Source organism: Aquila chrysaetos, chromosome 19 (genome assembly GCF_900496995.4).
Source record: "Aquila chrysaetos chrysaetos chromosome 19, bAquChr1.4, whole genome shotgun sequence".
NCBI lineage: Eukaryota > Metazoa > Chordata > Aves > Accipitriformes > Accipitridae > Aquila > Aquila chrysaetos.
Genome location: NC_044022.1, coordinates 19,312,885 through 19,601,242, shown reverse-complemented (window position 1 = coordinate 19,601,242; position 288,358 = coordinate 19,312,885). Strand labels below are relative to the sequence as shown.

The following is a 288,358-nucleotide window of genomic DNA, read 5'->3' as shown; positions in this document are numbered from 1 at the left end:
TTTTGTGATGCTCAGCCCTGCTGTCACATGCTGTATAAAAATATTAAAAATTAATCAGGCCCATATTTTTCTGGCTGAGTGGGCAGCTGACCTGGGAGAAGAGTGGATCCTGGTCTGCTCCCAGTTATGTCTTCTTTTCTGAAGGTTAATGGCAAATACAGAAGCCAATCCCAGGGAAAGGGAGTAGCGCCCATGCCTCCTGTCTCCCCGGGCAGTACCCTAACCACGAAGCTGTTTCTGTTTCTTCTTTGGTTAACTCATTAAATTAATTGCCCAATGGAGGAAAGGATGGAAACTGCAGCCGGAGCTGTAGCCTGGTGGGTGTGGGTTCGGTGGGAATTGCTGGTGTGGCTTCCCCCAAGCTGCACTGATGCTGGACAGATATGCAAAGGTCCGTGGAGGTGTTCGACCTGCTCTGAGGTGTTCATATAGAAGATCTTTGGAAGAGCAAGAAATCCGGGGCTCTCAAGTCCAACCTACGCAGACGGACATCCTTACTCCCAGCCAGAAGAGCCCCGGCAGCAGGCTGATTGCGTATCAAAACAAACCTGAGCAGAGCAATTCCTTTCTGTAAAACCAGGATACCACAGGTACCTAGAATGGGAGTAACCAACCCAAACACATCAATGATCAAGAAGAATCAGAGTTATGCATTTGATGACTTTATTTAGGGGTATCAGTCAGAAATGGTTAAGATGTGAGAAAAGGTTTTAATGAAAACAAAATACAAAATACAAAATATTGTGTTGTCAATACAGCTGTCAAAATATCAACAATTACCAGAATATATTGATAGCTACCAGCAGTGCTCATGGGCTTTCTTTGGACTGCTGAAACTTGCCAGATGGTTTTCACAAATAGCTATCTGGTATGAAATGAAAGTCATGGAAACTTTCACAGATAAAAACACAATGGTCATTTTATACAAAGAAAGAGGGATCAGATTTATTTATTTTGTTTTCTTCACCAATATGCACAGCTGTAAAGTAGATTTGTCAACACCAGTCTTTCATCTCATAGAAATCAGCTCTTCAGTTAACTTACTAGTGACACAGATACACAGACCTACTGAAATACATGGAGATTTAAGAGCCAAAACACATACACAGCTTAGACTTGGCAAGATAAACATATCAGTTTTAAGCATAAACACTGCTGATCAATTGCAGGTGAAATCTGAATAAGAATAATGGATTGTATTTGCGCAATGATATCCACGTCTGAATGCAGAGACGCACTGCTTTTTTTGGCCCCCTCCCAGAGTAATAGTGGTGCTGGCAGTTGTATTTCATCTTTGCTGTTGGAGTAGGAGCACTGGATGCCCAAGGGACACGGATCAGATCCAAAACCTGCCTGGCATACAATGCTGGCAACCCAGCTCTTCAAAAAAATGTGAATTAGCTCATTCCACACAGGCAGATTTGCAAAAATAAGAGTTTCAAATTTTCCTCACGGGCATTTCAAATATCCCATTTTCAAGCTTTTTACTGTAAAAACAAAGACCAGAGCTGTTTAGGTTTTGTTTTAAAGGGGAAGAGGAGAGGCTGACATAAAAGCAATGTCTCCTGGAGAGGTACATTTGTAAGAGGGAAAATACAGCTGTAGTTTGTCTCAGTGAATGTGTTAGTGATAAACAACCCACATTTCAAAGACTTGATGCTGGTAGGTCTCAAGCTGGCCATCTCTGGATGTCTACCTTTATTTATCTGTACCTCTTTTGCTTTGGGACCTACACAGCAAACCCCACAATCAGATCTTCCAAAAAGCTTTTGAATTCTTCCCTGTCCAACTTAAGCCAAAATGACCCAAGGAGAGCCATTCCACTGATATTTTCTTCTGAAGTTCATTTTCTCAGCTGATCCCAGGAAAGAGTAAAAATGTCTGCTCCCAGAAAGCTTCAGATTCATTTTTTATGTCATCCAGATGTGTTTTTTTCCCCGCAGCTAACATGGTTCAAACATGTTTTCCTCACTGGATAGGACGTGTAACTGGAAGAACAGCACTTGCATGGCCACAATGGTATCAGCTGGGAGTTTTATTAAACAGTATAGTTGTGGTTCTGACAGATGCCCAATAGCAGTTCGGTTACATGGCAAAAAATGAAATCTTCCAACAACAAAGAGAAAGCACACATGGACTTTAAAGATCTGTTAGTAACAGAAATGTGAGTATTTGTTGGCATAGAGTTTAAGATCAGAAGATCCATTTAAGATCAGATGGTCAGAAGATCACTAGAACACCTATTTTGACCTCTGATACAATGCAAGCTGTAGCGTAACATTCAGATTTCTGTATATGGAGAGCAAAGGTCTGTCTTTGGAGCTCCAAAAATGTGTCCAGTTTGTCTTTACAGTTTCAAAAGATGACAAATTCAGATAGTTCCCAAGGTATCCAGTCCTGGGCTCCTTCTCTCTTTCTCCAAGAGACAACACTTGGTAGCAATGGCAGAATTCTGGAACCCCAGATCCATTATCAAATGTGAAAGCAGAGAAGTGTCAAGAAAAATACAGTAAACCAGATGTCATCAGAGAGGATGAAAGATATTGTCAAGGAGAGCCAAATACTACCACCAAGTGTGATCTATAGTAGCATTTCATCAGAAAACTTCAGAAGAAGATTCATTATACCTAGGAAGAATCAATTAAAGTTACAAAGAGTACAGTATGGCAAATCCCTGATATTAAGTAGGGGTCTGTTAGTTGTTGTTATTTGCTGAATAGCTTGTCTTCTTGGCTTTCTGATATTTCTTCTCAGTTACGGATATTCCTTATCACCTGATGAGGTGAGATTAGACTTGTTCTTCAGACCTGCTAGGATCAAGTCTTCCGGCTGGTACTACTTGGGTAGCTTTGCAGCATCCAGAGCAGATGTATTTCAGGAAACACAAGTAAGCACTCCCCGATATGATAATGGTGACAATGATAATGACTGTAGCACTAAGAGCTGGTGACACCGTATCCTCCAGAATGGAGTGGTGTCCTCCTGCTGTGGAGAAGGGAGGCAACTCTGTGTTCTCACCTAGTAATGACAGAGTAGTCACAAATCAGAAATTACATCAGGAATTGAGCAAAACCCACAACATTGGTGGTACTTAAAAAAAAAAAAAAAAAAAGGCACAAAATAAGATACACTGGCATCTATATCAGTTAAGTTTAGATGTTTTTCGTGTACATGGTAACATCTGAGCTAGTGTTTCTCGGCTTGCTTGCAAGGAAAAGCAAGAAATATGCTCTTTGAGGGCACAATTAATTTGCCTAATTTTAGCTGTCTTTACCAGGAGGCAAATCTCTCCCTCAAAGTGTTTTTTTCTTTGCAGAGAGTCTAAAGGAAGTCAGAGGGTGACTAGCTTGGAACCAGATGGCTGTATTTGGTCAGATGAATCCCACACATGATGTTTTTCATTCTTGAAAAAGAAAACATAAACTGGCTATTGAACCTGGTTCTGTGGAAGTATCCTTATGGGTGGCACGGAAATTTAAAAAAAAAAAAAATCAATGCCACAAATATGAGGATAGACTGCTGAAAATGGTTTTGGAGTGATTCTGTTCCTGAGAGGTAAGATGTTGTTTGACACACTTTGACCTTGATTTAGCTTAATCAATTCATTTGGACTATCCTTGGCACTGACCTTTACCCTGGGGTTAGGTACTTGCTCCATGCAAGCAAAAAAACCTCTAGAACTACGGACACCCAAGATGTGTCACTTGGCAAATCCGCTGCTGGCAAGTGTTTTCTTTTCTTGATGATCAATATGCAAGTTTTTCCCCAAAATACTGCTCAAAAGCAATGCACTTGTCCAGAGCACAGACTACATCACTCTTGTCCACTGAGTTGCTATTCAATATCCAAATCAATGCCAGGTACCCACTGCTTCAGAGCTCCACAGTACTGTCCCCCATTATGGTCCTCAATCAGGAGTGTGACGAGCACGTTAAGCACAGATGTGCTTACCATAAAATCCTGTGCTTGGCTTAAGAACTTGACCAGATTGCTTTAAAATCTACGTCTGAGCCTACTTTCTGTTTACCTTCCCAGTTCCTGGCTTATCGACATTCCTGTAATTCACCCCTACTTTATAGACAAATCTCACATTGGCATTATTTTTTAAATTATTTGATCACCACCATAAAGAGAGTTCATGCTTGATGCAGCATGTTTACCCCTCTGCATAAGCAGTGATACATCTGACTTTTACACAGAGTCTCATATTCTCTCAGCTGAGGTGGGATGACTTTGCAGGACCTGACAGTGCAGAATCCTGCTCTCAAAGTAAGAGCAGAAACAAGACACACACTCCATTTTTCCTGGATATTTTTAACCCTGAGCTTGTTTCCTTTCCTTTGGCATAGATGAGTATTTTTTTTCTCTCTCTCTCTATAGTGCATTCTGCCTACCTATATCTTTCTGCTGACTCTGTTAGCAAAAAGAATACCAAGCTGTTATATTTTCCATGTGGAATTTCATCTAAGTTCAGAGGACAGCACACTGTGTTTTCTAAAGGAGTTATCCTTATGTACATTTCCCAGGGGAATCTATCAAAATGAGGAAACAGGAGCTTTAAATAGGATTTTCCTTTGAAAGCTGCACTAAAATCGCCATTTTAATCAAGAGCTTTTCTTTAATAGGGGCCAGATTTTTCCATTCTTCGTCTTGTGAGTAGAACAGTGATCCTGATGAAAGTTTTTAGAAATCTGAAATATGCTGTGGCTTTTATTGGTGTTTCTCATCTAAGACTTCTTTCTCCAGTGCTCAGGCTACTTTAAATGGGAGGTCTTGAAGTGCAGCCACTACTCCTACTGTGCCGATATCCCACTGATTTCAAGATCATACTAATTAAAAGCTCACCTCTGTTATGAAGCCAGACAAAACACTCCCCAGTGGAGCCAGGCTGTGAGAATGCCAGCCTTGATTCTTGCTACATTTAGTATGGTTGTAACTACCGGATTTATGATAATTTCACTGTTGCTTTGTCCTTTTCACCTATTTTGTTTTTCCTTGCCCTTTTGTCTTGCCTTGTATATGGACTCTAAGCTCTGTGCTACAAGGACTCATTAAATGCCGCAGAACGGGGAAGGTGGGTCTGTGAATGGGGCTACTTCTTGCTCCCGCAACACCAGCAAGCGATAGCGTGAACACCAAGATCAGCCCTCGCATCCAACTGGGAAAGCAAAGTCGGTGCAAAATGTGAAGCGCTCCAAAGAATTCAGATGGTAACACAAGGGTGAGTGGCACCTGTGAATGCCACCGAGAGGTCTTCGTTTCCCTTTGTACCTTTTTCAGCTGCTCCGAGTTCATTTTTCACCTAACCCATCTGTTTGCTTCTGCATCTCAGCGACTGTAGAAACGTATGCATGGCAACGCCTCCGAAAGAGGGAATGCAACTGCCCTGGGATCATGTCCGTCTGAGCTGCTGCTGGCATACAAGTCCTCTCTTTCAGTGATTAAATGATATGCTAATAGCATGCTAACCCTCCCCGCGTAGATGCAAGCAGTGGCCGGGGCCGGTCCCTCTGCAAAGGGAGAACACAGAGGGCTGTTCAGGCTTGTTCTTTCTCCGCAGTATTGACTTTTCCTATTAAGTTACACTGCCTTCAATTTTAATGGCAGAGAGGTTGCCAGCTCAGATACCCGCAGCGCTGGCCGTGCTGTTCTTTGTCAGCAAACTGACCCACCGAGGGAGGGAAAAGGGCAAGTCTCGCAGTCAGGGATGGGGAGCAAGACCGTGCAGGAGAGGGAAAGAGGTTGACATCCCTGCACCTCAGGCTTCACTTCACATCAAGCTCCAGCTTGTCCTCACATCCAAAGACCCTTGTAGCTCTGCTCTGGCCAGCTTTTGGCCCTCATCAGGTTTCTTCCGATAAAGCCAACTTTATCCTGTGTTTGTTTATGTTTCCCATGATCCTATTCACACTTTACCTCTCACTCAGCCTTAAACTTAAAATCTTTCTTTCTCTGAAATTCCTCTTGAAGACCTAATTCTCTCCTCTTGTAAGAAATCAGCCAGCACATCCTAGATGGAATGGCAGGCAGTCCTGCTCTGTTTACAGCATTTAAAATTGAAGATTTCACGAATGTCCTGATTTATGCATCTTTTCCTATAGCTGAATAAAACCAACCAGCTCTCACAACTTTGAAAAACCAGGCTGTTCACATATGTTGAATTGTCTGTGCTTTGACTGTCTCCTTCTCGCTTACTCAAATTATGCTGTTTGCCTTCTCACGCTGTAAATATTTTCAGGACAAAACTGCCTTAATGTATTTGATGTGTTACTGAAACATAGATAAAGCCTTTGGTCATGCGAGGGCACATGTATGCAGAGTTGGTTATGGGATTTTTGCTGTTTTTTTCTTTTATACGAACAAATGCACTAAAACTGACCTTCCCCATGAGTATGCGGAGTGATTTGGAAAGAAGTTGAGATCAGCATTTGAAGGCATTTTTATAACAAGTCACTGTGAGTGCTGTCTACAATGAGTGGGATCAAAATGTCATCTCCAAGTTTGAATGCGGTGGAGTCTAGCTCAGATTGAAGTTAAATGGTTGTCCTCTTAAAAGTTGTCTCTTCTGTCAAGACAAATTTTCTTGAATGACCTGAGTCCAGAAAAGTTCAATACTTGGCTCTTTGCAAAGCAGAAGTGACTATGATCACCCCACACAGGCATAATGGTGGAGCAAAGCTGTAGAGTATGCAAACAATGTGGGCACCTAAGGATTTTTTTCTTCTCTAGTAGCTTAAAGTACCAGTCAGACCTGATATTTAGGTCTTCTTGACTACAAACCTGCCATGAAGTGAAAGCCTGCATGTTGGCTTTGTGAGAACTAGAGCTAGATCTTAGTGCTGGGACTTTGCTGAAATAGCCATGTGGTAACAAACACAGAATTCATACCCCAGCACTAGGGAAAAGTTTCTGGGATGCTGTCTTGAAAATAAACTAGTGGTGAATCGCTGCTTAAATTCTGAGTCACTGACTCTAGTAACATAGGCTTTCTCTAGGATATAGAAAATACTGGTGTTCCCCATGACGTAACATTCAGTAATCATGAAGGGCAGAGCACATGGTCCAAAGCTCATCATCCCAGCTACCTTCACTCCCTGTAGGGGCCAGACAGTGGGAAGAGGAGGTCGCGTCCAGGAAAAGATTGTGCAGATTTATCCTGCAGTATAAAATACAGTATCTGCCCTACACCATGGAAATGCCAGCTGCTCCTTATTTGTTAGATAAAATGAGATGTAGACACTAACTTTGCAAGTTTCTACAACAGTTTGTGAGATAATTCAGTCTGTTTCATCAGTTCAGAATTTCATTTCTTCAACGGTTTTCATAGTTCTTCAAATTGTTAAGATGGAAAATGGTAAGACAAGGAGAAATGGAGCTAGAGAATAAGAAAGCACAGACCTGGAAAACCGACCAGGCTCATTCTAGAGGTGTATGTGTGTCTTTCAGATAGGAATCCTTTCACATGTTGAGACAACTTGGGAAGAATGGCAATTCCTATATAACAGATCGGCTGAATATGCATAAAAAGATACCGCTATATTTGTATACATTTTGGTCTACATGCTTAGCCCAGGACTGTAGATTTTCTAGCTTTTTTTGTGTTTGAGGACAAACGTACCATGCAAGTTAAACATTTTTGTCTGGAAACCTTTCTGTGCACAAAGACTCTACACAAAGTCCTACTTCACTGTAGAAGCAGAAACAAAGACAGTCTATTGGCAATTGTTCAAATTAAAGACAATTAAACACATTTGTTCAAAAAATCAAGTACTCAGCCCACAAGAAGCCTGGCTTTCAGCTGCACGCTAAGGTCAGATTCATTGCTGCTCCCTTCCTCTCTGCTTTCTTTTACCTTTGGGACGCCAGCTCTACAAAGCAGACCCAAAACACAAGTTGTGTTCATGCCAACCCTTTCCTTGTGCTGGTATTGATATGATGCTGGCACAGACTGGAGCTCTGCAGTGGGATGAGTACCAAGTAATGTACAAGCACCATAGATTACCCGACTGCATACTGTGCTGGACTCAGGGGTCATTCTTTGAGGATAGGCAGATGTCTTTAGACTTGGACCACCACCTTCTTGAGTCTTACCATAAACAGTGTTCCAGTTTATCCTCCTAATCAAAGAGATGGGGTTTGCAGCTCTCTGCTCTTCCTCAGACTGGGAGAGAGAGAAGGAAGGAAGCCCTGGGAGTTGGTAAGTGCCTGCAATGTCTTGCTGCAGTGCAGGGCTGAACTAGCAGATTTGCGTGTGCAGAGGAATGGGATGCGTGTCAAGTGAAGTCTGACAACCCCGTTTTACTACAAATAATGTAATTTTTCATTACTAGGATACAAGTTTCAGGAGGTTTTTAAGGATACACAAAGTCCTTGCAGAATTCCTCTGGTGCTAAGCAGAAACACACAGGCTACAGTATGTTTTTACTCAGATGTGATGATGTGAAGACCAGGAATTATCTCCCCCTTGAATGCACCAAAGGTATATGGCCCTGGAGCTTACATATTGAGATCGTGTGGCTCCTTGCAAACAATTCTGTGTGCCTCCTAGCCCTCTTCCCACACAGAGGACCTACAATTCTCCCATCTCCTTGAACAAGGTGGATTTGATGCTTAGGTATTTTTGGCCGGTAATCAGACACTGTAATTCCTTCTGTCACAAAGCTATGTGCCAAGAACATCTCACTAGATAGGGTGATTAGCACTAAAGTCTCCAGCTGTTCTTAAAGGTCTCTGCCATTTTCTCTCTCCAGCCCTGCAATTCACCCTCCAGCTCGTCAGAGCCAAACGCAGCCACCTGTTCATCAAATCCCGCACAGCAGCATGAAACCACTTCTTGGCCTGCGGAGGTGACTGTCCTCAGTCATTAACAATTTCCCAGCGCCTGCGATCTGTAAGAATGTACTAGAGGAGCAAAATACAGTAACTTCAGGTAGTAGGTTGCCCAGAACTTCTTCATCCCATCCGGCTAGCAGAAGAAGGCTCTCTATGTATCTCCATTGGGTGCGAGGTGTTCTGCAAACATAAAGACAGAAAAATAAAGGTTTCTGTCCCACATGTGAATCAGCTGGATCTGGGAGAATGAACACAGCAGGCTGGAAAGCAAGAGATATCATCAAGTGAGAGTGGAAACAAAGAAGGGGAAGAAAAATCTGGAGACATATGATGGAGAAGTACCAAGAACTGTTTGAGGAACAGAGATGTAAGCTTAGGCCTCGTGTACCAGCAGGCTGGTGGTGCTAACAGTAAGGAAATACGAAGGGATTTAGCTGCACTATGCCACAATTCGTGATTTGTATCTACAGACATTACTCCAGAAGTAGGACATGGGTTCCTCACTCCAATTAGCACCGAAATGCAAATGTAGACCCCTCACCCTGACCTGTCTACCAATCTTTTGCATTTTACTCAAGAGAGTAAAATCTAAAGCTTTATTGAAAAACATTAAACATCTTATCCCAACTGCTTATTTTTCTTAGTGCTTGTATTGTGCTAGAAGATCTACAAAGCATTTTTATGTTGGAGCCTGATACCATGTTGGTTTGCAGATGGTATTGTATAAGAGTGAGACTCCACAGGTCTTAAAGAAGTAACAGGAAAAATAGAAGTCCCTCTGTGTATTTAGCCGAAGTGGAATTTAACCATAACTCCAAATAAGCTGCCACAGCTTTATACTCATGAAAAGCATTATTGCCTTTTAATGGCTGGTAGGCAAACAGCAAAGATGCCAGGACAAACACTGGGTAGCAATAGCAATTTTCCTGCCCTTTCTATGCAGCCATCTATGACGCAAGAGCTCTCATTCCCATGGAGATAGTCCAGGATATTCAGAAACCCAGAAATACAGCTTAATACTTTATTTTTCAAATCTGAACCAAGAAGAATGTGAAAATCTCAGAAAGTGGCTCTGCTTTTGAATAAACCTCCGTAGATTTCCTGTCACAAGTGACGGCCTTCGGCAATTGAAGAGAATAACTTGATGTATCTTCAGAGCAACACTAACTTCCATGAAATATCTCTTTAAATTCCATACTGCTAACTGGAGGAATGAATCTGCCTTCTCTGAAGCCCCAAAAAATTTCTTTCCAAAGGACAACAAGATACAGAGGAAATGGACTGTCTAAACGCATCTTATTTACTTAAGATGTTAGTCTAAGAATTCAAAAAAGAACACAGGTTTCTGTAAATTAAAATGAGAATTCAATGTATGAGGTTGTTGGAGCAGAGCAGTTGTCTTTGAAGAATGTGATTTGGCTGCTTTTTGCCTTTTGGCTTTATCTTCAGGTTTAAGGCCAAAGTTTACTTGTAATAGGATTACTTACGCTCAAACAGGCTGCAATTATAGAATAATCATTTAGAGACGTAAGTACCAGGTAGATTTGCCAGCTTCAAAAGACCAAGCAGCACCAGAAAAGCCTAAGCTCTGCAGGGTCATTCATGTGCCTGTGGATAAGCAGAAACCTGTGGACATAGGAGGTCAGGATCAGTTTTCCAGCTTGCATGACCCCACACTCCCACTAACAGTACTGAAAAGAAAGAGACGAATCCTCATCTGAGCCTCCAGAATTAGCCTGCTTCATCCTGGAGTAAGAGAGCGAAAGGTATAGCTACATAGATGAGAAGCAATAGTCAATCATTAGATCATTTTCTGGTAGTCTGCTCCTGGTGCAGTTCAAACAGTAAATGTTACTCATTAGTAAGCTGTGCAGCCAACTGCATTCAAGCTTTATTAAAATACAGCTAATTGCAAATTTTTTAAATCCATGACATCAGTCCAGAATTTTACCATGTTTTAAAGTAAAAAATACATTTCAAGGTTGGTTGGGGTTTTTTTTGCTTTATGGGCTATTTTTACTTTTCCATGAAACTGAAGATTCAGTGTTTTCAAGCTTTTCTTTTCAAACCCAAGGACCCAGGTATGAAACAGGAAAACTCAGATTGTCATGTAGTCTTATAACTCCAGCACTTGGGGCTTCAAAAAGACACCACATTTCACAAGGCACTTAGAGCAAATCTGGCTGCCATCCGTCTCTGACTCTTGCCTTACATTTTTGTTTTGCTACCAAAGAAAGCAGAAAGTGCCCGGAGAACCTTGTTTCTCATCAGCTGCCATCTGAGCAGAAAATATTGCTGTGTTTGCATGTTATGAAATAAGGTTATTTGAACAGCTTAAATCCTGAAGTTAAAATTGCTAAGCTATCTAGGGATAATGTTTTTTGTTTATTTGGTCCTTCCTCAGTGTTTATTTGAAATGCTATAATTCAGCATGTTAAGATCAATGCTGATTAATCAAATACATGCATTTTTCCAAAAGCAGTGTAGTGAAGTAGTTTCAGTGTCTTATCCATGGGGCATTTTTTAGGGGAGTTAGCCACACTTACAGCAAAAAGGCACACTGTATTCTCCTCCAGGCTATCTATTACGGGCCAATCTGGCTCACTCCTTCACTCCCTGTGTCAAATGCTACAGTCTATAGTAGATGTACAGATGTACAAGGCTGATGTCTCGCACCGTGTTGTAGGGCTCACCAAATGCGGATGACAGCCAGAAGGCACTCTATAGCTGCTAGATTTGACGTTATTTTCCTTCCAACACAAAGATGTCCATCTTTGACCCATATACTCAGGAATGAAGTATTACCTCAGGAAGAAATTTCGCAGGGCATGAACCTCCCATAACTGTTTTACAAGCCTTCTCTTTCTTTTCAGTGTTTTTTTCCTGATGCTATAGACAAATCACTGTTATTTTTACAAAACCACACACCATATATTGAAAAATGAGCAGATACCAGAATATTAGTTTCCATCTAAGTATTCAAACTGAGCAGAGGGGACAGAACTGGGTTCATGCTAAAGTCTAAATTCCCAGAATTGACATGAACAACAGCATTTTTCATCCTGTTCTTGAAAGAAATTATTTCCTCAGAGTCCTACCCTTTTCATCCCCTAAGACAATAAGTAACTAAATAAAGTGACTCATAAGTCAGTTGTTGTTATATTAGTTTTCTTTTAAAAGATGTGGAGTCACCCCTCTTATTAGGACTCAGAGAAAAAAAAAACATGAGAAAAGTAAATGCTGGTTGCATGCCTTCCTACAGCCTGCTTTTGCATTCCTACATCATCTTCAAAAATTACCAGGAAATAAAAAGTAACACAGCACAGGTGCACACTTCTGTCCTTAAACCTTCGTCACTACCACAGAAATGAAAAGTTCTAATTTCAGAAACTCCCGTGTTAAGTATTCCAGGACATATCTAGCATAGGCACAATGCCTACATAGTCCACAACTGCACGCTACACAACCATTACGTCTTGTCTTCTACCCGGGACTGCTTTCAGCTGTTCAGTCTAGTTTCAAATTGCCAAACCTTTCCAATTATCCAGTCCATATAATAATCATTCTGCTTAGCCTAGCACACAAAGTAGTTCACCAATAAAGTTCCTTCTACTTTTTCTACCATTCTGAGCTTGTAAACATATGCCCCAAAGCATCCAACACAAGCAAGGAAGAAACTCCCTTTGTGTTGCATTTTTGTGGGGGCAAACCGTGCTCCCCTAAAAGCGATCCTCTGTTCACACACTGCCTCCAGTCCAGACCCACTGGAAATGGGTCCTCCAGCACCTGGGGGGGACTGACGCATCGCCCTCATTTTAGCAACTAAAAAGAGTGTTACTCCGTTACTGAGCAGCCTAGACTAGCACACAAATTTTAGATGACTAGATTCAGGTGAGACAAATACCAGCTTTAGGACCACATTTTAAAAGAGAGATCAAAGCGTTACCTAGCAATGGCATTAAAACTACAGAGGCTCTTAGGAAATTTAAGCCCCTGAGTTATTCACTCCACATTTGTATGTGATTCATGTTTCTAGCTCTACTCTGCCCTACAGCTCAGGTGCAGAGCCTCAGAGCTCACAAAGATGTAGTTCTTACACCAGGCAGCCAGGACCACACATTGCTCATCTCCATGAGGACCCACGCACCGCGTGGCTTTACCAAAACAGTCTAGCTCTTTAACTAGTGTAAAAGGGAAACGTTATTTCTCCTTCCATCCTTTTCGATGACATATACTCAAGATAAAGAAAGCTTTAAAATCAAATCAGATCAGAAATATCTTAATGAAAATAATGCAAGGTATAAGCTGCGGAGAGTCAGGGCCAACAGATTCACAGATTCTTATGGCATAGGAATACGTTTCAACACCAAAAAATATTATTGAGCCCAGGCAGAAGTATCCATCAGTGAAATGAGGGTTGTTTCTCTTCATCTTGTTTTTTGAATGCAATTATGATGAAAAAGGCGGGGGGGTAGACACTGTCACAGGCTCTGCTGTCTCTTGATATCAAAACAGCATGGTCATGACAGTGTCCAAGAATGAGCACGGCAATGAGCTCACGTGGAGCTCAGCCTTCCTAAGAGCTGAGACAGGTGTCCTCTACCTCCAGCAGTGCACAAAACTCATTTAGCTGGAGAAAATCAGTGGCTTTGGATGTCAGTTCTATTAAAGCAGCAACAGCAGCCAAAGAAATGAGCAGATGTCTGAAGCAGGTTTTATCTGTCCCCCTTTAGACTTCTGCAGTGTAATGAGTCAGTGAGGTTATCCTGGTGGCAAGCAGAGGGAAATACATACTTTGTCGGGTGGGAGTCACTTTATCCTAAGATGGGTGTTTATAACAGAACAGATGCAAACGCAGTAAGGTGAGCCTAGATGACTCATGCGGAAGTAAACATTTACAGTATAGCTGTCTGAAGTTAAGTGAGATAAATTCCATCCTTATTAGTACAGAGATACAAGAGCTAAAAAGTGATTTTACAACAGCAGCAAGAAGAGAAAGTGCAATCTGGTAAATGCCTGAGACTTACAGGAACATGACATGCTCCTTATTCAGAGTTATAACAGATTTCCAAAGATGTGATGAAACAATGGATGAAGAGGTACTTTATTCCGGGCTGCTCATGAAAGGGAGAAAAAGGAAGGACGCCCAGGCATGCTCTGACTGACAGCACTGGATCGATTGCATTTACCTCTTCTGTCCAGTACGTGGTCGTAAGAGTTGCATGCACATTGAACTGTGGATCTAAAATAATGCACTCAACCATCTTTGCAGTAAATATATTTCAAAATCCTGCTTTATTTTTCAAGTATGTCCACACACCAAAATAGATATTTTTTGTACTATTGAGTAGAGCCAGCCATGAATTCTCCACTAAGTATATTTGGATTATAAGTAACCTTTGGATAAAAATCTTTTGTTTGCCACTTTATTACAAGTATAGGAATGAATTAGCTTGCAGTGAGCACAGTGATTGAAAGATGCAACAAATGTCCCTGCTACTTAAAGAAGAGAGAAGCCAAAGCTCTTTTAGTCCCTTTTTTGGGCTACTAAGGTTTTATTTTTTGTTTTGTTGTAATAATTAAGGTGCCCTGGACAAAGGCAAAAGCGAAAAAACCTCACATGTATTTCTTGGTCACTGTAGCAGTTTGTCCCTATTTCATTGAGTCCTGCACCCTTTTCCAGACTCCCTGCGTGTCTAAAGAGTTTGGGGAACTCGTCAATATCGAGATGTGTTTCGTAATCTGGGATTATAGTCTTCTGAGAAACCATATTTACTGACCCGTCCTAGTGCAGACATCGTATCCGCTGCATCCTCCAGCCTGGATCAGGGTGGATATTTTGCTGCTTTTTGCATAGTTTCCCTGTATTTCGCATATAAGTTGAAACTCTGCTGAAGTGACTGTCCAAGCTGTTTAGCAGGCCATTAGATTAGCTTTCCTTTTTAAAATTTCTGTCTTATCTCAGATATTCTTGACTTAAATTGGAGTGCACTGGATTGTGAATTTAATACCGACTTACCTTCTCATACTCCATAAAGGCTTGCTTCTGTCTTCCTTTTGCCTATGTTATGTTTGGATCCAATCTGAAATCTTGGTTTAGGTGAGGTTTCAAACCTCCCCTAGAGCTTTGGATTTGGGTCAGATTCAAAATGGTCAGAACATTGTGCACTGCGTCTCATTTATTTGTCCCACAAAACTGTAGAAAGTATAACGTATTGTCTAATGTTGCCGGACGAGTGCCACTGAAATGACTGACTTCCCTCATAAAACTTATTTTATGAGTTCTCCACCATGTGAATGTATTTTATTGGCCCGACTATGAACTTCCAAAAGGAGTTTGACTCTTTATATTTCCTTGAGTTTTAGTCATCCAAGTTATTAAAGAACACAAATAAGAAAATGTATTTTAACATGATAGCTTTTATCTTGGGGATGTCCCTTGTGATTACAGTTTTTTGAAAGTTTACTGTGCTTATTTTTGCTGATTAAGAAGCTTTGTAGTCCACTGGAACAGAAAGTATTTGATAAAAAAAGTGAATGTAACGGAACTTCTAATGGTGCAAATAGATACAGTAATTCCCCTTGATTTATCATCTCCACTATTATCGCTTGTAAAACAAGTAGCAATTCTCATTGCTCCAAGTCACTGGCAAAGAATTCATCCTGGATCATGAGGTAACGCAATAGTCAGAGGATTTAGAGTGGTCAGACCACTTACCAGCGGTCAAAATGCCAAGAGCAGCCTTGGTGCCAAGTGCACCAAGACGCAGCTCTGCTTGTACTTACTTGGACAGCTATTGCAGAAGTCCCAGGAGCTAACAGCTAACAGTCCTCCAGAGGCCAGGAAAGAGGCTCTTGCTCCTTTTAGTGCATAGTGAACAAAATAAGTGGCTTAGTTGGTAAACACGGCCTTTGGCTCTTAACACAGGTTATAGTCCTGAGATTTATAGTACCAAAATGTGAAGGTCACATTTCCTGGCTGCTTTGCTGAGCGGGGCTGTAGGGCTGTTCTTCTGACTGCTTCTGTGGGCCATTCTCAAACCTCATGGTCATTTTCACAGCTTTAGTTGTAAGTTGGTGCTCATCCTGCCTCTGAAAAAGGGCTTGGAAATGCAAAGCGAGAGGAGAAAAATGTGCAGAAACCAGGAGGCAAATATAAAGATGGAACAGTTTATCTTTAAAAAAAGTTTTCATGATTCTTTTAAGCATTTGCCTGAACACTGCAAGCGGGAGGCAGGTGGTGTGGTAGCCCTGTCCTGCAGCATGGACCTCTGTACCAGCTCCTTCTCTAGCACGTACACTAGTACCACACCGCAGTCCCTCCGAGCGAGTGGAACAACTTGTTTCAAGCTAAGTGCGATCCTTGCAGGAGGTCTTGAAATCTACTGAAGGAAAAGATGCAGCAGTGGCTTCCATCTCCTGCCATTACAGAGATGTCACCCGCTGCGCAAGATACTTGGAGCTGAGAAGGTGAGGGGGGAGAAAACGCTGTGCTCTAGCTGTGGGAGTTTAACAGCTTTGAAAGAGGTCCAGAGAGACATGAATGAGCCCTGCTATATGGTACCAAGAGTGCCAGACACATGCAAAATAAACTTGTCAAATTCTTCACAAGTCAAATGTAACTCTCCTGCTTTTCCACCAGTCCCATCTGCAGAATGACTCAGGGTACTTTTTTCCTGCATATTATCTCCTTTGCCCTCTTAACTGAAAAGGGTGCTCTATTCTCTGTGTGTCCCTCAATATCAAAATAGGTGGTTTTAAGCACTCATAGATGTTTTCTGCTATTTATCCATTTCCTTTCAAATGTAAAATTCTGCAAAGCCTATTTGCTCCATTTCAATGAAAACTCTGCTTCTATTTCACATTTAATACAGTTGTGAAGGAAAGAAATGCCATGCAAAAGGAAGGATAATAACCTCATGCTAGAAGACTCAGGCAAATGGAGTCTAGGAAAGGGTATATGTTGATTTTCCCATTTTAAATACAATATAGGCCAACTATATTGTATGGATTTGTATTGCAGCTTTGTTACAGCACTGACTTAGTGAGCAGTCCAGGTTAATACACTGTTCAGGTGGGTGGCAACTGAGCAACACAAAGCCATTAATGAACTGGCAGAAATTTAGAGTAAACCAGCAATTAATTACATGTAATGACACAACAATGATTATATTAGAAAAAAAAAGGTTTTCAAAATCTAGCCAAGTATAACATAATCTAATGACACTGCTAGAGGACATAGAAAGTAGCTATGTATGTATTACATACAAGCATATGTAATTTTAAATTTCAGAGGGACTGTGGGCCATGAGGTAAGACTATGAGTAATAGGATGAAGTTATGCAGAGGAAACTTTAGGATGAATTACAGGAAAAAATAATTAGCTCCAGTGAGGTAGTTTAGACTCCTAGGTTCCCAAAGGAAGCAGGAAAATCCCAATATATTTGTCACCTAAAAACAATGTATTATATATTCTAGCCAGTAGATGTGTTGAGACCAGTCCCTTACTGGCCTCTGTGGATTACAGTAGCTATCTAATAGCACTCAGCTTTCCATAAGCCTGTTTGTCTGAAGGCTCAGATGAGACTTTCTATTGTACCTGCATGCCTAAAGAAACATGAATTTGCCTAGTGGGATTTTTAAAAGCAACTTAGAAGAAAAATATGTCCTACCTGCCTTTTTAGGCTCCTAAATATCTTTAGAGTGTGTTCTCTAGTGCAAAGATGAAGAGTCTATGTGAGTATCATTAAGCCAAACTTCTAATGAATAAAATTATCTTGGGACAAACAAATCGTCAGGGAAATGTTGAGCAAGATACTATACTTCAAATACAACTTTGGAATTTCTGGTAATGTCTGATATGATTGATCATTGCTATCATATACAATAGTAAACAGAACATTTCAAATTGAAAAGACTGTTTTCCAGTTTTTCTTCTCAAGTATGTAAGATTAAGAAGTGGCCAATTAATGCTATGGAGGTATTGCTGGGGATCATCTTGTGATCTGTGAATGATGGAACAGACAACATTTCTCACAGAATAGGATGAGAAAAACTGCTCTGTGTCAGAAATCAGAAAGTTACTTTTGCAGAATCAATAGAAAAGTTATGCTGAGTCTAAAACGATCAGCAAAAAACACACCTCCAGCAACTGCCAGCAGATTAGAGAGGGCCTTACTTTCTTCCCCAGGCTGTCTACAGAAAACATCAGCATTACTACGAGGGCACTGAGAGAAATGCAGTAACTATTGAGACAGCCCTTCCTTTCCCATTCCGATACCAGGAGAAGTTGCAGGAACAGCTCCCAACCCCTTGGCAGCCCTCACCCCATACCCCATCTCAGTGCAACCCTTTCTTTTTCCTGTAACAACTCATTTCTGCCTCCTGCTTTCTCAGCAGCTGACTTCCAACACCAGGGAGAGATAAACAATTTCTTCCTATTCCCATTCATGGTAACATCTATTTCTGCCGCTGTCCCTTCACCTTTGGCACGGCTCAGAGAGATTTTTCTGCTGGGAACCCAGCTTGCGCAGCGCACCTGCAACAGGCTTTGTAAATTCTGATGGCATTTGCATTTATGTATGCCCAACTGACTTCAAAATCATAGCCTTGGAAGTATGTCCCTGGAATTCAATGTATGGTCACACAGTCTTAACTAATCAAGTTATTCTGCCTCTGGTTGTTTAAGTCACTGTGCTCAAATGACTGGTCAAGGGCATGGGAGCTCTCTGGGCGCAGCTCAGACGTGGTAATTAGCTAAGCAACAGCAGCTCTACTAGTTTCCATCTATTTTAGGCTCCTAGGTACTCGACCACTTTTGAGAATATAATTTGGAAGATGAAGTCACTCAAGGGCTTTGAAAAGTTTTCTTTGTCTCTATATATTTCATGGATAGCTTTGAAAGTCTCAAGCACTTCTAAAACTACTCCTGAAATTCTTTGCATGTCAGTCACATGAATTTACAAGATCACTAAGGTACATTAGCAGACTTCAAAGGGACTGGATTTGATTTAGAGATTTACAATTATTTGTAAGCTATTTCTAACTATTTAATTATTATTTCCAAGACCCGGAGAAGGTTATTATCATGTTGATCCTATCAAACCTATTCCAAGCTGACTCCTGGCTTATTTTGATTGGGAGCCATTTAGGCTGTTAATAAATGATTTTAATTCCCAAATGATTGAGATTAAAAATTACAAACCGAGACTTTCGGAAATAAGTCCTCCTCCCATACAGTTGTGTACAGTTACATACTGGATTTCAACTTAGGATGTGAGGGTTATCATCTTTCATTCTACTAACAGTTAAAATAATGGAATAACTCCTGAAGGAGTGCTGAACACTGCTTATGTTCTGATCTCGATTCTAATTAGGAAAACAAATTAAATATAGGGGTAGGTATGATATACTTAGCTGGTATAAATCACCATAATTGCACTGAGTCCAGTAGAATTACATCATTTTATGTCAGCTGAGCATCTGACCCAAGTTTGCAGGATGATTAATCTTCCTCACATACTCCAAAGTTTATGCAAATTACATTTTTATGTATAAGTCCTCCCTTCAGCACCTGCCACAAAGGTTAACAAATAGATTCACTGTGCTATAACCCTAATACTTCCTTTTCCTAACACACAAAAAACATCTGGTGCAATACATCATTCTTAGCATCTGTCACCCATATTTACTAAATCCTAAACAAAGATACACTTTTTCCAATAATCTCTTTTTCTAAAGATTTCCTTTCACATGCTTCTTTGAAACTATTCTTTCTAGGTCCAGTTCCAGACAGAAAAGTAAAATTTGCCAAACAAGATTAAAGCCGTGGCATGTCTAGTATAACCCCAGAAGCATCCATGACAATGAAGGATGAAAAAATGAAGCAAAGGGTCCCTTTGCTCCTACAGGGAATCAGTGGAAGCAAAATATCTGAATAGCATTAGTACCATAGCTTGCACTTGTAGGAACATCTACTGCTTTGTTGCTCATTTTATGATCATTATGAGTGCGATTCTCCACTGTCTGGAGTTTGTATGAGCCTATGTGTCTATCTATCTCACCTCTTCACATACAGGTGGAAGGGCTCATGGAAGGGTTTCTGTGGCATAGAATCCACACAATGGGAAATATTTGGAACAAAGCTCACATTCATGGATGCAGGATAATCCAAACAGGAGATAAAAGGTCATGGGAAACCAGGCACTATCATTTCTGCTGCTTGTGGAACTACTTGTTTATATCTATTTTCTGGATGAAGCAGGAAATACTGAAATATCTCAAAACTGGTTCTTCCTTTGGCATTTTGAAGTAGAAGTGGGAAAAGAAGTACCTGGAGTCCTCCAACCTGATTTTACAGGTGCCACAGGGGTGTATCCAGCCTTAGCCAAACTGGGGAATGAAACAGGGAGAGATAGGACCTCCATGGAGCACAGCGCAGAGGTTCTGTCACGACTCTGGTCCCTTAACCTTGCTCACATAACCTGGGACCTGTCTGCATTGCCATGCCTTCAGTTCAAGATCTCGATTTCAGTCTGCTCCAGTGCAGGGAAATTGCCTCCTTTGTTCAGGCTGGGCACAGCTAGATCCTTTCTTGTACGTGCTCTTGCATGTCTTGCATGCAGCTCCACAAAGGGGATTGAAAGTCCTGCGCCTGGAGAAGAACAACCCCAGACACCAGTACATGCAGGTGACTGACCAGTTGGAAAGCAGCTTGGCAGAAAAGAACCAGTGGGTCCTGGTGGACACCAAGTTGAACATCAGCCAGCGATGAGCCCTTGCCACGAAAAAGGCTAAAGATATCCTGGGCTGCATTAGGAGAAGTGTTGCCAGCAGATTGAGGGATGTGAGCCTTCTCTGCTCAGCACTGGTGAAGCCACACCTGGAGTACTGGATCCAGTTCTGGGCTTATCAGTACAAGAGAGATGTGGACATACTGGAGAGAGCTCAACGAAGGGCCACGAAGATGATGAAGGCACTAGAGCATCTCTCCTATAAAGAAAGACTGAGAGAGCTGGGACTGTTCAGCCTGGACAAGAAAAGGCTCAGGGGAGATCTCACCAATGTCTATAAATACCTGAAGGGAAGGTTCAAAGAGGACGGAGCCAGGCTCTTCTCAGTGGTGCCCAGTACCAGGACCGGTGGCCGCAGGCACAACCTGAAGCACAGGAGGTGCTGTCTGAACATCAGAAAACACTTTTTTTTACTGCGAGAGTGACCCAGCACTGGCACAGGTTGCCCGTCGGTGCTGTGGACTCTTCATCCTTGGAGATAGTCAAAACCCAGCTGGGCATGGTCCTGGGCAACCGGCTCGGGGTGGCCCTGCTTGAGCAGGGAGGTTGGACGAGATGACCTCCATAGCTCCCTTCCAACCTCAACCATTCTGTGATTCTGTGATTCTGTGTCCCTGAGCTGTTTCTTACAGGAGGCTAGCAGGTCCCTGGGCCTCAGACCCTGGAGGGCAGATATTTATGAAAGAGCAGTGCATACTTGCAAGATTCTCATATGCAGAGATGTGGCTCATCTGATGATTCTGATGGAGCACAGGTTCCCAGTAATTCTTGGAGGTTAGAAATCATGAAAAAACAGTAAAGCAGGCTGAGGATGATCAGAGGCTTTGCAGTTATTTCAAGTTAATCTGTGTAAAGTCAATCGTTGTAAATTTGCTTGTTCAGCTGAAGTCTCTAATGTTGTCTCATATGTCTAGTTAGGTTTGTTGCCAGCCAAGTACGTCATCTGCTAGTACTTGGCTTCTTTTATTTACTCAGACTTTTTTTTTGGCCTAGCACAGTATTTAGTTTATTTGATAGCTTCTTTATCCAAAACCAGATTTTTCCTACCTCCCCTGCAAATAAACTGAAGGTTGTATCCCTATGGCTGAGTTTGAATGATTTTTTTCCTAAAAGGTGTAAGGAACATAATAGATAACTATACATAATTAACCTTCAGTATTTTATGAAACTTTCAGCTATGTTTTCATAGTTTTTAAAAGTTTCATAGTTTTTAAAAATGTTGAATTTACTTCTGAATCTACAGTGGTCATCAAAATAAACATAAAACATATTTCTGTGATTAAATCAAGATATCCTACTGCAATTCTTTTTCACAATAAGTGGCAGCTTAGAAGGCATTCTTGAAAAGCAAAGACAAGCCAGGGATGGAGCTACTGGCTAAGCAGTGTGGCTGACCAAGTGCCCAGTGCTTGAGCCTGGATCCTGGTCCTCTTTTATTTGGGAGTGTTGGTGTACCCTAATACTCCACAGACTTCTAATATGACTTGGACATATCACTGAGGAAACTGAGATACCAAGACTCTCACATGACAGCATTCCTTTCATTGCAAGGAGTGTTGTGGCTTACATAAAAAGTTGTGACAACTGAGATGGGCTATACACAGGAATAGAAGATGGCTACACTCTTAGCTTGCATATCTAAGAGAGAGCTCAGCTTATCACCACTGATTTGCATGAGTCAGACCAGCTAAGGATTGACTCAAGGTACTGTATAAAATACCTTGGAAACCCCAAAACATGGTTAAAATACAGTTCAAAAGCAATGAGAGATTCTTGTCTCTAAGATGCACTTCAACAAATGACTACTGGATGTCAGAAACTCTGCCGTTTTTTTAAGATGTCAGCACACAGCCATGACATGGTAGAAAACAGCATCCTTGCTTGTATCAGAAATAGTGTGGCCAGCAGGACTGGGGAAGTGATTGTCCCCCTGTACTCAGCACCTCGAACACTGTGCTCAGTTTTGGGCCCCTCACTACAAGAAAGACATTGAGGGGCCGTAGCGTGTCCAGAGAAGGGCAACGAAGCTGGTGAAGGGTCTGGAGCACAAGTCTTATGAGGAGCGGCTGAGGGACCTGGGGTTGTTCAGCCTGGAGAAAAGGAGGCTGAGGGGAGACCTTATCGCTCTCTACAACTGCCTGAAAGGAGGTTGTAGCGAGGTGGGGGTCGGTCTCTTTTCCCAGGTAGCAAGAGATAAGACAAGAGGAAACGGCCTCAAGTTGTGCCAGGGTAGGTTTAGATTGGGTATTAGGAAAACATTTCTTCACTGAAAGGGTTGTCAAGCATTGGAACAGGCTGCCCAGGGAAGTGGTGGAGTCACCATCCCTGGAGGTATTGAAAAGACGATGTAGATGTGGTGCTTAGGGACATGGTTTAGTGGTGGACTTGGCAGTGTTAGGTTAACAGTTGGACTTGATGATCTTAAAGGTCTTTTCCAACCTAAATGATTCTGTAGTTCTAAAACTCATTGTTTTTATGGCTCACAGAGCACTACCTTCATCCAGAACAAACTAACTAGTTCATAATAGATATATTACATAATACATAAATACATAAAGTTTTTTCTATGAGTCAGTGGTGTAAATAGGTGAGTAAAACATTTTTACGTACAAAAAAGCCCTGATTTTGAAGTTGAGCACACCAAACTTCTGTGTGTCACGGAGGGAGCAGTACAGGCAAACTGGCCCTGGCACCAGGATCAGCACAGCTCTGTCACTCCAATGCTGTAACTGAGCTAAAAAGCCTTGCCCCAGGCAGCTAAGCTCTTTCTATGAATGGAGTAGTGCCATTTCTGCTCACTGCTTCCCTGGGTGGTATAGAAATACCATTGGGTTATGCTCTGCATTTCCAACCATACCCATATGTCTGGAAAGAGTCATCCAGTTAATATGGTAGCGTGAAATCCCGGCCCCGGTGAAATCACTGAACGTGTCAGCACAGATTTAGAAGAGTATAAGAAGTCAGTGTAGTCCCTTCTGCTCATACTTACTACATTAGAATGAACTGCAGCATTCTGAACTCTTTAACTCTTTGCCAAAAAAAGAGGACTATGACAGAGTAGTTTATTATAAAGTATGTACCGGGATTTTGTTTCTTAAGTAGTAAGAGCCTTTAACCTGCTGCCAAATCAGCATTGTACTAACTGGGACTCCAGTTCCCTGCTTGAGTGGGGCCTGGACCACCTCCAGCACAAATTAGTTCAAAAAAGATTTATTTCAGTGTAGCAGATTGTTTCTGTGAGTAGCACTGAACAGTGGTGCTTTCACAAATAGGTGCTCTAAATTTCAGCTCTCTGATGATATGGTACTGACAGGACCTAAGTCGTAGGCACGAGTCCCTATGGAAGGGCTCACGGTGCACCAACAACTCTTCTGTACCTTCCCCTTGGCCAGTTTAATAATCCAAGCAGTGCATACAGCATCAAGAAAGGACGTGTGTCTCTGACTGCCACAGGGTCCCAAGGATTTTTCTCCATTAACCACTCTCCAAAAACACTTTCCAAAGCCCTTTACATGTCAGCTGATTTCTTCCTGCTCAAACCACAATGTTTTGACTGGCCTGTTGATATAAAAACCACAAAGTACTTTCTTACAATAGGCAGCAGAGAGAATGGGGCTAAATTAAGGGCTAAACTGACCTTCTCTTACACTAGGTTTATTAGGTGAATTGCACTGAGCTGTTATCGTGTCCAGTGAACCTACAATAGGTTTTAATATAACTTGACAGGCTGATAACTGTATATGACATACTATTTATGTCTGTACTTTGCTTACAACATCTGTTAGTGGTACATTTATCTCTTCCAAGTTCTCGGCAGAGGAACATTAATTTACAGTAAGATCAACTGAGAAAATAAGCCCACAAACATACATAAGACTGGAGAGATCTCAATGGCAGTGTGTTTCATGGGAATATATGTCTTCCTTTTGCTGCTTTTTTCTAACGTGTTTCTGCTATATTGTAGTATGTCACTGATGGTGGTCTTGTTCTGGTTTCTCATGGTATAACCCGAGCTATTTCATTCAGTAGAAATGATTATGATGCACATCCATGACTTAACAGGTAGCAGAAGGGACCAAGTGGGTGATTCTTTTTTCTTTTAGTTCTCTTCTTTCCATCAGCATTAACCCTTTTGGCAGGTTACTGAGCATTTCTTGTAAGAGATGTATTGTATATATTTTTATGTTCTTCTCCAGCTGGAATGGTAGCTGTAAAGTCTTGCACTAAGAGTTCACAATTCAGTGTCCTTGGGAGAAGTTTCACTTTCAGGCCAATGAAATCTTAGCCCTGGAAATAAGTATATGGCTCTTATCTTTCTGTATGCTTCCTAAATTCAAAGTTAGAGTGTCTCCAACACCCACAACTATATTTCACAAGAATCATGCTATTTTTTCCTGCCCTTTTCTAGGCAATATATAAAAAAGGAACGTAAAGACATTTCAGCTGTGCTTTTCTCACCAAAGATCACAAAACATATCCTGTTTCCATAGATGAAGAAACACAAACTGATGGGAGAGAGATATCTAACTCTAGACTAGCACAGAAGCCTGTTTGGAAGATCTTGACAGTTTGAGGTAAGTGCCCATTTTGGGGCATCAGAAGGAGAATCCTTCTGTGGAGATCCATAACATTGCTCTCCGACCCTCGTAGCAGAACATATGGGGTTGGGGGAGAAATGCATGGTTATAGTAATGCTCCCATCTTTTGCAAATAGCTTATAGGGACAGAAGAGGGGATGAGAATGGAGAAGTTCATACTGAACCTGTTGGCACCGATTTACCTGTATTTTCGTGCCCTACTTAGAATTTCCTTCTCCATCTGCAAAGGCTCAAACAGCGACAACAGAAGACAGAGAAGGAATGGTTACCAAGACCCAAGAGCTCACCAGAGGTGTCATGCATCTCCGTGACTGTCTGCCAGAGCACCAACCCATCTGCCAGGGCAGGGTATGGGGAGAACGCCACCAGAAGAGGCTTGTCCTCCAGGCAAGGCAGGCTCTGTGTGTCCGAGGACAGGAGGGTGCAGCAGCCCCAGAGCTGCCCCTGTAGCCTGTGGGCACGGGTAGAAGTGAGCACACCACCCCGGGAGTGCTGGGGAGGGAGAGACACAAGACCCCCCAGCTCTCCTGCTGAATCTTTACATATATGAATCTTTACAAATGTTTACATAAGGCTACGACTACAGCGCTGTAATTAAACCGCTGAGGATGGCAATGGCAATCAGAGAGTCCCAAGGCCTCACACCCGCTGTGGAGCAGCCCAGGTGCTGGGCCGAGCCCAGGACATCCCTGGCTCCTGCCTTGGGGGGTCAGGGCAGGTTTGGGGGGGTCAGGGCAGGTTCACCTCATTTCCTCATCAGCTTTTCCCCAGCAGTTGCCCACACTCACTGTGGAGAATGAACGGGCAGCAGGGGCTACCCGAGAGCGCCTGCTCTTACACTGTCGCGTTAACGCAGCATTTAAGCTGCCTGGTTTAAGTCTGTCAGGGCCAATGAGTAAAAAGGGAAAATCCATGCGAGGCACCTAGCCCTCGCCAAACGACACACGAGCATTTCCAAACAAAACAAGCGACTCACAACCCAGCTGCTCGCATCCCAGTTCCTCTTTCAGGGTACTCTGGCAGAAAAGACTTTGTTTTTTACAAAACAGAAAAGAAAGAGAAAAAAAAAAAAAACAACCAACCCAAACGCAGCACCATCCAGTAATCATTCTGTCGATGATTATTTTTTCGCCTCTTGGAATCGCCCCGCCGAAAACTCCCCACCCCTCCAGCTTCTCCCTGCCGGCAACCGCGGCACCTCCGCCTCTCCTGCCCGGCACTGCCGGGACTCGAACCCGCGTCCCAGCGGGTGCGGGACTCGAACCCGCGTCCCAGCGGGTGCGGGACTCGAACCCGCGGCCCGAGGGTGCGGGGCTGGGCCCCGCCGGCCGCTCTCCCGGGTGGGACGCGGGGTGGGTGTCCCCCCGCGCTCTCCCCGCACTCACCCGCCGGCCCCGGGCCGGGCAGCGCCAGCAGCAGCAGCAGCAGCGGCGGCGGCGGCAGCGGCAGCGGCACGGCCCCGGCTCGCCGCGCCGGCATGGCCCGCTTCGGTGGCGGGGGGGGGGGCGTACAGCGGGGGAGCTGCGGTGAGCGCGGCTGGGTCCCCCCCGGGGAAGGCGGGAACTGCGGGGGCGCCGGGTTTGGGAGCGACAGGGCTGTAGTAACACAGGAAGGACCGGAGCGTTGTGAATTTCTGCGGGGACCCCAAAAGCTGATGGGTGGGTAAGTGTTGGTAGGAGAGAGAGGCATGTCTCCCTGAGGGGATCTGTGAAGGGGGTGGGGGTTGAAGACCCTGCGCCAGCCCGTGGCACCGGTGCCGATGGTTTTCAGGGCATCGGGAGGACAGCGGGACACCCACGCTCCGGGCGCGGGTAGCAGGGGCAGGATTTATCACGTAAAGACAAGGAGCTTAACTCTTCGGGAAACGAAAGAAAAGAAAGCATCCGTCGTAGGGACAGAAGGAGCCAGTGGGCAACCGGATCTGAGACCTGGTGGCCACCACCGGGTGGGAAGCAATCAGAGACGACTGTACACAGATGAATTTAACAAAGACCCTTCAGGGGTCTTAATGTCTCCCACGTTGCAGACCTTTCTTTTCCCTTTTTATCCTCTCCCGTTCAACAGCATGTAATGCACCGGGAGGTCGTGAATTCCTGCCATCTATTTATGACCGCATCCTAAGTGCACCACTGTTTTGCTCATGGATATGTTTTTCTTTTGAGAAAGCCTTGCAAGCAGTAATAAGCCACTGTTAGCCAGAGTGAAGGGAAAAAAGAAGCATGAAATGTCATAGCAAGGCAACCTGCCGTTCCTAGGAGCTTTGCAGGCACTTTCAATAGAAGCCAAGAAATCACTGGGGCCAGAGAGCCATAAACAGCTCTCTCTGCAGCTGGTTCAAGTATTAATGCTTAAAAAGCTGACCGAGACTTCCACCCCGGCAGGAAAAGCGCGGCCCGGACCCATCGATAGACCCCGCTAAATCCCTTTACTTAGAGGCCAGGGCTGTGTGAATTTTGTGGAAGGGATTTCTGAAGCAGTGTCTGCCTCCCGCGTGTGCGGGTGGGTGTCCGGGGGGGTCCCTCCCGAGACCCTCGCAGCGCGGCCGCCTCTCCAGCCCCGCTGGCAAGCAGCCTGCCCGGCAGCAGCCCCACGCCAGCGCCGGGTGCGGGACGCTCCCACGCGGGACGCTCCCACGCGGGACGCCGCGGGCGCTGGCCAGGGTGCTGAACCGCCGCTCCGCGGGGCTGGGCTGAGGAGCCCGGCAGATGCTCCCGCCCTGCCGCCGAGTTACTGGTTGTTCACCAGCAAGAATGAGTTCGTCTTTGGTAGTGTTTTTCAGAGGGTTTCTTCCCTCTCCGTTCCTGTGTTTTCTGTTTCGAAGTTTTCCGCCAAGCCGGAGCGCGGCCGGTTAATTCAGCCCTCCCCTCCGTTAATGAGGGCGTAGTTCAGGTGAGGAGGCCAGAACAAAAGGGTGGGGTGAAGGAAAAGCCAAGGCTAGCTCATGTCTTGAGGAAGTAGAAACTTCGCCAGTCGGCAGCATAGCCACGTTAAGAGACTCCTGTCCCATTCCCCTGCCATTCATTCTGAACAAATGAGCAGAAGTTTTGACTCATTTGTAGCAGATTTATAGCTGAGCGTCAACTGAAGGAGCAAAAACTTCCTACAGTGTAAAGAACAGGAAGGCAGGAATAGTAAAAGTTTCAGGTATAGGACAGAAAGGCAGAAATGGTAATAGAGTTTGGGTTTTTTTTCCTAGGTTGGACACTGGTGCTTGTGAGGCAAAATTAACTACTTTTATTTGTATCATGGTGAGTTCTTCTCATGAGAGAGTGTATGAGTGGCAGGAAGATACCTCAGACAACAGCTGGGTTCTCAACGCCTACATTCAATCTTACTGTGCAGAAGTTATGTTAGAAAACAAACAAAAAGTGGTACGTACTTTCTCTCAAGAAACATAAAGGAATGATCATCACTTTGCCTCATCTTTCCATTTATCTCCTTTTTTTTTTTTTCCCAAGAGCTGAAAAGGAAAGGAAATTATGGATTAATGCCTCAAATCACACAATATCCAGCATATTAAAAAGCAGTACTGATGAGGTCCAGAGATAAAAATGTTCAGCTGAAGAGACTGTAGCCATGCTTCAGAGTCTCCAGGGTGGTATTCTAAGTGAAAAAAATTCCTCACTATTACCAAAGTCTGACATTGTATCAGTTCTTCCCTTGTGTACCAAGTCCACATCAAGGAAAAGATGAACTCAGCATGTTGTAATAATACTTTGTTCATCTAAGTGACTAAATGTTTACTTGGAATAAGATAGTAGAGAAAGGTCATATATATTTTATAGCCAACATGGATTTGCCTAGTATAAGCCATTTTTAACTTCTAAGATGACACACCTAGGTCTGAGGATAAAGGAAGAATGATGGATGTTGTCTACCTTGACATTAATAAGGCTTATGACACAGACTGCCACAGCATCCTTCTTTTCAGGTTGTGTTCTTAAGGTCTGAGTAGGTGGATTACTATGTGGGGCTGAAAAACTAGCTGAGCTGTCAGGTTCAAAGAGTTTTGGTTGAGGTTTGTACTCTTCCTGGAAGCTGGTTACAAGTGAACTTAGTCAGATGTTTATCTTAGAATCATAGAATCATAGAATCATTTAGGTTGGAAAAGAGCTTCAAGATCATCAAGTCCAACCATCAACCATGCCCACTAAACCATGTCCTGAAGTGCCTTGTCTATGCGCTTTTTTAATATTTCCAGGGATGGTGACTCAACCACTTCCCTGGACAGCCTATTCCAATGCTTAACAACCCTTTTGGGGAAGAAATTTTTCCTAATAGCCAATCTAAACCTCCCCTGGTACAACTTGAGGCCGTTTCCTCTTGTCCTTTCACTTGTTACTTGGGAGAAGAGACCGACCCCCACCTCGCTACAACCTCCTTTCAGGTGGTTTTAGAGAGCGATAAGGTCTCCCCTCAGCCTCCTTTTCTGCAGACGTGTTTTCTCAAGATGTTTATCTTGAGATGTATCTTTTTAAATATCCCCATCAATGACTGGGAGGAGAAGACAGAACACACCTCATCAACTTTGCAGGTGACACTAAACAGGGGGAGGGTCAGTTGGTACACAGGCAGGAAGGGCTGCCATTCAAAAGGACAGGCTGGAGGAATGGGTCGACAAGAACCTTATGAAATTGAATGAAATCGATGCAAAGTCCTGTCCCTGAGAAGGAAGAAGTCATTGCTGTGGTTCAGGCTGGGCACTGACTGACTGGGAGAGAGCTCTTCTGGTAGGTCCTGGTAGACAACACCCTGAATGTGAGCCAGCAGTGTGCCCTGGCAGCAATGAAAACTAACAAAATACTGTGCTGTACTAACAGGAGTGTAGCCAGATGTTGGAGGGAAGTGATTATTCCCCTCTAACCAGCACTTGTTAGACCACACATGGAATATTGTTATGGGACCAGTTTCTGGGCTCCCAACAAAAGCAAAATGTTGATAAACTTGAGCAAGTCTAGTGGAGGGCCACCAAAATCATCAGGGACACGCAGAACATGCCCTGTGACAGGAGGCAGAGGGAAACAGGCTTGATCAGCCTGGAGAAGAGAGGGTTTGCACCTAATAGCAGCCTTCCCATATCTGTGAGGAGGTCATCAGGAAGACAGAGCCAGGCTCTTCGCAACGGTTCATGGTGAGGGGGCAAGAGACAGTGGACATCAGCTGAAACAAGAGAGGGATGTCTCTAAGGTATTCAAAGCGTGTGGGGCTCACTGTTATGATGAAGGATCTAGAAGGATCCCCCAATTTTCTGGAGCAGCAGCTGGAGGTCAGGAAGGATATTCTAGGCATCTCAGTTGCCATCAGGTGCGCAGGATGCCTAGGAGCACTTAGCTGAGTCAGGTCTCTACATGTCTGGAGCTGAATCCCACCTTGACTTTGCAATAGTAAACTTTCCTACTTCACTGTAACGGGTTCTTTAAAAAGTGATCTGGTAAAACATTATTCCCATAACATAAATTTTCAAGTTAGGGTTTCCTGATGTTTGGCACTTCCTTTTATCTTGATATGAGATTCTCTTAGTATTGTATGTCAATATTTCAGCCCAAACAAACTGTTGTTCATAACATTCAAGAAGTAGCAGTGGAATGTGCACTTGGATTGGATGCTTTTTCTTCTTTCTTTCTTTTTTCAAAAGTAGCAAACAAAAGAAAAATCTATGACTCCAAGAAAAATGGTTTTATATGAATTTTGACAATTTGGGCAATCAGATAAGTGTCAAATTGCCTTGTCTTCTGGAACAGGATAATTAAAAAACTTCTAGTTTACCAGGCTGGATATTCTGTGCAAAACTGCAGACACATTCACAAAATTAACTTCACCAAGCAGTCTGCCACATCCATTGGATTTCACCTATTGATTGGTTTCTGCTCAGCACTCAATTTTCCAGGAGTATAGAAATAAATTCTCAGAACATAGTTGGAACATCTGGTGACTTTTTTAGTGTTATTTTTGTTTATTGTACAAATGCACCTGAGATTTCAGTGCAAAGTACTCAGCACGCTGGCCCTAGTCCAGCAAAGCATGTAAGTGTTTAACTTCAGCCTCAGATTTCAGTGCTTTGCTGGATGAGGGCCAGAGAGGGTACAGTGCTGAAAATCCATCCCAAAGGTAAGCTTGCCATACAGCTAAACAAAAAAAGACAGCCTTTTCAGTGGCTCTCCTTGCCTCCCGTTTCAATTGCATTTTTTAATAAATAAATAAATACATACATAAATACATAAATAAATAAAATTAGCCATCCTTCTCCAGCTATATGGCAAAAGCATTATGAAAAGCTTTCTCTCTGTGGACTTAGAGTAAGTGTGCAATATCACACGGAGTGGGTAATAGAGGGGTACACAGGCACGCGATAGTGATATTGCTGGAAATGTGACTATTCATTGAATTTTCGCAGAGTATGCCAACCCAAGGGGTAACATCATTTTATGTGATGCCAGCAGCTGTTTAGTTTTAGTTCAGTTTTTTCTGATACCCCCCGGCATTATATTTTTGTAAGTAAAAAATATAAGTGATATTTTTTACACCCCTGAATAAGCTTAGTTCATAGCTTCATTAAAAGACAAGCCTGTAGTAGATTTCCTCCTCCGTATATACATATAAGTATATAAATTACAACTGCTTCCAGCCCGCGTCCAGAGATACCCCATTTTTGTGCAATGCAGATATATATTGTTGAGTTGCGAAGAGCAGGAGTACAGATGCCTCCTGAAGGCACACAGCTGCTCCTGCAGCACCTGAACACAGCACCCTTACCCTGGGAGCCAGCATTGCCAGCGGAACAGTGCACAGGCTCCTCTTTATTCTTATCATTTACAGCTGAACACCACTAGATGTCCTCTGCTGCCAACCCTGCTCCTACATATATAGCTAACCATATCCTCTTTTTACAGTTACACCCCTTGCGTTGAAAAGCACATTACTACTGCCAGTTTATTACTGCCTGGGGAAGAGGAGGCTCCGGGAAGAGCTTATTGGGGCCTTTCAATACTTAAAGGGGGCTTAAAAGAAAGATGGGGCAGACTCTTTAATAGGGCTTGTAGGGATAGGACAAGAGGTAATGGTTTTAAACTAAAAGAGGGTAGATTCAGCCTAGATACAAGGAAGAAATCTTTTACGATGAGGGTTGTGAAACACTGGCACAAGTTGCCCAGAGAGGCGGTCGATGCCCCAACCCTGGAAACATCCAAGCTCAGGCTGGACGGGGCTCTGAGCAACCTGATCTGGTTGAAGATGTCCCTGCTCATGGCAGAGGGGTTGGACTAGATGACTTTTAAAGGTCTTTTCCAACCCGAACCGTTCTATGATTCTTTGATTATTTTTGCTTTGTTGACAAACGCTATATGACAAGTGTTAGAAGAGGTGTGACTACAGTATGTCCTGAACACCTGTATGGAGGGATTGGAGGTTTTCAGTTTTCCTTCCATTCTACTTCACCTTCCTACTCACTCTGTCACCATCCCCTTTTTGGGGACATGAGAAATTAGTAGATGAAAGGTCTGAGATTTGGTTCTATACCAGCAGAGGACTGGCCAAGCTCCAGTCACCAGAGAGCTCTTTCTTCCCGAACACGATCTTTCCATGCTGATTGTCATGTCTTGTCTTACACCTGCAAAATTGTTTGGTCTGTTTTGCAAGCTGGAACTTGGATCGGAGCTGAACCAAGCCTGCTAATGGGATTAAAATGTCCTTGCTGTTACACGAGCTCACAGTCTGTATGATAATGAAATTGATAAATGTGAATTTATAAAAATAACCTGCTATATAGTGGACGGGGAGGGGATAGACACACAGTGTGGAAGGAGTCTAAGCACATCTCAACAGAGAGGATGAGAAAGTTGTATGTGCACAGACAGAGTGTTTATGTTTATACAGAATAATGTATCACAAATGGAAGTAAATTTTTTTTGTCAAGTGACAAGCAGATTTATCACCTACAAAACTGTCTTCCTTTTTCTAGGAATGCACATTGTGGGTGTCTGTTTGGGGACAGCTTGTTTCTTATACTGCTTGCTGGGGGCATCGCTTGAGGCTTTTACTGTAGAATGGAGATTATATTTCATGATTGTTTTAATTGCTAGTACTCTGGGCTCAGAGCACTGTTAAATAGGAGCTTTTCTGTATTATCACTTGTAAACGCGTTATTTCAGGTGGGAGAAGGGAAAAGCTTTTCATAAAGGGAAACATCTCTTGCAAGATCATTCAGGCATTGAATTATTTTTACATAAACTGGTAAAAGAAATTTCATTTATTTAAGGGAAGAGTCTATAATACAGAATTAATTATGAATCACTTGTGCTTTCAGTTGGCAGGAATAGCCTAATTGTGCTTGATGAAGAGAATGATGTCTTATTATATAAAATCTTTTTCCTGCCCATGTATTTTTATTATCTTAGTGAAAGTATTTGAAAATGAGTGGTCTTATTTTATACTGCTTTATGTCTTGAATATTTATTTATTTTTTACATTATACTTATTATTTGTACTGTGCTTGTGACTAAATATCATGCTAGACATTGCAAAATACCTAGTTAAAAGGTACTGTTTCTGTCCTGAATAATTTGCCTCCTGGCCATGAATTCAAAAGCAGTTAGGGGGTGACAATTAACTTGTCCCAATTCAAGACACCTTAAAATGTCTTGTACTATCCAAAATAAAGGCAGCTTTGCCCCAACATGGCAAATTTACTACTTGACAATTGAGGGACCATTTTCTCATGCTTTGTCATAACCCTTTAAGTGCCTCCTTAGCAACCACTACATGATACACACTAGGTGTATGCCTTAAGCTTCAATGCTGCATGTACATATCCACGGATGAGAGACAGCAGTAATTAAAGTAAGCAGGCTGGGAAGATTGAGTTAACCAAGCAGCGCTTATGGGCTAAGAGATCAATCTGAATTATCACAATGGCATTTTATTGTCATTTGCCTTTGCAGAAGGTGTAAATGAGCTGCAATGATGCGCAGAACTGTGGAATAAAGGCTGGAATTTCTTGCTCCTCCTTTCCACCTGATACCTAGTGCTGGTAGATTCCCATGACATTGTGCTGGTTTTCCTCTTATTCCAACATTGACCATATAGTTCTGATATTGGCAATGACTTCTTTGGTTTTGCTGATGACTCACTTTTTATCTAATTGTGGAGTCTCACTTTACATCTAGCTTTTTCAAGTCAGCTTTTTCACCTTTTTTTTTGAAGCATTCATACAATCTCACAAAAATCGGTGATGTTGCATCCCCTCATTTATACTACTATGATCTTTGTTGCCTTCAGTTAAAGCAGGAGTTGCAGAGTCTGGCTCATTATGTGCATGTTCCTCCAGACATAGAATGGATGTACAGACTGCAGTGGCTACTTATGCATTTCGGCTTGGCACCTGGGCTCAGCCACCTCACATTTAGTACTTTCCTCCCTGAAGCTACTTATACTTTCAGACACAATCCAGTTTGGAAGCTTGCATGTCTGTCAGCAACTAATAAAATCAGCAGTACCAGCTGATCGATTTTCTATAGCTCAAAGAGAGACAGAAGGAAAAGAGTCTACAGCAACATTGAGCCTAGATACATAAGAGAAAAGTCCCCTGGAACAGCGGTCTCTGGTTTGTGTTCTTGAACGTCTCAGAATGAAAAGATTTGCCTATGAGCTCCTTGAGAAGTGTATGCTCTGAGTGGCTGCCATATGGAGGCCAGGGTTGAGGGTTTCTTTCTTATTGTTCCTCACCAGAAAGGCTGAGTCTCGTTCTGTAAATATCTGACTTAAGAAATATCGATCTAATGATAAGAAATCACAAAAGCTCATTTCTTATTGATTTTGGCTGAATGTTTTAAGAGGAAAGGAATAACTGAGGCGTTCTTCAGGGACTTGTGTAGATTTGCAATCATCAGCTACATCATCATTGTAATGTCTATGATGTAGCAGAACCATGATTAAATGCCTCATAAGAAAGCAAAATGTGTCCTGGCAGCACCTCTTGTTTCCGGGGTTTTTTGTCAAGGCTCCTAAGATACCAGTTCAAATAATGACCATTGCACATTAGTGTCATAAAGCCTGATCTAGTGTGCCTTATGCAGGAAGTTAAATGCAAGATTCTCCTGAGAAAAAACTGCAAAACCTAGTGATCTGAATTGTTATTATAAGAGTCATCAGCGAGAAGCCCAAGCAGCCTTCACTTGTCATTAAATCTGAGATAATAAATGAAATAGGCTCACGCAGCTTTCTGTGCAAACACACTACACAGAACTGCAGACCTGGTATGGATTTTTTTAACCCCATCTTTCCCTCTCAAAAAATCAACCATAAAAGAGTGTAATCAATTTGCTACCTGATCTCTGACTTAGTTGCTTCTTGGTTATCCATCTAAAGAAGGCTAACGCCTCAGTCTAGCTCTCCTTTTCTCAAAGCTCAAGATCTTCAGGTGAGTTAAGAGGCACTCCACCTCAACAAGTCACATTTAGCTCATATATCTCTTTACCAAGCCTGGTCAACAAATGCTGATGGGGCAGGAGATTTCAGGCAAACCCTGCCAGTCTGGCACAACTGCTGGCTTCAAAATTTCTCTCCCTGTCCATTATTGCCCCATAAGTAAAACCACAGCGGTATAGAAAGCACTTGCAGTCCTGATCAATCTCATACTGAATTCAGTTTCATTCTTTCCGTAGATTTTAATGAAGGTCATATCAGGTCCTGACAACATAAATATTCAACCTTCCAGGCTGTTTCAAGCTCTCATGATGTTGTTTTCTTTTTCTTGTTGGTAACTACAAAACCTAATCTGCTCAAGTACATCTAAATGTGAATGTTGCCAAGTACAAATGAAATCATGAATGTTAGCTAGTTAAGTGCTCTGAGGGGAGTAGTCTGAGTGATACATAAATTGCAATTATATTCTTATGCCATATGCCGCCTTGCCTTAAAAAACTGAGTTAGGAAAAAAAGTTTCCTTATAGTTTGTCTAAGCTGCCACTTACATTCCCTTTTTCTCCAATCAGCCATTGCACATTAGATAAAGTTTGTCACCATGCCAACCCACTCAGAAAGGTCTTGGACAGGAAATACAGCCAGCGAGGGACAGAAGTTCATGAGAAAGAGTTTCCAACATTTTTCCAGCTGACAGGAAACTGCAGTTACCGCAAAGGATTTCTTGACGTTTTCACTCCAAAACATGGGTCAATAGTCAGATATTCAGCTCATGACTCAGGCATGAAAAATGTAAAACATCTGGCTCAAATCTATGCTATGAACATGCTACAGAGAGATTCATTACCTTAAGCTAAAGGTTCATCGGATTCACTTTTAAAGGCTACGAGTTTTATTTGAAGAACAACTATGTAGGAACATTCTGCAGTATTCTAGTTAGGACAGAAGCAGTGAAATGCCTTCCTTCGATCAACACAAATGGAGGAATACTAGAGTATAGCACTATTCTGCATTGTTCAATGTGTGGCAATGTGCGCTTGCAGCCCAGGAAGCCAACTGTACCCTGGGATACATCAAAAGAAGCGTGACCAGCAGGTCGAGGGAGGGGATTCTGCCCTCTGCTCTGCTCTGGTGAGACCCCACCTGCAGTACTGCCTCCAGCACTGGGGCCCCCAGATTAAGAAGGACATGGACCTGCATGAGGGGGTCCAGAGCAGGGCCACGAAGATGATCAGGGGGCTGGAGCACCTCTCCCATGAAGACAGGCTGAGAGAGTTGCGGTTGTTCAGCCTGGAGAAGAGAAGGCTCCAGGGAGACCTTATAGCAGCCTTCCAGTACCTAAAGGGGGCCTGCAGGAAAGATGGGGAGGGACTTTTTACAAGGGCATGTAGTGACAGGACGAGGGGTAATGGCTTTAAACTGAAAAAGTGTAGATTTAGGTTAGATGTAAGGAAGAAATTCTTCACTGTGAGGGTGGTGAGCCACTGGCACAGGTTGCCCAGAGAGGTTGTGCATGCCCCATCCCTGGCAGTGTTCAAGGCCAGGTTGGACGGGGCTTTGAGCAACCTGGTCTAGTGGAAGGTGTCCCTGCCCGTGGCAGGGGGGTTGCAACTAGATGATGTTTAAGGTCCCTTCCAACCCAAACCATTCTATGAAAATTAGAAAAATAATCTTTATTTTTCCATTCCATTGCATTAGGGCTCATTTTCTTCATTTTCTTGAAGTTTTGAATAAGTAATGACAATGTAATAGTAACAACAAAAATTGTTTAGAAGCTCAAGCTAGTAGGAGGTCTTACCACTTGCATGGTAGGTGCTTACTTTATGCACAATCACTGTAGTAACAACTTAGTTTACAAACACATTTCACGTGATAGATGTTTTTTATAAACCCCAATTCAAGTGATGAAATATTTAACCTTGTTTTGCAGATAGAAGAATAAATGGCATGCCTGAAAACAGAAGCAGTATTAGCTGTGCTAGGGAATGGACCCAGTTCTCTTCAGAGCCAGTCCAACATCTGCATAAGAATAGATTCACGAACTGAGAACTGATCCTCCAACACACTGTCGCTCTTGAAAAATCTTTTAAGTAGAAGACAGTGTGAAATGCAGAAATGATCATGCAGTCACAGACAAATTAGTGGCAACATCAGAACTAGACCTCAGAAGACAATCACAGAAGTTCATACAGACGGATACAGATCTGGCACAGTAAAACCACATCCATCTTGTTGATATTTGGCTAGCTGAGAACAGAGCAAGACAAGCTCACATCTGCCTGTATGTGTCTGCGTAGACATAGCTATAAATTCCAGTCTCATGCCTAATTCTCTCACTCACACTGCTTCATCAAGACTGACGCAGAAGCAAGTTACTGCTATCATTCCTCACCATCGCTCAGACACCAAGCAAAGGAATGCAATGGAGCAATTTTTGTTTGCTCCCTATGTTAAAGGCGGATTCGCATCTTTCCCCTTGTTCCTGCTTCCCACTAAATCCCTTTTCACTGGGGGGCTTTTCAATGGCTTTCCCAGTTCTGGTGGTAGTAATGCCTTTCTTACATTAGTTACCCTTAATTTCCTTAAAAAATCAGAGCAGAGCTGAAGTCTGGTGGGGGGACAAGTACTCACTCAGCACCAGGCTCTGTGCTGGTTAGAGGACAGCATTTAATGTAAACATAATCATAAATAGGACAAACTCAGGAAGTGGTTTTAAACGTGTATATTGTTCAAGATGAAAATATTCCCATGGGAGCCAGTGCATCAGCTGCTTCCAGCCTGACAGGGAAACATAATTTGGATGGGAACAGGTGGAATTCTTCCCAGTGTGTGAGTCATTTTTTCTCTGGCTCGCCTTACAGACTTTGGTGCAGATCCTAACGCAACACACACTATTCTTTTTACTTCTTTGTTTTGCTCTGAACCCAGTCAAATGGGCAACATGCAGGATGACTAAGCTGGTGGACAGGACTATATTTTTCAAGGTTGTTGATTTTGGCTGAAAATGGATTATCTTGGTTTTGTCTCTTTGTTCAAATAAAATACAGATGGATAACTTGGGCTGCATATAACCTTTTTTCTCCAGAAAAAATGGATTATTTCATATCTCTAGCCATCATGAGTGCTGTTCCTACAGACTGGGACAAGGACCAAGGAAAGATAAAGTAGAAACAATATTTTATTCAATCTTTCCTGAGTAGTCAAAATTTGATAAAAATTTAAAAATGAGATTAGGATCTGAGTTCACTAAACATCAGGAGTGTCCGCATGTGATTTTTATTTCAGGTGAATTCTAGGTCCTGGAGAGGCCAACAAATCTTGCTTGGAGAAATGTATTAAAACAGTTATGCATATCATGCTCCTTTGTTGTCTCCATCACTATTGCCCTAATACTATTTCTGCCAAGGCCCCATCATTACTATGCTCAAGCTGGGAATAGTATAGATGCTATAGCACAGTACAGATGAGATTTAATGAAAAATACCCAACACACTAAGACAGCCTGACTGCTAGAACCAGCAGCCTCTCTTCTATCAACTGGCTTGAGTTTAGGACTGCAAGAAGTTTGTTTCTTTATTGATTTTTCATACATGGAGTATTCTCCCAGGCAAGAGAAGCAAGGAACACCATACACTCAAGCACTTCTGAGATAAACATAAGGGAGAGAGCTGCAGCATGAAGCATCTCGCTTCTGCATCTCGCTCCTGCTGGCTCCCTCGCTCCCTCAAAGTACTCGAAACACGACAGAGCAAACACCCCGAGTCTTCCTATGAAATGAATTTTTTCCGATGTTTGAAGGGAAGTGGCATATGAATGGTGAAAGCTCAGAGTGCTTACAGCGTAAAGCTCCTTCATTCTTTTCTGGTGTGGAGGAGCAGGAAGCGTTGGTCATGAGCAGACCCCTTACCGGATTCTCCAAGAGCTGAGCCAGGGCTTTTAAGGAGTCTCCCTTGACTGTTGTTTTTCACAGAAACGATCTTCCCATGAGGAAGGAGTTCTCATCTCTGTGCCTTGAGGCTGTTGTTGCAGTCAAGGTTCCCCTGTGCTTCCAAAGGTGTTTGTTTTGCCTGAATGAGAGATTGGAAACATTTGTGAACCTTGAGTATTTTCACACAGGGCAGGAAAAACATTTCCTGGCCAGCCTTAAATATACCCCACGGTTAGAGGTGAACTCTGACACAGAAATCCTCTAGTTTGCAAGCATCAAAAATGGAGAAAACAACTCTTCCGTCCCAGTTTTATAAGTGACAGACAGGTACAGATTTTGAAAAACTTACGTGAGATTATGCGTCTATACAGCATTTCATAGGCTGCCCCAGATTCACGTATCGAAGAGCTAGGGCAAGCTCCAGCCTATCCGATGGGTTATGTATCAGTAGGTGCATATCAGTCACTCATCCCATGTGGGCAGCAGATGGGAAAATTGCTGGGTGCATTGTGCTTACAGACGGCCTCATACCTGCCCACGAGCTGTAGCACGGATGCTCCTCTGACAGTCGGAATTTGAACCTAAATCTCACTCCAGCGCATTCCCGTACAAACATCCTTCACATTGCTACAGATAGCACGACTAGGTGTATGGATCACAAGCTATATTTGAAGTCGGGTGGAAAAGAGTTTTCTCAAACTTACCAAAAAGTTCACAGTTTTGTCGATGCTCAGGATGAAACCAACACCTTCAAAGGCATAAGAGAGATCAATAAAAGCAGCTGTCATGGAAAGCTTTGAACTCCCTGGGTCTTTTACTGTGTATGCAGGCAGTCTTTCTTCTTTATTTCAAAAATACATTGGGAAAATACGTACTTATGTGTATACATCTGTATATATAAACATAAGTCTTCTTCTGAACATGGTTGGAGTTACAGTTGCAGGGATATTGATATCTAAACCTAGGGCTGTTTTTGCAGAAGATGTCATCTCTGGATGCAAATGTTCTTTCTGAATTTTTTTCCAGAGTAAGTATATAGACAGATAAATCTCTGGTGAAACTCCCCTGAAATTACATCAGAGATTATATTTTGTCCCATGTTCTTCCATGTTAACACCTTTCTTCCAATAGTGTTGGCTTCTTCTAAAGGCTGAAAGACAGAAAAACCTGCTATACTGAGTGCTGCGCGTGCTTCTATACCACAGTGGTTTTATAAAGGCTGGTATTAGAGGTGCTTGCTCAGAGGACAATGATGCTCCTTGTGTCTATTGTGTGACTTTCTCAGCAGCATTGTGGAAAAACCCACAGATAAACTGGTAATACAACGAAATTAATAAAAACACAGTTATAATGGTAGGAAGATACAAACCTTGTCAAAGGCTCCGATTTTACATTTCTACTACAGCCAGTTGTTTAACACCACTGCCTGAACTGCCTGGAAAGGAGGTTTCTGTCCAGCCTCCTCTATGGTCATGGTTGCCACAGGGCAGCCAAGACCTTTGGGTAATGAAAAGATTACCCGTAAGTGTTGGGGTGTGGTGTAAAAATCTCTGCTGTTGCCTGCCTTCTTTCTCACCTGACTCTATCCTTCTGCTCAGACCTCGGATATCTCATTAAATAGATCTTCTCTCTTGAGAAGCTCCCAAGAAGTACGCCCATCTCAAGCCCTGCGATCTTATTTCCTTGGCAAGGCTTGTCCCATCCCAGCAGTCCTACCAAAGCATCTTGAGCATGGTCTGCCCCGTTGCTTTTCTGTCACAAGCAGTGGATGTTCAAGTATTAATTTTAATTCTCATGCTTACAAGGGGTGAGGTCAATCCACGTTACATTAGGCTATAAGGCAGACTCTCCAGATGTTTGCACCCTTATGTCCGGAGGTCCTAGCCATACATTATATGGTTTCAGCTTTGAAAAAATGCTCTTAGACCTCATTTTGTAGGCAATTTTGCTTTTCTTACATTCTGGGGATGGTTTATTTGGGCTGCATTTTTATGTTTCTGCTTTTAAGATTGTGGGTGGATGTCGGTTATGACAATTTGTGTCTGGTATTTTGGTATTCTGGTATGTTTGCTTTTATGGTACGTGGATGGGAACTAGTTGCATTTTACAGAGCTATTTGTTGTAAAATTGTGGGGTATAAATAGGATTGAGGGAAATGGTATGCCAGTCTCTTGTCCTTAAATCGCCACATTGTACAACAGTGCCATGGACTGGAAATGTATGCTTCAGGATCCCTGCTGGATTGTGGTCTTCACAATCATAATTAATATCTATCTGTGATGGATTGGGTTGGTCCTCCAGAATTATCTTTGAAGCTTTTCTTCTCAAAAGCAACTTCACTGTTACCTGTCTAATTCCAATGGTATAGTCTTTCCACCTGCAGAGATTCTTAGTTGATGAAACACTGACAAGGATTGACAGATGTCTGCTATGGGCATGAAACAGTATTCTGGTTGGCTTGCAGTGTGAGTGGGAGCTATGGAACCTTGTATTTGACAGGACATATTTCCAGCAAATATATTTTGTAGCAAATATTTCAACATTTGAACTTGGTAGTAAAAAATTCAGAGTCAGCATCTCAACTATATTCCTATCCTATGAATTCTGATGAACTAAAACGTTTTATGTTCTCCATCACGGATATCTCCATCTGGAGTAGGTAATGAAAAATGTGAGACAGATCGTCAGAATAATCAATAACCTTGGGACTGGGGCATTTTCCTCAGAGTGGAAGGAGGGACCTAAATTCAAGTTCTTGGTCTGACTTTGGCGGAGTTGGAACTCTCAAGATACTCTTCATGCCCCAGATCAATGGTACAATCAATCTGTTGTTCTGGGTGAAAAGTCAATCAGTTTTCACCAGTGACCCCATGCTGAAGTGAGAAGAAGTTTATCAGAAATTTTGAGGAGGCTTCTGGATTTGATCCCAGACACGCAAAACAAAGTTCATACAAGCAGCTTTTTCCAGTCTTCAGATTGAAAGCCACTGGGTAATTGTTGACTTGTTTGAGTTCTGTCCCAGGGTGCTGCCTAAAAAAAAAAATCTTTGTTTTGCTCTCTTCATGTCCTCAGCCTGGGAAATGGAATCCAATTTTCTAAACCATCTGTTAAAGCAGCTAAATGTTAGCAACAGAAACATACAGCTCATTTCCAGGAAGAGCAAGAGCTATTATCTAATTGTATTCTCTGTGCTGAATCTGAGGGTTCCTGAGCCTTTAAACAAGTGGCTTTTCTTGTTCTTAGTGATATTTGGCACTGAATCTTGACAGATAGATAGTTTTTTGCAGGCTGCAAATAGCACAGGGACTCGAGACTGGTAATGTTAAAAATTCATGAGAGGACTGGCTGCCCACACAGGAGTACAACGCCCTGCGGAGAGCTAGAGCATTATTTTTACATTGTATTTTCCATTGTGTTTGCTTAGTGTTAGGACCAGCTGCCTTCTAAATTTCATAATTAATTTCTGAAGATGTAAGGCTATGCTGTTTAGGTTACAGTGTCATAAAATGAATAAACATAGTCCACATGCAAAAATCATTCCTTCCCAAACATCTTACTGAGTCTTCTTGTAGACAGGTATGTTTAGCATCATCAGTGACCACACTTCTGCTTTTTAAATCTTAAAGCATCGTCTTACATAAATAAGTAAAATGGACTACTATGACTCATAAATGAAAAGAAAGAAACACAAGTATATTTATGTAGCAAAGTTCAACAGATGTCAATTTTAACTGTCAAGTACTCTGTATAGAAAGTAACCCTGTTCCAGAAGGCTTCCTGTCTGCAAGATTTAATTGCAGGCTTCTGGCAATTTATTCCCTAAGTGGAGTACAGCAAGTTCTGTTCATTTCTCATATCCCTTTAATGCTGACTTCTGTGCGTTTCCCGTGTGAAGTCATCCAAACAGATTTGCAAACTCTCTTGATTTCACACAAAGATATTGTCCTGGGATCCTGGCACCTACATGAGACAAACGCCCATCAGTGCTTCTGAGTCAGAGGAGCTTGCTGTACTCAGATGTATCGGATCGCTGATGCGCTTGTTGGCCTCACCCAAGACTGTCCTGCCATACCAGGCATTGTACAAGCAGAAAGAAAAAGACAGTCAGATAAAAATTTAGTGGAAAGGAGTGACGCTCAGAGGTGCAGCGAGATTAAATGACTGGCCGATGGTCACCCCTTAACAGGAGCGTGAATCACACCCGAAACGGTGTTCAGTTCTGTGATAAAGGCAGCAGACCTCCTCTCACTGTCTACCAAAACTCTTGACAAAATGCCATCAACGAAAGCACAAATTACTGAACCTGAATGTAGCCTGTGCTTGCATCGTGAAATGACAGCTTCCCCTCTTGTTTTGTTCCACGGCTCCTGTTCTTGTATGCCAAATCACAGTGAACCATAGCAGCGAGTCCATTTAGTGACTCCTGAAGTGAAAATAAAAATTATGTTTCATTTCATGAAGTTGTCATCAGAAATGATGTATGTAATGGGAAGAGAGAAAAGCTATTAGGATGCCCGAAGGCTTAGGCTGGGAGGCACCCCGCTGTGCGCTCCCTGCGCTGACTTCAATTTTCTGAACACGTGTCTGATAAATGACTGGGCTCAGGAACTCCTGAAACCACGGGAGGATGGCAACGAGTGATACTCAGGCATGTCAAGCTCTGCCTATAGAATGCTCATCTGCTATTGTCATCGTTATTGCTCCGGTGCCAAGTCTGTCTGATGTTAGACAACGGAGGCTCAATTCACCCATGACGTAACTCTGTCAAAGGCCAAGGGAGTTCTGCCACGGAGGGATTAGTCCCTCCTAAATGTTTTTCAGACTGTTGGATGTGCTGCAGCTGATGTGTTAAGGACTCCTGACATATGCCGCAGCACCGTCTTTGCAAAGCAGCTCACCGGGAATCTCTCATATAGCCCAATTAATATTAATTTACGTTACTGGGAGGAGGTGTGCATTTCCCACATGCCACCTTGAAAACAGACCCAAAATGGCTTTAACGATGATGCAGATCACAATGGGAAGTGGCTGTTCCACACAGCCTCCTCCTGGGAGTAATCCCAGCTCCAGCAGTGGAAAAGTGAACAGAGGGGCTGGCTGGATGCGGGCATGTGGACGGTGCTAAAAGGGAGCAGGAGACCTGCAGGGTGCTTGATAGCAAGGAAGAGGATGCTTCAGGGACAAAGTAAACATTTGAGCTGCCTCCTTTCTCACAGACACAATCTAGCTGTATGAAATCTCCAGCATAAGCCTGGCTGAACACTTGGTGATAAACATAATAGAAAAAAAGGATTAGATAAACCTCATATAGTGATGCTTTTAAGGACCATTTCTCTGAAATACCAGATTTATGATCAGGATGGAAATTACGGTATGTAAAGTATTTGCCACTTTTCCTTCTGTGGAGAAGCAGAGTGTCATGGTTTAACATTAAACTTCTAGTTCGCAGGTGCCACACAGCCGCTCACTCACTCCCCCCGCCCTGGTGGGATGGGGGAGAGAGAATCGGAAGAATTAAAAGCAAGAAAAGTTGAGCTTTGAGATGAAGACGGTTTAACAGGTAAAGCAAAAGCCGTGCACACAAGCAAAGCAAAACCCAGGAATCCATTCCCCACTTCCCATGGGCAGGCAGGCAGTTCAGCCATCTCCAGGACAGCAGGGCTCCAGCACGCCGAACGGGGACTGGGGAAGACAAACGCCATCACTCCCAACGTCCCCCCTTCCTTCTTCTTCCCCAGCTTTATATACTTTATATTCTGAGCATGACGTCCTACGGTCTGGGATATCCCTTGGGTCAGTCGGGGTCGGCTGTCCCGGCTGTGTCCCCCCCAACTCCTTGTGCCCCCCCAGCCTGCTCGCTGGTGGGGTGGGGGGAGAAGCAGAAAAGCCCTTGGCTCTGGGTAAGCCCTGCTCAGAGGAACGAAAACATCCCGGTGTTATCAGCACTCTTTTCAGCACAGATACAAACCATAGCCCCGTACTAGCTACTATGAAGAAAATTAACTCTATCTCAGCCAAACCCAGCACACAGAGCTTAAGAATAAACCGGGGAAACCCATTCTGGGCAAACACACCACAGAAAGGGAAAGGGTTTGAGACTCTTAATAACACCGGTGTAGGACACGTGTGAAACTTAACCTGAAGTCCTGGGTACAACTCCAGTTACCCACCCTAAAGGTATATTCAATTTTCCTGGAGCACAAGCACAGGCTGTAAACCGAGACACCTGGGAAATCCCAGGACAGGATTTCTATGATAGCGGTTTAGGATACGTTTTGTCCCAGGACCACGCTTTTCCAAGCCGATCTGCAAAATCCGCCCTGCGCCTCCAATTCGCTGCCCTCAGCCCGGCTCGCTGGCGAGCCAGCCGGTGGCTCTGGGGACCCCCGGGGACCCCCCCACCTCTGCTCCCCCCCTGCCCTGGAGGCAGGGGAGGGCCAAGGCAGAGGCTCTGCCTCCTCCGCAGGGGTTTTCCCGGGATCTGGGTGGTTTCTGGCAGCTGACGAGGAGAAGGGACCCCCGGGCTGGGACGAGGTGGCTTCTGCGGGCCAGCCGTGACACCTAGCGGCGACAGCGGGGGGGGTCCCCCGGCCCTGGGACACCCGGCACCCCGCGGGTGCTTTCTGTGAGAGCACGGGTGGAAGGGTCGGGACACCTTTTTTTTTTAAAGGATCGCCGCCTGTTTGAGGAAGGTTTTGCTGGGTCTTTTGAGGGGGTCACCCCCCCCGGGGGGGGGGGGCGTGTTTTGCTCCTCCCGGCGGGTTTGTGGCAACCACGCAGGAACTCGACCACCTTGAAAGCAGGCTGGAAGGATGCTGGTAGCTGCTGGGTTTGGGTTTGCAATTCGCATTTGCCTCTCTGCACTAACCCGTGGCCTTTGTCTCACGTAGGAGGGGGTCAAAACACTCGTGCTCAGGCTCGCTCCACGCGAGCCGGCTTGTTCGTGGATGCTCTGCCCCGTTCCCGGCTCCTCCGCCAACTCAGGTCCCTGCGGCCCATCTGCAGCTTTGTCAGGCAATGGCTGCTGCGATAGCACGGCTGACCTGTAACTTAACCCAAGGCTCGGCGTATGTGGTCAATAAACGCATCAACTTTTACTGGTAGGTTTACTTTTTTGATCAGGCAAAGAGTTTGTTTATCACAGTGGGTAGTTTACTTTCCAGAGGCTTATCCCTAATATTACACTAATTTTTCCAGCAAAAAGATGAGCTGCTGGTCTTGATTAGCCCCCCTAAAATATAAATTTTAATATTCCAAACTCCACTAGAGAGTGCAGTAGTAGGCATTCCTGTTGGCAACCTCATCCAAGCATTCACAAACAAGGAAAAAACTAAGGGACTTAGATGCAGCACTGCTGGGAAGTGAAACATTAAAATTCCAGTTCCCAGGCCTCCAGACTGGGGTCTAAACCCCTGCTTTAGGTGCAGATGTCCCAGTGATGACGGCTGGATGAACAGCTGCACGTGAGCCATGCACAGAGACAGGACGTTCTCTCCAGGGCTAACTGTGTTTCTTACCATAAGTCTATATTTCAAACATTTTTTAATTTAAATTCACTTAAATACATTTAAGATTTAGATGTAAATTTAATATTTAACTTTAATTAATTTAATTTGACATTTATTACATTCACTTCAAAGATTATTTGGACACTTAAAGAATAATAAACCCACACAGAGGATGGGAGATAGAGCTGAGTGTCCTCAAATTACTGACACTGAACTTTGTAGGCAAAATACACCCAGGTACTAATAATGCGTGCAAATGTTGTGACCACATACAGATATAAACATAGATACGTGTAAGGGCGTGTTTAAATAGGACACAGTCCCAGAACTCCACGCCAGTGATCTACACTCCTCCATCCACAGGAGCTACTGCCCACTTTGCACTTACACAGACCACAGTTCGTGTCCAGAGCCTTTCTAATGCAGCCAGTTATCTGCTGCACTGAAGATGAGGAGCAAGTGCTGATGCGAGGGCAAGGAGATCCGAATGAGACACCAGAAAATCTGGAAAGTCTAAACCACAGCAGGATTGCTAGTGAGCTCTATGTGCCTCAAGGGATACAGCTGGTGCTCTGCAAGGGCTGGGTAAATCATTTACAGGCAATGGCAGTGTGATGAAGGCGCTGGCGGGGGGGGAGAGACAAATGAGACCATGGGGAATGATTGACTACAGTTAAAGGTCACAAACCTTTGTAAATATACGGTAGAAACTGAGTTAATGTGGTGAAAGATTTACAAGGCCTGAGTAGGCACAGGAAGAGGGCTGGGGGTGGCAGATTTTGGACCGGTATAAAAGTTGACAGTCGTGTATTGGCAGGAGATGAGCAAGCCTGGCAGATCCTCGGTAGCAAAGAGCAAGACCTAAGCCTCCAGCTTCAGAAGGGACTGACACCTTTGGAAGCCCCAGTTGGGATGGTCTATGGAAGTCTTCATGTCACAGATTGTCACAGTCTTGAATAACCTTTAAAGCATCTCCTTTTGGCTCTCCGTGTAGGATGGCCCTGCTAAGGAGGTGCATCAGAACCTTCTCCCCAAAAGGCCCAGAAATTGTGTAAAGCAACATAGTTAAAAAGCATGAGGGCAATAGGAAGGAAGAACAGCTTGCTTGGGTACAAACTTTCATAGGGGCATTGTGAAAATGCCAGCAAATGAAAGACCTGGCTGAGGCATAATTCACACCACTGAGAGCAAAATGCAAATAAAATGAGTCAGTCGTGAGCATGGCAGCTTGCCGAAGTATGCCACGTGCAGTTGACATGACAGACCCCTTATCAAAGCTGCTTTATCTGCCCAGAGCCAAGGCAGCGGGTGCATTTGTGCTGCTGGAACAGAACAGGTAGACAAATAAATACATGACAGCTCATCGATCAGTTGGTCCCAGTTAAGTCAATGGAACGGACGCAGGTTTTTTTAGAGTCGAGCACACTTTTGCCTTTGACTGACCAGTAACCAGGTGAGCTTCTGTGTGCCAAGGCAGGGGTATTAGCAGCACAAGTCTACAAAATGTTCAGCCCTTAGACTTAAACCAGGAGAAGATAGTTCCAAATCTACCCTGAATCAAGAGCTGCCAGAGATTCTTATTCTTCAAATACCATTTTCTTTTAGCTGTGTCAGGAGGAATACAAACTTCTCGACAATCTTTGTGATCATTTTTAAGACTTAAAAGTGCCCTTACCATGCCAGAACTTATGTCCAAATATTTTTACTTCTAAGCAGTGTAAATTGCATTTGTCCTTTCAAAAGTGTCAAGAGAACAAGGACCCAAAGGGTGGCTGGAGCTGGGAATACAGAAAGCAAAGAGGCAGACAGGGTGGCATCTCTGACCAGCCCCTCTCTGCTTGCAGACTGCACTTGCATACTCTGAAACCAGGTGAAATTCCAGGCATTCTTACTTTATATTTTGACAAATTCTTTCTTCCTTCCAAGCAGTCAGGCCTGTGCCTTGGGATAAAGCTGCCCTTTCGCTTCTGAGGGGCAACTTCTTCAGTTGTTTCAGCAGAAAGGCTTTCTACACAATCCATCAAACTGAACATTTACAGCATTTAATAAAAGTCTGAGCACCCTAGGACTTGCAGAAATGCATCTCTTGGTTCCCTCTGTAGAAGGGACTGGATAAGGTTGCTGTGTGCCTGCGTGCAGGACAGCACTGCTCACGCATAACTAAACTGACAGCAGAAGTTGTTCATTATTCCTCATTCCTGAATGAACGTAAGGACAAAAGGATCACGGAGGATGCTAACTGGAACAGAGGCTTTAACCTTCTTTCAGTTTGCAGATCCCCAGAGAATTTCAAGACATGATGCAGGCTGCTGCTGACAGCAGACTTGTTTTCCTAGACTTGCTCTCGCAGGCCCAGTGGAGGTTACTCCTGGGAACACACCAGTCTGTGGCCACAGAAGGAAAGGGGCTGCTCAGAAATGAGAAGCTCCTCTTCAATTTGCAGCTATTGCACTTTGATTTGGTGACCTATCAGGAGGGTGGAAAGAAGATTGACTTGGGGATAAGGGAAAAGCCCTGTGTTCATCACCAGGAAATTCAGTTTCCAGGGCGTAAATGGAAGATTTCTCCCACTGTCAGAGCTGCAGGCTTGTCTTTGGCAGGAGTCACAGAATCACAGAATGGTTGAGGTTGGAAGGGAGCTATGGAGGTCATCTCGTCCAACCTCCCTGCTCAAGCAGGGCCACCCCGAGCCGGTTGCCCAGGACCATGCCCAGCTGGGTTTTGACTATCTCCAAGGATGAAGAGTCCACAGCACCGACGGGCAACCTGTGCCAGTGCTGGGTCACCCTCGCAGCAAGAAAAAGAGTGTTTCCTGATGTTCAGACAGCACCTCTTGTGCTTCAGCTTGTGCCCGCGGCCTCTGGTCCTGGTACTGGGCACCACTGAGAAGAGCCTGGCTCCATCTTCTTTGCACCCTCCCTTTAGGTATTCATATATACTGATGAGATTCCCCCCTGAGCCTGCTCTTATCCAGGCTGACTGGTCCCAGCTCTCTCAGCCTTTCCTCATAGGAGAGATGCTCCAGTTCCTTGCATCATCTTCGTGGCCCCTCGCTGGACTCTCTCCCGCTGCAGGTGGGATATACTGGAGAGAGTCCAGTGGTGGTTGGTGGCATGAGGCTGCCCTGGCTTCACTGCTGAGCTGTGAGTGCAGTCTCAGAGGGTTTTTTTTTTTCCCTAGACTGGTGTTCCCAGAAGACTCCACTCTTTTCCCTCTCACTGCAACTGCCTGGATGAATGAGCGATGGCAGGTTAGTGGGCAGTGTGGTCTGTCGAGCCCACATGCTGGTTTCTCACATTTCAGTCAGTGGTTTTCACCTTTCTGCCAAGTAAAAATAACATGTTTCCAAGGGACTTTGAATCTGGCGATGTGGGAAGAACCACCTGCTAAAAAACACCGGGGAAGTTTTCCTGTTAATTTGTCAAAGGCAGAATTTTAATCTATCTTTGTGGAAAAGAGACCCCTGAAATCATTGAAGCAACCCCTTGGCGAGGGGCTTAACATGTGGCAAAAGTTAAAGGGGCAGCCAGGAAAGTGCGGTGTTTTATTAATGAGTGTTTGCAGAAGGCTCTGCTGAGGTCAGAGGTGGGGTTTTGCCTCTAAGGGAGTGACGTTTGTGGGTTACAGAGGAATAAAGCTTTCCCTGGCTCTGAGGTATGTTTGGTGGAAAGGTGCATCCCAGACTGGGCAGACTGGTGTTATTTAGCCATGTAGGGTACAGCAGCTGGACAAGGCAGCCTGGAAAGCTTTTCTTTCGGTTTTTGCTTCCTTGGGACGCCCTTCTGCATCCATGGGTAGGTGGTCCAGCAGGCAGAAACCCTGGGTGATGCACCCGTGGGTGGGCTGTGCCGGGCAGGACCGTGTGGGAGTGCGGGCAGAGAGAAACGCTGCCGCAGCAGGAACGTCCTCGGACCCCCGGACACCCCCTCAGCACCGCGTGGGACTGAGCACACCAGGAAAGTCTAACCCACAGCCTTCTCTAAGCAGTGAACAGGGCCAAAGTCCGGCTCCCCAAAGGAGGTCACAGCCTAATTTAGTGGCAGAAGCAAGACTATCCTGCTTGTTCTCAACAGAAGTAATCATAGAATCATTTAGGTTGGAAAAGACCTTTAAAATCATCAAGTCTAACCATCAACCATGCCCACTAAACCATGTCCTGAATCTCCTAATGGAGAATGGGAAAGTGGCTGAGCTCCATGTAGGTCTCTAGAAAATGCAAGGTCTCATCCTGAGTCTGGGATGCGCTCGGCTGGCCCTCAAGATCTAAAAATGAGTTTTCAGGGCTCACTGTTAGAAAAGACTTTCTGTTTAGAAACAGACAGCAATTAAGAGCCCAGCTCTGAAATTGGTGGCACACCAGTGGGGTTTCAGGTCTCACCTAGTCCTTCGTGGAGGTGGTACGACACCCCCGTGTGCTGGCAGACCTCAGGCAGTGTTGCTCAGCCAAGCAGCCACAGTTCCCCATAGTACAAATGCAAGCAGGTCCATGTCCTTGCAGAGCGATGTTCCACTAGAGCTTTTGCAGTTAGAGTTTCTTCTGAAGCTGTTTTTGAAGAGATTATGACAATTCTACATAGGGTTATCATTAGGAGAACTTTGAAATTAAAAATATAAATATATGTATGTATACATATGTACCCTGTACTTGCCACTTACCAACTTACTGTGTCTGTCCTCAGAAACTACTTCTCATGATAGATCAAGAAGGTCTGACCTATACCATCTTAATCACATAATCACTACGCTAAACAACAAATTGTAGGGAAAATTTTGTGGCATTGATAGAGATTACACTTAAAAATGCGCATACAAAAAGTACAGATGTCAGACGCTGGCCATTTGGAACATTCTGCTTATTTACACAGATAAAAATGATATTTCATTGCTTAATCCAGTGCGTGCTTTCTTTTCTTTATCAACCACAAAATCTGTTATGAAAGTTTAATGCATATTTGCTAATGACACACTAACAGTTGTTTGAATAAACAAAGTGCATTTTCCTTCATCCCTGCCTGTCCCATTGACTTTGCCTGGAAATGCCAATGGCAAAATTTTGTTTGTTTGCAAAACTAGTCACAGAAAGATAGCGGTGTGAATTCTGTCCTGCAATGTTTGCACAAGCACTGGTGGCAAAACGAACACAAATACTCATGGGAATTTGTTTCTGCAAGGTTAATGTCAGAAATGATTTATTGAAGCCTTCCTCCTGCTCAACAGTCTGGCATCTATCAAGCAAGTAAACAACACCCCCATGATTTCAGAGTGCTCTGAGGCTGGTCACTGAGCAAACACTCCAGAGCAGAGTCAATATTTTGGGAGTAATCAATCAAATGGTATTTATTCCCACAAAATTTAGGTTGAAATACTTCAAATCAAAAGTAAAAATCAGTGTTTTTGAAGATAAATCCATTTTTTCCTATTGATGCGTTCAAGTTGTTCAGCAAAGCTGGTGAGATAGTTGATCCAACTAAAGTTATACTCACATTATGTAGAATAATTTAAAAAAACCCAGGTCTTTAGTAAAATGACAGAAATGAATATGTCTGTCCTCATGTATTCCCATTTCAAGAGGAAATGGGATTTGCATGGTGTTGCCACACACTCATGCCATGGAAATGCCCCTTTCAATCCTTTCTCCGTTACTCCTTGTTCCTGAGAGTTTGGTACTTCTTTGAAAGGTCTTCCTTCTTTCTAATCTCTATTTTCTTTATGAAATGCACATTGGAATGCATTCTTCCTTTTCCATCATGAGTGATAACTATAGAAATCTGGATTCATAGCGCCCTACTGAATTGCAGGTAGAGCTCCAAGAACCCAGCCCAGCCCTCAGGGAATTTAATTTATACGGCGACTGGATTGTAACCATTCTTACAGTTACTTGTGGCCAAGTCAGTGGTTACTGAACCCAGCCAAGAAGGATAGTAATTATTTTCTTCTGTTTATTTACCAGACAAATGGCTATTACCTTCTACAGATACGTTCTAGTCACAGCCAAAACCACTTTCCCTCACCTCCAGCAGATGTTTGGTGGTTTAATCAAACAGGAACCTGAGATAGTGGCTTGAAGCTGGCAAGTACCTCCAAGCTGCGATCAGATTGAGCTGAAATGCTGGTTTTGTCCTGTTCAAATGCCAGCTTAAAGTGTTCCTGTTAATGTGAGACATGATTAGATCATATTAAGCCATAAATTAAAAGGGCTAAAGGGTGTTAGGTTTACGGTTGGACTCGATGATCTTAAGGATCTTTTCCAGCCTAAATGATTCTATGATCAGCTGTGGACAGACACGCACTTTGCAAACAGCTGCATTTATTGAAAATCTTTCACTCTCAGTTTTTGCCTCTGCAGGCAGCTACTGACCCTCCAGCTCTGCCAAGCGCTGGGCGCTGCCTCATCGGCTTTGGGCAGCGGTGCCCACATTAGTTTAAACACCCGGCGTCTTCGAGGTGTCCCGTGCTGTCCCTTTGCCGGCAGCCCCGTGGGCCCGAGGACCGACGTCTGCCCACGCTCTGGGGCACCTTGGAGCTCTCCTTCCATGCTGTTCAAGTTTGCATCTCTCTGGTGCCTTCCTTCCTCCTTCCTCTGCTCTACGGGGCTCAAGTCCAGCCTGTTTTCCAACCTCCGTGTTATTAGAGAGATTTTTCTTTTTTCTTCCGCGTCCAGGGGAATCAACGCGTTAGCACAAGAACATGGTGCGGCTCAGGAGACCCTGGGTTTGGTGGTCACATCTGTACTCCTTCTCCAAAGCCTGCCCCAAGTCCCAGCCGCTCCTCACCATTCGTACCACGGTGCAGCACAGCAGCTCCGTCTCCTTCGGCAGCAGACGTGGCAGCCCTGCCTCCACCTGCTCTAGTGCTCCCTAGAAATTAAGAACATGAGGGCGGTTTTCAGAAAGAGATGCAGCTTGAGGTCCTTAAATGCCGGCCTTCTAGTCCCAGGCTCAGCAATCACTTCCTCTGTCATGGGAGGTAAATTATTTAACCTGAGTTTTGTCTTCATTAAGAATATGATTCTGCGATAGGAATTTCTAAAGACTGTCTAGTGCATGTCCTCATTAGTTAAAAAACCCACTCTTAGTCAAATTTGTGTGTAGATTTGTAGATGAGCTATAGAAGTTAGATGGAGAAAGGACTTTTTTTTTCAGTAAGGCAGATTCTTCCCCTCTCCATGTGGAAGAAATTTCTTTACTTCCTTAAATGAGCAGTGATAAGCCAGCAGGTGCAGTAGGGAATGGAATGTGAAGTGCCAGGTTTTATTTTGCTGTGGATGTATTCACGTGGAGATTTTTCCCCTCCTCAGCCCACTCTGTGTGCCTCTCTGGGCCAACAGATCCTCAAACCTCTTGGTCTTTCTTCTGTCTCTAGGAGGTGAACTAGGTTTTTCTGGGGTTGTAGGGAAAGGCTTTCAAAGATGAGCATTTAAAAATGTGTGCCTCTTCTGCTTCAGTTGCTTTAGCAGAGCCAGGGAGGTGTGGAGGTCCTGGCACTCCTTGCATTCCCATACACTGCCTTCCTCTGCATGGCCCGGTACCGCAGTAGTATCATAGAATCATGGAATCATTTAGGTTGGAAAAGACCTTTAAGATCATCAAGTCCAACCATTAACCCAGCAGTGCCAAGTCTAAACCATGTCCCTAAGTGCCACGTCTACACGGTCTTTTCAATACCTCCAGGGATGGTGACTCCACCACTTCCCTGGGCAGCCTGTTCCAATGCTTGGCAACCCTTTGGGGGAAGAAATTTTTCCTAATACCCAATCTGAACCTCCCCTGGTGCAACTTGAGGCCATTTTTTCTCATCCTATGACATGACATCACTCATGTCCCAACAGCCATGGGAGCTCTTGGATCCTGCTCTCTCTCTCTTAGTCCACCACGGCCGGGCCACCCCCTCTGTGACACGAGACAGCAGCTCAGTAGCAGATTTGGGAATGGGACTGCAAACTCCTGACGGCAGCCCAGGCTGCGGGACGGAGTCGTGGGGCTGCAGAGCACAGCTACTGGAAAGGCCACACAAGCGAGGAGGACTGGGCTGGTGGCCACGTCTCTCAGACTTGACTTTTCACAGCCAAAAAAAGAAAAAGCGCCTGATATCCCGAGGAGAGGGGAGGAAGGGATGTGGCCCTGTGCAGCATCCTGGCGCATCCCGAAGCTGGCAGGGCTCTGGCAGACACGGATGCTGCTCTCGGGCATTTTGGAGAGGGAGGGACCTTGTGAGCTCGCAGAAGCGAAACCTAGGTCATCCCACGGCAAACCGAGGGCCAGCTTTGCTGACGCTGACAGGATAAATTACTGGTGTTGCAGGATGAGACTTGCCCCTTTCCCTGCTTCGGTTATAAAACCGTTCTCCAGGGAAGCAGGGATGGCTCCTCACTTCTTTTGGCTCCGCTCAGGCCACAGCTGTAGAAACATGATTGTTTTATGAGTGGAATGGTATTATTGTTTGTCATAACTTTCATACACTGGGGCCTCTGTAGCTGAATTTTCAGCATTATATATATATTCCCGCCTCCTCTGAGAACCCCTCTTCCCCATTTCCAGGCCTCTCCCGCACCCCCTACCTTTCACAAAGATGCTACAGTTTTATTGTGGTTCTCTTGCGCGTGACTCTGCAAATGCTTTTTGCTTTCTGCCTGGGGCCTGCCAGCTTTTTTCCACCGCTGCCAAATGGCAGCAGAAAGAAGAAAGGCTATCATCTCAGGCTGGAGGCTTTCCTTTCTGCTGTGCTCTCCCAGTCCTTTTTCTTTTAAATGTAACTGGCATGAGGGCAAGGAAGAGATCATGGTAAGTCTTTCAAAGAAGTTTTTCGGAGTATGTGTGCTGCTGGCTTCTGCTACCAACAGCTTTCCTTGCCGGAGTAGGGGACAGACACCCTTTTGGCCCTTTTGCCACACCAACATGTTATCAGGTCTTTTCTTTTTCTCCGTGAGCAACTTTAGCAACCTGCTGTAGCCACGCCAGCCCTGAGCCCAGGGCTGAGCAAGGAGAGATTAGTATTAAATGGAGGGTGAGCTCATGATTTCCTTAGCTGATGCACTTGGTACAAACCATCACTTATGGTCCAGGGCCGGCAGATATGCTGCTGGGCAAAGTCTTCACACCAGCAGCTGCGGTATGTGCCCCGTTTTGCCCTCACCTTTCCAGATGCTGGTTTGGAGCCTTGATGGAGGGAGGGGATGGACGGACCTCCTGTTGTTGCACCCCATTGCCTCTGAACACCCATTTAATGGGTTCAATGTTAGGAGCCTGGAAGAAAGCCAGGGCGGTGAAACACTGGAGCAAGTTGCCCAGAGAGGTGGTCGATGCCCCATCCCCAGAAACATTCAAGGCCAGGTTGGACGGGGCTCTGAGCGACCTGATCTAGTGGAAGGTGTCCCTGCCCATGGCAGGGGGGTTGGACTAGATGACCTTTAAATGTCCCTTCCAACCCAACCCATTCTATAGGGATTATAGGAAAGCCTATGGCGGTGTTGGTCTTACCAAGGAGGTACCAACCCTCTCGGGAGCGATGCGACGCGGGTCGGGGCGCAGCCTGGCAGGGCTGGGGAGCGGGGGCAGGTGAGGACCCCCAGTCCGACAGCAGCTCCCCGCTTTGTATCCCAGCCCTGCAGTGCCACGAAAAGCAAATCTGGCCCGAGCAACCCCCCGGGAATGGCCTGGACACGAGTGGGGAGCGGGGCCGGCGAGCGGCGGCGAGGGGCTGGGGCCAGGGTGCAGCTGCCGCTAGATGTCAGCCACTCCTTGCTGCAAAGAGAAAGACCCAAAAATGCAAGAAAAATCCGTGAAAAGACTCAATTCCTGCCTTTCCATGGCACTCCGCTTATCATCCCTTACCAAGTACTTGAGTGAGAGCATCTCTGAGTTGCTTCGGAAGAAAATACTCCGCTTCATCCATTAAAACATTTAATGTCAGGCTGTTTCTCTACATAATAATGTTTTAAACCTTAATATTGTAGAAACAGATTGTCAAATGATTTGCATCTATTTTGCAGGAAGGATGTTTTTCCCTTCCTCAGAGTAAGCTCAGGAAGTGAGAGAACCAGGCAGGAAACTAGCTAAACGCTGATGGAAATATAAAATGAAGATATTTATCTCGCCAGTGTATCGACAAGCCATGGGTAATTGTTCTGCTTTTTTTATGTTTTAAACCATTGATTTTAAAATGGACAAAATTAAAGTTAAGTCTCCCTTTCCTGAACCCTCTGAAGTGGATCTAATTAATCAGCACTTTTGCTTTTGGCAAGCAAACACAGCAACAAAATAAAAAGTTACAAATTACAGTAAACTTTTCGGTGCAATAATATTTGTGTTTGGAGTTTAACCCGTTTCCTCTGGTGTTGTACCTAATATCTGGCACACGGGAGCTCCCTGCTCCCCCAAAAAACTAGGAAAACGGAACAGTTTCTCAGCGCTACCTTAACGCGTGAGTCTTCGTTTGCTGCCGCTACCCTCTAAGCCACCTTTGTGCTCTTCCAGCCCTGTCGTGACTGTTTGGTAGGCTGTTCTCAAAGTGTAAAACAAAACAGCTGGTTGTTAACAACACAAAGCTGTTACAACATCTGGAGTCTGCCAGGATGCGCAGGACCTCTGGCCAGAAATCCTCTTCCAGCTGCAGGAAATACTAGCGACACGGGATCTACTGTACCAGCTCAGCATCAGCTGGACGCTGCCTGATCTGCACCCATCCTCTCGTCCGTTCTTCTTGGCGAGGTGCAGCAAAACCGCGCTCTGCCTCGTCGCTGTTGCAGCCAGCGTTGGCTTTGCAAGCACGAAGAGATGCTCCGCTCTGTATTCAAACTACGTTAATATTTGGCAGTCTGGTTGAACCATCCTAGGTTGAGACAGAGGCTGCAAACTCCTGGCATATATTTTGAGCCAATTAGCCCAACCGTGCCCAAAAGGGCACTATGGAGCATCGGCGACGCAGCTGGTATGGGGCTGCGCAATGGGGCTTTCACCTGTAGCTGAGCAGTTCAAAGCTGGACTCGATCATCCCAGTGGAAGCATCACACTTAGGGAGTTACCAACAGCCCTGCTGAAGGCTTTGCTCTTTTAGCCGAGGCTGAGGAAGCTGGAAGCGGTTGGGTAGTTGCCGCTTGTCTCTCGCCCATTCCTACAACCCTGCAGGTAGACGCAGGTCTGGGGATGGGGATGATGGTGCAAGAGGTGCATCCCCTCATGGGGATGATGGTGCAAGAGGGCTTGGGGAGCAGCTCCACAGGACGATGCCTGCCGGAGCCAAGGCGATGCGATCCAGACCCCTGCTCCCCCGGCAGTTCATGCTGCCTCGCTGTGCCAGTACAGCTCTTGGTGGGGCTGCTGCATAAACCAGATCACTGACATGATCCAAGTTAAAAATAAAGCTCCAGCAAAAAAACAAAGCAAAAACTCTGATGGATGTTTTTAACCCAGATCTTTTTGCTGATCTGCTTTGCAGCGCAGCGCTGCAAATAGTTGTACTGGCAAAATGAAGGAGGAGCTGAAGTGCGGCACAGTTATGGGAATGAGTGGCTGAGGATGGAGGTGGTGTGGCGGAAACTCCACCAGCGAAGCCAGGGTCTCATGATACCACATTTTTGCATCACTGAAGCTTAGGATGCTCCTGATTTCTGGCAGCAGAACTCTGGTCTCCTTTGCTACAAACTTTTTAACATTTGCTCTCTTTAAAGACAGCTTAAAAAAACACACATGACAGGACCAACCAACCAAGCAAAACAACCCAAGCCTACATAGCAAAATAACCACAAAAAGTCCTCATAAAGACTATTTTGTGTAAGGACAAGCGGCCGTCAGAGAGACCTGGAGCAGCCAACACCATCTCGAACGCTATGCCTGAGGATCTCTGTTGGTGTGAACAGCCCCAATGACAAGAGGGAGATCCCGCTCCCTCCCCCAGAAGCTCTTTTCTTTTATGGTTGTTACATTTAACTGTAGCTATATTAAAGACTCCTAATTATAAGTTTCAGAGATCTCATTAATCACCAACCTGAGAACATTATAGTGATGAGCTGCGAAAGGCATGAGCAAATCACTCTAATTACCAGTTTTAGATGCTGCTCTTCAAAACTTGATCAGCTACAGATACACAGGTGATAATTCCTACCGTCTTCTTTATAGCGCACCCTCACTATTATCCACTCTAGTCTGATTTAGGTTCTTATTAGAATAACATTATGCTAATTAAGTAATCCTGCACAGAGAATGCTTCATGATGGAGATGATTAAGTGGGTTTAGATGATGACTAATACTGCAAACTGTACTATCAGTGTCAGAGAAACTGGTGAGGGATGTACACAAAAAGAAGGAACTCCTCGCTGCCACTGTATATCCTAACTGTGAAGAGAAATGACAAAAAGGAATGAAAAATAAGTGGAGCATTAATAAGCTTAATTTTTTTAAAAATACATTGCAAGAAAATGCAGACAGTCAATTGAATCTGTTCTCTGAAGGGCTGAAATTACCCCAAGGAGCAAACTCATTTCAAGCATGTTACTAAAAGCAGAATTTGCCCCTTCCAAAAGCCACTAATAGTTCTCATATACTCCACAGGCAGGTGGTGACGCTGCCCTTGTCCACCATACACCCCAGATCCGAATGCTCAGTGCATCTTTGGATGCACATATTCCATAATACGTGAAATAAAAAGGAGCTTGACAGGAGGCTCCGCTCTCCCCAGGAGCCACATCACAGCAGTGCTCCAGCAGCGGCTGGTTGTGTTTCCATCTTGCACTTTCGTTTGGTTTTGGAGACGTGCTCAGACAAGCCCAAAGCTCCAGCTGCATCCCCAGCCAGCACCCGGGACCGTGTGCCAACTTTGAAAGGGTTTCTGTCCACCCCGCGTGCAAGCCCTGAAGCGTGCAGGTACTTTCACCATCGCCCAATGGTGTTTTGTTCTCAGTTATTTCTTGCAACTCACAAACCGTGCTGGATTAACCCATTCGGAGCATCCCTTCACCGCAGCATGAGCATTTCAATCCTTCTTCCTTCAGGGGAAAAAAGGACTTCCAACAACAACGATGAAGCCAATTTAAGAAACAAACTCACCAAAAATGTGAGGGCTGCCAGGAATACCTTAGTTATCCACAGAGGTTAAAATTTTATTTTGATATAAAAATTAAATAGCAAAGTTGTTTGTTTTTTTTTTTTACAGTGATAAATTAGAAATTTACAGTACATACATTGAAGTAGATATATTTTCTGTACACCCCAAAATAATCAGTGTCTATTTCCTTAGAATTCAGAAAAAGGAGCTAACTTGTCTGTTTAATGTAAGAGCTAAGCTTGTACCTCTCCGGCAGACGCTTCTGAAACCTGCAGTGAGAAGAGCACACGCTGAAGGGGGAGAGAGGGGAGCAGGGACTGCCCAAGGAAGGTAACTGCTGTAAAGTTTCTAGTTGTATAACCACAGCAACTGCGCTTCCAAGACAGGATTAGTCACACATTTTTTGGCTTTAAATTCATAACAACATTGAAACGAGAGAACATCCGAGTTGCACATACCCACTCTTCTCAACCACTGGGTTTTAGGCTATCTGCTGTGACTTCCCACTCACACAGCCCCGAAGCAGAGCAAGGTAAATGCACGTGGATCAATACATTTATGGAATGGTTTCATTGCTGCAACACCTAAGTTTGCTTTGGGTTGGTACAGTGTCCCCCTGATTGCTTGGGAAAGATGTTCCTTCAGGAACAGCAGCTGGTGTCTCCCCCCAGCCCACCTCCTCCCTATAGTATTTTGAGTCCCTCACAGTCTTTAATGGAACATCCCACAGGGTCCCTCATAGGGCTACACAGTGCTATCCTCATCCGACTCACTTCCAACGTCTCAAATCACTGGGGACACCCGTCTGTCACAGTCACCAGGGTCACAGGCAGAGATGCAGGGATCTGATAACAAGGAACTACTTAACATTCACTTCTGTGTACATAACATGGTTAAAAATGCTGTTTATTGAATCACTCAGGTCAAATATGGGTCGTATCGGCCAGGAAAGTATCCAAACCATTTCAGAGTGAAGGACACTTGAGTGAACATGACACCTTGGCACAGCCCAATACCAGGTTACAAGAAAAGGCTACGACTGTGTCCTCACCCCGTGAAAGTCAACATATAGCTGCTGACTTTACATCCCTCTCTGCGCCAGGAGAAAGATCTCACGATGGAGAAACTCGGCCATCTGAAGATCTCCTACTTGCAGAACTCCTTGTCCGCAGAGGAATAACCAGATCCAAACACAACACTAATAGCGAAAGACTTTATGGAGACGATGAAAAGGCTCGGCTGGTATGTGGCATTGGCCAAGACAATGCTTGTGCGTCTTGAGCAGAATGTGTCAAGTTGTCACTTGTTCTGCTGGAGAGGGAGCCCAACCGCAAAGACTGCAATTAGGGTTTGTTTGGGGTTTGGTTTTGTGTTGGTTTTTTGTTTTGGTTTTTTTTTTAAAAAGTGCTCTAGCACATGTTTCAACATTGACATTGAAACAATACGCACTTCTGGGACAGATTAGTGCTCACGGCCAGAGCTGGAATGAATTGTGGTTTGGGAAGCACACGGGGCACCTGTGTGAAAAGCGAGGACTGCAACAGAGCAGTGCCTGTTCTCAGCCGCCCTCGAAGGTCGCGCAAGTCGGGGCACCGGGACGGATGCTCTGCAGCTGACGAGGTTCCACACATACAAATGAAGCAAAAGTTTAGGGCACACAGATAAAACTGAAGGTCCTTCAAAGGGATAGTGCATCACAACAGTGTTCTCTTAAGTGCTTCTGGGATATTTCTATTTGCATCACCTTTCTTATTAGCCAAACGAGCCCCCAACATGAGGTTCAAGCTCCCCATGAGCACAAGCTGACGCCTCCTCAAATAAAAGGATAAGAAAACTCAACAGTTGCTATGAAACAACATTATTCAGCAAGAAGTTGGATCTCTTCTCTTGGGATCCCTTTACAAAAACTGGGGACTGAGGACTGAAGGACTGCTCACGTTCTGCATGTAAATATATATCAAAAAAAACCCCAAACTCCATAGCTGTCAGTGAGCAATTGGAGCATCGTTGTGAGGCAGTCAGCTGTACTGCGATGTCATGGGCTGAGAATGTTCTTTTAATTGTAACTGACACACATAATTATACAACTGATCTGTGTGAACATGAGGTTGCCAAGGAACTTAACATTTCACTTCTCCCCAGACTGGCGTCTGCGGCGATACCATCGCACTGAATGAAATATATTAAGACTTAATTGCTTCATGCAATTGGTCTCCAGAGAGAGCCAGGTACGTTTACATGGAGAAAACTGGCATTGTTTGAAGAGACCCTCAACTCATTTTTCGCTTTCCTGGAGGAAGGAACATTATAATGTAAGACTTTATTTAAAGCTATTAAATACAGCAGAATAAAGTAGTCCGCTGGAAACAGCAGGAGCACCTGAAGGGACAGGAGTGGAGGCAGGCGGATAACGATAATCCATGCAGAAGACCATACACAGTTTCCCAGCTCCCACTGACTCCTCTACTTCTGACAATGGCCTTGAGTAAAGCTTTTAAAAAATTAGAAATACTGATAGAACCACAGAATAGTTCAGGTGGGAAGGGACCTAGGGAGGTCCAAATTCCTGCTCGAGGCAGAGCCAACTCTCAATTCAGACCAGCTTACAGATGGTGAAAACAATGAGTCGAAATTATTATTAGACCATCAGATGACTTAAAGAATCGTCCTCACTAATACCTCACTAAATCCTACTCATTATGGGTAACTCTCAGACCTGGAACGTCCACTTGGTATTCGTTGGAGACCCTGAGCCTTGGCTGACTTGTGGAGTCCCCTCTGTATGGGAGCAACAGAATTCCCCAGGGCATAAAGACACAAACCTCAGTAGGCGCTTCCTTCACGATGCTGGACTCGGAAAGAAGATGTCTAACTGAGGTCCTGGGTGCTCTGTCTTCTGGCAACTGGCCCCTAAATCAGCCCAGAATTTGGCCCTGCACCGCCTTTCCTCCATCAGCTACAAGACGATGAAAACAACATCCCACAGCTGTGGGCTACAGTCCCTCAGCTTCTAAAGACTTCAGTGTATTGCATCCTGCTTTATTTAAAAAAAAAAAAAAAAAAAAAAAAGGAAGATAATGTGTTTGGATATTTCACAGCTTTTAAAGCCTTCCTGGGCTTTCCTATTTTGGGCAGCACGGTTTATGGCTATTGTATCTGCAGCATGATCCTTTTGCTGTTTATTCTTTAAGGCTTTTTCTTCCATCCCCCAGAGACAGGTTGTGTAACCGTCTCCCTACTCTACTCCCAACATTTACACAGCAATGCTTACACACGATCAGTCCTTCACGGGAGAGCAGACCGTCGGGGTGTCGTCCTGTTCTCACACCACGGTCTCGTTCCCTTTCCCAGGTTTCACCCAACCATCTGCTCTCTTCTCCCGTTTCACTTTCCCTGAGTTCACCAGTCTGTTCGAGCACTTCTGCCACGTGTGCAAAGTTTTGGCTGACCAGATCCACATACCTGATGTAATACCCACCAGGAGGGACATGAAAATTTTGAGCATCTCCACTGCCATATTGGAATCATCTGCCGAATAGCGGAAAACGGCCCAGTTGGAGATTTCGTAGAAATAACAGGCAATGACACACGTTGCCGGGACGGTGTACAGCACTGAAAAGACACCGATTTTGACCATCAGCCTTTCCAGTTTGTCGGTTTTAGTTCCATCTTTCTGGAGATTAGACCTGATTTTAAATAAGGCCACTAGTCCCGCTGCAATGAATAAAGTCCCAATGACCAGGTAGGTAAAAAGCGGAGCGACGACAAAGCCCGTCAGCGCATCTAGGTTCTGGTTCCCAACGTAGCACAGACCGGTGAGCTCATCTGCGTCTACCAGTCTCATAATCAAAATGACGATGGTCTTCACCGCTGGGATAGCCCAGGCTGCAATATGGAAATAAGAGCTGTGCATTTCTATAGCTTCATGGCCCCACTTGAGTCCTGCAGCCAGAAACCAGGTCAATGTCAGAATAACCCACCAGATGGAGCTAGCCATCCCGAAAAAGTACATCAGCAAGAAAATTATAGCACATCCTGTGTTCTTAAGACCTTCTTGGATAAGAACAGGTTCTGCTGCCTCTTCAAAATCACAGGATATCCTTTCCCGGCCCACAGTTAGCCTCACAATATAAGCAATGCTATAAATATTGTAGCACATGCTCAAAAATATGATTGGGCGCTCCGGGTAGGAAAATCTGGATGAATCAATCAGGAAGGTCAGGACTGTGAAGGCAGTTGAGATGAAGCAAAGACTGGCCCAGACGGCCATCCAGATATCTGTGAATTCCTTAGCTGACCTGCTGTAGAGACCAGCGTCGTAGCCGCACTTGAGGACACAGTTCAAGCTTCTTTTCACCCAGATGTACTGATCCGAGTTAGATCCCATGCTGTGGCACTCTTCTCCAGGCTGCAAGGAGGTCTTGCTGTGAAGGGGGACCTCTTCGTCTCCGGGGCCCTCCATGCACATGTGGTTGTGATCATTCTGGGGTGGGAATTTGCTGCAGTTTAGGCTATCCGGCCAGGCAAATCCAAATTCTTTTAAAACGGGTTCGCATCTTCTTTTGACGGAGAGGCACATGCCACCACAGGGACCTATGGGGATGTTAATCTTCTCTGTGCACATCGGGACGTAGACCGAACAAAGGAAGAACTGGAAGAGAGAAACAGAAATCACAAGCGTGTTAGGGGAAAATGACACAGGTCAAAATATAACAAGTTTTCTCTTTTTGCCTTTTTAGCAGTAATATTTGGTCCTTTGCCTTAAAAAACAGGAAGCAGCATAAAACAAATAAACCAAGAACAATAAAAACAAAGGAGAAAAAAAAAAAAAAACCCTAACAATGTTGTCTTCTTTCAGTTTGAATGTGGTCCGAAGCCAAAGCCTGAACGTTTTACTCCCCAGATTAGCTCCATGTAAATTTGGCCCATCGGTTTCAACAAAGCCAGCGGGATTTAGCCAGACCTAAACCTCAAGGGTGCGATTTAGGAAAGCAAAAACCAAATTGATGCGGTTTAAACAAATACATGTATCTGTTCTAGGCGCTGCCTGGATATTACAGCTAACAAACACGCAGGAGAAAAGGCGTTTATTGAAGTACTTTGGTTCGCGATCTTCCTAGAGGAACGGCTCTTCCTTTCGCCATACGGTCACGTACGTATTTACACCGGTAATGAAACACCCTCCTTCTCTCGGCTTTTGAATAATCGCGACTCTGCGACGCGACAGCCTAAGGGGGATGGCGTGCTACTCGGGGAGCTCTGCCCCACGCAACAAGCCGGGGTTCGTCCGATGAAGCCCACGCCCGTGGGGAGGACAAGGATCTTGCCGTTCGTTCGCCCGGGAGAGGGGGAAACCCTCGGAGGGGGTCCCTCCCGAGCAGCCCCCCGCTGCCGGGAGCCAGCTCCCTCGGTTTCCCGTTCACGGGGGTCGCGGCACCTCGGGTACAAGAGAAACGCGGGGGGGGGGGGGGGGTGCAGCGACCAGCCGGAGCTCCGGGAGCTTCCCCGGGACCCCGCCGCTCCCCACGCACAAAGGGGACCCCCGGGGGGTCCCCCGAACCCACCTGGAGCTGGCTGGAGCAGCCGTACTGGATGAGGGGGGTGAAGGTGGTGAGCTGCAGCTCCGCGTCCGCCTGCAGCTCGTGTCCCACCAGGTTGGGCATCTTGGTGACATTGTAGCCCAGGTTCTGGCACATGGCGATACGGATGGCGTCGCAACGCCGCTCCTCCTCGTCGCCGAACCCCCCCGCCCGGCCGAGCAGCCCCGCCAGCAGCACGGCCAGCAGCCGGGCGCGACCGGCCGATCCCCCGCCGCCGCCCCCCGCCATGCTCCCCCACCTGCCCCGGCCCGGCCCCGGCCCGGCTCCGGCCCGGCTCCGGCCCCGGCCCCGGCCCCGGCCCCGGCCGCGCCGTGCCGCACGGGCCGGCTCCAACGGGGAGGGGCCGGGGGCGGCTCCGCTATTAACCAGCCTCGCCGAGAAACTGCCCAGGGGAGGGACGGCACCTCCCCGCGTCGCCGCCCCCGCCCCGGGGAGCCCGGCCCGGCCCGGCCCGGCCCGCCTCGCCCCCCCCCCGCCCCGGGCAGAGGAGGGGGGGGGGGTCCTACCTGCGCCCCCCCAGCCCGCCGCCAACGCTCCCTGGGGAGCCCCGACCCGCCCGCCCGCCCCCGGGAAGCGCGCTCCCCCCGGCTGCATCCCACCACTGCCGGCGAGGGTGTCCCCCGTCCCCCCCTTCTCCTTCGTGGGGACCCCCTACCTGCACCCCCCCGTCCCTCAGAAACACCCCGCGGAGCCCTGTCCCTGCCCCCCCCCCCCCCCCGGTACCCCCTTCCTTCCCTCCCTCCGTCCCTCCCGTGCGCCTGGTGCCCCCGGGAGACATCCCCACCGTCCCCACCGTGCCTCCCCAGCATGGGTGCTGGTCCCAGGGGCTCCCCATGGCACCCAGGTCCAGCTCCCCAGGGAGAGGGTGGGCTGAGACACCCCCCCCCCCGCCACGCGTGTTGGGGCCCACCGTGCCCCAGCCCTGTCCTCGCTTCTGGCCTGTCTTTCTTCAGCCAAGGGTGCTCAGCCTCTTCGCTGCCGGGTTAAAAGTGTCCGGGTTGGCTTTCTAAACTGCCGTGTTTTCTTCCTAACGCTGGCCGATGGGTTACATCTGGGGTTTAGTGGTTTTTTTTTCATCGGGGCCAAGAAACCTGGAGGGCACTGCTAGGTACCTTCTGGCGTTTCTACAGATCGCCATAAAACAAGAAAGTGTGGATGAAGCATTTGTGGAGGGGAAAGGCCTGGATGATTAAGCAGACCTTTAACGTGTCAGCGGGAGGAGGGATTAAGAGCGGAGAAATGAGGCTCATGCTTAGATTCTCTCAGTATTATTTACACCTGTAATAAAATCTGGTTGAGCTGGTTGTGCCTTTAGCAAAAATATGTCATCTATTAATGAATTGTTTGTAAAGCACTTCGAAAATGTTCGTAAAGCCCTGGTTAAGCAACCTCTTACCGTGCGTGTACGGCGTGTGGCATGTGCATGTGCTCCTGAGCATGTCGGTCGCGAGCAGCTATGCCTCCGTACTCACCGCGGGGCCTCCGCTTCTCCCCAGGGTCTCCCGGCTGCATCACCGGGCAAAGACTAACAGACCAAGGCAGCGCTTAACAGTGGCTCCTTTCCAGGCACGAGACCGTAAACCGCGGCAAAACCCACGCTGTGAAGTGCCCCGTGCTCGGTCACTGCAGGTTTTCCCGCTGTGGCTCCATCGCCGTCGGGTTTTTTTCACCCCTGAGATGCGGGAAACGCATGTGTGAGCTGTTCTGCGATGTTGTAGGAACTGAGGGGCTTTAAGTGTGCTTTCCTCCAGCAAGATGGATAGTGTTTTAATTGAGGTTTCATGAGCGTAGATATTTACATAGCTCTCATCACCGTAATACTTTACAGCTAGCTCCAATAAACAGTGCCTCTAACCTCACAAAGTCCTTGTGAGGCAGACAAGTAATATTATCTTAGCTTTTTAAACACGCAGGCAGACAGTGCTACAGTCCCAAGGTCAGGTAAAGAGTTGACGATGGAGTCAGCAACCCGACCATATCTTGCAAGACCCATATTTACTCCCAAGCTTTGCCGTCCGTAACCAGCAGTGCTCAGCTGCTAATCTGGGTGGGTGATAATGCTGAGAACGCACACAGTGTGCTGCTACGCACGGCCACCGAGCCATTCGCAGCCCCACCGAGTTCACCGTCTACATCAGCCAAGCGTGGGGAATGGATGATGGGTGCTCTCCATACAAACACTCGAAACCAGGAGGCAGAGAAGTTTTTGGGGGGTTTTTTATGTCCGAATTGTGTAGGAAGGAAGACTAGAGGGAGGATCGTGGTGACCTTAAAAACTATGAATCTTTGTCTTAGTGTATGAAAACCCTTTTCATTTGCAGTCTTCTGCTGCAGTTAGGCACCGAAGCAGAGTTTGCTGATACCAGAATACGACCTTTGCCTAATTCCCATGGAAAAACTCACCTACTGCATATTCAGGAGTTACGCAGCAAAACCCTCTGCCTGTGGACCTGGTCCTTGGACTCAGTAAAGGGGCAGGGGGGCATTTTAAAGCTACAGTGGACACAAGTACCTTTTTAGAGGAAGAACTCTCCCACCCACAAAACTCCCTACTGCTATTGCCTTTTCTTTGAAAACACAAAATAAATATTAGAAAGTGCTACACTGCTGTGTTTGCTTTGGAAAGTCTTTTAGATAACGGGAATTAGTTTTCAAAACAAGAGCACTGGGAGAGGCGGTGGCAAATCACACGAGAAGTCAGAGTTGGAAAAAATGGTAATTACCCTGCTTTGAACCTTATGCATATATTAACAGTGATTAAATGTCACCATGATAAGCACGTACATGATAGTTTCCTTAAACAGATCAAAATAAGAAACCTCCGGGATAGTGGGTTTATAGATTCTTAGATTACTGGGCAGTGTGAGACGCTGGCCTGAATCCAGCACAGCACAAGCCATGTGCCTTTCTTGATTATTGCCTGACTTACAGCACATTTTTTTAATAAATCTGATTTTGATTTTGAGGTTGCTCTTGTTAAAATATCAGCAGCCACCCCGATAATTATTATTTATTGTGGCTGCCGATAATTATATTTGGTTTCTAGTCTGAGTTATCTTCAGCTTCCAGCCACTGACTTTTGTTCTATCTTTGCCGGCCAGGTTGAGAAGTCATTACCGAGATTATCCCTGCAGGTAATGTCAGGCTGCGATTAAGTCACCCTTTGACCTTTTCGTAGTAAGCAAAATAGATTGAACTTCCTGAGTTTCTTACTGTAAGGCGTCTTTTCCAATTCTTTAATCATACTTTTGATTTTAAAGGAGCAAGATTTGACCCTGCTGTTTGAAAAGCACTTTCAGTCCAAACCATCCTTTACAGTCTTAATGGATATGTCTGAATTAGTAGCCTAGGCATCCCTGGTCTCTTTAGATCAGCTAGGATAGGCAGACACTTGCAGAAGGCAACTCACATGATAGGAATTCCATGAATATAAAATCCTACTTATAATTTATTATTATCTTGTTATTACTATTTCCCCCTTAAGTTTGTATGTGGGTTTTTTGCATACGTATTAAAGCTATGGGCATATTTTTACGTTACAAAAATAAATAACACTTACCAGCATCTCTGAGAGTCTTCCATCATCTTGCAGGGTATCTGAGAAGGTTCAGAACTCTTCTCTGAACATTGATATCACCGTCACAGAGAGTTCTTTAAAGATCTTGGATACAAGTTGTCTAAACGTGCAGGGGTTTTAGAATGTGTAACTTCTAGAGCTGTTTTGGGACATTGAAATTGTAAGAATGCATTAGTTACTATTAGTTATCTCTATCATGCAACTCATATATATTTTCCAACATACAACAAAAATATCTGTTGGATGCTTCTGTCACCTATTTTGTTTACTGACAATTCCAGAACTTCCATTGGGTGATGGACTAGTACCATGAGTGACTTTCTCTTGGCCTCAGTTTATATAAAACGCTATTGTCTTTGACCGTCTGTCCAATAATTTTTTGGTTTTGCTTATTTTATCACATTCTTGTCATTCCTTTTGGATTTATATTAATTCAAATCAATGTCTCCTTTCTACTGTTTGACATTTATGCTTTTCTTAAACTTAATTAACTTTTTAATTTTTTCTTTAATTTTTCCATCTATAAAGTTAGCTGAATTTTTTAATCAAGACAGATCACTTTCTTTATTCAGTGATGGCTTTTCAAGCACCTAGTAATATATTTAAAATGGGTTCCTAATTACTATTCACATGCTTAATATAAATTCTCTCCGCTACTTACTTCTGTACTTTGTGAGGCTGGCCTTTTTCGAAGTAGGAAATATGTCTATCCCCCGATCTGCATTTATCCTGCTGTATTTATCCGTTATAATCAGCATTTCAATTGTCCAGTAACAATCAGAAAACAAATGGTTTGTTTTGTCATGACACTTCATGTGAACATGGCTCTACTTGACCTCGGGAGAAAAAACAGCGCAGTGAGCTGCATATGTATTTATGCATATATATATACACATATGCTAATACACACACACATTTTTATATAGAAAATGTTCATATATAATACCAGTGCACAAGGTAGCGCACAGAGTGGCACTCCGATTCAATGACGTTGAATCAATCAACATTGATCTCTGCGGGGCAGAATGTGTCCCAGACCTTAAAATAAAGTATATAGTATGAGCAAACTTACCTGCCATGGTGCGTTGTAGCATCCTTCTGGGCCTGATCCAGTGGGATTTGGCTCCTGATGCTCTGAGGGTACTTTGCTTAGGTTTCTACCTTTGGTGTCTCCATGTGAGCCAGCTCGCTCTGCCAAGGGAGACCCAGACAGTACCAGCAATGGAGTCTCGAGGGCAGGTCTCCTGACGTGCTGTTAATCTCTGTTTTCATGCAGACATAACTGTAATTTACTTTAAAGTACTTTGGTGCAGCTAAGCTGTGACACACAGATCCCATATCTGGATTCACATGTGTAATTCCTCGCATGCCAACATGGGTCAATAGTTGCTCCATGACCCCTGAAAGTCAATATTTTGGTCTGCACAGAGACCTCAGAATTTGGTTTTGTAGCATTGTAAGCAGGAAATTTCAGTGCTACTTAATATGCAACATTTTGAGAAATCCTTTGCATTTAGATAGCATCAACGCATTTGACAAAGCAAGAAGATTTTTCAGATTATTCGTGTGGTTAGAAATCCAGCAGGCACAGATGTATATCACACACAATGTTCAATGGGGCACTGAAAGCAAAGCTGGCCACAACTTTCATAAGATGAAAGGTGCCCATATAAAGGTCACTTCATCTATGTGTTAGTATTTTTTTCACACAGGTATTTCTCCTTCTGGGCTTAAGAATAACTTTAATTCTATTTTTTTTCAAACAGTTTTCCCAAAGCCCCTTTCCTTAAATAATTCAGAGGTTGATATAACTCTCCAGCCAGATTAGCAGAAGAGACAAGAAATTGTGAGGCAAAGTCACTGACAGGATCCGGTGAGATAAAAACATCTGCACAATGTTTTTTTCAGAGTTTAGCTACATTTATATAATGTTGTACTAAAATACAAACCCGTCCAAAACAACCAGCCCTCCTCCCTTGCCTGATTTTACTAGACTTCTCAGGAAAGCTCTGCTGCAGAGATCCAGTGTGCTCAATTTCAAGAAAATCTGTTCCTTTTGGGAAAATTAGTAGACTGTTTGGAAAATCAGACCACAGTGGAGGCAAAATTCAGCCTGAACTTTAGAGTCAGTGCTTCTGCCTCCCCAAATGACTTTCAGTTTGAACTGCTACTCATCTTTTCTTCTATAATGCTCAGAGATTCGCATTTTGGCTTGAAATTTCCCACACTTGACCTTAGCCCAAGGGATTTTTTTTTTTTTCTGGAAAATTATAAACAGTTTTCTTCTGAGAAAATTGTTCAGAGGCCCTTTTTTTTTTAATGCTTAGATAACTCCAAAACAGCTTGGTTTTATAACTTCAGATTTGGCATGTGCAGGGTGCAATCCTGATGGAGGAGTGCACTTTTTGTCTCATTTGAAGAAATTTCATTTCGCAATAGCAAATTAGCCTGAAAGTTTTGGAAATAATAGACCAATCATTCACAAGGCATGATTTAACCATGGTGGAAAATGACAGGCTGAGTTCTCTCTCTCTGAGAGGTCACGAGTCTTGTTTTATAAATACGGCTTAGTTTCATTTTTGCAGAGTCATCTTTCCCTCTAAATCTTTCTGCGTCCTGTTTTGCTTTAACTCTATGGCAGCATCGGAGGTTATTTCCCATATATTTGCTCTCCACAAGCAACGTACTTGGCTTTCGGTGGCATTTTGCACGTTCTGTAAAGCAAATTTCACTGGACATGATTTAAGAAGGACTCTTTCTGCCTTGCATGGCATGCTGAATTAAATTACTGCTCCTCACTCACCCAGATTGCACCCGGTCCTGGTCCTCACATCCAGTTGTCACCCACATCACACAAACCTGCTTAGGGACATAGGGGATAGATTTTTTTGAAAGCATCCTATAATGCTTTCTCCTCAAATGTATTACCCAAGAAGTAAATACTAAACTTCTAAACATGTAAATTAATTGATTTATTAGTCAAGAAGTAAAAACCAAGCTTTTAAACATGGAAATTAATGAATTAATTAATTTTTTAAACTTTGGAAATTAAGTTAGGCTGAGATATAAATCCCTCAACGTAAGAGCTGAGAAGGTGGATTTGCCGATACGCTTCAGCTGGTTTGCACTGCTCCAGCGATACCACGACAAGCTGGTTTAATCAATCAGTTATTGCAGGCTTAAGGTTGTTCTGTGTCATTGGAGCAGCACAGAGCTGTCAAGCGTGCTGATGAATCTGGCCACAAACCTTAAAATGTACTATTTTTCCCCATTAAAAAGCCCATGTGAGCTGATACGCTGTGTTTAATTACATAACAGCGAGTATTGACTTGCAGGGCACGGCTGGAAAAAAACCCCTTCTTTGTATTGTGTTAGGCAGGCGGTGGGTCATTCTCCTGGGAAAGAAATTCGACATCTGCCAGGAGGTGAAGTTTGCTGCACTCACACCGCTTTTGTAGCGTCTGTGAATACACAAAGGGGGACTGGGTACAACAGTGAAAGCTGTCCCCTTGCTGATAGGGACTGTTGGCACGACTCTCACAAGGAGCCGCTTCACGCGCCAGTAAAGTGGCTTTAAGTTATACACACGGCTGCCTTCAGGTCCTTACAGAATCGCAGAGAAGTTTAAATAGGCAGCAATACTTGACTCTTCCAGTTCTAGTTGGACTGCCCGGTTTACAGTGGCACTATTCTTCGCTTTGTGGGCCATTTAAAACATAGTCACTGAGTGCTAATTATTTCCAAATTCCAGTCTCCTCTGCAATTTTTCTAATTTTTTTCATTTATTATAGGTTGTTTTCTCTTTAAATGATCACAGTATGCACTCAGTTTGGGAGCTGGTATAATTATTTCATTTAAGGAGATGAGTTTTTGCTAATATATTTATACATATAGCATGGACATAATTGCAAAAGATACCTGCTTTATTCTACTCCCTCTTCCATTGTAGTTTCCTCCCCTTTCTCACACAGACAGAGCTGCTCTTCCATAAACCATTCATACATGACATTCATAGTTTTCCTTTTTACCTATTCCTACACAGCTAAAGCAGTGCTACATTCATATGAAGACAAACACATAAACTTCATACCAGACAGTGAGAAGGACTGGTTTGGCAAGTCTTTGGCAAACAGGTTTCTTAATTTCTATCCAAGTTGGCAAATTAATCATATGGATTACTGTTACACAGACTAAAGGACTTTCAAAATTAGTCTGAGCATAAATAATGTCATTCACTCTTGTCCAGAAGGGTTTGCTGTCATTTTACATTTACCTTCTGTTCCTTGCATGCGTACAGGTGATTACGTGGTGTGCAACCCACCTTACCCTATGTGCATATATGCTCTTCCTCTGACTCCCTGACAGGGTAGGTCCAGGTACTAATTGTCAGAAAACTAACAAATAAAATAAACAGTCCCATGATGATGAGGAGGGCTGGTGTGACCACAAAAGAAAACAGATCAGCTTAGATTGGCTTCAACTGTCAAGGAACCACACCCTCATGCTTTTCTACTGTGCTGATCACGATGGTATTTTAGCACTGTACCGAGGTTTTGTTATCAATGGAACAAATGCAGAATTTTATTTTTATTATTGCTGGATCAAGCATTTAAGTACATACTGATCTTTTGTTCTTGAGCAGCGTAATTTATATTTGGAGGCTGACAATTAATCTAGTTCCCCACAGACATATAGATGAACTTAGAAAATAAGGACAGTTTATGTGAATTCCATTTTTCTCAGGCATTTTTATTCCTCAGAGAGACTTCCATGGGGCCAAATTACCATGTATACTAGATTACCATGATATTTCAGTTCCTTATGGTAAAAGTTCATGTCATTCATTACTGTTGACACTATACACACATCCTTGGGGAACTATGAAAAATATAAAAAGAAAACTCCTAAAAATGTGCATAAAAAACACAACAAAGCTGCCATTTAACCCAAATATTCCCCGAGCAAAACTAAAGCCAATTATTTCCCAAATACAAAAATTTCAGGCCACAGCTGGGCAGAGGGCTGTATTGAGAGGTAAGGTTATTACTCAGCTTATGACAGAAAATCACTCCAGATATATGAAGTAATCAGCTGGAAAGAAGATCAACACACAAACCCCTTTGCTCTGAACGCAGGTGAAAGGTGCAAAGCAGTGAAGGGTCAGGCTCCCAATTTAGACAAAAGCCACTGTATCTGCTCCTCCAGTGCAGACAGTTCCTGAGGCTAAGACCTAGACTGACCCCTCCTTATTTTAATCTCGCAGGAAAGGCTCTCGAGGTGCACTTTGCCACCACTCCAAGACCACTGCAATGGAGGACGACCACTGAAAAGGCCAGTGATGCTCCCTGTGCTGCCCCAAACCCTGCCTCTCCTTCCTACGCATCTGATGTAGGGGTTGTGCAGCCAAGGATGACTTTTTTGATAGGTTTTGCCATTGCTAGGTTAGTCTGCCATCAAATCCTGTGTAGTCAAGGCAGACAGAGAAGGTACTCGAGAGTCCAGATCAGATCTAATGGGGCTGCGCAGGAGATGCTCCACTCTCCCTTGACTATCAAAGGAGCTTAGGATGTCTATCTATCTCATTCCTTAGTTCCTCCAGGTAGTTGGGTAAAGTTAAGAGGAACTAACATAGGCTCAAGTGTAATAAGAGGGTGGGGATTAATGAAGAACTTATGCAAGAACCCTTGGGCAACAGTGCATGACTGTAGGAAAATATTCTTGATTTCAACCTTACTAGAGGATGATTTTAACACCTTTATTGTAAGACTAGCACAAAAAGTGTAATGATGCCATGCCACTCCAGCCTCTGAATTATGAAAGGATGAACTGGGTCCCAAGCACATGATTTCAGTAAGTAAAAAGCCAGCATTTCAGGAGATCGTTTGTTAAGTAGACACATGGGAAAAGAGGATTTTCAAAAGTCTTCTAGAAAGTGGTACTGGGAAGAGATGGCCCTGGGGTTTATTTTCTTCAGCTAAAACAAACTGAGATGCTGGATGTTAAATGATGTTTGTTTTGAGACAACGAGCTTCTGGTAAGCTGTACTGCAAACCTGTATATCTCTTTTTTTGGATCATCAATAATTATAGCTCCTCTGTACAGTGGTAATAGGTGTATACTCTTTCAACCTGGGCTATATAGTTAACTTAAAATTTCACTCCGTCATCTGAAAATATGCTTTTCTGCACTATTTCTACATAAAATCTTTCTCCCTAAACAGAGATGGATACAGTTCAGTGGGGGTGGGAGGGCCAGGAGGAGGTATACTTTCTTGCGTACATTGTGATTTCCCATGTAAAGTTTACTAAAGTTCTGGTATGAGGGCACTTATTTGACATATATCATTTGGATTAATGTTGCTTCATGGCGTTGAGACATAAATTGCACAGCCATGGACATCAGGTCATTAACCATCCTTAGCGCCTTGGTTTTACGGGCAGTATGCCATCCCAGCCAGGGCTGTATCAGTTCCCCCCCTTGGCTTTTGACCAAAGAGATGTGTATAATACATTACCATTACACCTCTTCTCCCCCCAAAATCAAGCAAAATTCTTTTATTTTCTATCAATGGGATGTAGAAGGAAGGTGCTTTCTTGGTGTGGGAGGGGAATGTAAAATGATACCATGTCTGACCAGTTACCTCATCTCTATGCACAGGCATATGCACATGCATACCGAACTCTAGCCAACGCAGTAAGTTTCCTGCTCCCTATCTTCAAAATCTTCCAGTGCTAAAAACCACCGTAAGAATATCAAGAGGAGCCATCTGACAGTGACATACATCAGGCTGCAAAATGACCTCTCCCAGGGAGTAGTGAAAGCCCTATCATTTGTGTTATAAACAATAGTAATTCTTAACACATGATGTGCACAAAGCTGGACAAATATTAGACGGTCTGCAAAACACGCCTTTGAGATGTTACTGCTACACAGAGGCTTGGATGGGGTTTTGGGCTTAGGGCCCAAAGACCAGACCTATTCCTACTAAAGAATTTACACTCAAGTTCATCTCTTCTAGCTGAGAACTCAGATACCAAGATAACCCCACAGCATTTACTTACAACTAAACAAAACACTGGAAACTGTTCTCTGGAAGACAATATTGGGAGGGCCAAAGAAATAACCTAATACTTTAAGGAGGGGATTTTTTTAGAGACACAAAGTTGGGTGTTCAACCTGCACTGCAATCCAATGAGATCTGAGCATCTAACTCCAACAGGGTTCTCTGAAAATACTGACCTTAAAATGTTAGATTTTTCTCTTGGCCACGCCAGAGTTAGTATGAGGGGAGTCTCTGCAGGAGACGTCTGTAAATGAGATCAGAACTCAACCATAAAATGCTGACAAAGTCATCTGGAGCGCACAGAGCTGTGTTCAGTGATGAGTATACCATTTCATTATTTTTGTGTTTATTACATTTTTTTCCCCCATGTGTTGGTTTTGGTTTATCTGCAGTTTTTATTTGATTTGTATTTTATTATAATTTACTTTCATTTGCTAGTTCTCAGTCTATTTACAGAGAACAAAAGAATGCACAATGTAGAACAGTAGAATAATAGTGTTTATTTTCACAAGTTTGGACCGATCAAGTAACTCACAAGTCCCAAAGTGGAACCATGCCTGAGGTAGGTTAGGTCATCTCGAGTGTGGGGAAACAAACAGAAATATCCCATTCTTCACTATTGTTTATTATATTTATCCCACTTGGGAGTTTTAACAATACCACATATATAAAACATTTGTTCTTGCTTTCTGCACTATTCAGAGTTTTCTCAAGGCTCTTTGGTGCTTTTTTTTTCCTAGGGACACTGCAATGTTGCTATGCTTTAGTGACTTTCTCAACTGATTTAGCAGAAATGTAAGAAATGGCCCCTAGGAATGAGCCAGGGGTGCTGAAAAGGAGGTTTTGTTCTCTGAATGCTTCTATGTTTAAAAACGGTTCTTTTGAGAGTTTTAACTAGTTTGCTTCAACTTCTTTCCTTGATTTTTTCATGTACATTCAAAGCTCGGTCCAGCAGAGAGAAACCAAAAGCAGAGTCTGTTGTTGCTATCAGTATCTTTGCTGTCCCATCAAATCCACAACTGGATTTTATACTGCCCTGAATTTTGACAGGAGGTCCAAAGGTGGATGCCTAAAGCCACCTCTGCCCGCCTAAACCCAGTATTTCAAAAGCTAATAGTAATCATCGGTGCGTTGCTTCTTTCATTTGCAATATGAAGCACTTTCAAGACACCTTTCAGCAAATAAAGCAAATAAAGCTTGCAGCAAGACACCTTGCTGAAAATAAAGGCAAAGGGAGCAGCTTGCCTCAAAGAGCCTCCTCCAAGCCATTCACGCTGCTCACAGCTTTGGATGCCCAAAGTCCTGCTGAAGGATGATGTGGTTTATCCACCCAGCATTGCAGGGTAACCTAAAATCACTGCCAGCCTGCTTGAAAACACAAACCTGCAAAACACAGTGATTCAGCAGCTGCTACTTTGGCTGTTGAATTCTACAGCTGTGACGTCCACGAGCTGGCAGCAGGAGTGATCGGAGTCCTGAGGCTATTTCAACACGAGCATTTGAAAATTAAGTTGCTGAAATTTACTGTTCATTATTCCTCTGGAAAAATTCAGGCTTAAATTGAAAGCCTTTTCAAAAGTGCTGACTTCCTAGAAACTATCATTACTTTTCAAAGGAGTTGTTGGGTGCTCGGTTGCTTAGAATAACTACATTTCTATCCGTGGCCTTAGCAGCCCAACTTGATGGACTGACAGTTTTATTACAGAAACTTTAAGTGCGCTAGGAACTTCAAACAGAGAAAAAATGGCTCCTTCTGAGTCTTTTCTTATGTTCATGAAGCTATTCTTTGCTTCGGCTTTGAAAAAATGCTTGTGTTTGAAGCATAAATAATGTCACAGTAATGACCTCAAATAAGATGGAAATGGGTGGAGAGGCAAACAAAAATTTTTTACTTGAGGATTTCATCACTCATTCCTGCCTCCTTTTTCTCTCCTGTTTCCTGAAAGATCAATGCTGCTGAAGAACAGCCAACCACCAACTGCTGCTCCTGTGGGCAAATGGTAATGACTAGCTTGTATCTACCCTACTGAGGGCCAGACCTCTCTATAGCATATTTATCTCAGATGTCATTTAAAAGGCCCAAAAAAGAGGCAGAGAGTGAATTAGCAATCAGGTGGCATAGACAATAGAGGTCCAGAGCTCTGCTTCACTTCTTGGACCTCTTTAGGAGTGGAGACCCAGCTGACGCTGCCTCAGAGCCCTGTGTGTGCAGCAGCGTGCAAGCCCAGCCTGCTCTCATCCTTCCCACTCACACTCATGGAAGGGTGAACATCACCTGCACGTTTGAAGGCTGCTGCCCCCACCTGGTATGCAGAAATGAAGGACATGGAAGTTATGTGGGACAGGTCTTTCCCGACTGCTGAATTTGATAAACATCGAGAAGGGAGGATGGCAGAGGAAGGACACGAGTTCCAGAGACAGCACTGTGACTGTAGAGCATGGGCAGACATACCTTTTGATAGCACACAGTTTTTCCACCAGAAAAGATTTTATTCCATCTGGGTGGTGTAAAGGTGGGTTGTAGAGGTTGCAGTCAAATTGAAGTAGGGAACTAGACTTTATTATCTGGGCGAGGGAGTTTCAAGCATGGGAGTAGGCTGAGGTACCTGGATGATGCAAGATGTGATTTTGCATTCTTTCCAGAACTATGGAAAGCAGTTTCCTGGAAAGCAGGAAAGCAGCAGAGAAGCAGCAGGTTCACAGTTGCTGTTCTGGGCTGCTCTTGGGATGGTGTCCACACGCACTGCCTCTTACTCCTTTTCTAGTGAACCCAGTGGCTCAATTTAGCCTTTAACAACCAATTCTGTCACCTGATTTAGAAACAAGAAATCACTGTCTCCAGGAACAGCAGCACCATAGGCTAAATAATACAGCTGAAGTTCAGTTCTACTGATGCCAATAGCACAAATATGGCTCAGTATGTCATCTCCTGGTTTGGCCTGCAGAATCAGCATGGTGAACACTATGATTTTGCTCTCTTGCTGTAATCCTTGGTACCTCTGCAAGAAAGACTGCAACGTTTATGTTTGGAAAGAATCCAGATTTGTATAAACTGGAGGATATTATTGTGTGTATTAAAATGTTCACAGGGTATTATCCCACAGCCCATCCCATATTTGTTTTGGAAAAGATTACATCTGGAAAATGGGAGAACTTCCAGTTAATTCCTTTACCTTGAAATATCAGCAAACACAAGGGTATTTTGAGATTATTCCCTGCTAAAAAATGAACAAATCGCATTCATGACTGTAAGCCAAAAGAGAATCTCTCTTCAAATAATGCAAAATGGGTTAAGTTTAAAGTGCAAGTAGTTTCGGAGACAAGGGTGAAAGTAGCTCTTAAAGGGTCCTTCTTTCCTTGGAGGAAAGTAAAACCAGCTCAATTAACAGCCATTCATTCCCATTCAATACAGCCATTGCAAGCATTAGGGATACGTTACAAGTTTGTGGTTTATTTCTACAAAACTAATTATATACTGGACTTACCATTTGTCCTGGATTTTGAAAAGAAATGGAGATTGGTGGAGCTGACTATTCTTAGATACATCACTGATGGCATGAAACTCCAGACCTCCTTTCTCAAAGGCCTTCAGCTCTCTTCTGAAATTTGCTGTTTTTTACAAATTTCCATATTCTGACAGCTCCCTGGAGAAGAGACAGCATAGCAACATCTCCAAGGTCCTGTGCAGTTTACTGAAGGAAGCAGATGTCTGTGTGTACACATTACCTCCACTGACCTGAACAGAAGGATGAATTTAATCCCTAACTTTTTAGCAGCAGAGTATTTTTCAGTCTGGATTTCATAAACTTTATGATGGAGGCATGAGGCAATCGCACAGATGTTGAGAACAAACCGAAGGAGAAAAACAATGAGAGTGGAAGAATGGGAAAAAAAGGAAAATAAGTGAGTGCAAAAACACCCCTTCTGCTGGAATGAGCAGTTCTTATCGGACAAGAGAAGCTACTTCCAGAAGCGAAGTTCAGGGTCCAAGAACTGCATGAGTAGCAGGGAAAAGTTGGATCACCTGTCCCAAGGGAGAAAACAAATACATGGCAAAAAAAAAAAAAAAGCACACAAGTTGGAAAGCAGCTTGAAAAGAGGGCAAAGCATTCAATTTCTTCCAAGTTAAAACATTTCCAGATTGTTCTGATATTTAAAAAAGTTTAGAAGGAAGATTTCCCAGATCCCAATGCATTTGGAAGGCAAACCCTCCTGCAATGTGAAGTTCCCCGTTTGGCTTCTTTCCTCAGGTTTCTTTTTTTCCCTGTCTGATTTTGTTCCAATTAGTTAAGTGTTGCGCCTTGGATTCCCAGCTAGACCACCTTGTAACACTGATACCTAGTTGCTGCGAAGGCAGCCGGTAGCCTTCACACCTCCAGCCACTCTCATGGGCTGAGATATGTAATTTACTTGCAGACACCAGATTTGTCAGACACTGAAGATATTAGCAGAGAGTGTTCTCAGGCTGAGACCCACTGAAACCTGGAAAGGCAGGCGCTACTGTTCTTCATTCAGCAATTGCCACCCAAGCCATCTGATTCCCTAACATAATCAGTTATCATCAGTATAAGCAAACTGGAGGACTGCAGCGCTGTCCACCAGTTAAGGTCTGTTGCTAAAGACTGAGTCTGGCCCTGGACTTGTGCTGAAAGCTGTGTTTTGTTAACCCAGCTGCAAACAGGTGTGTGGGCAACTGGAGCTGAGAGTCTAAATGCAGTAAGATGCTGCCACATCGCTCCCTTCTGTGGCACAAGGCACCTGAATATCATAGCTGTCCTAGTCTAACGAGGCTCACAAGCGTATCTGACATTTTTGGCAGCCTAAATTTTTATTCAAACACATTGGTATATCTGATACTGCCACATTAATGAGGACCAGGGAGTAAGCTGAGCACTCTCAACTCCCCCACCATTCACGCTGCTTAGCGATTAGCTCACTCCCTGGCTTTGTTTTTGGGACTACTCTGAGTAACTCTCTCCAAGGCACCTGGATATTACAAGGCAAGTCCTGAACAGCGTGTGCCACGTCACCTGGCTTTATGCCACGGGTTTCATCACTGACGTTCGTTTAAGTAACGTTATAGAGACGGCCTGCTATTCCCAGTACACAGCCTTGTTCATGCGACAAGGAGAGCTCCCGAAAGCCCCAGGTACTTATAGGGGCAAAAGTAAAGGCTGTCAATGCTTTTTTAATTCATGTAACTCCTTCCTTTTCCAAGACTATTTTGTCCCAGTTCCGATCAAGGGTAAGTTTCTCCCAGGACAGAGCAGCCTGGGCTGGCACCCGATGCCAACTGGGCTATCGGCAGTTTTCCCATGCTACTTTAGCCCTTGGGCTTCTTCCCAGAACAGAGTATTGCAACCCCATGGAAAAGGGCCTGGAGCAAGGTCAGGGCTGTGCCACCTTCTATATTAGCCTCGGCTAATAAAGCCTGTTGGCTTAGGCTTCCTCGGCTGACCCCACAGGAGAGATGCAAAAGCCTCCAGTTCTGAGCAGGCAGCTCTTCAGTCAGATAAGGGTTGCGGCACAAATGAACAGGGTATCCTGTTGGGTCCTTCTTTACCAATTTTACTCAACTTGAGCAGGACAAGGCCTACAAAATTAGGACTGTTTGCAAAACCCTGTCTCAGAAGTGAAATTATTAGCTTGTGCAATTACTAATATTGTATGTGCCATAGTTCCCTGCCCGCAAACAGAAGGCAGCAAGCAAGCCTTAAGCCCGGAGTAGCAGCAAAGTCAAAACACGCAAGCAAGAGAGACAGAATCCATATCTTAGGCAATAATTGCCTTTTCTGCCCACAAGCAGTTCTTTAACAGTGTAATGCAAAAACAGCAAGCAAGGCACTGGGTCCAAGCCAAAGTCCAGACAATGTTGCAGCAGATTATCTTGCCAACGCTGCTTCCCTACGAGGGTCAGCACACGGCAATATTCACTCCCTTACTCAGCCACACAACCGCAGCTGCAGGGCAGCGGTACCTCAGCACTAAAGCTGAATTTAAAGTTATCTCTAGGGTCTTCTACTGGATTCTAAATACAGACTGCCATGGGCAGAGTTCTACCTAACAGAGGGTTGGTCGGTCAAGCATGCTTGACTGAAAGAGCATAATTGAACTATTTAGGCCAAAAATCTCCTAGTGCAGATTTGCTGGGAGTCTGCAAATAGCCTCTCAGCGGCTCCAAGTTCTGTGAGCCGTCCAACTTGCCCATCTATGGGCTGCTAAATTTGAAATGAAAGTATGCTCTTGCACCCATAGCAGGCTTCTTGGAAGGAACGGTAGAGGCTTTTGCGTAATTCATGACAACTTTGCTTTATCTTGTTGGGAGTGGTACAGCCTGGTCTCAAGTCTGATTGACGAGGGGAGCTCTGCAGGAGGATGATTTGGAGACAGGCTGTAAGGGGGAGGCATTTTCTTGCTGTGGATCTGTTCCAAGCCCGTATTTGACCGCAGGTTACTTTGCTGATCCTCCTATTTGTGTGGGGATCTATCTCCCACCTAGGTTTTGAAATAACCTCTCCTGACTTCACCACCGACAGAAGGTACGAAGCGTACTTGCTCCACCAGGACCGAGTGTTTGCAAACTGTTGCTTAACAAAGACCTAAGTAAAATCCCCAGGTCCTGACACACCCAGCCCATTTAGTCCCAAAATAATCAAACTTTCAAGCTGGAGGCAGGTGCCAGTTTTGCCGCTGAACTCCAACCGCGCCGTCAGTCGCCACCTCCGCGGCTGTGTAAAAACGCCATCCCCTCCCCTAAACCGGAGAGGATCGGCCTCCCTTTGGGCTTCTTTCTCCTCACGCCGCCGCCGCTCTCGCTCCCTCGACGGCTTCCACACACACACACGGCGACGGACGAGCGGCCGGCCGCGCGCAGCCCGCCACCGGGCTCGCGCCACCCCCCCCCCCCCCCCTCCCCTCACGCCGCTCCCCCGCCCCCCCCCGGCGGCCGCGGATTGGCTGCGGGCCTCACGCGAGCCGCGCGGAGGTGGGCCGGGCCGGGAAAGAGCGGCTGCCCGCGAGTAACCCCGCCGCCGACCAGCGCCCCGCGCGACCTTTCTCCTGCATCGGCGGTGACGCGGCGGCCGCGCGCCCGCGCCCCCCCCCCCCCCACCTCCCACCCTCCCCTTTCCCCGCGCGCGCGGCAAAGATGGCGGCGCTGAGCAAGTCCATCCCCCACAGCTGCTACGAGATCGGGCACACCTGGCACCCGCGGTGCTCCTGGGCCGTCCTGCACGTCACGCAGGGGGCACTGGCCGAGTCCCTCCGCATCTACGGCACCCTCTACCTGGTGGGTGTCAAGGGGGAGGGGCTGGCCTGGGGGGGGGGGGGCAAGGGCGTGAGGGGTATGGGGGGGGGCTGGTCTTGTTTTTGGGTGGAAGGCCATGAGGGATGTCGCGGCGGGGGGAGCCTGGCCTGGAAGGGAGGGGTTACGAGGGATGGGGGGGGGGCCCTGGCATGAGGTGAGGGCATGAGGGGTGTTTGGGGAGGGCATGAGGGGTATCGGAGCGGGGGGAGCTTGGTCCGGGGGGTATCATGTAAGGGCATGGGGCGTATCGAGGGAGGGAGGCTGGTCTGGGGTAGGGGGAGAGGGGTGAAGGGCAGGAGAGATGTCAAGGGGCAGCCTGACCCTGGGGTGAGGGGGCAGAAGGGCAAAAAGGTTGTTCTGGGGGGAGTCGGGTGCCGGGGAGGAGGGGGATGGTGGTGGGGGCAGCTTGCTTTGAGGGCTGGAGGGCATAAGGGTTGTCTGAGGGGGAGAGCCTGATGCTTGGGGGTGGGGGCAGGAGAGGGGGAGTGTGTTGAATCTGGGGCTAGGAGGGGAGAAGAAGGGCATAGAGGGTGGTGGGGTCTGGTGGCATAACATGCTGTGAGGGGGGTGAAGCTGGTGGGGTAGGAGGGCACGGGCATGGGCACAACCTCAACTTTGTATTTTCATCGTTTTCCAGTACCTATGAGAGCTGAATGAAAAGACTTAATATTTGCCTGGGAGGCTAGTATTGTATCTTTGGCAGCAGCAAGAGCATATGTGTATTGCAGTTGGTGACGCCTTGGTAATCAGTGCCTTAGGATCAAGGAGGTTCCATTGTATGATGAAGCAAGGCTAAAAAAGATACGTTAAGGCTAAAGGAGTCTTTAAGTATTGAGAAAGTATCCTACAGGTGAGGTATCTTAGTTTGAGCGTGCTGTTAGACTTGGTTATATCACCTCAGCAGCTGGCTGGCTTCCAGCAAATTAGGGTGTAGGTAGAGGAGTTGGGATCTGTTTGCATCCATCTCTGCAAACATATCCTGAAAGCTGATAGGAGCTGGAATTGCTGCAGGTGAGCGCTTCATTCTGTCCTGACCTCTGTGTTTCTCTTGCAGTGGTGCTTCAAGGACTGAGTAGTGAGCTGACTACCGAGCTGGCCCCAAGCTAAGTCTTAAAGAAGGAAAAACAGGTCATTGAGTCTGTACTCTGTACCAGTGCTGGTACAACAAAATTATTGAGCTATGTAATAAAGAGAAGGGAAGAAGTGGGACTGCAGCAGTCCTGACATAATTTGTTTAAGCTCCCATTGAAGTGTTCCTTGAGTGAAAATTGTGATGACATCCAATTACATGTTAAAAAAAAAAAGTTAGTAACTGGTAGCAGAGTGGACCTAAGGAGCTGTCATGTCTGACAGTGAACATTTTCACTCTGAACTGACACAAACAGAAGCAGCAGCTGTTTGTGTGAGCATACAGTGAGCTGGATCAGGAAACTAATAGTGAGAAGAACATTCCCTCTCCTTCTCTGCCCTTTTCCCCAGTAGTTTTTTCTTTGTATCTGTTTTCTGATCCAGTTTGCTGTGTGGGAGCATGAATACTTGTACCGGCAGAGAATGGGCCTGAAATGAGCCATGAGAGGTATAGTGGTGGTCTGTCAGGTCTGGCTAAAGATAAAGTAGCTTAAACAGCTCTGTAATTAAATCAAAGTTCTCCAGCCAAGCCTGCTAGAGAGACTCCTGCTCATAGTTATGTTATGGTTCACTCAGTTGTGCTGTCATGGGTTAGGGGGAAAGCTCCCCCTTTTTATTTGTTTGAAAAGAAAAAACAAACCTAAAAATCCAAAATGTTTTCCTGATCTGTTTTACATTGCGGCCCCATAAACAGTTACATCTTGTCACAAATCCAAGGTGGGGTGGGAACCTTCTCAACCAATGTTGTGCTGTACTGCAAAACATTTGCATCAGTTTTTACACTGTTGTCTTTACATTTTTAATTTTCCTTAGGTTTTTGTTGACAGTGTTTAACTTGACTTATCGGAGTAATCTAAAGCTGAGCTGCTCTAAAATCTTGCTGCTACCTAAAGAGGGAGAAAGCACTTGCCTTCCTTTGCTCCCAGACACATAACTGTGCTCCTCTCTTTGTGTAGTCTTGGACCTTCTCTCTCCTTGAGCAGATTTGATTCATCTGCTAACCCAGAAGAGGTTACTACCCTGCTTTTAGCTGGGGTAATTTTCAGCTGCATTAATGAATTGAACTGATTTATTAAGCAGGGTTTCACGAGCACCAGAGCCAGCATAAGGTAAAGAGTGAAAGGGTGCAGTGGGGACTGCAGAAGAGGAAGCAGAAGCCTTGCACATTAAGTAGGTTGGCAGGGAAAGAACACTCCTGAATCAAGAGAGTCATCACTAACATCATTCTTTGCTTGACTTAAAGCTGTGCTTGAAAACCTTGTATTGCTAAATGAATATCACAGTTGGACAGCACAAACGTTCAGTCCTTTTCTGTGTTCTAAGATTCACATAAGGGGACGAACTTACGTTATTTTATCTCTATAGTTATATCGGTGTATGTTCAGAATGTTTCTGGTACTACTTAGTCCCAGTCCTTTGTACAGCTTGGCAACAAAAAATTGCACTTCATTTTTCTGTCAAGCCTGTAAAATGGCTTCTGCTTGTTTGTTCCTCCTGTTGCTACAAGCTAATAACTAAGGAAAGCAGATGAAAGAGTTTCCTTTCACAAAAGCTTGTGTGGAAATGAATGAGAATGAATAGATGAGAATAAATTGCTAGAGGTCGTTCTGGGAGAGAGCGTGGTTAGGGACGGTTAGAACCCAGAGTTCAAACTCATAACAGCTACACCCCACATCTCTTAAATGCTTTGCTGCTCTTCAGTCAATGGGAGACTGATGGAGCTAAATTAGGTGGTGCCAGTATGGTTTTTGGTAAATGGCTGTAAAGAGTCTTTGCTTTTAAGTAGTGCTGTACTGTTGGGGGTTTTTTTAATAACTGTGCTTCAGTATTTATTTTTTTGTAGTTGGCAAAAATACAATCTTTGGATATCATACTTTCACTGTCTTTATTTTTGCTTTAGTACAAATTGATTGCTTTAGCAACAGTAGGTTTTATATTGAAATTGAATTGCCCCTTCCTATACGAAGTGGCTGACAGGAATGCCTATTTCATAATTAATACTGCTTGTATTTCACAAACCACGTATCCCAGTGCGTAAGTGTTCTGAGATCCACTTTTACAAAAACAAACAAAAAGTTAAAAATTGTTTAACACCTATACCCCCAAAAGAAACCCCAAATAATCTCCCATAAACCTTAGAATTATACTTTTTAAAAACTGCCAGCTTTGATACATTAAGAAAACTTTACTGAAAAAGTCCTTCATCAGAGTTTGTTGTACTTTGTTCTATCTATAGTTCTGTTTTAGATTACTCAAGGCTAAAGAAAATGTGAAGGTGTAATCTTGTATTTTCAAAGTTGAAGAATTCAGACTTCTAGAAGTCACAGAGGTGGGGAGAAGAGAATGATTTCACAGGGAAATTGCATAAAGCTAGGGAAAGGGAAACGAGAGCCTGGAGTATTGGATTTGAATTGTCTTGGCTTCTGTTTCTGGGGATTTCTGTTGATTTCATGTGGGAAATCTGCCATTCATCACATGCATTAGAGCAAAGTCCTCTGTTTCCTGAGGGTTTGTAGGTTTTAGGCACTTGTTTGATGATGGTGCATGTTTTGCAGTAGTTGAATACGCTTAGTCATTAGTATGAAGTCTTTGTAGTATGTTGAGGTAATCAGATCTGGTGGTAACATTTCCTCTTAAGCTGAATAAGGTAAAAATCATCTGTTTGCTGCTTTGTGGTTAAGCTAATTCTTCTAAATTTTTGCCTGTGGGATGACAAGATTCATTTGTGTCTTTCACCTTTTCTTTCTCCTAGTCTGATCATCTGTTTTCTTCACTAATTTAAGCCAGGCTCCCTCCCTGCCTCTCCAGCCTAGGGTCTGTCCCACCCTTCCCCTCCCCACCAACATCTCTCCTGCCCTTCCTCCCCAGCACCTGCCCCTTCCCACCCTACATCTGCTGCCCTTCCTTCACCTGGCGTGCCTCTGCTGCTAAATGACACAGCCAGGCAACAGCTTGAGCACTGGCCTCTTCGTGGTTCACGCTGACTGTTAGCTTACTCCTGGCTCTGACACAGACGTCTCTCTCCAAGACAGATCTGCTGGCGTAGAGGAGACGAGCACCAGGCCTAAAGCAGCCTGGATGCCAGCGGATCTGTTGGAGGTGTCCTCTGGGCTGGGGGATGGTTCAGACAATTGTTTAGCAGAACAGGTGTAACCCGAGTCTGCTATTCCAGTACATTTTTAAATGATCCTTGGGCCTTGCTGTATTTTATTGATTTCATTCACTTAATTTCTGCTCATACCATTTTCATACTCATTCTGGTCTAATTTGTAATATTTTTCATACTTGTGCCATATCTGCTTCCTCCTGTGCTTGTAATAGCCTTCAGGTTCTTAGGTGCCAATTGCTTCTTTCTCTTTCTGTGTCAAAAGTTTGTTTTCCCTACTTATGATTCCAGTGCTGTTGTCTTCCTAGGCCCTCTGAGCCCTGAGTATCTGTATTCTTTCTCTTAACTTGTATTATTTATTTTGTAAGCTCTTTAGGGCAGCGTTGTATATAATATTGTTAAAGACACAAACGCTGTCAGCAGTTGTGCAAGTATAAGGTGTTTTTGCTTCCTGTCTAAACGTGGGAGGGACATTGGTACCAGTATAGCATGGGCCAGGTAGTCATGCACATAGCAGCTGGCAGGTCTCTTCACAGGTAAATCACTGATGGACTAGAGGTAATAACAAGAACAAACCTAATTATTGCACTAATGAATTATTTTGAAAACTGTTGGATGGAAGACAGAATCAGCAGCCAAAGATCAAGGTCGAACAGAATGAAGTGTGAGCGTCGCATTGCTTTCCTGGCTATATGTACCTTGCTGTAGGATAGGGCCAGAAGTCGGCCCCGAGGATGGATGGTGCACACTGGCTGTGCTGCTGCTGTTTCAGGCTCGCTTCACTTGCGGTTTCTCTTAGGGAGAGCTCTTTGGACTGGTCCTGAGCAAAGCCAGGCAGCCAGCTAACACTAAAACAGATCCTGTCTTACCTGCCAGCGTAGATGTAGTCATCATGTGTCATCTTTCTGAGATATGCGAGAATGCTGTACTGGCCAGATTGTACTCTAAAGTAGTCCAGAATTCCTGAGTGTATGAAAATGTGATTGTTTGTTTGTGCTGTGAACCATTGTGTGATTTGAAAGTAGGGTGGGGAGGCTAAGAAGGATGTTGGTGTTACCCTTGAATATGCTTCTATGTGCCAGCTTGGATTTCTAGGGTAGGCCATCAAGAAGCTCCCTTCTGTCAGAACCTGGTACCTGGAATTGCTGTGATGGTGGTGTGTGATTGCATTGTGCTGGGATATCTGATCATCTTAGTACTGTCCCGTATCTCTGTGCTGTGTTATGAATGACATGTAGGTCAGTGTGTTCTTGCCTTTAGATTCTTCTGGAAGCTGGGTTAAATATGACTAAAATTAGCTTAAATGTTACTAAAGGAAGAACCTGGTTGCGACATCTTCATTCCAGGCTGTGATCATTCTGCTCTGTTCAGGTGGCTTTTGGGCCAGACCAGTAAAATTCTTCCATAAATAGAAAATAAACAAAAATAGTCTTTTGCTGAGATACTGAGAATTTTAAAAGAATCGGTTAATGAATTCAGCTAGACTGAAGAACTTGTGCTCAAAGATGCAAGGAGTAACCTGGAGCCTGCATCACAGTAATGGTGGAAACCAGGGAAAGCTCCAGCCTTGACTGAGCAAAGATCTTAGTAAAGACACTGCAAATACTGGGAACCAGCAAAAATCATTAAAGGGACTGTTTATCAAGGAGATGTAAATCTGTTCTCAAGTTGGTACAGCTCCATAGTAGAGTGCAAGAATTTCAGGGTAGGAGAGAAATCACTGAAAATTATACTGAGTTAGACATTTCAAGGGGAATGAGAAATAGCCCTCTACTTATTTAAGTACAAGGGAAACAAGTGGTGAAGATAAGTTGTCATGGAATGAGAGTGATGCCAGGATTGAAGGTAATTTAGATGTCATTCAACGAGTACATGAGTACTGTTCATTTCTTTTTTTAGTTGGGTGGATGATATGGAAAATTTTAAAAAAGCCAAACCAAAACAACCCAACCCCCTGACGGTGATCCTCATATAACATCTCACAAGGGACAGAGAAAGTCAGAGAGCAGGAGGCACATGCTCTTCCTCAGAGTATTGCAGGAACTGACTTACGAAAGGAAAAAATCTGGAAACCAGGTTTTGTAATCTGTGAAATCAGGGAGGGAACAGCTAATTGAGGAACAACAAATCTGAATCTTTAAGAGGAGGCATGAGAAGAAAGTTGCTGATTTGAACAAGTGTCTTCCAAAACCCAAGTGTTACCTGAGGGCATTTTGAGATTTAAGTTACTCCAAAGCACTTAAAAATTATTTTTATAAAGCAAAGGAATAATGTTCTTGTAAAATTCATACAAAATTGCAAATGGTTATAAAAGAACATATAAATAATTGAATATAATTATGAAAGATCTGACATCATTCTGTAGCTCTGCCTGCTGCTTAAGTAATCTGAGGTATTTTCTTAACTGGTTTAAATACTGGGGATTGCTTCGCTTTTAGCATGCGCAGGTGACTAAAGTTGTAACATTTTCCTGGGCCTTTTAATGACTTGAAGCATATGTATTATATAAACCATCTACACAGCATTATTGATGTCTCCAAATTTGCATTTTAAAGGTGCCTAAAGGTGTCAGATAGTCACTTTTATAAATGTCATTGAACTCTGCCCTCCTGGAGATTTGGATAGGTGTCTGAATATTTCTGTAGCTTTTTTTCTTCCCTTTTTTCTTTTTTTTTAAATAAAAGTTTGTTATGATGTGCTTGATTTTAGTTGGCTGTTGTGAAGGAGTGAGAAAGAGATGATAGTACTTTTTTTTCAGTTTCCATCAGTGCTGTATGTGTTGGCTAATTTAACTAAAATTTGGCGGAGGGGTAGTGTTCTTAAAGACACACACTTTGTACAAACTTAGGAAATGGTGGTTTGATGGAGGAGGGAGAGAAAAAAAGGATCTTGTACGCATGATGGCAGAGTTGGTGCAAGGTCTGTGGTTTTTTAGCCTGCCATGTAACCTGTCAGATTGTGTATATTGGTCAGGCAATTAGCACATTCATTAAGTCAAACCATACTTTGTGTGTGATGCCTCTAGTTGAGGGACATAGGTAAAGGCTGAGGTTACTGGAGGTGAAGCTCAGGTTGTTGCGGTTGGATGATGATTACTTGTAGGTGTTACATGACACATCATTAAAATAATCAGGCCTGACTGGTGCCTCTGATCATGGGAAAGCTTGTTTTTGAGTCTCATGTTCCTTTTCTGCTGGAACACATTGATAGCCTAGCTCAAAGTCTTGCACTAGACTATGCAGCTGTGTTTTAAGGATGGTGTTGTAAATGCATATATTCTTTCCATGGTTAAGACAGAATAAATCAGTTCTGATTTCTTAGTTCTTTAGAGCTTAAAATTTGTATATGAAGACTAAATTAAAAAAAACAGAAAGGACTTCAGCAATGCTTTTCCACAAACTGATGGTATCCTGAATCTGGTAGACTGATTTTTCATAATTATGTTTTCATGTTGGAGAGTCAAAATGCAGTTGTGTGAATTCTGTAGTTAATACTGGAAAATTTTTTTTCCTATTTTTTTATTTCTACTGAGCAGGCTTTTTTAATACAGTAGGCCTTAGAGTTCAAATCATTAAAAATGTTTATTCTTCAGAGTGACCAGTGTATTACTTCAAGAGTGTTTGCATTTGATTTGAGGGGTGATCTCCTCCTTCCAACTCCCCTCTGTATTGTACTGTACGTAATGGTCTAAAACCCACACTTCTTCCTTTTACCCTCTTTTCTATTCACATTAAAAGAGTCTTAGAGATGTAGTAGCCTCTCTTTCATGGTTTTTCCATCTATGCTAAATATAATTTCATAGCAGAATTTTTTTGAATGAATTAAATAGAGTTTTTCATATATATGAACACTTTTATCTATCTATTTCAAGACGGTAATGACCAAGGTGTTTTAGTGAGAGTTAAATCAGAGCTTGTTTTAAACTTTAGGGGAAGTGGCACGATTACCATTGGAGAGTAAATATGTGGTCAGTTTACACTGGGTTGATGAACAGGAGAGGGAAAAATCTTCCTGTCTGGGCTAGGTGTGTAAAAGATAATCAGGTGTTTTGGGAATCGTTATGGTGCTTGTATATTCAAGGTTGTGGAGGATAGGTTTGTGGTCATGTCTTTTGCTGTGGTATCCGTCATGTATTAATCCTGCTGTTTGTTGTTCCATTCATTTAGAATTAATGAGGGTGTGGGGTTGCCTTCAAAAGCCTTCTAACACTGCCAGGCCTGCATTAAAGCATAATTGAATTTTGGGTTTCAAGTTTTAAACAGTTACGTGCAGAAGTGAGGAAAGGAGTTATTTTTCTTAAAAATTAAGTCAGAGTCTTTCTGTTTTCAGTTTTCCCACAGGTGGTAATGGGACACTGGGCAGTGCTAGGTCAGTCTTCAGGTGTGGAAAGGAAATCTTTCGCCCATGCTTGACTTACCTTATTCAAGAGGCTTTACCTGACCACATTCTTAGTACCAAACTAATTGTGTTTGGGGCCAGAAATATTTTCTCTGGAAGTTGCACTGGCAGATGTTTAATCCCCCCCCCCTTTCTCCTGCCTGTGTGTAGGGCACTGATGTCACACAAGGACAATCAGGGTATATTTCATCAAATGAATTTCTCACTTGGAGGTGTTATTAAAGAGTAATGTATTTATCTTGTCTGACTGCAGCATGCGAAAGTTTGGTTGTCTGAGGACTGCAGTGTTGTGGTCTATATGAATTTCATCCAGATGCACATATACTTGCCCTCATAATTGTAATACCCAGTGGTATGCAAACTATGTAGTTTAATAGTCTTTTCTGGGTTTTAGTTGTGAAGTACAACTTGTGCACGGGTGAAGTAAACACAGCAATAAATATAATTTTCTTAAGCTGTCTCCACTTGTGCTGCTAATTCTTTAGACTTTTTGCTGTGAGATTTTCTTATTTTCTTAAAGTTTCAGCATACAGTTATGTATGTGTTACTCTGCTGTCATTGAAATAATGAAATTCTACTCATGTATGTAGGAGAGGCTTGGAATTTTGTCTTATGGGTTTGCAAATCACTGGAAAACTAGCAATAGGCATTTAAAATACTAAAACATCCTTTAATGCCTGTGTTATGGTATTTGAATGCTTGAAAATTTTCTGACTACTTAATATTTTAACATACCTAGTTTTTTTCTTTTTAGAATTAAGTCTGTTCTTTTCAGCTTTTTTCCTGAAACATTCTCTCTGTTATCTTTTTTCTAGCTCTGCTGTTTATGTTTTTAATGATGAAATATCTAGGATTCTTTTTGCTTCATCCTTTTTTCCCCCCATTGATCCTTTTATTTCCTCTGACTGTGATTCATTTGTTTCTTATGCAGTATATCTGTCTTGTCTGCAGACTGTTGGACTAAAGGGAGATCAAGAGCTAGAACTTGTGGATGCGAATAGAAGAAAATTAGAAAGTTGTAAAAACTTTGGACATTCTTATGGCATCTGCCCTGTGGCAGTGCATGATTTGTTTTAAATTCCCTTTTGCTCTTAGTTGTTGACTGTTTGGGCATCTAGTAAAGTATTTCTTATGGGAGATTGGGAAAGACAGGATTTATTAGTTGACTGTATTGGAAGATGAGACTGTAAAAATGTTAGCAAAGCTGGAGTCTATCCTGTTTCTAGAGCTCCAGTGGCTTGAGCTCTGCTGGTTTTGAGAGAAGAGAAAGTGGAGTTAAATTGCAGGAAGGGCTGCAAAGGCTGTTACAGGCAAACAGCTCAGCTGTTGGTATGGATTGTGGATAACGAGTACTGAAGTCTCTGTTTAATGCTTACATAGGCCAAATAAAGACTCCATGTGCCGACTGTACTACTGCTTAAAGTTTCTTTTTAGTGCATAAAAAGTGATAGTGTAAGAAAATTGTGGTGAGAAGAAAATGCCAGTTTTTGTTTTTGAAATGTGAGTTTTCTTTATTACTTTCCAGGTATCTTGAAATTCTTGCAAATTAACTTACAAGGAGGGGTTATACTCTACCCTGACTCAACTGTTTAGTTCTTGATAGGGTTGGAATTTTTCTTGATGAATAAGTAAATCTTTAACATTAGGTAAGTATTTCAAACCTGGATATTCTTCACCTGCAGAGAGCAAATCTGCTTGAGAAAGTGCCATTATCTAATTGTTACTTTAAATGTCAGTGGCAAGCATATTGGTTTATGTGATAGAGTTTTTATGGTATGTTGGATATATGGTGGACATTGGTTACATTGGGTCTTTTATTCCCTTTGTAATTTCTTCCCTAGAGAGATGTGTGTACAGGGTGACATTTTGATTTTACAGTTTTATCATATTTTTTTTTAAATGGATGATATACAGTATTTATGTAAATGAGAAATTAAAGCCATGTGCCTTCTATCTGGAATGGAAAACGGAGCAGTCAGTGATAGCTCTTAGTATCTGTGAAACTTTATTCCACAGTTACTGATTTTTTTTTTAAAAAAGGAAAGGTGGTGCTGTACAGGGAAGGGAGGGTTGTCTTGGTTAAATGTAAGTTCCATTGAAGGGTGGAGTTGTTAATGACAGTCTTTATCCCAGAGAGTTGTGTAGTCCTTCTAAATGTCCTAAGGCCAGGTTGTTGGGTGCCTTGAAAATAAGAGATTTTAAGAGTGACTCAGTGTTTTACAGAAAGCCAGGGTAGGAAGTTGCAGCAGATCTGATGTCTTCCTAAGCTGCTGTTAGTCAAAGGAGATGCTGGAGCATTCTTCACCCTGAGGTAGATCAGGCTGCATTGCTGTGGTCTGCCAGGAGAAGTCATGAATAAGTGAAACCTGGGTCATAATCCACTGGCATTTGCTAGAGTCTGCTCTCCCTGGTTCCAGATGTTTTTTTGTCAGTCCTCTCCTTCCCATAAAGGGTAATAGGCAGGAGAAACATCATGGCTTCAGAAATAAAGTAGAGGGAGAGGCAGTACTGGAAGTGGGTTGTGCTTTTCTCTCCCATGAAATCTTAGAGTGGTGTGAGGAGCGTATTGCTTCTGCTCCCTGGATTACGGCTAAACCTCTGTGTTAGGAGGTGAGGTGAGGCAGCACGGGCAGCATGAGATTGAGGGGAGGCAGCATTGTGTCTGGGTTTCATATAGCAGCAAACACTTGTGGCATTATCTCACACAGCAGCGCTCCACTCATGTTGCGGACATGCCGTACTGTCTTACTAAAGCTGAAAATCTACAGTAATTTGTAAGCACTGAAGAATTCTATTTTGTAAAATTCTTGTCACTCCATCTCAAAAAGAGAAGAGTGAAACTAAGAAATTATGGAGAAGGGTGACAAGGGTAATGAGATGTATGGAGCTGGTTTTGGCCATTCCTGGATACATTATAGTCAACCGTTTGGATCAGTGAGCTGAATCAGAATTGCAGTCCTTCATTCTTGTAGTGAATAACACCCCAAACTAACTTTTACAGCTATCAACACTAAGGTCCTGATACACACCACTCTGAGGAGCCTAAGTAAAGGTGTTCTAGGATTCGTATGCTCTTTTTATAGCTGGAGAGCTGAGACCATAATGTCAATGACATGTTCATTTCTGTCTGTCTGACTCTACAGGGAGTCTTAGGTAACTTACAGACCTTCTGCTACATCTGTTAGCATCTTCATGGAGATTAATAGTTTGCCAAGGAAGTATCTACTGGATGTCCTGATGCCTTCTGCTGCTATCTGCTACCAATGTCCGCTGCTAAGCCTTGAGCCGTGCATTTATTCTAAGAATTTGGCCTTCATCTCGGTGTCTCCCAGTTCACTTGAGTGAAGTGTATCCCGGTGGGAACTGTGAACTGCTGCAGTCTGACGTTTCATAATCTTTCTGTCTTGCCAACCTCAACTTTAGTAGTACTTTTGTGAAGTGTGTGGAACTGAAAGGGAGAGCAAGGTGGTGTCCAGAAGTCTCTCTGGTATTTTTTCCATGTAATCACACCACTGGTGGTGGAGGAGAGGAGGAGAGCCTGCTCCATAGTCTGCTCTTGCCTGTTTTCAGCTGTACACAATATTTAGTTTAGCTGATGTCTATAAAGAACTTTGAAAATGATAAACATTATTTGTTTTTGTGTTTTTGTTTGGTTTGGTAGGCATGCCTCAAGCTCCATTGCACTTACACATACAGCTCATGCGGTTATTGTGAGCAATGTTTCTTTGGACTGGTTTGTGTGTTGTTGTTCCTGCTTCTTTTCTATTTTTCACTTGGGAGTAGTATAGTAAAGAGAAAGGAAAGCAGAAATTTATGTTAGTCTAAAACTCCTTGGAGAAGCTACAGGAATAAATTTTTTACTTTTATTTGACATTTATAAGATACCAATCTTTTCCTGTTGCACTTCTGACACTTTGGTATGAGGAAGCAAGGCTTCACACTTCAGGTGTAAGGTCTGTGTTCTTAAAACAAACAAACAAAATGTTATTTTGTTCCAAATGTTCATGACCTCTGTACAATACACTAGAAATAGCTGAGGAGGTAGCAACTAGTGATCTGGCGTTTAGACCACGTTAAGACTTACCTTAAACAGAAAGATTATCTGGATTGCATTATTGCCTAATCCATTATGGTTTAAGCAGTCTTGACACTTAAGTAATGTGTGAATCTGTTTTCAGAAGTCTGTTCATGCATGTATTTCTCCTTCATCCTTAATTCAAGCTTCATTTTGGAAACAGATTTTGGCAGAACTCTCCTGTGGTTAGTTTTAGCAGAATCCTCGTCCCATCTCTGCATCTAAATCATCTACTTGCTATTCAGTATAAGTGGACGGTTTCAGAAGAACAGATTCCTCTCCCATGTTTTTAAGTTGAGGAACTGAGACTTTGAGAGGTGTTGCCAATACCTATTCAACAGGACATCTTCTGTTGTTCTCATCAGTACCAGCAGTATGAAGCTCGCTCTGTTCGGAACTTCTCTAATTCTAAGCATTGCCTGAAAACTTGTGCCAGTTTTGAGACTCCCTGGAAGATCAGTGCAGATAAAGATGATAATGCTATTAAAAAGAAAAAACAATAAAATCTGTCTCGTGGTGCACCCAAAGTATAATTCCATGGAATCATAGGAGCACGCAGGTTGGAGGGGCCTCGGGATGGTGTGTGGTCCCAACCTCCTGCTCAAAGCAGGGCTGGTTGGATGAGCTTGCTTGGGGCCTTTTCTAGTTGAGTTTTGAGGATCTGCAGTGATGGAGAGTCCACAATCGCCTTGGGCAACCTGCTCCAATATTCAGCCACCCTCAAGTGAAAATTTTTCTTCCTTAGGTTTAATCTGAGCTTCTCATACTTGAATTTGTCTGTTGCCTCTTGTCTTACCCCTGTGCACCTCTGAGAAGAGCCTGGTTCTTTACGCCTTCCTATTAGATAGTTGCAGAATTTCTGTGGACAAAAAAGAGTTTGAGGACCTTCAGTGTTTGAGTCATTAAGTAACTGTTCTTTGTAAAACATGGGACATACATTAAACTGACCAAAAAGAACATTTATTTTTTAGATCCAGCTTGTTTTCTGCTGTAGGCAGTTTTTTAGAGATAACATACTATTTCTATAAAATTTGTCAGGAATGTGTTGTTCTTCCAGCAGATGGTGAACATTTTTTGGAGGACTTGCAGTTGGTTAATTGGAGTAGAAAACCTTTAGAAATACGTCATCACTTCATAGACACTGTGTAAGGCCTGTATTTCGATTACTTTTGTGATATTCTGACCTTAATTATGTGATAGTCTAATTGTCTGGAAGACAAAACTCAGTGTAAATTTATCACATCTTTAAAAGTTCTGATATCTGGCAGACAAGATTTCTGACTATTATGGCCAATGGTAACAAGGTAATAAAATTCGTCCTATACTTCCCATTTAGGATTGCTTGATGTATTTCCTGGTATAAATATTGTAACTACTGGAACAAGTTCAAAGGAAATCTTTGTGGTATTGTTCATAAACCCAGCAAATTTAAGAGGCTTTGATTTACTACTTAAATCGGCATGTCTTGTTTTCCTTTTTCATTTTTCTTTACAATGTGCAAAAAGGAGCCTAACTGAATTAAAGTTTGTCTCCTGCTTTTTTTTTTTCTTCCCTCCTCCCTCAGATTGCAGCTATTCTCAGGAAACGAAAACTTGACTATTATTTGCACAAACTGCTACCTGAGATCTTGCAATCAACTTCCTTTCTGACAGCAAATGGGACCTTGTATATTGCTTGCTTTTGCATTCTAAGGTTGGTATACTGTCCTAAAAATGAAATGTAATAGGAAAGCTATTTTTATGCAACTTTTCAATTAATATAATAATTTGTCTTTTTTAATAATAGGCTTGTTTGTAATGGGTCGTATTAAGAAAAGCAACAGCTGTGTCATCATCTTGATTTCTGGTCTTACCACTTGAATATGAACCTTTGTGTGTTTTTTTTTTTTTTTTTTCTCATTTTTTGTGATTTTTTTAAAATCGGTAAACAAGTCAATGTATTCACTTTGCTTCCTTTTCTCTGTTTTACTGATTCAGAATACATTGTTGTGGGGAAACACAAATATATTCTAGAGGGGAACTGAGAAAGCCTAATCATTCTCTCCTAGAAAGAATTGATGTAATTTGATGCGGATTTCTATTTCCTTGATGCAGGGGCTATGATGACTTTTAATTATGCTAAACTTTATCCAACCATCCAAGTTTGTACTTCCCTTATTTGTGGTCATAAATGAAGGAAATCCCAGCACAGCTTCCCAGGTTCTGTAAGATACAAGCTTGCTCTGAAAAATGAGTATAAATGGCACTTCTGTATTCTGAGCTCTTTCCAGTGTATATTTCAAATAACTGTCAGGATAGTTAAAAATTAAACTTTCCTGTTTATGAATATGAAGATGTCCTAGATCTAAATGCATTTATTGTAAGAGATGTTATACGTAGACATGTAAAGCCTACAGTAGCTATGAATTTTTGGAAGTTATCTGACAGTGCACTCAACAGCTCCTCCAAAAGTTAATCAAACCCATTATGCCCTACTTCTAGATCTGTTTAGAGGCCTCTAAATTTTGCTTCAAAGCTGAGGGAGAAGGCTAAGAAGAGGAGGAGCTGGCTGAGGAGCCATGGAACACTTTTTAAGTATATCATTTGCAAAGTTCAAAGTGAATCTTTAAGTAATGAGCTCTAAAGAATATGAATTTTTCTAGCAATCTGAGTTGTATTAATATTGATTTATCTTTACTCCTCTGAGCTATACAGTGGTCTTCCTTATCCCGCCATGTACTTGCCTGTAGATCTGCAGTGTCTCAGTTCAGTGCTGTAGTTAGATGTTACTCTCTAAATTAAGCTGGTGTGGTTTTAAGTTTTATTGTTTTCAGCTGTTCCTCTAACAGAGGCTATTAGCCATCTAGCAGATCTATGATTATGCCTGTGCTAGTAAATGAAGCAGGTAAGAGATTAGTGTCTTATTCTGAAGCCAATTGGTATGGCATCGCTTTCACCTATGTGAAGCATAGCTGTCTAAAGCTGTTTTGACCTCCAAAACAGCATGGCCAGATGCAGACTGGGTCATGGAAATGGTACGTAGTCCACGTGCCCTCCAAGTCCCCTTGAAGCATTCTTCGGGTTGACCCAGGCCAAAACCATGCAAAGGACGATTCTAACAATTTAACATGAGAAGGGATACATGTAAATGCTTACCCTACTTTTCTTACAGCTGTGCAGCAGAGTAACCAACCAACATCTTGGGAGATGTACATGCTTTTTCTGTTACAAAGAGATGGCCATGAAGAGTTGTCACCTGCAGCAGAGTCTCTGCTGGTAGGGTCTCTGCAGACTGCCCACCACTTGCAATTGCAGGACTTGCAAATAAAAAATGTCAGCCTGTTGGTTAGGGTGCTAACTGGAGCTGGTGAACTGAAATCACTACTAGAGGCAAAAGAAAGTGTTTAGGCAGCCTTATGCATTGTGCCAGTTGAAGTACATGAATGTCCAATTATAAGGAGCATTTTGCAGCTTTTCTGACCAGAATAAAATTTGGAGCCTCAGCAATTAAGTGAATAGGATATATAAGAGCTATTAAATGACATTTCAGAAAACAGTGGCTAACATGGTTATCAGAAAAATCATACTTTCCAAATTTACTAGTGTCCTTTGAAGCATAATTCTATATCTGATGATGATCCGATTGGTGGATTATACACTAATTCCCAAATGACTTTGACAAGATTGCTTGCTAGGACTCTTCAAAAAGAAAGATCCTCTGTCTTCCGGGAATTAGTAAGTGATTAGCAGGTAGTTAATATATATATTATGAAATAAAACAAGGGCTAAATAATCAGTTTTCATAGTAGGAAGAGGTTGCCAGTGATGTTCCTGCTGTGTCCTTTGTTTTGGATATACCTAAAGTCTGGAAAAGGGATGAAGAGTAGTGTGAGAGATTGTATGAGATTATTTAGGTTACAGAAACCTAAAACTGACTCTCATCCATTTCAGAAAGATCTGTTGATTAAAATCACTTATGAAATTTGATAGAGAAAAGTGCAAAGTAACGCATTGGGAGGAAAAAAGCAGTCCTATCCTTACACAGGGATGGGCTTTAAACTAGCTACTATTAATCAGGAAGGTGTTTGACAGTCATCATGGACAGGTTCTTTGAACAAGTCAGTTCGGTACTTGAATATGGTCAAGGAGCTGAGTAAGTGTTATTTGGAGAGAAAATGAGAACAAGCCAGAAAGCCGTATAAATACATGACATCTTTACAAGTTGAATACTGTATGCTTTTTTTTTTTTTAAGAGCTTCTCCTAAGATCATAATGTTGACAAGTCCTTCACTTGGAATGTACTTAATATCAACATTCTCTTGCAGCTTGAGCCGTATAAACTTGCTTCTCTCATCTGCTGTTGGGTGGGTGACAGAGAATGGAAATGTGAGACTTCACTCTCTTTTTTTTTTTTTTTTTTAAAACAATTTGTATGGGGTTTTTTTTATATTTGTTTTTTTTAATGTTTTGTTTGAACTTGTATGATTCCTTGAATTTATTGCTGTGTGATACAGTGTACTTCCTTCAGTAGCCCCTGAGAGCAAAAGAAATTGTATGTCATTTTCCAGCCCAGAGTGTGATTTGGTATTATGTTTTAATCCATCAAAGAAATATCAGTACCTCTATGGTGTTCTGGATAACTGTGGCCTGAGTATTTCTGAACTTGATTTGCAACCACGCAAAGAGATTGTCTGTGATTGTGGAGACCTAGATGCTCTAGGTCTGATTCTAGATAGTGGTGAGAGATTGGATGCGATAGATGCGTATAATAGGATGCACGCTGCAGTTTTTGCATCTTTTTTGGTTGGAAAGTATATTATAGTGGGAGCAGCAGTAACTCAGAAGCAAAATTGTCCAGCAAGCCCCATGTGGTTGACTGATTTTACCCTCCTGGAGTTCTAGACCAAAGCAACAGATTAAAGGGTTTGTAGCTGGACATGTTAACTCATATTTACCTGCACAATTCCTGATTTGAGAAGACTTGCCTGTTTCCTTCTTTTGTTAGCACCAAGGGGATGTGTTGGCAGGCATATAGGGTGTATTGGATAAAGTGACCACTTCATCTGTTCATACCTTTAGTAAAGTTCCAGCGAATCTTCAGTCACTGTGTATACTGAAAATATGTCTTAGTCATCCAGTAACAATTAAAAGACCTAAACATGAAATGTAATTGTTGGTGAGAAGTCTGGCTTATGCTAATAAGTCTTTTTGATGCTCTTGTTGTATTTGTTTCCTTTCAGCTAGGGAAAACCACCAAAACTGAAACCGCTGCAAATATTTTCAAGGATGTAAAACTTTAGGCAAGAAAGTGCAATTAAAACAATTTCAGGCATTGTTTAGTATTCTTACCATTTCATAGCGGGGCAAAATTTCAAAACCACCTGAATCCAGTATCAGCAATGACTTAGGCTGTGGATAGATGTTCTCATTCTAGAAAGGATTACCAAGCTAACTTGGCTGACTTTTTTTTTTTTTTTTTTTCCCCCTCCTTTTTTTCCCTGAAGTGAATTAGGGATTACATATAGACTGCTCTGTTGGCAGAGTGGTGGGGGTGATGGTCTCCATTACGGATGTGTGACAGGCCAGCTGGGGGCTGTAATCTCTTCCACTGGTGAGATCCAGAAGACTACGTCTGTCTGGGCTTCAGACGGAAGTGCTAGGCTCCAGTGTTGACAAGCATTACATCTGTTAAATGAAAGTTGTGATTTTTAGGTTTTCAGTTTTATTAAATAGAAAACCTCATGAGACACGGTTCTCTTAGTCTAGCAACTACAGTAATTAAGTTTGTCTATGTATAGCTTTACATTAGCTTGCTTAATTATATTCAACCTTATGTACCAACCAGCCTCTGAGTTTTGGATACAGTTGTACATTGACGAATTAGATGCATAACCTGAAAGAACTCCTATTTCTTGTTCCAATTTCTAACCATAGACCATATGAAAATAACCATGCAAATAATAACAAAAACTTGGTTTCATTTACTTTAGCAGAAGTTTAAATGTTTCGCTGATCAGACATTTTAATTTCCACTAGTTTTATTATGTAAAATATGTTGTTTCCGAAATCTTATCAAACCAAACATGTAAGCATTTGTAGAGGAATTCTAAACCATGCCAAAAGAACAAATTCCTGTTTCTTTCCCACAGAAAAGACATTTGTTCTGTTACTTAACAGGTGTGTCTGGTAAGATGTGTTCATACTTATTAAGATGTTTAAAATGGCTTCTCTGAAACTTCATACAGTAATTGCTTTCCAAGAGAGTCCTAATAATGAACTCTAGCTCCTGCAGCATTTGGCATTGTCATCCTGAGAAATTATCCTTTTGCAGCTGTGGGAATGAACAGTGTGTGTAATTGCCATTACATCACTTGCTGCTGATACACTGGCTCTCTTTTCACTTATGAGCATAAGCTGGCATTGCTCACTGGTAATGTTATTTTTGCAGGAGAAGTATGAAACGAGGCTAATCATGCCTGTTACAGAAAGAATGAAAGTGGGCTAATCAGATAGTATTGATTAATTATCTTTCTTTTCTGTGCTGTCAACATGAAATGTTATCTAAGAAAATTTCCTTTTCTACCCTGTATGTGTTTGCCATTTTGTTTGTTGTATTTTGTTCACTGTGTTTTTGGAAGGGTAGACTCCATTGTAACACTCTGTTTTCCTGAACTGTTAGTGCTTATCAGCTGAGCAGCGTTGGTGTAATTGAAGTATGTTTATTATCATGCTACCAAATTTCATGACTGACTGACTATTGTTTGCTTCTGTGATCAGCCTGGATTAGTTTGAAGGTGCAGGTGTCCTGAACAGACCAAATATGGTTGGTGACATTGTGTCTGACATGCTTTTTGGTTTTCCTCCTTTAACAGTGACCAATTAATAGACATATTTTCTTAGATGTTGTCGTTTGTGTAACTATTTTTTTCAACTCCTATTGTTGGAGGAATTTTGATAGTTGAAATTGTGTGGACTCTTTAAGTGAAATCCAGATCTTGTTGCAAAAAATGATAGCTTTCCGACCTTAATAGAACTGGGATGTCACTGTTGCTTCCAGTTGTAATGTACAGTTTGATTCCTTGGCTTACTGCAAATGAGTGGTTTACTGTTTTTAGCATCAGTTTACTATCTCTTTGGAGTATGATTTATATTCTAATAATTTGGTTTGATTTCTGGCTCACCTGATTGCATCCCTACATTCCACAAGGCACGTCTTCCTGAACATGCACTTGGACAAGTAGCAGAGCAAGGAGCAACTATAAGTTCTTTCAGAAGATTTTTCTGTAATTAATATCTCCAACTTTTCAGAAACATGTCTTGAAAGCACTGCTTGCTTTGCTTCAAAGAAATCCTTTAAATGACATGGATATGTTAATGAAGTATTTCATTTAATGTTTATGAAGCACTTCAGGAACCTGTCTGAGGACTATCCAACTGTAAAAATATAATGATTAGTATTTATTTGTAAGTGTTGATTAATGTAAAGGGACAACATTAATCTTAATAAAGTGTGCATAATTTTATGATAAAGGTAAAATATGGTACATGAATGTTTCAGTTGCTTTGCATGTAATATGTGTACAAATTACATTTTCAGGAGGATACTCGGAAAATTCTACTTTTGGTCTCCTGGCTTTGGTGCTGCTTTACCTGCTTCTTATATGGCTATTCTCATTGAAAGGAAAAGCAGGTACGGTTTGTGTTTATGGATTTTTAGTTTTATATAGTATTTGTTGTTTTGGTCATTTGATGATTGACATTTGACAATTTGGTGGTTTGTTTCAGAATGCTGGAAATGTGGTTAATTTGAAATGGTGTCTTTTGCAACCTTAGATTTAAATCTAGAAAGCTACAGTAAAAAAACACTTTACAAACATTCAGTTTCTTGTTCGTGGTTTCTTTTTCTTGTTTAATATGTAATTGGGTTGCTTAGTATTGCCTGATGAAACTCCAAGAATAGCTGAAAGCTGCCACTTGTAGTGTGGCCATGAAAGGTGGCAGGTGAAATCCTGTGTTGTAAGGTTTTAATGTTTTGAAATTCAACTTATATTGGTAGCTTGTGTCAATAGTGAAAGTTATAATGCTTAATTACTTTAATATGGAGTGAGATACTTTAGTCATCTAGTTAGTAGGTTTTATTCAAAGTAGAGAAGGTGACAAAAGGGTAATGTAAGGGATTACTTTTTAAGATGAGGGGGTTTTAGTAGTAGAGGTGATGTGAATACATTTTTGGTTACTGTGAATATGTGAAACTTCCTTAAGCAGTCATTTCAAAATAACTGCAAATACGTATACACCATGCTGTTGACTGACTGTCAGGCCCCATTCCTAAACTTCAGTCATGGAGTAAGCAAAGCCCAAGCCAAGCTTTAGGTAAGATTGTCAAAGTTCTGTCCTTTTAAAAGAATGCATTATCCATTGTTTTTGAAGATTGAGGATGTGTAAGAAGTTCTGGAAAGGTGGGAGCACTTCTAAATCACTTTAATGTAACTATAGAGAAAATAGTTGTAATAAATTTACTGAATAGGTTAATTATCTTTTAACGTCCTTTCTAGCTGACTGATTTTCATCTTATTGCACTGCAATTACTTCCTAAGAGGGTGGGTAAATTTTGGTAGAACTTTGTCTAGTTACTTAGACTCCAGCACTGCCATTGGCATCCGTGTTTTGTTTTGTGGTGAGAACAAATGCATTTTTTTCTCTTTGATCAGTGACAGCACTAGCTCAACTTTTCCTACAGACCTGTTAGAATGTGAGGATTTTGTGTGTCAGACTTCTAGATAGCATTAAAGGGGAAGAAGTCAGGCTGGTTGTCCATCTGTGAGTTTCTTGTAGCTTTCAGAGTATCTGTGAGTCAAGAGTTGAAACTGCTTGTGAGCACAAACCTGTACAAGGTTTTTGTGTAACAGTGGAACAACTTTGAAAAACTTGCAAAGCTAAGCTTAAGTGTAGCAAAAAGAGTAGGCAAACAAATTTTATGTCAAAAAGGGATTTCTAAAAGTCTTAGTGGCAATGTATGAAAGCTTTGACACGTTAGCAGGCTCCTATTTAGCATCTGAAATTTGAAAGAAAAAAAAGTTGAAAGAGATGTGTGAAAATGACAGAAGTAGGTTGGTACAGCTTGTACGTAATGAATAATGCTGAAATACTTAGTTCCTGGAAGGTTACTCTCCTTTCTGTCAGAATCCAAAATGTGTGACCTAAGGTATTTTGCCTAAAAAGTTCAGGTTATATTGCATCAGATAAAATGTAAAAAGGCAACATTGGTATTGCAATATAACACACACAGCTGAAAATGTGGGGTCATTGTTATTAATGAAAAAAAATTGTTAAATGGCATCCAAAGGTAGTTGAAAGTTTAGTTTTTTTGAAATATGAAGTTGTTTGGTATGTTATAAGATGGTAACTATGTATAATGTGTGAAATTCTACTGCTGACAGACTTAGTGAAATATGACTTTTAGATTTCACATCTCTCTGCTTGTTAGTTTCTGTTACAGGCAAAATCAAACTTTAATAGACTTGTCTCTTAGGAAACAGACGTTTGATGTGGAGACATAGTGGCATTTTCAGTCGTCTCCTGAGTAGCTTACAACAAATTGTATTGAAAAATCGGGGAGGTGGGAAAAAGTCCTGATTTGAGTTCATAAACATATCTCTAGCCCTTCAAATTGCTACTAGCAGCTGGCAGCAACATCAAACTTAATCACTTAATCTCTTCCCAAGTGGATACCCTATTTTAAGTACCTCACTGGCATTTGCTTGCACAGCATCCCCGTCAGTCCTGAACTTGGGAACAGCAGGCTTGTAAATCAGATTTTCTTCCAAGTGTTGCTGTTCATGTGTGTGCCAGCCTTGTATATTTTATAATTCTTACGGAAGAATGGGAAAAAGACATGGATGGTGTGTCTAGGTGCATTATAATGCTGAGGAGGGGCACATTTTCTAATGTGTTACAGAACTAGTTTGATTATAGTTTGTATCTGTAATATGTAATTGCAAATTTGCATAGCACTGGCAATGAGAAGGGGAGGTGACATTGCACAGAGACTTCAAACAAACTCAGGAAATTATCTGCATTATATTATGCTTCTACATTTCTGTAAAGATAAAGATTGCACGTTAGTGTGTCCATGTGTATTCTATTTGTTGATTATAAAATATGGTTATCTTGCCTATGAAGACTATTTTATTAGGATCTGTGGAAGGGGCCAAGGAATAAACACACTTGTAAACTTTTTTGTATATGTACCTATAAATGTTCTGTGAGATTACTGGAAGAGAACTAGTCACATTATTATGATTAAGTAATGTTTTGATAAGAATTATTTCTTAGATAATAATTGAATGTAGATACATAAACATGGAGATTATGTGTTTGTAATGTGCAGATTCATATTCTATGCCTCTAGTCCCTTACTCCTGTAGCAGTAACTCAGAATTTTTGCCTTTTTCTGGTACTCAAGCAGTGTGAGTTGCCTGTTAGGATTAGGAGGACGCATCCTTACTGGCCAGTGCAGAGTTTATAAATGACAATCTGACATCTGTTAGCTGCATAGCTGGTATACGTTTGGTGCTCTGAGAAGTGCTAAGAGGGCAGAGTTAAATTTCTGCTCATTTTGACTGTACATTGTCTTATACAGTACAGATCTTTTTAATAGTTGTTAGTGTTAGTCCTGCCATGTTATTTCTTCTCTCTGTGTTTATCGCTCTGGCAGAGATGTTGAAAAATGAGAAATGAAACAAAAAATATTGTCGGTGTTACTGGTATGTTATGTGTTTTCACATGCAAAGAAAATGTTCTTGCAAATAACAAAAGTACTCCCTTTTCCTGGATAAATGTACACAATTCATTAGAATGTACATTTTTCTAATTCCTTTTGATTATTTGGCTGTGACGTCAACATTTTAATTAGTCTTTATATATATATTGTCATAATAACTAAGTTAATAAGTAAGCTTCAAGGTGTGCTTGCACAAGTGTATTTAAAAGAATATAATTTTGTTTACAGTTTCACCTTTTTTACGTCTTCTATTAAAGAAAAATGTGCAATTCTTTTGTCACAGAATTTAGTTTTGTAGTGTTAAACGTTAAAAGTTGTGTTAATGTCTCCTCAAAAATAGAGATATGACTCTGTTACATTAATTTCATTAAGCTTCCTTAGGAAATCATTACATTTATTTTATTAACCTTTGTATGGAGTTGTTTTAGTGCTGTGCTCCTTGTTTACTTCTATAGGTGTTGTTTCAAACTGTTGATAAGAAGCAATTTTATTTGTTTGTAATTTTGAAAAATGAATATTTTGCTTTTGGTTTCTGTTTGTAATGCCAAGTTACAGTCTCCTGTCATTTTTTTTTCCGACATCTATTAAATGTTATCAACAGGAATTGAGCATATAGTAGAGGAGAAGGTATGTGGCTTAGACTGAAAGACATGGTACTAGCTTGTTCTAGAAGCACCAAGACTTAGAAGGCAAGGAAGTAACTGAATGTACTTGTTATAATTGTTGTGAATGAAGCTGTTGAAATGTGATTTGAGGCTTGGCTGAAGCCTGGAAATCCGATTAGATCGGTTGTACCTTACTGATTTCTATGACAAAGCAGTCTGATAGCTCAGTGAAGAGCCTGTGTTTAAGACCTCTGTGATTACTCTCAAGGAAAAGAACCATGTTCTCTTCAGTGTTTTGTTAATGTGCTGATGTTTCAAAACAATTTAAGTTGGGTTTTTCTAATAGCTAAATGTCAAACTTCAGTTTGTTGGACTCTTGTTCAAAAAATAATGTATTAGTGAGTTTCAAGAACTATAACTAAAGCTTTAAGAAGGAGCACAATTACAGTTTTAATGAAATTAATTGTCTTACCTGGCTAACTATCCCCCCCCCCCCCCCCCCCCCCCTTGTAAGTAATTAAGCCAAAGAAAGTTTTAACTACAGCCACCTAAAAGTTCTGTGGCAGTTCTGAAGGGACCCTTCTGGGATTGCCCCCTGCTCCCCCCTTAGGCTGCATTAACGTTTACATACTGGCTGTTAACATTATAGCGGCGCCTGTCTCGTCGCTACAGTTAAGACTGTGTCACTGATGGTCTTATAAAACTTGAGATTTAGGGCTTTTATAATTTGGTTGTAAAATCTTGCTCTGGGCGACTATTGGCAACATGTTTTTAGTTGAAAACTTTGGGTGTTTTTAATCAGAAAAATTCAGTATACTGGACTCTCAGAAAAATATTTAAAGCATGTGCATTTAAAAAGTGATATAGTGCAACAGTGCATGTTATAGAGAACATCTCTATATACACATATATTTAGTGATCTTGGGAACAAAAGTATTACTATGTATTGCTTAGAGAAGTGGCAGGAACATTTGTGTAAGAACAATGTGGAATTTTTAGACTGTGTATTTGTTCTCCTGATGAAAGATTCAGTTGCTGTTAGGGTTATTTCCTTGCCATAAATGCCATTAGCCTAAATACATTTTAAAGGAAGAATATGGCAGCATATTAATGGTAAAAAGTATAAGCTGTACATAAATACGTTTTTGTAAGTTTGTCCATTTAAATACAAACTTTTTTGGTATGTATTTCTGTATAGTAGTATAGTATATTTAGACTTGAGGTAACAATTTCCTTTCTCAAAATGTTTTACAGGTTTTCAGTTTGATGTATTTTAGGGAAACCTATAAATCACCAGTATGGGGGAGTGGGTGATCAAAACAAGTAAACAAACTCTTTTAACACAGTAAGTGTTTTTGCAAGCTTTAGTCTTACTTGCTACAGGTAAGAAATTGAGAGAGGAAGCTACATTGAGGGAGGATTTTTTGTGTTGTAGTGAAAAAACCCCTCAAGTTTGGATCACTCACTTGAGTATTTTGTGGTGTAATCTGGTAAGGAGAGCTAGCAGGGAAACAACTTATTTTGGAGTTTTACTCCTCTAGAGTGATTATTACTGTGAAGTACGGAGCCAAGCTGCAGAAGTTAACGGGAATGCTTTTTGTTTCTAAGCCAAAATATGTTAAAATCCATTGCGCTTCAGCAACTGCCTCGGTGAGAGCCAATGTTTGAGAGATCTGTGTTTTTACAGTAACAGCATGTAAACATTTGAACATGTTTTGCTGCATGCTTTGAGGGCTGCTACTGGTATAGTTATAGAATCCTATCATAGAATGGTTTGGGTTGGAAGGGACCTTAAAGATCATCTAGTTCCAACCCCCTGCCATGGGCAAGGACACCTTCCACTAGTCCAGGTTGCTCTTACAGTTACCAGAGGGAGGGAAAACACTGATCATTCAAGGTTGCCTGGGAGTGCAGGAGTTCACATCTGGAACATGCTGTGACTGTGGGAACATTGTGAATGGCAGGTAGTTCAGGATGGGCAGCTCTCAGGAGTGTTTTTCTTGGAAAGTGGCATCTCTTGCTAACTTTGGATCATAGTGGGAGCTCTAAGAGCTGGGAGTTCTTTCCCAGCACAGGGCTAAAGTATTTCTAATCAATGATTTACAGTAATTTGTCTTTCTGAGAAATGGGGTCACCTGGCTTATGCTATGTATGTCCTGACACACTCAGTCTCCAGTTTGGAAAAAAACCCCAATAGCCTGGTATTTTACACTAGAACGATTGATGATCTCTGTAGGGTATATCCCTGACAATCGTAACTCTGTTCATATTTTCAAAGAGATTTCTATTTTTCACTTATTGTTATAGCATTACACGTTAATTCTAGAAAAAGTTCCTGAAGTTGATTTAACTGTGTTCAGTTAAATCAATGTTAATGAAGTCAGTCTTTAAGAACCACCTTTTATAAGCACAGGAGTAGGCAATTCCACTGTGTCGTAAGTCAAGCAAGCGGGGCAGAAGACCAGGTTGGCTGAACAGGGAACTGTTTGTGGAGCTCAAGAGGAAGAAGAAATTGTATGACCTCTGGAAGCATGGTCAGGCTTCACAGGAAGAGTACAGAGCTGTGGTTTGCATATGCAGGGAGAAGACACAAAAGGCCAAAAGCTCAATTGGAGTTGAAACTGGCCAGTGTTGTATCTGACAACAGGAAGGGCTTTTTTAAGTACATCAATAGCAAAAGGAGGTCTAAAGAAAACATTGGACCGATACTTGTTGAAGATAGTCATCTGACTAATAGGGATGAAAAAAAGCGGAGGCATACTATGCTTTTTTTGCTTCAGTCTAATAATACTGATAGACCTTGGGCTGCCTATTGCCTGGAGTCAGAGGAGCATGAGTGTGGGAACAGTGACTTTCCATTTGTGGATACTGAAATTGTAAGGGACCAGCTGTATCAGCTGAACGTTCACAAGTCCATTCATCCCAGGATCCTGAAGGAGCTAGCGGATGTTATGGCAGGACTCCTCTCAATCATTTACCAAAGGTCTTGGGAGTCTGGGGAGGTCCCTGCTGACTGGAAGCTAGCCAGTGTTATTCCCATTTACAAGAAGGGTGTGAGGGAAGACCCAGGGAACTACAGACCTGTTAGTCTAACCTCAGTTCCTGGAAAAATTATGGAGAAGATTACTGTTGTAAGGTACTGAAGCGTACTGTTGAAAGGCATTTAAAGAACAGTGCAATGATCAGGCAACATGCATTCACAAAGGGAAAGTCCTGTTTAACTAATTTGATATCCTTCTATGACAAGGTCAGCTGCCTAGTGGATGAAGGGAAGGCTGTCATTTAAGTTGTAGCTGGATTGTGAAGCAGTCTTGTGTAAAGGAAAAGGATGTCCTTTGTGGGTCATAAAAAGATGCTGTGTTACTAGCAAGGTGTAAACTATGTGCTCCATTTGTAAAAGTAGCTGCAGAGTTAAATTTGCTGCATTTAAATGAACTGTGGAAATCAATTTGTTCGTTATGCAAGAAGGATCCTCTCTCCCATACTGTGCTCTTAATTATTTCTACGATCAGTGTATCTTTCACCCCTGCCCTTTACTCCTCGTGATTCTGTGTATGCACATAAGATGTAGGTATAATCCTTATATTTCTGCATGCCTTTTAAAAACAAGTGGTTACTTTTACTACAACACTTTGACTTTTCTAACCATCTGAAATGTGTATTTCTATTTCATACCAGTCAGCTCTTCCCAATCAGTTGAATGAATCACCATTGCATGTCTCAGTTACAAAGGCAGTCTAGATAACTGTCTTAAGCTAGATTTCGTCCACTTCAGCTGGCAAAAGTTTGGCAAGATGAATCCTATAGTTGTGAACAGAGCAAGAAGGATCCTTGGGGATCAGTGATTCCAGCCCCATGCATTTATAGTCAATCAGCCCAGGTTATAAACTAATCAGGCTTCTGAAAAACTATAGGCACGTCTGCAGAAGTGTTCACCAGCCAAGTTTCAGGACTTTTCAGCCTGCAGCATTCGAGTGTTGGAAAAATTTGGTCCAGCTTGCTTGTGTGGTCCCTGAAGTCTTGCACAAGATGGAAGAGCAGGAGAGCAGCTACAGCTTTATAGTTGATAATTCATTTTCTGGGATAACACAAGCAGACAGAGTAAGAATACTGGAAGATCCCATGTAAAATACATACCTGTGGTTCTGGGGATGCTGGAGAATGTGTTGCGGACTGGGTTTATTTTCTCTTAGTGTTGTTACAGTCAGGGTTGAGCTGCATCATGCAGGACTATTTGGTTGCATTTGCTCAATGGTCTCCAGTTCCCTGAGTTTCAGGAGGATTTACCAGCTTAGGCACAGCACCAGCTGTGAGGTTACTTCATGAATAATAATGTAAAGACATCACAGGCAACACCCATGTGATGGGTTGACCCTGGCTGGTTGCCAGGTGCCCACCAAAGCTGTTCTATCACTCCCCCTCCTCAGCTGGACAGGGGAGAGAAAACGTAACAAAGAGCTTGTGGGTCGAGATAAGGACAGGAGAGAGATCACTCACCAATTACCGTCACGGGCAAAACAGACTCAACTTGGGGAAAATTAACTCACTTTATTAAAAATCAACCAGAGTAGAGTAATGAGAAATAAAACCAAATCTCAGAACACCTTCCCTCCATCCCTCCCTTCTGCCCGGGCACAACTTCACTCCCGGCTTCTCTACCAACCCCCCCAGCGGCACAGGGGGACGGGGAATGGGGTCTACGGTCAGTTCATCACACGTTGTTTTCTGCCGCTTCATCCTCCTCAGGGGGAGGACTCATCACACTCTTCCCCTGCTCCAGCGTGGGGTCCCACCCACGGGAGACAGTCCTCCACGAACTTCTCCAACGTGGGTCCTTCCCACGGGCTGCAGTTCTTCACGAACTGCTCCAGCATGGGTCCTTTACACGGTGTGCAGTCCTTCAGGAGCACACTGCTCCAGCGTGGGTCCCCCACGGGGTCACAAGTCCTGCCAGAAAACCTGCTCCATGGGCTCCTCTCTCCACGGGGCCACAAGTCCTGCCAGGAGCCTGCTCCAGTGCGGGGTTCCCACGGGGTCCCAGCCTCCTTCGGGCATCCCCCTGCTCCGGCGTGGGGTCCTCCCCGGGCTGCAGGTGGAGATCTGCTCCCCCGTGGACCTCCCTGGGCTGCAGGGGGACAGCCTGCCTCACCATGGTCTTCCCCACGGGCTGCAGGGGAATCTCTGCTCCGGCGCCTGGAGCATCTCCTCCCCTCCTTCTGCACTGACCTCGGTGTCCACAGGGTTGTTTCTCTTACATGTTCTCACTCCTCTCTCCGGCTGCCGTATACTGCCTGTCCCAACTTTTTCCTTCTTAAAAATGTTATCACAGAGGCGTTACCACTATCACTGATTGGCTCGGCCTTGGCCGGCGGCGGGTCCGTCTCAGAGCCGGCTGGTATTGGCTCTCTCTCGAACACAGGGGAAGCTTCCAGCAACTTCTTATAGAAGCCACCCCTGTAACACCTCCCGCTACCAAAACCTTGCCACACAAAACCAATACAACCCATTAAGCTCTGGACTACCTCTGTCAGTTCACATAGGACCAGCCTGGATGGACAAAGGGCAGTGCTAAGGTCAAGCTACAAGCTCTGATAGATCCCAGGTGTCTCTGTGTATCTAGCTCTTCCTATGCTGCTCCATGAGTAATTGAGACATGATTATAGTTAAAGTTTAATTTTTTATTATTCTAAGGACCACTTTTGGCAAATCTGTTTTTGTAGGCTGAAAACTAAGTAAAAGTAATGTAATCATCTGAGTATTAGTATAATTTTGTATTCTGTTTTTCATCATTAAACCCCACAAAAAATCCTAGAAAACTTACAGTCTTGTTGAAATGCCTACAGATAAAATGTTAAAATTCAGACTGCTGCTGAACACTGGACTATTCTGCAAGTCTGACGTTGATTCAAATGGCACAAACACTGGAGTAATTACTCTGTTCTGTCTGCTCAGCAGTAGCATCCAGGAGACACTCATTTGGACTTCCTTGGCTTAAGCAAACACTTAATACATCTTCTGTGTCTGAATGCTTGCGTGTAACATGCAGCTCCCAGAGGGGGAATAATAAATATTCTGCTAGTATAGAATAAACTTCAGATGCTGCCTAGGTGAGCTGGCTATAGTGCTGGCTGATGTGGCAATGAAAATCTTGACATTTACCTGGCGAAGTAACATCCATGCCTACCATGCCTCTGGTACAATGGCTGAAAGTATTTGAGGGAACTTTTCTGTGATATGTTCGTCGGGTCTGCTTTTAGGATATTGTTTTTAGGTAGTACAGATGAGAGGAGCTTAAATCTTTGTTTCGTATGAGCCACACCTATAAACCCACTGTAAATGAAGTGACTCTTTCCCGTAGACTCATTGCTCCTAAGGAATTAACGTTGTTAGCTCCTGCAGCAGGAAAAGTGTGGAGGTAGAGACCTAGAATGGTAATGATTTGCTATATTTAACCATGCATGGGTTTTCTGTGGTGAAGGTTACAGCAGTGTACTGTGGTTAAACATCTTGCTTCCCCTTCCTGCCCTCTCCCCTCCACATCCCAGGACAGAAAATGACACGTTTTTATTTCCTTTAGTAAGCAGCAATTTCTGTGCCTGTCTTGCTCTTCTTCCTAATTTTATTAACAGTTCTGTCCATTATGTCCTCTTTTTGCTATGAGACAATAGTGTTTGCCAGCAAAATACATAGAAGCGATGACCCACTGCTGCTAAGGATCCCCAAAGCAGTTTTGCTCAATAAGAGGGTATTTGCCTTTGTGCCCTACGTGCGTACCTTCCAGACAGAACAGCCAAGCAGCACGTGTTGTATCCCAACTGAGAAGGTGCCCAGAAAAGAACTGAGTGTTTTCTTTTTGATTGACTGAGCCAATTAAAAACAATTCTGTGTTACTATCAACAGTCCAAAGAAATTGTTACTTGGGGCCTTACACTAGATAGGCCTTCTATACCAAGAATGTTAATAATTTAAAAAAATCACTGGAAATCCTTAATTTCTTTTCCTGAGGTTTGATTAATTTGTCATTCTTCTGTTATCTACTAGTCAATCCTTTTATGAAACTAATAAGATTTTTGGAATCTGATTTTTATCTCTTCATGGAATCTTGTGAGGTTAAATCACACTTTAATTAAGAGGTTTTTTCCCCTCTGTGGGTCAGCCTTTGTTTTGACTCTGTTGGCTCTGTAGACACCATAGAGAAACTGGGAGATGAGGAAGAGGGAGGGAATGTTGAAAGAAAGTCTGTATAAAATAGAGTACAAAATAGTTAAAAAATTAAACTGTAGATGTTATCTTGTGTTGCACTAGCTGAAAACCCTGTAAGAATTATTGGTACTAATTTAACTGGAATGTATTACTGTAGATATATTTTCTTTTTGGCTTCTCTCCCTTTCCAGTTTTCTCATACCCTTTCTTTGGCATGTGTTCAAATCATAGAACATGTTGAGTTTATTTTCTTTCCTTTTAAGAACAACAAATTCTGAGTATTTGCAAGAAACTGTTTTACTTAACATGTAATGCTCAAAGCAAGCTTTACTCATGTGCAGTTCTGAGCAACTTCAACTTCCCCAACCTGTAAAGTGTCCATTTCCTATCTGAAACAACCCAAAATTTTGAAATAGAAAATTCCTTTAAAAAAAGGGGGATCGTGGGTCCTTAAACTGTGTATTTTTGACATGAAGTTATGTGCCTGAACATTATCTTCATGTGAAAAACTTGCTACTGGTATTTACTAAGCTCAAAAAGTAATCCTTTTATTTTTTGAAAACTTATTGCTTAGGTCTGTTTTCATAATTTTTGGCATTATTTTGAAAGCTTATCTGTTCCTGCTGATTTTAAGTGAACTTTTGCACCAGCATTTCACTGCTGGCCTCCAGCTGTCAGTAGGAAATTGGTGGGTGTAAGAGATTAACGATACCCTAAACATAATCTGTAGTACTTGTGTTATTACAGGGATGCAATCACAACTCCACATCTATAGTTGCTTAGCTTGTGGTGTCAAGCTGCTGTAGAGCAGAAAAAAAACCCATCTTCATTTTGACCTTTTTCTTTTCAGGGGAAACCTGTGATTTGTGTGCTTGATTTAATTCTGCAGGTTATAAAGTGGTGTGTTTTACAGTGTGTGTGGGGGGAGGGAAGCTGGGGGGAGGAATTCTTCCTGTTTTTGCAGACCACAAATCCTGTCTGGGGAGCCATTACAAACTATTATGTTAGCTTCTTAGTTTATGTTCAGAAATTAAAGCCAGAGTTAACTCTTTCTTTCTTTTTTTTTTTTTAAAAAAAAAAAAGGACAAATGTTCCCAAATTTTACTATAACAAGTCAGTACAGCATAAGTTATGTGCTCTTTACCTTTTTTTTTTTTTACATTCCACACCACATATACCTTTGAATTCACTGATTCCTTTGAAAGTAGTTTTATTTGTGAATTCTTAGAATTGCAGAGAATCCAAAAAAGGATTATCGGTTTAAAATAAGGTGATAACTGTCAGAATATGCAGCAGACTCAATGAACAGTAGTATTTGTATAAAATTCAAACTTGAATTTGTAGGAAACTTAATAAAAATGTTTTTTTTTTTTTTCATAAATTCACTATGTTAAAGCCATGCATAGTTCAGATCTTGTCGTATAGGTCACAAGAAAAGGCAAGTTTACTTTCATTCTGGTACCTATTTATTCTCTGGTCAGGCTTGTTGGTTTGACAACACTAAGAATTTTTGGAAAAGCAAATAGTAGGAACATGATGTTTTGGACTGGGGATGAAGTTAAAAAGCTTTATGGCAAAGCTAAAACTATTCTTTTCTTAGCAGTGAGTTGGATATTTTTATTTTGTGGGTCTTTGCCCCTCAACTGTTCACATTTACTATATACTTGGAGAAGCATAACCTATCACTGAGACTGTTTAATCAGAGAACATATTCTCTTAATTGCATGCATAAAGCTTTTTAACATGCTGCTTTATCCATCTTCAGGCTCCTTCTAGCCATCTCTACTACTAACTGCTGCTGTACGCTGGGTTACAAGAGCTGTAGCAGGGTATGGGGCATGGGTGTACTTGCCCTAGTGTGTACCTCGCCCTGTGGTGTGAATTTACTGGCTTACTGTTACAGCTCACACCTAGAGCTATTCTCACTGAAAGACGTGCCTGTTTAGTCAGTTTATGAGAATTTTGTCCGTAGTGGTATTCATCTTGCTGTAGTTATTTCCTGTTATTTCTGACTTGGTCACTTATTTCCCCGTTAGTTTTGAGTAGGGAAAAAAATGTGATCATAAAAACCACAAGACTGGTAAAAAAATGCAGTTATAGTAGTTCAAATATGTTTAATTAATTCCAGTGAATGCTTAGAGTTCAGGATGTCTGCTTGGAAAGGTTTGTTGTTTAACTGAAACAAGGCAATAGAGAGAACAATGCTTTAAACTTCATATCGCCAGAAGAAGTTCTTGATGAGAAAACTGCAGGGACTGGAGTGCTGCATATTAGACACATAAGATGGACAGGACAAGGCAAAACATATGAAAGAAATAAATATTCAAATGGAGGAATGACTACTGAGAGACAGGCGCCTGCCTCTCTTCTGTGACTGTTCAGAGAAAGGGAAGGTATTTGCTTTCTGTTGGAAATTTTCTTTGAGTGCTGCTGTGGTTGCAATAATTAAATTATGGTAAAATTGCCATGATCATAAGCATGTTGTAAGGATTCATCCCACCTTCAGGCAAAGATTTTTTTTTTGTTGGTTGCTTCGTTTTACCTTAGCAACAGCTCTATATTTAAGGAAAACCATAAATAAGGAGAGAGAACTGGCAGTGAGTTTCTTAGGAAAAAACATCTTGGTTGTATTTTAAAAACTGGTATTTTGTATGATTTATGAGGCAAAAGCTCATGCTACTTGTGAAAGTAAAGGTATTCTTTGAATTTTATAATGTGTCAAGCTAAGCAAGAAAACATTCTTTAGGAAACTGTTCCACAAACAATATGTTGGCATGTAGATTTGGACAGTTGTCATTGCTTCTGTTGGCATGAATGGGATTTTTAACTCGTGTAAGGTGAATTGGACTTTGACCTCAATCAAATAAGTTTTCTAGAATTTACAGCACTTACATGAAAATATAAATACCTCGCTCACAGGCAGATCTATTCACAGTCTGAGTGGCACTTAGTGATTTCTTTGGCTTTAAAATACTGTTGATTAAACAAAGGATAGGAAATCTTTAATCTGTTTTTTATTTCCTATATTTTCATTTTAAGTCCTTGAAGATGAGTTCTGAAAATCTGGGTCAGTTTCAGTAAAGAGCCATGAGTATGATTAAAATGTTAGGGAACATTGTGGAAAAAACTGAAGGAGCTCAGTTTTTGTTTAAGAAATGGTATGTGGGTGACTTGGTTGGACTCTAGTGTTACAGTGGAGGTAGAGAAGTAACTGGTTTCAGTGACCAGACTGATTCTTGTCTAAAGTAGGGTGCAAACTGTAAAGGTAAGTAGCATTAGAATAACTTACCAGTGGTTGTGGTGACTTCATCGGAAGTACTTAAAGACAAATTTGACCTTTTTAAAGAAGTGGCTAATTCATTAAAGAAAAGTTTGTGGTTTATATTAGTTAGGAAACCAGATTATTTATCACTGTAATCTCTTCTGATTTTATAATTTGTGGAGAAAATTATGTATGATATTTTGAAGTTGCTTTCTGCCTTTTTTTTTCCATAGAATGATAGAATTGTTCAGATGAGCCTTGGGAAGTCAGCTAGTGCAGTTTCCTGCTTGGAGCAGGACCAGCACTGAGTTCAGACCAGCTTGCTTAGGAGTTTGTCCGGTCAGCCTTGCAAACCTCTGAGGACAGAGGTCTGACAACCCCTCTGGGTCCCCGTTCTAATGCTTGGCTGTCTTGATGGAGAAAATGCTGTTTCCTCAGGTCAAGTCAAAGTCTCCCCAGCTTGCTTGTGGTTGTCCCTGATGGTTGGTCAATGCCTGTTTTGTATTGGGGACCAAAACCAGGCGCAGTACTCTGTGTGGTGGAGTGAGTGCCAAGTAAAGGGGATTAATCATTTCCCTTGACCTCCTACCTACACTTCTGGTAATACAGGCCAGTACACTGCTAGGCTTACTTGCTATTTTTATCCTATAGCTTTTTGGTTTTTTTAACTGTTATTTTAGACTCTTTCCTCGGGGCAGTGCAAGCACAAAAATATGTGTTTCTCTGTTGAGGTTTATAGGCCATAGTTTAAGAGCTATTGCTGTTAGAATTTGGTCTGAACATTACCAAGTTGTCTGAAAAGCAAATTTTATCAAGTGAAACCTTTCTTTGAAGAAGGCATAAATGAACAAGAGAATTATCTTCTGGAAGCCTGTGGTCTGTTGTAATTTAAACATTAAAAGTGGAATCCACAAGACTGGAATTGTTCAGCCAGAGATGACATGACCTGTGCTGAGTAACTAAACTCTGAGGCATTGCCTGCTCAGTTCTCTAACAAACATACAAGAAAATTCATGTGAAAGTGTGAATTGGGGAAAAAAAAAAAAGAGAAACAAAATGAAAAGTATGCTAAATGCTACTGCTCTTTGGTACTTGAATTAAAGGGTAATTAAAAAATGTGATTGCTTTCGTGCAGTCTTCCTTTTCAGGTAAAAGATACCAGTCTTGTTAAGACTTTTTCAGAAGAGTTTTTCTTTGATTCTTTAATTTAACACAGCAGACTGACAGGATGGACCAGGATGTGCCATCCCATTTCTTGTCCCGCAGATGCAGCTCTCTTGGATGCTGACTTACATCCCTGTCCTAGTTCAGCCTTGGTTTGCTGCTCATGAATTTTGCCCCTAGCTTGCATTTTTCCTTCCCAAATTAAAGATCGCATAAGTCGTCAGAAACAAAGCAGGCTATGGGAGATACTCTCAGTTGAAGAGGTGAGAGGGAGGCAGCGGGAAGCCAAAATGAAGATCTTGGTGAGAGCAGCCTCTGGAAGAAAATGGCACGAGATGGAGACGATGGAGGAGGAAGGGGCAGTATGGATTTGTGTGCATCTGCTTGGGCTTTCCCATAGTGACCTTGCTGGAGCATCACTGGTGTAACTACCTGCTGATGTTGGTGCTCCTGAGATTAACGTTCATGGACTTTGGGGGTGAAATGTTAGCTGTTTATTAGTATATTTAAACCTCCCCAAAGCAGGTGGTTAGACATGGCTGACTAATTATTTTTCTTGTTTAATTATTTCCTGCTCTTGTAATACGATTTCCCAATTATGTTCTTGTCTTATTTACCAGCTGCAGTTTTAATACAGTCCTTGGATTGTGCCAGTGACCCTTTTACTTGGCCTACCTCCTTCTTTCTGTCCTGTTTTCCATCAGCTGTCATTGCTACAAAATAGTGCAACATTTTCTCAACTTCCACCCGCTTTTTAACAGTTGAGTTCAGGGTTGGGTTAGCCTTGCTGGATCACGTTTGCACAGGGCCAGGAAGAGTCTTTTTTTTTATTTTTCCTTCCTAGAAACATGGGGCTATTTATTTTTAAAACAGACACAAAATTAATTTGGAGGAAAAAAACTTTCTACTTGGAGTTAGCCAGGGCCTCGTACAGCAGCAGACAGAGATGGGTTTGCCACAGGCACTTTCAGATGATGTCATCTAGCAACTTTCTGTATTTTCAGCTCCGGAAGTTACTTCCTTGCTCACATTTGTTGTCTGCATGTTTTCCCTCCTCCTGACCACCTACTTCTTCCATCAGTCTCACTGGAGCTGCACTGCAGCTTCTCATTTCTTTCCTTCCTCTTCTCTAGCCCCTTTTCCTTTCTTTGTCTTTGTGGTTGGCGAGTTGCATTTTACACTTAGCCAAAAGGGACCACAATAGAAGCTAAAACTTTGTTAGATAAAATTCTTAGGTTTTTAGTACTTAAAAAAATTTTAAAAAATTCAGTGGGAGGCTAAAAGACCCTGCCTGCATGTCATCCCTGCCTGCGTGAGATGGAGACTGAAGGAGAGAATCCACCAAGTAAATTATGTGCACATACAATAGTCATGCTGTTATAATACAATTATGAATGCACACACTATACTCTTAAAGCTGCATCTGTCACTCAGCAGCTGGTGGTAACTTCTTGCAGGTAAATCTGTTACTGCAGGACACTATTGAAGTTCTGATGTTTTCCAGAATACTCAAAGTATATTGAGTTACCAAGTTAGCTCTCATGGGTAAATTTAATTCTGTGTTTCCAAACAGCTGAGTGTTTGGATATTTATCCTAAACTTTTAATACCATTACAGGGGTTAAAAAAAAAAAAAAAAAGGCAAGAAACATGAAATATCCAGTATTTTTCCCTACAAGAATGAATTAAAATAAAATTTACAGCACACAGAACTGTATTGGCTACCAGTTTGGTAATCAGGAGGGTCAGGACACCCAATATTATTTTGTCATCTGAGCTAATCGGCTGAAAGACTAGGTGATTGTTTATGGACCAGCTTGAGAGTTGAATTTATCTCTTACATGAAGTAAATTTTCACCCCTTTCTGGTCAGAAACGTCATGCATTATTCTGATGCTCTCTTACAAGTTGTAGAGGTCTCTTTGCTTTAACGTTTACAGACCCTATTCTCTATCTGTTGTCTTTTTGTTTCTTGTGTGCCTCAACCTCACCAAATCTTTAGATTCAGGCTTTTTTTTCTTAGGTTTCCGTGCTAGAGTCTTGTTTCTAATAGCTGGCACAGAGTTGTACTAGGTGGAAAAGGTATACAAAAGAGCAGATTCATAGCTCTGCTTTTAAAAAAAAAAACAAACCCGAAACAAAACCCAAACTGATTTTGCTAGTTAAAGTCTTGAACTTAAGTCAAATTTGAATCTTCCTTGTGAATAGAGACCAACTTGCGGAACTCAGGATGGTGCATCATTGCTTCCCACAAATTCAATGTGATGTGAAAGCATTAAGGCTTTTAAGTGGAATATATCCCTGTACCTTAGACATCTGCTGTGAAAAACCTTGATCTGGATGTGTAACTTGGCGAAGTTATAAACACCTAAACATGGAGTCAGAAAATACTGAATAAACTTTTTTTCAGATGGTTGAAGCCTGGGAACTATGCAATAGGAATTTCTCCGTTTCCCGCTACCTGTGATTTTGTTTTGCTTGCTGCTTCTACTGATGTCATAGCAAGATATGTTCAGTTAACATACCATTCTCTTAAGTGCTCTATGAATGCTTGAAAACTTAAAAGTCTCTTGACAAAATGTAACATACAAGCCTGGCTTGGACCTTCTGTTATACATGTAGTAGCAGTATAAAAAAAATCCTGGATGATGTGAAGACAAAGATGAGATCAGGTTATAATCTCAGTTCCATATTGAGAAACTTTAATGGTTGAACATATGGTGCCTTCTATGTTATTTTCAAGTTTTGTATATAACAGCAGTGGGGACAATAAGAAAAATCCCAAATACTACAAGGCTGACAGTAAAATCAGGAAGTTAAGAACAGCATTGCAGTAAGAAATGCTGAAACTGAGTTTTCCAACCTTTGGCCATAGTCTCTAAGCTAATCTTTGCAGAAGAGGAGGAAGGAATGAGGGCAAAGCTATTATGCAGTGATAAGGTTTTCCACTTCTCAAGCTGATGGTGACTTGCCAATGATGTACATAAAATAACTATGTTTTTTTCATCTGGACCCTACAGTGACATCTAATACAGTCTGTTACTGGAGCAGCTTACATCTGCATAGTCAAGAGTTCAGTTTTGGTTTTGTGCTGCAGTAGCATCAGCAAATGTGTGAGAGCGTGAGCTCGTGTTTATACTTTTCCTATGTAAATAGCAGTGTGAGCTATGGACTGAGACATAGGGACAGATCTGAAAATAGAAGGGGGGGGGGAGAAAAAAAAAAATTAGGTAAAGGTTAGAAGAGAAAATGGTGGCAGCTGTGCCAGGGCATTGTTGGCATTGTGACTCTCAATGAGAAAAGGCAGGGCATACTGATTTAAGCCAAGTTTTCTGCATCATCGGTCCCAGTAGAAAACACTTTTCATGATAATGTAAGCAGAACGGCTAAGGTGCCTTAAGTTCCATAGCACTGATCACAAAACAGAAGCTTACACACAAGCAATTTTCTGTAAATTCACAATTTAACTTAGGCTTTGGCCATGGATTGTATGCTTACGTTACCAGCTCATGGGTAGGCTTTTATTTTGTGACAAGTGCTGTGTAATTCAAGGTGCCTTACCCCTTCATGAAGGCTTCAGGACTCATGCAGTAGCAAGTTGCTATATATAACTTGGTTCATGTAATTCCTCACTGCTTTGGATAGCATGCTATCAAGGTGCTATTTTTGGTTTCATACTTATTTTTCTATAGGGTGGTAATGATTTATCCTGCATCAATAATCTGTATTTTAAACTCTCTTTAATAAAACATCCTCAATGCTTAAAGTGTTTTTCTTCAGTGTGCAAAAAATGTTTAATTCATTCACTGATTTTATCATTTCTGTTTATAGGAGAGGTCTCCTCACAATTTACATGGCCAATCAAGTAAGTAGTCCTCTATTTCAAGAATAAAAATATGTAAGTGCCATTGGGAACGTATCTTATTTAAAATTGATGCTGAGATTCATTGCCTTTTTAAAGCTTCCAGGATTTTTCTTTTCTTTAAGAATTATATGTTATTAGGTAAATAAAATTATCTCAAGAGCAAATTGTGACTAAAGGTCTTCTGGAAGTAGCTGTAAAGCAGAGGCTGAAAAGTATTTCATTGTGCTATGCTGAAAACGTCTTGTATCGTAGCCCCAGGAAAATGAGTAGTTTTATAGATCTCCATAGTAGAATGGCATCTGGTACTTTTAATGTTCATTATTTTGCAGATGAGTAATCCAACACCATATACTTTTAGTTTTGTAATTAATTATTTCTCAAACTGATATCAAATATTGCACATGCAAACATGTTACACAATCATACTCCTCTAGAACTGATTTTATTATGCCAAAAGAATTATCTGAGGTTCTGAGGTTTTTATAAAGTTTGAGTTGTGTAAAGAGTCAGGGAAACTACAGAAAATAGAAACAACCTAAGACTTGTTTTCCAGACTCCTGTAACAATTTGCTGGGGTCTCAGTAGAGCCATGCAAGTGTAGAACTCTGTGATGATGATGATGATGATGATGAAAAGATTCATGAGTAAAAGTGATGAGACAAAGGCAGTGTATTGCAGTACAGACTAGGGTGATAAAATTGATACCTTCTCTTCCATCCTTATAAAGTCATTGATTGTGACTCTTGTAATTCTGAAGATTTTGGGAGGGAGGTGACATCATATGTTTGCTAGCAGGGAAATATCCTGGAAACTCTCAATATGCATTTGCCAAACCCATTACAGACTTCTCTTTCAAATTCTAGTGTTTAACAAGTTATTCTGTATTCATAGACTGCCTGTTATTACAGACTCACTTGTGAGTGGAGCTTACAGACTTCAGAAGAGAAGAAATTAATTCTTGCCATTAATTTTGTTATTGTCAAGGACCACTTTTAATTTTTATAGTTGCTTGACTTGAGTCCTTTAGGATTCCTTTTCTTTGTAAAGTTTTATTCCTAACTTGTAGAAAGATGAAAAATCCTTTTCTTGAAATTTAATTAATTAGATGTTCAGACCCTCAGTAACACGTGGGAACAAAGTTGGATTCCTACAAGGATATGTTAACCTTGAAAGGTGTGAAGTTTTCCTTGAATTCAAAAGAGCTACTGTGTAGAAACTCCATGTTCAGGAAACATAGGTTATAAAAATGGTGATAATTAGTTGGGCATGTCATCATTCATTTGGGATGGACTTTTCAAGAGAAGGGCGAAATAGGTGTGCTTAAGTAGCAGTACCTCTGAGTATCCCAATTCTGAGAAAGCTGTCATCATGTTCATGGCTCTTAAGCTGCGATGCCACACAGTTCACATGATGTTGGACGGTGTAAGGGAAAAGTTAACTGATACAGTTACATTTTATTGACGCCATTCGATGCAATGGATATTCTCTTCAGCATAATAGTTTATTTTAGTCACAAATCTTTGGTGAACTTGGGGCTACCAGGGTTTGCTTCATAAACTGCCTTTGGTCATGACATACTTATCTTGTTAGCAAGCTGTGTAATCACGGTAGATGTTTCCCTATTTGTGTTGCTTGACTTTGGTTTAGAACTTTATATGCTTTGATAAGTTTCACTTAGAAATTTAGTAAGCCTTTAAAATGTTTATTTCTGTCATCTTTGGATTGCAGCATGTCCCATTCTGAAAGCTGGCAAATTTTAATCATTAGTGATGGCAGCTAGATTGGGAAATTACACTGCGTTTCTTGCATTCTGTAAAACTAGTGTCAGGACCTATTAAGATATTCATTGAACTAAATGTATTCCTTTGTTTTGTTTCACATTTTGCTGAACTATGTTTTGCAGCCTGAGCAATAATAATTGAGGCTTTTTGCATGATTCTTCATGTGTACCTTTGCCTGGTTAGACAAACAGGAGGTAATTGTAATTAGGTTTATTGGTTATAATAAGCAATTATCATGACTGTTGCTGCAGTGAATTTTTATAGCCTTATTAGGGCTTTTAAATCAGAAAATTTTACTTTTATTGTCCTGTTGGCAATGTGTGACAGTTTGTCCTCAGAGATGAGTTTACTTGGTGAAAAGGGGAAAGGTGGGTTAAAGTCTTTATGCATGGCTGCTGTTTCTCAGTTCAGTGAGTGAAATGCAGTAGAACGGGAAAGGCAGTGGGTCTAAGGACTCTTATTCTAAAGGTGATATTTTTATTGATTTCTTAGCTGGAGCTACTAGAAACAGATGAATAAGTGTCCTGGCTAATTTTAAATAAATCAGTGATTATAGATTTTTGTGACCCTGAACTTCCCAGTTGCATTTCCTTGCTGCTTACACAATAAAATGACAGATTAAAAATAAGCTGTTTAGGTTATGTATGTTCTATGGAAAAATTGAATAAAATTGCTTGCTTAGACTTGCTTTCTGCTGAACTGAAGCTATACAGCAACGCACTTCACGGCTTAGATTTTTTTTTTTTTTTTTTTTTAAGATAAGAACTAGAAATAAGTATAGGAGTGAAGGATCTGTAGTTTTAATTTTGATATTCAGAGTCTAAAATCAACTTCTGAGCTTCTCACTGGAAGTCAGTCTTTAGAAGTAAATTAATATGCCTGAGCCCTAACATTATTGAACATGTGGGTTTGGAGATTTTTAACTAGTTACAGTCTGAGACCTGATGTTTCTGTAATACCCCGGAGCAGAGTAGCAGTAGTCAATGCTGTGGACCACACAGAAGCATGGAGCCTTTCAAGTTCTATTTTGGATTGCACATGTTAAAGTCAAGAAATTTCTAGAATCGTAAGAGATGCATTGGTAGTGAACATATAAGATGATCCTTCATGGATAATTTGAGATCAAAAGGAACCCCAAGATTCCAACAAAAGGTGGAAAGTGAAATGTAATCTCTTCAGTTATTTTTATCTGGAAAAGTAGATGATACTAATGACTGCCCACGAGTAAGATGTATAGCTCTTATGTTTCAAAACAGTTATGGCATTCTTCATTGTGAACAGCTCAACAGTTGAGTTGTTGTTTTTAAGTTGAAGAAACCATGTCTTTGGATTAGGAATTTTTTTTTTTTTTTGTGTTGCAAACAAAACAAACAAAGGCTGCTTTCAGTACGCAAGATAGGAAGAGACTAACCTGGATTAGGGTGAATTTGATGTAAAACTTTTGAGAAACAAAAATTTAGGAAAACTGCTATGTTGTCATTGAACTGCTACACTAAAGAGGCAGTTATCCTAGCATATGCTGAACTACAAAATGCAGGGTTTTTTTCCTTTATCAGAAAAAAATGGAAGTTTCTTCACGTGCAGTGTTTGAAATTCAAACTATGCATCACTATATCAAAGGCTTTCTTCATTTTGAACTATGGCTTCTAACGTATGGTGTTGTACTTACAAAATTGGAAATGTTAATATTAACGAGTTGGTCTTGAGGGTCATCGGTTAAATGATGTAAAGCTCAAGTATAAGATAAGACTGCTGGATGCAAAAGGCGGAGTGATGCCATTGAGGACTGGTTCTTGAGTGTGATGGGAGGAAGAGGTGTAGGAATCTGGCCCAGTCATAGAGAGAGCATTAGGGAGTGGAAAGGTATAAATTTGAAAAATCAGACAAAAAAGGTAGGAAGAAGAGGAGACAGAGATGTACAATCTAAAGATGAGAAATGAGAATTTATTATGGCAAGAGACATGAAGGTACTGGAGCTGGGCTGATGTAATGGGAATTGGTTTGTGGGAGTGTTGTAGGTGTAATGAGTGGAAGAAAGATGAGAAAATGTAGAGTCTATTCTAGCTAAAGCAAAGAACAGATGATATTATGATAGGTTTGCGGGGAAAGGAAAGGATGAATTTTGTTGCAATGAACATGAAGAGAAATTTAGCAAGAGCCCAGAAAGAGAGGCAGAGAGAGAGGGTATTATTGAAGTCCTGGATATGGGAGTTGGAGAAATTGTTGTCAGCAATTGCATCTGGATAAAGTTTACACAGAAATATGAAGATCTCGTGTTTGATTTATTGCTCTGCTGATGTTAGGTCATCAGTGCATCTGCCATTTATGAAGTATTGTACATGGGTCCTCACGTATGGGAGGAAGGGTACATCTTCCCAGATGCAGTGCAACGTGGTGATCATACATTAAAGACTGGTGATAATGAAGAGAAATGCTGAGAGGACAGTCAAGAGTGTAAAAAGAGTGCAAAATAAGGGAAGAACTTCAAAACTTTGTACATCCAAGCTTGTGACATTTTTTGGAAAACCTCAGAGAGCTGCTGTGACCATGTTCACTTTAACAGCCTGCTACTGAAGCTGAGAGCCTGCTTACCTCCTTGCTGTTCCTTTCAGACATACCAGCTCCTTCTCTGTGACTGCTGTTTCAGAAATACTTTTTTCATTTGTTTTTCAAGTCCAATTAAGAAATGGTTAAAGCTACCAAGAAATACTGTTCACATTAAACAAATACTGAACCGAACAAGTTGATCAAAGGCATTCCAGTGGGTGATGCTCTGCTTCTGTATATGATAGCGAACAAGTGATACAGCTGAGCACAAAGTTTCTTGCAGTTTTAAAGTAGTTCAAGCAGTTTCACAGTTGAATTGGTTTTCAGTTGCATAAATAGACTAAATATGGGTTCATTTTGGCTGTATCTTTGTTTACTCCAACCAGTCAGTGTGAAGGCTGCATGTGAGTTGTGCTCTTAAAGCTTGAAATATTCAGTCTAGGAGCATGCAAAAATGCTGAAGCACAGACTTAAAAAGAAATTCCTCAGATCTAAAGGAAAAATGAGTATCCAGTGCTCTTCAATCAGCTCTAACTCCAGATATTTGTGTGGTTTTTTTATAGAGTGGAAGTCATAGTGATTCGAAATATACTAAATCGTCATGCTTTGCAATATTTTTAAAAAATCAAAGCCGTTAGCCTAATTTAAGATATATGGCACATGCAGGCAGCAAAGTAGATACCAATCTTGACAGAGATAGGGCACAATATAAAACATGGTTCACTTGTTTGAGGCCAAGGGCCCTCCAATATCACTTTCCATATACACTAAATTTGTTGTTACTGTTTCATGCTTTGTGGTGATGAAAGAAAGGGGAGTGAGACTTGCTATGGCAAGAGAATAAGCAACAACAGAAATACACTTTTAAGCTGTGTTTTGCTGATCCTGCAGTTTTAAGTTTTTGCTAAAGGCAAACTGGGAATATTGTAAAGGAAGGTACTTGCACACAAGAAGTGCTCTGACATTGAGCATTCCTCAGTGATTTTTCTCACCAGCTTATCAAATGCTTTCTGTACAAAATGGTCAATGTGTCTGAGTTGTTACGGATGTTTCAAGAAATACCTTGTGCCAGTTGCAATTGAATGCAGGAGGATACTATGAATAATACAGGCTGAAGGTGGTGGGGTTTTTTTTTTGTTTGGTTTTTGAGTAATTTGCTGTTTGACTATAAAATCATGTTTGTCATTTGCATAACTTGCAACTCTGGGAAATTACCACCTAGTGCTGTTATATGCTATAAAACATTGTTTAGCAATTCAGAAATATCCTTTAAAATAAAAAAAGTTCATGATCGTTGTTCTTCATTCATAATTCTGTAAATAATAGGTATTTAACATGTCCCATTTGTTTTGGCAAACCATTATATTTGGTTACACAGTTTATTTATTGTAATACACAAAAAATGTTTTCTGTTTAAACTTACTGAACTGACATTTTATAAACAAGGCACCAACCGGCTCCTTTTCTTCTCCATTGGGAACAATTCCGTTTCAATAAAAAGATGGAGGCAATCCAGAATGAAGAAGCACGGATGGATTTACTTTTACCCAATACATATTTTAAAATTTTTAGAAGCGCTGGGTTCTAATAAAATGGATTTGACCACTCCTCCCTTTTCTTTTTAGATAATTAAGTTTTGTTCTGTGCTTTCATGTAATATTTAGCATTAACGTTATACAAGGACTGCTGGAATGGGGGAGCTTAGCTATTCTTTTAGCATATTAGCTGAGATAGGAATACCTGGAATTTTTTTTAGGTTTCTAACATTTCAGAAGTAATCTCCATAACTGAAAGTGCATCAAGTAAATGCTTGAGACACTTCTCTTCCAGGATACTAGCTGTCCTCCTGCCACCATCCCTTCCTTGCTTTGTCACTGTTAACCTGCGCCCCTCTTCTGGGGTGACAGCAGCTTTTGTTACAGCTGGCAGGGACCATGTATATTTATTCTCTAATGGTGTCCAGGGTAGATTCCCCTTTCATGCCTTGTGTTGTCACCTTTTGAGTCAATAGTGCCTCAGCTGAAGTAAAACCATTCCTTAGTTTCTTCTTGCAGGTAGAAAACCTTAAGTACCAGGCTAGCTTTGTTGTTAGAATAGTAAGTCGTCTTATTTTCTCGGTTTTATAAGTTATTGTTAGAACAGCAGAAGTACTTTGATATTTTGTTTAGATTGGATATTAGGAAAAATTTCTTCACCAAAAGGGTTGTCAAGCACTGGAACAGGCTGCCCAGGGAAGTGGTTGAGTCATCATCCCTGGATAAAAGACGTGTAGATGTTGCGCTTAGGGACGTGGTTTAGTGGTGGACTTGGCAGTGTTAGGTTTATGGTTGGACTTGATGATCTTAAGGATCTTTTGCAACCTAAATGATTCTATGATACTCTGCTTTTGACCTCCTGGTTAACTTAGAGGGAAAAACGTTCCTGTTTTCCCTCACAGGGAAGCTCTTGGGCTTTCCTCATTGAAAACCACACTGAGCTGGAACTCAGGATCATAAAATAATTCCTGCCCTGTGGAGGACGAAGCCCAATGCTGGGACAGTGTTCTGAAGCAATATACCAGTCTCCCTAGGGAAGCATCTGTCATTGCTGCCTGGGTAAGGCCGGAGCAAAAAGGACAGAATTTAGTACTGTCTAGAAAGAAGTCTCAAGTACTCGCTTATGGCAAAATTTCGCTGTTGCCTCGACTAACTGCCTCAGGTGATGACTTGATGCTGGCTGAAGCTGATAATTTTTGAACTTCTGTTACAAGTTAAGCCTTTAATTTTAGTGTTAAACAAGAAACAAGTCTTCTCTGGTATCAATTTAGACATCGATATCAACTCACTAGTGTTTTCCCTGAGGCTACAGTTGTAATATATGCTTCTTGCTTAACATATCTCAAGTCTGAAGCTCAGCTGAGAGTCCTGAATCCCCGTTTATAATAGTGGCATTTTTGCTACTATTTTGGCCCACATTGTAGCCTGGGATTTTGTGAAGGGTTGTTTGCTTCTGCTTCTAATAGGTCATGCGATGTTCCTTGATTAGGTCCTGCCTTTTGTTGCGGAATGGTATTTTTCTGCTATTTTGTCATCTGGATTTAGGAGGAGAGCCTCTTCTTCTGCTTCTTTACTGCCTGGATCTTAGTGGAAAAATGAGGTAGGAAACAAAGAGCTCACATCTTTTCCATTTCATAGAAGGCATACTCAGATGGAGCTCATTTGACATTTGTTCTATGGAATTCACATCATTTACTCTGTCTCACAGTTTAAAAACAGGCAGAGTCTGCCCCTTGTTCTCCGAATGATACTTGTGGTGTGGCTGGTGTCACAGCATGGACAGTCAGGCATCACCAGTGCACTTTTTGACAGTGACAGAGGACTTGAATGTTATCTGGTTTACCAAACTCAGGAAGAAGAACCAAGATTGATGGATTTTTATCCTTTAGGTTTTAAAGAGCAACTCTCAAAGAAGAAAGCTAATAACACATTACTCTAGACTTGAAGAAAGTGTGCTTAAGTGAGAAATGTGGTTTGGTTTTTTTTATATAGTTTCAATAGGCAATCTTTAATACTCTATAATTAAAAGGTAATGAAATACAACATTCTCGGGTGCTAATGGCACTTAGATTATTTTGCAAAATAAAGCCTCAAAATAGGAACTTGTCTTTCAGGAACATCTCAAAGGAAGGAAAAAATCATAATGAAATGAAGGCTTACAGATTCAAAGATACGCATAACTAGAATATACTTGTTACTTATTCAGGTCTCTCTCCTTTGGTTTGCACTCTGACAGGTAGAATCGATAATTGAGAACTAGCTTTTATTAATTTTAAGCTCTTCTAATGCTGCTTATTTGCTGTAATACCTAGGTTTGTATATGTATGTGTTTGCAGAAACAATTAAACACCTCCAGCTTAGAAATAATTAAAACTAACTAAACCCTGTTTTGAATAAGAATATGGTAAAGAAAGCTCGTTTCCTCTTCTCAGAAGACATGTAACTGTTCTTAACCTTGTTGTACTTCTGCTTTTGTCTCATTCTCTCAGCATCCCCAGGGTACAGAACAGTTCGAGATGAGATGCTGTTAATACCATGTACCAGTTATATACCGGAGTGGTAAAGTAGAGGAAGTGTAAATGTAGTAGTAGCAAAAAGCCCAAATGGTTTCTATTAAGATGTTAATAAAGTTGAGGTAGACTACTTGAAAAGGTGCACATTTTTCTGAGTAGTTTGGAGGAATATGGAAGTTATTCAAAAGAAATGGGTGCTTTTTAATGCCTGACAGTAATGTTCAGATCTCTTCCACAGGTACTTAAGCAGAAGAAAAATTTTACCATTTCATAGAATCATTGAGTTTATTGTGGTGACTGTGCAGGGAAGTTTATTGTATGATCAACATTTCCAAACTCCTTGCTTAGAAATTAAATGCAGATGTTTTTAAATAATCAAAGACTTGGACATGTTTTATTCTAGTTGACAAATGCTCAAGACACTTTCCAAAAATTTTATTTTGGAATTCAGAATTAGATGCCATAAATGGGTAAGCTATATACTTTACGCATATCATGTTCTGTGGGATAGGCAGTTTGGCGACTGAAACAGGCAATATTGAAATAAATTGCTACTTTTAAATATAAACATTACATAAAGCTCATATGAGGAGGGAAAGAAGCTGAAATCTTACTTTCTTTTGAATCGAGCATAATGTAGACTAATTTGATTAACAGAATACTTTACATAATCAAATTATGGATAATTCATGGCATTCAATGATGATTTTAAAAGGTTGAAACTTAAGGTCATTGTCACTACCCCCACCCTAAATCTTTAAAAAGCAGGTTTTAAAATTAGGAGTCATGTGAACTTAAACATTGCTGACGTCTTCACTTTTAAGTAATACAGTAATAAAGTTAGATCCTGGCAGCTGGCGTTCTTGTGGATTGACATGGCTAATTGGCTTTGGCATCTTAGCCTCAGGAAACCTCATCCATCACTTCAGAGCAGGACATTTGGCAAGAGTCAGAGAAAACATTTAATACTTTGTCTCTTGTTTTCTATGCAAAGCTGCTTCGCATTTTTGAACTTACCAGTGTATCTCGTTAGAAGCTCGGTGTAATACTTGTCTATATGCTCCTTTAACATGATCTTTTACAGTGAATATCTACCCATTTGACTTTCTAGAATTAGCAAAAGTGTCAATATTGCAAATCAGTTTTGAGGCTTACCTCTCAGCTAAAGCTTATAGCTTAATGCAGAATTTCATATTTGAAATATACTAAGTAGTAAAGAAAGCTAGTTGACTTTTATAGTTAACTCTTCGGTAGTTAGTAATTGAGATGAAAGTAATGCTTAACTTCAGCTTCTGAAGAGCTCTCAGACACCCATCTTTAGTGCACATAGCATTTCTGATTACGAGAGTTGCTGTGGGCAGTGATTTGCTAGGTGAAAAAGATGGGTCAAGAGAGAATTCAAGGCTTCCTAGCAGGTGAAAAACCAGTAGTGTTTCAAGAAAGTTGAGGGTTTTCCTGGTGGAAGGAAAGGGTTTCAGAGGTCTTCTGGGGGAAGCTTGTGAGAGCAAGAGTCTCCTGTTCTTCCTACTTCACAACAATCTTAGGAGTCATCTTCCCTTCTCTCAGATCTTTACATTGTCAGGCAGTCATATTTTCCTCCTCAAACCTTCAAGAAACGCAGGTATTATCCCTCTTTCTCAGCAGCAGTCCCTGTTACCTGGCAGTTTCTGCTGCCCTCTCATGCTTCTGAGTTTGTGAGGTTTGGGAAGAAGGGGAAATGGCTCTGGTCTGGGAGAAGTGGGGGGAAAATGCAGTCCAAGGGCTGAAGAAGTTGAGGTGGACCTTAAGCGAAAGTAATGTTTTCTCTTTATGTGATAATGTAGGCGTAGAAATGGAAACTTCTTTGGAAGGGAGGGATTTTTTCCATTTGCAGCAATATTTGCCATTTGCATCTTTACCTCTGCTTCAGAACAACGCTCAGGGTCCAGGTGCTGCTGGCAGGAGGGAAATGCCCTGGGTGTTCAGCGAAGTGGGTAAAATGCTGCTGCAGGCTTATCGCTCCTTCCCTCGCCCCAAACCCTGAAGTCCTCCGCCGAAGCTTCAAAATCAGAGTGGATGTCCTGCTGTCTATGGGAGTGGTGCATAACAAGGCAGTATTTGAGGCAGTGGGCTATTAACGTATCTACTTTATCAAACGGCGAGCTGAGGCGTAAAGAATGAAGGAAGGGTGTTCTTGAGCTGGGTTGTCTGCAAGTCTTGATGTTTTGGGGAACAGTTGTAATGACGTATTGTCAGATAGCAGATTTACCAGAAACACACAAAATTTAATCGGCTTGCTCTTGTTGGAGCACAAAGGAAATGGGCGAAGGCGTTTGTGCATAGTCAAAGATATAGAGGTCAGTGGATCAGCAGAACTGCTAACTGAGTGCATTGGCTAAGATCTGTAAATACCCACTTTAACTATGTGTCTCTACGGCCTTTTAACAAAACTGGGGAATATTTTTGTATAGAATTTTGAAATCTTTATTTTTTGAAATTTTGGCAGTCCTACTTAAAATCTTCCAGTTATTGTGTTGATGATAGTTGTTGTCAAGCTGTTCCATTACAGTTTCTGGGATTGATAAAATATTATGAAAATTAGTCTTGGAGTGAGTACTGATTTCATTTTATAGAATAAGAAAGCTTCAATTCCGTGTTCAAAATATGCAGAATGAAAACATTTCTAAGAATACAGTTTACAAAGTGTAAGTTCATCCTGCTGGTTTGTGATTTTTTTTTTTTTTTTTTTTTTTTTTTTTTTTTTATTACACACTGTTAATCTTACCATAGAACTGGTTGGTGGAATGAGCGTGCATTGTTTCTGATTAATTACATATTACATTTAGTTATTATTTTCTGTGTTCCAGTTTGTTTGTTTCAGTTGAAATTAAATCCTTCATGCTTTTAATTACCTATATACACTCCTAGTATACTAGTGCCAGTTCTAGTCTGATATTGTTCCTGATGTCATTTATAGGATAATGATAATTAAACAGAGCAGCAGTTTCAGCCCGGAAATCATTTTGCTCCTTTTAAAACTCATAAGCTGTCAAAATAAAAGTCAATAATGAGTTTGCAGTGCTTAAATACTGGTTCCACAGAAAGTTTTGGAGCAAAAAAAAGTTTGGTCTAAAAACTATAAACAGCTTTTTCTGTACAAAAGTGAGTTGTTTTGGAAAACATTAATTTGGAAAATTAGTTAGCTTCTACTTTTTCACAGTTCTGTGATGCAAAACAAAAACTATACCTTTGCACATACAGTCTGAAATAATTGTTTCACTTCTACAGTTTGAAGAAGTATTTTCTGTGTTAAAAAGTGTGTCTCATGGCTATGTATAAAAATTTACAATAAGACTTTTGAAATAATAAGTGAATATTTTTACTTATGTTTATAATCGGATATAGTGGATGTATAGCTATAACCTTGTGTAAACTGGCAAATGTTAACACGTGGCTGTTTAAGTTCTTTACATGATGCTGTTACAGGATATGTAGATTTTTAAACAGTGCTGAGACTAAGTTTTTTAATTGTGTAAATAGTCACTGGTTTGGCATTCAGGGGGAGGTGGTTCATTTAAAATCTTGTCTCTGTGATATGCTCCTTATGCCTCTAATAAGGTTAGAAAAGCGGAGGAGGAGAACTTCTAGCACAGCTTGTAAATGTCAGTCTGGATGGAAGACAGGTCAGCTTGAAAAAAATATTGGTGTTGGAAAAGTGAAAGGAAAAAAATCCTTTCCCAAAGCTGAGTTCTAACGAGGAAACATTATTTAAGAAAATGTAGAATTATGATCATTTTTGGTAAAGCAGAAGGAAGTAATTCTGAGGTATCAAACTACATCTAGTAAATGTGGGGAAAGTTGAAGACAGAATAAGATTTATTTTAGCTGTGTCTAAAGCTGACTGGTTTTCCTAAGGCAGTTTTTTATGTTGGTTTGAGCCCTGTTCACATGTGAAACTTTCCAATTAGTGTCCTGTCTTTAAGACTGTTCTGTCTTTAGAAGACAAACTGACTTTAATAGCATTTTTTACAGGAAAATCGAGAGATGAGTGTGACAGTGGGATTTTTTCTGAATCTCCTCTTCTGTCTTTTCTACCCTTTGCACACAATAGAGCAATGATCAGCAAATCAGACCGTTAGTCACTATGGAACTTTCAACAGTGCATCAGTTATCCTATCTTAGTACAATATTCTGTTAAATAGGGTTATTTCAGGGGAGCTGCATTGTTTGAGGTTGGTCTCATATGGTCACTTCCATGCAAATCTTTAATGGTTTTTGTAACGTGAGTGGTGTGATTCTTTGAGGAGTTTCTTTATGGTTCAGTAATCTTTCTCTGTCTGCTCAGAAGCAATGGAGTACTTCAATAGCTGCTGCTCTTCTTGGGTCTTGAGGATTGCAGGAGATTTTTGCAGACTTTGTTAAAGTAAGTCTGGAAATGGAAGTTCCACATTCAGTATTTCTAGGGAGAAGAATGATCTGAAGTGGGAATTGGGAAGCGGGGCTGAATGCCATCTATTTAAAAACATATGTTTCTTGACCTTAATACCTGGTTTGTGTTGACAGAACATGTTTTGTCAATGAATTGGCACATATGTGATGTTTCTGAATTTTGTTAAGGATATCCACCATAGCTTGGGTTACAAAAAATATGCGCATTGGTTTCAGTAAGATGTGTTAGATTGACTTTCCATGAATTTTAAATAACTTCATTAAAAATGTCCTGAATTTGTTTAACCCTCCTCCAAAATCAAGCTTAATAAGTTGTCACCTTTGAATATTTTAAAATGTTAATGATCAATTGCAGATCTCTTCATCTTGAAAAGTTCTCCTTTCATTTATATAAAATCATTTGTGTCAGTAATGTTGGGTAAAGTAACTGGTGGCTTCAGTCTCTTTCATTCAAGTTTGCTGGTACAATTCCTGAGGCAAAATTCTGTTTGCAGCATTTCATATACGTAATTTTCTGTGTTCTTTTGCAGATCAGTATGTTGATTAAAATGTCTTTAAATATCTGTCAGACTGAAAAAATTTTCAAAGAATGCTTGTACAGTTGGATTGGAAATATATAGTCTGTGTACGTGTAAGCTCATGCCCCACTAGCTGCGTACAATTACTTTATAAATAATTGTATTTACTTTGAATATTTGAAAATTATAAATATTTTAGGTGTTTGAATAGGAATTTTTTTTTGTTTAAGAAGAACAAAAACCCTTCCCTGGTTCCTGACACACACACACACATGCACACGCATGCACATACTGTCTCTGTCTCTGTTTTTCTCTCTCTTTTTGTCTTTAGGGATGCTTTTATTAACCAGCAGGAGCTTAACAGATTATGGTCATTCTCCCATATAAAAATATGCAGTTGTCTTTGGTGACAGCAGTTCTTGTAACACTCTGAAATTCTCTGCTGTCCAAGGAATGACTGCTTGAATAACCCTTTTGCTTTACATTTAAACCTTGATGTTCACCATGTCTCTTATTCTTAGCCTAATTAAGACTGCTGGGAACTGAACCAGGTTCCTGAGCATGTTAAGCTGTGCAAACTGGCCCCTGGAGTCCTGAGCCACCACTCTGGTATACAATATCAACCATTTTGTGTTGAAATGGATACACTGAACTTGAATATGGGCATTGTTTGCTAATGCTTGCAAATCATAGTAAGTTAGTGGCCTTAGGCAAAGCAAGAGGTAATGGGAATTCAGTGATGTAAATAACCTTGCTGGAGAACTTCGCCATGGTCATAAATAACAAAGCTCTTGGACACCTCCCCCCCCCTCGCCCCAAAAGAGAATCTATATGGGATTTTTACTAAATTGCATGACTGCCTGGTTATACTCCATTTATGAATCTAAATATACCAGAGGTTGGAGATATTTCTATTTTGATAATGTTTGGAGTGAGGCCTCTCACTGATTTGTTAAGAAAGTCTTACTAATGGGCAATAATCTGTAATTTTTCACTCTGAATTCTAGCCTGTGTGTAATGTAGGTTGTATATTGTGCATGTAGAGACTCAAAGAACGTTTGTCAGACTAGAAAGATTACTTTTGGAATTTTACTGAATGGAGTTACTACAACTTGTAGTTTGAGCAGCAACTTAAAGTCAAACTGATTTGTGTTAACCAGCATCCTCTCATGTGGAAGGGGAGTTGGAAGGAAGCCTCAAACACAGGTCCAGGGTGTGGAAAACCTTCAACCTGTGCAGTGAAAGTTTTCCAAAATAGCTGTGAACTGAAAACAGAAAAGTGTTATAAGCAGTATTAGGAAACTACAGCTACAGGAATTTTGCCACTGGGTTAAGAAGAAAGGACAGCATAGCAGTCTGTCAGTGAGGATCATGACCTTTAGCAAGAGTAGATAATGAATTACTTGAGATTTACTGAAATCATTAGATCAAAGAAACTGTTAGGCACTAAAATGAAGAGAGTGAGTCAGTGTTTTGCAATACCCTAAGAAACAAAACCTGTAGTTTATGTGAATTTTTGCATTTTAAACATAATTTTTTCAGTTCTTGGGTCATCTTGAGTGCAAAATCATCATCAGGCTGTACATGTGGGTCCCATGCTATGGGCATATCTAAATTAAGCCATAGGACCAAGTATTTTGGGGGGGCTGTAGTATAGGCATGGTTCTTTTCACTGCCTTCAACCTGCTAAGTCTACTTCACTGGCTTCAATGCACTGCAGTAAATATTTGCAAATGTAATAATTCTGCACTGATCTGTGGTTACTGTTGTTTTGTACTCAGTTGCATACTATTTATCTTCAGCAGTGTTCAAAACATTGCTTTAAATTTTGACTTGTAATTTTAAATTCAGAGAGTTCATTAATCTGTTACTTCACTGATATTTACCTGTTGATTAGAAAAATGAGAGAATTTTTTTAAAACAGGAAGTCTCCCTGATTAGAGATCTTTTTTGTTAATGAAAACAAGTTTGCAGAGTGTATTTGTGTTAGACTTTAATGGGTCAACATTATCATGAACAAAAAAAGTGTTTGTTTATATTGCTTGCTTTTAAGGAAAATGGGTGTGAACAAATGGGGCAAGAGTTTACAGGTAGTTTGAACAGGTGATTTGAAGAAAAGTACTTAACAGCTTTGGTAATAGTGCTAAAACTGAATTTTGAGGACAAAAAACCCATTGGAAGCTCTTGGAATATTTTTAAATAATCACTAATATCTATTAGATTGATAAATTTCCTCTCATTATTCATTTTATCTCATTAAAACACAGTAACTCTGACAGCCTCTGTGCTATTTTTTTTTTTTTTTTGTCTCCTGAAATATTTTTAGACTGGCTATTGAGATTATATAGACAAATATTTGGGTAAGCACATATGATGATCCTCAAGGTCCATGTTCAAATCTTAAATAGGAGCTTTATTGGGTAAAACCACCGGTGACTCCCAGAAAGATGCAACTTGGTGCAAATGTGGTCTGAGATTGTGGATGCTGCTGGAAGTGGTAAGACTACAAATAGTGAAGGTGTACCCCTGGTTTGTACAAATTGTCACTGAGCAAAGCTGGTAGTTGCCCCCTGTTTGTCATTGGATTGGTAAGCAATGGAGTAGGTGATAGAGAAGCAAAAATGAGCAGAAAGGCAAGGTTACGAATTTTCCAATGTGTTACATGATGGCTGAGGAAGAAAATGGAAGGTGAGAATAAGGAAAAAGGGTGAAGCATATTGTACTTTCTGTGCTTATCTCAAAAACTTGTTGGTTTTTTTTTCAAAAACTTTTTTTTTTTTTTAATTTAAAAACCAGCATTTAGGATTTTAAATATGGATAGATTTTCCTTTTATATAGTAATCTGAAAAGCTTAAAGACTTGTAAGATGTGTCTTTGGAAGAAAACTGGAAAAATAGATTGGTCAGAAAAAGGGGAATAATTGTTCACAAAGAGAATACCAAGATTGATTGATTGATTGAAGTATTGATAAAATATTTCTGTTCTGCAGGTAAAAAAAAAAATACAGAGAAATTGTATACACGCCTTAATGGTGAATTTAGAAGCACAGAACCTAATTTTTTTTTTTCTTTCTTCATATTGCTAGGTTTCATGGAACCATTAACTAACTCAATTTTTAGTTCTTTAAATTCAGCCACAGAATTTCAGGTTGGCACTGCAAAAATGAGGATCACACAATTATGGCAGAATAGTAGGTAATGGGGAGGAGCACTGATTGTTCTTGTCATAAATGCTCTGGAAAAGAGGAAACTGAAAAGACAAAGTTTTACTATTTATAATTTGTCTAGGATTGTGAAAATGAAAGCTGGTTCTGGAGACTTGCAGAAGACTCTCATGATACTGTTCTGTTAATGAAGTGGCAGTAATGTAATGCATGTGGGGAGTAAAATACTTTTTTATATACACAGTGTTGGAACATGAATTGTTACGCAGAGGGACAGGAAGTTGGAATTATGAGGAAAATGTCAGTTCAACACTTTGTAGCTATTAAACACCCCCACTCCCTCATCCCCCTCAATTTAATATTAAGGATGATTGGGAAAGGAATAGAGGAGGATAAAACAGAAAAATCATTATCATGCCACTCTATAAATCATGGGTGTGCTGACAGGTTTACTACTGTCTGCAGTTCTGCTCCTCTTTAAAGTGTAATAGAAGTAGAGAAAAAGTACCTTGTGGAAAAATAAAGATGCAAAGGTGTTGAAGAACGGGTGTAAGTGGAGGAGCTAAGCTAAGTAAACTTAGCCTGGGGGCGGATGACTAAGGAGGAGTAGGAGACAAGTATGTAAAATCGTGTTTGTATGGAGAGGGGGAATAGTGATGAACTATTTACTTGTAGTACAAGAATGAAGGGATGCCAAAGAAAACTGTTGGCTGTTCAAAACAAACTGATACACACACATACAAAGCTACACTGAGGAGCTCATTGACGCAGCACGTTGTGGGTGCCAAAAGCTTTCTTGTGGGCAACAAGAGAAATCATGGGAAAAAATAATTCATTAGGGCAATCAAATCTGAAGATCCTGTAGCTTGTTCCGGCAGCTCTGCCCTGTAGTTTGCTGAAGTATATAGCAGGGAAGGTATTTTTCAGGCATTTGTCACTGCTAGTTGTTAGAGAAAAAGAATTGAGCTGGGTGGGTCGTGGGCCTCTTCTGGTATGGCCATTTTTGTGCTCTTGACTTTAATACAGGTATTTTGCCTTCTGCTTTTGGGGCGTGAGTTCAAAGACTTTATACATCTGCATCTGGGGAGGTGAGCCTTGTACCCCGGGCCAGTTCAACTCCAGCAGCAGGAAAGCATTTTGCGGTGTTTCTCAACTTCTGTTGGATTCCCGCAGTTAGCTGGTTGACCCACCGGACCCCCAGCAGTCCAGCGGAGAGCTTGCTGAGGCACATTGCTCCACTTCCCACTGCCTCTTGGTGTGCAGCCTGTTACCTGTGTGTTCGGTTTTCGTTGTCCTAGCAGTCCATGCAACAATTGATCTATCATATATAAGCAGGATTTTCTCTATGCTTTATTCTTTTTACCTTATGTAAAACGACCAGGCATCTTGTGGCAAGCAGTAAGAGAAAATGCAGGGATGCCACACGGCGTCTGGTACTTTGGAGCGTGTTTGGTGGCATCTCTGGACATACAGTGCATGTTTGTTGTTAGCACCCAGTTACGCAGAGATGGTGCATGCCTGGGAGGGATGTAGCTTACCTTACTAAATCGTTTGTTAGCATATACAGATAGTGGAAAGTACTCTCTTCAGCTGAGGTTATTTGTCTCTGACAAATATGGAAGTCTCTGTCCCAGTGGATGGAGATGGGAGAGCTTTTTAGCAACGTGATTGGTAAGACTTTCATGACACTGATACTGTAGTTTTGCTTTACCTTGTTGTCAGACAAAGCAGATCTCTTCCCCTTCCCTCCTCACTAGTTTAAAAGCACTTGGCCTGTTAATTGTCACAGAAAATATAGGCAGAAATGATTTTTTAAAAATAAATATAAAGAAATACTGGACAGTTATAAAGAACCATAAATGCCATTAGCAGTTCTGCCTGTAACTCTGTTTATTCTCTGTTATCTAGTTAGAACTGCAACTTCAGGAGAGGTATTTCTGTTTTCAGGCTGTAAGGATGAAAAGCATGACGACTTTGTGACTGAAGAAAGGAGGAGATAGCTTCTTTTTAAAGTGCTTTTGAGTCTTGGCGGTTTCTTCAGTGTACTTTTAAGTGGGAAGACAAATATGCTGTATATGGAATCTTTGATGTAAATATCTGAAAGAGTAGAACATTATTTAATCATAACAACATGTATTTCCTAAATAATTATAACAGGAAAGGAAATAATTTGGGCAATTATGACTGTTACATCATTCAAAGGGTTAAATGGTGTTTCTGCTAGAGACTTTTAATTAGAACAGATGACATTAACCTTTCCCTGAAGCAATAGATACATAATGGGAGGATGTATCTAATTCTTTTGGTAATACTATTAAAAATTTCCTAATTTAAATTGAGAATGGTCAAAATGTTAGGCTTTATAAACTTCACTGTGTAAGAAGTTAGAAATAAGGGAGTTCTTTTGATTTTGATGGGTTTGAGCATCTTTTCCATATGGATTCAATTCACATTTTAATCGGAATGTGGAAGTCATTACTCTGACATCTGAAACTGAGGTAGCAATAAAAAAAATTATCACAAACAAGACAGCAGACACAAATTATTTTGTGTTTATTACTGGGTGGCCCTTTTGAAACTTTCCCAAAGTTAATTGGTTCCAGATATTTGAGAATTGAAATTGTACTATGACAAATTTATTTCTGGTCATATTTAACTCGAGTCTCCTCAGTAAGGCTGGCTTAAACAAACAGAAGAGTTGTCAACCCACTCATGTCTGTCTCCAGTTTTTGTTGTAGTAGCTTTAATCCTAGTGATTTGGTTTAATAAAGACCACTGAGAAAACAAACACTGGTAGTGACTGCACTGCTCTTGTAAATTATTTATCATATCTCTAAGGTTTTACTGTGGCATAAGTGCTGCTGTGTTAGCTTAAATTGTTCACAAAGATGTCATGCTGGATTAAATGCCTGCGTAGAGTTTATATATGCCTGTGAGCAACTCCTCCTGCTGCCTGCGATGGGAACGTGTGTGTGTGCGAGGCTGTGGACATGCAGACCTGTCCCTGCTCTCATGGCGAGTGAGTGCCCAGAGCAGGCTCAAGCACACAACCTGGAGTTTCATCCTCTACTTCCGACACAGCGGATAGCTGCCTTACACAGGACAGCCTGCCTGAGTTGTTTTGTGGTTGTAGGCGTTCAGCAGGATCTTGGGTGCGGGTTGGTGGTGGGGTTCGTTGTTGCCCACCTTGGGTTACGTGTGCTGGGAGCCCGGGGGCTTTGTACGAGGGAGGCAGGTGAGCCCGGGGCAGGGCACGCAGCGCTTCAAGTTCTTCTTCTTACCAATCGGTACGATGCATTTTCGCTGGAAAATATAGCAGATTTTAAAGTATTTGCCAATAGGAGAGAAGTATGGCTAAATAGCATATTAAGTGCGTATTACATGCGTTGTCATATATATCTTCCTATATTGTTCTGTAGTCTATTGCTATTGCTATATATATTGAATATTTATTCAATATATTAATTGAATATTCATATGCCACTATTGTATAACATATTTTTCCCTTTTAAAACTAAACTCAGGCATGAAAAACATTACAAAACCAAAGTTACCTTAGCATTTACCTTACCTGTCTATCAAGATGTTCCTCAAATCTTTCTTGTTCCTGTAAGAAACAAGTCCTTTTTCAAATTTCCTGAACTTTTATTAAGGGTGTCAAGTTTTACTCTTTAAAGACTTTTAACATCTAGAGTTTGAAATAGCTAAACGTGTTTCTAACAAGCAAATTAAGTAATGAAAGTCTTGCAGTGGTGAAGTCAAAAGTGGAAATTGCTAAGAATTAATTAAGTTTCTCTTAATGAAAGGATCTAATTTGTTGCTCGGTATGCCAAGTCCTTGGAAGAGAGTCTTCCTGTCAAAGATTGTGTATTATCAGCTGTGGCACACTGGTAATAAGGTACACACGCAAAAAATACACATTTATATGTATATTTAAACTTTAAAAACACACCTGGTGAAAGGGAAGAGAAAGCCTTTGTCCATCTATGTGTTTTCCAGAATTAGCAGTAAGTAAAAACGTTAAAGGAAATGTTAGATTTGTGTAGGCATGGCTTTAATTAATACAAGTCTATGTTCTGTAAGTGTTGTGTTTGTAAAATTTATGAAAGAGCATTAAACTGCATTAGGGTAATTTATGGACCAAATAAATGTCAGTTGCTAAGGTAAACTAGCATAGGCAACAGTGTAACTAAGATAAAAAAGTGAAGAACTAGAGTAAATTGTAAACATTGTAAGAACAGTGATACAATTGTTTCTTTATATCCACCCAAGCAAGTATAAGTTCGTTTACAATATATTTATTAACAGTCTCAGGCTAATAAAACAACACTCACAGAGCAATTTTGGACACTTTCCAGCTCTCTGTTTTGTGTAGCGACAAGTTAGGCCAGTCATTTTTTTTTTTTTCTTTAATAAGAAAAAAGAAAAAAAGAATCTGTATTCCTGGCTCCTTTATAAGGTTGTTAAATTTGCTGTTTGGCATTTCAGAGCAGTGTTTTGCATTGTGCTCAATTAGTGCAGACGAAGCAATCGAAGCGCCAGTTTCAGAAATGTACCTAATTACTATAAAACACTGAGAGATCCATTCATTCTGCGTTTCTGGCTCCGTGGGTGCCAGCCACAGAGACTCCAGCAACTTCTGAAGCCTAATCCCGATTCACGTCTCCGTGTTTCTGTGGCACTTGCATTTTGGAAGCTGTAATGGGGTCTGGCTGTTTACGATCCTGTGTTGCTATGCCTCCCATCTGTAGTATATTGTGGAAATGAAAGCTTGGTGCATAGGAAGAAACTGAGAAAGAGTCGCTGTGGTACGAGTCAGAATAATTAAAAATGAAACATAAAATGCCATCTCCTTTTTCGGGGTGGGGGGAAGGGCTGAAGGGTCTCTTTCAGTTATCAGGGCTCTGGATCAATTTTTGGAATAGAATTTACTTGCAACTTGTGCTAGCCATTATAATTTAATGGCTAGTTTGATGACAGACCTCTCCCAGCTTGATGACAAACCTTTCCCATTAGCCTTTTTTTGTGACTTCTGGTTGATAACTTATTTTTTAAACAGCTACTGGGCCTTTAAACAAAGACTTAACACAGATGAGCAGCTGCTGCTTCCTTTGATAAGACCAGTGTTTGAAATAACAAAAACACACCTCACTACTCTAGCTGAAGCTGTTTTATCCGGAGGCTTTTGTAAAATGGTAATTCCTTCCCTCTTTCCACTGAGTGAAGGAGCTGACTGCTATCAGAAAGTGTTCCCATAGAGATACTTGTGTTAGTGTAAAGCCTGTAACACAGCTGCATCTGGGGAGCATCTTACTGTTGACAATTCATGCTAATAATTTTTCTGATGTTTTGATTATGCAACTCCTTTAAATGCCAACAAGCCCTTCAGTTTTAGCAGCTTCGGCACCAGTTGGTTTTTTTTTGTTGTTTTTTTTTTTTGTTTGTTTGTTTTTTGTTTTTGTTTTGTTCTGCATATTATGTCAATGAAGAGGTGAGACTTTTAACATCTGATAGATGAGAGGGAAAAGCTTGTAGTGAGGACCTGGCCTGATACATGATAGCTTAACCTGTTGTTCACTACTCTTCATGTTGCAAAACAGATGCATCATTTCTTCAGCCATGTTTTGAAAGCTTTCTAAAGTGTGAGCCCAGATTAGACATTAAACAGTCTGATTTATGAGCCCATTTGATGTTTCTGCACTTATCAGGATTAATTTGCTCATTTGATGCGGAACACAGCATGTTTTAGTCTCAGTTGATTGTCTGCCACGGTCTCTAAATTGTTTTTAGTATTGCTACATTCCTTACACAGTTCCTTCTTCTGTAAGTGTGATTTATGTACTTTGTCCCCAAGAGGTATGAGCTATTATTTGGCTGTGCTAATGTACAGGCTGTTCAAATGAACATGCTTATCCATGCAATCCAGTGCAGTTTATATAACAGACCTACTACATGTATTTAGTACCTTTAAACCTTGCCAGGAATAACTGTACGTTTTGTTCCTGGTCAAAAAATCCTCTTCCTTGTTATTTTGTACGTGGTTAAAGCGTTTGTTGTGAATCTTAAAATCCATATAGTTTTTTTAGCTTCCTCACATGTTTAACATAAAGAGAATGGGTAAATGTAGGGTGTATAAAGTGGTCTGGTGAAGGGATTCTGTGGTTTGTCTGCCCCTGAGGTAGGCAGCAAGAATTTGAGCTTAAATTTAAATTGACGTTTAAGCCATCTCCTTATTGCCTTCTCTACTTTCCCAGTATTGTGGTACAGCTTTACATCACTTAGAGTAGCTTAGGACTGTGCTGCAGTTTCTGGATTTGGTAAATATAGCAGGTGATTTACTGGTGATGCTTCCTGTGTTATCCTTATAAATGTGCAAATTCAACTGCAGACTTAAAAACCTCTTGCTTTGTCTTTGCTCTGTGTGAATGTCATATGTTGTGCACTGGGACATGCAAATTTCCTATTTTCATAAATAATACCTTTTATGAACAGAGCAGACTATTATGACAGAATATACAAACCTACATGTAATGTACCACCAGACATTCACCTGCTAATTCTTGTAACAATTCAATTAGTTCTGGTCTTGTGCTGCAAAAATGAAATGGGAATGCAAGGTTTTCCAAATAAGTCTTTTTTAAGGTTTTTTTAAACGAGAATTTAATGGTGGTGTCCTTGCGTACAGGAATCGTGTGTTGTGTATTGTGTATTGGACAGTGTAACAAATTTAGATTAATAGTTCAAATCCATCATGAATAAAATACTAATTCCAGAGAAGCATTTGTTCTAGAATAATTTGGTTAGTACGATATGTATGACTTTTTTTTTTAAAGTGCCATGTTTTGGACTAACATTTCTTCTATTTAAATACATTGTAAAATTTCTGTTAACTTTAATGTGCAAAAAGCTTGTTTGTCAAGCAGGCTTTTGTTTGGTGGGGGTTTTTTTGGTGCATTTTGCTTTTTGGATTCATTGTCTTTTACTGGAAGAAACTGAATCTTTGATATCGTTGTCACTGAAAATAAGAAGAAAATTTAAGGTTAAATGTTACTCTAATGACCGCATTCATAGTGGTTCTTATTTGAAAGGTGGCACTCGTGGAGATCTGTGCTGAACGCAGTTTTTCTGTATTTTAAGTAGTTTGTATTTCTTTTAAGTTTAGTTTTTTATTTTCTCTAGATTTCTAAAGCTGGCTTCAGGGATAATTATTCTTACAGATTTCATGTTTTTGTTACCAACACGATGCTTCAGCCTTAACGTTACATATCTTTCAGTATAATAAGAATTGAGAATAATACACTTCTGAATAACAATACTGAATAATAAAGATCTCCATGTCATCATGAGAGGAATTAAAAGTTGGAGTGCAAAATATTACGGTACAGTCATATGGTTCATTTGTATCTGTGGGAAGGTTATTTTTAAAAACAGGCCAGAGAGAAAGATTGTTTTCACTCCAAAGCGACCATCACATTTTTTTCTAAATTATATTAAAGTTTAAACTCTGCTTACAGAATATCCAGAGGATATCAATCCTATGGAGATAAATTGTTGCACTAATGAGGTGCTTGTTTAACTTCAATCTGTACAAGTGCATAAAAATGGTCTTTAACTGTGCAATCACGTAATGTCTTTTCCTCGGGAACCTCGTTTGTTCCCAGTAAATGATTGAAGATGTCTTCTGGATTAGCAGCTGCTCAACATTTTGTTTTAACCATAACCATTTGTGTGTGTTCAAAACTTCCTTAAAATAAAGGTTATCAGTTCCTCCATGGGCTTTTCTCTGACGCTCATCAGCTGAAGTCTGTAAATACTTCACAGACTGTTAAAATTTATCCTCATCAATCAGCTGTAAAGTGGCAAGTATGGTAACCATTTTAGGCATGAGAAGTAGTTGCCTAGAATTATTTATTCTGATGGTGTTCGAAAAGTGTTCCATAACTTGCTGTTGTTCAGTGTTAGAAAGCTGTGACATTTGCCCCTCGCTCTTTCCAAATTTTTCAGCTTGGGTTTTTTTTTAGCATGTTGGAATTTTAGTTGGTCTGTACATTTTCAAAGCAATGGATGGAAATAACTAATTCAGTATTCTTTATGACTTTGGGAGGTAAGTGAAAAGTATTATTCCTTTTTTGGAGGAGGAATTGCCATGGTAGTACCATCAGGAGCAGATTTTTAGGATGTCTTAATTTCCCACCCTTGGGAAAGAAGACCACAAGTGTGCCTATTTACAGAAAATTCCTCCGTATTTCAGTTGTCTTGCCTGCTATCAGATAAGAAGAACAAAAGCTAGAATCCAACTCTTATGTGTGAACTTTACTTGTTTTACCAATAATCTCATTGTGGTTCTTCCTGCTTTGCTTGTGATTTGCCTTCCAAATTTTAGAGAAAGTGAAGCAGGGGTTTTACAGACCTGATGTTGATTTCCATGTAGCTATATTTCCTTCTTTTACCATTGTCTATAGCAACCATCCAAATTTTGATGAAAGGCTAATATCCCCTGAGACCACTGATACGTGATAGTAGAAATCAAGTCTCATATTTTTTGCATTAGAGTAGGCTAAACTTTTTTCCCTAGAGTAAAACATGCCCAGTTATTGTTAGGATTACAGAGCTAGTTGGCAATAATTTCCAGGTCGTTATATACCAGGCAAGGATTTTTCATAGTGTTGAAGTCAATTCATGACAGTAATTTTGGTGATTGCAAAATTGTCGAGCAGGCCTGACTGAAAACCTCTTTGGATCTGATGTGTTTCAGGCCATGGAGATTAGAGCCAACTTAATCTCAGGAGGTTTGAGTCTGAGTCTGGCTGATGCCTTGATTTTTAAGGACATTTTACTAATTTAGCTTGCTAGAGGTACTTTCTTCTGCTTTGACATTTGGTATTTGTTCTCCAGTCCTGCTGCTGGGCCGGCTACGGTAATTCATCAGTTGGCAGGGTCAGTCCAGTTAACTTCCCTTCGTGGAAAACGTTTTAAGAGCGGGAAGGAGGAGTATCCAGCTCCTGGCATGACAGGGAGACAGAAGTGAAGTGTTTTAAACTTAGTTACTATACATGAGTAAATTCTGGATTTTTGGAAATTCAGGATTCTTTAGCCCCCAAATTAGAGGTGGTGAGTTGTCATAATTCTTGTTTGAGCAGGTTTGACAGACTACTACTTTCCCGTGTTCTATGTTGGCATAACGTTTTAACGATTATGTGTAGGAGTTACGTCAAAACCTTGATTATTACAAAGCAGGGCTTCTGAAGTACAATTGCACTGCGGCTTCTGTCAACAGTCTTAGTGTTCAGAATAGACATGGCCCTTCTGATAGTGTATGTAAAGGAGAAGTGTGGCTTCCTTCTGAGATTGGTCTTATGATAAAAGCTTCCTGCCTTTCTTGAAAAGAGAAAACAGTATGCCAGTGTGCTTTGCTATGGGCCCTGCACTACTTGGCAGAGAAGGCTATTCTCAGACCCTGGAGGTACTGTTGGCGTGTCAATTTTGGAGAAAGATGTGTGGGAAGAAGAAATCTTTCTCATTCAGTTTATCTGAAGTGGCTTCACTTGCAAACTCTGTTGAGCGTTATGCAGCCTGTAAGTGAAGATTTCTATTAGTTACTCTTGGGCAAAATTAGAATAGCTTTCTCAAGAACAGGAAGAGATTGACCAACTCTTCTGCCAGCTCTCAAAATACTGTTCTAAGCCCTGAATTTTTTAGCTCTCCTTGAAAGAAAAAAAAGTTGATTTAAAAAAAAATAATTCAGAATACTACATTACGTTGGTAGTTAATTACCATTCCCCATAAAAGATGTGACTTTTTAACATTTCTTGCTGATTATTTTGTATTAAGTGGTTTTAATCACTTAGAATCAGAATTTTATTTTATTTTATTTTATTTATTTATTTATTTTCCTTCCGGACAACAGCATGTGATAAATAAAATCATACCAAATGATTTTTTGTTAGGTCATCTCCGGAATACGCATATCCTTTATTGAAAACAATTTAGCTGTTGTCCAACATCAGTGAAACCTTTCTAGACAGAGGAGGGAGGCATTTTTATAAACTGCACCAAAAATGAAATAGCATTAACCTGTGTGTTCTGTTTCTAATTAGTTCAGAAAGATTGTGACATACACGTGTTTAAACAATAAGGTTGGGCAGTGAGTTGAGTGTCTCATCCAAAGTAAATGTAGTCTATAATACTTATTGTTTACAGTGTGGTGATGATAAATCACTAGTTTGAAAATGTTTTTTAGATTAGGTTTGTATTAGTTTAACTCAAAACTCTGTGGGTAAATTACCACACATGGAAACAAACCAATTGAGACAAAGAAATTTTTTTTTCCATTTGCAAATACTGAGAGCTACTACTTAAAATTGCTACCAGTGGGAAACGTAAAAGATGAGGTAATCCCCTACAGAAAAAGGACCATGGTTGTGAAACACATTAAACATAAATCTTATAAAGCTTGTAGGGAATGCACTGAATTGAACCTGCTCAGAGTTCATGCTAACAAGAAATTCTGGTCATTGAAGGCAGATAAAGGAGTTGTAAATGACTGTATTTAAATTAGTCTGGAATTCCAGAACACATGCTTGGATAATATGAAATAAAGCTGTCTAAATATGCAGCTCTCATTAATTTAGTGCTCATAGTGAAACTTAAAAATATCTGTTACAAGACCCAAGGCTGCTGGAATAGCTTGCTGGTGTCATTGAGTGTTTAAATCTCTGCCATTTTCTAGGGGTTAGAGTAGAGAATAGGGATCAGGGGTCTTTGGATTTTGATCTCAGTTGTCCCAACAACTCACTGAGGAACTGTGAGTGGACCATGAAAGCTTACCTCAGTCTGCTTTTACTTGTGTTCCAGAAGTCTGGCTTCACTTGTTTATGATAGCTTGGGAATGAATTCTACAGGAACATCCTGGTGCTCATTGCCATGTCACACAGCCTTCCTTCTCATCTGTTGGCTTTCTTGTGTGATGATCTTCACCAGTGCTCTTCAGACCAGCAGGGTCAGGTGCTACAAAATCACAGCGAAGAGTCAGAATGGATGGACAGGCAGAGATGTAGTTAAGTGTAGGATGATCAACAAGGCCAAGTGCAAGGTCCTGCACATGGGTTGGGGCAATCCCAAGCACAAATACAGGCTGGGCGATGAGTGGATTGAGAGCAGCTCTGAGGAGAAGAACTTGGGTGTGTTGGTTGATGAGAAGCTCAACGTGACCTGACAATGTGCAACTGCAGCCCAGAAAGCCAACCAGCCATATCCTGGGCTGCATCAAAAGAAGCGTGACCAGCAGGTTGAGGGAGGTGATTCTCCCCCTTTACTCTGCTCTGGTGAGACCCCACCTGGAGTACTGTGTTCAGCTCTGGGGCCCCCAACAGAAGAAGGACATAGACCTGTTGGAGTGAGTCCAGAGGAGGGCCACGAAGACAATCAGAGGGCTGGAGCATCTCCCCTATGAAGACAGGCTGAGAGAGTTGGGGTTGTTCAGCCTGGAGAAGAGAAGGCTTCATGGACACCTTACTGCGACCTTTTAATACTTAAGGGGGGCTTGTGAGAAAGATAGGGAAAGAGTTTTTACCAGGGTCTGTGGTGACAGGACAAGGGTCAATGTTTTTAAACTGAGAGAGGGTAGATTTAGATTGGATGGAAAGAAGAAATATTTTATGATGAGGGTGGTGAGACACTAGAACAGGTTGCCCAGAGAAGCTGTGGCTGCCCCATCCCTGGCAGTGTTCAAGGCCAGGTTGGATGGGGCTTTGAGCAACCTGGTCTAGTGGAAGGTGTCCCTGCCCGTGGCAGGGAACTAGATGATCTTTAAGGTCTCTTCCAACCCAAACCATTCTATGATCCTCTATAGTGTTGGAGTTCAGTATAGCGGTGGGCTCAGGGCAGTGTTGCTCTGTTATCCTCACACTTGGTGGCTACATCAAGCCTGGCCGGACCTCTTGTTTCTGTGCATTGCTGTTCCAACAGCCCCCGGCCAGGCAGCAGAAACGTCTCCCATGGATCAATTCCAAACAGGACGGAGGGAGGTGGGAAGTCTTCCCGCTGCAGGGATGGTACAGGGTGGATGGGTGGGTGGGTGCACGTACTCCTCACCATTTTGGAGCTGGAAATCTGAAGAGTTTGCCACCCCTGAGTCCTGGGGGAGCACCGACTACGTGCAAGTGTGCTCGTGTATTCCTGGGCTAGCCAGAGTGGTCTTTCGGCTCTTATCTTTTATTCTATCTGACAGCATTACTAATCAAAACCATTTTTGACAGTTGTCATGTGCTTTCTGCAGGCTGGCTTGCAGCTGTTTTCTGTCTTTCTGCTGTGTGATTGGAGAGGAGGAAGGTTTTAGCTAGCTGCAGCGGATCGTCTCTCCGATGCAGAAACCTCAGCTCAGTGCTGGTGGCGAGGCAGCCTCGCTTGGACCTCCTTTCTCTGGCGTTTCTGTCAAGGCAAAAGAGATTAAATGGCCTATTTCTCCAGTTTCCTATGCTGGCTGCTGGCCTGGTTTGTGGGTAATTCAGTTCATGAGCATTATACTGCCGGATTTTTTTTTTTTTTTCTGGCTTCCTGATATTTAGTTAATTGCAGTGTTGAGCTGTTCAATCCCTTCTGCAGAGAAAACTAGAAAAAGGTGAAAGTCAGTTACAGGCTGGGACCAGGAATCCCAATTAAATACCAAGCATTTTTTTGGGAGGGGGGTGGGAGAAAGGGAAGGGAGAAGAACAGGTAGAGAAGTCAGGAGAAGAAAAAAAATTACCATAATCTTAGAAATAGTTACAAATGCCACAACTGCAGAATACTAGGTTCAGATTAAGATAAATAAATACTAATGCTTGTATTTCATCCTCTTGGCAGCGCACAGTGCTTGATTATTTTTGTGCTTAGTTCATTTGAGTGTGTGTTCTGCAGCTGTAAGTTTTAAAGCTCTTTAAGGAGAGGCTGCGGTTCGTGAGCCAGGCTGCAGCAAGGGGGTGTTCTTGCAGCGGAGACATGGCGAAGGCTGAATGCAAAGTCTGTCACAACGATGTATGTTATCTTTTGGGTGTTACGAAGATCAGGGTAGTTTAGTTAGGTAGTAGGGTAGAGGTAAATTAATTCGTCAGAGAGTTCATTAACCCTGAGAGTGCAGATTTAGTTCCGTGAGCAAATGGAATTTGTTAGTGTAATAGAAATTACACTGAACTGATCAAATATTTGTGTGTAAACTTGAACTTACGTTTACACAACAAATCTGCAAATACTCTAAGGAAGGAGCAAGACATAACTCAAAAAGAGCTACCTGTGCTATTAATCTCGTTACTTTTAATACTGCTTTATTTATGCTGTATCAGTGATGAGTTTTACAGAACCCCAAATATCTAGTTAGGGAATCAATATACATTTATTATTTGAGAAAGGAAAACCATTTTCGGTTAGTACTTTTGCTGTATAAGATACGTGGCCAGGTGTGTGCTTTATTTGCTTTCTACCCTCTAATCTTCAAGCTGGTCTTCCCTCCTCCCCATAAATTAGAGCAGATTTAGCCCTTCTCTTGTGCGTCCAGAGCTTCCACGAGATAGTCCTGCAATCTGATAATTGCTGGGGCTTGTGAATACTGTGGATATGTGTCCTTCCATTCCTTATGTGCATCTTTATTATCATTTGGGACAGGCAGTAAAAAGTGATTATATAATAGAATTGTATTATCCTTCTAATAAAGGTGCACATATGTTGTGTAAGTAACCAGAGGAAAGGGGGATCAAATATTAGGGAATGCAAAGGTGGGTGTTTGGTGCAATATTTTCTCTGGGTGTTTGCATTCTGAAAGATAAAAATGGAAAAAAATTAGAGAAGTTTCAGAAAACGGGTGCAAGGCTATCATGAACTCTGTAAAATATGCTTTATCGTGGGATTTAAATTGTGTTGTCTTTAGAGGTCACAGTTAAGTTGCTTTTATGGAAGGTAAATGTAAGAAGTGATTTGATTTGCTAATAGGTGAATGGAAAGAACCTGTGTCTTTCAGATGTCAGGTATATACTGATCTACTCATTGTACAAGTAAAGTTCAAGTGGTTCAGTAATGAAGGCAGAGACACTCAGACTCCTTTAAAAAAGTAAGAGACAGAGGTACATGGAAGTCACACCTGTAAAATGGAATGAATGAAATTTTTTACAGTTTTCCAGAAAATAAGAATTTAAATATGTCTCTTTAAAAGCATCAATTCATCTTCAGTGTTGTGTTTTAACATGTGTAAAATGCATTTTAAATTCATAAAATATATAGAATGGCAGTAAATTCTATATTGGTATTGTAGTAATTTCATCAAAAGCTGTAACAATAAAAACCCTCATCTGTTAAGTTAGATCTGTCATCTGGAGTAATGTTTAGATGGAGAGGGTTGCATTACACTTGAAAATTTATGGACAGAAATTAGGAAAAAAATTTGATTTCAGAAACTTCTTGTTCATTTTCCTATTCATTATTGTTTCTGAATCTTACCAAATCTCTTTTTTATAGCACGTGTGCTTGTTTTCAAAAGTTGTGTGATGGTTAGCTAATAAGGGCTGTAAGAATAGTTCATTTGCAACATGTAATCAAGTTGAAAAATGTTAGTGATGATTTCAGATAGACTGTGAAGCACCTTTTTTTAATGTAATTTGCTTTTCATGAAGAGGCATAAATTTTACAGGCCAGAGCTGTCAGCCAGCTATTGTAGCCAAGATCAGCAAACTTAATAGGAATGAAAAAAAAAGTCGTCTGTGGTATTCCATCCGTTTTTATTCTTATAACAAATTAATTAAAACTGTAAATTGCTGTGAATGATTTCCAAAGATCTGAGCCTTTCAGGACATATCTTTAAACAGAATTATTATTATTTTTTTTTAAACGCATGTTTAGATGTAGATGCCAAAATTTGTCAGGTGATTAAAAAGCATACATTTCTAAATTAATTAATTTGCATTAGCAATCCCCTCCACTGCTTGCATTTGCAGTTTTAACTTTGGTAAAACAGTAACTATTTTGATGAAGTATTATAAGACCATTTTATTTTTGTGAATACCTAGAAAATTCAAAACATCTGGAATCTAAAGTACTGTTTTTCTTGCTGTTTTTCCTACAATTTCCATCAATAATGCACAATTATTTTCCACTTTAGTTCTGGTTCATACAAGTGGTTTCTCTTTTTTTTTTTTTTTTTTTACCCACTTGCAAGGAATTTGAACAGAAGTGACTGCTTTCTTGGAGGGGGAACAGTTGGTCATCTTTGTCTGGAGGTGACATTAGAGCTTGCATGGCGTTACAGAGTGGTAAGATACATTAGGCTGCCATTTCACCTCACGTATAATGTAACACAGTATACTTACTTTCCTTACAATGAAGAACAATTTTAGGATTCAGTAACTATCAGCTTGGCAACACATTTATTTCACACTGAGATCACTAAAACCATCTGTTGATAATTTGCTTTCTTACGGACCTCTGACTCCCATCTCTGAACAGAAGTATCTGAAGTCATTGCCTAAGCCTGTAATGATTCTTATTTAAGGCTTATTCACAGTGAATTGAATGCAAATAAATCTTAAATTTTTACAGCTTCTTCAAAATCTGATTATAATGAAATACTTAATGCTAACAGAGGCAGAAGCAGTTAAAAATGATCTGAATTCCTAGTCGGTGGTTTCTTTGGGAACGCTATTATTATTTTGTAAATGGGCAGTTTTGCCTTTTTAATCGGTTATCCTGACATGATGATAAATACTTCCAGTCAGTTGTATTTCATAGTCACAGTCACACATCCTAACACCAAATACAAGATTATTTTAATATTTTCAGCATTTAAAAATTGATGTAATTTATGCTGTATTTTTAAATTAGGAAGCACTAAACGTAATTGTATGTAAAACTTTGGCATTCAGTCGACAAATGTCTAATATAAACATATGCAAGAATTTTAGAAGATATTTTAATGATTGAAAAGGTCTGACATTACAACCAGGTAATTCAACTTATTTGAAATGGCATGTAACTGTGGGTCTCTCTGCTCAAGGATGCTGTGAATTGTGAACCAGAAGAGCTGGGAAAACTGTTCTATGGGGCAGAAGGGCAGTTTTGACCTAAAGCCTAAAAGTTTGCTAAACTTTTCTAGTGGAAATCTATTGTGGAAGAAGTCAAAGAAATTATTTTACTAGGTAGCCTGTGTTGAAAGATAGATTAATTTGTGACAGGGCAGTACTCTGCATGTTTTTATCAGATTTAATCCAATTAAATAAACAAAATTCCCATTTCAATATACTTAATACTTTAAAAAAAATTTATTTAAAGTTGTGACATTTGTGTTAAATGGATTTAAACTTAATCAATATTGAAACAAGTTGTATGAGAATATTATGCAGCATGAATATTGACTATTATTGTACAAATAACTTTGGTAGACTTGAAATTAAAACCCAAGAATATACCAGGCAAGACGTTGTTCAATAAACTGCATTTTTAGTCAAAGTAGATTTGATGTCTTGTAGGGATCCTTTTACTATCAGCAAGATATCATCACATACAGAATTTCAGAAAGTATATGAGGTGTGTCAGCATAGTGTTCTTTTTTCATTACTGTTGTGGGATTCTTCAGTCATGCAGCTTTTTTTGCCCTATTCTTTATGGAGCGTTAAGTATGATGGAGTTTGTCTTTAACATTTCAAAAAAATAGAGCTTTTGGTACGTTTATATTTTAAGTTCCCTCCCTCCATGCTTATTCCTCCCTATCCAACCTGTACAGCTTGAACGCCAGCAGAACGCTCTGTGTTTCGGGATTTCGGTGTGGCTTGGCTTGTCACAGCTAGAAACCACAGAAGGAAGGATGACCTTCCACTTGGCTGGCGCGAAGCATTTCCACCACTTATGGAGAATTTGGGGAATTGGGCTGTGCTTCTTTGGGAAGTGCAGGGAATTTACAGGTCATCTGTAAATTGCATTTTTTCATGGACTTGTCACTGAAAATGTTGTGGTGAAATACCGGAACGGGTTGATCAGAGCGGTTGTGGGACCTCCATCCTTAGAGGTGCCTGAACAAGCCCTGGGCAACCTGCTCCAAGGGGCCCTGAGTAGGAGCGGATGACCCTGGTGGTCTCTGCCAAACGATTCTGGGTTTGCCTGCATTTGCAGGACAGAAGGGAAAAAGATGGAAATTGAAGACAGTGCGGAAGTTTGTCCAAAACAGAAGTGTTGCAGATAAATTCAGATTTTAAGACTGGCCAAATTTTCCTAGCCTGATCACTCTTATCATTAGTCTGTGTGATGTTGTAGTTTCGTGAAGGTGTTAAAGAAATTTCTGAATTGTTTCATCTCGTTCTTCCATGTAGAATATTGCCTTACTGCAGTCTCAACACGTTCACACTTTTCTTTGTTGAAAGGATGCAATCTTGAAATGTTTTCTACTAATGCCCAGTTCCTTCACCTTAAACATTACACCAACAGTAAGCTTGTGTCCGATACTCTTTTGAAAGATGAACTTCTTTAAGCATCCTCTTGGATTTTGCATACCTAAAACCGCAATAGCTCTTTCTCCAGCCTTGTCATTGTCAGTGCATGAATGGCTATAGGTGGCCCCCCCCCCCCACGCTGTTTGGGTAGGAATCTGTGATTGTAGGGCTAATCTTCTTAGTGGTACTCTGCACATCAAGAGTGGTGCCCACAGGAGGACATCTATGGTGCTGGATTTGCTGTTGCTGTGATTTTTCCTTGTTTCTGAATGACATCTGGCATTAACGATGTGAGTAGGAGTGTGTTAAGAGAGATCTTTTACTAGTAGATGTGAAAAGAAAGTCACACACACCAGTGGTTTTCAAAAGAAACAAAAGCAGCTTAGCTGTATTGACAGAATGCTCAATTTGGTTGAAACATCCTTAAAAATCTTGGTGAAAGAAACCAATTTTGGGAAATACAAAAGATTGTATGAGGTTCACTTCACCCCTCAAAGAAGAAGAATTTGAGAACAAGAATTGCACTTGGGCCTTGCCCTGCATCCTCACGGGTGTATAAATGAAGTAATACATTTTTGCAGTCCAATGTCCTGGAGCCCACACATTCATTTACAGATGGGGGGGGGGGGGGGGGGGGATATAAGGTAATTAAAAGCTCTTTTATAAAATTCTTTTCTGCACGCAATTATTTAGAAAAGGGTAAAACCCACTTAATCTGTGTCTAGGAAGACTGAGGAATTAATCTCAAGAGATGTCTTTGATATTACATTTGTTGAGATACGGCTATCTTAAGGTAGTATAGCACAAACCCAGCAAGTCTTGCAGTCGTGTAAGCATTGAGGTGCTTATTTTTTAAATCATTATTTAGAAAGATAATCAGCTACTGCAAACTACTTTTATTTAGAAACTTTCTAAACATTTTTTCAAACAGCCTGCTAATTACTTTTGAACATAGATCCTTAAATGTTAGAATATTTTTTTTATTAGAACCAGATATTAAAAACATGTTTCGTTACAGTTGAAATTGAAACCGACTTCACTACTTGCTATGGAAACAAGTCTTTAAAACAAATCTGTTCTTGTGTACACTGATGTGCCAATCTATGATTTTATGTAACCAGTGAATTTTTTCAAGCCTTTTTGCAGTCAGCTTGTAGAAAGAAATATATACATACAGAACCTATGCTTTTTTTGTATTATAGCCTGCATTAAAAGTCAGTAATCTATGTTTATGTCAGAAGTATGTGCTAATTGTCCCACTGGATTAAAGAAAGGATGGGACAGCTAACACAGAAAGGTATGCAACCTAACTAAAGATTAATCTAATGTAAGATTTCCCAAAAGTTGTGTTCCCTGTCATTTGCACATGACAGTGTTGTGTTTTGTAATGTCACCGTTACTAAGAGTTAAGAGGGGCTCAGGTGCTTTTAGGAAGAGTTGGATCATACTCTTGTTTTTTGATGCTTGTTTGTTAATTTATAGAATCCAATATTAAACAGAAGTTTTTAAAATTAATTAGTTTCAGGAGTTGTAAAATACCATATAGCTATTTTTTTCCCTTAGTATCGTACTTTTACCTGACAACCTGTGGAAGACCGTTATATGGGGCTGAGCATCTCTGACCTGTGTGAAGAGTCTCGTGTAACTGCTGCAGTGTCGCAGGAGGGACCGCGCACTGTTTAGGTGGTTACTTATGCTGAGACCAAAATCCTCGATGGACCTCTCACCTTGCCATAAACCTTTGCCTAACCTGTGCAGACTGTTCTAAATAACTTACTGAAGTGATTCAGTTGCAAAATGGGTGCTAAAGGTAGCTGACACTTTGAAAAAAGAAAAAGTTATAAAAGTTGAAAAAAATCTTCATGAGCTGGGTTGTCTGTTTTTTAAATAACTAATTTGTGTGTGTGTGTGTTTGTTGGTGCAGGCCACAGAAACATTGTTCCGAATGGCAGTAGCAAGAGGAGCGATTACACCTTTAAGACACGGAGAAGTAAGGCTAAATATATCTATATATCTTTTTCTTTTTCTTTTTTTTTTTTTTTTTTTTTTTGGCACATGTGGTGTAATATTTTATTCATGTAATGCTTTATAAATTCCTGGGAGACTTACCATCTTCAGGTAAGTGAAGAGAGCTGGACTTTATATAACTTGCATACCTACGTTATAGGTTTTTTTTAAAAGAGGACAAGAATTTAAATCCTGCCCAGTGGGAGATGAGCTATTCTTCAAAAAACACTCTGTTTTTCTCTTTGCCTGAATCATAATTTAGCCTTATAATAGAAGTGACTCACAAGAATGTCCTTTTAGCCAGGTAATTTTTCACTATTTTTCTCTATCAAAAATTGTAGAATCTAGAGAAATTCACGAGGTCGATCTTTGTTATTGGGTAGCTGTGGAGAGATTACTTCATCCTTTCTCTGTTCCTTTCAAGAAATCATAATGTCTGGTAGTATACAAAGTATTAATATATTAATTACTCTAAAGAGGATAAAGATATTTGAATATTATGTTGCTCATACATACTTCTGTTGATGGGGAACATTTGTTTCCTTTGTTGTGTGGTTTTATATCAGGTAAACATTGTTCTGAACATTGCTGATTAAAAGTCTCCAATATTAGGTGGTGCAATTCATGCTTAGATTGAATTTCATTAAAAAAAAAAATACTACAGTCGGTCATGACACTGGAAATGAGAACTGATCTGGGCATCGCCACAGCTGGATGCTACAGTGTATAGGGTTTTAAATGTAGAAACCTCAGTGTTTTTTCATGGTAATCTGATTTTGATCAAATTCTTAGGTAACTCTGTGAAAAGTTTGTATAGCAGACACAGCATTCAATCTGGAATCTAGACCTAGACTTACGCTGGAATCCCAGCTGTGCTGTAAAAAGTTCCTGATGCTGATGAAGTTGGCTTAATGTCTCTTTTGAAAGAAAGTAATATATCTTTGCATCAGTGTCTGAAGATGTACCTGAGGTTTCCTGTCCTGCCATTTTCTGTAGTTTTAGCTTTTTTGAATATATGGATCCTTTCTACTCTTTATGTACTGCTCTTCATTCTTTTCTACAGAAGAGTGTAATGAAATTTCCAGAAGTGTTAGTTACGGAATATGTGCAACCCTTCCAAATTCTCTGTTTAGTTTTTTTCAGTGAAGGGTACTTAATTTTCTGTGTTTTAATGACCATGTTGCCAGATTATTTGTGGAATCTCCATCCTTGTAGTTAGCTAGTGAATGGTGTGAACTGTGGAAAAATCAAATGATATATTGGTTTTTTTTTGGTTTTTTTTTTTTTTTTAAAGTGTAACTAATTGTACCATGCAATGCAAAATACTGGGATGGTTACAGGCATAACGATCTCTTTTTGTGAACAGTATTAGTAATTTCTGTATCTGATACATCTTATGTTGAGCCAGTTCAGCTCACTGATGTGGTAGAAAAAAGTTTTATTTTTTTTCTTCAGATATTCCCTCTGATCTTTTATCAATTAAACTGCCTCAAGGGCTAGAGAGAACCAGATGAGAAGCAGCAAGATAAGTGGTGAAAGGATGTAGCCGTGGTTAGCAAGAAAGGAACTGGGTGAAAGTGCATCTATTTGATGATGGTAAACTTTACGTTGGCGTACTGTGTCCTGTGACACTATTTCCGAGGTATTCCTTGGGCTTCAGTGGAAATGCAGTTAATGCGAAGCTAGATAATTGATAGATAAAACATATAAGAATTGTACAGAGTTGGCTTTTTGTGTAAGAAGGCAGTGGGAGAAATAAAAAGACCTTTTTTCTCTCTTACATTTTCATCAGGCTATATGCAGGGGGGAAAAATGTTTTCACTCAAGGAAGATCTTTTCGTTAAATTCCTTGGTGAATTGTAATTTATTTAGTCTGAAAATGAGGAATGACATTAATCAAATGTAATTAATTTTTCCAGAAGAAACATATAATTATCAAAAGTCATATTAAAATTTGTTTAGCTCTTCCAAGAAATTGCTGAAAGTTTGCACAGTGCGTAAGTAGAAAGGGAGCCAGAAGAAAGTTGAATATGAACTAAAGTTGACTGTATTCTGTTTGAAAACTGTGAACTTGGCAGTGAAAATCAAAGCAGAGCAAGTTGTTTATTGGAAATTCCAAACTATGGAGGCAGCAGTCCAAATGTGCAAAAGTGCTGTTCAGCTTTCACAGCAGTACTTAAAAATGTAACCCCATTTAACATTTAAGAGGGGGTAAAACTCTTCAATATTAGAAGGGAAAAATCATACTTGTTTGTTTTAAAGTCATAAATGAAAAAATGGCAATATTCTGTCTGCACCACTGAACAGATTAATGTGCAAACATTTCTTCTATACAGGCAAAACAGGGTGCATGAAAAACTATCCATTATAATCCAGTTGTCACGAGGTGGATTTATAATTTATGATACTGAATGTCTATGGGAAATCCCGTTTCTCCTCCTTCCAACATTTCCTCATTCATTGGGACTCATCAAGCTTTTATGCATATAGAATTTTTCAATTTTTCCTTTGTTATCCTTGAAGAAATTGAAAAATGAGGTTGTACTGGTTTTTTGACTTCTGCATGTGGTTTGTAAAATTACTGTTGAGAGTTTAGAAAATTGTGCTGCCGAAAGTAGTTATCAAAATTGGGTACATAGTGCTAAAAATTATTTAACTGTGGGATATAGATCACAAACGTTCCTGAAGAATCTTCTCAGCAGTTCCCTTGCTCCTGATTGGATGGAAGTGTAGTAGCATCCATGGGAGGGAATCAAACCCAGAAGCAGAATTTATTTTCAGGATTCAATATGTTGTTCTTTCAGGTTAATTAGTTATTTCTGTCAGTTGCTTTGTTTTGGGGTGGAGCATGAGGCAGAACCTTGTAGAGGTTATTCGTTTCTGTTAGTGCTTCTAGCTCGTTCCCAAATGATCCAAAAACTGTACGAGCAGATGTGATCACGGGAAATCTACGGCCGTGCTTCTGTACGGAAGTCTTAGGGTACGTTTCACTAGTGTCACAGGGTTCAGAGTCGGTAACGGGCATAGCTGAGAGCTGTGCATTCAGGGTGCCTGGACCTGACACCACCTAGAGAGCTTCTCCAGCTGTTTCTTCTGCTTCTGGTCTTCATGCAGCAGGCTGAGATCTGCTGCCATCTGCTCCTCACGCCGCCCAGCCTCTTCCAGACGGAGCTGCTCTCTTCATGGGTGCTGGCTGGTGTGGCAGCAGTGACGGAGTTGGAGAAACAAGAGCAACTGCAGCTTGCCTGCTGAAGAGGGTGAGAAGAAGAATAGGAGGAGGCTAGTGCTTCAGAGTTGACTTTTCACGCTTCCCAGTTCTGCATCCCCTGGAGCTTCTGCTGTCCCCGGGGGAGAGCCAGGAGGAGGAGTAAGGGTTGGCAGCAGTGGCTATGAGAAGTCACTGGATGCGTGGTAGGAAGGTGGAATACATCTGACGCAGGCCAAGTTGAAGTTTGGCGACTATACACAGAGAGAGAAAACTTCCCTAATTTTAACTGGAAGTGACCAATTTTATTCACACTGAGCAAGTGATGTACCAAAACCAGTGTGTCGCCTAAGATTTGTATGTCATGTGGAGCTACTGAACAAGGAGAGGTCTGATAGGACAATTAGCTTGCAGGACCGATGTTCTCAGTCCCTGCAGAGGAGGGAAACAAAGACGCACAGCCCATCCAGAAACAGGAGCAGGAGGATACATGGAGAGGGTGGAACCCTTAATGGGGAAAAACCCACTATGAAATACATGGGCTGACACGGACAACAGAGATATAATGGTAGAGGCATGATTCCCAGAGAGCTGGAACTGATACCAGCCATGCATGAACTCTGTGGGTGTTAACTCATTTCTTATAACATCTTTATGAATTTGTAAACTGTCTTAATCTCTTTTCATCTGAAAAACGCTGGGACTTCCGGGTGGAACAATTCAGACGTGTGTCTTTAGAATTCATTAAGTCTATGCGGAAAAAACCCATTGCTGCCTCAGAACTGAAGAAGAGAAGGGCCATGCACTATGGATTGTGCTCTTCTGTCTGAAGTGTTAAGGCATATGGGGAACCTTCAGTATGGTGGAAATTTCAAAATCTTCATGTAGTGTCTTCTGATTGCAAAGACAGGAAGAAAATAATTTTGCAGAAGAGAAAGACCTGTGTAGGAGAGTCAGAGCAAAAAAAGAGCTTAGGCTATATGATAGGCTCCATTTTAAAATGCCTACAACAGCTGAGATGTTTTGAAGAAAGAAAGAGTCTTCAGTCTGTAGCATTACAATAGAATGCCATTAATTTAGATATTTGGTGGTCCCCCTCCAGTAATATAAAAGCCTTTGTTCGTGAAATGCCATGGGAAACAAAGTATAAAAAGGGATTTGCAGGCTGTGTAAGTTTCTGAGAGGTTCAGTTCACAATAGCAGTTGGGTTTAGCTGGGGTGCCTGAAGAGATATCCATCCAAAGCCGTCTAAGACTGATGGATATTATACTCTACGAAACAAGCAGAGGCTGAATGGCAGTCCTGTCTCTCCTCCTCAACCCATTTAGTTCATTTCCAGGTGAGTTAATGACCAACCTCCAACTGGAGTTTATGTTGATTTGCTGGTGCAGACTCCTGGTTCCTTTCGGAATTACCAGTTATATTGTCCATATGGAAGAATGGGTGAAGTTCAACAAATGCCCACCCAAGTATGTGTGTCTTCTGTCTTGGAGATACAGCAGCAGTACAGCTTAAAGGGAATTGTCAAACCAGTGCCCTCATAGATAATGAGGCTGGAGCATTCTTGGCTATAAAAATACCGTTGTCAACCAAATTTGAAGTAAAAATAGATATAAAAATATAAGTAATTATATATACTTTCCAGCCTAAAATGGCATGTGGCCTTATGGTGTAATACATGTAATGATATGCATTGCTATGGCAGTAGATACCCATGCTTGAAGGTGTCCTTTGTTGGAAGAAGACATGTCTTTGCTTGTGTTTAAAGCTTTGTGTTTAAAGCTATGTTTAATAGATTTAGGAATTAAATTTTCATTCTGTGTGTTTTCTGTAAGGTAAATAATGTGAAGTGCAAAGCTTTATGAATTTAGCCTAGATATCTGTAAAAAGTAATTTCTGTGGATTTTGTATTCGTAGTAAATACCAATGATACACTTGTGATTAAATTTTTAGCTAAAAGTTAAACAAGGGGATTAGTAAGGATCTTTAAAGTGCAATTTCTTTTATATTTTTGCAAGTAAACACATAACAGTGGAAACAGCAGCATCAAATACTTCTTCATGCAGCAGTTACACAGACTTTAGCATCTGCTTTACAGGTTTCAGTTGTGAGAGATGTAAGATGACATGGTCGAAGTGCCGCCTGTGTGACTTGGGTTCAAGCATTAAAACAAGCACTGGAACAACTCTCAAGATAACATCACTTTGTTTTGGTCCGAATAGGAAGGAGCTTAGTAACAGCAATGCAATTATTTCCAAATCAGCAATTCTTATATATTTATGATAAAATGCTTGTTTTGATAATTCTTGTTCAACAGAGTATTGTTTCTTTAGAAATCAGACCCATAGGCTATGTTGTTATATGAAGGGATGTGTACATATATATATTTTAGAATAATGCCATTAAAGTAAATAATAAATTTTTAAATGTTATTAAAAGCTGAAGAAACTGTGAAAGCATTCATTTCTGGCATTTGTGGGTTGCACTAAATGATAAGTAGTAGATCACAAAATTCAGTAGTCAGTGAAGTTACATTTCTGGAACAATTTTGTCTCTTTAAACTATATGTGTGCATACATGTATTCATGCATATATATACCTGTAGGTTCTTTTTAACTGTGAATTTTTATCTTGTGTTGATTTTAAGAAAGAATTTCAACCTAGGAAAGGAGGGGACAACGTTAAAGTGACATTACTGCTAGCTCAAGGTTCTTTGCCCTCTTTCTTCTTCCCCATCTACCATGTCATAGCAGAGTGCACTGTAGAGTCCTGGAAACTCAGCTGTGGAATTAAGTCATGTAGACAAGAACCCTTTTTATTAATAGCAATAACTGTAACTTTTTTCGTGAGAAGGGACTTTCTAATTTTACTTGCCATTGGAGCAATTTGAAAGAGATCTTAGGACACCTCAGTTGTTATATTTAGTTGTCATCTGTAAGGATGACATGCAACAGAGTATTCATTTAAACGATGATCTCTTCCATATGGAGGGGTTTATTCTAGAAATTACCAAATTCTACATTTGATTTTTAAATTTTGGGTTTTGTCACAGTGATGTTTCTGCTTGTATTTTTGCCCAGCCTCATTTGTAATACATGGAACGCAGGAAGACTTCATAAACGATAGCATTTTAGGTTCTGAAGAAGTACCGTGAATCACTTGATATTAATTTTCATTTAAATAAAATTGCTTTGGGCACATGGTTTCCTGTGATTTTGGCTTGGGGCCATGCCAGGCCTAATCACTAGCAGGCACATTAGAAACCGAATGGCAACGGGATAGTGGACATCTGATCCCCTTGCCCTTGTACCTTCCTATCACAAAGATGTCTTTATTATCTGGGGTTCAAAAGTTCTCTCTCAGACTACCCCAATGTCTCTGGTTTCCGTGCTTTTGTCTTGAATACTTTGTTACTGTCATGTTAATATGTGAGGAAAGATGTTTTCTCAGATTTACATAAATCTTACAGCAATAGAGACACTGTAGTTGTGGTCCTGAAGGCTCTCAACTTTTTAAGCCTTCTGTCTTTAGTCAAGGACATGTTTAAAAAGCAGCGCTGTTGGTCAAAATGAGCCTCACTTGTCCTCACTGAAATTATAAAGCTTTCTAGCAAACTGTGTTTGACATTACGAAAGAAGTCTGGTTTGGTACAATGAAACTTAAATTTTTGTAAGGTCATGTCATAACATTCATGGGTTTTTTCTGCCTTCAAAGTAGGATTGTCAGTCTCTTGGATCTTATCCTGTGTTTTTTTCCCTCCTGGTTAAGGGTTGCTAGTACACAGAAAAATGTGTATTTTTTTAATTTAATAAGTTGCAAAACAGCATCAATTTAACTTAACCAAACCATATTTTCTGATATGTGGTATAAGATCCAAAGTGCCAGTAGGTTTCAGTATTAATTTCTCTTATCATTACACTCTTATTTTTGAAAAGTTTTTCCAAAACTAAAAGGAAGGGGTCGCTTGCAGGCAGGTCTGAGTCCCTTTTCCTCTAAAGAGAGGTCTCTTCTCTCACTGTCCCCAAGAGAATAATCTATGCTTTGATTTTTAGCTTTTTCAAAAGAAACGAGTTTAAAAAAAAAAAAAAAGAAAAAAAGTATCCTAGATCAGTGTTCTGAAACATCAATTAAAAAAACCCCTTTACATTATTGCCATACATAGTTACAGCTTTCTCTTTAGTGAAATCTTTCTTGGAAGTAGTATTGAGCCTGTCTTTATAACTTCTTGTAAAGGAGCTGCAAATGGGTAAAACGTATCCATAAGGACAGAACGGTTTTATAGTCTACCTACTTAAGGTTTCGGTTTGGGGGATACGTGTCAGAAGTATTGAAAAATAGTACTGGTATCTGGAAAATCCTTCTGGCAGGTCACAATGGGTAACAGTTCAAAGGTAATTTAATTGCTGACAACTGGCATACCTTATCTATATTATCTGGAAGTAAGTCAAAAGTAAATAATTCTTCTGATTTAATGCAGCGAAAACTAAAGCTTAGGGGGGGTGTGGAGAGGGAGAATACCATTGAACCCTGGGGAGGAAGACCACCAGACTGCCTCTGAGGTGTTCCAGTGTACAGTGTTCAAGGAATGTTTTTGCCATGTATCCAGTTGTGCGAAGGTGTTATTTGTCTAACTTGCCCTGGATTATCCATTTTATGCGGTTTATGGGTTTTTAATTAATTTTTAATCAGGAAGAGGAAAGTAAATTTGTCTCAAAACCTGAGCTGAATATGAAGAACTTTTCTGGTCTTTTAATATGTAGTTTGCCTGAGGATATTCTGTTTTTTACTAAAAATCATCATGAGCCTTGAAAAAATATTGACCTGCTACAAATAATTTTAAAGTGAAGTGGTTGAATTCATTCGTTAGGGAATGGGAGAAATGAATACACTGTAGGAATTGTGTCTGATGTAAATTTAAGGTAGAAATATATGAAAATAGGATAGTGGCCATATATTCCAAAATACGGAGAGTTACCACTGAAGAAAGGTAACACGCGAGTTTGGAAACTTACAGAACTTATGATTTAACTTTCAAAGCAGAAGTGATCTAGGTGATTCATGCTTTGTATTTTTCTTTCAAATGTATGGATGGTACATTGAAAAATAACATAGTGCGTCTATTTTCATAGAGCGGAATGATGGGGTTTAGTACTTAAGTGTTTGACATATCATGCTATGCATTATTTTTGTTATGAAGTAGATTATCTTTTTTAATGCAGGCTGACAGTATATATTTATCTTGCGATAATCATAACATTCCCTATGTGAAGTAAAACAGAGGGCTAAAAAGTAATTGAGTTATGTTTGGAACTGTTTGCCAGGTATCTTCCACCAAGATGTTTTTGACAAGGAGTAAAGTGAGGAGGGAATTACGTATTTTGAAGTTTTCTTTCTTTCTAAAAATTTTCTGATACCTTGCCTGTATAGTCCAGATTTCTTATTCTTTTTCATCAGCAAAGGAGCGAGTGCATGGCAAATGCGGACACTATAAAATTGTGGCATCAAAAACTAGACGGAAGGAAATACATTTACTTTCCAATCTAGTTTTTGTTTTAACATGACTTCTGGCCATCAAGAAATATGGTACTGGGAAGTATATGAGATTGTTTTATTAAGATAATTGTTCTTAATTTTTTCTCATTACAAACTGTAATTAGCGATTGTCATTTCAAACACAGACATTTCTTTACTGTAACTTTGACAGCATTTGTTTAATAACTGTTGAAATTGTGGTCTTGTATGTCATGGCCTTGGAATGAAACTGTTATCTTGCTTTATACTTAAAACCTGCCCCCAAAGACAGAGTCTGGCAACTCCATTGTTCTGCCAGAGCAATAATAATCTGTAGGGAGAATTTTACTTCTATACATGAGGAAAGGCACAATAGGTATTATAGGAGGTCGGTATGTGAGTTATGCTTCTTTCTTACTTCAGTGTTGTTAATGTTATCATAAAGCATTCATATAGTTGAAGAAATAGGCAACTGTAAGAAGCTATTTAAACTGATAAAGCTAAGAATGTGTTCACATTCCTGTATGCATTTAAGAATGCTAAATACTTGCTAAAGTTGTAATTAAAGCATACACTGAACTGATCTTCAGTTTCCATGCAAGTTGTTTGACTCGAACTGTTGGAATAATAGTCTTGCCAATGTATGAATGCATTGTTGTTTCCTCTTAACACTTTATGAAAAAAATACATGCGTGTCAACTAACTCATTCCTTATACTGTATGTAGAGACACTTTGAAGAAGGGATAGTTTAACTTTAGTGCAAATGTAATTTACATTCAATGATTTCCAACAAATGAAATTTAATATTGCTTTAGAAAACCAATGCGAATGTAAAAATCATGTTAAAGGGATTGTCAGTGTTTCCTGCTTGCTCTTTAGAATTATTGTTGAATTCAATTATTTAAATAATGTCCTCTCATTTCTATGGCAGATGTAGGAGTGGCTCATGACCATTCCTGAAAACACACTTGATGGGACGAATCAGTTTGACAGGATACAAATACCAAGATAGATTGCAGTCACTGAAGAGTTGAGATCAATTTTGGACTTTGCATCATAGGCTTTTTCCTCTGGTCAAGTGACTGGGGATAAAAGGGAATCACTGTATGTAGTCTTGTCCAGTAATTTTTAATGTTCTCATACATTCTGCTGTTCCAATTCCAAGTTATTTTATGCTCCTTATCCATATGTTAAACTATCTTTGATCATGCACAAACAAAAAAATGTAGTCCTCTTTAGTAACTCTTAATTGTCCTGTATATAAACAGAACGCATAAACCTAAATGCAATTTGAAATGCATTTTGGGGGGTTTCTAAAAAGAGGATGACTGTGCTACAGGCAGTGAGAAAGCTTTTTCTGTTTCCTGTTTGATATTAAAAGTTTGGTGAAAATCATACAAATAATAGTTTATATTCCCTTATTAATGAGTAATTCTAGATTGTAGCTGGTGAACTGATAAGTGAAAATGATGAAAAGTAAGAAAGGGAGAGAGGGGAACAGAGTGAATGCAATAAGTAGTAATAACTAATATTTCTCTTTTGACACTGTCTCCCATAAGATCCTCGTAGACAAGCAGTTGATGAGCAGACAGTGAGATAGGTTGAAAACTGGCTAAACAGCCAGGCCCAAAAGGTGTTGATCAGTGGCACAAAGTTTAGTTGGAATCCAGTAACTAGCAGTGTAACCCAGGGGTCGGAACTGGGTCTGATCCTGTCTAGCATCTTCATTAGTGATCTGGGTGATGGGGCAGAGTATACTGTCCGCAGGCACCAGACTGGGAGGAGCGGCTGATACACCAGAGAGTTGTGCTGTTATCCGGAGGGACCTTGAGAGGCTGGAGAAATGGGTTGCTGGGAACCTCATGAAGTTCAACAAGGAGAATTGTGAAGTCCTGTACCTGGGGAGGAAGAACCCCAGGCACCAGTACATGGTGGGGCAACCCAGCTGGAAAGGACCTGAGCATCCTGGAGGACACCAGGTTGGACGTGAGCCAGCGATGGGCCCTTGCTACAAAGATGGCTGGTGGTATCCTGGGCTGCGTTAGACAAAGCATTGCCAGCAGGCTGAGGAAGGCGATCCTTCTCTCTTCTATTCTGAACTGGTGAGTCCACACCTGGAGTACCGTGTCCAGCTCTGGGCTCCTCAGGACAAGGGAGACATGGTCATCCTGGAAGGAGTCCAGCAAAGGGCTATGAAGATCGTGAAAGGACTGGAGCATCTCACCTATGAAGAGAGGCCAAGAGAGCTGGGAGTGTTCCGCCTGGAGAAGAGAAGGCTCAAGGGGGATCATATCCACCTGCAGGGAGGGAGCAAAGAAGGTGGAGCCAGGCTCTTTTCAGTGGTGCCCAGTGCCAGGACCAGAGACCATGGACGCAAACTGAAACACAGGAGGTGCTGTCCGAATGCAAGGAAACACTTTTTTCCTGTGAGGGTGACCCAGCACTGGCACAGGTTGCCCAGGAAGGTTGTGTATTCTTCATCCTCCAGGATATTCCAAAGCCATCTGGATGCATTCCTGGGCTACTGGCTCTAGGTGGCCCTACTTGAGCAGAGGGGTCGGACCAGATGACCTCCAGAGGTCCCTTCCAACCTCAGCTGTTCTGTTGTGGTTCTGTGTACTTCTGTTTGTGTTTAAAGAGCCAAATATTTTAACTTTCTAGTATATTTTTCTATATGTATAAAACTAGGATAATGACACATTTATTGGGCATATATTTGATTAATATTATACAAAATTCAAAATTTAAACCTTCTATAAAGCTGTAGAAAAATCGAAAAGACAGTACCTAAGGTAAGCAATTCCAGCTTATAAAGGCTAAGGGTTTTAGTATTCTTTCCAGAAAGTGAAGGTATGAGAAAATACTGTTGTTCTTTTCAAATTTATAGGGAGGGTGATTACTAGAGTTGGGAACTGATAGAGAAAACAGGGTGTAGTATCTCTGGTGTAATATTATTTCATGGCAGGCGGGAAGAGACTCTGGAGCATCTCCATTGTATGACAAATTGTGATCCTTTTTGGGTGAGAACAGCTGGCTTTTATGGACAACATAAGTCTGGTACCACACTCCAGTGATCTGAAATCAGTTCATACTTAAAAATTTTTGATCTTCTTCCTTTTTTAAAAGAAATTCTATGAGTTTGCTCTGGGAGGCCAACCCTGTCCCTCTAGATAACAGCATGTTGAGGAGAACAGTCTAGCCTCAGACATTTAAGTACCTCTACAGATGTAAAGCAAGTCTTTGTTATGGAAAAGATCAAATGCCTTTGCTCAGTGCTCAAGTGTGAGCATTGTGGGTACTTCAAGAATCAGTAATAATGGGCGTTAATTGAACTTTTTATTGTTAAAGGTCTGTAGTGACTGCCTGCATTGGTTTATTGTAATAATTTATTGTAGCATTTTTACAATATTAAATTGCTATCCTCTCAGAAAGAATTATATTGTTTTTCTTGACTAGTATCTTAGCGTGAGATGGCTGCGATAGGTGAAGATCTGATCTGCTAGCAGCAGGAATGTTAGCGTGCGTGAACTGTTGGAACAATTCTCCCACTCTGAACCATGAAACCAATCTGTTCCTGTCGGTTACAATTTTATGGAAACTAATTCTTTGTTGATGGAATCAGGTGAAAAATATGTGGTTCTGATTAGCAAACAGTATGCAGAGTTTCTTAAGGTCATGGAGAACATTCCTCTGGACTTGTGCATGTGTTCAGATGTGTGTGTGTGACTACACATATATATATGAATATATGCATCTTCCTGTATTAAAAATGATGGGCAGCTTAGTTTTTTCTTTTTATATATACTTATTTTTAAATATTTGTACTACTGTTGATAAAATTATAACATTAATTATTAAATATTTATATGTTTATTATAATAGAACAAATATCCAGTTTTGTTGTTTCTAAGTATCAGAAAGTTGTGGTTTTAAATTCAACAACCCTCAAAATAATATTTAGTATAACTCTGTAACATAAACTCAAATAATGAGCCTTTTTTGAAGTAGCACTGTTTTCTGTAGGAAATACGTATTATACAAGTGACTGCCTGGATAAAATAATGACCTTTCATTTTTAAGTATCCTGCAGAGCTGCAAAAAATAAACTGGTATCTGCAGTCTGCCTAATGGACTGCTCAGCACATCACCACATGCAATTAAGCATAAGTGATTTTTCTGCTCAAGACAGGCTCAAGACTGATTTAGCAATGAAACTTAATTACTTCTAGCCCTTAGAGAAAATGGCCCAACAAGGTTGAGGTTGTTGGCAGGGCAATGTGGGAAAGGTATTGCTGAAACTCCCTTCCCTGTTTCTGATTTTCTGTTAGCAGTACTTAGCACTGTTAACTTTCAATTAAGCAAATACTCCCACAAAAATTGTGCATTGTTATTTCTTTCTTTGTTACAGGCTAAAGAGAAAGATAATGAAACTTTGCAGCTTCTTAGAAACAAGTGGTCTGATCAAATCCAACTGCTTCACTGTGTGGGTGAAGTTCTTCTGTGCTAATGGAAATTAAAACTTGAAAATTAGTTCTCAAATGCCTGTGTAAGTGTAAGGTCACCATTCTGGCCATAGAAATCTCAGGCTAAAAGCTAAAGCTAAATGCACATGTGCTTCTTGACAATTTAGTATGTCATAGGTAAATTGTTTCTTTAATTTATACTCAGGTTATAGGAAAAAAAGGTGAAGGATCTGAATATTACAAAAAATATTAAAAAACTACTTCATACTCAAAATTGCTTTGTTTGAATTTTTAGGAATGTGTTATTTAAAGGAAACAGGAACTTCAATTCTGTGACTCCAAGGAATACATCTGGAATAACAATTCAGAGGGACATATGGCATCAATTGGCTTATATTTTCTTATATGGGGGTTCTGATTGCAGTAAAAGGGAAAACTGTTCATTAATTATGCAGAATTAAAAATACAAATACTGTGTTGTTGATTTATATACCCTGTTGAAGTACAGTGAGTTCTGAAAAAAAAAAAAAGGTGGAAGTTGAGCAAACAAAATGGACTTTTCTGTTTATTAGCTGTGACAATAATTTACTTTACTTTGGTAGTATATTTTTCTCCTTAAAGGTTTCGACTCCCTTACTCTTATCTCTTCATATAGATAAATCTCTCATTCATCTCTATGGGTTTTTCACTTAAAAAGAGAAGTAATATTGCTTTTGTAATTTGTTCAATGTAATTGCCTTTTCAGTAGTGCTCAAAGTCTTGTTCCTGCTAACAGCTATGGACATGTTTATCAATGGAAATATTCATGGTAACAAAACTAAACATATGCCTAAATATTTGCAAGAGTGTGCAGCATGAGACACTAATTCCCAAAGGCACGTTTAGCACATGCTCTAGTGCTTTACTCAGTAGGGAGTGAATTTAAGTATGTGTATAGGTCCCCTTGATTTCAACAGTATTTAACCAAATAAGTGACTTAAACTTTTTGCTAGACAGGAAATAATAATTTAAGCATGTACTTGAATTAAAATCTTTTTTTTTTTTTTTTTTTTATCAGAGCGTTGAACGGTTCATTGGAATGAGCACTGTCTTAGCCTTATATTTACAGTCCCCGGGATATTTACCAACCATGGCTTATATTTACCATCCTTGGTGTATCTGGGTTATTTCTCGTTATAATGAAGAGGAGTAGGTTTTTTTGGGTAGTAAACAGCCATTTTTAAAAAGATGCTGAGATTTCTCCTTAAATGCATGAATATAGCTTTCAATAATCTATTTTGTAGATGGGCTTGTAGTACTGTCAGTCAGTAGAACTTATCAGTCTGTCCCTTTCTATACCTATATTCAATTGCATGTATTTTTACTTTGAACTGCTCAGGCTGAAATTTTCTAAAGCAAATGGGGATGGTGCCCCTCATATAAGTGTTCTTCGCTATGCAATCTTGATTCACCTCCTTTCACGAAGGAGGCCGAGGTCTTTTGCAAAACCCGCCACGTGACAACGTAATAAAAGACACATGCACTCAGAGACCTGAGTTACAGTTGCACCAGCAGCATGTGTTAAGAAACACATGAACTTAAGGGATGATTCCTGCTCCGAACAGTTAACTACCTAAATAAACTTGGAAAAAGGCTGGAAAAAAGTGTAGTGTTAACATCTCCACACGAGGCTCGCATAGATAAGTGACTAACTTGGAGTCATACAAGTAAAAGTGAAAAGTAAACTTTTTAACTCTTCAACTGTAAGGGCAAAATGCCGCTGGTTATTTTGCAATCGGTCATGCAATAGCTGTACTTAATTCCTATCATAAACTAATTAATGGGGTTACCTGCAGTGAAGGAGCACTGGTCTTGGTAACCCAAGTGGTCTCCTGCAGTTTTGGGTTCCAGTGGAGTTGGGTCCCAGTGGCTTAGCAATCTCTGTTCTTTGCAACCGTCCAGTGAAAAGATAATGCTCCGGCCGCCCTGTAAACCTCATGCTACAAATTTAGTGACTAATAATATTGTTGGGTTGTAAGATGAATCATACTGCTTTGCCTGCTTCTTTAATTTCACTGAAGTTTGGAAGCTAAGATTCACTCCTTAGAAGAAAAGGCTGGTGTTTTATTGGGATAACATTAACAGCATCACTGCCTCCTTTCGTATATTACTGAAGGGGTCGCGATATAGGTAGAGATGAACTGTGTTCTTTACAAAGTTCCTCTCTGGTTTTATAATTTTCTAAGTCAGGTACTTTGACTCCTGTGCATGTGTTGGATTTTAAATCTCTGATAACTTGTTGGTAAGAAGAGTTCAACAGTAATTTTTCATTTACTTCTCTGAATTTTCTGCACTCTGAGCTGTGTCTTTCTACAGTCTGTGCAGGATGGAACCGAACAGAGGCAGATGTGGAAATACTTCTTTTCACTAACCGTGTTTTGTACACAATGTTCTCCTCTCCTGTGGCATTCATTACAGTTCATTGAACTTTGTGTAAATTCGGGAGAAAAACGTAGACAAAATTTTTGTGTGTCATCTGCATGTCCTTGAACTCAGTTTTACTTTGCAAGTACTGTGTGCAAGAGACTGTGAGTGGGTACAGTTTTCCAGTTTTGAGAAAAGTGCTTGGAATTCCAGACATTTGGAAGTTTGCACATATGTTTGATAACACTTATTTTTTTTTAAAGAAAAAACTTTTAAGTTGCTGAAACTCAGAACTTTTATGTAATCAAATCTGACCCTGGAATTGTTTTATCGGACTTAAAGAAGGTGTCCTTCACTTAATTTTTATTTGAATGGTAGTGATGATGTGTAAAGGAAAGATTGATTGATATCTGTTTCCATGTTCTTGGTAGCCACTGAAGATGTTAAAGTTCATTCTCTTGTTTCATCTCTAATAGAGAAGAGCCATTTAAAAGCAGCAGCTGATAAACAATATGGCCCGGTAGAGGCAGTGGTTATCAAGAAATAATTTCAGTGTGAGACATTAAATGTCTATTTTGTAAAGCATGTCCTTCCAACAATTAACTGTACTTGGGAAACTGCTTAAATTAGTATTCTTTCGTAACTTAATCTCCCAATATAAATTATTTCAGTTCAAGTATATGCAATTTCTAGAAATAGCATTTATCATTGTTTCACAAAATATTTTGATTATTTTAATGTGACAGTAATACAGGAAATATTTTTGTAAGTAATGGAACTGTGTACACAAAAGACAGAAATACACCATTATGGTAAATTGTGTTCATCAGCTTGGTGAAACTGTATTAAATGCAGTCTCATTTGATATTAACTACATGGTACTGTAAAATACCACTCATTAATACTTTGCTAACATTGCACAGATGGTTTATATGGCAATTTATCAGTTAATGCAGGAAAAAAAAGGTAATTTATCCTAAAATACGCTATAGAGAGATTTATTTTTATTGACTCTAATAATGCTTTGGGATAAGTTTTGCCCTACCGTATATTAAAATATCAGTTCAAGATTTTACTACAACAGCTATTAAAGTGCTGCTCAACAGCGGACATAGTGACAAATAACTGGGTAAAAAAAGGTTCCTCCCCCAGTGACTTATCCTGAGGCGTTTTTACGCAAACAAAATTATAACTTGAGGTTACGCTACTGATACTGGAATGGAAAGTGGCCGCCGTTTAACATTTCAAATGCTGTGCTTACGTGTGAAGCGGAGAGAACAGTTTGTGCATTTGAACGTTGCGGAGGATTTTAGAGAAGCTGGATAAAAGGGCTCAGGGCTGATCCGCTCCCACTCGATTCCTTCTGGGTTGGCCGGCCGTGCCCGCGAGACACGGACACGTCCTCCTCCGCGCTCCGCCCCAGGCGGTGGTCGTGGCCCGCGTTTGGAGAGCCTCTTCATCCACGCTGCTGCGGCGGGGAGGATTCTGCCGCTAGCCCTGTGCCTGCTACCTAGCGCTAGGCGTAATCCCTCTTTGGTATAGTTTTAACAACTCTTAATATCTTCTTAGCCCAAGTGCTCACTCTGCTCGTGCCCTACCAGCCCTTGCCACTTCAGAGATGCCACGGTACTGCCCTTCCTTTCATTAGGGGCCATATAAGGCCCATAAAATAAGTCTCGTGGTTTAACCCCAGCCAGCAACTAAGCACCACGCAGCCGCTCGCTCAATTTCCTCCCCACCCGGTGGGATGGGGGAGAGAATAAAAAAAAAAAAAAAAAGTAAAACGTGTGTTCAGATAAGAACAGTTTAATAGAACAGAAAGGAAGAAACTCATAATGATAATAATAACAATAATAAAAAGACAATAATAATAAAAGAATTGGAATACACAAAAGAAGTGATGCACAATGCAGTGGCTCACCACTCGCCAACCGATGCCCAGTTAGTTCCCGAGCAGCGATTCCCCCCCCAAGGTCAGCTCCCCCCAGTTTATATACTGGGCATGATATCACATGGTATGGAATACCTCTCTGGCCAGTTGGGGTCAGCTGTCCTGGCTGTGTCCCCTCCCAACTTCTTGTGCCCCTCCAGCCTTCTTGCTGGCTGGGCATGAGAAGCCAAAAAACCCTTGACTTGTTGCTAAGTAGTGTTTAGACTAACTGAAAACGTCAGTGTGTTATCAACATTCTTCTCATACTAAATCCAAAACACAGCACTGTACCAGATACTAGGAAGACAATTAACTCTATCCCAGCTGCAACCAGGACAATAAGACATTTCTAAGTTTTGCCTTGGGATGTTTTTTGTTCTTCCATGTGGTTGTGCAAAGACACGTGCTTGTACCCTTAGTGTGAGGAAGTCCTGCTGTGTCTCTGTTAAGTGGCCAGGCAGAGACTTAGAACCTTGCAATCCCCATCCCTGGCTCACAGAAACTCAGTGCACATTGCCCCACGGACCTGGGTGTCTTTGCATCTTCTCCCCTTCCCATTTTTGTTTTCTCTGGTATTTCAACAGTTGTGGGTTTTTTTTGTTGTTTTTTTTCTTTCAGGTGCTATCAAGACAAAGTCTTTTCTTATAATGGGTAGAAACAGCCCATCAGATTTGTGCTTCTATAGCTTTATCCCCAAAGTGAGAGCTATGTGTAGAGAGATGTGGTTAGAGAGTGGGAGCCTTGCTGGAGTGGTACTGGGAAGACAGGGACAGCCTTTTGAAGAGGGGGGACTCTTTGGACCAATCTAACCATCTGATCAGGAGAAGACTATGGGAAAGGTTGTCTGTAAGTTACAACATAATTTCTGTGCTGTCTGCTATTAAGATGTCTCCAGTCCCACAGCGCTGAATGTGAAAGTTTCCCTAAGTAGGGATTTTAGGAGAGCTAAAATTAGACAAAGCTGCTCTTATTGCTGGAATACCTAATTCAGTCATTTTCCCAGTATAAATGAGAATTCAAATTTGTCTGTATTAGTTCCCTCAGGGTATCTTAAGGAATTTTATTTAAGATCTCTTTAAAAAAAAAATTGTGTTTCTATTTGTGATGATCTTACCCAGCATTATATTAAACATTTGAAAATATAAGTATTAAACATTTGAAGATACACTAATGAACCAGGGTTGCTTGAGTTCTTCTTTGACCTATTCCTGTATTGTAGGCAGATTATAGCATCAAAATACTGTAGTAAATCACTTCATAATTAAATTCTTTGTTGGTATCTCAGGGTTTGAAATTCCTTTGGGTTTTCCCACTACCACCTTTGAAGATAAGACCTGATTTGTCATGTTTTCAATGATTCTAAAGTAGTTTCTGCTCAGGTGACCTAACAAGCAGATAAAAATGGTGCTATATTTAGGGGAGAGAAAATATTTAGGAGTTTTGTTTTATGTACCCATTTATCCTTTTTTTTCTATAGAATTGGCAAAGTTGCAGCCTTTCAGAATATCCAAGAATTTTATATCCAGTTGTGTAAGGCTGTCTTTTTATTGATCAAAACCTTACTAGTGCAAACATTTTTTTAATTGGAAGGAAAAAAATCTTTGCTCGAGATTCAATACTTATTATAGGTAAGACCTGAGAAGACTCCTAATTTTTATATTGAAGCTTTCCAATAGAAGACACGTTTTCAAAACAAACCAGAAGATAACAGAATTAAATTCTGAAGTATTTCTTTTTTATTTTTTAGTTGCTTAATCTTCGCTATTTTGTGTCTTGGATTTATTTCTGCTTAAAAGTGTAGGGACCTCAGGTCAGATTCATATAGGCTTCTTATACTAAATCTGCTAGTATTAAGCCCTCATTCTGTTTTATTGTGGTATGTCTGTGTTGTGACTTTGGTTTTTGTTTTAAGAAGGCAAATGGTAATAATGGTCTGTGATTTTTTTCCCCCAAACCAATATTTTTATATGTGCTTCTCCCTTGGTAATATGCCACAATATTGGTCAGTGTTTGAAGAAGCATTTCATTGCCCCAGTAGTGAAGAAGGTGTTCTTCAAATAGTATGAAACCCTGCCAGAAGTTCTGGAAACAATCTGAGAATTGCTTTGATGTTACGATATTTGTACATGGATACCAAGTTAAGGACCTTGTACAAGGCTCACTTTAGTTCTTATTTTTGCAAGTTAAGCTAAAGCTATTTAACACAAAGGAAGCAACAGAAAACCCCTAACACATGGGGTTTTTTTGACAAAAGTAAGGCAGCTTGTAATTAGGGTTGAAAAGGACTTTTAATGGTGTACTAATTTATTCCTCTTCCTTGTCCTGACAGGTTTAATTATTCCTAAGTATCAGTGAGCAGACTGATGACTAGCCCAGAATTGACCACTTCCACTGACGATGGGGCAGTGGTAAAACTGTTCTTGCCATTTTGTTTCATTTTTTGTAAGTCCTACTAGTGAATTAATCTTCCTCAGGTAACCTGTGTTTACTTAATTGTAAATAAGCCATTCAGACATTTTCTTTGAATCTAACGGGTCTTTTTTCAATTCCTCTGTGATCATCCTGGCTGCAGTTTAGAGGGTTTAAATCAGTTTTACTGGGTGCAATATTTCCCCTTAAAGTTGTACTCTAACTTTCTAACACATTTTAAAAAATTAAAACAAAAAATGCCTCCCTCTTGTAATATTTTTTTCTTTCCTGGATTCCTGGCATTTTTTCTTAACTTAAAATAACTCGACATGTTGAACTTTTCCATATTGTCTCCCTCAATGTCTTCGTCGTTATTTCCTTTTCCCTTTTGCTTCAGGAAATGCATCTTTCATGTCACTCTCAGGCTAGGGAGTAACCAGTTTATACAGAGACCAAACCCTACCAAAACCACCCTCTTTTATAATTTCCAGAAGAATTGAACTCATTTTCTGCCTTCCTGTCAACTTTTGCTGTTGCCTCCGTCAGTGTTTTATATGTTATAAGGGCTATGCTGTTATCAGCCTACTTCTGTATGATCCATCTTATCTGATGAATAGCTTCTGGTTGTGCACTGCTCTGCTCAGTTATTTCTGAAGGAATGCGGAAAGACGCTCATTATCAGCTTCACTTTTTCCAGGGGTTGAATAGCATAATTCTGCAATAGCATTTGTTTTATGGCAAGCGATAAGGAGGTGGGGCATATAAAAGCCAGGAGGTAATACTCCTGTATAAAAAAAAAAAAGTCCTGGGTGAGTAGATGTGGAAAAAAACCCCTTACATAATGGGAGAACAAAATGGATTACTCTGTGAATTAGAGGAGTTGGTATATTTTTCTGAGTCCTTATGAACTTGTCTCATGGTGAACAGACTTTTGTCCAAGTTGTGTTGTCCCTGTAACAGTGGCAACTGAATTACACAGGAACAAAACAGCATCAGTGAGTGCAGCAAACACAGTAAGTTGTGCAAAGGGATGACCTCAAGTGTATTTTGCACTCACCTGGTGCTCCAGACTCTGTGAAACAGGTTGTCTCCTGCTTCAAAGCTTTGTCATTACTACACTTGAAACGGAAAATTACAGTGGTTGGTCTGAAGATATCAGTTTGCTCAAAGAAGTGGTGTTCTGATGTTCAGAAAAACCCCCAGCAACCTAATATAGCATGTGGGTGCACATCAAGTGTGACAGGAGAAAACACCTCAAAGACACAACCTTAGGAACTGAAATAATAGGATGTTATTTTCCCCTTGGTTTACATGTAAAATATCTTTGTAACGGTAAAGACTAGACATTTTTCTTTTAAATATTCAAGCCCTAGTCACTGCAGGAATTGGATGCACTCATCAGTAAGGTTGAGTACTTCCCAGTGCCGGGAAGGAAGTAGTTTTCTAAACCCCCGCTGAAAGTTTATGGCTAGTGCTTTTGCTTTACTTGTTGCCTCCTCTCAGCGTGAATCCCTTTGTGTATCTACTGAGAGTATCTTTTCACCAAAGAGAATATATCCAAGTCTTTTGTGCTCCTCTTAACAATATGTTGAGTTTCTTTCAATATTTCTTTTGTTCTCAAAAGGGGCTGTAATTGATGCCAAGTAAGTAATCTGAAGTGTTAAAAACATTAATGCCGCTGACGCAAATTATTTTTATCTGTTATTATGTGATAGGATCATTTTGATTGTATGAACAAAGTATCTTAAAGTATTATTTGCAAGATGTTTATTAAAGAGAGATTTATGTGAGCACAGTATTTCATTTTTGTTCACCAAAACTATTACTATATTTATTTTCAAACTTTCAGCCAAATATCTGTAACATGACTAATCTATTACAGTAGTGCCCAGATTAAAACTTTGTGTTTAATGGCATTGTATTTCTACAAGGTTTTTTCTGTAATTTGATAGCTGAAACTATCAGTCTATGTTTTACACTGGTGTATACTTGCTTGAATATGTGTAACCTGATCTGTTCGTCTGAATTTTAGCTGTACTGCGGCATGTGCTGCCTGCTCTGCTCGGTTCTGCTTTTGTCTCCGTTGTTTTCACTTTTGTAATGATTCCCTGCGGTCCGTGAACATTAAGGTCCATGTGAGGTCAACCGTACCTTGCAGATAGTGACAATAGTGCAAATAATGACAAATATGGGGGGGTCACACGGTGTTTCCTGTTTCCTGTATTTAATTTAGAGGCCGGTGATTTGTGAGCAGCCTGCAAGGATGCTGCACATAGTTTGGTTTGTCCTTTAGGTTCAGATCTGAATCCCTGAATATTCTCCTGCTCCCAACCTCCTTTTGTGTTACGTTGCTTAAATACTTCCTGGAAAAGGAGTATGTTTGGGGATCTTCTGTCTCAGATTTTGTCTTTTCCATGTTTTGCACATATTTTATTTCACTGCTTTTAACGGGTGTGGGTTAACAAAGCTGTTTCTGTTTAACCACCACCTGAACTTGGGTAGTTGTGAAGAGGAAGTTGATCCAGCTAAGGAATAATTTTAGTCATTAATGACTGTGAGAGCCCATGGAGGGAATACCACATATTTTCTTTCGGGTTCCAAAAAGAAGAGGTGACTCTAGGCTGGAAACACCTTTTGCAAAGTAGGAAGTGATGTGTAGATACGGGTGATTGTAAACTCAAAGGATTTCTGCCTCCACCAGCTGATGCAAAGAAGTAATTTAATAATACTTGTAACAGTGCTAGAAGGTAGTAAGGCAGGCAAGATATTCTGAAAAGAAAATAAAACCAACAGCAACAACAAAACTCTCTCTTCAGCTTTTTAATAAGCCTATTCTAAATTGTAAGATTATAGACTTCTGCTCATACTCTGATGAACAGCTCTTGTTGGCTGGTGGAAAATAAGGAGCTCTTGGCCTCACTATGATAGCCCTTTGCCTGTGCAAACGTGAGTGCAAATGGTTGTGGTGCTGGGCGGTGGTGGGTTGTTGTGGTTGCTATTAAGGAAATAAAGATTAAATCCTTTTGTTACTTCCTTGGGTTTCAGAGAAATGACTAAAATCCCTGAAATCCCAGGAAATTGTGATATAACAGATTATTCAAAGACTTCAGGAGTGTTTGTGAAATTATTCCCATAAATATGGAATAATGAAATTTGATGAGATAACCTATGATATCTTCTTTGTCAGGTGTCTTTGTTATTAAGTTATCAGAAAGAAGTTTTTCTTTCAGGATACTTTCACTAAGATTTGCTGGGATCTGTTCTTGGTTGATTGATTTATTCCTGCGTGCTCTGTTGGGAAAGAAAAAATCCCATCTGTATGTGATGGATACCCTGATTTTATGCACTCTGGCATTTTACAGAGTAGGATGTGCACTTAAGCTGTTTTACAGGAAAGTCTTTTGAGACTGTTGAGGAAACAGACCAGAAATATAATTGTGCCAAAACTGCTGACTTTTTAAAAAGAGTTTCCAGTGATAACAGGATTTAAACTAAAAGCAGTTTAATTTCAATTACATTGCTGTGATTTGCAGGAAAGAAATTTTACCTTTAGTTTAAATTTTTCTGGACTTGAATTTGTTAACCCATTGATAGTATAGTGAGCTGTGACATTTTGTCTAGCTCTTGTTTTCAGTGTTAATGATATAAAAGTGCTGAATTTGTGGTTGGAAAGACAGGATTCTGGCATTGTTGTGTTGCTGGTGAATATTCTCATAGCTTGTTTATGCTGTTGAGTACAACTGATATCAAGATAACATATTTTGGTGGAGTAGGGGACTGGCCCCACAATTTGTTCCTAGTACTGTTTTTGCAGAGACTGTCTAGGAGCAGCTGAGAGTTGAAAAGATGTTTTCAACTGGTCATCCCTGTACTTAAGGATGTTTGGTTCATGCCATTTATATTATAATTATCTGTCGTCTTTGAAGCTTAAGTAGTATTTTCTCAGTATAATCCCATTTTGAATGCCTTGTTACTTCATTAGTTGGCAGTTCATCTGTTCATACACCTTGCTTTGGGAAATTCAGGATTTCTCAGTGGTGATTTGGAAAAGTTGAGTCAATTTAATGGAGCAAATATTTCACGACCACCTATAGGTGCATTTCACCTTTTGCTGTACTGCTTCAAAGTGCCTATCCTGTAATCAAAAAGGCCTTTAACTGCTGGGACGTAACCAAATCAATTGGTCTTCTGCATTGTTTGTGGACTGTAGCTGCAGGTGATACAGAATTAAATTGTGTTTTCTGAAGGAGTGATGTGTGGAGCCCTATAATCTTTGCTAGATAAAGCTCGGTGTCTGTGTACTTCAGAGCAATACTTAATGAGGCAGTTCAAAAGGACAGCAGATGTGCTCTGGAAAGCATAAAGAAATTGGTTGAGCTCTTTGGTGTTGTATTTGAAGATGTTCGTGTTAAGTCATTTTACACAGTTCAGTGTATTGAGTGGTTTCATGATGTGCTTTCCTTCAGTTTTTCTCCTTATCACAAGAAGTCTTTTTAGAGTTACTGTACTTGACTAGAGGATGTTCATCCTTTGCTATCAACCAAACCAAACAGGTCTTTCGGATGCGAGTACTTGTGTTGTGGCTCACCGGGCAAGCTACGGTGAGGTGGGCTCAGGTGACATTTAGCACTAATTCAGTGCTGAGAATTACTTGAATGCAGTATTTGGGGGGGGAAAAAAAAATATCTCATAACACTTATGAAAGTATGAAGTTTTTGAAGATTCAAATGTGTGGCATTAATTTTACAGGGAAGAATAATTGATGATGTCTTTTAGAGGAGTAGTCAACTGTATTAAATGCAGATGTTTCATTAATGAAACTATTAATGAAAGTGTTTAAATAATCTCTATTTTTCTGCTCTAATTAAAAATAATACATATGATAAGCCTTTAAATTTTTATAATGTACCTTATTTTTCCATAAACTAACAAAAATACATTTTAAAAATATTTTTTTCTAATTTTTAGTGGGGTAAGACATTTTTCAGATGTAAGTTGTTCACATGGGGTAATTCTTGGTGTGTGCTGTATTGAAATTTAGAACTTGCATGTTAGAAGAGAGTTGAACTCATTCATGCCGTGTTGTACTACATGCTCTGATGATGTAGACCTGGTACTTTTACTCAATTTTAGCTGTGGTTCTGCAGCAAAATCAAATGTGAAATACAGATAAAAATTTCATCATTTGAAACAGTTCAAAATTTTGTTAAAGCGTCTTGATTGTGGTATGGTTTCCTTAACACTAAATCCAGTCATCAGTTTTAAAGTATTTACAAACATTTGAGAAGGGAAACATAGATACAGTACTTGATGGCTGTGTGGTTGAGACTGGAAAAGACGTGCGTGAGAGAGGTGCTGCTGCAAGGAGAGGGCTCCTCACCCAGCTTTAGCTGCCGGAAGGTCTCCTAGTCTGGACTAGTTACTTTATCATCTCAGGGAGGTGCTTACTTAGTCTCTCCTTACCAAGTGGAGAGCCTAAATTAAAGAGAGCTTAAAAGAAAACCTTAGCTCTGTGGATAACATTAGGTGAGGTGAATTCCCCTCGCTGCAGTATTTTGCATTATTTGCATAAAAATAATGAAACACATGTGATGGTTCTTTATGCTCAGACTCGCGTTCCAGTCACAAGGAGGGATAAGAGCAGCTCTGTAGATCGCAGGCAGCCCAGGCACACGTGTTTGAAGGTGTCCAGTTTTATGTTTCTTCAGCAGCGGGTGTCTCTGCAGAAGCAAGTTCTGTGGTTGAGTTTTGCAAATATTAAATTGAATTTCTGATTTTGCATGTGTGCAGAGTGATGATTTAAGCACATCTTTTTGATGCATCTTAGTTGGGCTGGAAGTTTGACAGCCCATTTGGCAAGAAGACTGCTCTACTTGGTTGCTTGACTGCCCGGAGTTGTGCTCTGTCTCAGTTTTCATGCTTTACTCTTACATGGTCTTAAGAGATCCTGACTGACCCCGAAGGATGCGGGCCCAGTCTTCTGTCTTAGTATTTGCAACAATGCAAAGCTCTTCTAAATTTGGTCAGATGTGTTTTAAGGTAATCCAGGATTGTCCTCCACCTGCCACTGCACAGCCTTGTGAAAATATCTTCGTAAAAACCAACCCAGTGGCCTGTCAGAGACTCAGCTTTCTGATCCCTTAGAGTAACATCCTGTTATTTATCCAACACTTTACCAGGTTCAAAGTGATTATCTGGATGAACATACCACCGTTTTGGACCCAGTGAAAAAGCTCAGAAGTAGCGTTAATTCGGTAGCTGCGTCCAAAGTTAAGAGCCTGGTATCCCAAACAAGTTGAGCGGCTTCAGTACGGATGTGTAAGCGTGCAGGCAAAGGGATGACGGGGTATAATCTCAGCCTGGTGAAGGAGGGATGATTTTACCCAGCTCATGAAGGGATTGCCTCCTTCAGGAAACAACCCTTACTGCAGATGGAGCGTGACCCTCGAATCTCATCTGTTTGTTACGGCGCAATGGACATTATTGGTGATGTTTCCTGAGTTTGTACATCTTGTCCATTAAAGGTGCTGTCAGAAGGTCTGCTCTCTCCAATTTGTTGAATATTTTTAATTCTCAAGTTTATTCTGGTGAGAGCCTTTAATTTCTAGTTAGATGGTCTGAACTGTCTCATATAAACTCAAGAAATAACTGGACCATAACAATGACAAGTTAAGGAGAGGATGTCAGATGTCTTACAAGGAAATCTGTTATGCGTCCACAATACCATCAATATGTATGTGCATTATCCACTTTTAGAGTTCTGGCTTCTTGGAAGTCTTGCTGGTACTTTACTGATCAGAAAATAGATGTGGAAATATAATACACTTCATTCTTAGTGCTTCTGCAATACATGACCTCACTTACCATGGTATGTATTACTCTAAAAATTCAGTTCTACTGGGTCTGTACATTTTATTGTAAAGAATAGAAAAATGTTTCTGTTTTCTGAAATTTTCCTTTCTTTGAAAGGTAGCTGTAGCTCACCCCCAAAAAATTGTTTGCATAGGACACTGGTCCACTTCATGAAAAATACATTGCTTAAAATGTGAAAGAGATCATTAGGAGAAAAGGAGTAACATCAGTTACTACTTTCTGACAAAAACATTGATTTTGCTAAGATTTCATGTGTACGGCTACATTTTGTCCAGCTCTGGTGGACTTAAATGGGAAAATTCATACAAAGAAATAATAAAAAAGAGTAATATTATTTTTTTGGAAGAGTTTGGGAGCTGTCTGTGAGGTGGTGTTAGAAGAAACTTGACACTGAAGTTCCGTAATAGAAGAATGCGTGTTTCCTGGTGTGTGAGCCTTTGCGTAATCTTTTAAAAAGAAGTACATTAATAAGTATTTCAGTAAAACACCATTATTTTTCCACTGATTTCCAGATCGGTTTTGAGCTTCTTTTCATTAGTTCTAAGAATCTTAAAGCTTAATAAAAACTTAGGGAAAGGCACTGTGAATCTAGCTAGAGCAGTTTAAAGTAGTGCTTCTCTTAGCTTCTGCTTAGCATCTCCTCTTTCCGCTCAGTCTCCGCGTAGGAGGTGGTTGAAATGACCAAATGAGGGTCTTTGAAGCAAAACGAGTTGCTTTACGTTGCCCAGCTGTCACCAACAGTGTGACTCCCTTACCTGGCTCGCTGCAGCGAAGTGGATGCCGAGCGCTCGCACAAGCTGCTTCGCTTCTGCGGGGCAAAGCCGAAGTAAAGGTAACCTCCAGCAGTGGGACGGAGTAGACACCCGTGGTAAGAACTTCGTCAAGTTGCTAAGTCCTTCGTTTCCCAGGACACAGAAGTATCTATGCCTTCTCGGGAAGCTTCACTGAAAAGTAATTCCATTGCAGCATGAACTCCTTCATTCAACAGATAACATAATCTCCGCTTTCACCCCCTTCCAAACAATTCTGATTATATGTCTTTCCTAGCTTGGTCACATAAAATGTTAAGAGCCCTCGTTACCGCGAGGAGTTAACTGTATCTTACGATGACAACTAGTGTCAGCTGTACGTTGCGGAGGCTCCTATGTTGGGAAATGTGAGAGGCATGTTAGCTTACTGCGCTATTTCCCCCTCCTCACATTCTCAAGGGGGCTCGTACTTGCAAAGAAATGCATGTAGGTCACAGTGCTATTGAAAACTCTGCAAAGCAGTGGAAGGATACAGAAATACTGATATTAAATGACATCATATGCAAGGTGTCAGGATTTATGCATAAACATAAATAATTATAGTAAATTTAAAATATTTTTCTTCAGTTAGTAAACACCAAAATACCACTGTATATGTATATATATCTAAAACCCATATGTAGTAGGTGTCTGCTAGTCGTACATATTTTTAAGAAAAGAAATCCACAGTTTGAGTGCATTCTTTAATGTGTATTTCTCCCGGCTGCAGTATTGGCTTCCTCAGCTCCTTCCTGGCCCTGCCCTGCAGTCTCACCAGCAGAACAGAGAGGGCAGCTATGGGCTCGGGCATGTGGGTCAGGATACTGTTGAGCCTGAAAAATAACTATTTGTCCATTGTAACTAACTTAGAGTAAGTTGGAGCATGCCAAAATTTTTAGTAATTTTAAAATTTGTCCACCTAACTAATTATCAAATACACCACTTAAAGTAATAGTTAAGCGGTTGCAATAGTGGGAAAATGCTGCTATTTATTTCTGAATTGTCAAAATAGATTATTTATTTCTACTCCTTTAAACCTGTCCCTTTACGAGTTTTTAGTGCTTATCAGACTTTCATCATGTTCTCATCCCGTTTATAATTTTCACCAGTATGAATGATTACCGGATACAGTGGTTTTCATGACGCTGCCTTGCACAGAATATTATGCTTGGAATATTATTTTAATACATGTGCTCTGCAGCAACAAAATTATTTCAACACCTGTAAACTTTTAAAGACAAATATCTCTTGCAGTTCCTTTTTGGATACTAAGGTAATATCAAACCTTGTAATTCTTCAGTGATTATGAGCTCTGGAAGAAAAAGAGGCAAGCAGAAATCCTCATGGTAGAGATGAAATCTTGGACGATATCCGTAATATGAGCTAAGGAGTTATGTTCAGAAGTCTAATATGAGACATCTGCACAGACTACTAAGAAAATGTATTGTTATTTTAGTATTTGCTACATTTGTAATGCCCTTGTAGGATAAGTAACCAGATTTAAGTTTCAGCTTACATATGGATTTAATATTTAGAGATGCTAGTGTTTTTGTAGTTTTCATTTGCAATGTCATATTTCAAGTATATTTCTAATTCTGCATTTTCAATGTATCCTAACTGAACAGCTACTTCACATTTATTCATCAAAGTTATAAAGATGGGAGGTTCAAGTTGTGCTGGCTGAATTGACTGCATTGTTAGGAGTTTGCAGTGAGTAACAGGCTATGATTTGATCTTGGTGTGGCTTAAGCTTATTTAGGCAGGCGTGAACCCCAGCTGCCTGTTCTTGCCTCCATTCAGTCCTTGGGAGGTGAAGATAGTTACTTTCAGATGGATCAGGCCTATGATTTGTTTTTCTGTGCATCTCTGTGCCAGCAGAAGACACATGGCAGTAATCAGCAAAAAAAGGTGTTGGAGACGAGGAGCGGTGACTACGTAAATTGATGTTGTTTGAAAGTAATTCATGAAGCTTCAGCCTGAACTGAGAGCACGGCCCAGTGGTGAGCAAATCCGCGCAGCAAGATGTGCAACCATCGTGAAGAACTCATCAGCTTGTAGTAGTGTCACAGTGACCCAGTCTTAGATTTAAACGTAGGTTGGAAGTATAGATTTTTAAATTTGGTTCAGTACCGTCCGGTGGTGTAATATAAAACTCTTGCATGTGTTGCCAATGAATATCCTGGACCCTGTAGCATATATTAATGATAAATATAATTTTATATTTATATGTATATAAATATCTGAAAATTTAAAATGTTAGTAAGTTTGTAGGTCATTTGTAGTTCTGAAGTGAATGAATATTTAAAACAGCAAGAACAAAGCCCTGTATAGCGTTTTAGGATTTGGGGACCCAAATTCAGTTAAACGGGCCTATTTCAGGTATTTCAGAAGTATTTTACTCTGGCGTAAAATGGTGAATTTAAAGAAACATGGAAAACTTTACTCCTTGTAGATCATATGTTTTAAAGCTGCTCTTGGCATAATTTAGGATAAAGTTGGAGTTACGTGTAGAACAAATGCTGAAGTCTATTTTTCTTATCATATAAAGTTTCTTGAGAGCGTGTGTGTAGGTTTGGCATTGTATTCAGAAGCATTGCATGTTATTTAGGGTGTTATTTGACATAAAGTAGTTTTATTTTGTCTGTTTTTTCCTCAAGACTAAGCTGCATGTATGACATACATGTTAACCATAACTATTTTCAGCTATTTTATTGAAAAATAGCAGACCAAAGGGATGAGATGGCTTCCATGTGCAGTCAGAAAGTTCTTCTGGTTGCAGCGGTGGCAGCACTCATTTTGGCCACTTTCTACCACCCAGCTGCCAATTTCAGTGGATCTTGCAGGAATGTAATTCTCTTTGGGATGTGTAACTTCACTGAATTTGGTTGAAACCTGGCTATAAGTTCTCGAGGTGTAGGTAGTTGACAAAGAACTCTCAAAAGCATAGGAATATTTTATTCTGTGTAAGTTTGTTAATTTCCCAGAGTTAGCAGTTATAAATGTAGGGTCCTTGCCTGGTCAGAAAGAGGAAACTAATTGTAGGGCTGCTTTGGTTTTTGGGAATAAGAAACGAGGATCACTTCAGCTAATGGGAGAAAGCTGGCAAGAACAGATTTTGTATGAAATAAAATCTCAGCTTCAAGTGTTTGAGAGAATATTATTCCCTGATAAAAATCTACACTGGTTAAAGTTGGATTAGGAACACCTTTGTATAACTCAAGTTATACAAGGGTGATGAAAACACCACCAGAGAAAAGTTGCACTTGTCCAGAACTGGGCGTTTTAAGTACAGGAAATTTATAGCTGAAATCACACTGACAAGAAAACCATGAATACTAAGGGAAAGGAAAAATGAGGCAAGGCAACTAAATAACTCATGCAAAAGATATGATAAAATCAGAAATAAAAATTAGTGTTGGTGCTTAAAAGCTAGATTTGGGAATTGAACGAGAATTAGGTAAGTTCAGTGGCTTTATCATTGCACTTTTAATTGCATTCACTTACATTCATTCTGTGGCTGTGAATACCCTGAAAAATTATATTACGCTCAAAGAGTTGTAAGCTGGGAAAGGTGAAATAGCTGCTAAATCCCTATTGAAATACCAAAATACCCCAAACAAAAATAACCCAACACAAAATCAACCTTGATTACAGATACGTGAAAGAGTATCTACATTATTTTTGTCAAAGTCATTTGAACAGCAACAGATGGGCGCAGACCACAGAGTCTATGAGGGTTAATCACTGAGATATTTTACTGATTGGAAGTTACTGGGAGTATTTGCATCTGTAAAAACAGTAAGGAATGCAAGCGTTCGCAAGATCAAGTTATTGTTCAGGAGTGCAAATCAGCTTTTGAAATCCATTTGAATTCTAAATTTTACTCCGACGTAGAATCACAGAATGGTTTGGGTTGGAAGGCACCCTAAAGATCATCTAATTCCAACCCCCCCTGCCATGGGCAGGGACACCTTCCACTAGACCAGGTTGCTCAAAGCCCCATCCAACCTGGCCTTGAACACTGCCAGGGATGGGGCAGCCACAACCTCTCTGGACAACCTGTTCCAGTGCCTCACCACCCTCACAGTAAAGAACTTCTTCCTTCCATGTGATCTAAACCTACTCTCTTTCAGTTTAAAGCCATTACCCCTTATCCTATCACCAAATGCCCTTGTAAAAAGTCCCTCCCCATCTTTCCTGTAGGTCCCCTTTAGGTACTGGAAGGCTGCTGTAAGGTCTCCTGGAGCCTTCTCTTCTCCAGGCTGAACAACCCCAGCTCTCACAGCCTGTCTTCACGGGAGAGGTGCTCCAGCCCCCTGATCATCTTCGTGGCCCTGCTCTGGACAGCTGTGTGGCAGCCTAACGGAGTGATGTTTTTACAGCTGATAATTGAGGGTTTATATTTTATAGACTGGGACATAACTTGGAGACCTGGGAGTACTTAGAAGGTGCAGAATAGGATTGGAGGTGTGTCCGCATTTTTCGGTGTCAGAGCTGCCTGCAAGTTGTGTGTCAAAGGATTGATTAGTTTCAGAAATGGGCCCAAATCAGCTCTTCCAATATGATACACTGTAAAATAGCTCTTCTTTCCTCTTCTAGGATGGCATAATAGTAAGGCACTGCTGTTTTATTTGATGATTACTTTTTTATACTTCAGTCTGTCAGGCGTTGTGCATCCTTGAAAGTAGTGGACTCTCATGAAAAGCTTTAAGAACGGCTGTTTCGTGGCTCCATTAAAGTATGTTATAGATTTGTTTGCTGTGGTTAAGATAATACGAAAAACAGGGGAAGAGACTTGACAAGTGTGTTTTGAGAAAACAAATGAAGGGTGCTAAAGTGCTTAACTATACGTGTATATAAGGAATTTGCAAACTAGAAAATCAAGGGTTTAATTTTCTCTTTTATTCTTTCATGCTCTTCTGAGGCTGGCAGGTGCTCCCCGTCTTGGCTCAGTTTCCTTCTACATTTGCCAATTGTAATCATTTAATCGTGATCAGACAACAGTGCTTTAACATGAATCTACATAATATCTTGTTTAATAACACATACTAGTGTTTCTTTTGATCTTACCTGTCTAGAGATTGCTTGAGGCTTGTTGGCAGAAAAAAATCGGCAGCCTCTTAACAGCTGAAGTGGTGCAGGTGTAGCTAAATTGGCCAAGTGCCCAATAAGGATCTGACAAATTGTTTTCTACTTTTTCATAAAGCCTGTCAATTTTGAAGCAGTAGCAGCAATGTTGCATTGCTTCAGAAGTTACCTAATTTCAGCTAGAAAAATAATCATGACGTGGACGACCAAGAACATGACAAAGAGTTTTCACCAGTACTTTTGATAGCTCATGAAATTCTCCCCAAATACAATGGATTTCAAGTACAGAATGACACCAAGTGTTCTAAAGGTTTTGGTTTAACAGGATTTACTATAGAAAGAAGGGAAAACATTGCATAACTTGAAATGTCCAGAGAGATATGTTTCTATTTTAGGATTTTCAGTTGGCCTATGTCTTTTGGGATCACTGGAAATTTGAGCTTGGTGAAGGACAACCACCATTTTCCATAAGTCATTATGCTTTTGTACAAAACCAAATTACCTGTTTTCGACATAAAATACCTTTGTATCTTTGTTTTAAAAACTTTAATAATGACGTTTCTGCGTAGGAACTGTGTGACTTCTTTAATAAGCAATGGCAACACTGAGAATCGAATAGCTTATTTTTGCTACTCACTGCAGTTCTTGGGAATTGAAGGGTGTTGTTAACAGAGAAATAAGGGATATTAGAAAGATTACTTTTTAAAAGGTATTTTAAAAAAACAAGAAGGTAGGTCACAATTTTTCAATTAACGTGTAAAAGAGAGGTAGTATATGACTTCAGAGTAACCAGACAGTGCCAAACCTTGTACATAGTACAGCAGATACTGAGAGTAATACTTGGTTATGGCGTATGTGTTTTGTTAAATCTCTGTCAGATCTTGGACTCGGAGTATCGGTCATTCCAGACCTGTACGTGCTTGAGGAAACTCAGAATGCTTTGCATTCACTGTTGGCTCCTTCTCTCTCCACGGGGGATTGAAATCTAAGGAGTTTGTGGCTAAATACAGAGGTTAGTCGTTCGGAACACCCTGTCCCTGTCTAAGAGAACTGTTTGGTCCTCTGAGGTGCGATCTGTGAGACACCTCTGGCCTCGGAGAGAGGAACGAGGGACACTGAGGCACAGACAGCTGGAAGGTTGCAATAGTGACAGAGCTGCTGCAGGATTCGGGAGTATATTTTCCCGTCAGCCTTTGTTATATTTTTACTACAGCCTTAATAAGCCATTTGACAGATCTGAAGTATGTATTATATTCAATACTGCAATTTAAATAAAGAGCAATGGGTTCAGAAGCTTTTGCTGAGGTATGAGCAAATGCATGTTTTAGTATATGTAGTGCGTTCATTTAAAATACACATGTGAATAATGGTATTTTCATGAATACTGACACTGCAGGAGACCATTATCATCATCCAGTCATTTACTGGTGCCCTGATTTCGGCTCGGATAGAGTTAATTTTCTTTCTAGTAGCTGGTATAGTGTTATATTTTGGGTTCAGTAGGAGAAGAATGTTGATAACACACTGATGTTTTCAGTTGTTGCTAAGTCGTGTTTAGACCAAGTCAAGGATTTCTCAGCTTCTCGTGCCCAGCCAGCGAGAAGGCTGGAGGGGCACAAGGAGTTGGGAGGGGACACAGCCAGGACAGCTGACCCGAACTGGCCAAAGGGGTATTCCGTACCATGTGACGTCATGCCCAGTACATAAACTGGGGGGAGTGGAGCTGGGGGGGGAATCGCTGCTCAGGAACTAACTGGGCATCGGTCGGCAGGTGGTGAGCAATTGCATAGTGCATCACTTGTTTTGTATATTCCAATCCTTTTATTATTACTATTGTCATTTTATTAGTGCTACCATTATCATTATTAGTACCTTCCTTTCTGTTCTATTAAACTGTTCTTGTCTCAACCCACGAGTTTTACCTTTTTTTCCCTGATTCTCCCCCCACTGGGTGGGGTGGAGTGAGCAGCTGCATGGTGCTTAGTTGCTGGCTGGGGTTAAACCACAACAACTGGTTAAAACTGGCTGGTGAATCTCACCATGTTGTGCATCGAGTGTACAACTCATGCTTAGACTGTTTTGTGTACCATATTTGGTAAATTAGTCTTACTAACCAGAGAAAAAGTTACTATCTTACTAGTCTGAATTTGGCAGACTTCAGGTTCTCACCATCGTGTGTTTTTTTTTCTATCAAACTAAAGAATAGTCTTTACTCATCCAGGCTCTTTTAGTGATACTCCAGCCACCTTTGCATCTTCTCTTGAATAAGCCAAAAGTGTTGAGATACTGGCATCTTTAGTTTTATTGAAAGTCGTGTATTCTGGGCATTAAACTGCTCTTTGTAGTTACCTCTTCTGGGTTTTTTTTAGCTCTCTAGCCAGTGAGAATAAAGTTATGTTAGCATTGCTCTCACGAAAATCCACTTTGCTCGCGCAGAAGTGATGGGGGATGCAATCAAAACCTCCCCAAGTGATTTTTACTCACTTGGGACAGTAAATGGAGAACTGAGGTAGAGAGCAGGAGAACAGATAGAAACTAGTTCAGTGCTCAGGAAAACCAGTTGCCAAACCCATTGCTGATATAATCTAGTCGTAAGTGGCTGTTAGAGCCTTCCTCTGCACCATGTCAGAGTGTAAGTGCTGTTTATAGCAGTGAACTCCGGCGGTATAGCTGATATTATTAGCAGCTCATGGGTTCAGGGCTGAAGTCCTGCCCTTTAGTCCCATAGAGGTGAAGATGTAGCTGTCTTATGTAAGAACTGCCATGTCAGCTGATGGTGACTAATTCCATCAGGTAATTATTTACTATGTTAATTTCTTGCCTGGGGCATTAAATAATAATAGAGAGTAACTACTTACATTAGTCAGAGTGATCATCAGATCAGATTTTAAGGGGCTGAACATAATGAAACGTGGCACCTATTTCCACATAACTTCTTTTTACACAACTTTGGTATCTTTGGTATCTTCTATATGACTTCTGGTATCTTTGTCTGATTACTGAGAAAGATTCAGTGATTTCCATCCCCTTTAACTACTAAAAAACTATAGAAAATTTTATGCTTTTTAACCAGCTATTTTGTCATTGGAAAAGAACAGACTATGAATTTTATAAAGACAGTTCATTGATTAGGATGCTACCAGTTATGTTATGTAATGTGCGGGTAGAAAAGAGATATTCCATGCACATTTGTTTCCTTGATCATGGAGTACAAGACCATTCTATTAATCTGCATGTCTAGTTCCATTATTTTAATTTTTTTAAATAGAAGGGAGCTTGCTTAAGAGATAATCCTAGTGATAAGAGCTGTAGAAAGCTTTTTTATTGGAGCAATAACATGTCTTGAAATAAAATTTAGGAACCACAAGCAACAGTTGACAAATTTCTATGATTGCACCAATATATAATTATAGTGCTGTTTGTGTAGCTCTGTGGATTTAGGGTTAAAGCTAGGGAGTTTTTTATTAGACCAATTCATATGTATGGAAGAACCCAAAATGGCTTTTAGGTACAAAAAATCCTTCCTCATGTCTGAAGTAGGAGTAAATCTGAAGGATGGATTGTGTACTCAAAAATCCGATGGAGCATCTTCCTTCATCCCTGGTAATGTTAGCTGATATAATAAAAGATATTACAACTGCCATACTACCATTCAGCTAGGTGTATAAAAGTGAAAGAGTGCTTGTAACCTCCGTCAGCAGAGACAGCAGTAAGCTCTTCTGTGGATAAATGGCTTGTTTTCGGGATTAAAAAAAATGTGTGAAACAGTTGGTTTTTTTCTGGATCATGTATTTTAAGAGTAAAAATTTGTGACCGCTATACAAAGCTCCCAGTTATATGTATATAGACCTCAAAATGCTTGTAGAACTGAAAATCTGTATTAAAAAGTAGTCATTGGAGAAAGCAAGCACATTTTAGTATTAAATCCTTGTTACTATAGCCATGCTTGTAGAAATATTAATTAGTGATTGATTTAAAAATCGTAGAATCATAGAATGGTTTGGGTTGGAAGGGACCTTAAAGATCGTCTGGTTCCAACCCCCCTGCCATGGGCAGGGACACCTTCCACTAGACCAGGTTGCTCAAAGCCCCGTCCAACCTGGCCTTGAACACTGCCAGGGATGGGGTATCCACAACTTCTCTGGGCAACCTGTGCCAGTGCCTCACCACCCTCACAGTGAAGAACTTCTTCCTTACATCTAGTGTAAATCTACTGTCTTTCAGTTTAAATCCATTGCCCCTTGTCCTATCACCACATGCCCTTGTAAAAAGTCCCTCCCCATCTTTCCTGTAGGTCCCCTTTAGGTACTGGAAGGCTGCTATAAGGTCTCCCCGGAGCCTTCTCTTCTCCAGGCTGAACAACCCCAGCTCTCTCAGCCTGTCTTCACAGGAGAGGTGCTCCAGCCCCCGATCATCTTCGTGGCCCTGCTCTGGACCCCCTCATGCAGGTCCATGTCCTTCTTCATTTGGGGGCCCCAGAGCTGAACACAGTACTTCAGGTGGGGGTCTCATGAGAACAGAGTATAATAGTATACGTAATAGTAATGTAATAATAATAATAATAATATATGTATAATAGTAAGTCCACTTTCTCTTTTTTGTAACTTTTGGAAGAAATTGGCTCAAGTAATAATTATTGGAGTGACTTCTTTTATCTGGGTTTTTAATTTTCCATTATTTTTTACCAATAAAAGTTTCGTCAGGCAGACCTTAGCTGACAGTTCTTTTTTTTTGTAGCGCACAGCCTTCAGGACCTAGGAGTAGTAACTTTATTTTTTTCATCATCAAGTGTAGATATAGCTCTCACATAGGTTGCAAAGTGGTTGATCAAGAAGGTGATGGTTTTCAGGCTTCATGAATAAATATGCTTGAAGTCAAGTGTTGATGTGCCAGTGGTTGAAACAGCCTGAGGTCTTCTGTGAGCTGGGTTTAACACTATTCAGTGTTGAACTGTAGCTCTGACACTCTAAATGCTTCTACCAGCTGATATCACTGATCTGTCCCTTTTCCCTCCTCCTGTCTTCATTTACATAGATTAAGTGTAGCTTCAGTGTTTTTTTCTTTTTGATTACAAGGTCTGTGTTATTTTATCCCAGTCTTCAGCCCTACTCTTATTCTGGCTGTACGGGAGATTCAGCAGCCTCCAATCAGAGTTTTTTACCCCAGGAAATCTGACTATAATGAAAATGCTTAAGGAGAATACACATAACCTTAGGATTAGGTAATATGCACGAAAAGTCTGAATACATGAGGCTCAAGAGTAGTTTTAATAGTTTTGTCAGTGTTATTTTTCCTTCCTCTGGTCCAAGATTTCTGTCTGGCTGCGAGGGCAAGTCATTTGTGAGCTGCTGCTGCTGGTGTTACTGGGGCTGCTGGTAAATGCTTTCAGCCAGAGCTTTTTGTTTTGTGCTTAGAGCTGGGAACTGCTGAATGTTGCTTCGTGACGCTGTTTATATGAGGACTAAGCTTTCTCGGAAAAAAAAAAAAAAAAAGACTTTGTCAGCCAACAGAGATCTGGAAAAAAGTACTTCTTAAGTTTTGTCAGCAACTTTCCTCCTTTTTTTATTAAGGTTTAGTATAGTACAGTAAAGTATAATGTGATCAATTAAATTACAGTGTGTGCCTTATACACCCAATATGCTAACCTGTCCTGGAGCATAGGGATTTTTCCTTGTAACCTATGTGCATCTTTTTAAAAATGTTAAAATATTTAGGGCGTATCATTCTCATTAGAAACATGTAGGTTGTCTGCTTGTTGTATCTGTTTCTGCAGCTGGAAAGTTTCAAGGTCTGTGTGTTGCCAAGCATAATTTGTTGACCTTGTATCGTAAATCAAAAAGTGACGGACTGTGCAAGAAAAATCCAAAATGAGACTTCCTGCCCACTAGATTATGAGGCTTAAATTCACTCAATATTTAGAATTATATTTCTGTAGGCCTTAGTATTTTTTCTCTTTTTTAGTATAGTTGTTTTTAAGTCTAAAATACAACGCATATTGTACTGAGGATACTACAAAAAAATTCTATAGAATGGGGAAAAGTTGAAAAAAAGGCTTGTTTTGAAAGTAGCTTGATTTTGGAGCATGGTGACCATTTGCCTTCTGTTTCTTTGTGCTGTGATAAGAAGAAAATCACTGGGCTTGCCACATTGGGCTGTGCATTTCATGTAAAACGGTCTGGTTTAACTGCACATCTTACTGTCCTTCAGTTGTGTTTGGGAGAGAGAGTGTCAAACATGCCCAGAGCATTTCTAGGAGATGTTTGCCTTTACTGATCTTAAACGCCTCTGATAAAGGAGATTCCACAATCTCATAGACAACTTGTTCTGGTGTGTCACTACCCTACAGAGAGAGCTCTTCCTAATGTTTAACCTATGTTGTCTTCATTGTAGATTTAGCTTTGTCTTTATCCTGTACTCGATGAGACAGATTTGTCAGTATATGATAATTATATGAAAATAGTTGTCATGTTTGTCACTAGCTACCTCTTTTTTAGTTGAAGCAGTTTCTCAACAGCTGTACACTACATGCCTGTTATTTTCATTGTGCTTTTCTGGACTGTCTTGTTTTGTCTATGCTTTTCTTTAACAGTAGTGCCCAAAGCTGTATGTTGGGGTGTTGCTAGCGCTAGGTCATTAGTGTAATATGCTGCTGTGTCTTGCCTCCTCTGCTTCTAAAAGAGTCTGTAATATTTTACGGCGCTTTCTGCAGCATTGCGTTGCTGGTGCCTATTTATTTGTGTTCTGTGGAATTGGTTATACTCTTGTACTGCCTACACAGTTGTTTCTTGTCTTGGTTTTTGCGTGTGTGATTTCTCCTGCCAGCTACTTCATATTTCTATTTATTGAATTTCATCTTGTTGACTTTGGGTAATTCAATCTCTTTGCATGATTTACCTGGCCTCTAAAGGGTTTTGTGAATTTGTGACATAATCCCTGTTCCATCGTTCAAATCATTACCGAAGAGGAAAGCAAAACCTCTTTGGTGACCTCAGTTAAAATGCCTTTTAGTTTGATAATGAACTGCTAACTATTAGAGTTTTCTCCTGTAGTGTTCTTGAGGAGCTCTGTGCCCACTTACTTACTTAACATATGCAACTGCCACAAAGGTGCATTAAAGTTCAGATGAATGACACCTGCTCTTTTCCTTAAAACATCTGTCAAAGAAAAGTACGATAGATTTAATTGTTTATTGTGTTGGTTGTTTCTTATTGTCTTGTTATCTAGATGTTTATAAACTAGCTGTTTCAAATAATTTATTCTAGTATAGTTGTGGATATTAGAAGCGGCCTGGCTGACCGTCTAATATTCCCTGAACTTCTCATTTACAAAAATTGGTATCAGTTTCATCTTATCCACCTGGCCAAGGTCTTCCACATCTTATTTTCTTCAAAGAATATTTTTAAGTTCTGGAAGACATCTGATAATTATAAAGGTTGATTAAGCAAGGTCTTCAAGTTGCCCAGATTTTGCCAAACGGAATACAAATGATAGACAAATTGATGATAGGTGGATGGTGAGGTGGATTGAAACCTGGCTGGGCTGAAATGACAGACTCAAAGCACAAACGAAGTCCAGCGGGAGGCCAGTTAGTAGTGGTGTACCCCAGGAGTCCGTACTGCGGTCAGCAGCATCTTCGTTAATGACCTGGATGAGCGGACAGGAGGCTGCACCCTCAGCAGGTTTGTAGATGATACAAAACTGGGAGGAGTTGTTGCTGCACCAGGTGGTCGTGCTGCCATCCAGAGGGACCTCAACAGGCTGGAGAAATGGGCCAGCAGGAACCTCGTGAGCTTCAACAAGGGGAAGTGCCAAGTCCTGCCCCTGGGGAGGAATAACCCCGGGCACCGGTATATGCTGGGGGCACCTGGAAAGCAGCTTTGCAGAAAAGAACTTGGGGGTCCTGGTGGACGCCAAGCTGAACATGAGCCAGCACGGTGCCCTTCTAGCAAAGGAGGCCACCAGCCTCGTGGGCTGCATTAGAAGAAGCATTGCCAGCAGGTCGAGGGAGGTCATCCTTCCCCTCTACTCAGAGCTGGTAAGACACGTCTGTAGTGTTGTGTCCAGTGCTGGGTTTCCCAGTACAAGACAGACGTGGACATACTGGAGTGAAGGGCCATGAAGATGATTAAGGGCTTGGAGCATCTCTCGTACAAGGAGAGGCTGAGAGAGTTGGGGTGCCTTAGTCTGGAGAAGAGAGCGCTCCGAGGGAATCTTAATGATTTGTATAAATACTTGTTAGGTTGTTATCAAACTTACTAAAAAAAAAAAAGTAAAAAAGGAATAAAAGAAAAAAGGTCAACAAAAAGAGACTATTTAGTGAAGTGAGTGTTTTTAATATTGAAAGGCATATTCTTCCCCCGGCCCAAAAACTGGTTCTTTGCCATTTCTCACTTATTTCTCAATATCATTGCTTGGGCTGTCAAGGCTTCTTGTCCCTTCTGTGTCCCAGAAATGGCATCCAGAGAATTGATGATTGTTGTTTGAATGATTAAATGTGGTTTGAGCTTTGGAGGGTTGGGGCAGATCTTTTTTAAGTAAACTCGGGTTTAAATGTAAGTCTGCTTTCGCTGCTAGTTTGAACTGAAATATATCATTGTCCTCACTTTGCCCTCATGATTTCATATAAAATTACTTCAGATGTTCACATTTTTAATGCAGAATAATAAAATACAATAGTACTGGTGAAGGAAAAGGAAAAAAACGGGTAGTTTACACAGTAAACATTATAATGTCTCGTGTGACCTAATTTCAAGTCACATGCCAGAGGACTTAGAAAAGGGAAATAGTCTCATTGTAAGATTTTTTTTCTCTGGAAGTCATTGTAAACTTTTCCTATTTAAATTTTTATCACACTTTCTGATCTGTATCAACACGCAGCAGTCTACTGTTCTACGTGTTTATAACCTTCAAATATGTACTACTGCCAGCATTTCCATTTCTTTTCACTTAAGCTATCTGTATCCTATCATGATCAAAACTTCGTCAACCCTTGAAAATAAGCGCAAGTGTTTTCTAAAACAGTTGCAATTTTTCTGTAAGGTTTTTGCCTCCTGAACGACGCTATGAATACGGGCCAGTATATCTAGAACAAAACGGTGTTTTCTTACTCTCAATCTGTATCTGGCAAAGATGGAGTGGATTAAGGCAGGTTATGAATTTAAAGCATGGTGTAGTTGTTTCTGAAACAGCTGTATGTACAAGCAGTGCTACAGTCAAGGTACAACGGCTTGTTGGTATCTCGAGGAGGACGGCTTCATCCTTCCTCCCCTTCTCTGCTCCTGGCACGGAGGTCCCCCTCCTTCCCCTTTGCCTGTGCCTGCTCCGGTGCTTTTATACCCTTCCAGTGATCTCCTTATCTCGCCACATTGGCAGAAAACTCTCCAAAGTTTTGATTTACGCTTTTTTTCCTCCTTGAGTTTGTTTTCTTCAGCATTTGTGAGCAGGTGGTAAGGAGGAGGTAAGAGCGCTGAGCCCCAGCAGAGAGGACAGGAGGAAGAAGTGGGATGTTCCCCTCTCAGTGCTGGAGAGCTGCTCGGTTTGCTCACTGACTCGTGTGTGATCACATTGATGATCTAGAGCAAGATGGGATTATTCCAAGTGAGTTTAACACTAAGGTGTTACTACTAGAAAGGATACTCTCATTTGGGAATAGAATTATCTACTCTCAAACTTGCTGGAAAGCAGTTAAGCAGAAGCAGCTGTCTGTACAGACATCTTAAATGTCCTGCCTTTGAAACTGAAACTAGCAATATGATATTTGAATAAATCACAAAAGCAAAGAGACAAAATATAATGTTTAAATTTCTGTTCTATTACTTTGTTGTTTTCATTCTATTGTTTTGTTATTATTTTATATTAATGCCGCTATTTTAAGTGGCATCATTTGCTGTGTCTGTTGTCCTACTTACCCTGGTTTGGATTTCATATTTTTTTTAACTTTGACAGGAGTGGCTCAAAAGTCCACTAGAAACAAGAGAATCCTTTTTGGTGGATTCAGACAAGATTTCATCTGGCCCATCAAGCATATAAATAAAGTGTAACTTTTATAGTAATGGTTGTAAAACCTTCAACATCCAGAACACGCAGTAGTAGTGTGATGTTTTATGTAATAACACTCTTTCTCCTTCTTGTAGGTCCTTTTGTTCTGCATCACAGCTGCTCTGTTCATGTTCTTTTTCAGGTATGTTGCTAGTATATCTATTTATGTTTGTAAAGATTGTTTTAAACAGCATTTCTAAGAGCTTACTTGATTTTTGGTATTCATCTGAAAACTTGTCTATTCTCGACTCAGGCTTTCTGAGTTGAGTAGAGTGCTTCCATGGCATTAAAACCCCAGTGCTGTGAATGTAATTGGGCTAAAAAGGGAAACGCTGAGTTAAATGCTTTAAATCTTCTGGAGGTTATACTGATTACTTAAGGAGCCTCCTCTCATCTCCTAATTAAGACCCTGGAGATCTAACATTACATAGTATGAAAACAGCTGAAATGCTGCTTTTCATATATGTTCTTAAATAGCTTATGGCAGGGAAGATAACATTTTTTCTTGTAGTGAAAATAGAGAACAGGAAAATGAGGTTTTACAGTCTTAAATAATATCAAATATTTGACATGCGTGCAGGTGCAACTACCTTCTTTTAATTTTAGAGTAAACTAGTTTCACATACATTTTCACAAGTTATTAGTTGTATTCCTTTTTTAAAACATACGGTAGTGGGGTCGGATGAGACACTCATTTTAATAACTTTTTTCTCTCTTGGTTTCCAAGATATATGTAATAAGTCATTTACCTTGTCATTGTTTCCCTTTTAAATACCAGACCTCTCAAATTTTCTTTATTTTGTCTCAAGCTGAAAAGTTGCTTGCTAAAGTAACCTTTGACTACAGCCCTTTGACAGAATTTTCTGTGGCATGTAGCTGTCTATGGTTCTTCAAGCCATATGATCCCCTGGTAAAAGCAAAACTGGAAGCTGCAGCTTGTTTTTTCGGAATTCCATTACTTATGAATTACGTACGGATATTGCCCAAGAACAGTCTGTGGATAGGAGAGAGCTGTTAATTTAAAGAATTCGAAGAAGCATTCCTCCTTTCATCTACCACCCATGAAGACCCTTGCATTGGCAGCCTTCTCCTTGCTTTATTTTCTTCTACTTCCCATAGTCATGGCATAACAGCCTCGGAGAATTTGACTTGTAAGGTTGAAGTTGGACACCTGTCTGTATGTTAATTAAACCAACTCAAAACACTGAAATGCTGGTGAAAGCTATAAATGTTGTATGATTTTGGAGGAAGCTAGTTATCTCCTGTCTGTGTCTTTGGTAATGAACCAATGTTTTAGAGACAACCTGGAAATGAAATGAGAACTGACCAGAGCCCAGGGTATTTGGTGAATTCCTCCCTGACCTGACACAGCAATACCGGCAGTTGAAAGGGCTACAAACCACTTTCTCTTCTAAAATTAGTCCCTCCATGCCAGGGTTGATGGATATCCTGTTAAGCAATCATCAGCAACATTTAACTCCTTTGTCTTTGGTGTTGTAACAGAGGAATTAAGATAGAGGATTAGGTAATTATAGGTCCATTAGTTTAATTTTCAGGGAAAAAACCCCATCTGTTTGTAAACAACAAAAATGGTAAGGCAAAGTAGATTTATCAAAAATAATTAGCAGAGACCAGTTTGGGGGATTTTTTTTTTTCCTTTCTCAGTGTAATCGGTATTGAGACTAGAACTTCTTCACAGTGGTTCATGCGGTACTTTCCTAAAGAAACCAGATATAGCTGGTCTGGGGGAAAATACCTCTGGGTGTATACAGAACCCTCCGGACGGTATGTGGACAGAGTTGTTGGCAGAGGTTGGCCATCAGACAGAGGATGCGTTGACTGTGTTGACAAGCACCTACTCAGGTCCTCTGTTGTTTAATATTTTTATATTTAAATAATGACAAGGATAACAGTGAAAATGCTAATTACACGTGTAGATAAAGCTGCTGGCTGGGAACTGCAGTTACTTTGCAGAACAGACTTGGAACTCAAATAAACGCAAACTGGAGATACGATCTGAGAAACAGTAAAGCTGTTTAGTAGTGACAAGGTTGAGGTAATATACTTATTGCTGTAGGGAATCAAATGGTTAAGGAACAGTTCACTGAAAAAAGACCCAACAGTAGTTGTTGCACACTGCTAGCTGAGTGTAAGTCAACAATTTCACATTCCTGTAACAAGAGAAACACTGTAATGGGAGGTACAGAGTTTTTGAAATGTATAAAGTTGTCTTTTTGTTGCACTTAAACTTTAAGAAGTTCTCAGTGCATTTTTGTGTCCTTTTTGATTGTTACATGCCAAGAAGAATATGGAAGAGTCAGAGAAACCTCAGAGAGTGATCTGGCGTTTGGAAAACATGGCTTATTTAAAAGGATGGATTGTGTTTACTTAATTTAAAAAAAAAAAAAAAAGATGGAATGACTGTCTTCGTGTGTGTACAAGACTGCTGAAAAGAGGAAGAGAATAGATAGTCTGTTCTTGCTGGCTGTGATAGAAAGGATAAGAGATAACAGAGCAAGACATTTCTTCTTACAATAATAAATTGCAGCAGGGATAAACTCACTTAGATAGTGAGGAAAGAAATTTTAAGAAGGAAGCGGTGCATACCAGCATGGCTTAAGGTGATCTTTGCTGAACCTAGGAGATGAAAAGTTATTTGAGTGGGATTGTTCAGAACTGGTTTCTTCGTGGAGGAATTAAGATATATTCTATACATGACACGGCTTTCAGGATGCCTTTCAGGTTGCCGTGTTAATAACAGCCTGTTAAGTTGGCTTGCTTAGCGTTGCTTCTGAAAGGCAAGCGCTCTGGTTGATAGTTATCCACTAAAAGAGAACAAAATCCATATGGCACATAATTGTAACATGATCGTATCTCTCCCTTGATGTGGGTATTTTCCTACCTGCACCAGTAGGAAATACTTCTCTAATAGATGTATGAATCTTGATCTATGGAAGTATGAGCAAGTTCTCAATTTATTGGAATATTTCCTTTTCTAGTATAATGAATTTTCTCAGTATCTCTTTATAATGTCAATCTTGAGTTATTTTCAAAACAAGTTATGTAATGGTCCTTTGGCCAAGCAGTTACGATGTGCTGATGCTTCTCTCTGCCAACACTTACACATCTGATTTCTGCCTCCAAAGCAGCAGAAAGGCTCAGAAGCCTGTGTAATGGATCTGGGGAGTTTATTATTAAAAAAATGGAAGTATTCAGATAATCTTCCTTTCATTTGGTATAGAAAAGGTTTATCCAATTGTAAAATGAATGCCTTTACTCTCTGTTGGAAGGCTTTGTCCTCACATCGTGTTGACTTGCTACCCCTGATCCTCCTAGCCCATCCCTATGGTAGATGTTTCACACTAGTTGAAAACTTCACCAACTAGCCTTGATATTTATCACTGGAGTTTTCCCAAAATTCTGTTGGGCTGTTCAAACGTTATTGCATCTACTACAGGACAACAAGAAAAAGAAGGTGCTAAATCTCAAAAGTTAAGAAGTGAGGTTACAGAACTGAAATGGTAGAAGAAAACCCACGAATAATTACTCCAGAATAGATAAAGTGAGAAGGGAGTCAGAATGAAAGGTAAATTCAGAAGAGCAATGTAGAAAGGAAGACAGCAGGAAGAGGGAAGGAGAGAGTTGACCGAAGAGGGAAAAAATAAGATTGTGTCAGCAGACAGGACAAAAAAATAGAAGAATACACTAGGCAAAAAAGAAGCTGAAATGCAGATGATAGGTTTACAAGCAACAAAGTTATATTTACAGACAGAGGATGCATATTTTAGTGTAGTATTTTTTTTCTTTCTTCTCTTCCATCCTCCTTTTCTGTTACTTTTCTCCTAACTTGTATCTCCATTTTTTCTCAAAATGCTTTTGCTCAACTCCACTGGAAGTGATGAAAACATGCATCACTCATTTCTGGATAGTTGTAGTATACAGTAACTTGTATAGTGCAATCTGTCATGTATTTAGTGCATATGTATAGGTAATCACAGCTGAAACAGGATTCTTTCCCCTTCTGCCTATTTTTTCCTAAGAAACTTACATACAGAAGTGTATCTGGGGAGAAGAACATTCCCATATCTTTAGGAATTAATTTTCAGGTGACATTGAACTTCACCAGGACTTAGTACTTACCACTTACTCAAAAAAAGTCATTTGTGCTGTCATATGATGTCATGTATGACGTGTTTTAAAATGCACCATTTTTAAAGTGTCTTGCAACAAAAGCACAGTTTTCTTTAATGCTTCTCTTAAAAGAAAAAGAAAAAATTTGCATGGAATTAAGGTTATGGGTGGAAAGGTTTTGATTATACCATGATTTCATGTCATCTTATTTCAGTTCGAATACTTCATGGTACTGGCTGTCCAGAATACCATTCTGCAATAATTGAATAGAATAAAATGAACAAGCAGGGGGAATCCTATAATGTGTAAAGTAAATATTTGCAGAATTTAGCAGCAGTTTTATTTTGAATATTACACTGGGGTTTTTTTGGAAGGGTGATGCAATGGCTGTGCTTTTATACATATTTGAAGAAATCCACATAATAGAAAACTTGCAATCTCTGCACAATAAATGAACACCTACATATAAATCCTATCCACATAAACTTAGAAAATCCAGCAATTTGGGTGAGTATGTGTTGGCAGACTACAGCGCTGGTTGCTATAGTAGTTAATCCTTAGACTATATACTACCAGTTTATAATAGGCACATGTTAATTCATCTGCTCTGAACCCTAGAAAGGAAAGCTCCATGTATGAGCTGAAACCAGCTATTATGGGAAGTTGGATGTTTTTGATGATTGATTGATCATAAGTTGAGGATGAAGTCTGTCTTCTATAGAGATAAATGTTAAAATGCTATTTTCTGAAACAATAATTTCAGACAATCAGAAGTTATTGCTGTGATTTCAAAAGCAGAACATGGTGTTTTTCATGACTCGGAGTTTGCATCGCTCACAACAGAAAGCTCCTGATCTCTTAATGTCATTTATATATTATCTATTGATTGAAAATGGATAACGAAAAATACAATGAAAAGAACATCTAAGAAATGCAGTTGCAATGTCATGTACTGCCATTAAGATGGAATACTGAAACTCGTGTAAAGTCACTGAAAAACTTTAAGAAAGGACCTTTTGTTTGCAGAGCCCTTTATCTCATTAATGAAATTCTAGCCTCCCAAATTACAGCTATTCACTCTTCTTTCCCCGTGAAACACATATCCTGTAATTTATTCAGTATTTTTGACATGATATTTCAAAGTGCCTTTATTTTCTTTTAAAAATGTGTGGTACCAGTGCTGTATCAGTCTCTCGTTTAATCACCTAAGCTCCCTTTTGTACAGAAGCAACGACTTGAAAGATATTTTTGCCTTTTAATTCTACTCTCTTCTTTTACTGTAGAATGAGCAAGCTTAACAATCGGTGTTGTTATTATATGGATTTAATATCAAATAATCTTCCCCTTTCTTACAAAGATTATTTTGAAGTCTTTTATATTTGCTGTAGAATTATAGGAGTACATTAAAAGTCCTCTGCTATTAAATTATTAGGTAATAAATCAGAAGAAAAAAGCAGATGAGAATTTTTTTCTGTGTTTATATATGTTTTTTACTGTCCTTATATAAACATCTCAAAGTTAGTGGTTCAAAGCATTGTTTTGGTAACTGTCATGAAACTTGATTTCTGAGGTATTTTGGATGACCTGGTGAGTAGATGAAAACATTCACTCTGGTAAGAAATGCTATAAATATCAGTTTGTTTTATTTAGTGTGAGCAAAAGTAAAACATGGTATCACAGGAGGGGACTGCAGATGAGAAGATAACCTTATAGGTTAACTCTGACACTTCTCTGGCAGAGCACTGGGGTTGGACTTGCATGGGCTTAGTTCAAATCCAAATATGGGTAGAAAGGTGAGATAATCGATCCTCTGTTTATATACCAATAGAATAAAAGGTGAAAAAGTATTTTTACTTCTTTATTTTCATGAAGCAATTTTTTTTTTTGTCTCTCATACTCTTTCACTAGACTTCCACTGCATTTCACTGTTTCTTTATGAAAAATATGAAAAAAATACCTTGTACTCTGCAAAAAAAGGAAGGGGATATATATATATATATATATATATATATATATATAAAAAGTATATATTTAAGTATTGATCTTTCTGGGTTATTACCAAAGTCTGTGGATGGGAATGACAGGAAAAAGACATCATAGAATTAATTCTTTCCTGCATGGAAAAACTATGTCAAATATTTGAAAGCCTCCTTCTGAATTCTAAATGAAATTATTTTAATTTGTACAGTAATATAAAGTACGAAACTACAGTAAACTTTGTAATCTCTTTAGATCCTTGTCAAGAGTGAAAAGAGAAAGCATTTATACTTCTGATGTGTCCTAGAGATGCATCTCATCAACTGGGAAGGCAATTTAAATTTGCCCTTCTTTTATCTTTCAAAAAATACACAACCATGTTATCATTGACTTGTTACTGAATTCCACATGCATTTTTGGTAATATTCACCTGATGTATGTCATATTTTTTGCCAATTTGGGAATAGTATTTAAAGTATTCCTTTAAATTAGGCATCTGTCAAAAAATGTTCAGTTTAATAAGTTTTTTTCCTGGTGCCGTATAAATTTTCTTGAGAAAGTGTGTGTTAACAACATAGTAAGTTTAGGGATTAGAGTGTAACATTTAATGTTCATGTTTACCTTCTGAATATATATGTTGGTGATACTGAAACGTTACTAAAGCGTACTTATTTTAGTCTTAAGATAACAGGAGTTACCCGACTACTTTCCTAAAAATATCCTGAGAGAAAACTTTTGACATTTTGATGATGATTGTTAATCGCTCGGTGCCTGTTGTATTTGCAGTTCCTTCTGAGGAAATGCATGGCACGTCAGTCTGTGTTCCTCGCGCTCGTTATTTTGCTGCCAGCCATGGGTGGCTGTCATGCCAAGCCAAGCAGCGTCGGGCAGTCCGTGCGTCTCTCCGTAAGAGGTTACAGAGTGCACGTCTGTACGCGTCACGGAGAACAAAACCAAGCCTCGGCATCTATATTGTAAGATTTAGGTGTTGAAAGGGGTAAGCATAAATATCTTTACGATAGCTCAAACACTCCTTTAGATAGTGAATTGTAGGAGAGAAGCATCTCTTAAAAATCAGAGCAACTGTTACCTGGTGCCGAGCCGTGCCGGTGCCCGGTGCCCGTCTCTGCCTCCCCCCGTCCCAGCCGGCAGCTCCGCAGTCTCTCCTGAAAAGCAGGCAAGAGAATAGGAAAGGTGAGGTAGAGTTTACGACAGCCAGCAGCGTTGTTATCGGCGAAGACGGACGATTCGTGTCGCTCTCCCCAGTTGAAGACGGACGATTCGTGTCGCTCTCCCCAGTTGCGGTGGGAGCTGAGGGGAGGGAAGGGGCTGGGAGGAGGATCTGGCTGGGCGCTGCGTGCGGCGGGGACAGGGGTGCTGCTCTCGAGTGCCCTTCAGAACGGTTTCTTCTGTGCGCCCCTCTCGCTCCTTTGACTCTGGATACGCTCGAGGATCACTGATGGGCTACGCCGAGGGCCAAAACTGGCCGCTTCTCCTTTACCTGCTCTTGTTATCAGATGCGCTGCTTGACCAGAGGAGAAGAGAGGAAGGCGAGGAGGGGAGACAGGACAGTATCTGCAGAGAAGGAGTAAGAGGCCAGGCAGGACAGGGCTTCCACCAGCCATGAACCGGCTGTGACTAAAGGAGCGGGAGAACGTGGGTGGTTGCATTATTAGGGCTGTAGTGTGGCTTTGTGTCTTCGGTTTTACTAAAGCTCTTCGTAGAGAGTACTTATTTAAAAGCATATTGGATCATCCTAGTACCTAATTTACAAGTCACCAGGTCATTTTTTCCTTTTTTTTAATGCCTCTTGATCTAATAGAGAAACATCATATGCTCTTGCAGCACTCTGTCTTCAACTCTGTTTTGATATACCTAAGCATTATCTAAACCTTATTATGCTCAAATGATAGCCCAGAATAAAGGCGATCATTGTCCTTTTGGCTTTTTTTTAAAAGGATGGATACTGCCTGGAAACCTTTGAACCACCTTTGTTGTTAAAGGAGGTTTTCCGGTCCCAGTTCATACTATTTTTCACTTTTTCTTTCAAGTTGAAAAGGTGATAGCGATTGAAATAAGTAAGCGGGTATTTTATTGTTGTATTATACTCTTGTCTTCAAACTACCTCTGTTCTTGAAGCTATAAGCTATGGTTAGATTAGGTCCAAATGAGGAATATTAACTGTGTGGGCTGAAGTTGGGCTGGGTTTTGATTTTCTGCTGGTTAAATCATGCTGCTCCTGATCCTCCAGCATGCAGAAAGGCTGCAGAGTAGGCCTTCTTGGCTGTCTGTGAGTGAAGAAAATGCTGTTCTAATTCCCATCTAATTCTAATTCCTAGCTTTTTTGTGGTTGCAACTTTTCATATTGAGATATGCCAATATATCTGTTCCTTAGTGCTACATGCCAAAAGTCAAGAGGATACTCTTAAAGTGGGTGATATCTCTTTTGTTGGGCTTCACTGCTTTTAAACAGAAACAAAACCACTTTTACACTAAACTCAGGTGGCTTGTTTCGTTGTTTCCTGCAGATTAAGTAGTGCAAATGATTTTACGACTACATGGGAAGAAAGGAGTACCTTTTGATAAAAGTATCATATGTTTTCCATTGCCACTTTGCATGGTACACGTGCCAATTTGCATGCTATAAAAAAAACTGAAATAGGGGGTTTAGTACTGTGTATACACTATTAAAAATGTAACTAAATAGTCTACAGAAATAATTAATTTCTTTGGGAGTTAAAATGGAACGCCAGTTATTGCAAATCATTCATTGCATTTGCTAAATCAGTAAGTTTACTCTTTTATAGAAAATACTAACTTTTGAATATAGTATGAAGAGATTAAATGTAATTTTCCATGTTTGGTCACTTGTAGACATATGGTACGTAGGCTCCTGGAATTTATTTAAACCTGTTCTTTCCAACAGTAAATCTTGTCCTCATTTTAACAGATTGCTTTACATGTAGTTGGATCCAGTTGCACAGCCTCCTCGAGAGAGGAAATGCATTGCCTACAGACAAGGGGTGCAAGAATTATGGCTATACAATAGGGAGTATTTTTCCACCATTATCACTTTTCAGTGGAGATTCTTTTTCAGATATGTAACAGTGACTCAGTGAACCAGGAAGGTGTTTACCTGCAAGGTGATCTGGTGGTAACGGGAGAAGCTTTTGAGGGCTAAAATTTCAGGCGTCTCTGTCCAGAGCCATCCCCAAAGGAAGAAAAAGAGGGTCTCCTCCCCTTCTTCAGGTTTCGTCTGTCAATCACAAAGGGCTTTTGTCCTGCTAGCATATTGATGTGTCGGGGCTTTGGCTGTTTATCATCTTCCTGTCATCCTTAAACGCAAACTAAAAGAGGGGAAATAGCTTCTGGTTCTCAGGCTTTGAGAATAAACCGCTTGTGGCTGCTGGGGACCTCGGTGTCCCAGCTGCCCCGGGATGCCTTCTCCGGGGATGCGATTGCTGGCAGTGCCGCACATCGCCCCTGTGGCTCCCAGCTCCCGAGGCGCTGGTCAGAACAAGGCTGATATTGCAAGTCGGATGATGAGAAAGCAATTGAGCTTCGCAGATTCGATTTCTCTCTTTGATCCTGGCATTAAAGTGTCAGGGTCTGCGAGTGGAAGCACAGTGCAGACAAGATTTCCGGCCGCTTTAATCCTGGTGCTAAAAAGATCCATTCACGGGGTGGAGGGATTGGATTTTATTTTTGCAGGATTGCAAAACTGTCAGATATATTTTGCCTACATTTATTGCCAAACATTATAGAAAGTTATTTTTTTCCTTCCTTATTTGAAATTATTTTTCTGTAAGATTTTTCTTGTGTGTATACTATATAGTAACAATTTGGCAGCCAGTTGACTTACCCTTTCACAGACATTTGAGGCACTTTACATTTTACAGATGGAGTACTAAGGGAGAAGATTTAAGTAGCCTGCAGAAGGTCAGATACAAAATCTGTGGCAGTGATGCCTTTGAGCCATAGAGTTCCAGTCCAGTTCTTAAATCACAAGGCTATCTCTTCTGCATTCCTGTTACAGGACATAATTTAACTTTAAAAAGTGGGGCATGGTACAGAATTGCTGTCAGAGAATTAAGGTAGGGAGTAGTATATAAGCAGCTGTATAACAAGATAGAGTTTTAAGCCAAATAAACACTAACTCAATAGATGTATTCTTCATTTCTTTTTTTCAGCAGAATCGGATACTTTTATTATATTTTGGCTTTCTGAGAGAGCGGGAACGTGAATTTCAATTTCCTAATATCTCTTTTCTTTTAAACCAATTTTCAAAAGGGAATGGGGGAAGAAAAAGAGCTGAACAACAAGCAGACTGTGCAACCATAAAAGTTTCTTTTTTACTTTTTGTTGTGACCTTATGCAATATTTTCCTGGGGAACTTCAGATGTCAATTAGGATGTAAGAGATGTACTTTTGTAATATGGTGAAAGTGAAGTTGATTTAATGCTTTTGTACTCTTATTTCTCTTGTTTTCTTTACTCTCTCAGCTCCTTGGCTTAATTTCTTCTTCCCAACTGTTTCCTGTCAGTTCTTCCTGTTTTTGCTGCTGCTCTATTAAAAATAGTTATCTCTTTTTGCTGAGCTGAGGGACATGTCTGTGTAGTTGCTTATTTAATTTAGAAAAACAAAATCCTCCTGACATTAAAGAAAGAAAGAAGAGATCCCTTTGAGCAGCAGTTACGAAACTTTTAAGAATGATCTGTTTATTTACCAAATGCATCTAGGAAAGGAGGGTCACACCAAGAAATAAATCATAATTCTTAGAGGATGGATTAGATTTCAGAAATCCCTGCTTGTCATTTGCATGTTACCTGTGTTTATTTGATTGCTACAATCCTTTGTGGAGAAACTGAGCTGTAGTTCTTGCAGACACCATTGTGGTCATGAAATACAAGTCCTAAACTGGTAACTCACACTCATCACATGTTTCTGATTTGATAGCAGTCAGGGCAGAAAATCTCCATTTCATAAAAAGCAGAAAGCAATTGCATTTCATTAGAATCTACATGGTTTGGTATGTCTTTTTAAAATAAATAATCTTTCTGTTTATGTAAGGGATGCACACAATTAAATATTTTACATGTAACTACTGTGCAACTTGAATATATATTTGTAGTCTAAAGACTACAGTCAAAAATATGGCTTTTAACATACGACATTTATATTTCATTTTAGAAACAGGCATATTTTTAACTACAGGCATTGGAAATACTTGGAATTCTGTTCCTGTGAGCTAATTGCTGACTAGAATAGGAAAATAAGAGCTACTTTGTGGTTAGATGCTTGTGGTCTTTCTTTTGGCTTTTGGCCCTAAGATAAAATGTCAGGGAAAACACGCTAAAGGATAATGGTATCAATCAGTGTATCCTAGACATAATTTGAAGCCTGTCAAATGTCTGCTACTTTATAAACATTGAATTACATCATTCTTCTTCATTCTACCTTCTGCTTATACATTATTTGGTTCGAAGAGTATAAATTATGTCATAGATGATTTTCACAGACACGCTTCAGTTCATAAAGTCTCAATTTCACAGAACAAGAAACTGCTGCGAAAACCCAGCTTCTTCTGTGAAACTGAGACTTTATGGGCCATTTCAAATATTCTGAAGAATGAGACATTCTTTATTCTCTTTCGTATGTTTGATATATTGACTAGAAACCATACTGAGGAAAGGTTTCTAGTCTTGTATTTTTAGCCTAAATAATCCTTGCCCCAAACTAACCTGATCTGATTAATGTAATAGCAAACTGTAATTCAGAATCTGACTCTGCTCTTACTAACATTAATATCAAACCATAGGTCTAATCATCAGGTGAAACTATGGTTCAAAAATTCAATGGCAAATTTTCAATGGATTTTTAAGAAACTTGAATTTCGCTTATTGTGTCAATAAGAGAATTGTATAAGTAAACAGTAAGTGAGGAAAAACCAGAAGAAACATTAAATTAAAACAGTTATATTCATAGTTGAGATTTTGCTCTAAAGAGTAAGAATTAATGCATTTTAGGTTAAAATTTATGGGTTTTTAAAGTAGGAAGAATACCTTAGGTAGGTTAAATAGTAATTTTCTGCTATGTTAGGATACCGTGAGAGATTGTTTTTTTTCTGTATAAATTTGAATGAAAGTATATTTAATTTTTTTCAATGAAACATTAAAGTAGTGTTTAGTCCAGGATCATGCAAATGCCAAAAATTCTGGGATGATTCCTCAAATACACTCTTTGAAGACACTTAGAAGAAACAAGGAGTTGAATAACAGTGTGCATAGTTATTGGTCAAGAATGAATTGTGTCAAGTCAATCTGGCTTCCTTCTGTGAAGATAAGAGGCTTCGTTGATTCAGAAGTAATAGAGGATATCATGTATCTTCAGTAAGTCTTTAGACAGACTCTCATGTGACATTCTCATAAGCAAGGCCTCAAAGTACACTGTAGAAAAAAACCCTCCTACTTAAAACTGGATGAAAAAACGGAGTACTGAGTTTACTATCAGAGTGGAAGTATTGTCCGGGGATAATTGGTTCCATCCGCAGATTTAATATCAACTCTTAAGTCATCATCCTGGTCATTAATACCATTGTTGAATGATGAGACCCAACCAGGCCTCCAAGATGTCTGCTTTTATCCACAGATTTAATAAATATGTCATTCAAAACATTTTGGCAAATTGGAGAAATATTCCCAAAATATAGGATGCAGTTTGGTGGAAGGTTCTGCACTTTGGAAGAAAGAATTAACTGTACAGATGGAGAATTTGGAACCTCTTCCTAGGTCACAGCTCTTCATAGCAGGGCCTAGGAGTTAGATTACAACCTGAACATGAGTCAAAGTATCGGGATGTGGAAAAATCAATTGTAATTGTGTATATAAATAAGAGTATAGCGTGCAAAGCACGTGAAGTTACCATTGATGTCTCCTTAGTGTTGATAACGTCAGCTGGAGTAACAAAATTCAGTCTATACGTGGACAAACTGTGCAGAGCCCAGAGCAGAATGAGAAAGATCAGACATGTATAGGCCATATTCTTTGAGGAACTTGAAATTACTTGAAATTTTTTTTTAGTCTAGAAAAAGTCTAGACCGATAATAGTCTTGTCATGTATGCAGTATTTCTCTAATGAGGAAAAGAATAATGAATTCTCTCTTGGGTGAAAAGTAAAAGAAATAATAGACTAAAATTGAAGCAAGGTAGATGCAGGTTGGTAATAATTATGTTAGAGAAACTTTCTAATATTAAGACTCGCTGAACAGTGGGATAGTTTGTTCACAGACAGGGAGATTCCAGCATTCGATTGTCCGTCATGGAAGATCAGGTTAGACGCAAATGGTAGAGCTGCAGTCCTTGTTTTTGATGGAGAATGGACTACATGAATTTTCTTCTGTTTCTACCTTCTGGAATTTTATGTGATTATTCTGTATAACTTTTGATATAAGTGAAAGTGTAACCGTGATTCTCTGAGGCTGCATGTTGATTCTGAGCTCAGGAGGACTACTCAGGTGGGCAGGCATTTGTAAGTGGAGGCTAAATGGGTGGTGTCAAACATATAAATTTTGGTATTTGTATCAGTTTTTTTAAAATAATCATATTTCTGTTGCCTGCAGGAATTGTTCCTGCATAAGGAGTGAACCATCACTCCTTAAAGAGAATCCATTAGAAGTGTTGTTTTGTGTATGTCATCTAGGTGCCAGAGAACAGTAAATTGTATTTAGCAGTAGAATTTATGAGGAAGGACTGCTAGCAAAATAAGTAATACATCACTGAAGCAACAAAGATCGGTTATAAGAGGGAGGTGACATGCCAAGGAGTAACTGAAACACCTTTGTGATTTAATGCAACATAAACATGCATGGTAGTAGTCATATACTGGGTCTCTAGTACTGCTTGTATGCATTTATTCTAGGAGTGCAAGGTCTCCTGTAGAAAGAAAAAGCCATACGATTGTAGCCCAGACCTTTATTTAACAGCTGCTGTAGAAGGCTGTTTGAAATCTTGTCAATCTTGAAATCCCATCAGTTGTACAATAGAAATACCAAGTAGCTTAAGGTTTTTCCAATTATTCATTTCCTGTTTTAGAATTTCTTTTCTCTCTCTATTGCTGCATGAAGAACTAAATAAATAGATAACAACTTATAGCACTTGAGGAAATACTAAATTAATAAAATGCTTGAAACCAGAATGTAGAAATAAATAGAAAAGCTTCTTTCTGGAATTCTGTTTCAAGTTTATTCTTTTAATTTTGTAAAGAATAGTTGATAAAACAAGGCAAAAAAGTGATTTGATTTGTCCCTGTCCTTTTTAAAAGTTAAATTTTAGACCCAGCTAAAAGGAATCACTATTAGGTTTTCTGCATTTGTCACCTTCCAAAGCTGACTTAATGAAACAGGAATTTAACTCATCCTCTGGTGTCAATCTGTAATACAGACTGACAGGTTACTGATAATTTCTTGCTGATACACCTCTTCTCATGGGTACAAACAAAGGGTAAGCCTTATGTTGAAAGCTAAACTTTCACATCTTTGAAGAAGTTTGGAGCATTATTTGTGGCTTCCGATAAGAGTGTGAAAGTTTTCACTGTACTGTACATGCTCTGAGTTGGTGACAAGGCAGCGTCAGCTTGGGGTAAATCAGCACAACCCCCCCAAGCAGTACTAGTCTAATGAGTAATATTATTAGAAATAATATAGGCTAGCATCCTACTGTAAATCCATTGACTTTAGACCATCATCAGAATTGTTTAGGGTGTGTCACGAAGTGCTTGAGTTTGTTTTAATAACTGATGAATATAAAGGGAAAGTGCAGGAATAAATTATTCAGGTTTCTTACCTGATATCCATGCTCTTCTCTTTGCGTGTATTAGAAACATTTGCTTAGATTACATGTTTGATAAGCTGAAGTTGACGATGTCATCATTTACAGTGGGTTTGCTGTCTGCATGTATGCTATCGGTTGTCTTTGGGAAACATATAGTGAGTTACCCAGCAGTTATTGTGACTTGCCAAAGCAGTCTGGAGATTTTTGGCTGCACTTTCACTCTCAGTCTCTCAGCACACCCTTACTTCAGACACATTTGATTCATAGACAGCTAATATTAATTGAAAAATGTAAAATACTAATTTTAAACCTCACATTAAAATCATATACTATGCATAATCCCATGCATTTCCCTCTTCCTAAAGTGCCCTTGCAATCAAATAGCATATCAGCGATTAATAAAAGTATGCTGAACATGCCACCTGGTACTCAGAATTATAGATAACACTGTGACTGATATGCACATTTGCACGCACATGCACCCGTTGAAAAGCAGTTATCTAGGTTTCAGTGGAAGGCGTTACAGAAAAATGCAGCGTTTCTCAGGAAGGAAAAAATGAATGTAAAGTTAATTTTATTTTGAGTATTCTTAAATGCAGTCTCATTAAGTAATGTAATCAAAGGTGAAAATGTCTGATCTTTCAGGTTTTTTTAAGAATTAATGGTAAATTCCTTTTTTTTTTTTTTTTTTTCAATACCAGGTGTTGTAGTTCTACAATGACATTTCCTGACTTTTAAAGAACTTTTTACTTCTGTTATTCATTATGCTAAAAAAGGGCAAGGGAGGAAAAATAAGGACTATTTTAATTTTCTTTTCGGTTAAAGTGTTCTTCACGCTAATTTGTTGGAATAGTAGATAAGCACTTTTTTAGATTTTTTTTGTTTCTAAGAACTATTCTAAGTGGCATATTACCTGAATTATTTTACCTGCTATATTAAAAGTAATATTTGGGAATTGGGGTTTTAGTCTAATATAATCTCAAATGTTTTCTGATACGTACATCTAACAAACATACAGAAATTGCTTAGCTTTCACTATCAAGTAAGCTGATAGTTGATGGTGAATGTGTTGGTGTCCCCCAGCTAAAGCAAGGCTCAGTGATGCAAAATATTCATTGTTTCCTTTACATAATTGTATGATGAATATTTCTTAAATAACACCCTATAAAATCTCAGGCATTCTCAGATATATGCAGGAAAAAAAAAATGCGTTTGCGTTGTGTAAAATATTGTCTATAACCAGATAATTGTCTCCTCTTTATACTAGTGGCCAGAATTGCTCAAGTTGGTACGTTAAATGTGAAGTGGAGCTGTAAGGATCAAACTGAGCCTAAAACTTCATTTGAGGAAAAGCAAAGGGAAGGCAGGGCTGTAAGCTCAGTCTTTCCGGAGCCGGCGAGGTGGGAGGTGGGAAGCAGAGCTCCTCCGACCCTCCGCCTTGGAGCGCCCGCCTGCGAGGAGGAGGTCAGGGACCCGCTGAGGGCTGGCGGGAGCCTGGAGCTCCTGGTGCTCTGGAGGCTTTGCGAGTTACAGCTTCAGAAAAATGTCTGTAAACCTCATTAAGGAGATGTTCCATTAGTCCTGAGCCTGCAAAATGCTGGCGGTCTCTGCCTTACATGAAGGACACGGGATGGGGGTTTTCTCTTGTGCAATGGCGGAGAGTTATTCGAGCTCTTCGAGCGTTGGCAGTTGTAGTTACTTCCATTTGTATATGAGTTCTCTTTCTGTTTGCGTCTGACCCGCGTGAGCTTGGTTGAGGCAGAATTCAGAAAAGATGCTCAAGGGTTGTCTGTGTCTCTTGCTACACTTATTTCATTCAGCAATTAAGTCAAGCTTTTCTGAGGTCGAGGATCTTTAGGAGTGACATTGTCTGATACAGTTAATTTATCAACTATTTATCTCAAAAAAATTAAGACCCAAATTAAGACCTAGGAGATGATTTTTAAATTTTTTTTCAAAATTAATTTTGTTTTAAACATGCAAACAAAAATACGCAGCACCAATGTAACTGCACAACTTGAATAAAATTCAGTGTTTGAAGATTGAAAATCATCCAGCTGAGCACTGTGCAAACTAAATGTGTGTTCAAATTTTATATAGATTCTTCCAAGGTTATGAACATACATAGAAATTATTGTACTGGAACAGATCAATGATTCATCTTGTCCTGCTGAGAAGTGCTGGTGAAGCATGCCAAAATGTAAATCAAGGACTCGATCAGGATTTCAAGTCTGTCACGCAATGCTTAACCCAGCTGGAGAGCTGGCAACTGACTACGAATCATGGGTGACTAACCTCCCCCCACCTCCATCTTCCTCCCCCCCCCAGGAGGTCTTGAACCTTCATCGAGTTAAAAAGTCTCACTGCTAGAAGGTGCTTTCAGAAAAATCCACGATGGAGCAGTGGTCTTCTGGGTTGCGCTTGGCTTGCGGCTTGCACCGCAGGTCTTCCGTACCCCACCTGCCCTCCCCAGAGCAGAGGAGGTAACTCCTCCTTCTCGTACCTGTGCGAAGTCCTGGAAGAGTAGGAATCTGATGGAAGATGGAAAAACGGTAGATTCTATAGTTGCAGGGGGCGGGGACAACATGTCAAACTACTATTTTGTTAAATAAGGTCCTTATGTATTTCAGTTCTGCTAATTAACGAGCAGTTGCCCCTTTCCTTGGGAGAAAATGCTTAAGTAGTGACCTCAGAACAGCCGAGAACTGCTCTTGCAGGGCACAGTGCGTCTTGTGAAGGCGCAAACCAAACCCCATCGATCTGCCATAGCTGCAAGAAATAGGAACGCTCTTCAGATGTGTAGCCAAGTCTGCCTGTCGTGATTGCAGTGGGGCCCCATAACATGTAAGCAAGTCTACATATGGTCGGTCATGAGCATGAGTGACCCTCTCCTCTTGAAAAATTGATTAAGGTATCTCCAGTTTGATGTAGCGCCTAATAAAATGTGACGGGGAGCAGGTTGCCGAGTTGTCCATGATGTGTGGGTTGTGAATCCTATATTGGGAGATGGAAGAGAAGGAATTTCCCTTTGATTCGTGGAAGCAATTAGGAGAAAACATTAATAATGTACTTGAAAGCCTGGCTGTTGTAGGTTGAGGAAATACAGAGGAAGCCGTGTGGAAGTTGTCCTGCTGGGGATCTGCTGGGCTACACTGGCTCTTTTGGGGCTGGGAAATTCTTCAATATTGAAGAAATGAGTGTTATCAGTGCGTGGTGGTCTGAGTTCAGGTCATGGTGTCCAAAGAGTCATGGAGCTGGAGTCCCACTTGCAACAGCTCTGGTCTCTGGCAATGGCGTATTTTGGTGGATATGTAGCGGTACTACTGTGGGATGTATGTTTTAGAGACCAGGCGTATTAGCAAGTGATGTTCTGGTTCATTTAAATTTAATTTGTTTGGGTTTCAAAGCTGCTTGAAAACTTGGTGAGATAACCTGTTAATGAATGTTTGATGGTGGAAAGATGCAGCACAAGTAATGTATGTGTTGATGCCAGATTGCAGAAGAAATCAGGGTTTAGATTAATTCTCTCCCCATTCCTCTGCCATTTTTTTTTAATTTTTTTTTTTTTTTTCAAGCCAGATGACTGGGACAGTGTTTCTTCAAATACAATGTTTGGACAGTGCCTGTTGGGTGGCATGGTGTTATAATAGATTAACAGGGATGCTTATTCTTAGAAAATTAAATGCTGTCTTTAGCACATTTACTATTGAAATATCTCATATTCACATCAGTAATACAGGAAAATAAAATATTCTCTTAATACTTACTAGTACTTAACAATTGTTTCCTGTGTAAAAATCAGATATAATTGGGAACTAGGAAATATAAAATAAAAATTCAAGCTAATCAGCACATTTATGAGATACATAATCGGAGGTGTTTTTTGACTTGCCGAGAGTAGATTCAATTGAATGTTAATTTTACATTAGAGTTAAGAATTCATGAAGTGTTGACTAAGCTTGAGGTGCTGTGAAGATGCACTATACGGATGTTCATTTTATTGAAAATCTGATTTTGTCACAGGAAAAGACTCACAGAAGATAGGAGCTTGATACATTGATTTCTTCAGCAATTTATGGCAGGACTAAGTTTTACAGCTGTTTTCTCCCTTGTCAGATTTCTTCTGGCTTCAGCAGATATCTCACAAAAAAATGTGATCTACACCTCACACAGAGCTAATTTTCCAAAATTTTCCAAAAACTGACTTTTTTTTTTCCTTAGGCATGATTAAAATTAGGGTTTTGATCTGTTTATAAAGTTGTATAAAAACAGCGCCTTCCAACTTTTTATCCTCACTTCCAGTTGCAGTAATAGTTTTAATAAAGTGATCCCATTATTTTGAATTGAAGAGACACGTGGATATCAGTGATATACCCAGCAGTATATGTAAAGGAACAATATTGTCAGACACCACCATGTGATTTTATTGCTAAAGTGGATATAATTCATTAGTTGAGGAAAATTCATTAGTTGAGGAAGAGAAATCAGAAAAATATTATTTTGAAGATGAGCCAGTTCATATATTCCTGGACATTACACAGACCACCCAGATCTGAAGTCATGTTTTACGTCTCTTAAATCTAAATAGATTCAACCAAGTCTTGAACTCCCTGCCTGAGTCCAACCGAATGCCACACGCTTAGAAAAGGAGAATCTACCTTTTAATTGCCCTTTCTTTTCGTATCTTCCTTAGTGAAAGGCTTCACAGCGAGTAAGCCTGATGAGTTTCTGGAATAAGGTCACAGCAGAAGATTTGCTTATCAGAAATGTAGTGTTCCTTGCTGAGAATTAGATTTACTTACTCTTGGGATAATTACACTTAATCACTCAAGAAGAAAAACGGGCCTGATCCTGCAATACAATCTCTTTCCAACCATGTCTCTGTGTTGCCACAGTCTGGGCATGGCATCTAACAGAAATTTTACCCCTGAGGACAGGTACTTCTACTACAGGACAAGACCAAAAAATGCGTGTGTGTGTGTGTGTGTGTGTATATATATATAAATACATGTACGTATCACGGATGATTGTGATTCGTGAAGGAATTTGGCAACATTCAGTAAAACTCCACACCTTTCTTGCATGCCATGTCAGTTGGTAGAGTGGACCACCATATATTCTCCATTTTAAAAAACATCAACAGGAGGAAAAAGGAGGTTTCTTTCATATTGGGAACCTCATTTAAAGATGAGGAAAACATGGATATCCCAAATCTTAGTACTTTACTGTTTCACCTAGATTCCAATTTTATTCTGCACTTACCTGCAAATGGAAAATGTTCTTTATAATGTTTGCTTTCATGTTGTGACTGCATGGTTAATGCTGCAGTAACTAATGTGCACTCTCAGCTAATCTAACCTTGAGCAAAAGTGTTTCTGAACAATATAAACAAGGAATATCATCAAACAGGAAATTTTCCTTTATGTCATAGTTTCTGAAATTTCATCAGGACCCATGTGGGAGAAATAAGTAAATTTTTTGCCAGTAAAGTGAATAATTCTGTCTAGGTATAGATATATATGAATTTATACCTATAGACATTGAAGTGCAAGCTGGTGTAATGTTTTAATTTTTAAACTAATAGTGGGAACTGAGAAGGTTAAAGACTAAAGAGTAATTTATAATGTAGAACATATTTGGTTTATAATGTTTATATATGTTTATATACACATTCACAGTTGGTGTTTTGTATAGATGTATTACAAAGCGTCGTTTTTTTTGTAAGGTACTTACAGCTGAAATTATCATACTCATTAAAGCATTGATTTAGGAAATTTGTGGCAAACTATGGCATTTCTGTGTTACTTTGAATCATTTTGTAGAAGTGTTTCCTTGAATGTTTTGCAAAAGAGGAGGCACCTTGTTATGAAAGATCACTGTAGTAGTTGTGGTGTTATCTGTTTAGAAAAATGTCTCATAGAAGTTTTGAAACTGCTCATTTAATGAGTTTTTAAGCAACAAATAGTAGGATTTTCAAATCCACTGTGGATTTAAAATTAAGCTGCTTTGTGCCTATGGAGTGAGGCAGTCTGAAGGAAAAGGGGGTAAAAAAAATGATTTATGAGAATCTCCATTTCAAAATATAATGGATTGAATTTAATATGCAACTTCTGAAAATCATATTGTGAACAGATGTTAATAGAAACTTCCCACAAAAACAGATGACGAGATGTGAAAAAGATAAGATTTGAGGAGAGTTTGTTTTTCTTAAGTGTATCTTTTTCACGTTAGCCTTTTAACAGACATAATTTCTGTCGGGGGAGATAACTGCAAAACTTCATGTATGTTTGTCAAGTGAAATCCTGACCCCACAGCCGTGTTTTGCCTGGTTTCCAAAGGAGGAGGGATGTTTGCGACAGTGCTGTCGTGTGTTTCTGCCAGTCTTCTTCCTAGGAGCCTTTGAACCCGAGAGCCAGTTTTGGTCATATTTGCAAAAACATAAAGGTCCCAAAGATACAGAAAATTCTGCTTTTTTCATGACAATAAGCAGCTGTGTAGTCAAGACAGCTGTACTGGTGATCACAGGCTCCCGGATGAACCCGGTCCGTTGTAGACCCCAGAGAGCGCACGAGGGTGTTACACTCTTGGATTACACTTGCTGTGCAAATTGCTAGGAAATCAGGCTTGGTGCATTTGTTTGCTCCTGGAAGAACTTGTTGGTTTAACTATTAATGAAAAAACCAAAATTTACTTAACCTAACTGGTTTTAAGCAACTTTGCTGCTCTCCTGTTGTTTATCCATAGCTAGAGAAGTTGAATGTGGATGATCAAAATGCCTTATGGTCAATAATAAATGGCATTTAAATGTCTTGGTATTTTTCCTGTCTCTAAAAAGGCATAACTATTTATGTGCACCCTTCTCAATATAGCTTACTTTTTTTTAAACTATTAATAGAAAAAGAAGAAAAAATTCTTTATAAAAAAAAAAAACTTGAAGGAAGAGGAGAAGTTAACCATGATGTGCTGGCAAGTTAGTTAAATAGCAATGAAATGCTATCTGTATGCAGATACTCAAAATCTAAGTTGTACAGGACATGAAAACATATAGCTGACTCAGGATGCCAAATTAATTCAAGAATTGAGCCACCTGCTTATAAAAATAATTCAACTCAATTAGAAACATACAGAAAATGCTGTACTATTTTTTATTTCATTGATGAATAAAAAAATTCTTTCTGTGATTGCAATTCAACCCAATGCTGAAAGCACACCTAAGGTTGTCTTTACCTCTTAAACCCTGCTTCTAATCAGGGGGCTATAAAAGAAGGAGTTTACAGAAGCAGAATACAGTCTCCCCTGTGTTGACCCAGGGGAGGGAAAACAGGGAGCAGTCCTGTTTGCTGTCTTCTCTGGTGAAGTGTGGTCTTCTTTAAAAGAATATAACTCAGTTGTGTTTAAATGTAAGAAAAGATTTCTGTGAGTATGTTTAGTGGTGGGAGGTAGCGTTTATTGAACTCACAAAATGTTTAGTTCAGATTTTGATCATTGAATGAATAAATAATGGTATTTTGCCTGGAAATGTCTGGTACCAAAACTTCTGGCATACTTTGAAGTATCAGAACAAAAAGTTGATGAATATTGTTAATTCTTAATTTAAATTAATTTGGAACATCATTTCAATATCAATTTTAAAGTTAAGTTACTGTTTGCAACCATGCAAATTCCATATTGATGGGACAACAGAAAAACCTTGTGTACAAACCTCAAACAAAAAAGGCTGGGCAACATTAAAGTCTGGTAAGAGAATCCGAATCCTCGAAGAGTGCAACATAAATTCGAAAGAAGATAAAAGACGTCTTTTCTCCGTCGTCTGTCTCTACAGCTTAATTGTACAAAACACTAGCAACTCTTGAGCGCGCTTTCTTTTCCTCCTCACAATTTCTTAACACGTGGAAACCCGTCGCGGCAGGCCGGTAGGTTTAACGCGGAGGCGCAGGGTTAGTCACTCGTCTTCCGTGACACCGACACTGCAGAGCTTTTTGCATCTTGATGTGCCTTCCACGTGAGGAAAGGTGTGCTGTTGCCCATTGGCAAGGCATGGGAGGGTCTGGGGCGTATCCAAGATAAAAGAAAATGATACAGTTTGATCAAGAGAGAGCTAAAATGTGTATGACCAAATCAAAATGCAGAGGGGGGCTCTGTGGAGCCTCTGTGACTTGACCACACAAATATTCTGAAGCTTCAGGGCATGCGCTGCTTTGTCAAGGTTGTGCCTACAGGGTTCATGAGGCTCTTAGACATCAGCATTGCTCGCCTCTGTCAAGAAGCCTCTTAACTCTGGCATATTTGCCCTGAGAATAGGAATACACAACATATTGGAGGATTGCCTTCCAGAAAAGATCTTTTAAATAGTGTAATTGTATCCACATTATAAACACGAAACCCTCCCCCTGTGGGAACTGTTTCTGAAACAGCTCAGAAAGCAGTGAAGCTTTTCATGGTGCACGTTGCTTGTAGTGAACTTTCCTCTGCTCCTTATGTGCTAAACTTCCTTGCACGTACTTTGTTCTGGCCCACAGGGATGGGGCATGAATCTGAAAATGAGGAAAGAATTAATGAAATACTCTAGAAGTATTTGGCATGAGTAAGACAGACGTTGGTTATTTTGTCCTTTCAGACTGTCAGTTTAGATGCTTCTGCCTGTGCTGCAAGATATGGCCCTTGAAGAGGACGTGTTTCTGGTGGGTTTAGACCTCACCATTGGTAGTAGGATTAGAAATACGTCTAAAACGTACTCCCTAGTGAAGTCCAGAACTCTAATATTCTGGACTGGAGGTGGGACTTTTTCCCCCAAAACTCGACTGGATTCCACAGGTCAATTTTTTGCAAGCACATCATGAAACACATTTATCACTGATTGCCGTGTAATGTTGTTTTGCAAGATAAAAATGCACATGGTTTTTTAAAATGTATTTATAAAAGAAATAGTTAGTTATACTTAAAATCCTGAACAAGTAAATGAATACAAAAAAGAAAACATCCCAAATCCCCAGACTCCACCCTTTGCTTTATCACAGATAAATCAACAATGTAAAATTGTTGTTTTTCTCTAGAACAAAAGTTTCACAGCTGTATTTAAAAGTATGTTGATGAAAAGTGATTCATAAGGTGAAGTAATCATTTTTATACAGTACAGTTGGCAGATTTCAGCCAAATTACTCCATAAAAGAAATATTATATTTGACAGCAAACTGTTAGTGATGTGAAATTTGAGAATGAAAACTGACTATCCAAAGATTTACTTATGGCTATGCTGCTCTCTGATGGTACCCTGTTTTTCATACCCTGTTGTGGTCAGTATGTGTTTTTCCCGTCTCTGTTGTAGATTTAAGCTTTAGATAAATTTCTAATGTCCTTCCATTGTGAAATAATTCACTTTTGTTTGGTTTAGGCATAATTGGAGGCTATTATATCTAATTTGTCTACTACACAGGATTCTTACCAGCTAAACATAAAAGTAATTAAACTCACGAAGTTTTGGGCTACCCTAAATTACATCCATTTTGTCTATTGTATTTTCATTTGAAAAGGGCATGTGTGATTCACCAAATTACTGTGTATATAATGCTAGATGACTTAAAACTGTAACAAATAATTACAAGGATTTAATAGAATGGGCTAAACCTCTTTATCCCCCTTTGCATGAGTGACTTGGGAGCAAAAGGTTGTGACCTACAGGGTCAGGAATACTGTGTGGAGTGTTTGAGAGTAATAGATTTATCAGACAATCCTATTCAGTCTCTGCTTTCCCATTGAAGCTGTCCTGATGCTCTGCAATTAGTAGACACCAGTTACGAGGGATGTTAATGTTCTTTCTGGGTTTTGTTTGTTTTGTTGCTTGTATAGAGTACTGATTAGGGCTTCTGAGTGTGGAATTCACTAGCAAGTGATTTATTTTGTATCTCTAGGATGGTTTCCAGCTGTTTGAGGATTTTGTTTTTTTTTTTTTTCCCTGGGAAATCTTGGTTTCAGATAGCAGCCAGAGTGGCAAACATTGAGAAGTTACAACCAATTCTTCTTGATAAACTTTTCTTTGTAGAATGAGAGAATTTAATTTTCTACCTATCATGTACTTTATTTCTTTTTTTCTTATCTTCCTCAAAAATCAGTTCCGATCTTTTACCGTTTTAAGCATTAAATGAAATGTTGATAGCAGATTTATAAGAACCTATTGAGTAAAGTTAGAACTGAGGATGTTACCAAGTCTGCGTATTCTAGGAAACCCGTGGGACGTTTTACAAAAGAATGTGCCCTTGCTTAAGCTTCTCATTCAGAAATTAAACCCCTATTGATACATGGAAACAGAGTCCTATTCATATGTTCCATATGATTTGTAGCATCCTAATCCTTGCCATGAATCCTTTCCTTATTCTCAGTATTGTAGACTGAAACACATAATTTCAAAACATGGCTTCTTCACATTTTTTTGGAAAAACGTCAGCCCTTGGTTGATTACAGTTCTAATCATCTCTTTTCACAAGTGCCGTGGGTTTCCTGAATCCTATTGAAGAGCAATTTATTTTTAGTTATTTAAAAACTTGTCTTCTCTGAGTATATATTTAAAATTTACCATGAATCTGCACATTCATACAATTACCTAATTTCATAAACCTTTGATTTCTTCAACGTCTACGAATATTTTTTTTTTTTTACCTTCAACTATTAGTATCTCTTGGGTGAAACATGTATAATACTATTTTTAGACAATGTTGTATGCCAGTAGCCAGTGGAAAATAATGAATAAAATTAAACTTCAGTAAGTAATTGGTAGGCTGAATGACCATGCAGATGGTACACACTGCCTGGTTTGCATACTTAATAATAACTTACCCAACTTAAGCATAATTTTGTTGACTTGTGGTTGTCATACTAATGTAAAGCTATTGCTGTAGTTACTTGCTGGATTACAAGTGAAATTTTGAAACCATAATATTTTTTTCTGCAGTTGGCTTCTGCATGAAGTACATTTTATAACTTTATTATAAACTCTCGAAATGGTATAGGTCCAAGAATTGCCATCTGCTATATGAACTTTGTAACATTGTTTACATAACATCGATGAGTGTATTAAAGTGGTAAAAAACCGCCAAGAACATGCCACTAGAACTTGGATTCGTCTCCACCTAATTACTGCAAATTAAAAATTAAGCAGCCTTGTCTAAGCTGCTTTCATGGCTTTGCAGCATCCAGAGCAGTCGGTGAGTCAGCATCAGGTGCAGTTAGAAAAAAGACATGTTCTGGCTTGGGGAGAGAGAGATGGAGAAATGTAATCCCCTGAAGAAAACAGTCCAAACATCCTGGATATTACTGTAAACTGAACTTTTTCACTGGAAAGCTGTCAGAGCTGAAGGAATAGTTCGTGGTGCAAATCCTTTGTCCACTGATTTTCCTCCTTTCCTGCTAGAATGTGTAGTGCTAACAGGTCAACTGGGCCAAAAGTTTCCCTTGCATATTCCCTTGCATCTCTCTTTAGTTTGCTACATCTTGGTGCTTCTGATGTAATTAAAGGGACATGTCACTGGAAATTGCTGTTTGTTTATTTATTCTTACTAAAGCTTAATAAAGGGAACTCATCTCGGAAGCAAGATTGAGACATAAGATGTCTCCTGAAGCGCTCCATACAAGAAGACTCACAGCAAAAGGAGAGAAAGGGTGGTCTGCTTAACCTGGATGGGTACACACACCTTCATGCTCAGAGTCCTTGGTCTATCAGTCACGGTTGACATCGTTTCTTACGAAATGTTGACTTTGGAAAAAGTACCTGGCACAAGCAAGTAGAACAGTTAATTCCTACTGGCTGTATCTTCTTGTCGAGGAAGAGGCCGATGTACTTTCTGGCCCTCCGATGGATGTCCCTCGGCTGCATGTCACAACTAAGGCAGTTGTGTCACTTCTCCAGGTGTGTATTGTGGTCTTACGGACGTTTTTACCCAGTTGTGCCTCTTTGTTGACCCATAACTGAGGGGCACTAGGTAACACTTAGGGGTACTTTTCCTTCATGTTCTGATAGTTGAAGTTAAGGTCCAAAACTGACCTTTACTTTTGGATAACAAACATAATCCAACACCTTCTGTTACCCGACCTGCTGGGATTGCAGCCACGTGAAGGTTTGTTTGCCACACCAGTTTTATTTTACTTCATATTTTCAGGGACAACAAAGTATGTTGAGCTTGCTATCTAAATTTAAAATGAGGACAACACGAATTTTATTCTAGGAGGACAAATGGTTACATTTGTGACTTTAACATTGGAAGTGAAAGAAAACTCAGACAAGAAACAGGTGAATTCAAAGTTAAAATCTTATGTACCTGCTCTTATTTAGTATTTTTTTGAGGCTTTTCTCAGCTGAGGGAACCAAGGGCTGGCCTGGGTAGAATAGTGCCTTCAGAGTGAGAGTCCTTTCTGGATCCTCATTCGCTGCAGTTATACTTCTCCGTTATTAGGACAGAGAAACCTTCAGAACAGCTCTGGAGGATCTCCACTTTTTCTTTCTCTCTTAATAAGCTTCTAAGTATTATCTAAACTTTTCTGTCTCTTAATATAAAATAAAAGGACTTAAAGAAATCATGAGAGATTGTTTAATTTTATCTATACCTTAAGGAAGCATCATTTAGTCCATTCCTGTCAAATATCTTGACTAACTTGTTCTTTAAAATCTCCAGTAATGGACAGTCCATGATATCCATAAACAATCTGTTCCTATTCCTAGCCATTTTTATTACAAGATTTTTTGAGTGTCTGATCTGAATATATCTCGATGCAACTTTGGTCTATGACTTTTTCTTCCGTCCACTACAGACATTGAAGAAAACAGATTATTCCCTTCACTTTGTAGCAAACTTAAGTAGTGAACACTTACCACATCCTCCCAGCTTCTTCTTTCCTTGTCTCCCTCTAGCCTTCTCCCCTCTTCTTTAGACTGAACAACCCCAGTTATTTCAAACTTTCCATACAAATAATTCTCATTGCTCTGTTCTGGTTTCCCTGAAGTGAGTCCACCTTGAAGTGTGATGCGTAAGACAATTTATTTCAGCTGATAAACCTGATAAACCTGATAAAGCAAGACAATTATTTCAGTGCTTTGCAGGTTGTAGCTTTTCTTCTACATCCCAGAGCAGCTTTTGCATTTTGACCCTCCACCCTTTTTATCCTCTGTTTGTGTAGTTGATTGTTTCTACATATATATGATGCACATGCAGTCGATGAATAACATCCTGTTTTTTCTGAGCCTATCTGTTCCACTTGTAGCCCTTTTCTGCTTGGTATTATCTGCAAATGTAATAGGCATACACTTTTTGCTCTGTCACCTCTCTCACTACTGAAATTATTGGGTAGCGGACATCCAGGAGAGGTCCTTGTGGAGTACCACTTAGTATGTCCTTCCAGTTTGTCAGGAAGCCGTTGATAACTGCTCTCTCACTACTCTTGTCTAACCAGTTTAGTATTCGTTCTAGATATCTGCCATTAGATTATGCTTCCCTGGTTATTTTTAAAAGAAATCGTCAACGTGCTTCAGGGTCCAAAGCCTGAATCAAGTCAATAGTGTACGACACATACTGCTTTTTATCTCTAGTCACAAAATGTTACCCAGTGTTAAAAGGGTTTTGGGTTTTGTTGGGGATTTTTTTCACAAGTGTGAAAAAACTGTTGATTGTTAGACACGTCCTCATGGTTGTCTTCCAGGTGCTTTACGATGTCTGTTTATGTATGATGGCTTCTCACAGTAGGCACCTTCCTCCTTAGGAAGCCAGTTGAATTGCAGTTTTGTCTAATTCCTCCTTTCCCAGACAGTATGATGTTTATTGTTTGATTTTGTCTTTACTAAAAATAACTTGTCTAAAGCATCTTGAAGTTATGTTAGCTTTTTCACCACTGCAGTCACATCGGTGGCTCATAATCAGTCTGTAACTGTCCTTCGCTAGAAATGAGATGACTTGCTGCCAAGAAGATGAAGATTGTGCTACATATTTAGTAGCTGACAAAAGCAGATGTGAACACATCACAAGTATGCTATTAGTTATGCTGGTTACCCATGCTTATGATGAATTTAAGGCTGAATAGGATCTTTTTTCCCCCAAAATAGCAAGGGTTAGGCCTTATGTATTATAAAAGACCAACTTTCTGTGATTTTCCAATGGAATGTTAATTTTGTGTGAGGTAGATCTTTGATGGAGACACATTGCCATTGACTTGTGACGTTTCTGTGGCACAGTGGTGCCGTGCAGTGCTAGCCCAGTTTCCAGGATCAGTTTAACCATTGCTTTTCCTGGTAGGACCAACTCGCCTGGGCGTAGCGCGATGGTGACACGGACAGGAGTTCTTCAGCTTGTGTTCCGAGCTGACTCTGTAGATGGCTCCATGTCAGACTGCTTTGATCGTGTGAACGTACCCTCAAAGAGTTGCCTTCAGAGGGACTGGTTCGGGGGGATTGGAATAGATTTGTGCAGTAGCAAGACACCCTAGTGCCATACACTTGTGCGACATCTGACAGCCTTCCTCGATAACGATAAACAGAAGATCGTGTGTTTGCCAGTGATAACTTCCCCTAGAAACTGGCCCCACTCTTTATACATTGCAAGAAAACAAGAAAAAAGTATGGAAGGAAAAGAAAATATTCTCACATTTGTGCTCTTTATGTATTACTTGGGAACTTGCATGTATTTTTTGTTCCCTGTTACTGGAGCAGTGGCAACTACCAAGAAGCAGAGTTTGATGATGGCTGTGTTTAATAAAGCATAGAAGCTGTTGAAAATTAGAGGTTTTCTGACTAAAAATGAGTCAAGTCATAAGGATTTTCTGACATTTTTTTCTCTGTGACTTTGGTGATATGTTTGCATATGCAAATGTTTTGGATTCAAACTTTGACTTGCAGACCTACAAGCTTTGCTTCTACCGTAGAGGTTCTGGCATGTCTTCATTTAGATAATGTTAACCAGTACTTCTGGATGGCTTGTTTCTGTTTTGTCAGTGCCACTTATTTACCTTGCTAAATAAGTTTACATTTTTAATGTATAAGTTCTGGCTTCCTAGTGTAGTGTCACATGTTTTCTATCTCAGTTAGTTGAAAGTAATAGAAGTTTAAAATAGTTGAGAAACGGTGAGAGGAGCTAATCATTCTTTAAAATCTCACAAACTGAACTGGGGTTAATAATACTCACCTTCATCTACTTGGTGAGCTATTTTAAATGTGTATCATTCCCTATAAATTTTTTCAAAGGCAAACAGAGGTTCTGAACAGACTGCCATTTGCTTTCTCCACTTATATCAGCTTATTCCTACTAAAGTGGACATTACTTCTAGCGCCCAAAGTTGCATCAGGATAATGTATCTTTATACTTCCAGATAAATCCTGCAAGGACAAGGAGTAAAATTGCATCGTTTTTATGGATATTGATTTTTATGGGAGTTACTTATACCCAGGTTGACAGCCCAAAAGTTAACTAAGTGTCTTTACTTGCTGTGTCTTCAGGTTTTTTGTGAATTGTTGAGGAGTATTTTGCATTTAAAACTTTCTTGACTTTTATAAGAATTGGATGGAGGTGAAACAAGGTATAGTTTAAAGTCCAAAGCTCCATTCCCAATATCAGATGTCACTGGCAACTTTGCCACTGTGCTGAAATCTGATCAGTGGACGTTAAATACTTGATTAATTATATGTTTTAGGAAAAGGCACATCAGTTGTATGTAGATGTATATTTTGATGAAGCATTCTAGAAATGGGCAACCATGTAATTACATACATATTTAGCATACGGCACTGGAGAACAACAAAATATAATTTGTATATATAGACTGGGTTAGAAAAGTAGCAGAAATTTTCTAATGTTATTTTTCAGTGATATATAGTCACACTGTTTTTGAAGTGGGTGCATTCTTTCAGCTGCCTGGTGTTATTTCTGTGCTCCGCAAGAGAAGTACAAAAAATGCTCGTCATAATATCCCTGTGACATACCTTACTTCCCTAGCTTGGAAAGTGGGGCTGATATTTCTTTGATTAATCTTAATTTTAATTTTTTGCTCGTGTCTTATGTGTGAGTGCAAAGGAGTAAGCAAGTGTCCAGAGCTCTCTGTATAGATGAAATGTAATGGAAATTTGGGGCAGTGTTTCCAATCTCAAAGTTTGAAAAAACAACACCCCAACCTCAAAAAACCCACCATAATGCCTTGACCAAAAGTTTTTTATCTGTTGTGACATGCCAAAACGTATGCATTGGACTTAAGTTTTCTGATTTCCTTGATTCAATTCACGTGTTCATGCTTTGCATCTTGGAGATACTACAAATTACCTTGTGAAAATTAGATAAAGAAAGTTGGTAATTTCTGGGACACTGTGATGAAGTCCAGACATGGTGGCACTCTGGCTACACTGATAGAAATTGGCAAGGCTTTCATACTGTCTCTGTGTAGTAGTTGTAAATGCCCCTGGTATATTTGCAAAGTGAAATAATTGTGGGAGGTTTTATTGATCTTGTAAACAATGATATCATCAGCAGTTAACTTCCCAGCAATAATTCTTGGAAGGTTGTTTTCATAAATACCATGTTCTTTCACTTAGTTAAATTAGTTAGTTGCAGAAAATATTCCATGTTACATAATTAAATTGTTTTTTTCTTCATATTTTGGGGAAGATTTTGTGTTTTATCTGGGTGATCGCACACATTCTTGGTATAGAGTTCAATTTTTTTTTTTAAAGTTCTTTGTTGTAAAAAATCAAAATTGGAAGCATTACAGATGTTCAGAAGCCAAATTTATGTGATTATTAGAATAAGAAAGGGCCAGAAGTCCATTGCAGAGGTGACACTTCCCCCCTCCAACTGTGACCTTGGCTTTTTTTTTTTTTTTTTTTTTTTTTTTTTTTTTGGTGATGCAACTTTCTATTTCAAATACTGCACCTGGATGTGCAGCACTAAAAATATGATCTATTTGAACAGCACTGTAGTAATTTAAAATAGAACTATGTTAGAGTAAAATTTGGTCCCTTGCTACAGTATAAGCCAGCAAGGGAGTTACTCAGGAATGAATTTCTGTGGTAGCACTGAGATTTGGTTCTCAAAATAGTGTTTTCTGAGGCTGTGCACAAATACTTTATTCACCCTGTGGTTCTTTGAGTATGGTTTTGGGATTTTAATGTATTTTCAAGACTTCCTATGATACTTACGAACCTCAGAGGCACGCCTACACAGCACAGCATCGTGATCTGTGTGTAAACTCCAGGTAAGCAGGTAAATCTTCATGGGGCAGTCATCACAAAGAAATATTACATAGCCAGAAATAAGTTTCAACAAACTTTGCAACATGGTCATTTAGCTTGAGTGTAGCAACCAACTGGTGCTATCCTAATGCTTACGGCTCAATGCCTAGTTGTAACAGTCTCAGTGATTTCGACAGCATTCTGCATTGTGGACAATTAAGAATATTTTTGAGTGACAGAGTGAAAATCTCACTTCAAGTCAGTGCATTACAAATAACAGCTCACTGATCTAAAAGGCACGTATCTTCAGTCTGTAACCTAAGTTGGCAATGGCCTGGGCGTATTCAGAATGATGGCTAATTTCTTTAAAATCTTTTTATAGCTTTTCATTTCATCGTAAGTTTATTCTGATTATATATGTCAATTTTATTAAATGTCAGAGATATGGGTAATATAAAAATATAAATGGATCGTCTCCTCATAATCACATTTTCCCCAGATTGAAACAAAGCAAACAGCCAAACATTTCCCTCGATCCAATTATGGGATCATTTGGGGAAAGCAAAGGTTGTATCCGTTTCTCTTGAATGCTTGAATTAATCAGTCAGTCTCTATGAGAGAGGTTTAGCTCACTGAAATTTTGAATCACCTGCAAATAGCATGAAATATGTTTACAGAAAACAGTTCCAACAAGCTTAGCCTCTTTTTTTTTTTCTTCTTTTTTTTCCCCCCACAATTGCAGAGAGCCACTAGAAAAAGCCAGAGGAGAATATGGCAGTAGATAAATTTAGCACAGGTCTCCGTGTAAGATAGAATTGCCGCAAATGCCACCATTATTTAACCTGAGCCAAACCCAGTATGAATTTAAGATCATTTACTTTTTAATCTCATAACAGTGTGTCCCTTTGGTGTCTGACTGACTGTTCTCATTGTTCTAACAACAATGAAACGGCATTGGCGCAGCCTCGGCCGCGAAGGTGGACGTGGTTTTGTGTGCGCGTCAAGGTACATTTCTCTGTATCCTCATGCCCCTAGAGACAATTTGACTTCCCATCTTCATGCCTTCAGGGATTTTTTGCCATTTCCTCTTTTTGTTCTGTGCCTGATTTGGAGAGAGCGTTTGGGGTTTGCTGTAGCAGAAGGTTACCGTTTTTTGATAAAACACTTGTCAGAAAAAGGTTAAAATTGAGTAGTGGAAGAGCGACATCACTTTCCAAAATTCAACAAACAAATGAACTAAGCAGATAAATACTTCACTTCATTGTTTAGTCAGCTCTTTTAATTGACGTTGGCTTCTTCTATTAGCTGTGTGAGGCAGGGGCTTTGATGAAGGGTTTTGACAAGGGAACGTGGCCATCCGAGTGACTCAGTTGCTGCTCTGGAGCCCACAGCACAACATTGTTGCTACACAAAGACATGGAAGGGCTGCATCCAGCTAAAATAATAAAAACCAATTTTTTCTTTCTTTTTTTTTTAAGATCTTTAAGAGAAATTCTGTTTAGTCAAAAGTGCACATTTCAGGAAGCACTAATCTCTGAAGAAATGAGAGTGTTGTAAGTAGCAGGATGATTAACATCACTAGAAATCTGATTTCATATTTGGCAATAACACACAAAACTTGATTAGCAATCAGATGTGAAATGTTGATTGATAACAGCTTTGGTTTACAACCCTGAATCCAGTATTGTAATTTAACTTCAGCATAAACAGCTTTCTTTTCAATTGCAGTGTCACATTCTTGCCAGAATTGCAGAATTTTTCTTCAAAAATGTAATTCCCTGGATTTACGTGAAAGCTTAATGGGACCATAGTTCACTGTTGACTGCACTGTTTGTCATCTCCATTCACCCTTTCTTTCCAAGTATTGTAAATTATGCATTCAATATAGGTCTAGAAAAAAAGAATGTACATCCTCTACTGTGCTTCTTTCACCCTTCTCGTTGAATATTGTCCCTACTTGCTCTTTCTTTCTTCATTTACTTTTTTAAGAAATGTAGTTTTATATTTGCCGCATGTAATAGTTACAAAAACATAGCCTTTTCAAAAGATCATTTTATACTGCAAGCACAGCTAAAAGAAATGTCACGGATACATTCTTTCACTTTTTATTTAAACACACAGAAGTTAAACTATCAATCTGATTTGGAAACACAAGCAATGAGACTTTTCATTGCATTTTGATCCCAGCTGCATTGCACATTTAATAGTTTGAAGTACAGTTTTTATAAGAGTTTCCGCTACAACTCTTCTGACTTCAGTTATTTTTAATCTGATTTCTGATATGTCTTCTAAAAGCTACGTGTTGTCCGTGGGGTACAAGATTAGATATTTTGGTTATAATTGCTCCTTATAATTTTTTCATAGTCCTGGGTTGAATAGGTAAGACCTGTGAGTAAAGATAGGAAGAAAATAAATGTTTAATCCAGAAAAGGGGCAGTTCAGAGGAGAGAGAATCCGGGTATAAATCCCTTTTTCCCTTAAATTAGCTTCTGATTTTCCTGCGCACAAGTCACAAGTTGTGCCTCGTGATCCTATTGAGTCTTGGAGGAGGCAGCTCCGAGCGCGGTGGGGACGTGTTCTCTGCCTGTCGCCGTCGCTGGTTCTCCTGGGGTTACCTGGTCCGTGGTGGTGGGGCCTCCTTCCTGACCCTTGGCGAGAGGAGGGGAAGAAAACATTTTCCTTCAGTTTTTCCATCCCAGTCCTGGCAAAGTGGAGGAAGAGAGGAAAGCGGGTGGTTATTCCTGTTCCTGCATCATCTGGGAAAAGTTGGGATGTGGAGACATAGCACAAAGGAAAGGTTTATGTTTGGTGTTGGGGGAAATGTTAAAGGTAACAGCAGGTGGTGCATGGAACAGATTATTTTTGCTCTCAGCATTTCCAGGTGCCTTGTAAGATGATTGTTTGGTGTCTCTAAGAGGTATGTTTCTGTCTGGATGGATGGACAAAAATAATGTTTGCAGATCTATACAGGGGACCATAACTTAGTTTGAAATACGGATATTCTTTTTGGGTTGAATTATCTTTGTGAGATATGCAAGTTTTAATGTCTTTAATAAGATACAAATAAAGGTGATTAGTTGAAATGGCCATAAATACAAAAGAAAAAGCAAAAAAATCTTGTTGAATCTTCCATGTTAGAACAACCTAGCCATCCACGAAGGAAACTTCCTGCTTTTTGATCTCCTGTGCCGCCTGTAGCTGTAGATCTAGGAGGGAAGCTCCTCTGTGTTTAGATGCTACTCAACTGCAAGCAGTGGGTTTGATCCAAAGGAATTACGTCTAAATTCCTCTCTGCTTCCAAATAGGGTGCTGCAATTTTAGATTTGATGCACTTTATTTCTGATAGGAAAATGCATAAGCAGAGTATTCTTTTTTTAAGCTGATGTGAAAGTCATGAGTAGTTCCTGTAGTCAGAAGACTCTTGCATAACCATATCTACAAAGATTTTTAGGATCTAGTTTCCCATAGATTTATCTAAATGAGGTGTAAAATGTCTTTCTGCAGCTTCATCATAAACCACTGACAGCTTGATGGATTTCGTCATTAGGATTAGCGCAATAATCATGCTCTTCTTTGGTCACTGAGAAGGATCTAGATACTGTTCAGATAGTTGGAAAGTTCACCACAACTAAGTAGTGACAAGTAAAAATAGATTTTGTGGCATGTCTGATTATAATTTTTAGAAATCATATTTTCCACTTCAAAACAAAAATGTGTGTTCTGCCACTGGGAAAAATACTAGTGGTACACACTTCTGAACAAGCATTGCTTTCAGTTTCTTTTATCTTACCAGGTTTGACTGAATTAGCTCTTATTTTATATCTAGAGGTATAAAATAGCTCATTTTAAAGTAACTCTTTTCTACATAGTTACACCAGTGAGGTGTAACCAGTCTTACTGGTTTGGAATTGTTCTTGGATCCCAGACCCTTTTGGAAAACTATTATTTCCAAAATGTGATTTTATGTTACAGTCACCACATAAACAAATTGGTCTCAAAACAACTTAGAACTGAGCTTGAACTAATTCTTTAATTTCTGTGATTCAGAATGATTAAGCATGTGTCCCTGAGTCTTGAATTTCTTTATAATCCTGTTATTCAGTAGTGCTTATTCTGCACTTTCAGTCTCGTAGTCACAACCCACTTGACTGGCATGGTGGAAAGTGTCAGACCATGAGGAGGTGTGGAGAAGGTGCTGACGGATTTTTTTATTTTATTTTTTTTTAAGAAAAAGAACTGAGCTTTTGAGAATAACATTTAGAGGACAGATGGGGGAAATACAAAATAGGAGTTCGACTTGCAGGAAGAAAGAGCAAAAGAGGACATGGAAAATGAAGAAGAGAAATGGATACAGAAGACATTTCAGAAAGCGTTGACTGTTAACACTGGGGAGAAGATGAGGAATGAAGGATAGAAAAACAGAAGGAGGAAGGTGTAGTAACCCCTCTAAGTAGCTTAAAACAGAAAATGGATTATCCTCCAGAGTTCAGCACAGCTCACAAAGGAGCATAGATAGCCTTTAATTCCTAATAGCATGGGATTTAATACTAAGGGATGTGGCTGGCATGTTCAGACACCGTCACTTTTCATCACTGTGATCCTCCTTTCTCCATAAAACAAGACACCTTAACTCAGAAACCTGGTCCCCCCGGCCAGTCTTTACGGGCAGATGTGCTGCAGTAATATGCCAACACGTCTTGTGCTTGCAGGGTTTCCTTCCCACATGGCCATAATGAGAGCTCTGCATATAAGAGTTTCTGATTTACTCTTACCCTGAAGGATAACATGAGCAATATGGGGATGTTGTTAAACATGGTATATGTTATTGCTGTGAGCTGCTTTCTCCTTACCAGTTCCATGGGTGAAAAGTGACTTATTTCCTCAGAAGGCTTCTTATTCAGGGTATATCAATTGGTCATGGAGAAAATCTTTAGAAGAGTTAGAAGAAGACATACTAATAAAAAACCCCAAACCAAAATTGCTGGCATGCAGCCTTAGAGTTCAGTGTGGGAGCTTCTCCTTCCCACAGGAGGGAGGGAGAGTAGTGTAAACTCATGTACAGCACCTCTTTACATACACAAACATAAATAATTAGAGTTAGTTTGTCTTGTTCGAAATATAGTTAGTATCAAGCCTTGGCTCTATTCCACTTTTGCTGTTTTCTTTAAGAAAAAATAAATGTGTGTGGCCATAAGTTTGATTTATGTTATAAATATGCATTACTAAAATCGACCCTATTTGCTCATGTGCCAAAATTGTCCCAGCAGGAAATTTGGAGAACCCAAATTAATTGCTATGGCTCCTTGGTTATTCTGCTTCTCTGGCTCCAACCACGGCTCTGGCCAAAACGAAGCTGGAACGGAGCAGAGCATTTCTGCTGTGTGATCAGGTACACCGTGCCCAACGGGGACAGATGACGGAGTCGCTGGTGCCGCTGGCTTTTTACCAGGGACAAATTCCTGTCTGCTGGGAAAGTGTAACTAGATTATACACCCTTTAAATTATTGCTCGCTGGGCAAAAAATGGTGCTGCCTTCCTGCAGCTTGGGATTTGGTCCCTGGGACATTCAGGGTGGTGGGAATGGTAGCAGAGGTGAGCTACGCCGAGTACCTCTAACGGCATACAACTCACCCATAATCTCAGACCTTCCAGGTTGAATAATACCCTAAAAACAAGCTTATAATACACTATTGAGATTTTTCCCGTCTCAGGCGTGTCTGCAATGCTGGGCACATGTGGTGCGTTTTACTGTGCTCATTTGCAGCTTGAATGGCTCGCGGGGGTCAGCAGCAGAGTGCAGATTTTTTCACCCCTTGAGCAATGAAGCATTGAGTAAAAGTTATTATTACCAATTAGTGGTGGCATTATTATTACCAATTAGTGGCTGTATGAAGCAAATCATTAGTCTTAGTTCAGTTATTAGCAGGCAGGTGTTCGTGAAACGTGCCATGTGCAGCTAGCATTGTACCTCAGCAGTCACCGTCGAGGCCAGTCACTGACTTTGTGATGTCTCCATGCTGTCCCTGCACGGGGTTTTGTTGTCCCCTCCCCAAAAAGAAGCATGTTTGGAGTCGGTGCGGAGGGTTTTTTTGTTGCTGCCAGTGTTGCGTACCTAGTGAGTGAATAAATAAGGCAATTTCAATCTCTAGACCAGTACTCTGAAACCTCTAATATACTGAATTCATGATGTAAAGCCAAAAACTAGGTTTCTAGTTTTGACATTGGTTGTTGCTTCATTTGTAGGAGCAAAATTGCCATGTCAGAGAAGGGAAAGTTACAGTGCAAATTACTCTTAATCGAAAATATTGTTTCTCTGGGACTCCTGTTTTTGAAACCCTTAATACACAATATTTCCACATACCCATTAGTTTTGCATAATAACTTAACACAAGACATTTTAGACAGCAAGCAGCATGAATTAAGTTCTATTTAAGAAGTTAAATTGTACTTTTATACTGTGTTATAATTAAAAAAATCAGGAAGTTAATGGGAAAAAAATGGAACTATCTTTAGCATTACTTCCATATTGAGCTATGTATTTAACTTCAGTGCATTTTGCAGGGGGATTCGTAGCTGTAGGTCTATAACTATATAGAATAACTAATAAAATAAGAAAAGTAAGAATATCTAATAATTTTGATATACCAAATACTTAGTGCATAGAATTGACTTTAATTGTGTAATTAGAATAGGCATTAGAAATCTTTTTCATGTTTCTTGGAGTAATGAGGAGGGGGTTGGAGTGCTGTTTTCTCTTTCGGTGATTCAGAAGTCTTCTGATTTTCAATATTAGTGAAGAAAGGATTTGAATGACAATTTCTTTGAGGACAGTTCAAAGCAAATGAATTGTAGGATGGCATCAGTCATGTCAGGTCAGTCTGAGCACTAGTTGGGTAGGGACATCTGGTGGTGCAATAAAGGAATAATTGAACACTTGCAACTCAAAAGTGCATTTACATTGAAGTGATGAAGGCAAAAACATCATTATGCTCATACTGGGATTACTTTTCTGTTTCAATATTATTCTAGAAACGCATGTTTACATTTCGGTTTGTGTATGTTTTTAATTTACTGGAAAAGAAAAGTAGAAACTAAGGCCCTATTCTTAAGCTGGCATTTTGCAGACTTAATGTATTGAATGCTCTTAACTCAAAGGGCATTTAACTTACACTCAACTGTAGGTTTAAAATCGAAGTCGTGGTTCTGTGGATAGGGTGGGTATATGTAAACCCCGTGCACTGGGGCTCTGTAGTTCGGCCAGTGATTTGTTATGATCTCTGGGCAAAGCTGACTTCATTTGTTTCAGTCCATCACTCACCAATTGTTTCAGTCCATCTTTCAGTCCATCTTTCTGTAAAAGTGCTATGATAATTTTCCGCTTCTGAATTCCATAGGTAAAGAATCATAAAAAATAAAATGTTTACATATCTTTGGTTACAAAGTTCTATATTATTTAAAAGTACAGTAAGCAATTTTATTTGTATGTGTTTATCTTGAATCCCTTTAGATCACATATACGTAACCAATATTTTAGGTGCAGTCATTTTAAAAGAAACTCTTTAGTATGAATTTTTTGGTGCTGTGTGTAACTGTGCCTCATACTTATTTATCACTGTGCACATGGTGACAAAATCAAGTCCTTGGAAACATTTACGTTGAAGGCCATACCCTTGGGAAGAGTTTCCCAGGAGCATTGAATGCTGTGACATCCTACCAGCACCGCACCAGGCGCTTGCCTGCCAGGACAAAGCAAGACTTTCTTGATCTGTGAACATCTTTCATCTCATTACGTTCTTCCTGCTGTTTGTGTGTGCCCGGCCATCGGTAGGACAATGGATGGTGTCTTCTGGAGGTGGTGTAACGTGCTCTCGGGCGGGTGAGGGCACGGGCTTTCCAGCGACAACGTGGTCTCTGCAGGCAGCAGGGAAAGGGTTGTGTTCATCTGCTCCCGCTTACCAAGCTTTTGCGACTGCCGTCCTGTCCTCTCTTAGAGTAGACGTGTTCTTGAAATGATGGTGTTGATAAGTTACTAGTTTGTGCTTTATGTATTATGTCAGGAATGCATTTTTACCATGATGTATTCCCCATGCAATTCTATAAAAAGAAAGGGGGGGGGGGGGGGGGGAACCAAGTATCTGCTCCGTGCTTTGCTACCAACATGACACTGAGAAGTTTTCCAGGAAGAATCTGTAGCAGCTGCAAGCTTCAGTTCCTTTCATTGTATCCGGGGCAGAAAAAAGTCAATAACCTAAATCTTTCACAGCCAGTTACGGACTCTTTACTGTGGTCATTATTCACACAAGGAACGCTATAGTCTGTAAGGAAGCATGTACATAATCAAGCTGAGAATCACAACAACCATTATATAATTGAAAAACCAGGACTTTGAGATTGAGAGTTGTCTTAAAGTAACAAGCTGCAGAGATCAGCACTCTGCAAAGTAGAACAATTTATCTCAAAGTCAGAATAACTGTTCCCTGCAGCTCTTCACAAGAGGATGGGTATTTTATCGAGGTCCAACCCTCCTTTCTCCACTTGCAGTAATATTTAATTTTTGTGAAACTCATCATGGCTTCTTTTCCATAAAGCAACAATTCTTTGTCAAATGCAATCTTCCATTGTCACCCCAGTGGTTCTGTCACCATCCTTTAAAAATTTCTCCACTCTTGGTTTGGATGAAGGAGAGAAGCGCTGGTATTTGTATGCTGTACCCTTTGTTTCTGAGATGTCCCAAGGCTGTGGTGACAACTGTGAAGTTGGGGATAGCCACAGACTTGTTACAGATGTGCTGTTTTCTGTTCATGAGAAGCTGGTGTTCATCCGCTGCCCTTCTACACAATATTTAATCTGTAACACTTTATTTTGCAAGCAGCCCATTATAGAAAAAACTGTTGTTTTTACGTTTCAGGTGCAAAGATGGCTTGAAAGGATTTACATACTCTGCGCTAAAGTAAGTAAAGTTTCTGTGAGTGCGTAGCTTAAAGTGAAGATTTTGAGGAATCGTGCACAGTGGCACGTATGAAATCTGTATGAAAAGATTTTTCCTAAGAAAAATCATGCTGCTATAAAAGTTTTCAAACTTTTGGGGTATACAGCATATTTTGAAGAAGGCATAATATGCTGGCAAGAGAGGAATCTTTTCATATTTGGGACCGTTATTAAAGGAAATGCAGACATACGGTTGCATGTTTTTGGAGGAGTGTTAACCTTTTCTCTTTCTAAAACTGGGATTCGCCATTTGCAATATTCTTCTGGAAGCAAATGGCTGCTGTGTTTTAACCTGGAGTTTATTTGCTGCATTTACAACATGTTTAATGAAGACAACAGTAGTTCTGTAACCAGCACCCAAATAAAGCATGGATTTGTAGCATATTAGTTTGAGATATTCTCAACGTGCCACTAAACCTCGTGTCTGCCATCGTGGTCCAGGGTCTCCTAGAATTTACTTTGCAATGGGACCCTCTGGTGTTACTCATTTGTTGTAGTTATACAAAGTTCTCCTGTCTTCGTGTCTTGTGTCAGAAGTACAAAGACACTTTTTCCTTATCTTTCCCTTACGTACTCTGCTGTCTACCACTCAGCCCAGTGCGTGGACGGTATCAACTCACAGGTGAAGAAAAGAGGTGAAGTCAAGCAAGACAGACTTGCTGTTGTTGGTAGTGGGAAATATTTTATAGAGTTTACAGCTATGAAAGAGCCATGGAATTTGATATAAGGTGCCAACAGTTAAATAGTTCGGTCTGCAGTCCAGAAATATGGACACGAAACACTCCTATGGCAACATGCAGAAACAGTGCTTTCTCAAATCACCAGTTCACAGTCACATACCGAATGACAAATTTTTTATACCTTCATCACCCTGAGCAAGACTACCACAGTACAGTGTAACTTGTAACTTGGATTATAGTGCAAAGTGTTAGGAAACATCTTGCCATTGTGTCCTCTGTTGCCCTCAATACACAGTAATTCTACACCTAAGATGAACTGGTATATTGACAATATCAATTTCTGGGTGAAGAAAGGGGGCTGAAGATGAAGCCAAGCAAAACAAAGTTGATGCTTTTGGTGGGAGCGAAAACATTTTGAAGATTTTACAAAACAGATATTTTATAAAAATATTATAGTAATTATCAACCGTTATGTAACTCCATTTTGCTGGAGATAATTGAGATTTTTTTCATGTGCCGCCTTTTTTTCTTATTTAGTGTTCTTCCTTTGTATGAGAGATGGACTTCCCTAGTAAGGTTTTTATTCCTAGTTTTAAAAAATTCCTGGCAGCAATTCTGACCATTATCTGAAGTTTAAATACATGTTGGTGGAGTCACCTTTTCAGAGATACAAGGTTTGGTAGCTGTATAGGATGCATTTTCTTTTGCAGGCCTGTGGGTAACTTCAAGCTTGTCTGAAAGACTTAGAGACTTATAATGGACTTCATGTATTTCTTTGAGTTATTTATATAATTGTTGTTTTGTTCTGTTTTGTTTTTTTTTCCTTCAGGTTCATTGTAGGGAAAGAAGAAATCCCCACTCATTCATTTTCACCTGAAGCAGCGTTTACAAAAATAGATAAAAAGATAAAGCATTGTGAAAAAGTATCGCAGCCAATGAACATACTGGCTCTAACAAAAAAGCTCATGGACAAAGTGTGAGTCAAAGAAAACAAAAGAAAAAACAAAGTGAATCATTCTTACTTAGCTCATTTTAATGTTTTATTACAGTGTATTTGACAATGTTTTATAATACTTCTGCTTTGCATTTAAGTGTTTTGCGTTTCATTTTTACTGGGTAGTTAGCAGTGACAAAAGATGAACTCTAATGAAAGCAGAATTTAAGACCTGTATGTCATAGCAATGGCTCGCAACGTGCAGTTGTCTAACAAGGGAGAGAAAATTCAATCAATTCTGAGTGGCAGAGCGGTGGTTGCTTTTTCTGCAGTTTTCAGCAAAACCGGCTCATGGCATGGCCCTGCTGGTGCTAATAGTGATATTAAGGAGGGGAAATTGCGTGGTTTTGAAAGAGCATTACTTAGACCTTACTTAAGTCTCTGTAAGTGACCGTAACATCATCTTTTTGGGGACCTACATCCCTGTATTGCATAAAGGAGAACTGCCTAAGAACAGGATTGGTAGCACGTGGCCTGCCTCTGCTGTCAGGAAATAGGATATTGCAAAGCAAAGAGTGAGTCTAAAACTGTTTTGCCCGAGGTCAGATCTAGACATCTGAAATTAGGTAAGATAGGTTCCCTCCCAGTCTACAGGATCCAATTTATTGTCCTTCAGTATGAGCGTAAAGAAATTACATCAGGTAGCTTTTCAGTCTAATATGTTCAGATGATGTGCTTCTGCTGTGCTTGATTTGTCCACTTCAGGCACGTTGGGTACCACAAGGAGTCATTCATTTACAGGGAAGATGGAATAAGAAAGGGACTAGGGGTCTGTTCATACCACACCTATGAATCTTCACTTCCATTGACCTCACCAGGAGCAGTTTTATGACCAGATCTTCACCTGCTGACATGCAGGAGAGGAACAAGTCTTCCAAGTGCATTGTGTTCTCAAAGTAGTGGCTTATCTTACTTGCTCAGATAATGAACAACCATGAAGTGGCCTACATCACATGGCGAATTCGTATGGTTTGCTGTGGTTTTTAATTGAAAATTGCGAGGGAAGTCAGCAGTGGCTTTTCAGGCACGACTGTATTAGACAACAGAAGACCTACAAGGAGAAGACAGCTCCAGCCATATGCAGATTCTTTTAGCTGAGTTGCTTATACCTATTTTGTCTTAAATACCTCTTATTCAGTTTGCTAGAGAGAGTTCATAGCTCTTCCACTGTTCATTAAATACAAGGATCAAGGGAATATGGGTGGAGAAGAGCATTTTTCCTTTAAGGTTTTGAAACTCCCGACTCAGACATTCAGAAAACTTTCAGTTTTCAGTCCTAATGCTCTCACAGGTTTCTCTTCCATATGGTTCTTTTCAGTACAATTGAGTCTAAATATCTGTAACTTGATCACATTCTCATTACAATTTTTGCTACATAAACTGACCTCACAGATGATTTATGGCCATTAGACTTTATAGCACATGATTCAAAACTTCCAAGATATTTGACACAGTATATAAATTGTGTAATTTATTTTGCATTAAAACTTAAATACCTGGCTATAGCAAAATATAATGTTCAGACCTGGTATGATATTACTTCTTTTAATTCTACATAATGCAGGGCTAACAACTTTACAATCCACACGTCCCACCATCCCAAGCCAGTCTCTTTTAAATGCTCAAGGTCAAATTATCAGTCCAAAGTAAGAGCTACATAAAAAATCTACACAGTAGAAGAAATAGCCCAGAAGTGAAAGGCTTGTAATTGAGAGAAGTCTCACACGGTATCTCTGTGCATTTGTATGTTCTGCGTTATCCTCCAGTGAACCTTACAGTGGTGTGAAAGATGTAAGGACACAGATAACGGACGCTTGGTCAAATACGCTTCCGGAACCATGGAGCAGAGGCAAACCGGGAAGGGTCACATCACTTCTCCCTGTTCTTTAATTTTGTATTTAATGCGTAGCATGGCAAGAGGTTGGGTCCAAATAAGTGTGCAGACACTTCTTTCTGTACAACTATTGTTAGTTTTTATTGTCCTTTTATGGCATCATAAAAGTTCACAGTGCCCTTCAATGGGTAATGGGGAGACTGAGTGGTGGGAAAATAGCACTTTATGTATTTTTAAGCAAGAAAAATTTATGAAGTCTCCTGTCGATGACGCTGAAAACAGCTACGAGTTAATATGTGTTTCGTTGTGCTTTTTGCAGGTGCAAACATGGCCCAAGGCATAGATGCTGTAAACACTATGGAGATAATTGCATCTCATATTGTATTAAAGTAAGTGCAGAAAAAGTTAGATTGACAAACTCTGGCAAAGACAGGGTAAAAGTCTTTAGTCAGAAAAAGCATATGCTTAGGAAGTGAGAAAGGAGCCTGTTACTCATTCCTCTATTGAAAATGCGACAAGCCTGAAAACAGATTTTCTCAATTTAGGATGGGGGAGGGCGGATGGGTTAAAGTTCTCTGGTCTTTCAGATTAGCTGTAGTGAATGAATAACATAAAACGCGTGGGAAAAAAACGGACTAGCGAGCAAGGAACTTGTTTAACTATGTGGTGCGCTTCGCGGCTGAGCCCACTTGTGACTCCACCCGAAATAAAGCACCTGGAATGTGCTGCTTCGGCAAGCGGTTGCCAGAGCCAGAGCCCCGGTGCACGTGCAGCTGCGCGGGTCTGGCACGCTGCTGCCGGGCGCTGGGCTCGCTCCTCCGCTCATTTATTTTAAGGGCTCAGGGTAACGAGAGATTGGTCACAGTTGCTGTGCCCAGGAAGAGCTGTTTATGTCTGGTGGCGTGATTTATCCTTCGTTATTGATGTGATCAGCGCTTTTTTTTTTTTTTTTTTTTTTTTTCAGAGGAGTGCTGTGTAGAGATTTGTTTTGGCTGGTGCTGGGTTGGCACAGGTGGTACCACCTGCTATGCCTGTTTTGGGAGTTGGTAAGACTCCAGAAGATCTCAGTCACTTAATAATTTACCCCTTTTTATATGTGGAGCAGCAAAAATGGATTTGAGTATCTTCAGATGCTTTTGATATATATTACTTTCAAAAATAACATTTTTAAATTAAAACCTTATATACAGTTAATGTTATCCCAGGAGAGCTATGCTTAAATTTAGCACCAGAAGAGATCCAGCACATTTATTCATGTACGTTTATTAACAACAACATTTTGTGTTGTATTAACGCTCTTTTTACGCTGCAGTATATTAGCATACCACTGTGTAACATGGATGTAAGTTGCCCTGGAGTTGATAGGATTTGAGGTGGTGCTTCAATGTTCTGGTGAATTATGATGAGAATATGCAGTAGAGCATTCACAAATAGTTCAGGATAGTTATGTCACTTTTCTGTTGTAGGTACGACATACGTTTAACAGAACCCAGATTAAAATTACGGTTTTATAACGTCTCACCACTGTCTCGGTCCAGTTAATGCTTCGTTCATGGGCTCTTTTCTTCAAGGCATAACATCTTTGGGGACACAGACTTGCCATTTGCTTTGTGCTTGTTCAGTGCCTTGCCCAGTAAGTTTGCTGTTTGGTGCCTCCTGGCCCACTTTGTCTCCCGTCTCCTGAGTGCTCATGTTTGGTCAGCATTGTCTGGGAGCAAACATTCCCTGTGCCTTCATTTGCAGAGCACTCTGTGTTTTCCCCAGAGATACCACTGTCTGGCCTTTGGAATCAATGTCCAAGACTGTAATGAAGATTATTTTCAAAACAAAGATTAAAGTTAAGCAGAAGTGATTTTATGGGTTGATATGCTGCATTTCCAGATCTCTGCTGATGGTAGTACCTCCTAGTGTGCATCTTTCTACATGGGTGCCTTGCTATAACTTCAGTCTGCTGCACATGAAGTGCTGTCTTTCATTAGGCATATTTTACAGTAATTGGCTCTTAACTACTGTTAGTCCAGACTTGCTTCCTGAGTTTATTTATTAATCTCACACAAAATCCTTATGTATTCTGTGCTGCATGCTCAGCAGTCAAATCTGTAAGTACCCTCATAACACTGTCTTATTTTACAAGGTCAGTTAGAACAAACAAGTAAGGATTTCTGTTAAGAGTACTCATAATGGAACGGATGCGTCTTCTCCATGGAAAACTGTCATAATCTGCTGGAAGAATGACTGTGTGTGTGAGACTTAGTGGGTAAAGAGAGAGGTGATCTGACCATTACAGAATCTAATGAGCTTGAAGTGCCTTTAAAATAGAAGGGTGACCAAGAAATAGGAGTTAGTCTTGTTCAATCACTCTAACGGAGTGACCCAAATCTGATTCCAGGTTGTGAGTTCCTCAGATTACAATAGACCGTCCCCACGCTACTCTCTCTGTCCTTTTTTAGGTGAGTAGGAAGATGTGTTAATGATGAAAAGAAGAGGAAAACCAAAAAGGGGATATTCAGGAGTCTCTGTCCTCTTCAGTTGTTTATTCAGCATCATTTTGTTCACATTTCGTATACCCTCGAAAGGGGATGAGCAGAGAAGAAAACCCAACTGATAATAGAGCTGAACTAAGTCTTGACCTGACTAAAAATAAGAATTAAAAAAAGACATTTTTATAAGGCTGTTCTCTCTTTAGAGAAACTAGTTGTGCATTTGAACTAGACTTCATTCTTGTACCAGTCTTGTATAGTATTTTAGTATAAATTATTCTTGACTACAGTAATATAATCAGGGAAATATCACTGAAGTGGCAGCCAGATCTTTGAATTTCCTGCCTTTTCTGTGACTCTCTTTAAAATTAAAACATGAATGAAAAATTTTATTTTGATGTATTTGGATTTTTAAAGATCCAAAATTCTTAGAGCATTTTCAGTTCTCTCTATGGCTGTTCCTGGAGTCGGATCAGTAATAAGTGTCAGTTGACATGATTTGAGCATGGTTTTGTAATTCCATATCTGTAAGGGAGCTTTCAAATCTGATAATGATCTGATGAGCTGCTTATTGCCAAAGTTTCCCCTCCATGCTACATTTTCCCTTACCCTTGAACATCTCATCATCTTATTATCCTATTTGTGCTTTAATTGTCACTGTATGCTCTTTTTCTCCTGCTTCACATTTAAATATACATTAGCTAGTTGACATAATCCGTGATAGCTTTTATGTAACATTTAGTAATGACATACCACCTGATTTAACAGACTTCCCTTCAAGTTTGAAGTACTTAAAATACTTTGGGTTTGTAAATGTCTGGAAAGAGCTACTAGAAGCAGTCAAACAATATTTTTCCTCTTTTGTTATTCCAGTTGGTTACAATGAGGAGCCATTAGCCAGCAGTAGTAGTCCAGTTGTCTGTTTTTTCTGCCGATGCTGCAGATGACACCAAACGACCCTCACAATTTACCTAATGACTAGGCTGACCAAAAAGAATATGAGACTATTTTCTGATGATTGTAATCTCTGCATTCTGTCTCTTGAAAGAACATGGGCAACCGTATACCCCAAACAAATTTTAGATATCTTAACAAATTCATTTTAAATTTTTTTTTTTTTAAGTAATTCCTAATACGTTGCCACAGGTTGACTGAGTTTTGGTATGTTACTGAACTCTGTTTATGTGCACACACGTGCTTTTCTGAATTTGAGTTATAGCCAATGTCTTGATGGTATTATTAATTTTTTAAGAAATCTGTTTCAAAGGAGAAAAAAAAAAAGGTTTATTCAATGAGTTTTGCAGATGTGTAGTTTCACTGTGCTGCTACTTCTGGCTGATCTGAGTCCCAACTCAAAATCACTGTGGAGAAATGGCTCTTAGCAGAGTTTTCTTCGATCACTTATCCTTGCTATAGTGTCCTGCGTATACTCCACTGTTTTCAACCTCCGTTATCATTTGAGGTCTTTTTATGGAAGAGAAAAGTTACAATATTCTGCATTGATTATAAGATGTAACACTTTCTGTGACTCTGAAAAACATCTGTAAGTGTGATATGGATTCATCTGGTTGATTTAATGCGCTAAATAGAAAGATTTTGTGCACTACTTACTGCTGTTTGGTGCACACCAAACTAAGCCTCAGTCCTTCAGTTCAGCACTTCTAAGTAGGCCACTCATAAAATTAAAATCACAGATATATTTGAGTGTTTCCAGTTGGAATTTAAGTGTTTCCAAATGCAGTGTTCCTCACCCCATCAGAGTAACCTTTCCTACAGCTGAGTGAAAATGTCAAACATAGCATACTGTTGTTTGTTCTCTTATTTTGGGCTTTGTTCATAACTGCTGGGTTTAGGATTTTCTTTTTATATAATGGTACCTGGTATCGTAATCATCTCAATTTTTTTGGAATATGAGGGCTGTGTAGTTCACACTAGGGTACTTAATTTCAGGTGCAAATACACACTCATCTTAATTTTGACATCTTAACTCCACAAAATTCACAGTGCATTTACATCTCTGCCTACCTCTCATACCTTTCAGTAGGCGTTTTCATTACACGATGAGAAAACGCTGGGTTGTTAGATCTTTGGTACGTACAATTTACATACCTTTAAGAGCAGCAGATGAAGTAGTGGAAATTTTTCATTCATAGCTACTGGTTCATCGGATGACACAATATATTTTCTTCCACTTGATTCTCATAAACCACTTCTTGAGTAGCAGGGAGAGTAATTGCTTCAGGAAGAGTTTATTACTGGATGTTTAACCACAATAAAATTTTATGAGCTTTATGATGCATTATAAAGTTCTGTAGGACACAAAAATGTTTTGAGTTTCTGAGTTTGAAAGGTTGCTCAGTCAAACCCTCTGCCAGTTGTCCCTGTAACTGGAATTGTCTCGGTGTCCCTGCATATCTTCTGAAAAATGAACTACAGCATTGGGTGCCTGCCTTATTTGCCAATAGTGAGTGCACAGATAGTTTTCGGATGAGGCATCTTCCAACCAAAAAATGGATGGATTTTATTCAGAATGATTAGAGAAGTTCAGCCATAGGGTAAGAATAATGATAGGAAGCTTTGGAAGAAGTTATAAGAAACTGGGGAGAAGAATTTGGAAAGAAAAAGTCAGTGTGTTTTTGTGACATGGTATAAAAAAGCAGATCTCTATCCAAGGTGGAGTAGTAAGAAAAATTTATTGGAACCCATGTTATCCTTTCTCAGTAGCTCTGCACAGAATCGTCCTTCCAGTTTCACCCTTTCTCTTGCTGCAGGCATCACTCAGCCTCCAGTTTGGTTGAGGGAAAGTACATGAGCACGTGCCAAGCCACTGGGGTCAACTTCTAATTCTCACACTTTCTGAAATTTATTTTTTGTGGACTTTTTCCTCCTTTAGAGCTTTCTCCAGACATTTGAGTCTAGAAGTGCTCTTTTTTTCCACCGCATTGCTTTCCTCTATATACCCATTTGTGGTTAAAAGCTGGTCAGTAACCTGGAAGTGAAGTCATCAGGATTATTTCAAAGGACAGAATTTTGGAGCGGAAGAGAAATAGTTTGTCCCTTGAGGCCTTTCAGATATTCATAGAAATTGAAGGAGAGTCAATTGTCTATGATTTTATTGCCTTTGCTATTTTACAGGGGAATCAGGGAAAAAAAAAAACCCTGGTCTTGAGTTTGAAGATGGGTATGCATTTTGCATAGTATCTGCAGAGTGGGTTTTAAACTGCTTGATGTCAAAAATAAGTACTTCTGTAGATGTTTTTGCTATTCCTTTTTCTGAATTTGTGGTTCCTTACCACAAAATGTTTCTTTCTTTTCTCTAGGGCTTCGTTAGGATGTTTAGCATCGGTTACCTGATCCAATGTTGCCTTCGCATTCCATCCACCTTCCGGCATCTGTTTACAGAACCATCCCGGCTACTTTCCCTCTTCTACAACAAGGAAAATTTCCAGCTTGGAGCTTTTCTGGGATCTTTTGTCAGTATATACAAAGTAAGCTTATAACATACAGAAATTACAAATGCCATGTTTTTTATTTCACCTTTCAGAATATCACAGAGAGCTAAAAAGTCTAGCCACTTAGTACTGCTGATACTGTTTGCTACAGCATGTCACCGACAAATTCTATAGTATCGCAGCAATCGAATTATAAATAGAAAACTAGTCTTCCATTCTGCGCGGTTTTTCTATCATTTCTGAATAAACCAGGTGGATTTTCTAGCATGGTATCAGGATCAGGAGATAGGGAATACTTCAGAGAAAGTGAATTCAGATTTCAAAGGGACTTGCAGTTACACAGAAACATTTTAGTGTAGACACAAGTAGTGACTGCAGTAACAACAGTGTTGCCAGAGAGAAGCCATTTGCAGATTTTTTGGGGGCTCAAATATCTGGAATTCTTACTTGACACTAAATAGCTGGAGATTGCAGAACTTCTATCATGTGCAGCTGAGGAGACATTGTACTTACCACTTGGAAATCTACCCTTCTACACCATTATATATGACAGATTGCAAACTGATAACGTGTTCATACATCTTTGTTGGAATTAATCGAATTATGTTTATGTATGCCAAAAGAGAATGTGATGAAGCACATGCCCTGAGGGACAATATATTGCATAGTGCAGTGCTGAAGTGGCTTTTGCACTTTTATATTCTTAATCACACATGTCATTTTTCAACTGCCACTTTACTAGCTCTGCAAAGTTAAGACAATTCTGTATTACTCAGGGTAAATATTTCTTACTGAAAATTAAAAAAAACAAGTGTTATTTGTAAGCAAAACAGCATTTCACTTGTCTCTCAATCTGACTGCAATTCAAGAAGTTGTAAGGTTACAGAGTTTAAAATTTTTTATGGCAAAGTGCAAATGGGTTGTTCATTCAGTTTATTTGAAAATTACATTTTTGCTCCAACTTGAAGAAAGGAGCCTTTAGAGAAAAAAGTATTTAGAGTGCAAAAGCTGAAATGATTTTGATGTCTTTTAAAAGCTCCAATTGCAAAGTGTAATTTAGTTCTGTAGATACTCCTTTTCAGATACTCTGACCTTTATTTACAGTTTATTAAGTATGTGCTGGGCACTGGTGAGGCCGCACCTCGAGTACTGTGTTCAGGTTTGGGCCCCTCACTACAAGAAAGACATGGAGGTGCTGGAGCGTGTCCAGAGAAGGGCAACGAAGCTGGTGAAGGGTCTGGAGCACAAGTCTGATGAGGAGCGGCTGAGGGACCTGGGGTTGTTCAGCCTGGAGAAAAGGAGGCTGAGGGGAGACCTTATCGCTCTCTACAGCTGCCTGAAAGGAGGTTTTAGCCAGGTGGGGGTCAGTCTCTTCTCCCAAGTAACAGGCGACAGGACAAGAGGAAATGGCCTCAAGTTGTACCAGGAGAGGTTTAGATTGGATATTAGGAAAAATTTCTTCCCCGAAAGGGTTGTCAAGCATTGGAAGAGGTTGCCCAGGGAAGTGGTTGAGCCACCACCCCTGGAGGTAGACGTGGTGCTTAGGGACATGGTTTAGTGGTGGACTTGGCAGTGCTGGGTTAATGGTTGGACTCGATGATCTTAAAGGTCTATTCCAACCTAAATGATTCTATGATTCTACTTTCTGTTATTGTTTGTATTCCATAACTTCCACAGATTTGGGTTGCATTATATTTTTCTTCCAGTTTGAAATAAGCATGTAGGGCAGCAGAGATTCTAGTCACTCCAAAAGATTGGACCACAGCCAAAAAAAATTGAAATCCTTGATGCATTTTGAACCCAAAGGAATTGCATTATGGACTGCTTTTAAAAAAAGTCTGTCTTGTCCCTAAAAGCAGTCCAAAATGCCATTGTAGGATGGTAGTAGCTGTACTATTAATATTTTGTGTTCCCCTTACTGTTAATTAATGTCAGCAAACATGGTTTTGCAGAAAATAAGTTGGCCATGTCACCTGGTTTCTTTTTTTAAAATTAGTTTACAAGTTTGAGTAGGAAGGTTGACCGTCATAATTGCAGTGTATCAATTGCTTTTCAAGGAATTTATTTATTAAAAATGTGCACTGTAAAGTAGCTAGTGAGATCACATCTGTGGTACTGTGTCCATTTTTGGACACAGATATGACTTAATTTCTTCCTTTAATTTTAATGTCTTTTTCAAGAGTGGGTTCACCTGAGGGCCACCAAGATGATCGAGGACTGGGTCATAGGATGTGCGAGGAGAAGCTGGGAGAACTGGGTTTTAAGCTGGAGAAAAAAGGCTCAGGGGGGATTTTATTGCTACCTACACCTCTTGGAGATGTGCAGTGATAGGATGAAAGGCAGTGGTTACAAGCAGAAATACAGGAGATTCCAAAGAAATACAAGGAAATGCGTTTTCCTGCAAAGGTGGCCAAATATTGGAACAGGTTGCCCAGTGAGGCTGTGTAGTCTCCATCCTTGGAGATGCTCAGAACTCAACTGGACAAGTTCCTGAGCTACCTGCTCTAATTAGGCCTGCTTCAGGCTAGACCAGATGGTCTCCAGAGGTCCCTTCCAACATAAATCATGCTTTAATTCCATGAAAAGCACACATTAGGTGGATTAAGAGGCTGACACATATCTCAAAGTAGACATCAGTGGGCTGTCATACTAAATTATATAACGTTCTCTCACCACTGGATTGGGCCTTACTAAGCAGATCTTGAACCATTTGGAAGCAAGCAGAAATTTACCGGGGATGAAATTTGGAGACAAAGTATGGATTTCCAAAACAGTTGAAAAAACAACGCAGAGGATGTGGCAGATGTGGAACAATCTGGATCATTTGGTAACCTGCAGTCATCCAAATGAAATATATTTTAATGCAGTCTAAGCCACAATTACATCCATTCTGGCCTGAACAGCTGTGTATTGTTGCCTGTGTCAACAAACAGGTTATTATGCGTTTCACTGTGTCTTTTAATCATATGCAGTTCTGACTTTTTAGATTAATGTGTTTTCCTGGTTCCAGAATTTATTGGATGTATGGAAAAATCACAAGGTATTTGGTGTGTAGTTGAAAACAGACTTTATCGTGGGAAAGAGTCTAGACAACTACAGCAAATGAAGATGATGTGAATTTAAGATTAGCTTGGGAATTAGATTAGTATTCAAATTAGGTTGATCTGCTCTCTGATTTTGAAAGAAACAGTAGAGGTAAACTTAATTAAAACACTGAAACGTTTCAGGTATTGTGGATTATGGGTGTTATCACACTACACTCTTCATTCATATTGTGTGCTATATTACTAGTTTATAGAAGAATATCTCCAGTCTGTGTGTTATGAAGGAGAAGTAACTAGGGCTAATCCTGCTCTCTGTTCACCTACAGGGTACTAGTTGCTTCCTGCGTTGGGTACGAAACCTAGATGATGAGCTTCATGCGCTTGTAGCTGGTGAGTCCATGACAAGAAGTTTATATTGCCTCTGTTGGGACTCTGCAAATGTTTCTCTTGTCTCTCCTCCCATTCCCTTTTCGGACTTCTGTGATGAAAATAGGACTGTGCACATCGAGGTTGTGTCAGAGTGACAGTGGTGTTTCAAGTAGCTTCAAATAAAGAGTTGCAATTAAAATTGTACAGCAAATTCAATCAAATGGTGTGGTTTTTATGGTCAGCTTCAAAGACAATATACTACTGTATGCACCGATGTGAACTTGTCCTTTGGTTTCCAACTCTAGAGATGTGAGGTTCAAATACTGACTTTTCCATACGTGACAGAATACACATGTGAAAGGATGGGCTCCACTCGATCCAAAGAAGGACCCTTTTCCCATGAAATCTGTGTGGTGGTGCGGGCCCTTCCCTGCTGTTTGTGCATCTGTCACATATTGGGACATGAGAGGTCTCTCTTCCTTGTGGGATGAGAGAGGAAATTTGATGCTGTGCTACTGAGCACTGAACTACAGGTTTATTTCGGGCTTTCAAAGCTCTCTGTTTTTTAATGACATAAACCATATTTTGATGGGCAGCACAGGAACGTCGCTGAACTTTGTTGTAGCAACAGAAAGCGTAATGTTATGCAGTGTCTGTTGAGCTGACATACTGCAAGAGCAACAATAAATCACAATCTTAACGGTACTTTTGTTTTCTAATTGTTACAGGGTGTCTAGCAGGAATTTCTATGATGTTTTACAAAAGTACTACTATCTCTATGTATCTGGTGTCCAAATTAGTAGAGGTAAGATATTACCCTCATAACAGAGTGCTTCATTTCATCTATTTTTCCAGTGCAGAAAAAAGAAAACGAACTTCACAGGCTTTGTCAGACAATTCCAGTATAATACAAAGTTGTGTGGTGGTGATGTGTTTCAGTACGTATGTGCCAAGAGGCAGTGCCATTCTGTGGTCTCATTTCTTTCTTATTTTCTTTTCTGTGACTCATTTTTAAAGTCCTTTATCCACTGGTCTCCATGTATATTCTCCACGGATTTTTTTAATCTGATAGCCCTTTGCTTTGTAGCTTTTGCAGATTTTTTAAATCTGAAAGTTCCAAGAATGTCTATTCTGCCAGAAACGTAAATCAGACCTAGTCCTTAACTGCAGATTTATTGCCAAAAGCTACAGCTTAACTTCCTGCCTTTGTTCCCTAATTTTGGCATTCAGCAATCTAAGATAACTCAAAATAGCTTAGGTTTTAGTCTATAGCTGGAGTTGTTTGTCAGTATTCAACTGATTGAATTCCCAGCCTTGCAACGAACTTTGTTCTAATTACTATTTTTCAGGCATGAATTATTTCTATGAACCTTTTAAAATTAGGAGCCCATGAAAAAAAAAAGTTTGTAGGTTTTGGGTATACTGTATGTACTTTGCTCTACCAGCTTTTGATTTTTTACTGTGATTTTTCCATAAAATCAGGACTTAGTCATGGTTATTTCCCCCACAGCACCACTGAAATAAATTGAGAGCATTCTCTTATTATGCATCATCCCCAAATCACAAAGCTTTCTGCTGCAGACCTCAAGGGCCTTGTTCCCTAGTGATATTTATCCACCTCCATTACTAGAGCAGAATTCATTTCAAAGAATATAAAAAGAAGGAACTTTTTTTTAAAGCATAAAATTAAACATAAAAAGGGAAGATACTCTGTTTATTCTTGCTCCTTGTAATCCTAGATCAAGCTCTGAAGGTAGTTCACATATTGGTTATATAAAAGCAAATCTGAGTTATCCATATTGACTTTTAGAACACCAGTTGTAAAAAACCAATATTATCTTGTATTGCTGATGGTTTTCTCTGGACTTTGAGACATTGTGGCTGCAGTGAAGTAAGAAAAGTGCTGTGTGTTCTTTCTTTTTTTTTTTTTTTTTTTACTACTTTTATCATCTTATGCGAGCCAAGGGTAACTGACCAAAGAGGCGTGTGCTGCTTTGGAAGGTCAGGCTGTGCTCAGGAAAATAAACTTTACATGTTTTCTCAGAAAGAAAAGTATGTGATTTCAAGCTGTTTAAGAACAGCGAATATTCACTTTGTTGGAATAGTTATTGCATTGTTATTTTGCTTTTTTAAAATGAAGAATTTAACACAGCAAACTTTCCCTTTTTTATCTTTAAGATCTATACTACCCTTTTAACACCCAACCTGTTGCTAGATCCTGTTCTATACATTAATAGCCTCCTATTCTATTGATCTTGGATAACTTCTATAAGCTATCTCAGTGTCATGTTTGTGGACATATACAACAATATACGAGCATAAGTTAGTAATGTTGACATGTTACTTTGAAAAGGTAAAATTAAAAAGTTAAAAGGTACTTTTACTAGTATCTGCTTTCGTTCAGGATTTCTTGTTTATTTTTATAGACTATATACTTCAAGGGCATTGAAGCAGGGAAGGTTCCCTACTTTCCTCATGCAGACAGCGTCATCTATGCCATTTCTACATCGATATGCTTTCAGGCAGTAAGTATGTTGTCTTCTAACAGAATATGAAGTTCTTCTAGTTTAAGTCAAATGTTGAATGAATTGCAGAGTACAGGGTTACAGTGATAGAGAACAGACAGTGTGATGTAGTGGTTCCAGCAAGATGCTGTGAATCAGGGCTCCTGCATCCTGCTTTTGAGTGCCACAGTGGGAAGATCATTGCTAGGACTCAAATTTCTCATCTGCTTATAGCTGAATACATTATACAAAGCATTGAATTCTTTGGAAGGGATCTCAAAATGCGTGGCCCGAGAAGATGAACATAAATGTATGGGCTTTCATAAACATATGAACAGTTTCTCAACATATACAAACAATATATTGTAATATTTTATGCTTCTTTAATCAACTAGAAGTTTTCACTTTCAGCTAACTTGAACTAAAGCTGCTTATTTGAAAGCATCTGCAAAAATTAGGAAAATCTGAAGTTTTATATTTGAAACAAGCTGTAGTGGTCATCTTTTGCACTTTCCAAGTCAATTACATGCCTTCACCCTCAGTCCTTTTATTGGCTGCGTCAGCTAGAAAAGCTCCTTTTCATTGGTACCCAAATTACTATTCCACTACATCTCTCCATTTCTAGACCTGCTGCTGAAACATCCCACTGAATGTTTTCCAGACCTCCATAACTATATGTATTTTTTGTACCCCTCAATAAAAAGAATATAAAATGACCCTAAAGCGGTCTTTTGCTGTCTCGTGCTTAACAGGACAGTTCCACTCCTCCTCCTCATTGCTCCCATATATGTGGGAATATCTTTCATTCTAGTATAAAAGTGAACTGATATTTTAGTGCCTGGGATGTGCCTGAAGGTCTGCAGCACTGAAATCTCCAAAATACTATTGGCAAGGGCCATTGTATGAGGCTAACAGAAATAAAGTTAATATGAGAAAAAGAGGAAGGGATTTTTTCATTACTTAATAACTAGTTGGAAAAGGAGCCCAAGACTGGAAAGAAATTACTGGGTTTAGGAGGGAGGAAGGAGGGAGAAATTAGCAAAGGGATCTGTGCTGAGATGTTCGTTACTCTCTATATTCCTAAGTGACCTGGTAAAGTAATGGAATAGAGAGAAGACAAGGATTTTGGTTATATAACATCATTTAAGATATGTAACAAGAAATATAAAGATGACTGACTACAAGAAATGGTAGATGGCAAAATGCAGAGTGAGTGAGGGATAGAATAGCAGGTAAATTTGGCATCCACGAGTGCAAAACCATGTATGTAGGAATAATAAGGATTATGGTTGCTTTCTCTGCAATGAGATCGAAGTTAATTGCCACCACTTTTGAAAGATAGTCTTCTGGGAATATCAGTCTGGGCTGGTGGTGGTTATATAGAGCATCAAATTCAGCTGTGAGTGGTTTGTCTACTGACAGTACTGGACCTTGGCAGGTGATCACAGCTGCTTTTGGTCCATGAGTCAAGAGAAGATTTAAAAAAAAAAAATTAAAAAATAATATATATTTCCATAACTATCCTTTCACTGATTTTGATTACATACAACGTAATGTAGCAGGTGAAGCTTTTGCCTGACGCTGTCAGCTGGCTCTGACAGAATACTCTCCTTGCAGGCTGTCATGGAAGTTCAGAACCTGAGACCTTCATACTGGAAATTTCTTTTACGACTAACAAAGGGCAGGTATGTAATCAGGGCTATGTTATGGCTTGTCTAAACACGTCATTGATCACATTCAACTTTCTATGTCATTTGCTTTCAACAGCAGAGCCGTAGAGTACGTATGGGCTAATTTCCTGAGTATTTACTTTGCTTTTCAAATGGTTTCCAGTCCACTTGAAGTCCTTTGCTGCTGAAGCGACACTCCTAGGTTTAGTCTAATGACAGGAGTAAAGACTTAAATCTAGTTAAGACTGTGGAGCAGATGGGTGGTTTACTTGAAGGCTTTTTTATCTTTAGTTCACTTGGAGGGTGGAATGCTTTGAGATTTCAGTGGAATACGAAGAATCTGGTAAACAACTACAGGAGTTGAAGAAATCTGTATGTACAGAGATCAACAACATGGTTAAAAGCATTATTAGGAATGTCAGAGTATTTCCTAAGAATACTTTGAAGATTCAATAGTTTTTTGCAGGACATCTATTTCGCTTAGGAAAGGAATTCTTTTTCTTGGAAAACTAATGAAAAATTTTCACTGATTATAACCATAAATTTACACTGTAATATCTTACTGGATATTTTTTCTCTTATTTGCTGCGGGGATCTAAAATGCTTACCATTTAAAATAGACTTTGCCGCAACTGATTTATAAAAATACAATTCAGTGAAGTGTACACTGTTATACTGATGTAGTGCGTGACAGAAACAAGGCATCCAAAATCTTGATGTAGGTCACTGTATGAATGGGATTACAAAAGGTAACGCTTGTCGTGACAGTGGGCTCTCCAGACTATAAAAACAGAAGTGAAATCAGAGGCCGGTCCCTGTAGCGTGTTGAACCTACGCTCCCCATGGCACAGCACACCCTTAGCTGGACACGAGGTGACTGAAAACGTTGCTAGACGTAGTGGGAAGCTTTCCTTGGGATGCCTGGAGGCAGTCTGCAGGCAGCCTCTGAGGCCGTACAAACACAATACGGGGGATGATGTCAGTGCAGATGTCCAATTTTGGCTGCATTTTTCCCTCTTGTGCTAATCCCAAGATTGCTTTAGTTGAAAGAGAGGAGGGAGAAGAAATTCTATTCTGCTCGGGTTTTTTTATCTGAAGTAAATCTCTGTAATAGTAATTTTGACACTCTCTCCATAGAGGCGGATTCTTTTGATGTTTCATAGGTCTTTCACTCAACACTTGTGAAGACTAAAGAGATGGAAATAGATTGTAACACCCATAAAATTGTTATCCACACTTGGGCAGGCATGGCCAGAGTTTGCGAGGCTGGGGTGAGAAAGAAGAGTAGTATGTTAGAGTGGTATATTTTGGGTTTACTTTTTTTGTGAAGTTAAAAGTAGAAGGGGACTCTCTCCTTTTCCCTTTTCCACACGTTGTGTTATATAAAGTGTATTTACACAAAGCACTATTAATCAGATTTGTCAATTTATTTTTTTTTATTAAATCTTTATTGCCCAGGATGAAAAACTTGTAGTCTCTAAACAGTGCAGGCTGAAGCCTGAAGTATTTCAAAGATTTGGATAGTCTTTTACGAAGTGAAATAACTTTAATAATTTTATAAATAAATTTAATCCTTTTAAAAATATAATTTTTAACATTTTTTTTTCCAAAAGTAAATGAATAATCTGTTCACTCTCTAATGTCTCTTCTTTTTCAGGTTTGCTCTCATGAACAGGAAAGTTTTAGATGTATTTGGTACTGAAGCGTCTAAGAACTTCAAGGATTTCACACCTAAGCTTGACCCAAGATACACGGTTGTGCCACCAGAGCTACCGCTGGAGCTGTCTTGAAAACGATAGTATATCTTGTCATTGAATGTGATCAGCGTTTTGTCCTGAAAAGTTAATTAACTTAACAGTTGTATATATGGAGGAGGGCTTGGGCTCCACTTCAGTATTATTTCAATGGGAAATGCTTTTTACCAATCAAAAATACTGAAGCTTTGCAAGAAGGTGTGGCTTTGTGATTAAGCCCCTTCCATACACAGAAAATACTTCTGGATTACTGTAGTTGGCTGACAGTACAGTAGGTTCCTGAAAGAATTAAACAGATGAGTAATATATTTAGAGAAGAGAGGTAAAACATAAATATGCATAATAATTTCAAAAATTCTGTAGTTCATACCAGTAGAATATTTCTTGGTAAAACTAAAAGTAATTCTTAATTTACAAAGGAAGACAAATGGCATAGTTTAGGTCCGAAATGTTACCTGATCTTAAAACTATTGCAGTCGGGTGAAAATGCCTCCTTGGCTTTCTAAATTGCGTCACTGATTTATCTCAAAAGAGCCACCGCCCGCTCATTATTTAAAATTACAGTATTTTTACACAGCCATGGTTGCAAAACAAGGCATTCCTTCGGAAAAGAAAATGCGTATTAATTCAGAAGTCACATTCCGGGGCTGTAAATCCCACTGACGATACGGATAACAGACAAGGAAAATAAGGCAGTACCAGCGAGTGCTGCGCGGTGAGGAGCAGCGGGGTGTGGTGGTCAGTATCTGCCAAGTGGAAAATGACAAAACCGGCAGAGGAAGGAATGAAACGTTCCAGCCTCTGAGATGGTGCTGGAAACAGCAGACAGTTACAAAAATAAAAAAGCCAAGAACAAAACAAAACAAAAGTCCCCCAAAATACACTGAAATTAAATGTTTATTTTTAAAGGGCTTGACATTGTCGCTTTAGATGGCAGCGGGTTGTTTGTCAAGCTGCGACGCCAGCCAGCATTTCCAGCGTCCTTTAAAAGAGAACTGACCCCTGAGGTTAGACCGTTACAAGAGAACAGTTTTGACAATCGTATTAATAGTATTTTTTCCTTGTACTCAGTGAAGAGTGGTTTTCCGTCAGTCCATCAGCCAGCCACGACTGGGACAGTTGCATTAAATTTAATATGGTACTCAATGCAAATAACTACCTACGCAAATTCCGTCTCATTTTTACCCTGCGTACTTCCGCAGATAATAGTTTGTGTTCTAAAGCGAGACCTTGACATGCTAATTGCTTTTTTTGCTTTTGGGGGCTTTTAGTTTTTTATTAGAATCCATTCAGATGTTGCTGAATGGTGTTTGTTACCCTAGAACTTAATGAAAAGATGAACTATATTCACATTCAACTGAAAAGAGACGAGGTAAGCCAGGAAATGGAAACTGCAATAGGTTGCATGTATTTTAAAAAGAAAAAAGAAGAAATCAGTGTTTTATCAAAGTCTTTGTCAGATGACATGAATTGGATTAATTAATAGAATCCTTGTCTTGTAACACCGTAATCCTACCCCAGCCTTAAGCATATTTTAATTCCCATTAGTTTAATTTCTTATTACTGAATATGCAGTAATTTTTATCAGATTTATAGAAATGTCATGAAAATTGTACCAATCTGTGCACAAAATCTGCTTCTTCATCAGCTACTGTAACAGGGATGCTTTATCACTGTTACTAAAGGTGCTTCATCCTTTAAAACAGTGGTCGTCCAAGTTAGTGTGAATAAAGTTCTGCAAGCTAGTTTGTATGCAATATTTTATTGCTTGAAATATTATACTAAAATTCCTCAAAAGGAAATAAAAGTTAATTCAACAAGAACTTTAAAAGGATTGTAATAGGTTTGTAGTGTTTTTCCACTGGAATATGGTCTAAAATATTTGACCTTGTAAAGTCTGAGAAGTTATATATTTTAGGTAATATCTTAGAGCTCACACGCTATATTATGAATACTTTCTAGTGTAACTATATACCATTCTCAAACTTAAAGATATTTTATAGATGGATTAATTTTCTTCACTGGAATGACAATTGTGATTGTTTCTCTATTTGAGTTAAAACAAATCCAAGTACTACATCTCAGCAGCTAAACAACAGTTTTGCCTATGTTTTCTTGCTTCCAAAATTCACAGTCCTTGTTTTGAGTTATTTTCATGTAATATAAAAAGAAATTAAAAATTTTTAAATTATTTTTATTCAAATCAAGTATATGTAAGAGAAAAAAAATAAAGCCCTAATGTTTTTCCCAATAATAAACAGTTGCTGCTTGAAAAAGTGGCTTTTTGTCTATGTTGTTGCTAATAAGCCATCCAGAGTCATAAGTGAAGTAATACTTGGTGTTGAAGGGACACCAGGAATGTGACTGAGCATTTAAATTGTGCATACTTGTTACAAAGTGAAGTCCTAACGCAGTGTAAATGAAGAGGTGATGCCAGAGCAGTTGAGCTCACAACTTCAGCTCTGCGCTTCCACGGGTGATTATGCAATATGGGTTGACGTTATTTAATTTTTCTGTTTTGAACAGAGAAAGCCAGGTAGCCCGTTATGAAGGCAGTGAAAAGCTGCACGCCTCCAGCTCTGCCCGCCACGTGGCCGGACGGTTGGGCCTCATGCGACTGAAACGGCAGCGTTTCCTACCACCTGATGTGGCATGGCTATTTATTTTTTTGATCACGATGGGTATCTGATCATGTCAAACTTCTTGCAAAACAAGTTGATTTTGCAAAGAGGAATGCAGGGGGAGACTTGCTCCGGAGAGGTTGTTGGCTTCTTCAAGGCCAGGTTGGATGGGGCTTTGAGCAACCTGGTCTAGTGGAAGGTGTCCCTGCCCATGGCAGGGGGTTGGACTAGGTGATCTTTAAGGTCCCTTCCAACCCAAACCGTTCTGTGGTGGGAAGTGGTGGGTCAGCCTGAAACACCACCGTTCCTTGCTAGAGGTTTGGGTGTCCTTAGGGAGGCTCTGCAGGGACACGGTGCTCAGCTCCCTGCAGGCATCTCAGGAGGGTGTACCGAGAGCTGCTGCCTCATCTGTGGCTCCCAGGAGCAAATGTGCCTGTGGTAGGCAATTTTTTCACCTTCCCTTGAGGTTGTTTGCATGCAGAGCCCTTCTGGAGAGTTCATTGCCACCCCTTACTGCTCTTGCCGTACAGCCCTTACTGTGCATCTCTCTCTCTGTGGCTGTCGTCCCCATCTTGCACCCAGACCCCCGTGCTCCCCGGGTCAGATCCCAGCCTCTTGCCCCAGTTCCTCTTACTTCGTCCCTCCCGCACCTCTACCCAGCCCAGTGTCAGCTGTCCCCTGTCCTCCCTTCTGTCCTACAAGCTCCGTTTAGGGCCCTTGGGTGCCTCCTCTTGCTTCTCCAGAGCCGCTCCTTCCCTGGGCACCCGGGGAGTGCCGCTCCTGCCCGAGGGAGCAGTCAGGCAGGGGTGTTCCCCCGTGCGCCCCGGCTTTTGCTTGGGTTTTGGTCGGCAGAGCTCCTTAAGGAGCAGCAGAATGCAGCAGTCGGGATCTAGAGTTTTCCCCTCCCAATCCAAGGCGTTCTGGCCGTGGCTAAGATACATGTGCAAAATCCCAACGCGAAGGTTGCGGTCGTTCTTTTATCTTTTATGATGGATACTTGTTAATATCCTTTGCCTGCCGTCTTTCAGCTGATTTTCAGGCTGCATGAGATTGCTCCTGTTGCAGACCTTCATTGCTTATTCCCAGTCCTTGTTGGAGGTGATGATGAAGGTGCTGACATCTGCCACTGACATCCACTAAAGGAGAGGATTTTTTTTTTTGTTACAGAATCATTTTAAATCTAGTACAAGGCTGAGATTAGTGCAGATTTGCTGGGTTCGTGTGTGGTAGATACTTCCACCAGGGAGTGCATGAAGGCATACAGAAATTTTGATCTTTTAGAAAGCTAGTAATAAAAACAAAGAGTGCCTACAACGGCACATTTTTAGTTTTTATAGCTAATGCCGTCTCAGTTCATGAGGAAGATGAGTAAAACATCAGAACTGCTTCGGTGTAGATGGAGTGATTTCACTGCTGAAGGTGAAAGCTTGAGCTTCCTTGTATTGTCTCACACCTGGGTCTCCAGGACAATCTCAGAAGCTCTGCCTTCTGCCGGTGACATCTCTCCAGCAAGGCTGCTCTGACAAAATACGGGTTTCTGTTGTGTGGTCAAGAAACTCCACGTTCCTCATCGTTTCTCAACCACAGTGAGAACCAAGATGCCTTCCATAATATGGACAACCTGTTCTCCTAGTAGCTTCCCACACCTCCCATAGCAGACCTGGGACCCTTTTACCCCAGCCATCTTAGATGGGACATTTCTGAGAACTGTCAGTAAGGCTCAAAAATAATTTTCAGAAAACTTGTTGAGTTGTTCCCCCTCTCCTTTGAGTTTCCTTTCCTTTTGCCCAGGCCACTGTGCTTTTTGCATTTGAGGATGTGGGAAGGGGTTTGTTCCAGATGCTTGGTGACATCCCAGGCAGAGAGGTCTGCTGTGGTCTGAGCTCAGCCCTATGCCTGGTGAGTTAAAAATTCAGGACAGCTTGTGTGAAAATGCTTCAATTTCCAACTCTGCCAGAGGAAAATATTTCTGGACAAGTGGTCCTGGGGTGGGTGTGCACTGACAAGGCACAAAAGGACCTGTCAGAGAACAAGAACATCAGTGATGCTTAAACTGAGCTTTTACTTGGTTTAGGATTTTTTTTCCACCACTACTTTCAACATGGGGTGGAGGCAGGGCCCAGGCTCTCTACGTCAGCATCAGGGTAATGAATCCTTGCCGTGACGCGGCAGAAACATAGGACCAGGCGGAGGGTGGTACGTAGCAAAATACAGTTGGGACCAGCGAAGTCATTTTGGTGGCCATAGCTTTGTGCCTAAATCCTGGTCTGGAAGTTTCCATTTCCAGATTTGTGTTTCTAAGCAGTGAGCCCTTCACCAAGGAGACTGGCATTTCCCTGGCTTCAACCCTTGTCTGCATCCCGATGAATCTAGCACTGGGGGTACTTGCAGGTGACTCAGTTTGGGGGTGGGTCTCACTTTCACAAGTTGCCTCCGTTTACAAAACAAATGTGTTTTCTCCCACTCCTTTGAGGATACAATGGAAGAGTTCAACACTTTCCCTTGAGCTACACAGTTTCATGGGTTTTCTTATTTGGTAGAAGATCCTGAAAGTTTTATTTATCCTATAGATACATTTACAGTAATATTTGAGGCAAGGATATTTTTTCCCCCATAAGGAGCTTAATATTGCCGTTGTGGATGTACTGGCAAAATGACGCAGTGCTCCCTCTTGCCTTTAGCCACGTTGAAATGGGATCGCTTCACTCGGGACACAGCACCCACCTTTTGCAGCCGATGGATTATGTCCTTCCATCTCCACCAAATACGACGCTCGTTTCACCAACCGGCTCCTTTGAACGTGGCAAGCAGAAATGTGAATTAGAGCCCACTTTGATCTTAAGGACCTTTTTTTTTTCCTTGGCGCAGGCCAGGGAGTTTTCCGCTTGCTAATTAAAACAGAGGGAGGTCAGAAGAATTTTAAATATTAATGCCAAGGCTTTACCCAGGGTGGAAGAGGCTGGTTGGAAATCCAGGCAGACGATTAATCTTCTCATGCCGGTGGAATCCAATCAGTGTTTTTTTCCCCTCAGCTGCCACAACGGAGACATAAAAAATGCTGCCGTGGCTGTCTGAGCAGGAGCTGACGGGACTGTTCCCAGGACTGCTTGAAGGTTACAGAAGACCTGATCACACAGGGTCAGGGACAAAAGCAAGGCTTTTTTCTGTGTTTTCCTATTATTTTAAAGAGCGAAGACCTGCTTTCCCATTGCAGGCAGTAAAAGCTTGCAAGAAGGGGCCCATTGGGCTGAGGTGAGCAGACCTGGCGTGAGAGAGTCCCACATTAGAACGCTGCTGCTTGCACCGTTTTGATACAAACATAAAAAAAGTTCTGAACAACCCAGAAATGTTGTTTTGCTCATTGTCTATTGGCTGTAAAAAAACCCCTCAAATCAGGCATTTCCAGCCCGGGTCACTTGTGATTATATTCACAAGCAGATTTAACATCTCAAACCATCTTGCACTGAGATGCTCTTACGTTTCCTTGGACACAAATAATATTATCCTGTAAACAATTTGAATCTGAGGCAGAAAGTGACCCCCGGGTTCACCCGTGACGTCCCCTGGGTGGTGCCCGCAGCCCGGTGGGAGAGGACAGCTCTGGGCTGGCTGTGCTGGCTGTACGGAGGCAAGGTCTGGCCTCTTCTACAGCAACGCGTCTCACCATCTCCTCCGCTGTAACACCTGGCAGCACCGAAGGCTGCTTAAGCAGATTTAAAGCAAATTTAAAAAAGAAGCTTTTTCTCCCTCCATGGCGTGTAACTGGGCTGGGGAACTCCTTGGCTGTGACACTCCTTGGCTGTGACCATTTACAGCAGTTGAAAAAGTGACTGAAAGATCAGCTCTAACGATACCCAAAGGCTTAAAAAAGGCAACGGCTCAGGCGGTGCGATTCTCACCCCGTTGCCATCGCTGCCGCGTGGGTTTGAAACTGTATTACTAGTGCATACCGTTCACCTAGAGGAGCTTTGGGTACTGTGTAATGAGGAACGGGCTCTTTGACAAAAGTCACCTCCCAAGACAGCCTGGCCACGGGCCCCGCTCAGCGGGACCGGCGAGATGGCGTCAGGCCACCACAACTCCTCAGGCACCGGAGGCACCAGCCCTTGCCTCTGGGAGGGTATGGTCTGCGAGCAGTAAAATTCACTATTTCTCACCGGCTTGGTGAGATATCCACCAGGTGGGTGTGTTTCCCCACTCCTGGAAGATGCCCTGGCTGCTGCCCGCAGTGCTCCTGCCTTATGGAATCACGGAGGGAAACCAGGTGCATTTCCACCAGCCCCATCTCCAGTAGTGCCTCCCCAAAAGGTGATCCTGTCCCTACACCTTGACCTAGTCCGTCCTTATGTTTCTGTTACCCAGTGCTCTGTGTCAGCCCCGTCGTGCTTGGGAATATTATTTCCCCAGGGGTAAAGGAAACTCCAGGCATCCTGGCTGGAGGTCTTCTGTGGGAGCGCACTGGTCCTCTGCATGGAGCTGATCTAGGCCTCTTGGCTGCAGCCCCGAATTTATTATTAATGCACTTCGCCCATAATCAGCTAAGGTGGGTCTGTTGTCAGAGTGGCTTGGAATGCGACTTTGCTCGGTCATGTTTGGAAGGAGACTATCAAGCTCTGTCACAACTGCTGTTGGGTCTGCCAACCCAAATGTTCTGTGACGGGTTATCAGATTTTGGCTTGATTGCATCTTTGAAGGCACATGGCCTTGATTTCCCAGCCAACAGACCAGCGGTGATGCAGAAATCCGGTTGGTTTTCTACAACAGTTCAGCTGAATCCTCTGCAAGGTGACATTGACAGCAAGGAGGTGTCCTGGAAATCAACTCTAGTCAGGTGGCTCTGTCCCACAGCCACAATCTTCAACGAAGCGTAAGCTCTGTCCCTGCTGTTGGTCCCAAAAGCAAAACAGTGTTGCTCATGCAGGGCATATCAGGGAAGTCAAAAAGCTGGTATGTGACTTGATAACTCTACTCCATGCTTGCAGGCTTACAAGGAGCAAGAGCCATCAGCTTTCATACATGTTTTTCTGCATGGGACCAGCAGCAGAACACCTTCATCTGCTCGCTCATAGCCTGCTGAAATAGGACAGCAAACCAGCGGCCCACCAGAACAAACTCCGGATCATTAAGCCCAAGGCCACCCACCGCCTCTGATGTCTTGGCGTCTGTTTCTCAAGGAGCTACTGGAGTCAACCAGGGACGGGGCTGATTAGATCAGTCCCAGCGAACTGGACTGAGCCAGACTCGCCGCTGCTGTCTGAGACAAGCCCAACGGCCTCCCGCAATTTGCAATTTGTAGCATGCAGAACAAAGCTACGCTGATGAAGAACCTCCCTCTTTGATAGTGCTCTTTGCATGTTGGCCTGCCTGGAAACTTGGCTCCATGAAGTCTCTGATGATCAGCTGCTTTTTGAGCGCAGCCTCGGGCTTCAGCTCACTGCTTTGCAGCTCTGGGAAGTAGAGGGAGGCTGAAAAACAGCATTTGCAGTGCTCCTGTGGGAAGCCATGTGCTGAAGCCTTCCTCACCCCAGCTGGAGTTTCTGCTCACCTCTCTGTCCTCCTTCGCCCTCACGGTTCTCGATCAACCCCACAGCAACCTACAGCTGCTGAAGATTATCTCTATCCCTGCTCCAGGGCACATAAAATCCAAAGATGATCCAATGGGGCGAGCTCAACTTTTTGCTCAGTTGGGAACAGCAGCAGTGGAGCTGCCTTTCTCAGCCGAGGATGTGTTTGACTGTAATGCTGGCTTTGATCTGTATGTAGAGAGGGATGCTGGACAGGAATTACTGCTTGCTCCAGCAATCATAATACCACTCAGCATGGGATTAATTTTTGATACCATGAATTACTTTGAAATTATTTTGCTTTAATAAGTTGGGATGAGAGGAGAATATTCTCACAGAGATGAGAGTGAGTCCAAATAAAACAGCGTGTGTAGCAAGGCAAAGTAATTTTCCTGGGAGCCTAGGGGAGTTGGGGCCAGATTTTCAGTCCTTAGCTCAGATCCTTAGACCAAACCTTTCTTTGAACTCTTGATCCTTAAGATTTTTCTGCGCTATAAGGAAAGAGTAACCTTTTGCTTGCTGTGTTGGGAAATGTTGCCCAAGACTTGACAATTTAAGCACTTTATGCCATCACATAGAAGAAAGATCTCCCTCCCCTCCTGCCTGCTCTCTCCTGCAGCAGGGTGAGAGCATGGACTAGGGTCCCAGAGGGCTTAGGAGTGTCATTCTCAGTTTTGGTGCTTCAGCCTCAAATCGTGATTCTCAATATCCACCCCAGCTGCAGTTTAGCTTGCCATTTGTGTGCCGTTTTCAGACGTGCACATCTCTAAGGATCTTCTGTGCCGATGCTTCTCCTGCACAGATGTCCTCAGCTGCGATAGTGCCAAGCAGCCTCCCGTCTCCCACGTGCCCACGGGGATGCGGGTGTCCCTCTGCCGAGGCACCTTCAAAACTGTCCAGAGGAAATGAGGTCTCGCCCATGCAAACTCCTGGACCTGTTCCAGGACCTGCTGGCCATGTATTTGTTGGTCCTGGCCAAAGAATGCCAAGGAGCTTGCTAATGAATTAGCACTGAGAGCTCGCCCGTTCCTGGCCCAGCAACATCCCTTGGCGCTCTCCAGTTTAGGAGCGTGGACGCAGCGTCGATGCACGGGGAGGGACAGGGCTTCCCGCGCCCCCAGCACGGCCGGGGGGCTGCCGCCGTGCTCGCCGCAGAGCAGAAAGCAGCGAGAGGGGCTCAGCGGAGAGGCACGGCAGCCTTAGCCAGCAGATCTGCAAAGATTTTGTTGTGATTTGGAAGTTTAAGTCCTGATGGGACTTGTCAAGGCAAGGCTTTGTCCCTTTGTTTTCACAGGAAGTTTCTGATTCCCAGCCATTTCTTCTTGCTGTTGCAAGGGAGGAAAGTGAGTCACGGAGTTTCCTATTGGCCTGAGGGCATATGCAGAGAAATTACTTGCAATGGACTCTGCCCAGACAGCCAAGCGCCTGGCAGCAAGGGAGGAATCAGGCAAGGAGCTCTCAGATTCATTAGCATGGCTGCAAATTAATTGCCTGAACCAGTAATGGACATAAACATGTTTCCCTTGTGGGCAATCATTCTAGGAGGGAGCAGTGCTGCTTTGTCAAGGGCTGGGATGAGACAGGGTGATATGCATTTTATAGATTTAACCTCCATAATTTACTACGCAGACGAAGCAGGGGAGGAAGCCGGATGCACGCGGAGCGAAGATGGACGTGCCCGTTTTCCTTTCGCTCACCCCTTGGTCCACTCTCTGGAAATCACTGTGAATTCACTTGGAATTTCACAGGCTGGCATTTATTTTGCTAACAGAGCCGTGCTAACCACAGTCCCTGCTGCACACGGGCGGCAGGGAACAGCAAGCCAGCGTGTCCCACGCATGGCCACCCACGGGGGCTGCTGCGGTAGGTGTCCTGGGGCAGCAAATGCATCTCTGCCCTCCCTCCTTGGCCAGAGAAGCCCTTCCTAGAGGTGCCACCAAGGGCAGAGGTGCCTCCCACAGCACGGAAGGGTCATTTTCATTTTCCACAGGGGTATCTTTAGCCTGCTGAGAGGATGTGCTGCAATGGCCAACCACTTGGGTCTGGTGGTATATTGACTTCCAAGCAGCCCTCTCTGCTCTCATGAGCATCCTTTCAGCGCTGCTTCTTTAAACAAAAATACCTTTTCTGCCTTTAAGCTGAAGAAATGAAGGAGGAAAACAAGTCACTACCATGTAAGGGAAAACAGCCCCTCCCAACATATAAAAGATTTCCAAAAAGCTGATGATGGGCTTGGTGGGCCTATGTTAAACTCCACAGGGAAGACAGTACATTTTGTGCTAACAAAACCAGGAGGCAGCAAAAATTGCGCAGCCTCGTTAAAGACAGGGACTCGAGAGGAGAGGTAGGGCTCCGACTGCAAGTTGCTTGTAGGCATTTGCCGTTTCTAATGTCTCTTGTGAACTGGCTGGGGTTCCTCCTTGTGCAGGGGCACGTGAAGCAGAGGAAATGTTGCTCTGTAGGTTTAATTTTAGTGTGTGCAACCGGCTCTGAGGTCATGCATGAAAAAGTGGATCAGCGTTAAGGGGTAGGTGGTGAGCCTGGACCGGAGCAGCTCTTCTCCTGCAGGAGAGATGGGGACGTCAGCACATGAATGTGGCATCATCTTTTGAGCAGGTCAGGGGATCTCTGTTCTTACTCTCCTGCCATCCCTGTGCCTGAGAGAGTGCCCCTTTCTGGGGGAAATCACCCATCTCTCATCCAGACATTTTGGGAGAAGCTCACCCTTCAAACCTGCAACAAGCCTGCAAAGTGCCATGGGGTTTGGCCTCTGCTTTTGTCTCCTTCTAGAGGTTTGCTCCAGTTGAAAGAACTGAAGAAAAGAAAGTTTCGTATTACAGACTCGGTTGCTCATACTCTCCAGCCACACAGCCCGTTGCCTACGTGATTGTCATGAACACTCAGCTCCAGCCCTGCTTTCTGCTTCCCCCATGGAAGACGAGGACTCTCTACTGCACGCAGTGCTCAGATGCCAAGGTGAGAAATACCTCCACATCAATACACGTTTCCAAAACTCCTCACCCAGGAATCCTTCACATTCTTAATTGCTCTGATGCCGTAAGATGGCTTAGGCATATACAAAAATACATCTACAGGCACGCACACACATACAGATGACCACAGTGTGGGGTACAAAAGGTTTGGGACTTTGCTGACTTTGCTTTGTTTTGCTTCATGTCATTTAATGTGATGCTACAGTGAGAAGGGACATTTGATTTTCTTTTTTAATCAAAGGGCAATACAAAGGAAGCTCATTTTTAATAGAGATGAAGTATGTATGTATTCCTCTCCCATCAATGCTTTATAAAAGTCTGTACTGTTGAGTGTTGATACCAATCTTTTTCTGGTAAAAATACAAACTTGTAGTAAAAATGAACCGTAGGGAATAAAACCATATAGATAAATTATCTCTGCCAAATAAATGGTGGTCAAACTAATTTCTTACACTGATAGGTGCTTCCTTGTCCCTCCTCAGCAGTCTATTTTCAGTAAGGATTTTTTGCATGAAGTCCTGCCCTGTTGAAGTCTTTGAACTCACTGGGGCCAAAATTTTACCTTCTGATTTTTGAGTTGCCTCTAGCTGAGCAAAGGAGTATGTGGCAGGTTTTGCTCAGGATGCAGCTTCCCCTGATGCAGCTGCAAGACTTCACTCCAGCAGGAGCTGGATTCCATCCAGTGTGTGAGCTGGACCCAAAGCCCACCCATCTCTTTTGAAACCTTCGCACTCACTCTGTGATGACCACAAACCCCTCATGATTTGCAGCTGTTGATGACACACCCAAAAAAGCAGAGAGCTCGCTTGATGTCTGTGTTCGTTTTCAAATGACTTGGCTGGATGCAGTTTGTTGGTGAGTGCTGTCGGAGGGCAGGACAGAGGCTCCCACCAGCATGGTTTCCCCACGTGGTGGGTACCGGTGGGTGCTGGTGGGTTTGATCTTGGGGTGCTTTTCAGTGCAGTGAGTGCCACATTTTGGGTCCCTGAACCCCCTCGATGGAAGTAAGCCCCCACCACCCGGGTCTGCAAGCCCTGGGTTGCCCATGGCAGGGGTGCCCTGAGCCTAAGGGCATCGCATCATCATGGGAGGAGGGAGAGGAGTTGTCTTTTGTTTTTGCAGGATGACCCCCAGCTGGAGTTTACATGAGAACAAAAGTACCCAAGAAATATTTCTGAGGTCTGGGTCTGCTATGCTGCACTTCACTTGTGAGGGTTTTGGTACAAAAAAGACCTCCCCTTGCTTCATCATAACAGAGTGCTGAGCCCCATCCACGTCCCGCCGTGGGGACTGCTCCAGCGAAGGGTGCAAGCACGGGCTCAGACCCGTCACCGCGGACCAGCGGACGCTCACGCACCGAGCCTGAGGTTCCCACCGCTGCCTCTCCCGCCCTCGGCACAAGCTGGGCCCTTTGCAGGACGTGGCTGTTGTCGGCTCCATCCCTCCAGGCACCAGACAGAGCTGGCCCATTTGACCCGGTTTGCTGAGCAGCTGTGTGTGTACAGCCCTGGTGCACGGAGCCTAATGGGGACACAGCCGGGTGCTGTGATAATGACCCAGAGGCTGGAGGATCTTTTGTAACTTTTGCCAGGAGCATCAAAGATTATACCCTTCCTGGAGAACCATCTTCACCTTCAAAGTCAGAGCATACCTAGAGCTAAGGTGGGAGAAGTCATGGGAAAGAGTCTTTGGCAATCCGTGCTGCCTCCGCCTCCTTCGTCCTTAGGCAGCTGATAAGCAAAAGGCTTTCATAGAGCTGAACTTACCTTAGGGAAAAAAACAAAAAGCAAAATGCAAGACCTCCCTCCCCAAACCTCTGGAAGGTTTCCTGTATGGATTGCTACAAAATCCAAGGATGACCTTTTATAAAACTGATGGAGCAATTAGTGCTGATTCCTCACACCCTAGAGATCAGACTCCCCGAGGGAGTCTCAGTTGACTTGCAGCCGACCAGTGAAATACCCTGAACCATTACACACAACTGGAAATGCTAGTAAAATTCTTTATAATATCATAAAGGAGGAAGGAAAAGAAGAAAGAAGTGGAAATAGCCAACAGAAATGAAATAGAAATAGAGCAATCCTTTGCTCTCTGTGTTTGGAGGGCAAGACCAGACAGGCCAGCAGCGAGCAAGCTTGCTGGTGACAGAGAGGGGAGAAACAGGAGAGGTAAATTGTATTTATATAGGTGCCAATCAATTTGGACAAATGTTTAGCAGCCTTGACACTGAGACAAATCAAACCCTGCAGAGGAACTTTTTTTTAAATCACTGAATAGCCAGATTAAAAACCAATATGGTCTGGAAATAATTGGAATGATAGTATTTCCTGGTTCCCATGGGAATATGAGCTGGGGTACTCCGTGCCAGTTGCTGTCAGCAGCATCTATTCTGAGAAGACCCTGAGTACCAGGTTACAGCAACCCAGGCTGGGATCACGTGGGCTCAGAGAGCAGCTGAGCCCACTTCTCCAAATTAGCACATTACATCCTTGCTCTCTTCCTTAGGATGCAGGTGAAAAAGGAGAAACCTAAGTTACACCCTGCAGCGTCTGTGAAATGCCATGCCCTGCTAGAAAGCAGAACACCTTTGACTTGCAGAATTGATTTATCTGTTTTTTCCTGCATGGGCATTGCTGTTTGTTGCATTGGCTTTGTTTTGAAGTGTTTGATGTATTTCTCTCTGTAAAGAGAGAAATTTATGGAATAAATATTCTTACTCTGCAGCAGGTGGGGGGGTAATGGAGGACAGTGGAGGACAGCATCCCCCAGGTCAAGGGGACAGCAGTCCTGCAGAGTCACAGGGCCATGGAAGGCTGTACCAGGCTCCCTGACTTGCGCTCTCTCCTGTTCTCTTTGGAAGGGCTCCAGCAGTCCTTTCATTTTTTCTGCTGAAGCAATTTTTTTAAAAGCTGTATTTTTGCACTTTTTTTTTTCCCCCAGAGGATTATAAGTTTTCGTCAGAAAACTGGAAATTGAAAAGTTCTTGGTCAATGACTTTTAAAAAAAAAACAACAGGTTAAATGAGATATTTACTATAGGTACCTGGGCAAGCAGCAACAACAAACATGTGCACATCATGAAAGAGAAGAGGCCCAAGTTGACGGCTCTGTGCGTGAGGTCTTTGCTTTTCATTCTCCCTGTCCTCCTTGGCTTCTGATGCATTTTGGAGCTTGGAGGACTGCATCCTGGGCAGTGGTGGGACCAGGGGAGAGGCTGTTGGGGAGAGGAGAAGGCAGGGAGGCCAGCACACTGAAGAGGCTGTGAAGTTAGCTCAGATGAGCCATGGGAGTGAGAAAAATGGGCTGGCAGGCACCCTGTTGCCCTGCTGGTGGGCTTCTCCCAGGCAATGCTCCTGCCAAGCTTTGCCCACCCTAGTCTGCTCCTTATCCCACAGGCAGGGTCCTGGTGTCCCCAAGGGAGAGATCGTTCATGACATGCCATGTGTTGGGTCTGCATGGCAAGGTTTTGGTAGCGGAGGGCGGGGGGCTACAGGGGTGGCTTCTGTGAGAAGCTGCTGGAAGCTTCCCCTGTGTCCGACAGAGCCAATGCCAGCCGGCTCCAAGACGGACCTGCCGCTGGCCAAGGCCGAGCCCATCAGTGACGGTGGTAGCACCTCTGGGAGAATGTATTTAAGAAGGGGAAAAAAGTTGCTGGGGGACAGAAACTGCATCCGGAGAGAGGAGAGAGAATACGTGAGAGCCCCAGCCCCTGCAGCCCCCCAGGTCAGTGCAGAAGGAGGGGAGGAGATGCTCCAGGCGCCGGAGCAGAGATTCCCCTGCAGCCCGTGGGGAAGACCACGGTGAGGCAGGCTCTCCCCCTGCAGCCCAGGGAGGACCACGGGGGAGCAGATCTCCCCCTGCAGCCCGGGGAGGACCCCACGCCGGAGCAGGGGGATGCCCGAAGGAGGCTGGGACCCCGTGGGAAGCCCACGCTGGAGCAGGCTCCTGGCAGGACCTGTGGCCCCGTGGAGAGAGAGAGGAGCCCACGCTGGAGCAGGTTTGCTGGCAGGACTTGTGACCCCGCGGGGGACCCACGCTGGAGCAGGGGAAGAGTGAGGACTCCTCCCCCTGAGGAAGAAGGAGCAGCAGAAAAAATGTGTGATGAACTGACCGCAACCCCCATTCCCCATCCCCCTGTGCTGCTCAGGAGGGAGGAGGTAGAGAAAATCAGGAGTGAAGTTAAGCCCGGGAAGAAGGGAGGTGTGGGGGAAAAGTGTTTTAAGATTTGGGTTTATTTCTCATTACCCTACTCTGATTTGATTGGTAATAAATTAAATTAATTTTCCCAAGTTGAGTCTGTTTTGCCCGTGACTGTAACTGGTGAATGATCTCTCCCTGTCCTTATCTTGACCCACAAGCCTTTTGGTTTTTTTCTCCCCCTGTCCAGCTGAGGAAGGGAGTGATAAAGCAGCTTGGTGGGCGCCTGGTGTCCAGCCAGGGTCAACCCACCACATGCCACCTTCCATCACCTTATTCTCTGGAAACTCACATGATGGCCACTGATCATCCACAGCGTAGTGCCCGTGGAGACATGGCAAGCCGGAGACACAGGTCTGCCAGCGCCCTGATTAGCTTCAAAACTTTCATAGTGCACGTTGTCTTAAAATCCAGCCTGCCCCATGCTGCCAGTTGGTGCTGGGAGGCACGGGACTTCCCCAGGGCAGTGGTGGGGATGAGCGTCTTTGAGCAGGCTGCTGGGGCTTTTGGATATTATGGAAATGCAGCTTTATGTGGGCAGGAGGGTAATAACGCCGCTGCCGTGAGGCCTTTCTGGGCACGTCTGTGCTGCTGGAAGAGGAGCCCCAGGGACCAGACATGGCTCCTCCTCTGTTTACAAACGTGGACGTGGTCCGCAGGCCACCTCTCCTGGGTATCCTGGTTTAAAGAAAGAGAAGACAAATTCCTGAACAGAGATCTTGAAATGAGCAAAATGTGGGCCCCTTTCTCCCCGTGTGGCTTGGTGAGCAGTCGGGTGGGTTTTCCCCACAGCCAGGCCTGTCTGTGAGTTTCTGCAGCACGTGGCCAGGTCTTGAGCCACCATCAGTCACGATGACACTGCTCTTGTTCCAGGGGAGATGGGGATTTTGAGGGGATTTTGGACACATGTCTGGAAGGCAACATTAGGGAATAACTGTTGGCTGCAGAGTGCTACTTCTGGAAACCTTCCCTCCTCAGCAATCATGTTCCTCAATCTTACTTGATTTAGTGATTCAAACCTCCATTTCCTTCTTTATTCTAACTTGTGCGTGGTGTTTTATTTCCATTTCTGCTTTCAGCCTCTTCTGTGACATTGGGCAAAGCTGTTCAATGTCTTTCTTTGGTTTCCTCTTTCATTCAGTGCCCATCATGCCCTGTCTGGCCCTGTTCGTTCAAAAGGATACTTCATTTTAACTGTAAGCATGTGGGTTTTGGATCAAATAATGAGAGTTGGTTTTGATTAAAGATGATCTTTCATTATGCAGTTGTACAACAGAAGAAGGTTCTGCTGTCAGGGAATCACAGAGTAATGTAGTTTGGAAGGGACCATGGGAGGTCATCATCTGACCCAGCCCCCTACCCAGATCCGGTCATTTGATGGCCATGAGATTTTGCCAGTGGTAATAAATTTTCTGCTTTGTTTCTGGTTAGATTTTTCCATGCTTTATTCTCCTTTACTTTATGTAGCTGATAACTGCAGGTAGAAATAGATATTTCTGACCTCTCAGAGTGGGAGAAGAATTGTACTGCAAGTAATGGTGTAGTTAAAGCCAAACACAGTTAGAGAGAGTTGACCTGTTTTTAATATGGGCTATACAGAATTCATCCACTTCTCACTTTACTTGAAAGAGATGAGTTCTCCTGTTTTCTGTTCATTGTCAGCCCACCGGTGACTGGTGCATTGAAACTGCATCATCCAGGATGTCAGCAGACCAAGATGTGCCCAAAATGGAAATTTCTTCTAATGTTGGTAGAGGATTACCAGAAAGAGCGCAAAGGTTAGTACTGCATAATTACACCCACACGGGAAATGGCAGTACTTTACCAGCCAGGAAAAAGCCCCAAAGGATGTCATGTTGCCCAATTCCCTCCCCACCCACCGCCTTCCCAGTCCTGTAACAGCTGAATTTACAGCCAAGACAACCAGCAATGAAACAGCCTAATGGACCTGATGTCCCATTTGTCATCCCAGGACATTAGTGCCTCTGGAGCCAGCTCTCGGCAGGTACAAGTTGGGAGTGCTCTGCATGCCCAGTTGTGCTAGTTCATGCCAGTTGAGGACTTGTTGCACTGAACTCTCTGGGTCTGAGCACAGGGGACAACTTGATGCTGGTTATCTTCACGAGAAGGCTGAGAAATCTGCAGCCTGATTTCCCTCCAGTTTTCAGTAAAGCAGGACTACTGAAATCAGTCGGATTCTCACCTCATTTAAACGCAATTCACCCCACTAGATGCTAACTTTAGCAGCATTTCACCGGGGCTGTACCTGGTGCAGGAGCATGATTCAGCCCAGCGAAGCTACACAGCTGTACTATAGAGGCTGGGGGAGAAAACAGCCCATTTTCAAAAGAAGAAAACTCCAATCTGTATAAATCAATAAATCCTTTGGAAAAAAGTTGGTTTGAGACTAAATTTCTCTAAGGCACTAGCTTGTTTTTGGCACTAATGTTTTAAGCATGTAATTTTAAAATCATTTAGACTAAGACCGTAAAATTTGAAGTAGGTATACAGCAAACAATGTAACTGTGAAGACAGATCGTTCTCCTAGTAAATAGGAAAGTATTTATGAGCTTGTGTTCACAACTATGCATACATTTTGAGAACTGAATTCTTCTTGTATTTGGAATATTACTTCATCATGAGGGAACTGGAAAACTTTGTTCAGCTTCACAGAGCTGCAATATTTTTATATAAACAACCCATTCAGTTCAGCAAGCTACTTAAACTTCTGCTTAAATCCTGTTTGCCTCAAGCTTTGATTTCCATTAGTGCTCTTTCAAGTTAAGCATAGGCTTAACAGCTTTTCTAGATCAATGCCCAGGATAGCAGGTGACAATTCCAGCTATCAATGAGACTTAAGTGAAAAGACTACTTCTTTGGTCTTCTTGTTACCCCTAAACCTGTTTTGCCCAGCTCCAGGAGTTCATTTCTTTAACAGACCACTGGTGAGTTGTTTATAGCCTTGGAGGTCTCCAGTGCCAAGGCATGTCTCTTCTCCGATCACCCTCTGCCTGTTGACACCACACCCCGTGTCCCCGTTCTCAAGGTCTCTGCTATCATACCAGCCTTGTTTTCCTGTACAATGTATCATTACCCTGGGGTCATAAATCATTTAGTACAGAATAAGTATTGTCTGTATAAAAAATTATGGTTTTACCACATTATTATTACAAAGAAAACAAATTAGGCAATAGCTACCATAGTCACTAGAAAAAATGCTGTTACAGCTGAACAAGTTAAAGCAAAACTTTAGGCAAGCTGAGACACATTTGAACAAAGCCTCACCAGTCCTGAGGCCTTGCAGAGATAGAATGAAGCCTGTGGCCTTTTACTAGCAATCACAATCCTGAATTTAGTGGGATATAGGGCAACAGCAAAATGAAAGCGTTAAATAGGCTTCGTGCCCAGAGTGTCTATTGAGAAACAGCACGAATAACCTCTTGTTAGCCTGATAATTCCTCTTTCAGGAGACCCTATTTTAGGATGTGAAGCACTATATCAAATATTTGCTTAAAAAGAGACAGAATAGTTACTCTGCATTATACTTATGTAAGAAGTCCATTATCTCCTGAAAGATGTCCAATTCATTGAACACTATGTATCTTAGATAAGACACAGTTCTAGCTCTTGACCTTGATTATCCTTTCCTTCCAAGCCTGTTCCAAGCACTTAAGTAGAGAGGCCTAAACACTGAGCTGGTTGGCAGCAAGATCTTTTATCCCCTCTTTCAAAAGATAATATTTCTTTTGCCAATATTTTTCTTTCATATACAGAAAATGGGATTCAACTCACCTAACTTTGGAGGTCTGCAGTGTGGAAGTCTGACCAAGGCTCTGTGAGCTCCCTTTACAGAATCACAGAATGGTTGAGATTGGAAGGGACCCCTGGAGGTCATCTCATCTAGCCCCCCTGCTCAAGCAGGGCCACCTAAAGCCAGTTGCTCAGGACCATGATGTCCAGATGACTTTTGAATATCTCTGAGGATGGAGACTCCACAACTTCTCAGGCAACCTGTGCCAGTGCTTGGTCACCCTTGCAGGAAAAAAGTGTTTCCTGATGTTCCGGCAGCACCTCCTGTGTTTCAATTTGTGCCCATTGCCTCCGGTCCTGGCACTGGGCACCACTGAAAAGAGTCTGGCTCCATCCTCTTTGCACCCTCCCTTCAGGTATTTATAGACATTGATGAGATCCCCAGTGAGCCTTCTCTTCTCCAGGCTGAACAATCCCAAGTCTCTTAGCTTCTCTTCATAGGAGAGATGTTCCAGTCCCTTCGTCATCCTTGTGGCCCTTCATTGGATTTTGGCCAGGAGCTCCTCCTTCAACCATGCAGGCCTGGCATTTTTGCCTGAATTCTTATTTCTTGGGATGGAAAAGTCTTGACCTTGGAGGATGTGATCCTTGAATATTAATCAGCATTTTTAGGCACCCTTTCCCTCCAGGGCCTTATTCCACAGGATTCTTCCAAGCAGATCTTTGAAGAGGCCAAAGTGTGCTCTCCTGAAGTCTAGGGTTGTAAGTTCGCTTTTCACCTTCCTCCCTGCCCTCAGGATCCTGAACTCCAGCATCTCATCATCACTGCAGCCAAGGCTGCCTGTGATCTTCACAATCCCAATGAGCCCCTCCTTGTTGGTGAGTATAAGGTGCAGCAGAGAACCTTTCCTCCTTGGCTCCTCTGTTACTTGGAGGAGGAAGTTATCATCAATGCACTCCAGGAATTTCCTGGATTGCTTACGTCTTGCTGTGTTGTCCCTTCAACATGTAACAGGGTGGTTGACGTCTCCCAGGATGATTGGGGCTTGCAAACATGAGGCTGCTCCTATCTGTCTGTAGAGGGCCTCATCCACTTGTTCTTCCTGGTCAGGTGGCCTATAGCAGACACACACTATAATGTCATCTTTACCTGTCCTCTCTTTAAACCTAGCACATAAGTTCTCCATCAATTCCTCAACAATTCCTGGGCAGAACTCCATGCGATCCAGCTGCTCTCTCACATAAAGGGCAACACCCTCTCCTTGTCTTCCCATCCCATCCTTCCTAAAGTTCCTGTATCCCTTCATTGCAATACTCCAGTCACAGGAGCCATCCCGCCACATCTCTGTGAGCCCAACAAAATTGTAGCCCTGCAGCTCTATGTTCCCCGTACTGCGGCACTGGTGTACAGGCACTTCAGAGAGGTTCCCCAGCACGTTGAGCTCCTGGGGAGTTTGGGGGATTTCTCCATAATGGTGCCTTGTAGGCACTTCCTTGCTCACATACTGAAGGTGATCCCACTTGAGCCTCATTTTGTTGACTTTGTGATGCCTTCCATCACATCACCCCATGCCTTTTGCTCAGTGATTCTGTACATCACTCCTTTGCAGGACTGCTGGTTACTCTCTCCCTCCCCCCCATTTTGCTTAGTTTAAAGCCCTCCTTATGAGGTCAACCATCCTGTTGGTGAAAATAGCTTCGCTTAGTGAGGTGGACCCATCTGTCGTGGTTTAACCCCAGCCAGCAACTAAGCACCATGCAGCCGCTCACTCACTCCTCCCCCACCCAGTGGGATGGGGGAGAAAATCGGGAAAAAGAAGCAAAACCCATGGGTTGAGATAAGAACAGTTTAATAGAACAGAAAAGAAGAAACTAATAATGATAATGATAACACTAATAAAATGACAACAGCAATAATGAAAGGATTGGAATGTACAAATGATGCGCAGTGCAATTGCTCACCACCCGCCGACCAGCACCCAGCAAGTCCCCCAGCGGCGATTCCCTGCCACCCCCCTTCCCAGTTCCTATACTGGATGGGACGTCCCATGGTATGGAATACCCCGTTGGCCAGTTTGGGTCAGGTGCCCTGGCTGTGTCCTGTGCCAACTGCTTGTGCCCCTCCAGCTTTCTCGCTGCCTGGGCATGAGAAGCTGAAAAATCCTTGACATTAGTCTAAACACTACTAGCAGCAACTGAAAACATCAGTGTGTTATCAACATTCTTCTCATACTGAACTCAAAACATAGCACCGTACCAGCTACTAGGAAGACAGTTAACTCTATCCCAGCTGAAACTAGGACACCATCTCTTCTAAGCAGATGCTATTCTGCAGACAGGGTCCCATGGTTATAGAACCCAAAACCCTGCCACCAGCGCCAGTTACTGACTTGTCCTATTAGCGTGCCCTTCTCCTCACACCCTTTCCCCTTGCTGGTAGGATTGAGGAGAACACCATCGGGGTCCCCATGCCCTTAACTACTGCCCCCAGAGTTCTGTACTCACTTTTGATATTTTCCAAGTTTTCCCTGTCAGTATCATTTGTGCCCACATGGAATAACAGCAGGGTGTAGTAGTCAGAGGGCCCGCCCAGCTTTGGGAATCCCTCCACAACATCCTGGATCCTGGCCCATGGCAAGCAGCAAGCCTCTCCAGATGTTTGGTCAGGTTGACAGCCAGGTGCCCCTGTCCCCCCCAAGCAGGGAGCGACTCATTACAACGACTTGCCATTTCTTCCTGGTAGTCCTGCATGATTTAAGGCTAAGTGGACCAGGTCTTTTGCTTGTAGTCGCATCTGACTCCCCTTCAGCTTTGATGGTGATGAATCCATTTTGCAGCTGTAAGCCCTTAGGTGGGGCAGGAGCCTTCACCCTGGTGCCAGAAGACACTAGCTTCCACTCTGCCCTGTCTCCAGAGGTTTTGCTTACCTTGAGAGTGGGGGCAGACACTGCCTGCTTCTCTACTGCAGAATAGTGGAGAGAGTCAGCAGAGAGAAAGAGGCACTTTGGGGCTGAGATTCATCTGTCCTATCTTTATATCTGCTTTAGGGTGAGATGACCTAGTCCTTAGAAGCACCTGGTTTTCTCCAGTGACTGCAAAGGTGTTCTAGATACAGAAGTGCCATAAAAATCATGTTTCTCGGTGTGTGAAACCAGAAAGTGGCTTATAAAACAGCTGCAAATTAAGAACAATAAGAATTAAATGCCTTTTCTACATTCACAGGCACATTCCTACATGCACTCTAACAAACAATGTGGAGAAAACGGAGATAATGAATGAACTCTGAACGTATAATCTTACTGCTGGTTTTCACTAGCTGAAAAGCATTTTGGTGACAATGTGCCAGCAGACACTGATTTTTTAAAAATATTGGGTGATCTTTGGCTTAAAGAAGGTTGATCAATATGACACTAGGTGGCATTGTATAAATACATATAAAGCCATGTGCTTTTATCTTTCCATTTCAAGGGAACGATCAGGTATGAAAATCTCATAGAAATGTGTGGGGTTTGTTCACTGATTTTTGTTCTCTGTTCATTGCAGTCTGGGATTTGGCATCACTGAAATGCGTGGAGTAGTCCAGTGATAAGCTACATTACATGGCTTCATCTGCTGCTGAGAATCTACAGCTCCTTCTTTTATTTACATATGATATTTACTCTCTAACAACAGTATTTTCTAGAATATAAATGAAAATAGATTCAGGCCTCATGGCTTCTTAACTTTTGTGAGCTGTTTAGAGTCTGACTGGTTCAGTCCCAAGGTGGCCAATGAGTTTCTGTGAATCACCACAACGCACTGAGTATCCCTCTTCTGAAATAAATTTCACCTCCTTGTTTTTGAGAACACTTGTCAGGTAGGTTGTGCCCCTGAAGGATCACATCAGGATTGTGTGACGGTCCCAGTTCTTGTAAATGGGACTGAAATACCAATAAAACCAAACAAGAGGATGTCGATGGGTCATGCACATCACAGGGGAAAATGAATCTGCTTTTTTGTCAATGGTGGGAGATTTTGGGGTGTCTGAAGTGTGAAATTACTCAGTAGGATCATGGCCACATTGGCAAAACAGGAGTGTGCAGAAAGATGCGATGCTTTAAAGGCACCAGATGAAAACTTTTTCTTGGAAGTGGCAAAATTTCACAGGCCTGTCCTGAACATTGAGGTGGACAAGGGATTAATAAAAGGGACAGCGCAGGAGAGCAAATCCTCTTCATTAGTCAGCCCTTCTAGGCAGGTGCAGGTCTTGGGGAGCGTCTTCCTATGCACACCCTGTCATCACCCTGACTGCTATGGGGAAATTGGCTCTGAAAAACCAGTGCAAAACCAACTGGAGTCAACGCACTGGAGTGTTCACCAACCTGGTGAAGAGACCTTTAAGGTAGGAAAGCTCTCATGCCTCTTCTGGGAAATCAGTATCACTGGGCACCTCTCTGAAGTGCTGGCACTGTAACATGTGCGGCACGGGGAAGAAACAGGAGGAACTGGAGGTCTGCATGCAGCTGCGGGGCTAAGATCTCTTTGGGATTGCAGTGACATGGTGGGATAGCTCACACAGCTGGAGTGCTCCTGAGATTGGATACAGGGTCGCTGGGAAGGCGAGGAGTGGGAGTTTCCCTTTATGAGAGAGAGCACTGGGAATGGAGCTCTGCCTTGGGATAGGTGATGAGCCATAAACTAAGAATTTATGGGTTAGGATTAGAAAGTGCTGTTCTTACAAATGTCTACTACAGACTACCTGATCAGGAAAAAGTAGTTGAATCTTCCTCAGACAGCTGGAAGAAGTCTCACATTCATAGATCCTGATCTTCATGGGGGACTTTAACCATCCTGATGTCTCCTGGAGGTACGATCAGCAGACAGAATGAGCTGGGGGTTTCCTAAGCAGGCATCAACGCACAGCTGTGTCTGGCTGTGTCCAGTGCAGGGCAAAAAGGAGGAATAAACTTAACTTTGCTTATGTGGGACAGCTCCAATTTTTACAGTAATGAGACAGGTCAGCAGCAAACCTCACTCAAGAAGGTGATTGGGAGTAGTCAGCATGGATTAAAGAAGGGGGAGTCATGCCACACCAACCTAAGAGCCTTCTACAATGAAATGATGAGCTTGGTGGATGAGGGGAGACCAGTGGATATTGTTTATCTTTACCTTAGTATGGCTTTTGACACTGTCTCCTGTAACATTCTCATAGGCAAACTGATGAAGTGCAGGGTAGGAAAATAAACAGGGAGGTGGACTGAAAACTGGCTGAACTGCTGGGTTAAAAGGGTTGTGATCACCAGCATGAAGTCCATGGAGATATCAAAAATCCAGCTGTACAAGGCCCTTAGCAACCTGCTCTTGCTTACCCTGCTTTGAGCAGGGGCTTGGACTAGACGATCTTCAGACAACACTTCCCACCTCAAACGTTCTGTGATTTTTGTGAACAGCAGCTTCTCTGCTGGCCTCACTTAGGATTGAGACTGTAGCTCAAGCCTCCGATTTCATAAGCATCTGTAACTATTTTAGGGAGGGCAGAGTGATCCATACCCTGCAGGACTGCCTCCAGACTGGTGTCTTGTTGCTCAGGGAGAGAAGTGGCAGACGTGTTCAGTCTCATTTTTGGGAAAAGGCTGGTCATGACCAGAGCCGGTTTTACGACTGTAGGCTAGCATATAAATACTTGGTGATGCTGGAGTGTGCAAGAAGAGAAATTGGCTTTAGGTCTTTAATACACTTCTGATACTTGGACTGAAACTTCTCATGTTGGGGTGATTTCACACAAGAAATATTTTAAGGTTTGATGGCTAACCAAACAATATGTCTGATAATTGAACTGCCATGCCATGTTAGTAGTACTGCTGTTAAACATAGGAAATTTATTTGTCTTCAGATACTTGAAGCAGCAGGCTGTCTGGGCTTCATCCTAATGTTCTGTGTGTAGATCCATGCAACCTAAACAAGCAAGCGTGTGGATTGCAGCTAGAAACTTGCACATGTGTGTGAGGGGAAAGCAATCCTTGCTTACCCTCAGGGACCTACAGAGGCACACCAAGCTACTTTGATGGCATTGCTCAGATGGAAGGAGGTTTACATGGACAATGCCAAAAAAAAAAAAAAAAAAGTGATCTTCTGGAAATTTTTAGAGAATAGAAGTGATCAAAGGTTTGTTTTTTTTTTTTTTTTAAATAGGGATTATTCCTCTCTTGGTCAATTCTATTAGATTTTAAATACATTTCAAAATAAAAAAAAAATTAATTAAAAAAAAGAAATTATGATCTGTGTCAGGGTTGTAACTCACAGTAGTGTGAGATTATCTAATTTAGTTTAAAACAAAGCAAACTCTTTAAAGCAATTTAGTGGTTGTAGAAAAACGGCTTTGGTAGATGGTGATTTACAGTATGTTTTTCACAAGATGAAAATAAACCAACCAAAATATTTCAAAAAATAAAATTCTAGTCAAGCTGAACCTTGTAAAACACAATCTACTTTTTTTTGTTGTTGTTTTATTTCAAAAGCCTAATTCAATCTTGAGCTCTCTGGAGGAGAACTGAATGCTGCAAGGATTAACAGACCTTAGTAATTGAACTGGCCAAGGAAAAGTTTCCTGTGTTTGCCTGCCTTCTCCTAATGCATTTTTAGCCAATACAGCCTGTTTTACTGTGTTAATGGATTATTGTTCCTACTTCATAGGAGACGGTAGGGATATGAAAGAGTGTTGAGATCATGGAGCAGTAGAAGTCAGTATGTTAGCACAAAGACCGATTATTTCTATCTTTAATAGCCAGAGGGAATGGTGCAACATCTGTTCTTTGCGACTGTGGAAAGTATTTGGTCAACCTGCCAGTTAGCGATTATTGCATTGTACCGACAAGAATGAGCGTCACACGATTTCAGACATATGGAAGGTGACTGTTGGGATGAATTTCAATCTGAGTTGCAGAACTGAGCCAAAAATTCACAGTAAATCATTTCTATGACAAATCTGGATTCCCTTCTGCCTGCGGGATATTCTGTCTATCTTTTTGAGGGTCTTACGCTGCTGCCCTTAACTGCAGTAACTGATTCCTTTCTTACAAAAGGATAAGGAAACCCCTGGGGTGCCTTCAGCAGCAATGAGGGGTTCTGGGCTCTACTCTTGTCATGCCTTTGGAATTCACATCTACAGATCACCTGCACATCAGGCAAAATAATAATTCATGGATGTCCATGGATAGATTTTCCTTTTCCTCATTTTACTTTGAGATAGGGCTGTTAAATGGTAACCAACTTGGTGGTTTTTTTATTTTCAGAAATAATAGCTGAGTTAGCTTGTCATTAACATTTTAAGAGGTTGCTCTTTCTCCTGCAATCCCTTGTCACACAGCTGCATGGCCACAGGAACAGCTTATCTGGCCCTTGGTACAACTGAAGAGCAGAAGAGAAGGGAAGGTGCAGGTCAAAAACCTCCTAAACCACAGCTGCTGCTTAAGTACAGGGCCCTTGCACAA

At 40.9% G+C, this 288,358-nt stretch overlaps 2 protein-coding genes across 2 annotated transcripts; one reads left to right on the top strand and one right to left on the bottom strand.

The window, feature by feature from the left end:
• Window positions 1–61,003: 61,003 nt before the first annotated feature.
• FZD4 (frizzled class receptor 4) lies at window positions 61,004–65,935 on the bottom strand. Its single transcript, XM_030042949.2, has 2 exons — window positions 65,678–65,935; window positions 61,004–64,764 (listed from the first exon to the last, which is right to left on the bottom strand). The coding sequence occupies exons 1-2, from the start codon at window positions 65,807–65,809 to the stop codon at window positions 63,436–63,438; spliced, it is 1,461 nt and encodes a 486-aa protein (XP_029898809.1). The 5' UTR covers window positions 65,810–65,935; the 3' UTR covers window positions 61,004–63,435.
• Window positions 65,936–83,346: 17,411 nt separating this feature from the next.
• Window positions 83,347–264,041, top strand: TMEM135 (transmembrane protein 135). The gene is made up of 15 exons (XM_030042887.2): window positions 83,347–83,641; window positions 97,931–98,058; window positions 103,942–104,034; window positions 123,191–123,224; window positions 159,078–159,143; window positions 201,965–202,011; window positions 242,905–242,946; window positions 244,494–244,640; window positions 246,812–246,881; window positions 252,293–252,460; window positions 255,795–255,858; window positions 256,566–256,642; window positions 258,264–258,362; window positions 259,959–260,026; window positions 261,669–264,041. The coding sequence occupies exons 1-15, from the start codon at window positions 83,501–83,503 to the stop codon at window positions 261,799–261,801; spliced, it is 1,377 nt and encodes a 458-aa protein (XP_029898747.1). The 5' UTR covers window positions 83,347–83,500; the 3' UTR covers window positions 261,802–264,041.
• The last annotated feature ends 24,317 nt before the right edge of the window (window positions 264,042–288,358 follow it).

Bases quoted from the DNA above. Each gene is read 5' to 3' on its own strand.
- TMEM135 (XM_030042887.2), top strand. From the start codon at position 83,501: ATGGCGGCGCTGAGCAAGTCCATCCCCCACAGCTGCTACGAGATCGGG. The intron at 159,144-201,964 runs GTAAGGCTAAAT...TCCTTCTTGTAG, and splicing joins CACCTTTAAGACACGGAGAA to GTCCTTTTGTTCTGCATCAC. The intron at 242,947-244,493 runs GTAAGTAAAGTT...TTTTTCCTTCAG, and splicing joins TTTACATACTCTGCGCTAAA to GTTCATTGTAGGGAAAGAAG.
- FZD4 (XM_030042949.2), bottom strand. From the start codon at position 65,809: ATGTGCCAGAACCTGGGCTACAATGTCACCAAGATGCCCAACCTGGTG. The intron at 64,765-65,677 runs GTGGGTTCGGGG...TCTCTCTTCCAG, and splicing joins GCTGCTCCAGCCAGCTCCAG to TTCTTCCTTTGTTCGGTCTA.